Consider the following 234,931-nt stretch of genomic DNA (forward strand, 5'->3'; position numbering starts at 1 on the left):
GGCCTCTTCCAGTTGCTCCAGAGATTTATCTTTTGGGGGTTTAGATAGGACCATAATCTTGATTAAGGTTGCTTGTTTGGCATGGTGATCTGCTAGCACATTTTCTTTAGCTTCAACATTCTCTCTGTTTGCATGGTTCTCAACCTTTATAATAATCACCTCTCTAGGAAGTAGAGAAGTAGAGTGTATCTAAAAACTGCTTAACTTGCTGTGTACTTTAGTGGGGGCTCTGATATCTCAAAGTCATGTACTAATCCAAAAGCAGATTTGCTATCTGTTATTCATGTTTACTCTCAGTCTTTGTCTAATTGACAAGTTCTAGTAAATGCAGTAAATTCTGCCATCTGAGCTGATTTTACTCTGGTAAAGGACTAATATTCTATAGCATTTAGTCCCTGATTCTGAAAACAGTGGGAAGAATCTGTTTGTGTCTTTAAGGTAGTCACTTGGTAGTATCAGATGATTTCAAATGGGTTATTAACTAAATTAGTGACACTATATGCTGCTTGATAAGTTCCAGATTCAGGAATGATCTATCAACAAACAGGATTAGGTAGGATTCTCAATATGAGTCTCTTATAAATCTGAGCAAGGTCTAACAAATTCCCTAATTATCTGATAAGATAATCACAAGGCTCCCCCCTCCCGTAGGGGAAAGAGTGGCAGGCTTCAGGGTGTCACAACAGCAAATAGTAATGTGAGAGAAAGAGAAAGAATTTCATAAGAGGTTAATCAGCTGGCTGAAAAATGTGTTCCCAGTCAATAGTAATGTCTGTACTGCAGGAAGAACCATGAGATCAAGCAGGGAACCTAGAACTAGCTCAGCAGAGCATCACGTTCTGCAGCAGAGCAGCTGCTCTGTTAGGGATGTAAGCCTTGTAACCAGGTCACAGGAAGGCTATAGTGAGTGATGGGTTGTGGGTGGTTCCCATGAGACTCCAAGGTCTTGTCCAGATTTCTTGGGCACAAATAGGCAAAGGGGCTTTCTGTTATGGCTATCTAGGGAAGGAGGTCATTGAGGAGCCGCCTTGAGGTTCCAGAAGGCCTGTTCATGTCTGGGCTTCCAGGGGAGAATCTCTTACTGAGAACTTAGTTCATAAAGAAGTTTCACAGTTGCAGAACAATGTGGCACCCATTGCCTGCAGTATCTAGTTAGACCCCAGAACTATCCCAATGACATTTTATGAGGGGTCTAGAATAAATTTGGATAATTGTTAGCCTTTCAGAAGAGAGTGTTTTCCCTTCTTACATGGGATTTAGCCCTGAATAATGAACTGCATTTTGGCAACACTATAATTTATCTTTTGAAACTTTATGACCCTTTTCTTCCAAGGCTGGAATAAACAAATGGAATCCCTTTTCTCTGAGTAGATCATCTACCTATTATGTCAAAACTGAATTATAAGGGGAAATCACAAGGGGAAATGAGAGGACAGGCATATTACAAGGCAGAGCATGAGAAGACCTTTAGATATAAGGCTTTTAACTATAGGTTTGATCCCTTTGCTTCTGGCTTCAAGGTATATTGGGAAAGTCTGAGTAATGGATCTAGCTGCACTTCAATAGGTTGTGCTCTAATTATTTCCTGTATCAGTGAAATTTTTAGGCCCTGGTGTCAGGTACAGTGTCAAGATACTTACCTGGGTATGCATCAAATAATGAAGAATGCAAAGGTATATCCAGAGCAGAATGAATTGGCTTATGGATAGAAGAATCCTCTGGAGTCTCACAATTAGTCCCAACTACTCTGGTGTGCATTTAAGATTGCAGAGTAAGCCTCTCCCTGTTAAGTTTGCAGAGGTGCTGTCACAGAGCAAGAAGGAATGATTTGCAATTGAGGGCTCCTGGCATACACTTAAGGTCTAGGATAGAGAAAAGCTGTGGGTTATTTGAAATGCATACCACCTGTGTTGTGTTTCCCCCCAGGAAAAGGTTGAACCAAAGTGGCAGGGTTTCATGAAGAGCAGTGCCTGAATCTACCACAAATTGATGAGGTCTCCATCCATAGTGGGTTGAATTGTGTCCCCCAAAAGATATGTTCAAGTCCTTACTCCCAGACTCTGAATTTGACCTTATTTGAAAACAGGGTCTTCCTAGATGCAATCCAGGTAAGATGAGATCATACTGGATTACAGTTTACAAGAAGTAACAACTAACCTTAACCCCACTGCTTCTGTTTCATGTCAGGTCATACCACGGGAGAGCCCCTGCGCTCTCTTCTCTGGGTTTCTGTTCTCCCCACTCTAAACTGAGGACCATAACCTACTCCACAGGGATGTTGAGAGGATTAGGAGTTAAAACAGGGAGTGTTGGGAACAGCAGCTGCTGCTGAGCACACGCTTGCTCCATTTGTGCCAGAGGTGGCTACACAGCATGAACAGTTAAGGAAAGTGTAGGATTGTGGATAAAATCAAAGTTCCTGTGGCCAGGATTTTCACCTGGCCCTGGGTGGCTAGCTCACTACACATGCATGGGCAATACGTTGTTATTGACTATATAAAGAGCCATGCCCAGGACTCTGGGCAACACGGTGGCACGGCTGCCAGACTGCAGGAGAGCAGAGGCTGGAGTGGTGGCAGCGCTGAGGACAGAGGCCCAGAGGCAGAGACCGGCTTGCTGCATGCAGACTGGCTCTGAGTGAATGAGACTTTAGTGATTGACCTGCCACTGTGGAAATAAAGTTGGGTATAACCCTTTCACCCCAAGAACATTCTACTGTCATTTCTTTGGTCACATTGAATCCATAGTGAACTTGCCTGGGGCTGAAACCCATTGGCAAGACAAAGAGAAAAAGAGAAAAACTAATGCTACTGTTATTGTCTCTCTAACACAGCTGAGGAAAGTGAGACTTATGGAGACTAAGCCCGGGTAGCCTGCCAAGGTAACCTGGTAGGGAAAACAGAGTCGTGCTTAGCACAGCCATGTCCTGCCCCAGCCCAGGTGGCGGCTGGCTCTGCCTGGCATCTCCCTCCTGCTCCTTACTCCCCAGAGCAGGCCAAAGTGCTTTGGGGATGCACCTAAAGTAAGCAGTGGAGGGAGTGCCAAGGAGGGCTTTTTTTTCCACTCACTAAAACCATACAAAGTCAGATCTGAAGCCATTTTCCAGAACGCCAGCCTACCTCAGCTCCCTTGTTCGCATATAAGGAAATTCGGTCCGAAGAGATGGAGTGACATGCCTGAAGGTCACTGGCCGCCCAAGGATTCTTCGCTGGAGCCTTCCCAGCAGTGGCTCATCACGCCGAGGACGTCGGGGCACAGCTGGCGACCTGTCAGTTCTTAGCCCCAAGCCCACGCAGGCGCTCATCGCCCCCTTCAGCTCCCGGACGGGGCTCCGGGGCAGGATAGAGTTGGCCTCCGGGGCGAGGCCTCCTGTCTGCAAAGCCCACAGCCCGCCAGAGCTCGAAGACTTGTCCCTACAGACGCCTGCTCTGGCAGACGCGGTGTCCTGTCCGGAGCACTCTCCTGGCATCCACACAAATCCTTTTGGAAACCACACACACGTTTTTAGTAGATGACGTATCAGTCGGTGCTGTATGCCGGTTACCGAGCTTTCCATGCCCGGCTTGAGCGCGGTGGAGGTTCTCGGGGCAGGGCGCTGGCAGGACTTGAGGGAAAGTGGGAGGTTCTTTCAGGAGCGTGGGAGGAGTTAATGGGGGACGTGGGTGGGACTCCCGGGACCATGGGCGGAGATGGCGGGGGCGGGGGCGGGGCTCTTGGGACCTGGGCACTAGCAGGCGTGAGCGAAGATCTTGGGGGCGTGGGCGGGGTTCCTGGGTAGCGGGCGGGCAGAGGCGGAGCTCTTCGGGCGGTGGCTGGGTGGGGCGGGCGCGCGCCGCCGCGGCAGCCTCATTTCCTCACGCGCGCCGGAAGTGGCTGTTGGCGGCGCGGCGGCGCGCCCAGAGGGTGGGCTGTGAAGCGCGCCGGGCGCCGCCCGGGTATGCCCGAGGCCAGGGAGGAGGCTGCAGCCCTGCGCAGGCTAGTGAGTGCGGTGAGTACGCGGCCCACCCGGCCTCGCTCGCCCGCCTGCTGCTGTCCCGGGCGGAGCAGTGTGGATGCTGGGGCGCGGACCGACAGCTCTGGGTCCCTGGGCGGTGGGTCACTCCACGGACGAGCCCTTAGGGGGATCCCATTCCAGTGCGGTCGCCTGCGGACAAGCCCTCCAGAGTCCGCTTCGGTGTCAGGAAAAGCCGCGGTTTTTTCGGAGCGGTTTGAGTTATCTTTTGAGAACGAGGCTACCAGAGACCGTTGGTTTTGGTGTTTGATTTTTATCGCTCTTTTTTGTTAACACCTCACCAACAACTCTGCTTGTCGGTGGGTAAACTCTGCAGTCAGCTGCTACCTGGTCGTCGCGTTGATGTAACCTCTGACAGCAGCTCCTCGCTGTGTCTGCCAGATGCACATTTGTGTGAGAATTAGGCGGCCGAGGATACCAGGGCAGGCGGAGCCTCTTGCATTTTCACACTTACTGTTGAAAGTTACGCTATTCCTGAGGTCCTTGCCGAGGATTCTTAAATCTTTTCTTTGTGAAGTTGTTATTGGCAAAATGAAAATTTGACTGTAAATCTTAAGCTTTTATCCTTCAGTCTGCTCTTGAAATTTACATGCACATACCTGGAATTTAACCATCTTTGAAAGTTCACAGGGGCTGGGCCTTCATTTTTGGTGGAATTAATCTTTTTAATGTTGTATTAAAATAGTCCTTTCAAACTTGGAAGAGGGAAACCAAATATTTTAAGACTGAGAATGTTAACGTTCATTTTATATTATTCTGATAAAGTGTTTAAAATTGTAATGGGACTAAAAGATGGTTAAAAAGGGTGTTGGATTTCCAGTATTTATGCCCCAGAGAATTTTGACATAAATAAGCACAGTTTTGGTTCTAAACAGTCTCGAAATTACTTTTTTTTTCATTTGTTAACTTTTTTGCTGAGGTATTAAAAACATGAAGTCATTTGCATAAACCTTAATTGTACAGCTCAGTGAATTTTTATGTATTTATTAACTTGTGTAACCACCAGCAGATTAGATTATACCTATAGAACATTTTCATCATCCTAGGATTTTCCTTCTCTTTCTACTAACTGAATTTTACTCCTGCTCTTCAGTCAGTATTCTGATTTTTGTCACCATCTATTTGTTTTGTCTGTTTTGGGCTGTATATTAATGGAATCATACAGTGTGCACATGCTTGTGAGATTCACCCATGATGTTTCATGTATCAGTTAATTCTTTTTTATTGCTGTGTAATGTTCCATTATATGATTATATGACTACTCTTCTGTTGATAGATATTTCTGTTTCCAATTCTTGTTATATATTTTGAAAAATGCTATGAATATTCTTGTAAATGTCTTGGTGAACATTTGCATGCATTTCTGTCAGTTGTGGAATGGCTGAATCATAAAGTAGGCAGAAAATGAAATTTTAGCCAACACAGTCTTCCCCTTTTTTTTTTAAGAGAATTTAACTTCTGTAACATTAAAGATGGGTAAAAAGCATAACTATTACAAGTTCAAGATTTAAGTGATTCATTACTGTATTATTATTTACTTCCTGGACTTCTACCAGACTGTCATTACTTATTTATAACTGGTAGACAAGTCTCTTAAAGCTGGTGATGATCTGTCCCTGCAGCTTGTTGCGTAACACTTAGGTAAAAACTGTGTTACCCAAGTTAGTGGTTGTTAGGGGAAACGAAACTTTCCAAAAGGATATGACTAAAAATGGATTGAAGAATCATGAGATTGCAAGTCAAAGAACTTACACAAGTACTAGGTTTAACTGTAAAATTGAAGTATAGAGTTAGTTACAAATGTGGATTTGCTGTAAGACAACTGATTTCTGCGTGTACTCAGCTACTGATACATTTATGGTAGAGACAAAAATATTCTAAACATTTGTGAGAAATCAGTAGTATGTCAGAGATGCCCCAGACTGAGCAAATAAAAGAACTAGACCTGAAGTATTGGAGTTACTGTAAAAAAAAAAAAAAAAGAAGAAGAAGAAGGAGAGAACTTTAAAATAAATATTAGTATGCTCAGATTTGGGAGTGTATCATGCCTGCTGAACATATACAGGCTGCCCTTATAAAAGCAATCAGTTCTAGAATATTAAAACGTAGAAAGTAGGAAAAAATAGCCACGACATGGAAAATAGATACAGAAGAGCCAGTGTACTTCTAATAGGACTTCCAGGACGGAATAGAAATTGGAAGAGGAGAAATGACCACAGAGATGAGAGTAGGATAATCCAGGCAGTCTAGGGCAGTGAAGCCACATTTATCAGGGGATAAAGCACTGGCAAATACAAATCCACCTTCCCCTTTCCCCTCTCCACTTCTTTATCTGTAAGGTGGGGCTGATCAGGAAGTATAACTTTAGAGAGAGCTTGTGGAAAGATGTGGCATAGGTTGAGGGTTTCTGGCTATGCTAACAGCTCTTGCTCACCATTCTCCTCCCTTCACAACACACAGTAGATGACAGATTTTCCATTTCTACCTTACAGTAGAATGGGAACAAAATACTGTGTCAAGGGAACAAAAGAAAGAAACAAGGAAATTTCTCTGAGTAGAAGTGTATGAATTTGTGAATGGAATAGACATACTGAGAGTCTTAAAAGAATATTTATAGACACACCTACATACATTCTAATGCAATTTATGACCTTCATGGATCAATATACAATCTCAAAAGCTTCCACGGAGAAGCTTGGTTACCTATAAACGAGTGGAAATCAGACTTGCAGTTTAACTTCTAATCTGGGACAGGGAATATTAGATGAAGTGGATCAGTGTTTAAAAAGTGCTCATGGAACATATTTTGAACTCAGAATCTTATCCCTAACCAAACTGTCTTTCAGACTGAGGGAAAAATAAAATCATTTTCATCCATACCCACTAGGAATATCCCAAGATGTACTATATCTAATGAAAAATTAATCCAAGAAAAATAGAGGTGGAATTCAAAAAACAGTAATCAAACAAAACAGTGAACTTAATTCTCTACTCCAAGGCATTGATAACTATGCTAAGAAATTTAATGTAATGCTATAAAAAATATTCATTAACCACAATAGGTACAGTTTTAAAATCTGTAATCTAGAACAAATATTTTACATGATTTTCAAATTGGTGGGGAAGGTGGGAAATAGGTGAAGGCATGTTGGAAGGCTTATCCTGAACACAGGAGAAACTACAGGTACTGACCAGTTACATGCTGGAATGACTATTTTAATGAAATTTAACCCAGCAGTTTTGTTTCCAGGGATTTATCCTATAGATGATACATATGTGAAAAGTTATGTATGTATAAGGCTGTTTATGATGATAGGTTTAATATTGGCTATAGATTTGGAAGGATACACAAAAACAGGAAAGGGGAAGTGGACCTCTGGGATAGAAGGGAGAGGTTTCATTGTATGCTTCTTATATCATGTTTAACCATTTTCTCATACTTCATGGAATTTTAGAAATATAAAAAAATTTTAGTGTAAAAAAATGTAAGGGTTTGAGCATCATGACCAAACCTGGCTTCTCAGGTATTTTAGTATAACCTGTGACCTTAGAGTGACTTTTATATTCATATATATATTTTTGGTATCATTAATGTATGATTTTACATGAGCAGTATTATGGTTACTAGACTCCCCCCATTATCAAGTTCCCACCACATACCCCATTATAGTCACTGTCCATCAGTGTAGTAAGATGCTATAGAATCACTACTTGTCTTCTCTGTGTTATACTAGCCTTCCCTGTTTCCCTCCCCTTCACATTATGTGTGCTAATCATAATACCCCTTTTTCCCCCTTATCCCTCCCTTCCCACCCACCCTCCCCAGTCCCTTTCCCTTTGGTAACTGTTAGTCCATTCTTGGGTTCTGTGAATCTGCTGCTGTTTTGTTCCTTCAGTTTTTTCTTTGTTCTTGTACTCTACAGATGAGTGAAATCATGTGATACTTGTCTTTCTCTGCCCGCCTTATTTCACTGAGCATAATACCCTCCAGCTCCATCCATGTTGTTGCAAATGGTAGGATTTGTTTTCTTCTTATGGCTGAATAATATTCCACTGTGTATATATACCACATCTTCTTTATCCATTCATCTACTGATGGACACTTAGGTTGTTTCCATTTCTTAGCTATTGTTAGTGCTGTGATAAACATAGGGGTGCATATGTCTTTTTCAAACTGGGCTCCTGCAGAATTAGGGTAAATTCCTAGGAGTGGAATTCCTGGGTCAAATGGTATTTCTATTTTGAATTTTTTGAGGAACCTCCATACTGCTTTCCACAGTGGTTGAACTCATTTACATTCCCACCAGCAGTGTAGGAGGGTTCCCCTTTCTCCACAACCTTGCCAACATTTGTTGTTTGTCTTTTGGATGTTGGCCATCCTAACTGGTGTGAGGTGATATCTCATTGTGGTTTTAATTTGCATTTCTCTGATGATCAGCGATGTGGAGCATCTTTTCATGTGCCCATTGGCCATCTGAATTTCTTCTTTGGAGAAGTGTCTGTTCAGCTCCTCTGCCCATTTTTTAATTGGCTTATTTGCTTTTTGTTTGTTGAGGTGCATGAGCTCTTTATATAATTTGGATGTCAATCCTTATCGGATATGTCATTTATGAATATATTCTCCCATACTGTAGGATGTCTTTTTGTTCTACTGATGGTGTCCTTTGCTGTACGGAAGCTTTTTAGTTTGATATAGTCCCATTTGTTCATTTTTGCTTTTGTTTCCCTTGCCCAGGGAGATATGTTCATGAAGAAGTTCCTCATGTTTATGTCCAAGAGATTTTGGCCTATGTTGTCTTCTAAGAGTTTTATGGTTTCATGTCTTACATTCAGGTGTTTGATCCATTTTGAGTTTACTTTTGTGTGTAGGGTTAGACAATAATCCAGTTTCATTCTCTTACATGTAGCTGTCCAGTTTTGCCAACACCAACTGTGGAAGAGGCTGTCATTTCCCCATTGTATATCCATGGCTCCTTTATCGTATATCAATTGACCACATATGGTTGGGTTTATATCTGGGCTCTCTAGTTTGTTCTGTTGGTCTGTGGGTCTGTTCTTGTGCCAGTACCAAATTGTCTTGATTACTGTGGCTTTGTAGTAGAGCTTGAAGTTAGGGAGGATAATTCCCCCTGCTTTTTCTTCCTTCTCAGGATTGCTTTGACTATTCAGGGTCTTTTGTGGTTACATATGAATTTTAGAACTATTTGCTCAGTTCATTTAAGAATACTGTTGGTATTTTGATAGGATTACATTGAATCTATAGATTGCTTTAGGCAGGATGGCCATTTTGACAATATTAATTCTTCCTGTCTATGAGCATGGGCTGTGTTTCCATTTATTGTTATCTTCTTTAATTTATCTCATGAGTGTCTTTTAGTTTTCAGGGTATAGGTCTTTCACTTCCTTTATAGGTTTATTCCTAGGTATTTTATTCTTTTTGATGCAGTTGTGAATGGAATTGTTTTCCTGATTTCTCTTTCTGCTAGTTCATCATTAATGTATAGGAATGCAACAGATTTCTGTGTATTAATTTTGTATCCTGCAACTTTGCTGAATTCAGATACTGACTTTTATATTTTAAAAGCATGAAAAAAGAACAGAAAAAGAAGAATACTTTGTGACACAGAAATTACATGGATTTCAAATTTCAGTGTCCATAGGAACATAACTTATGTCCAATCATTTACACATTGTCTAGGGCTGCTCTTGTGCTGCAAGGCAGAGTTGACTGGTTGTATTATTTACGATCTGACACTGCACCTGAAATGTTTGCTAATCCTTGGTTTTGAGGCCAGAAATAGATATCCATATATAAAGGAATTTTGCTTGTGATAAAAGTGCCATTTCATTTAGTGACAACAAAGTGTGATAAGAATTCGCTATCTTTTGAGGAAATTAATTATATTTTAGGATTATTTTGGATAGGGGTGCTAAAGTCAAGAAGTCATGCAGGGAAAGATTGATAGATTTAACAACAAAACCAAACTTTGCCTAAGGGAAACAATACCTAACACTTGAGAGAGCACTTACTGCTTGTCATATTTTACTTGAATAATTGTTGCAGTAGCTCTCCAAGGTAGGCTCTGCAGTTATCCTCACCTAAGAAGTGAGAAAGCTGAAGTTCATTGAGATGACGGAACGTGTCTGTAATGAAGAATTAGAAAGTGGTAGAGCAGATATGTGAATTTAGGCCATCCGGCTCCCAAGCCTAATATACAAACAAGACAAACTGAGAAATATGTGTAATCTGTTAAGTCTATTTTATAGATATTATCTATGTCAGCACATCTGGATCTTTGTCTTCTTTTAAACATTTTGTTGTACAAATGTATGCAGTTTATTTAACATTTCTCATATAAATGTATGCAGTTTATTTAACATTTCTCTTATTGGTGGACTTCACATTGCTTTTATTTTTATTTTGCTGTTAATACAACACCAGTAAACATCTTATGCATGTGACTTTATATACTAGTATTTCTGGTATAGAATCTTAAAAGTGGGATTGTGAACTACTGGATTGAAGGGCAAGTGCATTTAAATCGAATTTGTTCTCCAAAAAATTAGAAGTTTGTGTGTGTGTATTTTTAGTTTACCTTTAAGCAAAGGAACTGTAACATTTTGGGAAGGAGCCTTGGCCATCCACACAAACTGTCTTATTTTATAGAGGAAGCCCAGATAGGTTAAGTAGTATGCCCAAGATTACACAGCTGGTAAGCAGCTATTATACTTGAGTCTCCAAGTTGTTTTTACTGCCCCACAGACTGCCTTTGGCACATTTTTCTTCATTATATATAGTGATATGAGTATTGTTGCCATTTGTGTAGCTGAAATATGGATACCATGCGTATACTTTTCCCCAGGAACACTTCTCAAAATAATATGTCAGGTGTTACTTGGCACCCAACACAGTGCCTGTCTTAGTCAGTTTGGGCAGCTATAACAAAATGACATGAACATGCTTATGAAAAACAAATTTATTACCGACAGTCTGAGATTGGCATGCCAGCCTGGTTGTCTGGTGAACCCTCTTCCAGGTTGTAGACTGTTAACTTCTTGTTATATTTTCACATGGCAGAAAGAGGGCTACATAGCTCTCTGGGATGTCTTCATAAGGGCACTAATCTCATTCATGAGTACTTCCTCATTACCTAATACCTGCCAAAGACCCCACCTCCTATCATCACACTGGGTGCTAGGATTTCAACATATGAATGGGGAGGGAACTCAGTCCAGTGCAATGTCTGGCCCACAGTAGATACTCAAATATTTGTTGAATGAGTACTGCCTTCTGGTGATCAGTACCTTTATTTCTAAATACTAACAAACCATTTATTCAATGACATTTAAAGAATCCATGTATCAGTGCAATACTTACCAATTGCTCGAGAATAAAAGGTTCTAATCTCTTCCCTCACAAATATTTATACTTATATTTATTTCTCTGACAGTGGTTATGTTTTCTAAATAATTTTGTAACTTTGTTTTTGTTGTATAAAAACTCAGAATTACAAATTGTTTTTGAAGACCTTAATAAGAAATTGTTTTGTACAAAAAATTTAGGAACCTTATACAGAATAGTACTTGAAAAATAAATAGATTCAAGTGGATTGTATTTTGCAGAAGGCAATAGATGTTACTCTTACTGCTGAAGTTAACTTGGAACACTGCAGTGTAAATATGCTGAAAATTATGAATGAAATATGTATTAGTACATAACATTGTAAAATCAAAAGATTGAGTAGAAACTGCTGAAAGGTCATATTTTTATGTAAGGGCCAATGCTGTAGAATGAACTACCTTTAATAATCAGTTGTTTCAAAATCGCAAGGCAAGTAGAAAAGATGTAAGGAACCTTCAGAGTAATACGAATTCTACTTTTTTTTGAGGGAGGTTTGCTTAGTTGTGTTGGTTTTTAATTTTGTTTTGGCTTTTTTATTTTTTTAACTGAAGTATAGTTGATATACAGTATTTTAATGGTTTCAAGTAAACAGCATAGTGATTCCACAGTTATCTACATTATTAAATCCTCATCCCAACTGGATAGTTACAATCTGTCAACATTGAATGATGTTACAGAATTATTGACTATATTCTCTATGCTGGATGTTCATCCCTGTGACTAATTTTTATTCCGATTGAGATTTTGTGCCGCTTTATCCTTTCACCTATCTCACTCATTTGTGCCACATTATCCCCTTCACCTATTTCATACCCAACTCCTTCCCCATGGTAACCTTAACTTCTCAGTGTCTGAGTCTATTGTGTTTTGTTTTGTTTTTAGATTCCACATATAAGCAAAATCATATGGTATTTGTCTTTCTTTGCCTGGCTTATTTCATATAGCATAATACCCTCTAGGTCCATCCGTGTTGTCACAAATGGTAGGATTTCTTTCTTTTTTATAGCTGAATAATATTTCATTGTGTATATGTACCACATCTTCTTTATCCATTCCTCTATTGATGGGCACTTTGGTTGCTTCCTTATCTTGGCTGTTGTAAATAATGCAGTGATAAACATAGGGGTACATATATTGTTTTGATTCAGACATTTTGTTTTCTTTGGGTAAATTCCTAGAAGTGGTGTTACTGGAATGTTTGGTATTTCCACTTTAAGTTTTTTGAGGAACCTCCATACTGCTTCACATAGTGGCTGCACCAATTTACAATTCACCAGCACTGTAGGAGGGTTCCCTTTTCCCCACATCCTCACCAACACTTATTATTTCTTGTCTTTTGGTTAGTGGCCATTCCAACTGGTGTGAGGTGATACCTCATTGTGGTTTTGATTTGCATTTCCCTGATGATTAGCAATATGGAGCATCTTTTCCTGTGCCTGCTGGCCATGTGTATGTCTTCTTTGGAAAAATATTACTCATGATTATGTTCATGAGATTTTTGCGTGTGTTTTCTTCTGAAAGTTTTATGGTTTCATGTCTTACATTTAAGTCTTTCATCCACTTCGAGTTTACTTTCATGTATGGAGTTAGGGAGTAATCCATTTTCATTCTCTTATATAACAGTCCAATTTTCCCATCTCCAGTTATTGAAGAGACTGTCTTTTCCCCATTGTATATTCATGGCTTCTTTATCATATATTAAGTGACCACATATGCATGGGATTGTATCTGGGCTCTCTGTTCTGTTCCATTGATCTGTGGGTCTCTGTTCTTATGCCAGTACCATACTGTCTTGGTTACTATTGCTTTGTAGTATAGCTTGAAGTCAGGGAGCATAATCCCCCCAGCTTTGTTCTTTCTTAGGATTGCTTTGGCTATTAGGGGTCTTTTTGTGGTTCCATATAAATTTTAGGATTATTTACTCTAGGTCATTGAAAAATGCCATTGGTATTTTGATAGGTATTATATTAAATCTGTAAATTGCTTTCAGCAGGATGGCCATTTGATAATATTAATTCTTCCTATCCATGAGTGTGGGATAGATTTCCCTTCATTGGTGTCTTCTTTAGTTTCTCTCATGAGGTCTTTCACCTCATTGGTTAAGTTTATTCCTAGGTGTTTTATTCTTTCTGATGCAATTGTAAATGTTTTCCTGATTCTCTTCCTCTTTCTACTACCTTTACTGTGAGCTTATTTTCACTGATGAAAAATATTTAGGCCTAAGAACATTACCATCTACAGAAATTCTTTAATATATCCTGTAAGTCTGATTTAGTGGTGGTAAATTCTTTTACACTTCATTTATCTGGGAAATTTTTAATCTCTCCTTCAATTCTGAATGATAACCTTGCTGGGCAGAGAATTCCTGGTTGGAGGCTCTTCCCTTTCAATGCTTTGAATATTTCATGCCACTCTTCTGGCCTCTAAAGTTGCTGCTGAGAAATCTGATAGCCTTATGGGGTTTCCCTTAGTAAGTAACTGCTTCTTTCTTACTGCTTTTAGGATTCTTTCTTTAATCTTTCCCATTTTAATTACATGTCTTGGCATTGTCTTCCTTGGGTTTATCTTGTTAGGGGCTCTCTGAGCTTCCAGAACCTGGGTGTCTATTTCCTTCCCTAGATTGGGGAGGTTTTCACTATTGTTTCTTCAAAGACACTTTCTACTCTTTATCTCTCTCTCCTCTTTCTGGAACCCATATTATGCAAAGTTTCATTTGGAGTTGTTACACAGCTCTCTCAGCATTTTCTCGTTTTTAGAAATTCTTTTTCCTTTCTGTTCCTCAGCTTGGTTACTCTGCTGCTGTCTATCTTCCATCACACTGATTGTTTCCTCTACTTCCAGCAGTCTGCTATTCATTCCCTCTGTGGTATTTTTCATTTCAGTTATTGTATTCTCTAGCTTTGATTGGCCTTTTTTCATATTTTCTGTCTCTTTGTTGAGGTTCTCGCTGAGATAATCAGTTCTTCTACAGTTCAGTGAGCATCTCTAGGACTGTTACTTGGAATTCTTTCCTAGGAAGATTGCTAATCTCCATTTCATTTGGCTCTTTTCTCTGGTGTTTTATCTTGTTCTTTTGTTTAGGACATATTCATCTGCCTCCTCATTTTGTCTGGGTTTCTGTGCTCCTTCCTTTTTATTAGATCAGCTATGCCTCCTGGTCTTGAAAGTAGTGGCTTTATGAAGTGGGAATCCTGTAGTGGCAAGAAGCTCAAGACTCTTTGCTCACCAGTGCCTGGTTCTCCTTTGCAGCTGACTTGCAGGTGCTGTGGTGAGCTGTGGGCGGGGCCAGCCTTTCTTCCTGTCTGCCGGCAGTTGTTGATCCCCACAGCTCACCTCCGTGAGCCCTTAGTGTGACATGAGGCACTTCTGCTGGGATTCATTATGGGTGGAGCTGTATTTTGCCTGCTAGTCAGCAATGGCAGACTGCTGCCAGGTCGAGTGTGCCCAATGGGGTGAGCATGCTGTGAGGTGCTGGGTTTAAGCCAGTGGGGCAGGTGGAGAGTCTAGAGCTGGCTTCTGGAAGTGTCTGGCCAGTTGAGTTGAGGGAGGGCTGGGAGAGCTGGGAAAGTGTAGTCCGCTCTCTGCCTGCCAGTCAGCAAAGTTGAACCATTGCTGGACTGAGCAGGCCAGGTGAGGCAGGTACACAGGGGTGTGCCACCTCAGGGCTGAGCCACCAGTGAGGAAGATGGAGTGTTTTTGGAGCTGGCCTCTGCAAGCCCCAACCAGTTGGGCTGAGGTTCCCTGCCCTTTCTCCTCCAGAGATAGCTCCCCCAACCCCTACCCCTCTGGCATGCTTCCTGCTGCTGGTAAATCATTCAAACTGCTACCTCTTTGTTGGGTCTCAGTGGGACCAACTGCCTGTCCAACATAAGTGACAGGATTCTCAGCCCTCCAGAGTTCTGTGCCTTTCCCTGGTGTCCAGCCCTGTTAATTACCAAAGCCCAGTGCAATGTGGCCTCGTGTTCCCAGAGCAAATCTCCAGGGCCAGATGTGCAGGATTACTGCATGCTTATTCCCTCCCCACTCCTTTCTTCTCCCTTTCACTTGTGAGCTGGGATGGGGGAAGGGCTTGGGTCCCACTCAGTTGCAGCTCTGTCACTATACCCTTCACAGTGTGGTCCTCTCTTCTTCACCAGATGTAGATGGTCTGTTCTGCAGTCTTTGGGTCATTTTCAGGATTAGTTCTATTTGCTGTAGTTGCTTACTTGGTGTGTATGTAGGAAGAAGTTTTCACCTTGCTGCCCTACTCCACCATTTTTTCCAAAAACTTTTTCAAACTGAACTCTTTGTTTTGTTATTTAAATCCAAACTGTGGACAACAAACATTCATGCTTGTCCTTTTCATGAACAAAATGGAGGTTTCTTACAAATGCAATTTTGCTGCTACTATGAAAACTAAATCTGCTTTCTGTCACTACAAATTACCTTAAATTTTCTAGAGTCTTATGTAAATGTAATCATACAGTATGTTGTACTCTTTCATTGTTGAGCTTCTATTACTCTGAATAATTACTGAGATTCACCCAGGATGAAGCGATGTGTTTATAGTTTATTACTTTTTATTGCCGAGCAGTTTTCTATTGTATGGCTATACCACAGTTTGTTTATTTCCACCTGTTGCTGGACATTGAGTTGTTTCTAGTTTTTGGCTGTTACATATAAAGTTGCTGTGAACATTTGTGCACAAGTCTTTGTATGGACATGGGCTTTCATTTCTCTTGGATAAATATTTGGGACGAAATGACTTAATCATTTGGTAGGCTTGTGTTTAACTTGTTAGGAAACTGTGAAGCCATCTTATCTCCTAAGCATCAGTATATGAAAGTTCTAGTTCCTCCCCTTTGTCACCAAGTCTTTTTTTTGTCATTAGTCTTTTTAATTTTAGCCATTCTGTGTAGTGGTATCTCATTGTGGTTTGAATTTGCATTTCTCTAATGACTAACAATGCTGAACATTTTTCCTGTGTGTGCTTATTTGAAGTGTTTGTTCAAATCTTCTGCCAATTTCTAATTGAGTTGTGTTTGTTTTATTATTGCATTGGGATTAACTTTTTTTTTTCTTCCCTGCCCTTATCCCTCCCTACCCTCCCATTCTCCCCAGTCTCTTTCTGTTTGGTAACTGTTAGTCCATTCTTGGGTTCTGTGATTCTGCTGCTGTTTTGTTCCTTCAGTTTTTCTTTGTTCTTATACTCCACATATGAATGTGCGATACAAAAATAAAATAGGGATGCAAAGCGAGTAAAACTAGGAGGATTTTACCATGCCTCAAAACCATAAGAAACTCCTGAATCTCATTATTTAAAAGATAATGAAGGATGGCGGCGTGAGTAGAGCAGCGGAACTCTCCTCCCAAAACCACATAGAATTATGAAAATAAAGCAAAGAAAACTCTTCCTAAAGTAGAGACCAGAGGACACAGGACAACATCCAGACCACATCCACACCTGCGAGAACCCAGCGCCTCATGAAGGGGGTAAGATACAAGCCCCGGCCCGGCGGGACCCGAGCGCCCCTCCCCCCGGCTCCTGGCGGATAGAAAGAAACCGGAGCAGTTTTTTTTTCTTTTTTAGCGAGTGCTTTTTGGAAGCCTAAAAAGGACAGGGACCCCAATACCAGAGAAACAGGGCAGTAAGACCGGTGAGCAGGTGCCTGAGACCCGCGCCTGAGGACAAAGAATATCGCGCGTTTTCCCCTTTTTTTGGCGAGTGCTTTTTGGAAGCCTTAAAGGGACAGGGACCCCAATACCCGGGAAACAGGGCAGCAAGACCGGTGAACGGGTGCCTGAGACTGGTGCCTGAGAACAAAGAATATCACGCGTTTTTCCCTTTTTTTTTGGCGACTGCGTTTTGGAAGCCTTAAAGGGACAGGGACCCCAATACTAGGGAAACAGGGCAGAAAGACTGGCGAGTGGGTGCCTGAGACCGGCGCCTGAGGACAAAAAAAATCGCCCGTTTTTTCCCCCTTTTTTTTTTCTTGGCGAGTGCTTTTTGGAAGCCTTAAAGGGACAGGGACGCCAATACTAGGGAAACAGGGCAGCAAGACCGGTGAGCGGGTGCCTGAGACCGGTGCCTGAGGACAAAGAAAATCGCGCGTTTTTCCCTTTTTTCTTGGCAAGTGCTTTTTGGAAGCCTTAAGGGGACAGGGACCCCAATACTAGGGAAACAGGGCAGCAAGACGGGTGAGTGGGTGCCTGAGACCGGCGCCTGAGGACAAACAATATTGTGTGTTTCTCCCTTTTTTTTTTTTTTTTTTTGGCGAGTGCTTTTTGGAAGCCTTAAAGGGACAGGGACCCCAATACTAGGGAAAGAAGGCAGCAAGACCGGTGAGCGGGTGCCTGAGAATGGTGCCTGAGGACAAAGAAAATCGCGCGCTTTTTCCTTTTCTTTTTTTTTCCCCTCTTTTGTTGTTGCTGTTGTTGTTTTGGTTTGGAGAGTGCTTTTTGGAAGTCTTAAAGGGGCAGGACAGGACACTTAGACCAGAGGCAGGGAATCTGGGGATCTCTGGGCACTCTAACCCCCTGGGCAACAGGGAGCACATAGGCCCATTACGAAGATAAATAGCCTCACAGCTGCTCCCCCTCCAACGGGGCTCCACCATTTTGGAGGAGCAGACCCAGCCAGGCCAGACCCACAGCAACAGTGGAGATAAACTCCATAGCAACCAGCAGGTAGCAGAAGCCCTGTCTGCGCACAGCTGCCAAGCATAAGCCACTAGAGGTCGCTATTCTCCCAGGAGAGGAAGGCCACAAACCAACAAGAAGGGAAGCTCTTCCAGCGGTCACTCGTACCAGCTCTGCAAACTATCTCTGTCACCATGAAAAGGCAAAACTAAAGGCAGACAAAGATCACAGAGACAACACCTGAGAAGGAGACAGACCTAACCAGTCCTCCTGAAAAAGAATTCAAAATAAAAATCATGAACATACTGACAGAGATGCAGAGAAAAATGCAAGAGAAATGGGATGAGATGCAGAGAAAAATGCAAGAGCAATGGGATGAAGTCCGGAGGGAGATCACAGATGTCAGGAAGGAGATCACAGAAGTGAAACAATCCCTGGAAGGATTTACAAGCAGAATGGATAAGATGCAAGAGGCCATTGAAGGAACAGAAACCAGAGAACAGGAACGTATAGAAGCTGACATAGAGAGAGATAAAAGGATCTCCAGGAACGAAACAACACTAAGAGAACTATGTGACCAATCCAAAAGAAATAATATTTGTATTATAGGGGTACCAGAAGAAGAAGAAAGAGGAAAAGGGATAGAAAGTGTCTTTGAAGAAATAATTGCTGAAAACTTCCCCAAACTGGGGGAGGAAATAATTGAACAGACCATGGAAATACACAGAACCCCCAACAGAAAGGATCCAAGGAGGACAACACCAAGACACATAATAATTAAAATGGCAAGGATCAAGGACAAGGAAAGAGTTTTAAAGGCAGATAGAGAGAAAAAGGTCACCTATAAAGGAAAACCCATCAGGCTAACATCAGACTTCTCGACAGAAACCCTACAGTCCAGAAGAGAATGGCATGATATATTTAATGCAATGAAACAGAAGGGCCTTGAACCAAGGATACTGTATCCAGCACGACTATCATTTAAATATGATGGCCGGATTAAACAATTCCCAGACATGCAAAAGCGGAGGGAATTTGCTTCCCACAAACGACCACTACAGGGCATCTTACAGGGACTGCTCTAGATGGGAGCACTGCTAAAAAGAGCACAGAACAAAACATACAACATATGAAGAATGGAGGAGGAGGAGTAAGAAGGGAGAGAAGAAAAGAATCTCCAGACAGTGTATATAACAGCTCAATAAGCGAGCTAAGCTAGGCAGTAAGATACTAAAGAAGCTAACCTTGAACCTTTGGTAACCACGAATCTAAAGCCTGCAATGGCAACAAGTATATATCTCTCAATAGTCACCCTAAATGTAAATGGACTTAATGCACCAATCAAAAGACACAGAGTAATAGAATGGATAAAAAAGCAAGACCCATCTATATGCTGCTTACAAGAAACTCACCTCAAATACAAAGACAAGCACAGACTAAAAGTCAAAGGATGGGAAAACATATTTCAGGCAAACAACAGTGAGAAGAAAGCAGGGGTTGCAGTACGAACATCAGACAAAATAGACTTCAAAACAAAGAAAGTAACAAGAGATAAAGAAGGACACTACATAATAATAAAGGGCTCAGTCCAACAAGAGGATATAACCATTCTAAATATATATGCACCCAACACAGAAGCACCAGCATTTGTGAAACAAATACTAACAGTACTAAAGAGGGAAATAGACTGCAATGCATTCATCTTAGGAGACTTCAACACACCACCCACCCCAAAGGATAGATCCACCAGGCAGAAAATAAGTAAGGACACACAGGCATTGAACAACACACTAGAACAGATGGACCTAACAGATATCTATAGAACTCTACATCCAAAAGCAACAGGATATACATTCTTCTCAAATGCACATGGAACATTCTCCAGAATAGACCACATACTAGCTCACAAAAAGAGCCTCAGTAAATTCCAAAATATTGAAATTATACCAACCAATTTTTCAGACCACAAAGGTATAAAACTAGAAATAAATTCTACAAAGAAAACAAAAAAGCTCACAAACACATGGAGGCTTAACAACATGCTTCTAAATAATCAATGGATCAATAAACAAATCAAAACAGAGATCAAGAAATATATAGAAACAAATGACAACAACAACACAAAGCCCCAACTTCTGTGGGATGCAGCGAAACCAGTGTTAAGAGGAAAGTATATAGCGATCCAGGCACACCTGAAGAAGGAAGAACAATCCCAAATGAATATTCTAACATCACAATTATCGAAACTGGAAAAAGAAGAACAAATGAGGCCTAAAGTCAGCAGAAGGAGGGATATAATAAAGATCAGAGAAGAAATAAACAAAATTGAGAAGAATAAAACAATAGCAAAAATCAACAAAACCAAGAGCTGGTTCTTTGAGAAAATAAACAAAATAGATAAGCCTCTAGCCAAACTTATTAAGAGAAAAAGAGAATCAACACAAATCAACAGAATCAGAAATGAGAATGGAAAAATCACGGCAGACCCCACAGAAATACAAAGAATTATTAAAGACTACTATGAAAACCTATATGCCAACAAGCTGGAAAACCTAGAAGAAATGGACAACTTCCTAGAAAAATACAACCTCCCAAGACTGACCAAGGAAGAAACACAAAAGTTAAACAAACCAATTACGAGCAAAGAAATTGAAACGGTAATCAAAAAACTACCCAAGAACAAAACCCCGGGGCCGGACGGATTTACCTCGGAATTTTATCAGACACACAGAGAAGACATAATACCCATTCTCCTTAAAGTGTTCCAAAACATAGAAGAGGAGGGAATACTCCCAAACTCATTCTATGAAGCCAACATCACCCTAATACCAAAACCAGGCAAAGACCCCACCAAAAAAGAAAATTACAGACCAATATCCCTAATGAATGTAGATGCAAAAATGCTCAATAAAATACTAGCAAACAGAATTCAACAGTATATCAAAAGGATCATACACCATGACAAAGTGGGATTCATCCCAGGGATGCAAGGATGGTACGACATTCGAAAATCCATCAACATCATCCACATCAACAAAAAGAAAGACAAAAACTACATGATCATCTCCATAGATGCTGAAAAAGCATTCTACAAAATTCAACATCCATTCATGATCAAAACTCTCAGCAAAATGGGAATAGAGGGCAAGTACCTCAACATAATAAAGGCCATATATGATAAACCCACAGCTAGTATTATACTGAACAGCAAGAAGCTGAAAGCATTTCCTCTGAGATTGGGAACCAGACAGGGATGCCCCACTGTTATTTAACATAGTACTGGAGGTCCTAGCCACGGCAATCAGACAAAACAAAGAAATACAAGGAATCCAGATTGGTAAGGAAGAAGTTAAACTGTCACTATTTGCAGATGATATGATACTGTACATAAAAAACCCTAAAGACTCCACTCCAAAACTACTAGAACTGATATCGGAATACAGCAAAGTTGCAGTATACAAAATTAACACACAGAAATCTGTGGCTTTCCTATACAATAACAATGAACCAATAGAAAGAGAAATCAGGAAAACAATTCCATTCACAATTGCATCAAAAAGAATAAAATACCTAGGAATAAACCTAACCAAAGAAGTGAAAGACTTATACTCTGAAAACTACAAGTCACTCTTAAGAGAAATTAAAGGGGACACTAACAAATGGAAACTCATCCCATGCTCATGGCTAGGAAGAATTAATATCGTCAAAATGGCCATCCTGCCTAAAGCAATGTACAGATTTGATGCAATCCTTATCAAATTACCAGCAACATTCTTCAATGAATTGGAACAAATAATTCAAAAATTCATATGGAAACACCAAAGACCCCAAATAGCCAAAGCAATCCTGAGAAAGAAGAATGAAGTAGGGGGGAATCTCACTCCCCAACTTCAAGCTCTAGTACAAAGCCATAGTAATCAAGACAATTTGCTACTGTCACAAGAACAGAGCCACAGACCAGTGGAACAGATTAGAGACTCCAGAAATTAACCCAAACATATATGGTCAATTAATATTTGATAAAGGAGCCATGGACATACAATGGTAAAATGACAGTCTCTTCAACAGATGGTGCTGGCAAAACTGGACAGTTACATGTAGGATAATGAAACTGGACCTTTTTCTAACCCCATATACAAAGGTAAACTCAAAATGGATCAAAGACCTGAATGTAACTCATGAAACCATTAAACTCTTGGAGAAAACATAGCAAAAACCTCTTAGACATAAACATGAGTGACCTCTTCTTGAACATATCTCCCCGGGCAAGGAAAACAACAGCAAAAATGAGCAATTGGGACTACATTAAGCTGAAAAGCTTCTGTACAGCAAAAGACACCATCAATAGAACAAAAAGGAACCCTACAGTATGGGAGAATATATTTGAAAATGACAGATCCGATAAAGGCTTGACATCCAGAATATATAAAGAGCTCACACGCCTCAACAAACAAAAAACAAATGACCCAATTAAAAAATGGGCAGAGGAGCTGAACAAACAGTTCTCTAAAAAAGAAATACAGATGGCCAACAGACAAATGAAAAGATGCTCCACATCGCTAATTATCAGAGAAATGCAAATTAAAACTACAATGAGGTATCACCTCACACCAGTAAGGATAGCTGCCATCCAAAAGACAAACAACAACAAATGTTGGCGAGGCTGTGGAGAAAGGGGAACCCTCCTACACTGCTGGTGGGAATGTAAATTAGTTCAACCATTGTGGAAAGCAGTATGGAGGTGCGTCAAAATGCTCAAAACAGACCTACCATTTGACCCAGGAATTCCACTCCTAGGAATTTATCCTAAGAACGCAGCAATCAAGTTTGAGAAAGACAGATGCACTCCTATGTTTATCGCAGCACTATTTACAATAGCCAAGAATTGGAAGCAACCTAAATGTCCATCAGTAGATGAATGGATAAAGAAGATGTGGTACATATACACAATGGAATACTACTCAGCCATAAGAAGTGGAAAAATCCAACCATTTGCAGCAACATGGATGGAGCTGGAGAGTATTATGCTCAGTGAAATAAGCCAAGCGGAGAAAGAGAAATACCAAATGATTTCACTCATCTGAGGAGTATAAGAACAAAGGAAACACTGAAGGAACAAAACAGCAGTGGAATTACAGAACCCAAAAATGGACTAACAGGTACCAAAGGGAAAGGAACTGGGGAGGATGGGTGGGCAAGGGGGGATAAGGGGGGGGAAGAAGAAGGGGGGTATTAAGATTAGCATGCATGGGGGAGGAGGGAGAAAGGGGAGGGAGGGCTCTACAACACAGAGAGGACAAGTAATGGTTCTACATTTTGCTATGCTGATGGACAGTGACCGTAAGGTGGTTTTTAGGGGGGACCTGATATAGGGGAGAGCATAGTAAACATAGTATTTTTCATGTAAGTGTAGATTAAAGATTAAAAAAAGGAAGAAAAGAGGGATTACTCTTTGACAGGATAAAACAATTGGTAAATCAAAGATTAACGCATGCTTTAAATACCCTTAATGTTGATCACTTAAAAGGTGTCAGATGATCAGCTATGGAGGTACTCTTCTGATAATATTCCTTTCTCTTAATAAAAAAAAAAAAAAAGCAGTTCCGGTGTGCTGACCTCCAATGAGTTCTACACAGTGGTATAGAGGGTATGTCAAAGTGTGGGCAAAGGGTCTGTTTGTTTCTATGCAGAAGATCAAGGCCTACCTTGGCTACCCAAAAAATGAACTAAGATATGATATGAGGAGAGGCTTCCGGCATCAGCACTCTCTGGAGGACTCGTGCCAGGGGATGATCATCAAAAAGCCTCCACAGGGATCCAGGTGATGCTGCAGTTGTGGCTGCGTCCACCCCACCGTTTCCTGGACTTGCCATTGGGATGAGGAGGGAGATGTCTAGGCTGGCATGTGCATACAGTGAGACAACGAATTTGACCGGATCTGTACTGTTGGAACTCAATCAGGAGTTGGGAGGGGTGCAAGTTGTAGCACTCCAAAATCCTACGACTATAGACTATCTACGGTTAAAAGAACATATGGGATGTGAACAGATCCCAGAAATGGGTTGCTTTAATTTGTCTGATTTCTCTCAGACTGTTCAAGTACAGTTAGACAATATCCATCATATCATAGACTAATTTTCACAAATGCCTAGGGGCCTAACTGGTTTACTTGGCTTCACTGGAGATGGCTGGTAATTATAGATTTGCTTTGTTTATGTCACCGTATTCCTGTTATGTTAATATGTGTGCGCAAGTTAGTAGTTTAAAACCTATACATACTTAAGGTACTCTACAAGAAGATAAGTCAGAAATGATCAATCCTCCCATGTTTTCTTCCATATGCTACCTCTATAGCTTTTCTTCTTCCTTCCTAATTACAACCCTTAAATAGAATTCATGCCTCATATCGAATTTACCGAGTATCATAATTCCTCCAGGTGGTAAAGATACCTCGAGACAAGTGCTGGGCATAGAAGCCACAGGGCATAAATCTGCAAAGAAGTAAAAAGCTAACCTTTGCAAACAATATGGCTTCTCTCTCACTTACTAACTTTACATTTCCCTGTATGGCCCCGGAAGATAACTGGTTAGCCAGAGACGGGTAAGATTCCTCCAGGGAGGAACAACCTAAGACAGGCACAGTCACAGGGGGGCCATCAGGTGAGAAATTGGGGAATAACAGTGGTGAAGCTTAGAACCTCACCCCCCGCTGTGTTGAGAGAAAGCTTCTGCATCCATGGATGTTTTATTGCCCTTGTCTAGCTCGGATTAGCACATAGTCTACAGGCACACACCTGATCATCTACAATTGCTCTCTTACAACACTATGTTTTCTACCTTTATCTTGCATCTACCTACCACTTCAGCAGTTTATTAAAAATAAAAATAATAGCAATAAAGGGAGAAATGTGGATCCACATATAAATCAAGTATAAAAATCAAACGAATATTCATATTTGACCTGATTGTTTATAGTTCATAATGCGTGATCAGAACCGAAAGTTTCTGTGATGACTGCCCTTGTACTGTTCACCATGTAAGAACTTATTCACTATGTAAGAATTCGTTCACTATGTCAGAACTTGTTAGTTATGCTTCAGAAGATTGGAGACTGATGAGAACTAGGCTTGAGATGGATTAATGATTGTTCATTGAGCATTGACCCCCCTATACATAATTTTATTGTTAACAACCATTTGATCAATAAATATGAGAGATGCCCTCTAAAAAAAAAAAAAAGATAATGAGAAACCAAGAAATCATTTGGTATTTGTCTTTCTCCGCTTGGCTTATTTCACTGAGCATATAACCCTCTAGCTCCATCCATTTTGTTGCAAATTGTAGGATTTGTTTTCTTCTTATGGCTGAATAACATTCCACCGTGTGTATATACCACCTCTTCTTTATCCATTCATCTACTGATAGACACTTAGATTGGTTCCATTTCTTGGCTATTGTAAATAGTGCTGCGATAAACATAGGGGTGCATCTGTCTTTTTCAAACTGGGCTGCTGTATTCTTAGGCTAAATTCTTAAAAGTGGAATTACTGGGTCAAATGGTATTTCTCTTTTGAGCATTTTGAGGATCCTCCATACTGCTTTCCACAATGGTTGAACTAATTTACATTCCCACCAGCAGTGTAGGAGGGTTCCCCTTTCTCCACAACCTCGCCAACATTTGTTGTTATTTGTCTTTTGGATGGTAGCCATCCTTACTGGTGTGAGGTGGTATCTCATTGTGGATTTAATTTGCATTTCTCTGATAACTAGCGATGTGGAGCATCTTTTCATGTGTCTGTTGGCCATATGAATTTCTTCTTTGGCGTACTGTTCAAATCCTCTGCCCATTTTTTAATTGGATTATTTGCTTTTTGTTTGTTGAGGTGCGTGAGCTCTTTATATATTTTGGATGTCAAGCCTTTATTGGATCTTTCATTTATGAATATATTCTCCCATACTGTAGGATACTTTTTTGTTCTATTGATGGTGTCCTTTGCTAGCTTTTCAGCTTGATGTAGTCCCACTTGTTCATTTTTTATTTTGTTTTACTTGCCTGGGGAGATACGTTGTTGAAGAAGTCACTAATGTTTATGTCCAAGATATTTTTGTCTATGTTTTTTTCTAAGAGTTTTATGGTTTCATGACTTACATTCAGGTCTTTGATCCATTTTGAACTTACTTTTGTGTTTGGGGTAGACAGTGATCCAGTTTCATTCTCTTACATGTAGCTGTCCAGTTTTGCCAGCACCATCTGTTGAAGAGACTATCATTTCCCCATTGTATGTCCATGGCTCCTTTATCGAATATTAATTGACCATATATGTTTGGGTTAATGTCTGGAGTCTCTATTCTGTTCCACTGGTCTGTGGCTCTGTTCTTGTGCCAGTACCAAATTGTCTTGATTACTATGGCTTTGTAGTAGAGCTTGAAGTTGGGGAGTGAGATCCCGCCCCCCACTTTATTCTTTCTCAGGATTGCTTTGGCTATTTGGGGTCTTTGGTGTTTCCATATGAATTTTTGAAGACTTGTTCCAGTTGATTGAAGAATGCTGTTGGTAATTTGATAGGGATTGCATTAAATCTGTATATTGCTTTGGGCAGGATGGCCATTTTGACTATATTAATTCTTCATAACCAAGAGCATGGTATGAGTTTCCATTTGTTAGTGTCCTCTTTAATTTCTCTTAAGAGTGTCTTGTAGTTTTCAGGGTATAGGTCTTTCACTTCCTTGGTTAGGTTTATTCCGAGTTATTTTATTCTTTTTGATGCAATTGTGAATGGAATTGTTTTCCTTATTTCTCTTTCTATTGGTTCATTGTTATTGTATAGGAAAGCCACAGATTTCTGTGTGTTAATTTTGTATCCTGCAACTTTGCTATATTCCGATATCAGTTGTAGTAGTTTTGGAGTGGAGTCTTTAGGGTATTTTATGTACAATATCATGTCATCTGCAAATAGTGACAGTTTAACTTCTTCTTTATCAATCTGGATTCCTTGTATTTCTTTGTTTTGTTTAATTGCCATGGCTAGGACCTCCAGTACTATGTTAAATAACAGTGGGGAGAGTGGGCATCCCTGTCTTGTTCCTGATCTTAGAGGAAATGCTTTCAGCTTCTTGCTGTTCAGTATGATGTTGGTTGTGGGTTTATCATATGGCCTTTATTATGTTGAGGTACTTGCCCACTATACCCATTTTGCTGAGAGTTTTTATCATGAATGGATGTTGAATTTTGTCAAATGCTTTTTCAGCATCTATGGAGATGATCATGTGATTTTTGTCTTTTTGTTTATATGGTGGATTTTCGAATGTTGTACCATCCTTGCATCCCTGGGATGAATCCCACTTGGTCGTGGTGTATGATCCTTTTGATATATTTTTGAATTTGGTTTGCAAATATTTTATTGAGTATTTTTGCATCTACGTTCATCAGGGAAATTGGTCTGTAATTTTCTTTTTGGTGGGGTCTTTGCCTGGTTTTGGTGTTAGGGTGATGTTGGCTTCATAGAATGAGTTTGGGAGGATTCCCTCCTCTTCTATTTTTTGGAAAACTTTAAGGAGAAAGGGTATTATATGTTCTCTGTATGTCTGATAAAATTCCAAGGTAAATCCATCTGGCCCGGGTGTTTTCTCCTTGGGTAGTTTTTTGATTACCACTTCAATTTCTTTGCTGGTAATTGGTTTGTTTATATTTTGTGTTCTTCCTTGGTCAGTCTTGGAAGGTTGTATTTTTCTAGGACGTTGTTCATTTCTTCTAGGTTTTCCAGCTTCTTAGCATATAGGTTTTCAAAGTAGTCTCTAATAATTCTTTGTATTTCTGTTGGGTCCGTTGTGATATTTCCTTTCTCGTTTCTGATTCTGTTGATGTGTGTTGATTCTCTTTGTCTCTTAATAAGTCTGGCTAGAGGCTTATCTATTTTGTTTATGTTCTCAAGGAACCAGCTCTTGGTTTCATTGATTTTTTCTTTTGTTTTATTCTTCTCAATTTTATTTATTTCTTCTCTGATCTTTATTATGTCCTTCCTTCTGCTGACTTTAGGCCTCATTTGTTCTTCTTTTTTAAATTTTGATAATTGTGACGTTTGACTATTCATTTGGGTTTGTTCTTTCTTTTTCCATCCCTTGACTTTAAGTCTGTGCATGTCTTTGTGTTTGAGGTGAGTCTCTTGTAAGCAGCATATGGATGGGTCTTGCTTTTTTATCCATTCTATTACTCTGTGTCTTTTGATTGATCCATTCAGTCCATTTACATTTAGGGTGATTATAGAAAGGTATGTACTTATTGCTATTGCAGGCTTTAAGTTTGTGGTTACCAAATGTTCAAGGTTAGCTTCTTTATTACCTTACTGTCTAACTTAACTCGCTTATTGAGCTATTATAAACACAGTTTGATGATTCTTTATTTCTCTCCCTTCTTATTCCTCCTCCTCCCTTCTTCATATGTTGGGTGTTTTGTTCTGTGCTCTTTTTAGGAGTGCTCCCATCTAGAGCAGTAGCTGTAAGATGCCCTGTAGAGGTGGTTTGTGGGAGGCAAACTCCGTCAACTTTTGCTTGTCTGGGTATTGTTTAATCCCTCCTTCATATTTAAATGATAATCATACTGGGTACAGTAATCTTGGTTCGAGGCCCTTCTGTTTCATTGCATTAAGTATATCATGCCATTCTGTTCTGGCCTGTAGGGTTTTTGTTGAGAAGTCTGATGATAGCCTGATGGGGTTCTTTTTGTAGGTGACCTTTTTTTTCTCTCTGGCTGCCTTTAATACTTTGTCCTTGTCTTTGATCTTTGCCATTTTAATTATTATGTGTCTTGGTGTTGCCCTCCTTGGATCCCTTGTCATGAGAGTTCTGTGTACCTCTGTGGTCTGAGAGGCCACTTCCTCTCCTAGTTTGGGGAACTTTTCAGCAATTATTTCTTCAAAGACACTTTCTATCCCTTTTTCTCTCTCTTCTTCTTCTGGTACCCCTATTATGTGGTTATTGTTCCTTTTGGATTGGTCACACAATTCTCTTAAAATTCTTTATTTCCTGGACATCCTTTTATCTCTCTTTGCATCAGCTTCTCTGTGTTCCTGTTCTCTGTTTTCTAGTCCATTAATGGTCTCTTGCATCTCGTCCATTCTGTTTTGAAGTCCTTCCAGAGCTTGTTTTATTTCTGTATTCTCCCTCCTTAGTTCTTGCATATTTCTCTGCAAGTTCATCAGCATGGTTATGACTTTTGTTTTGAATTCTTTTTCAGGAAGACTGGTTAAATCTATCTCCCCAGGTTCCTTCTCAGGGGAAGATATAGCAGATGTCAAAGCTGTCTGGGTTAGTCTTGTCTGGATCAAATTTTTTTTGCTTTTCATGTTGATAGGTGCAATGATGAGCTATTGACTTTCTGTCAGCTGGGAGAGCCAAGGCTTTCCACTTGCTCCTGGCCTTTCTTTACTGGGACAACTGCAACCCCTAGTGGCTTGTGTTGGGTAGTTGTGTGTAGACTTGGTCTCTGTATCTTGCCCGGCCTGTATGGAGGAAGCTCCCTTGCTGTGGGCATGGCCAGCCTCTGTCTGCTGCTCTGCTATGGCAGGGCCCCGGAGGGTTAATGGACAGGGGGCTGTTTGGCTGTTTACCTCTGTGAGGGGTCTCAGAGCTGTTGCCCAGGAGGTTAGTGCGCCCGGAGTTCCCTGGAATTTCCAGCTGCTGGACTGTGACCCGGGATGCTTCCTTCCAGCTGTGGCATCCCTGTCCCTTTATGACTTTCAAAAAGCACTCGCTTTTCTTTGTCCCAGGGACGCCAGCTTCGGGACCCTCTTACAGGTCCTACTCTCCTGCTTCCCTAGTTTCCAGCACCCCATGCATGCACTGTGTCTGCGCTCTGGTGTGGATGGCTAGGGCTGGGTGTTTAGCAGTCCTGGGCTCCCTCTCCCTCCCCACTCCGACTCCTCTCCTCCCACTGGGAGCTGGGGGGAGGGGCGCTCGGGTCCCGCCAGGCCGGGGCTTGTATCTTACCCCTTTCACCAGGCACTGGGTTCTCGCAGGTGTGGATGTAGTCTGGCTGTTGTTCTGTGTCTTCTGGTCTCTCTTTTAGGATTAGTTGTATTTGTTGTATTTTCAAAAATATATATGTTTTTGGGAGGAGATTCCTACTGTCCTCCTCATGCTGCCATCATGTCTCCGCCCCCCGGGTTTGTTCTTTCTTCTTTAAATATGCCTGGATTGCTATATAATTTCCTCTTAAGACTGCTTTCGCTGTGTCCCACAGAAGTTGGGGCTTTGTGTTGTTGTCGTCATTTATTTCCATGTATTGCTGGATCTCCATTTTAATTTGGCCATTGATCCATTGACTATTTAGAAGCATGTTGTTAAGCCTCCATGTGTTTGTGAGCCTTTTTGCTTTCTTTGTACAATTTATTTCTAGTTTTATACCTTTGTGGTCTGAAAAGTTGGTCAGTCTTTTTTTTTTTGAATTTACTGAGGCTCTTTTTGTGGCCTAGTATATGGTCTATTCTGGAGAATGTTCCATGTGCACTTGAGAAGAATGTGTATCCTGTTGCTTTTGGATGTAGAGTTCTATAGATGTCTGTTATGTCCATTTGTTCTAGTGTGTTGTTCGGTGCCTCCATGTCCTTATTTTCTGTCTGGTGGATCTGTCCTTTGGAGTGAATGGTGTGTTGAAGTCTCCTAAAATGAATGCATTGCATTCTATTTCCTCCTTTAGTTCTGTTAGTATTTGTTTCACATATGCTGGTGCTCCTGTGTTGGGTGCATATATATTTATAATGGTTATATCCTCTTGTTGGACTGAGCCCTTTATCATTATGTAATGTCCTTCTTTATCTCTTGTTACTTTCTTTGTTTTAAGTCTATTTTGTCTGATACTAGTACTGCAACATCTACTTTTTTCTCCCTAGGGATTAACTTTTTTAATAAATTCTGAATACAAGTCTTTTATCAGATACATGCTTTGCATGTATTTTCCTCAGGTCTGTGACTTGGCTTTTCATTCAGTTACCAGTGTCTTTCAAAGAGCAGAAATTACAAATTTTGGTGAAGTCTGGTTTACCAATTATGCTGTTAGAGACGTATCAGAGATATCTTTGCTTAACTCAAGGTCACAAAGATTTTCTCCTATGTGTTCTTCTAGTTTTATAGTTCCAGATTTTTCTTCTAGATCTATGATTCATTCTAATTATATCCTATCAGTTATGAAATGGTATCTTATCATGGTTTTAATATTCATTTCCCTCCTGGCTAATGATGTTGAGCATTTTTTAACATGCTTATAGGACTTTCTTAATCATTATAGAAATGCCTATTCTGATCTTTTACCCATTGGGATATTTATCTTCTTAATAGTTGAGTTGTAAGAGTTCTTTATATATTCTGGACACAGACTGCTTATCTGAAATGTCATTTACAGATATCTTCTCCCATCCTGTAGTTGTCTGTTCAATTTCTTGATGGTATCCTTTGCAGCACAAAAGTTTTTAATTTTAATAAACTCCAGTTTGTTTATTTTCTCTTTCATCTTTTCATGTCATATCTTAGAAACCATTGCCTAATTCAAGGTCACAAAGATTTACACTTACATTTTCTAAGAGTTTTGTAGCTTTAACCTTTATTTTTATATCTTTGACCCTTTTGGAATATAGGGTAAGATGGGGTCAAATTTCCTTTTTTTGCACATGAATATCCAGTTGTCCTAGCTCCATTTTGAAAAGACTGCTCTTTCCCCATTGAATTACCTTGTCACTCTTGTCAAAAATCAGTTGACTTAATGTGAAAGTTTATTTCTGGACCCTAAATTCTGTTCCATTGATCTAGATGTCTGTTCTTATGCTAGTACCACACTATCTTAATTACTGTAGTTTTGAATTAAGTTTTGAAAAGAGGATATATGAGTCCTCCAGTTTTGTTCTTTTTTAAGACTATTTTGACTTTTCTGGGTTCCTTGAATTTCTACATGATTTTTAGGATCAGCTTGTCAATTTCTGTAAAGAAGTCAGCTGGGATTCTGATTCTGTAAATCAGTTTGGAGAGTATTGCCATCTTCATACTGTCTACAGTCCATGAGCATGGGTGTCTCTTCATTTATTTAAACTTTCTTTTAACAATGTTTTGTAGTTTTCAGAGCACAAGTCTTATACTTCTTTTGTTAAAATTATTCCTAAGCATTTATTCTTTTTGGTGTAGATGAAATTGTTTCTTTAATTTCGTTTTCAGATTGTTCATTGCTGGTATATAGAAATACAGTTGAGTTTTGTATAGTGATCTTGTCTTCTGCAACCTGACTGAACTCATTTATTAGTTCTAATAGAGTTTTAGCGAATTCCTTAGGATTTTCTGTACAAGATCAATCATCTGCCAATAGAAATAGTTTTACTTCTTCCTTTCCAATTTAGATGTCTTTTGTTTTATTTTCTTGCCTAATTGCCCAAGCCAGAAACTCCTCCAGTACAATGTTACATAGAAATGATGAGAGTAGACATCTTTGTCTTATTCCTGATCTTAGGTGAAAAGCATGAAATCTTTCACCATTAAATATGAAGTTAGTTGTAAGGTTTTTGTATAAGCCCTTTATTAGGTTGGGGAAGTTCTCCTCTATTCTAGTTTGCTGAGTGATTTTATCAGAAAGCTGGTATCAGGTTCAGCTGTTTTTTGTCAGGTGTTTTTTCTGTGTCTATTGACATGATCATATGGGTTTTGACCTTTATTCTATTCATATGTTGTTTTGCATGCATTGATTTTTGGATGGTAAACTAACCTTGCATTTCTGGGATAAATCTCACTTGTTTGTGGTGTATAATCCTTTTTATATGTTGAACAATTCAGCATGCTAATATTTTGTTGAGGATTTTTGTCTCTATTTCTAAATAATGTTGGTCTGTAGTTTTCTTTTGATGGCTTTGTCTGTTTTTGGTATCAGAGTAATACTGGACTCATAGAATAACTTGGGAAATGTTCCCTCCTCTTCTGTTTTTCAGAAGACTTTGTGAATAATTGGTAGTAATTCTCACACATGCTTGCTAGAATTCACTAGAGAAACTATCTGGATTTTTTCCCGGGTGGCGGTGGGTAATTATTTTATTACTAATTCAATCTCATGATGGGTCTATTAATATTTACTATTTGTGTCTTTATAGAAATTTATCCATTTCATTCAGTTGTATTAAAGAGATTTTTTGTTATTATGTAATAAATTTTAACATGGAAATTATAATATTTTTGTTATTGTGTAATCTTGTAATTTCCATGTTAAAATCTGTTTTTTTCATTGCGTTGTGTAGATCAGTCTTTCCATTGGATATCATTTTCCTTCTTCCTAAAGGACTTGCAGTGTAGGTCTGATGATGAGTTCTTTTAGCTTCTTAATGTCTAAAAGGAGTATTTTGTCTTTTGTTGAGGGTTTTTGTGTCTTTATTCCTGAAGAATACTGGTCTGTAGTTTTCTTTTCATGCTTTTGTTCTTGATAGATACTTTTTCTGAGTATAGCATTCTAGGCTGACATATTTTCCTTTTTGTTTCTTTAAAGATAGTGATCCATTCCTTTATTTCTTGTCTGTGATACGTGTTTTTCCTCTGGCCACTTTTAGTATCTTCTGTTTATCATTGGATTTGAGCAATTTGATTATCATGTGCCTTGCTTTAGTTTTCTGTATGGCTCTTGTATTTGGTATTCATTAAGCTTCTTGGATATATGTGTTCATAGTTTTCATCAAATTTGGACAGTTTTCAGCCTTATTTCTTTAAATATTTCCCCTGGCCCTTGCACCCTTCTTTGGAGACTGTATATGTATTAGATTGTTTGAAGCTGTCACACAGCTTACTGGGTGTTCTCTTTATGTTTTTCATTTTTTTCCATCTACATTTTGCATAATTTTTATCACTATGTCTTCAATTCATTAATATTTTGTTCTGAAATATCTAATCTACTGTTAATCAAATTCAGCATATTTTTTTATCATATTGATGTTTTCATCTCTTGAAAAAGATCTACTTTGGAATCTTATGTCATCTGTGTCTCTAAGTTTTTTAAACATGAACATCTTTTTATATAAAGTTACAAATAACTGTTTTAATGTCCTTTTCTATGAATTTCACCATCTGTGTCAGTTCTAGGTCAGTTTCATTCATGGATTTTTCTCTTTATGGGTTGTATTTTTCTTTTCCTTTGTATGCCTGATCATTTTTGTTTGGACGTCAAACATTGTGAATTTTATTTTGCTAGGTGTTGAATATTTTTATATTCCCACAGATATTTTTGAGCCTTGTGCAGTTACTTGGAAACAGTTTGGCGCTTTCAGGTCTCACTTTTAAAATTTGTTAGGCAAGACCAGAGCCATGTTTAGTCTAGAGCTAATTATTTCCCACTACTGAGGCAAGGCCTTTTTTAGTACTTTACCCAACAGCCCATGAACTTTGAGGTTTTCCCATCTGTCTGGTAGGAACATGCACTATTCCTGGTCCCGTATGAATGCTTAGTTCTGTGTCCTCTAATATTTCTAATTTTTTTAGCCTCAGTTTGTTTCTTTATGCCTGCATTGACTAGTGCTCTGTTGAATGCCAAAAGGGTATCTTCTTCAGATCTCTAGAGCTCTCTTTCTGTGCAGCTCTCTCCTCTGGCCCTATAGCCTTTTAACCTACCTGCCTTAGTCTCTCCAGACTGTCAGCTACAGCTCAATGTACTGAGTCAGCTGGGCACTGCGTGAGAGGTGAACTCCATGCTATGGCCTGGAAACTAAGGTATCAAGCTGGCTAGTTATTTGTTTCTTAGTTCTCCGCAGATCACTGTCCTTTATTCCCTAATGTTCAGTATCTTGAGAACCATTGTTTCACATTTGGCGGGGGGTGTTTTGGATTTTGTTTGATTTTGGTTGTTTCAAATAAAGGAGTAAATCTGGTCCCTATTACTCCAACTTGGCTATCAGAGGAAATCTCTTCAGTCTCTTTTAAAGAGCAAGAATTGATGATGGTTCCTTAGGTTACTTTGAACTTAGGCCTTTAATTTTATATTACATACCTTTAACAAGTCATCTTCCCATCTCCATAGTATCCCATTCTCACCTCAAAACATGAGTATCTGCTGTGTGTACATAGAAGGTTGCTTGGGATTATCTCTAAGTTATATGAATGAACCTTGTTTATGATACAAATCATATACTACATAGAATGATAGCAGTTAAGGTGTAATAGCAGAAAAATGGATGTTTTCTCTTAATATTTTCAACATATTTAGGGCTGTTATAATCTAGTCTTCTAGGTTGTGACTAAAGAGTTCATTTCAGGAAGAGGGCAAGAAGGCTTTAATGGGAATCTTTTAACAACCACAGAGCTTTCAACTAACATTTTATTCTGAAGTATTTATAGCAACTTTTCTTTTGTGTTGGTGGGTATATTCAAATATGAGATGAGCATCTAAGATATCTCAAAACCTGTATTTTGCTGAAAGGTGTGAGAAAGACGACCTTGTTAATGCTACCACTTTAATGGTTATGTAAATTTATTTAAATATTTTCATTTCTGAGCCTATTTTTCTTATACAAAAGTAAGATAAAATCAACACTTTCTGAAAGAATGGCATGGGAAATGATTAAAAATAAACCAGTATTTTTCAGGATTTTTGTATCACAGCCCACTTATAAAAGTGAATTTTATTAAGAGAATGGCATGATATATTTAATGCAATGAAACAGAAGGGCCTTGAACCAAGAATACTATATCCAGCACAATTATCATTTAAATATGAAGGAGGTATTAAACAATTCTCAGACAAGCAAAAGTTGAGGGAATTTGCCTCCCACAACCACCTCTACAGGGTAGTTTAAAGGGACTTCTCTAGATGGGAGTATTCCTAAGACTAAATAGATGTCACCAGAGAAAGTAAAATCACAGCAAAGAAAGCAGACCAACCAAATACTAACTAAAAGCAAAAAATAAAATCAACTACCCACGAAAGCAGTTAAAGGAAACAAAAAGGAGCACAGAATAAAGCAACCAACATATAAAGAATGAAGGAGGAGGAATAAGAAGGGAGAGAAATAAAGAATCACCAGACAGTGTCTATAACAGCTCAATAAGCAAGTTGAGTTAGACAGTAAGATACTAAAGAAGCTGACCTTGAACCTTTGGTAACCACGAATCTAAAGCCTGCAATGGCAATAAGTAGGTATCTTTCAATAGTCACCCTAAATGTAAATGGACTGAATGCACCAATCAAAAGATACAGAGTAATACAATGGATAAAAAAACAAGACCCAATAAAGTCTAAAAAAAAAAAAAAAGCAAGACCCATCTATATGCTGCTTACAAGAAACTCACCTCAAATACAAAGACATGCACAGACTAAAAGTCAAGGGATGGAAAAAGATATTTCATGCAAACAACAGGGAGAAAAAAGCAGGTGTTACAGTACTAGTATCAGACAAAATAGACTTCAAAACAAAGAAAGTAACAAAAGATAAAGAAGGACATTACATAATGATAAAGGGCTAAGTCCAACAAGAGGATATAACCATTATAAATATTTATGCACCCAACACAGGAGCACCAGCATATATGAAACAAATACTAACAGAACTAAAGGAGGAAATAGAATGCAATGCATTCATTTTAGGAGACTTCAACACGCCACTCACTCCAAAGGATAGATCCACCAGACAGAAAACAAGTAAGGACACGGAGGCACTGAACAACACACTAGAACAGATGGACTAAATAGACATCTATAGAACTCTACATCCAAAAGCAACAGGATACACATTCTTCTCAAGTGCACATGGAACATTCTCCAGAATAGACCACATACTAGGCCACAAAAAGAGCCTCAGTAAATTCAAAAAGATTGAAATTATACCAACCAACTTTACAGACCACAAAAATATAAAACTAGAAATAAATTGTACAAAGAAAACAAAAAGGCTCACAAACACATGGAGGCTTAACAGCATGCTCCTAAATAATCAATGGATCACTGAACAAAGTAAAATAGAGATCAAGGAACATACGGAAACAAATGACAACAACACAAAGCCCCAACTACTGAGGGACACAGTGAAATCAGTCTTAAGAGGAAAGTATATAGCAATCCAGGCATACTTAAAGAACGAAGAACAATTCCAAATGAATAGTCTAACATCACAATTATCGAAACTAGAAAAAGAAGAACAAATGAGGCCTAAAGTCAGCAGAAGGAGGGACATAATAAAGATCAGAGAAGAAATAAACAAAATTGAGAAGAATAAAACAATAGAAAAAATCAGTGAAACCAAGAGCTGGTTCTTTGAGAACATAAACAAAATAGATAAGCCTCTAGCCAGACTTATTAAGAGACAAAGAGAATCAACACACATCAACAGAATCAGAAACAAGGAAGGAAATATCACAACGGACCCAACAGAAATACAAAGAATTATTAGAGACTACTTTGAAAACCTATATGCTAAGAAGCTGGAAAACCTAGAAGAAATGAACAACGTCCTAGAAAAATACAACCTTCCAAGACTGACCAAGGAAGAACACAAAATATAAACAAACCAATTACCAGCAAAGAAATTGAAGTGGTAATCAAAAAACTACCCAAGGAGAAAACACCCGGGCCAGATGGATTTACCTTGGAATTTTATCAGACATACAGAGAACATATAATACCCTTTCTCCTTAAAGTTTTCCAAAAAATAGAAGAGGAGGGAATCCTCCCAAACTCATTCTATGAAGCCAACATCACCCTAACACCAAAACCAGGCAAAGACCCCACCAAAAAGAAAATTACAGACCAATTTCCCTGATGAACGTAGATGCAAAAATACTCAATAAAATATTTGCAAACCAAATTCAAAAATATATCAAAAGGATCATACACCACGACCAAGTGGGATTCATCCCAGGGATTCATCCCAGGGATGCAAGGATGGTACAACATTCGAAAATCCATCAACATCGTCCACCACATCAACAAAAAGGACAAAAACCACATGATCATCTCCATAGATGCTGAAAAAGCATTCATCAAAATTCAACACCCATTATTATAAAAACTCTCAGAAAAATGGGTATAGAGGGCAAGTACCTCAACATAATAAAGGCCATATATGATAAACCCACAGCTAACATCATACTGAACAGCGAGAAGCTGAAAGCTTTTCCTCTGAGATTGGGAAGAAGACAGGGATACCCACTCTCACCACTGTTATTTAACATAGTACTGGAGGTCCTAGCCATGGCAATTAGACAAAACAAAGAAATACAAGGAATCCAGATTGATAAAGAAGAAGTTAAACTGTCATTTGCAGATGACATGATACTGTACATAAAATACCCTAAAGACTCCACTCCAAAACTACTAGAACTGATATCGGAATATAGCAAAGTTGCAGGATACAAAATTAACACACAGAAATCTGTGGCTTTCCTATACAATAACAATGAACCAATAGAAAGAAAAGTCAGGAAAACAACTCCATTCACAATTGTATCAAAAAGAATAAAATACCTCGAAATAAACCTAACCAAAGAAGTGAAAGACCTATTGCCCTGAAAACTATAAGACACTCCTAAGAGAAATTAAAGAGAACACTAACAAATGGAAACTCATCCCATGCTCTTGGTTAGGAAGAATTAATATGTCAAAATGGCCATCCTGCCCAAAGCAATATACAGATTTGATGCAATCCCTATCAAATTACCAGCAGCATTCTTCAACGAAGTGGAACAAATAGTTCAAAAATTCATATGGAAACGCCAAAGACCCCGAATAGCCAAGCAATCCTGTGAAAGAAGAATAAAGTGAGGGGGATCTTGGTCTCCAACTTCAAGCTCTACTACAAAGCTACAGTAATCAAGACAGTTTGGTACTGGCACAAGAACAGAGCCACAGACCAGTGGAACAGAATAGAGACTCCAGACATTAACCCAACATATGTGGTCAATTAATATATGATAAAGGAGCCATGGACATACAATGGGGAAATGACAGTCCCTTCAACAGATGGTGCTGGCAAAACTGGACAGCTACATGTAAGAGAATGAAACTGGATCACTGTCTAACCCCATACACACAAGTAAATTCAGAATGGATCAAAGACCTGAATGTAAGTCATGAAACCATAAAACTCTTAGAAAAAAGCATAGGCAAAAATATCTTGGACATAAACATTAGTGACTTCTTCATGAACATGTCTCCCCAGGCAAGGAAAACAAAAGCAAAAATGAACATGTGGGACTACATCAAGCTGAAAAGCTTCTGTATAGCAAAGGACACCATCAATAGAACAAAAAAGTACCCTACAGTATGGGAGAATATATTCATAAATGACAGATCCGATAAAGGCTTGACATCCAAAATATATAAAGAGCTCACACACCTCAACAAAGAAAAAGCAGATAATCAAATTAAAAAATGGGCAGAGGATCTGAACAGACAGTTCTCCAAAGAAGAAATTCATATGGCCAACAGACACATGAAAAGATGCTCCACATCTCTAGTTATCAGAGAAATGCAAATTAAAACCACAATGAGATATAACCTCACATCATAAAGGATGGCTACCATCCGAAAGACAAACAACAACAAATGTTGGCGTGGTTGTGGAGAAAGGGGAACCCTCCTACACTGCTGGTGGAAATGTAAATTAGTTCAACCATCGTGGAAAGCAGTATGGAGGTTCCTCAAAATGCTCAAAAGAGAAATACCATTTGACCCAGTAATTCCACTTTTAAGAATTTAGCCTAAGAATATAGCAGCCCAGTTTGAAAAAGACAGATGCACCCCTATGTTTATCGCAGCACTATTTATAATAGCCAAGAAATGGAAGAATCTAAGTGTCTATCAGTAGATGAATGGATAAAGAAGAGGTGGTACATATATACACAATGGAATATTATTCAGCCATAAGAAGAAAAGAAATCCTCCCATTTGCAACAACATGGATGGAGCTAGAGGGTATTATGCTCAGTGAAATAAGCCAAGCGGAGAAAGACAAATACCAAATGATTTCTTGGTTTCTCATTATCTTTTAAATAATGAGATTCAGGGGTTTCTTGTGGTTTTGAGGCATGGTAAAATCCTCCTAGTTTTACTCGCTTTGCATCCCTATTTTTTAACAAGAGGGTTTTCTTAATACCATATTTTTTTTCCTGTTGTTCTTTTACATCACTTAAAACAAGATTTACAGTCATAGTAAAACTTCCTGTGGTGACTTAAATTTTTCAGAATACTTAATTATCATTTGGTTAAATAGAGTAATAAATGGCTAAGGATAGTTAAGTACATTGTTTGTGGTCTGCTAGACATAAATTTGAATCTGTCTTACATTTTAGACAGTTATGTGTCACAAAAAATACATTGCTGCATTTTTCACAGACACATCCAGACTTTCCTAATCATTAAGAAACTGACTGGGACTGATGCTCCCAAGTGATCTTCCATAGGTTGGTGCTGCACTGCAGAAATCATCTCGGTTAAAGTATTACATATCCTTCCTGGCAAATATTTCTTTAGAATGGAAGTTCTCTCTGCAGCCGAGGCCTCCTCTGCCTCCTGTCTCCTAAGTTAACTTCTACTGCTAGAATTAAGGATCCTTAGTTTAGAAAGAAACACAGAGGAGCTCACGCAGCTGGTTCTGGTATAAATGATAGCATGTAATTTTGTAAATTTATAAACTTTTTAATTTTTTTCTGTGTAGACAAATATTAAAATGTTCATGTTTTTTTCTTTATACAGACTGTAAACCTTCTCAGACTTGTAGGAAATCTTTTGCTATGTAATAGAGTGGAAAGAATTATGTGATCTAATGCTCAAATGATCTACTGGATAACTTTGGATGTAAAATGTTTCTTAATGTGTTTTCCAGATGTCAGTGACCTTTTGAAATTGTTTTTCCTCCCACTTAATATTAAGGCTCTTATATTGATGGAGTTGAGCCATAGAAATTAATAAAGTAGAATGCTTGAATTGAATAAACTGGAAGAAAATATCTCTCACTAATAAGCCACTATCAATATAGCAAAAACAATTTATAACAACACAGTTCTCAATGGTGATATCCTGTAGGTGGGAAATAGCATGTTAATCAAAATATGTTAGTAAAGAATTATAAGTTATATAATTCTCAAATAATTAGAGAACAGTAGAATTTATGTAACTAACATAAGCTATCCTAAACATAATTTTAAAGTTTCTTTGATTCATTCAAGAGGTTGGATATGTAGACATTCTGGTTAAAAGTATTACTTAATATTTTAATGTTTTGTAAGACGTTTTTCTTAATACTTTGTCCCATGTACTGAATATTTTACATTGTATTAACACTTCTTCTGGACTTTTCATGTACTAGTCATATAGCTAAGTTTACTGACACTATCAACAATTTGATATACTCAAGGAAACAAAATTCTGATTGATTCTGATTTGTTTCTTTCAGAAAAGTCACCACCTGTATAATGGAATTTTATGTGATTGCATAGATCAGATTTCTTTATTCTGGATATCATGGTAACAATACAGGATGTATGCATTATTTCTCATTTCTGCAAGTAGTCATCACTGCTGAAGGAAGAAATTTTTTCACACTGCAACAGAATTCATTTTGGTATTTTTATGGAAATCCTGATCTTGTTTTCAGTTTTTGATAATCTCTTGCTAAAGGTATGAACAAGCAAAGAACTTACCTTATCAGGCAAGTCCACATTAGTAAGAATGCCTAGAAGAGGATTAATTCTCCAGACCCGGACCCACTGGCTTTTGTTGGTTCTTGCTTTACTCTGCAGTTTGATATTATTTTTGTACCTTCTGGAATGTGCCCCCCAGACTGATGGCAATGCATCTCTTCCTGGTGTCATTGGGGAAAATTATGGTAAAGAATATTATCAAGCCCTCCTACAGGAGCAAGAAGAACATTATCAAACCAGGGCAAACAGTCTGAAACGCCAAATTGCCCAACTAAAACAAGAATTACAAGAAATGAGTGAGAAGATGAGATCATTGCAAGAGAGGAAGAATGTAGGGGCTAATGGCATAGGCTATCAGGGCAACAAAGAACAAGCACCTAGTGATCTCTTGGAGTTTCTTCATTCTCAAATTGACAAAGCTGAAGTTAGCATAGGAGCCAAACTACCTAATGAGTATGGAGTCATTCCATTTGAAAGTTTTACCTTAATGAAAGTATTCCAGTTGGAAATGGGTCTCACACGCCATCCTGAGGAAAAGCCAGTTAGAAAAGACAAGCGAGATGAATTGGTAGAAGTCATTGAAGCTGGCTTAGAGGTGATCAATAGTCCTGATGAAGATGATGAACAGGAAGATGAAGATGGTCCCCTTGGAGAGAAGCTCATATTTAATGAAAATGACTTCGTAGAAGGTAATGTGAAATATGTGTTGGTCCATAGTTATGTTAGTATGACAAAGTGCTTTTATATATGCAGGTGATAATATAAGTCAGTCATTATCCACAGTATTGAAACATTTAAGATTCTACCCACTTCATTCTACCAAGAATTTGAAGTGGCTTTTGGAAAAAAGTGATGATGTGATCATAATAAAATAGTAAGGACCAGGGAAATAGAATAAATGTAAGCTTACATAGAAAAATCCTATCCAAGTTGAAGGGCTCTTAGGGCTGTGTATTTGCATGTGTATGTATTTTGTATGTATTTGCATTCCTCTTTTATCTGGGCTTGATGTTCCCTTTTTATATTTTCTAAAATTTATGAGCTAAGGCTCAAGATTTGAAAACCATTTGATAGAGGAAAAACAAAAACCCAATTGAGTAGATTAGTGATTGTTCTATATTTATGGGAGAGGAAAAGCACATGTCAGAACATCAAGGAGCATTTAAAAAAGTATATTTGGCAATTGAAAAAGTAAAGAAATGACCTATTTTCCTAATAGAGACTGCAGAAAGGGCATGGCATTTTTATATATCAAAATGGGGCATGACTCAAAAGCTGAAGAATACTTCTATAAATTTAAGGTATTTGTTAATTGATATAAACAGAAATAATAATAAATTCCCACCCATCTCCATCTTAATACCCTCTGCTAGATATTTAACTACAGACTTAAAACTATTTTTTAAAGAAATCTTTTTAAAAGTTCTCTTTCTTGATTCTATAAACAGTATACCACATGTGGTTTTTTTCTTAACTCCAAGTCATCACAGATTTCTCTTGCTGTACTCTAATATAATACTATTGGAGGCCATCAGGGAGGGCATTGCGCATTTCTGTGGCAATTCAGCTGTGTTCTCATTGTAACCACCTCTTTTTTTTCTGCTGTCACTTCCTGCAATTTTTGATGGGTTGTTTCTCTCAGAACTCTAATTTTTCTGCAAGCTCCGCTTTTTTCTTTTCACTCTGTGTAACTAACAGCAGAATTGAAAGCTGCAGAGGAAATAGATAACTAAGTGTAAAATGTCTTCATGTCTGCCTTAAAGAAAGAAATCTATCCTGCTTTATAAACTATGTTTCTGTGTGTCATATAACTTTTTGGATTCTGTCACTTACAGGATTTTTCTCTACATGGAACATACTTGTCTCTTACTTTTCCTCCACTCTGCCATTCCCCACACCAAAAAAATAATCGATGACGACTGAGTAACTCTTATTCCTCTTCCAGATTCTAGCTTAGATGTGATTTCTTCAAGGGGGTTTTCTCCAACCTGCAAGTCGAAGATGGTTGTGCTTTCTCCATCCCTTCTCATAGCTCTTATCCTAGCAAATGGTAATGCCCATTCCCTGATTTGTAGTTCATGTTTGACTGTAAGCCTCAGGAAGAGTGGGACTGGTCTATCTTTTTCACTGTTTCATTACCATATACTAACTGTCCTGAGTGTCACACTTAAAAATCAGATTGCCTAGTAGACTTCCATACTTTTCTCTCAACGGCATCTCAAATCACCATGTTTAAATCTATACCACTTTTTCTTTGCCTGACTTTATTCAGTGCATGTATGTGTATAGAGCAATATACATATACCACTGTATTGTCTTCTTTATTTACTTGTCTGCCTCATTAGACTGACCCTTCCTCAAAACCAGGACCATGTAGCCCTCTTTATACTACCAGTGACTGACACAAAGGCACTCAATTCATTGTTGAACTGAACTAAGCAATAGAAGTTTTGACTATTGGGTCTAGAATTTAATATTGCTAGTAGGAATTTCTTTATTTTCATCATATGCTTACTGTGTTGACAAGCTCTACTATTAAAAAGTCATATGAAAAATAAATAATTGTCATTTGGAGCTGACTTTTTGGCTTGAATGATAGAGCAGTGAATACTTTTTTAGCCTCTTCTTTAAAAGAACCAGTTGTCGCCTTACAGTGGGGATAAATACTTTTGCAAATAGATTAAAAGCCCTACAGGTCTGGTTTTATTTATACTTTTGATCTTTGAGTAAACTCAGTACTCATATTGAGTTTGTAAACTTTGACATGGAGACCCTTTTGTCCCCAACTCTTTCCTTTAGGTTATTATCGTACCGAGAAAGATAAGGGCACACAGTATGAACTCTTTTTTAAGAAAGCAGACTTTATGGAATATAGACATGTGACCCTCTTCCGCCCTTTTGGACCTCTCATGAAAGTGAAGAGCGAAATGATTGACATTAGTAGATCAATTATTAATATCATTGTGCCACTTGCTGAAAGAACTGAAGCATTTGTACAGTTTATGCAGAACTTCAGGTAACTCTCAAGGCTTAATAATTTGGTTAAGTACTTCTTTTGAAAAATCACATTTCATAGTGATTTACTTAATTTATCTTCATTGAGTATGATTATTTAGAATTACAGAATAATTTTATGGGTTTTGAGGAGCTTTATTTTTTGACATTCTTCCATTTCTTACAGTGTATGCATGTTGTGTTACTGACAATAGATACAGAACATCGCTATCTCCCCAGAAAATTCCCTTGAAAATAATTTGAATTTTAAAATTGAAGTAAACAGAAATTCAGCTAAAAAATGAAAAAATTATTATATCTTGGGAAGTAGAGACTAGCAATAAAAAATTTTTTTATTACATTACATTTGGATATTTTTAAATACTGAAATGTTAAAGAATTAACAACTATATATTAGGGTAATTATTTCAGGAAAGTTTTGCTGTTTTAATTTAAAAATTGCCATGTTTTTAATACTTTAATATGCTAGTTTTAATGCTCTATAATCCCAGTCTTTATTCTCATATTGAAAATTGTTGGATCTAAAAATTAACACTGTTCTGTAGCAGAACATCTAGAAGTCATGCAAACGAGTTTTGCCTGTTTAAAATAGCTTGCTTGAGATCTGATTTCTTAAAACATTTTTTTTATTGCCTTTCTTGGAATTGCCTTGAGATGCTATATTACCCTTTACAGTAAGTAGTTTCAGTCATGGCAAATACTTACTCCTTCATGATCAGTACAATTTCTGGAATTAGCCAGTTTGAAGACAAAATAACTTTTGACCCAAAACTTGAATATTTATTTGCTTGGCTTTGAACTGATTGCACTTACTTCCTTAAGTAGCTTCTAATTTGCTTCTGAAGGCAATAGAAAACAAAAGCTCCAAAAATGTTTTGAAAGATGGCACCTTCTTGGAGTGTTTCCATGGCCCTCCGAGGGCTGCATTCACTTTGGCATGCATGTGGTTATGCATTTGCTGTGACACCTTTAATAATTGAACAATGTCACTACTTTTGTATTTACTTAAAGCTTTGTGTGATTTCATTCTAAATGAGTAATGCCTCATTGGTTTTCTTGTTAAAGTTCATGTGATTGCTTTCTTTTATATTTTCTTTAACAAAATTTATTTTTCATTTCTTTTAGGAATGTATGTATTCATCAGGACAAGAGAATTCACCTCACAGTGGTGTATTTCGGGAAAGAAGGACTATCTAAAGTCAAGTCTATCCTAGAATCTGTCACAAGGTTGATAAGCTGTGTCCACATTGAAGCCCTTAATACTTAACATTCAAAGAATGAGAATTTCAGATATTTAATGAGTTAATAATTTTGAATAGCTGCTGTTTAAAACTTAGTGAAGCATGTGAGTGGTGGTGATAGTAAATTCCTCATTTCACCCTTAGGTTTACTCATGCAACTCAGAATGACTCATTGTACCTTAACCTCTTAGCAGACAGCCTGGCATGATAAGGATGCTCTCACTCTGTGGCCCACTTACCGTCTGTATATTTGCCTCCATTTATTATTCTTCATTTCCTCCTTGAATTCTTTCCCTTTTCCTAAATCTATTTCCTTCACTTGGTATCATCTCCTGAACTTGTCTCTCACCTTTCTTGACTTCTGTTTCTCCAGGTTCCTTCTCACCCTGCAAATGATGCTGAGGTCTCTCCTCTCCTTAAACCCGCACCTGACTCCACAGTACCCAGGAGCTGCTGTTAGGTTTCTGTCCTTTCACAGCTAAACCTCACAGAACATTTGTTCTCTAACCAAGCAATTCGTGTAGTACCTGGCACATAGTAGGTGCTCAGAGATTTGAATGAATGAATTAGTAGTTCCTTAACACCCAATTATTAATCTGTAGCTTCTCAGCCTTTCATCTCTAAGTTACAGGCCCAAAGTAACGACTTAATCGCCAAATTCAGCCTTTTCTCTGTCATCTTCTTTGATCACTTTCTTACATTTGATGCCTAACCAGTACTTCTTTCCTGAAATGTTCCTCTGATGTTTGTAAAAGGTAAATATTTCATAAATATAAGTATGTTATAATGTAAGATATTAGGTTGATTGTCTTCTCTGACCACACCAACTCTGTATCCTTTACTTGCTTCTTTACCTTTCTGCTAGTTGTGGCCATTCCCTAAGAGTCCAGATTTGGCCGGCCATTCTTCTCGAATCGTTCAACTAACATTCATTGAGTCCCACCGACTATGTTCCAGGTACACTGCTTGGGAGTCTGACCTGGGGGGTTGGCACAGAGGAGGGATTACTGTCCATATCCAAAGGGATGCTCACAGCATCGGTGTATAAAAAACAAACATTGCCTTCTCCTCCCCCTGCACTATGTCCTCCTCCTGAAGGCCCTTTTTTTGTTCAAAGCCCATTCTCATGATCCCCTGGGCTTCATGTCTGAGAGACAGTGTCACTCACTCACTCTTTGCCTCTAATTAGCCAGCGCCTGCTCACTGCACAGGACCTTTCTGTCCTTTCCTTGCTGCCACCACCCTAGCCCAGGCTTTTCCTTCCTCTGTCCTTCCCTCCGTACCATCTTTAGGCCACCTAAATGCCAAGTACGCACATTGGTATCACTGTACTTAATCCTGCATTAACCCAGACTCCTCTGTGACAAATGATGGATACCTATATTGAACTTGCTTAAGGAAAAAGGCAGCATTATTAAAGGATCTTAGATAACTCCCAAAATTAAAGGGATTATTACAACCAAATTTGGGGAAGACAACCAAAACAGCTTTAGTATCATGGGGGCTAGGCATAGACACTTGAATACCATCAAATTCTCTTGTTGTCATGTTGTCAGTTTTTCTCTGCATGTTCACTTCATTCTCCTGTTGCGATTGGCTTCCCCTACATGTGAGGTATATGGCTGTTGGCGGCTTTGGGCTCATCTTCTCAGCTTTGCCATCAGAGAGGAAAGAGCTTTCTCCCAGATCCAGTTGAGAAAATCTGAAGGAAGGACTTTTGCCCACTCTTGAGCCAGTCACTGTGGCCCGGTGGAGTGGGTGTATTGTGATTGGCCCAGCTTGAGTCTGGGTTTCCACCCCTAGGAAATTATGGTGGTTGGGTGCTCTGTGATTAGTTCCTCCACTTGGTTCTGGAAGTTGAGGTGGTGATTAGCAGTTTCTCTAAAAGAAGGGGGAGATTTATATCCCATAAGAAGGCGAGCATGGGCACTCAGAGAACTTGGAGTCTGCTCCATGTGCTATTTGCATCTTTGCTTCCATCTCTCTGTTTCCTATTCTACACTCTGTAAAAGTAATCTCCAGCTTTAACATCAGCATCACATGGAGTGACTTATCCCAAGAGAGACACACAGATGCTCAGCTTCACCCCAGTATCTGGTTCAGGGTGGGGGTGGGAATTCTCATTTCTAACACATTCCCAGGGGGAGCTGGTGTTGTGGGTATGGGGACTTCACTGTGAGAACCACCCTTGCCTTTAGGACACTGACCAAGTTCTTTAATTTCTCCTTTTCTGGACTTCTCTTGTTCGTATTTTAGGATCCCTCTGTTCCAGTCTGATTTTTCTTATCCCTGTTCTTTAAAATACTTTCTTCTTTCTTACCTCTTGGCCTTTGAGAATAATTGGAATGACCTTTACACTCATCATTGAACTGAGGATTTTAACCAAAGCATAATAAATTTTTCTTCTAACATCTTCTCTAACTACTCCAAACAAAAGCAGTCTTTTTTCTCAGAACTGCTGTTCATTCATTTATTCAGAAAATATGTATTGAATTCCTACTTCATGAAGAGGGGCACTGTGTCCATAGTAACAAGCAAAAAAAAATCCCTGCTCTCATGGAGCCCACCTTCCAGGGGGAGAGACACTTGAACAGACGTGTGTGGTCCTGAGGAAAACAAAGCTGGGCAGGGGATAGAGGTTAAAGGAAGGGAGGTCGGGGCTGTTGCACATGTGAAGTGAGGGGGTCCCTGATAAGGGACATTTGAACAAAAACCTGAAGAACTTGAGAGCAAGAGCACTCTTTGTATGTATCATGTGGAATGTTTTATTTCTTACCGAGGACCACGTGTGCACGTCTTACCTCTGCAGTAGGTTTTAAAGATCCTGAAGGGCCATGGACCCTCCACACTTTAAACCTCACATGAGCAGCATCTTGCCTCAAATATGGGTACTTAATGAGTATCAGCCCCTGGTGATGATCAGATGTATGAAGCTGGTGACATCCTTTCCTTGTATGAAGGTAGAACCAACGTAATAAAATGCCTGAAATGTAAAACATATTTTGTAAGTTGTGTTGAAGGAAAAGAGTTGTTTAAGGGGGACTTACCATGTGTTGTGCTTTCCTCCTAGTGAGTCTAGTTTTCACAATTACACGTTGGTCTCACTGAATGAAGAATTTAATCGCGGACGAGGACTAAATGTGGGTGCCCGAGCTTGGGACAAAGGAGAGGTCTTGATGTTTTTCTGTGATGTTGATATATATTTCTCAGCTGAATTCCTTAACAGCTGCCGGTTAAATGCTGAGCCAGGTGCGTGAAATGTTGGTAGATAAGTTGAGTGCAGAATTTGGAACAGTGACAGCATGTCCCGTATTTTGAATCAAGTTAATTATTTTTTTTAAGTTATGTTAGGCATGATTTAACTGGAATATTAAGTAGAAAAGTGAAACTTTGCCCCTCTGAAGTTCATATCCCTTGTTCTCTTGTGGGTAAATTTCAATGTCTACATTGAATCCAAATAAACAAATGCAGAGAAGTAAAAGATCTTGAAGTTGACAAGGAGGAAGCAACATTGTCAGAAGAAGCTGAGCAGACAGTATGGAGATGTGTGAGTCAGAATCATACTGTCTCAGGCAGATGGCACCCATACCCAGACGGCTAGGGACAGCTAGTGCTTGGTCTCTGGACTGTACATTTGCTGATGTTGTAGATATTTTTTGAAAATGTATGAACAAATGATACTTTTAGAAATAAAATCTTACTTTAAATGTGAAAAGGAAGTTTTCTGTATTAAAAAAATATCATAGTTAATGTTTTTGATGTAGAACTATCCATACCTTGCAAATGAGTACCTTACTAGTCAGTTGTGTTAAAGATAGTTGTCAGGAACTCTCTAGAACCTAGAGTGTAATGAGGGTTAGGTTTAATTCTGTTTCACCAGACAGCATGAAGTTCACAATGTGGAAGCTGAAGGGAATATATTTGTTCAATGTAAAAAAAAAAATTTTATGTCCAGAAATAATTTGCCTCTGGGAAATTGAGCTCCCTGTCCTCTAAGTGGGTTTTAAGGAAAGTAAGATGAGCATTATAGGATTTTTTAATAAAAACCCTGCCACATCACCTATAGAGCACTTCACAAGCACAGTGCTTTACGCTACCACGGCTGACTGAGCCAGTCTTAGCAAGAGGTGCTCTCCTGAGGTGGATGGGCTACTGGGTGAACCTTTAAGGTTCCATCAGTGCCATCGGTTTGAATGCTTGTGACAAGGCCTTCTGCCAAAGCTATTCCATCAGGTCCTTTAGCTTTTATCTTCCCAACTTTTCCAAATCTTATTCAAATTTACCTGTAATTCTATATTTTATTCATTCTCCAAATACTTACTGTACAGTATTCTTTGGATATACTGTTTCTATTATTCATTTTGAATGGTAAGTTTAACAGAAGTTTCTAAGTTTCTTAGCGATTGTCAGAGGTTCATCTATATCTACAACTGCTAATTAGATGAAATAATAAGTGATAAATAGCTCCCCTAGTGAATAGCTGAGAGAATACCTTTGTGCATCTCCCCAAAGTCAAAGGAATAAATATGTGGTGCACCTTTTAGGCTATTCCTTTCTCTGCTTTTTCAAGTTTATAGTTTCATATCCTGACCTACTGATGTTACAGTCATCATCACATGCATCAGATCAGAATGATATTCAGTAGCATATTGATAAAATACAATATTGATAAAATAAAATCATCATACGTGATCAAAGAAAGACTTGAACAAAATATTGACAGAAATTGAATACGTATCACTCCTTCATTTCATGACTTCTTTGTGTGATGTAAACATATATTTTGACTTATAGGTAAGAAGGTGTTTTACCCTGTGGTATTCAGTCTTTACAACCCTGCCATTGTGTATGCCAATCAGGAAGTACCGCCGCCTGTGGAGCAGCAGCTGGTAAGACTCTTGGCAGTTATGAAAGGCCCACAGACGCTTGCAAGTTCCCTTTATGCCTGTTCACAAGTAGAAAACTTTAGGTATTATAAACACATTTTCATAGTCTCTTTCACACCCCACCCCCCAATAAAATGCTTTTCACATTTACTGTTTTAGAATTAAGGGTCATTCTGGATGAGAAAAAAAAGTTGAGGCTACAAAGAATGTGAAAGTTGTAGTCATTTCTGCCAACATATTTTTAGTAATACTAAAAGTAAATTTTAATTTTAAAAAACTGGTTAACTGGAAGTTAGAAACTACTAAATAACTAAGAAAGAATAATATCCTATGCAGAAAGTCATGGCATGGGAATGCCACATGCCAGAACTTATAATTATTGACAAGGTTATACTTACATAAGTCTTTTAAAATTTTTTAATAAACTTACTATGTTAGAATAATTTAGGTTTACAGAAAAGTTATAAGGGTAGTATAGAGCATTTCTGTACATCACCCATTCTCCCCTAATATTAACATCTTTCTAACCATGGTACATTTGTCAAAATGAATAAGTTAATGTTGATTTTTAATCATAAAGTGGGCAGGTTCAGGGTAAAAAGGAAAACAAAACATTGGCAATTAGAATAATAAAACATTGAGAAAAATCTATTTTATATGATAAGTTTAAAACATTCTAAATAAAATGAAAAATTTTTAAATGTATAAACTATTAACATGAGCTAAGTTTGTATTAGTATTTTATAAAAACTCATGTTAGTAATATTTTATAAATTTAAAGAGGTGGAAGCTCAAGATACTAAGAGCTGCTTTAAAAATTAAAACAGTTATCAAAAAATCACCCTGCAGGTACATACATATAATGTTTTACTGGTGAGTTTCTCCACACTTTCCAAGAACAGGTAATATTAGTGCCATATAATCTCCTTAATACATAATTAGTTCATGAGGCCAGCATTATATTCATACCAATACCCAGCAAAGCAGGTACACATCTGTAGGCCACTGTTACTTAAGAATATAGAATATAATCGAATCAAAAATGGCAACCCAAGCACCCACATCTGCATTATCTGACACCCTAAATTCTCTGTAAAAATCAATTATTAAAAAGAAAAAGATGTATCAGTATTAGAAAATGAGAGTGGTGTCACTAAAATATCTAAATTTCGAGAAATTTCTCTAAGGTGGCAGTATTTGGCACAGGACTGATGGAGGAGAGGACAGACTGGAACGTGTTCGGGAGAGCACTGAAGATGGCATTGCTTTGCATCCTCTGAGTTCATTGAAGGCAGAGTGGTGGAGTGTGTGTGCTTCTCTGGGCTGTGCTAAGCAGCAGGCACCCCCTGCAGGATTGGCCTGCAGGCTGAGGCAATGTGTGTGGAGCTAAAAGGTAGAGCATTGTTAATTAAAACTTCTAGTTCTTGGAATTAAATTTAAAAAAAATTTTTTTTAACTTAAGGTTCATAAAAAGGATTCTGGTTTTTGGCGAGATTTTGGCTTTGGAATGACTTGTCAATATCGATCAGATTTTCTGACCATTGGTAAGTATACCTTACATTTAAGGATAGGACTTCACATATTTACTGTAGCACCTTGTAGCATTTTTCTAAAAGGTTTCAGATTTGAGTGTTTTCCTATTAAATTATGAGTGTCTGAAATTAGCTGAAAAGAGGAGTCTGGAGATATGAAAAGTAAAGTGAGTTTATAGTTAATATCTTTGGCTAGCAAAACTGAAGTCATAAAGATAAAAGTATAATATAATATTTATTTGTTTCTTTAAAATCAAAACACTAGTTTTTAAAAACATCTGTTTGATTTGTTACCCATATTTGTAGTTCTTACGAGTACTCCTACAAAAGATCTCTCTACATAACTTTTGGTGCTGGACTCTTGCATTGTTACAGCTAGAAATAATGTTAGATTATCTACTCCAAGGGCTTTCATTTTTTTTGGTATCATTAATCTACAGTTACATGAAGAACATTACGTTTACTAGACTCCCCCCTTCACCATGGCCCCCCCCACAAACCCCAATACAGTCACTGCCCATCAGCACAGTAAGATGCTGTAGAATCACTGCTAGTCTTCTCTGTGTTGCACAGCCCTCCCTGTGCCCCACCCCACATTATACATGCTAATATATTTTTTTATTTAGAGATCAAACCTGCTTTAATTATCTGTCGACCTCTTATGCAAAAATCCAAATATTAAAGACATAGAAAACACAACTGTTCTTTGTAGCTCTGGTTGAAGTTGGATGGGGACATGGCCTAGTCATCCTCTCCCCTACACCAAAGATAACTATGAACAATCTGGTCTGTGCTTCCTGCCCGAGCCCAGCATTAGCCTTACCCAGCAAAAAATAAAGTACCAGAGCATAGTTTAAGAAAGCAGGCTGAAACCCAGTTCCATGTCTCCTGATTCATTTGGTAGCTGTTTTCCCACAGGATGTAAGATTATATTTTATATATTTTATGTATTGTATATATACATATATGTATTCATATACATATTTTATAATAAGAGTATATATTATGTACTTTCTACGTCCATCTCATATTCATTTTTATAATCAGCCATTTGCTTTGGAAATTCTTCCACCTTCTCTCTTTATAACACTTGAATAATGGAAAATCAACCAATAGCAATAAAAGGACTACTAAAGGAAACGAATGCCCTTTTCCCTGATTTCTTACATAATAAAACAGTAAGGATACATTGCTGTCTTCTGACACCTGTTATTTCCCACTGTTCTTTTCTCATTTTTTTCTCCTTAGATTCCTATTAGACATAAGTTGCTACAATTAATGGTGTACCACATTTCTGTGAGAATCTGTTCATTTTTCTTCATCCTTTTTCTCTCTTTTCTTTGGATTGCATAATCTAAATTGATCTATCTTCAAGTTCGCTGATTCTTTTGTTCATCTCCACTATTGGGCTGCTTGAATGAATTTTTCATTTGAATTATTGCAATTTTTAACTCTAGAATTTCTATTTATTTCTTTATCAATTGACACTTGAACAACACAGTAGTTAGAGAGACCGAGCCCCCACACAGTTGAAAATGTACATAAACTTCTGACTCCCCAAAAACTTAATTACTACTAGCCTACTGTTGACTGGAAGCTTTACCAATAATACTATGGTTGATTAACACATATTTTGTATGTTATATATATTACATAATTTATTCTTACAGTAAAATAAGCTAGAGAAAAGACAATGTTAATGAAAACATAAGGAAAAGAAAATACATTTATAATACTGTAAGTTCACATCTTTTATTTACAAGAAGAGTCATCTGTCAATACCTACATAAGTATTATTTTACATGATACAAAACACACCGGATGTTACATGTCTTATTAGACAGTAAATAGAAAATGTGAAATTCACTTTTTTTTACAGGTATAGCAGTTCATGCACTGATAATGAAGGAACAGCAGTATGGCTGCTTACAGCAGCCTAGTGTGATCATGCTATCACTTCACTGCAGCCTCGCCTACAGCTAAGGAATCATTATGAAATGTTCATGGCATGTAGTATTAGTCATATTCATAATACAGTATTGGGCATACCTAATTTTGTCTTAAATTTTTTTTGATATGTGGTTCATCTGTGCGTTTTTCAAATTGTCACAAATCTCAAAAAACTTTTCCAATATATTTACTGAAGAAAAATCTGCATATAATGGACCCATGCAGTTGAAACCTGTTGTTCAAGGGTTTATAATTGATATCTCTTTATTAATACTCTCTATTTGATGAAACATTGTCATCTTGCCTTCTGTTACTTTAAACATGATTTTAAAAAATTTTTTGACATACTTGTAATGGTTGTTTTGAAATGTTTGTCAAAACCAACATCTGGGCCCTCTCACAGGCAGTTTCTGTTGCCTGCTTTTTTCTTTTTTGAGTATATGGGTTACACTTTTCTGCTTCTTTACATGTCTTATAATTTCTTTTTTGAAAACTGGATGATAGTAATACGGTAATTCTGGATATTAATTCCCCCCTGACTCCAGGGCCGTTCTTTGGTTTTCTTGTTGCTTGTTCGTTTATTTGTTGGCTTGGCTTTACTGCTTTATACTTCAGTGAATTCCATCTCCCCACCTCCACTATGTCACTTCTTGTGTCACCTTTCAGGGCATGTGCACCTGGGATGGCATTAGATTGAGCAAGGCTCCCCTTTACCGTTTCTTTCCATGCCTCTGTTGATATCACTCCCACCTGTTAGGCTCCAGTAATTGCTCCTTGTTTCTGTTGATGCTCTGGAGCATAAATTGCTTCATAGTCTGACCCCATTAAATCAAGCCCTTTAGCAGGGCAGTTTTTGAGGCAAGTCTTCCAGGCTTGTTCAGACCCCGGGAGGGCTCTTATTAGCTGTCTCTTTCCTTCTTTCTTTGTAGTAAACTAGTTGGCCTACATTTTAGCTTATTGCTCAAATAGAGCTACCAGCCTCCTCTTATTAATTACTTATAATGAAAATCTCCATTATTTACATGAGCCCCCCTTAGGCTTAATCTTCTGCACACTGTGTCAAATAAAGTCAGCTCCTTTGGGAAGAGCTTTAGAGTGGTGGTTGTTATGAACCACCTCTTCCCCTGGGAAAAAATTTCTGAGGCACTGCTCTCATTGTCTCTCAGAATGACAACCTTGCTTTATGAACAGGACACAGTAGGGACAGGAGAGCCTGGCTCTCTCCTGGGTGAAGGCTCTTCCCTGCAGTTGTGGGCTGGGGGAGGAAGGGAGCCCTTGCTCTCTCAGCAGAGCTTGTTTAGAATTTGGCCTTTTTGATTTGGAGCTTCTGTTCCTTTTATTTCCTCTCCTTCTGGTATTCCTATTACACCTATCCTATACATTTTGCAGTTGTGCCATAGTTCTTGGATATTCTTTTCTGGGTTTGAAGGGTTTTACCCAATCTTCTTTATCTTTGCTTTTTAGTTTTCGAAGTTTCTTGACCTGTCCTCAGAGATCCTTTCCTCAGCTAATACCACTCTACTGTTAAGCCCTTCAAAGGCATTCTTCGTTTCTGTTGTATTTTTATCTTTAGCTTTTCTTTTTGATTCTTTCTTAGAATCTCTCTCTGCTTAGATTACCCATCTGTTCTTACATGTCATGTACCTTTTCTGTTATAGTCCTTAGCATATTTATCATAGTTGTTTCAAGTCCAAGTCTGGTAATTCCAACATCCCTGACGTATCTGAGTCTGGTTCTAATGCTTGCTCTGTCTCTCCAAACTGTTTGCCTTTTAGTATGCCTAACTTTTTCTTTATAGCTGAACATGGTGTGTATTGGGCAAAAGGAACTGCAGTAAATAGGCCTTTAGAAATGTAGTGGTATGGTGCAGGAGAAGAGGAAGCATTCTGTGATCCTGTGATTAGGTCCCAGTACTTTAGTGAGCCTGTGCTCTGGACCATGAACTTCACAAGTGTTTCTCAGACACTCCCCTTCACGTTAGCTGGGAGAGGAGTTGGGTATATCCCTTTCCCCAGATAGGTTAGACTCTGACAAAATATTTACTCTTGAGGGCAAGGCTTGTTAAAAAGAGCAAAATATTCTGGCATATTTCAGAATGATTACTTTCCCTCACCCCCTGCTGGAAGCACTGGGAGATTTTTTTTCCAGTTTTCCTTGCGAGAGAACCTGGTAGGACTCCTAGAGGTAAAACTCAGAAAAGCATAGGGGCCCTCCTATGACTGGACCCCCTGGAGTTTGTAGCTCTCAGAGGTACCCACCAAATATCTACAGTTTAGATTTTCCTACCTCAGTACTGGTTTCCCTGGAAATTTTTACAGTGATTTCTGCTCTAATAATTGTGACTCTGTCTTAACCTATCTGTCTCTCCAACGTTGGGGTAGCAGTTTGCCCTGTGACCTTATTTCTTTACGAAATCTGAGGAGAACTGTTGATTTTTCAATTTGTTCTGTTTTTTACTTCTTGTTAAAACTCTTCTCTAAACTCTGTACATGCTGGACTAGAAACTAGAAAGAAGTCCCTCATTTAGTTATCTGTGCCATCTCTGATATTTGAAGAGCTTTTTCATATCTACAAGGAAAAAAAGCCAAGATGTATCCAATATAGAATTTAGGAAAGTTGTGACTATTTCATACTGTTTAGAGGTATCAGAATTATTGTCATCCTATGAGTGTAAAATTAAGTGGCATAGAATTATTTGGCAGAAGATGTAATTTGGAAACCTAGCTCTTAATTAAAGAATTAATAGTTTTCTCAGTTAATCTTTTCTAGCTCTTTCTAAAACTTCTTTAAAAAGTTTATTGTTGATCTTGTATCAATGTAAAAATAATCTCAACTTTACCTCCCACTTCCTGTGTCCACCCACGCCAGTGAGCCTTCTGCCCCATTGTTCCAATTGTTCTAGGTAAAGTTTAAATGACATTTATGTTACCAGGTCTACTTGCTTCTTTATAAGCTCTTAATTGAACAGCACACACTTGACCTATTCTTCCTCAAGACACTTTATTCACTTGACTACTGTGATAGCACATTCTCCAGAATTTTCTCCCTTCTGTGGGGACATTTTTCAGTCTCTTTGGCTGACTTATCTTTTTCTGCCTGTTTAACCTCTATGTGTTGGCATTTCTTAGCATTTAGAACTAGGCCCTGTTTTCTTTCGAAACTCCTTCATCCACTCCAGTGGCTTTAAATCATGCATGTGCCATTCTCAAATACATATCTCTAGCTTGGCCATTTCTTCTGTTTTCACCTCTGGGAAGTTTTCTGTGACCCAGAAAATCCTGTGTCTAGAAGGTTAGAAAACAATAAAATATTAATGGCAGTAAGATTATGGGTGATTTATATTTGACTTTGACTTTCTATAGATTTTCTTTATAACTTTGGAGTTTGCAAAGCATTCTGAAATACTTTTATCTCATTTTGATAATCTCAAAAACAGACTTGGGCTCCTAGATGTCAGCTGGTCCCTGGACTTCCAAGCCAGGACATCAGTCCTCCACATCAGGTGTCCTGGAGTTGTACTGAGTCATCTCATTTGAGGCAGAACATTGCAATCTTTGTCAGGTTTGGCCATGCTCTGGCTGCCAGGCACTTACTTATAGTGTCAATTTTGATCCTGCAGGTGGATTTGACATGGAAGTGAAAGGTTGGGGTGGAGAAGATGTTCATCTTTATCGAAAATACTTACATGGTGACCTGATTGTGATTCGGACTCCAGTACCTGGTCTTTTCCACCTCTGGCATGAGAAACGCTGTGCTGATGAGCTGACCCCGGAGCAGTACCGCATGTGCATTCAGTCTAAAGCTATGAATGAGGCCTCTCACTCACATCTGGGGATGCTGGTCTTCAGGGAGGAGATAGAGATGCATCTTCACAAGCAGGCATACAGGACGAATAGTGAAGTTGGTTAACGTAATCATTGACACATTTGTCTGAACCACAAACCAGCTCTATTTATTTAGCCTTAATTCCGATTCCAGACGCAGTGCCTCTTTCACAGAACACATGCTCATCTTTTGTGTTCTTTCTGACATTACTTTAGCAATTTAACTTCATACAAGAAGAAAAGCAAGCGTTTCAATGCAAAGCCTCTGTTTCATGAGAGAACTGCACTTTGGAATGACAAATCAAAATCCAGAGTTTGTCCCCAAATAGTTTTGAGTTAGTTTCTGCCGTGCACCCACATTCTGATGTGTCCTGATTGCATCGGAACAGAGGAATGGAATATGTTCTGCTCGTGGAGGGTTAGGAGCAGCCATTCCTTATAGAGGATGGAGAGCTGTGGAGGGGGTGCATGGACAAGTGCTCTTCACCTGCCAACCCCTGGGTCAACCAACCTGCATGATTTTTAAATGAAGACCTTTGGTCAATTACTTGAAGAATCCTTTTTCTCTGAAGCAGAGGATAAATAAATGACACATCTAAAATCCACCACCAATCGAGAAGGCAGAAACAAAAACCCCTTAATGTTGCTTAGCCTCTAGAATGTCTATTTTTAAACAAATAGGTAATAGAAGAAAATACATAGGTTAGAATCTGTGACCTGATTAAAAATATAATGTGTTATTACTTTACCGTCATGTTGAGGATTAGTAGTCAAAGTTGTTGTAGACTCTTTTGAACAAAAAGGAATAAACATGGAACTGTCTTTGATAGAACATTTAACTGTATTGGATTTCAGGACGCTAGGATGTGCCTGAGAACATCAGTTCATGTGACCAGGGCTCTATGAAGGCCTTCTTGTGGTGGCTCAGAGTGGATGAGCAGACATTGTCTTGTGGTTTTTTGCTTTGCATAGTCTCATTTAGCATGAATCCATATGTATTTATTATCCTTTTATTTCTAATATGTTAATATATGCTACATCTGTATTTGCAATATTATAAAACTTTGAGAGAGAGTTTCACTGAAGGGAGAAAAAACAACTTAATGAGGTATACCATAAGATCACACTGATTTGAGAAAAACAAGAGGTAGGTAGTCTGAATGGAAATATGAATTACAAAATATTTTAGAGAAATATATTACTTGCAGATAGAATGATGCTTTAATTGAGGTATAAATTATATTAATGAGACAAGATGAATAATAAATTATATTCAGATAGAACTATACTATGTTATTTATCACACCTGGATCTTTTACCATGTGGTCAATTGCTAGACCTAGAAATTGGAGATACGGTAAAAGGCATGCATAGATTTTTGAACTTCTGCTTTTAAAAGGGACCTATATTGTCTTCTTTCTATTTATATATAAACCCTTGAAAATTCACAGAAGAAAACTCATTATGCTTTTTGTTCAGTAAATCATATCATCTGAAATACTACAAATCCCAAATTTCTTGGTGCTACATGAATACAATTTTACAATAATCCTTACTAATTATTCTTAAAAGTTTTAAGTTGGGGTAAACTTAGACTTGTTTTTTAACATGTGTAGAATATTCTCTGCAAAATATTCAGGCCATTGTCTCCTTTTATATACAATTATTTATGAAGACCAGTGAATTAAAGTATTTCAAGTGAGAGAACCAGTTATTTGCAAATGTTTTATTTGCAAAGGTACGTTGCAGCCTCGTTTTTTGACAGGATCAAGTGATTTGACCTTTTCTCCTATTTTTTTAAACTAGCTTTTAATTTAAAGATGGAAGCTAAACAATGTAAACATTTAAAACTGTTTCTGACATTAAATGGTACCAATAAAGTATTTTATTACCAAAAGTTCGATGAAAATGTGCTAAATTAATTTCTTTCTGTTGTAAAATATACAGAAAAATGTGTAACATGTAACTGTGTAATTTAAAGAATAATAAAGCAAACACCAGTTCACCAGCTACCCAGATTAAGATATAGATAGAACATAACCAGTGAAAGGCCTCTGTGTGCCCCTCCTTGGTCACATACCCAGTCTCCATAGTAGTCACTGTCTTGATTTTTTAAAATTTTTCACTTGTTTCCAACCATGCATATATCTCTACTCAATAGATTATTTTGCCTGTTTTTGAATTTACATACATACTATTTCATTATATATTCTCTTCCATTCAGTATTATGTTTTTGAGGTTCACCCATGTTATGACTAGTATTAATTTATCAATGTATAAATTTATATAGTTTATAAATTAAAACTGATATTCCACTGTATGAATATCTTACACTACTCATTCTGTTCATAAATTTGGGGTGTTCATAGTTGTTTGCTGTTGTGCAGTGTTGTCATGAATACTGCTTTACATGTCTCTTGCAAGTGTGTAAGAATTTCTAGGAATAATAATGCTAGGTCATCAGTTGTGTGCACATGCAACTTAACTTTCCAACATGGACCACCTCTAGCCCTGTGAGAGGGTTCACTTTGCATCCTTGGCAATACCTCATTTTGTCAGCTTTGTTAATTCTTGCTAATCTAGTGGGCTTTAGGCATGAACTGCAGTTATGATTTTCATCTCCAGTCTTTTGCCCCTTTTTATCAGTTCACAGGAATTCTGCACATATTCTGGATACTAATTCTTGTTAGTTGAATGTTTGCAAATATCTTCTCCCAGGATGTGGCTTGCCTTTTCCCATTCTTGATGGTACTTTTTGATGAATAAAAATTAACTTTAATGTGACTGATCTTTTTCCTTTTTGTATCTACTCTTTATTATTGACTAATTACCTTATAAATGGGAAAAGATATCTTAAAGCCCTTGTGTATCTTAAAGCCCTTTTTCATATTATCTTCAGAATATCTCATACACAGCTTTGCATTTTCCTGTTACGTCTTTAACCTGAGTGAAGAGATATTTATTTATGACATGACTAAGGATTACATTTCACTTTTCTCTAGTGTCACCTTATAAGGTCCATGCTTTGCCCACTGACCTGCAAAACCAGTCTCACCCATCAGATGTCCACACATGCACAGGTCTGATTCTGGACTCCAGTCTGTTCAGTTGGCTTTTATTGGTGCCGACGTGACCATGCCATTACATTGTGTTCTGAATTACCATAACTTTAAACAAGTTGGTGTCTCTGAGAGCTATTCCACTCACCTCACTGTTAAAAATTGTCATGGCTATTTGTAGCCTTTGTACTTCCATAAATTTTGGAATAAGCTGCATGGAAACTTGTATGAATTTGATTGGAGTCTCACTGAATCTATAAGCTGACCTTGGGAAAATTGACATCTTTTATCATATGAGTCCTCCAATCTTTCAAACAACATATCTCTTTAGGGTATTAACTGTCTTTCAATTAAGTTTTGTACTTCTTTGCACAGTGGACTTTTACATGTATTATTTTTTAGGTTTTTCTTCCTTTGCATTTTTTGATGCCATTGTAGCTATCTTTTATTTATATTTATTGTTACTGTGGTTAGAAATCAAATTGACTTTTGTGTGTTAACTTTTGTGTTGAGCAACCTTGCCAAAAACATTTAATTCTAATAATGTATTTCTAGTTTCTCTGGCATTTTTTTCTGTTATACGATCATAACATATGTAAGTGAAAGTTATGTTTCTTTTCAAGTTTTAAATCTTTATTTTTCTTTGCTGGTTAGGATTTATTGTGCAGTGTTGACTGCAAGTGATAAAAGTGGGCTTTCTGCCCGCGTTTCTGATATCAAGGGGAGCACTCTCAGTGTTCCATCAGTAAGTATGGCATTTGCAGAGGAGTTTTTGTAAACACCTTCTATCAAGTTCACAAAGTTACCTTCTGTTACTACTTGGTGAGTTTTTATCATGCTTGAGAACATTTATCAAAAACTTAACTATCTGTTGAGATGAAGGTAAGATTTTTTTCCATCTTTAATATGTTAAATTGATGAATTGTATTAATTTTCTGAAGTACCCTTGCATTCCTGGGGTAAACTGCAATCTGTGTTGGGGTATGATGTTGTGTGCTTATTGTACATTGTTGGATCGATTTGCATATGGACACACACACAGTATTCTTTGCCTGCCTGTATATGTATTTGTGTGGGTGTGGGTGTATATATGTATTTCAGGTGTTTTCCATCTCTTCATGAGATTGCCTCTGCCGTCCTTTCTCATCCTTGTTGGACTTTTTTGTTAAGGTTATGATAGTTTAAAAATAAGTTACAGGTGTTCTTACTCTGTTTCTGGAAAAGTTTTGTAAGACGAATTATTTCTCCCTTGAATATTTGGCAGAACTGCCTGAAAACCACCTGGTTGTGAACTTTTCTATATGGGAAATTTATGTAAGAATCTATATGAGAATGTTTCTAATGGTTCAATTCATTTAATGACTGTAGAACTATTCAGATTTTCTGGGGTTTTTCATAGTCAGTTTTGAGTTATTCTAGATAAGGTACAATTTTCTAGGAATTCATAGTGGTAAACTTAAAAATTTAGAGGAAATGTACAAAGTTGTTTGCAATATCCTCTTACTCTGTGTAGAACATGCATGCGCAGGATCTGTTGTGATAGTGTCTTTCATTCTTGATACTGTTTGTTTGTGGTCTTTTTTTTTTGTGATTAGTCTGGCCAGAGTTTTGCAGATTTTTTTAAGTCCTCTCAAATAACTGATGCTACCAGTCACACAGGAGAGATCCAGTTGCTTCACATCTTCCCCAACACAGTATTTTCAATGTTTTTAATATAGATCCTTCAGTTTCTGTTGGGTGTGTACAGTTATCTCAGTTTGGTTTTATTGTAGGGAATATTTTAAATGTTCAGTTTAACATCATCAGGGAATGGCATTAAATATCTTTTCATAAGTTTATTGGCCTTTTGGATATCTTCTTTTGTGAAATGCCTACTAAGATTTTTTGCCTTTTTTAAATTGCCTTTTTTTAAAAATTGATTGTAGGAGTTATTTCTATATTCTGGATGTTAATCTTTTGTCATATCTATGTATTGAATTATCTTCTCCCAGACGGGACTATTTTTCCTTTTCTTAATGATATCTGTTAATAAACAAAAGTTCTTAATTTTAATAATGGCCAGTTTATCAATTATCTTTCTTTTATGGCTACTGATTTTGGTGTCCAATTTAAGAAACCTTTGCCTGCTCCAAAGTAAAAAGAAAGTTTCACATTTGGTTAGGTGCTTTATTGTACTGCTTTAAGTCAAGATTCATCCTGCAGAATTTCTGTTAGTGAAGGGCCACTGATAGCAAACTCTCTTTCAGTTTGAAAAATATCTTTTATCTCATTTAAAAAGTGTTTCTGGGAGAACATAAAATTCTAGGTTAGGAAATTTTCTGTTAGAACACTGGTGTTATTAGTCCACTGTTTTCTGGCTTCAGTTATTTCTATTGTGAAGTGAGCTGTCAGCTTAACAACTGATACTTGTTTGATGGTAATAACCTTATCTTTCCCTGGCAGGCAGTCTTTAAGATCTCATCTTTTTCTGTTACGTATCACTATGATATGTCTGTGTGTGGATTAATTTTTTTCTAGTCCTGCTTGAGATTCATTTAGCACCCCCAGATTGTTGTCTGTTATCAATTTGGGAAGAGTCTCAGCTATTATAATTTTAGTGTCTCTGCCTCATTCTCTCTTTCCATCTATAACTCTGAAAATATATGTTAAACCTGTTATATCCTCCATGTCTCAACCTATTTCATGTTTTCCAATCTTTGCTACATTCTGGTAATTTCCTTAGTTAAGATTTCTATTTCTTCTAGAAATGAAAACAAATTTTGAAATACAACACGTGGGTTTAACAGAAGATTAAACACAGTTAAAGAGAGACTTTTTAAACTAGCATATAGGTCAGAATGTCTGCCTCTACTGGGTAATTTAGGGAAGTTCAGGGCCATGTTAAACTAAATACTTGGCTTAAAGTTTTTTTGACCAATGTTACTTGTGCTATAAATGAAATACACTGACTTGTGGTTATAAATGCTGAGGGTTTTCTCCATCCGCATTCAGTGCCAAGGTTCAAAACAGGCAATTTTCCTTAACCCCCTTGGTGGGGTTGAGGGTGGAGCATTGTATTACAAGTTCACTGAGGGGTGGTTCTTTGGGATGCCAGCCTTTTGGGCTAGGGTCTCCTATAGGACCTCTCTTCTTGCACAGGCCCTGGGCTTTCTTTCCTATCCATCCCCCTTGTGGACATGAAAACGGAAGCTCACAGTCCCTGCCTTCAGGACAAAAGGTGGCTTCAGAGTTTCGTTAACCTCTCTGGGTTTCTGCCTTGAATTTTGAAGTTTTATATAACTGTTATCAGTTGATTTCAGCTTACAAGCACTTAGTCTTTCACGTCCAGAAATGGACAGGTGTATAACTTATATTCTTGACATTGTTTTCCCAACATTGTTTGTTACTCAAGATCCATGCCTGAGAGTCCTGGGATGTATACTGGTTTGGGGATGAGTGGGAGGTGGGGGTGGGATTTGGCAGCTCTTCATCTTACAGTGTCATGACTTCCTTTTTGGGACTAACGGTAGAAAATGCATTATGATCTAAGGTTAACAGCCTATAGGTTTTTCATTTAGGAAGTCGCTATGAATCCCAAATTTGTGGGAATTTTTCCCCATATGTGTCTATATACTGGTTAAATTGAGCACTGAAGCAACTCTTTGGAAATGCTAGAATATGTATTGACCAGGACTTCAGTTATTCCTTTGACAGGGTGCTTTTAATCCTTTGTTTCACTTTTCCCAGAAGATTGTGCAAGAGAGGTGGCATTGCGTTTCCCCCCGGGAGCCGCTACAGGTACCCAGCTACCACTGCTCCTAATGAACTGGGTGCTACGCTTCTGCCATAATATTACGACAACCCTGTGATACAGAGAGTACTGGGATTCCATAATAATCATGAAGAAGTGGAGGCTGAAAAAAGCAAGCAGCTTGTCCAAGGGCATCCAGCTGGGAACCGAAAACTTAACTTGATTTCTTGCTCTTAACGCGTGTGCTGTCTTGCCTCACTGAGCAATGTGGCTTACATTTACATAGAGGTATGTATTTCACAGGTGATCTTAGTTTGTCACAAGCCTCCATGGCCTTAGCAGGGATCCTTGGTTCATCTTCCTGTTGCATCTGATGCTATAACAGATTTGTTCCCAAAGTGCATGTGTGAAGTGAAAGGTAGCATTCGGTCATCCAGTGTTGTCAGGACCTGCATACCATGCTGGTCACTGGCTACACAGCTATACAAGTGGCTTCTACACAGAAAGAGCCAAGACTCTGGTACATAGGACAAATGCCAGCAGTGTGATGTGGAAGGAGGGACAGGGCCTGGAGGAGCACAGAGCATGACTCACTGGGGAAGATGTAAGGAGACTCTTGAAGAGTGTGTGTAAGAATGGAGTCACAAGGGTATTAGGTGCATAAGAGTGGCATGTGGGGTTAGCATGCCTAAGAAGTAGGGGCACCTGGGAGAGTGAGCTAGGAGGGCAGGAGGGAGCCAGTCCCTGCGGTTCTCACACCCTGGCCGGCTTCTAGGACTTGCCTGGGTTTCCCAGTAAGCAGGAATGCAGTGGGGCCCTGAGAATATTTTGAGCAAGTTTCCAGTGCTGCTGCTGTCAGGGACCCACAGCTTGAGAAGCGCTGGCCCGAGGAACCACCACGGGTAAAGGAGGGCACCAAGCTGGCTCACCTCCTGCCCCAGCACAAGCTCTGTATTCCAGGTGCAGCCTGTGTCCCAGGCACAGCAGCCCCTTCTTCAGCTGAGGGAGGTGAAACTTCCAAAAATAACTACCAGGACATAGAGGATACCACTGAATTTAAAGACCCAAAAAATGCTGTCATTTACCCAAAATTAATTCACATATCCTCATAGGTACCCTCATTTGTTCCACAAACACCTGAGCACCCATTGTGTGCTGTCCAATCCATGAGGCACTGGAGGGGCAGCAGGTAACAAGGCCCTGCAAGCCTGGCCTTCTGTCCAGTATGTGGCCACTAGCTATTTAATCTTAAATAAAATTATAAGTCCCATTCCTCAGTTGCACTAGCCATAGCTCAGTGCTCAGGGCCTATCTGTAACTAGCAGCTACTCTACTGGACAGTGCAGATACCAGACACTCTGTCATCAAAGAGTTCTCTGCTGGGCAGCACTGGTCTGATGGGCATGGCAGACCTGAGCACATTAAAAGCAGGCTGAGCTAGCTCTTCAGGAGCAGGTAAGGTTCAATGAGCTGTGACGAGCAGACCTCATCCAGCCTGGGCCTCACTGACAGGGCAGCAGTGGGACAAGTTAGGTCTTAAGTTAGGTCTCCCAAAGTCCCATGGCCATGTAATACAAGCATTGGGGACATATTTTTGGATGTTAGTTGGAGGAAAGCACACACTTCTTGTACAACTTTGTCTCATTCTGCATTATTTGTTTGAAAAGCCCTTTGGCTGCCCCATCCTCCCTAGCCAGGCTTCCCGCCAGCAGCAGAGCCCCTTTACCTCGCTGAATTTGCACAGGGAGCAGGCACACGAGGGGGCAGCATGCTTCTTTATTGATACAGGTACGTACATCCAATCACACCCACCCTGACATGCTGCACCATGGCACAGCTTTATACTCAGTGTTCATCTTAAGATACCAAAATATCACAGTTAAGGAATGTATCAAATGGGGAAAACAAAGTAGCAGACAGACACTATCAGGTAGGCACTAGAACCAAGGGAGCTGCTTAACGCATGTACAGAAAATGTTCTCATGTTGAACTCCAAATATATATTCTCAATTCTTAAGCCTTTATCTCAAATACATAAAGCAATATATACTATCAGTATACAATATGTACTATCTAGAACATCTGAAAAGTGCAAAAACACTGTGACAATACAGTGCGAATACTCTTGTTCCACCCAGAGCAGAGGATCATGGAGCCCCCTCCTTCTGAGGCCTCACCTTCACATGGCAGCCTCTCCTAGCAGCTTTGGGAATTAGCAACTAACTGACCCGTCCTCACCCAGGCCTCCCCACTGGAGGCTCCTGTGGAAGCTGGGCGTGCAGAGAGAAACAAGGGTGACTGGTTCCAAATCTGCTTGTGCAGACAGGAGCCCCACTAGGAGGGAGATGGAGTCAGCGTGGATTGCCCACCTCCGACTTTGGAGGGAGCAGCGCTGTCCCGGTCACACAGCCAGGATGTCAGACAGAAAATGGAGTGTACTTGCCAAGTTTGGGTGTGGAAAATACCTCCAAAGGTTGGGCAGATTATGTGAGGGGGCTCCAGCAGTGACTGGTCCAGCTGATTGTCTGTTTCAGAGTTCGTTAGGGGAGCGCCCACTCGGAGGGAAGGAGGAAGCGGCCCACCAGAATACTGATTTGAGACCTGCTTCTTTGTATTTTGTACTTGGTTTCAAGAAAGGTTTTAAATGTCCCCATTCTCAGGTCTACTTTGTATTCTCTTCATTACAACCAAGTGTCTTTCAGTGATAGCCTGGAAAACTGACAATTGCATGACTCCCCCACTGACACTGTGTTCGATTTTCTCCTTCCCTAAAACGTTGAAGAACAATTTGCCAGATACATTCCAGCAGCTAAGATACTGCCAGGTGTCCCCTGCCCCTCCCCGACCCTCTAAGTCCCTGATAAAGGAAAATGAAAATGTAAACTTTGGAAAGCCTGCACTAAGGTTCACTTCCAGAAGTATGCCTCCCAGACCCCCTTGCCACCCAAGCCCCTCGTGCTGGAACCTCTCTGGCCCGGGCTTTGAGAGCAGAGCTTTCCCAGCGGCACTGGCTGGCTGCGGGCTAGAAGAACAGAGCGGGAGCCCGGCCCTCCGTCCGCTCTAAGGCACTAACCCCGACATCAGAGACACTGGCTGGAAGGGCATCCGAGCAGGCAGGGCTTGTGTTGGTTTGGGTTGGGTTTTTTAAAATATTTTTCTGTAAGGTGTTAATAATCAAAAAGTAGAAAGAAAATCTCCATTCCATTAGATGTCATCATGGATGCCATCTCCCATGTTACTCCTCCCTCCCCAAAGCAGGGCCCTGCCCTGTTGTTTAAAATAAACAAAAAGAACTTCATAAGTGCTAAAGGTTGATGCATGAAATAATTACCCTTTTTTTCATAAAAGTTATATACAAAATGGACCCCAACCAGTGAGGCCTCCTAATCTCTACTCCTATCAATCAAGACTGAAACTCAGTGCCTGTGTGTGCTTCATCCAGTGGTGGCAGGCTGCTCCGGTGCCTTCAGGCTCTGTTGAGGAGGGTGGTCCTAAAGGAGGCGGGGCACAAGGCAATGTCAGGCACTGGCAGGCAGGCCCTTTCCCGGGCACACATGCTATTCAGGGAAGCTCCGGACCTTCGAGCCCCACGTCCTCAGCTCCCACCACCATCGCCTGCACCGGGGCAGGACGCCTTCCTCTACCGCAGTTCTCCCCCTTCCCAGTAGGCTCAGGTGTGGGCTGGGCTGGGGGCTCACAGGACGGGCCTTGGAGTTTCCTACCTGAGCGTCTTCCAGCTGTCCTTTTCCATGTGGTTCTCGGGACCTTCGCTTTCAAAGGAGGCGATGAAAAGAGCTAAGAGATGGGAAGCCCCTCAGAACCCACGTCCGCATGCAGCCAGTCTGCCTGCCGCACCAGTTTCCCCTTCTCAGACACTCCCTTCTGGGGGTCAACTTTCGGGCCAAAGGGACAGTGACCTCTGGCCAGGGCTCATCCACAGGTCTCTACAGCGTGGGGTTCCCTGCGCCCTAGAGCCCCCAGCTCCCTGATCCAGGAGTCAGCCAAGTGTGCTGGTTCTGCAGCTGGCCCAGCCCCCTTCTGGCTCTCACGTGGCCTCCAGAGCTGATCTCTGCTTGTCCTTATCTGTCGTTTGCCCACGACCCTCCCTCAGGCTCTCAACCCTGCAAGCTGAGCTTCCGCTCTGTAGCTCAGGCCCTAGACGTGGCAGGAGTCGGGTATGTAAGTGTGGGTCGTGGCCCTCACCTTCCTCGCTGTAGATGGGCGCTGTGAGCAGGTAACTCTGAATCTTCTTGTCCTTCTCGAAGGGACACTCTACCTGTGTCCATGTCATGAACTCATGGATCTGTCTGGAGATCTCCCAAAATTTCTGAAGGGGCAGAAGACCAACTAGATGTTCATTTGTCACTAAGATTGAAATCCTTGGTTAGGGCATGGGACACAGGTTCTGGTTTTAGTCTGCTGCTCCCTTCCCTAGTCCCCAAGGCCACTCTGCCCTCCCACTGGGCCACCAGGCTGCAGCAGGGTCTCTGCCTCCCCTATGCAGGGACCCCAAGCATGCCCCATCTTCATCTCCAGGCTGAAGCAGGCATCCCAGCCACCCCAGCACCGCCAATCAGAAAACATCACCACCTCAGTCTTCAGGTTCTGTGTAAGAATCTGTGACTCCCTGTCACCCCTTACCTGGACATTCCAGCTCCTCTGCACCTGCCCAGTCACCTCTGTTGCTACCTCCTGCCCTTGGCCAGGTATCCTTAGCTTTCATCTACAATTCTACTACCTTCTCTCTGCCCAAGGCCCTTGTTGCCTGAAGCCTCTCAGAATGGTCCCTTCTGTCTCCAAGCTCTGTAACCAGCTCATTCACCCATAAGGGCTGGGGCTACACCCTCACTCCCCACCGTGTGTGGGGAGCCTGGCCATGCCCCCAGACCCCAACAGGCTGAGCTCACCTTGAAGTTAATGTGCCCATTGGGCAGGTGGTTGGTGTGAATTTTGTGCAGGAAGTAGATGTCCTTCACGAAAAGGTTGAACACAGGGATGACGATCTTCTCCCGGCTGCTATTGGCCATCTGGGACCTCTGTGTGGCCCCCTGCAGGGCCGTGCGGTAGTTGCAGAAGTTGCTGGATGGGTCCATGTGGTGCTGTGGGCAGAGGATGTGGTGGACAGTGCCGCCTCTCTCCGACCTGCTCAGGTGCCCCTTGCCAAGCAGGGAGCAGCTGATGGGGAAGGCACTTCCTGCCTGGGAAGCCCTGGACTGTCCCCACAAGAGATCTATTTTCCAGCAGTGAGTGCAGGAGGGGGTTGCCTGGAGGCACCTTGCTGAGCACTGGGCCAGGGCCTTTCGGGGGTCTGAGCTCCACCAGGAAAGCAGAGGGAAGCCTCGCAGCTCTCGCTCGCCTCTTCCTGCTCTGTGGAGCCTGGGTCTCACCCCTTTCCTTTCAAAACCTTCCTTTGATCCTCTCCTTAGACTTAACTCCTCCCAAACCTAAACAGCTCCACAAAAACACATGATGGCAGAAATGGATTCTGTGGGCAGGTACATCTGGACAAGGCTGCACAGGAAACTGTCAGCCCCTGGCTGCTCAGGTGACCCAGGGCCAAGTAAACCAGGCCAGGAAGAGGCCAGTCTCTGCTTAGTCTGCATCACCCACAAGGGGCTCATGGGCCCTCTTTGGTCAAGCTAGCCACTCCCCAGAACTTGTGTAGACAATGCCAGGTCCGAATGAAGTCCCAGAGTTGAGGAGAGCTTCCTCTACACCCCTCCTGAGGGCAGCCAGGCCAGGCCCGCTAGACGCACCCAACCCCAGGGAGCACTGTGGGCACTGAGTTCTAAGTGAGGCGCGAAGTGTGCTGGGAGGCCCTCAGAACCCACTTCCACATCCAGCAACGCAGGCGGGGTGCCTACCTCCAAGACGTCAAACTTGGCTGTCTTGACTTTGGACCACGTCTTCTTCAGCCTTGCCACAGGACTGAGGTTCATGCCGGCTGCAAGGGAGGGCAGGTGGGGTCAGGGCAGGGGAGGCAGACCACACAGAGGCTGGTTGGGAAGCCCAGCCCAGACACTCACAGACGATGGCCATCATGGAGTTGAAGTTGCCGATGTTGAAGCACTCCCGGGCCACATCGATGAAGAGCTCCAACACGTGGGTCCGCTGCTTCTTCTTCACCGCCTGGGCAGCCGCACAGCCTCCGCATGAGCCCACCAGGCACCCCTCCAGCCCCAAAGCCGCCCTGGGCCCACAGAGCTGTCAGACCCATGGTTGGGGGCACCCGCAGGCTGCAGAGGCAGGAAATGCAGCCATGGCATTTCCAGCACTGGCAGAGGGGCAGGAGGGCAGGCTGAGAGTGCCAAGGGGGCTGCCAGTGGGCTCACAGGCCATGCTGGGCAGTGTGCCCTCCTCGGTGGCTCTCATGATCTAACGCATCACTGCGGGCCATGGGGTAGGGGGGTGGCACCTCCGGGGCCCTAACAAAGGGGGCATCCTCTGCTTTGAATGTTTCATCATCTGAGGGGAACAGGAGCTAGAGCCTCAGCAGCACCCCCCGTACCCAGGTTGTGCTGCAGAGCTTACCCGGCACACCTCGGTGGCCACCAGCATGCTGAGGCAGTTGAACCAGTTATCGTAGGCCTCCAGGCTGTAGGTCTTGGTCAGGTCCCCTCGGCACTGGGGGGACACAGCAGGTCACAGGGAACCCGAAGACCCTGCCGGTGGATGCTGCCCCAGCCCTAGCCCCAGAACCAAGAAGCAGGAGCTGGAGCTAGAGGAGGGGACTGTGAAAATGATGGTAGGTGGGGGAAGCTGGGTGGGTGCCTTCTGTGGGCCCTTACCCCAGGCCCCTCAGGACTAAGCTGACAGCCCAGCTGGCTCCCCAGGACCCTGGGACCACTGGGCCCCCTCCCAGCATGCACCACCCCACATGGCCATCCACCAGCTCCCAGGAGCAGGGGCCAGGAAGCCAGACCCACATCCATTGAATTGTGAGGCCTCACCCTCAGGAGGCCCCTACCCACCTGTGTGGGGTGTGGTGCCAGGCCCACCCTCAGGCCACCCCAGAGTACCCGCCAACCCCTCACCCTGTGCTTGTCCCGAGAGTCCATGTGGCTGACAATCTGCATCAGGTCCTCAGGGTGAATGCTGCTGACCCTCTCCTGGACAGGTGGGGAGGGAGAGGAATGCTGGGGTCATAAGCTGTCCATCGTCAGGCAGGCATAGCCCCACGTTCAAGAGCATAGGGCATGGTCACCTGAGACTTCCCTGCAGGCTGCACCTCAGCCCTTCTGTGCACAGGCCCTGCCCAGCACCCCCAGTGTACGCAGGGTTCTGGAAGGGAGGAGACAGGGCTGCATGGGAGGGAGGCGGAAGCCATGGGGCAGTAGCTGCTGGGTGTAGGGTACCCTCCCAGCCCAAGACACAGGCAGGAAGAGGTGACAGGCTGGGGAGCTGGCTTTCCCTCTGGAAGCCCTTCACTTCTGCCCAGGCCAATCCCCCATCCTGGGCCACTGTGGTCCCCATTGCCCCAGCCCCTCCCATTAACATGGGCTACTGTAACCCAGAGACCCAGGCATCAGGCACAGAGAACCCACTGCTCAAGTGGATACACCCGCCAAAGCAGTGGTTGGAACAGGCAAGCAGGCTTCACCTGACCCTAGTCTAGCTGCTGGGGGGCCCTGCAGACTGACCAGCTCCATGTGAGTCAGCTGCTGGGCCAGAACTAGGGGGTCAGCGCACACTCCCAGGATGTCCTTCTGAGCAGCTGGTGGCTTGGCCTTGAGGATGGACCCCTTGTCCATGGCCGGTGAGCGGAGCTTCTCCCGAAGCTCCTGAAGCTGGCTCCGAGCAGCCAGGGATAGCAGCAGGCTCTGTGTCATTTGGGCAATGGCCTTCTTCACCGTTCCATTCTCCTGTGGGTCAGAGGCAAGGAAGGTGCTGGTGTGGGCTGGTGGCAAGACCACCACCTCTTTGGACGGGCCCTTCTCATCTGCAGGGACATGCCTGACTTTGAACCCACATCCTTCACCCACACCTGCCCTTAAAGCTTGGGCCTTTGGTGACAGAGTCGGTACCATGCGGGCTTCTCTGAGTACTGCTGGGGAGGGCACCCAGCTGTCTGCCCTGTGGGAGTGAGAGCCGAGGGCCAGGTCAGGGCCAAGGGTAGGCTTCTGGTCTGAAAAGCATGGCTTCCTGGGTAGTGGCCAGCTGATAAGGCATCTAGAGGGCTTCTTCCTGGGCCAGGAGCCTTCGTTCCCTGGGTGGGGGCAGCCCTGGCCCTTCCCAAAGCTCTCTGGGCTCTCTGAGCACACAGCTTGTCCGCTGGAGGACCTGGGAGCCCGAAAAGTAGGCAGCCTCAAACGGCCTCCTGTGAGGCCCCCACTCTACCCACCCAAAGCCATGCAGACGGTAGGGCCTGGGCTCCTCCTGCCCAATGCTCGAGTCCCCTCAGGCAGAGGTGCCGAGGGCAAGTCTGGCCCGTTGAGGTGTCGAGGGTGGGGGCAGATGGGGTCACCCAGGAGTCCTCTTGGGGGAGTGACGGCAAAAGGGACCATGTAGAGAGCTGTCCCTGAAGACCCACCCTCCTGTGAGAGTAGACCCCTGCCCCAGGCCTACCTAAAGAGCCCTGGCAGGGGCCAAGGAGGGCCTTACCTCATCACACTGCGTGACCCGGTGGGTAATGGCCTTCAGCTCGGCCATGGCCTTCTCATCCTGGAAGTCGTAGGGGAACGCTTCCGTCCATTCCTGTAGCAGCTGCACCATCTTGGCTGAGAAGGACTTCAGCTTGGCCTGGGACAGCAGGGCGAGCATGAGTCCTCTGACCCTCCAGAGTGAGCAACAAGATGACCAGTGGTACCGGGCTCCCCATGTTCCCTGGGGCCCCCAGACACCCTCCAGAGCCAAGTCCACCTCGCAGCACCTGGGGGCCTCTGGACAGACAATCCCCACCCTGCATGAGGTTCTGTCACACCTGCTGTTTCATATTCCCTGTAAGTCGGCTCTTTCTCACTCAAGTTCATTTGCAAAAAACCTGTCCTGTCACTACCATGACACAGAAAACAGCTTTCTTTTGCTGTAATTAGAAGTTACCCAGAAGAAAACATAAAGAAAACCAAGCAAAATTATTAACATTAAGTGAGAGACTCTTTCCTGCCTCCTCCATTAAAATGAGGTTAGCAGAGCTGGGAGGGGGCACAGAGCAAACACGGGTAGTGTCCTCTTCCCAGCTTCATATCATTAAAGGCATCTGGAGGCCCCTGCTGTTGCCCCAGGCCCAGGCACTTACAGCCCAAGAAGGGGGTGCCACATGCTGGGCCCCAGCATCCCGGACGGCCCTCATGCCCAGCCCCACACTGTCCTACTGAAATGCCCAAACAAGCCCACAACCCTCCTGTGCCCACCTTCACCCCCAGCCCAGACCCCAGCCATGGCCCCTTTCCCTAGGTGGTCATGAGGGATGGCTTCTCTGGCCATGCAGTGCCTCTCCCAGCTGGCCCGCTAGCTCCCTGCAGCCTCTCCTGGCCAGGGAACACAGCATCTCAGGAGGCCTCACAGACATTTCCCCCAGATGTCCACAGCACCCCATTCTTAGAAAGAGAGCCCTGTGTTCCTTCCTCAGAGGCCCAATAGCACATATGACCATGGACACAAGCTGGCAGGCTCCCCCCAGGCTTCTAGGGTCCCCACACTGACTCTTAGCCTAGAATCTCATCTCCCCTCTCACCTGCACTTACTTCCACCTGTGCTTTTGGGAGCCTTTCCTGCCCACCACGCTAGGGTCAGTGCTACAACCCTGCCCCCCACCCCTGGGGTCAGCCCGCCTGGAGAGGAGGCTCTGAGGGTTACATGGCATTCACAGGCCTTTGCTATAAACCTGTGGAAGCAGGAGGCCCAGTCTGTGGAGGGGAGGGTCAGCAGCAAATGGGGACAGACCATGTTCTGCTGCAGCCCAGTATAGGCCCAGGAAGCTCTGACACATGCCCACCACTGCTTCTTCTGCACCAGACCCTAGGCTTCTAAAAGCTTCACCTCAAGCTGCTGCCCCTGCCTGCAGGGCTTCAAGGACAAACTGTGGTTTCTTGACCATCCTAGCCACCCAAAGCTTGGCTCCATCAGAAAAGTCAACAGTTGACAAACAGCCCTATTTGAGTCACTGAAAATGCCTACTGTGTGCAGAGAGGGGAGGTGACACAGGCCCCACTGGGTTCCTTTCTACCAGCTGTAGCCAGGCCTCCATTTCAGGAGCCCTGGCCTGACTAGGAGATCTGGCAGAGCTGCCTGCTGTGTCCCTTCCCCAGGATGGGCTGCAAGTGCCCACCAAGAGCAGTTGCTTCCAGACTGCCAGGAAGAGTGCTCGGCCCTGTGTGCGCTGCTGGGCTCCAGGGAGCTGCGCCCCAGCTGGTCCAGGAGGCCCGAGACCCAGTGAGGGAGTGCCCAGGCCGTGCTCAGCCAGACTCTGCCCGGCCTGCTTACTGTGAGCACACTTGTCTCGCATGAGTGACAGGGTGGAGGGGTGTAGAGACAGCACCCTGGCAGCACACCTTTACCTTCTCAGACGCGGCCTCCAGCTGCTGCCTCTGCTCCAGGCAGATCTGCCCCACTCGGGCCAGCAGGTCATGAGGTGGGATGAAGACCCGGGAGCTCAAGAGAAATGTGAAGATGTATGTCCTCTGAAGAAAGGAGCCAAAAAGGGGCAGAGTGGGTTGGGCCTGGCCTGGCCTCCAGGATGGTGGGCCAGGTCTGCTGCACCCAGGGGTACCAGCCAGTGGCCATGCCTTCTCCTTTCCCCTGGAATGCCCTTCCTTCTCTTCCTGCTGCCAAATCCCCCCCACCCCTGACCCGCGCACAGCACAGCTCAAACCCCAATTCCCAGCAGCTCATGGAAGCCCCCCAACAAGCTCCATCCTAGCAGTCTTGCCCTGCTGGGATTCTCCCCACCCTCAGCCTTCCCCAAGCACGGAGCTAAACCCAGCCTGGATGTTGGTGGGACGCTCTGAGCCTGTTCCAGCCTGCTGCCCAGCCCGTGGTGCTCCCTGGGCCGGGCTCCAAGCCTGCTTCTCCAGACCCTCACTGGCTTTGCCCAAGGTCTCTCGGTGGTGGGATGAGGCCTTGTCTGTGGGGCGGGACAGGACCTCCTCGGCCGCAGCACCCCTATCAAGCAAGTCCCCATGCAGCCCCTAACCCGCTGGGGCCTTGTCCCCACCTGCCTCATCAGAGCCCTTCTGTCCCACGTCCACGTGCCCTTGTTGCTGGGCTGTGTGATAAGGCTCTGAGGGGTCCTCATGATCCGGACTGAGAGGTGGCAGGGAACAGGGCCTGGGCAGAGGGTTCTCCGAAGCCTTTTGTCTGACATGGATCAGAGCCAGTGAGACAGCCACACTGGCCCCTGTCTGCAGACAGGTCAGACCTGGGGGTGGGCGACACTGCTCGGGGCTCTGCTGGGGACTCTACTCCCACATGGCTGCTGCAGATTGGGGGGCTCAGGCCCCCAACCCCACTCTGGGCTCAGAGGAAAAGGTCTTCCTTCCTTTAGCCCACAGCAAGCTGTGCTGCATTTGTGGGAGTACGGGCTTCCTGGAACAGGACCGAGGCTGCAGGCCCACTGCCCCATGCAGCCCTCAGGGGCACCCACAGGACCTATGTCCTGTCCCCAGGCCAGGCAGCGTGGTGCTCAGGGGTCCCAGTGGTCAGTGGCTCTGCGTCTAAGCTTGTGGCTCAGATGTCAGACAGAAGCACCAGGTGTCACCTCAGAGTTCTCAGCCAAAGGCCGGCGGGGCCCCCGGGGAGGAGCTGTGCCTCTCTGAGCAGCATGGGGGCTCCTAGTGCCTGTGACCCAGCTGCCCACATGGGCAGTGAGGGAAGGGTGGGGTGCCCAGAAGTTCAGCACCAGCTGCTGCCCTCCCAGACTCTCCCAGGGGCACCTTCCTACTCCCACCTCCATTTCATTCTCCTGGAAAGCAGGCTGGCATCCCAGGGCACAGTACTTCGGGAATGACACTGGGAGACATTTTGCTGAGGAGGCTCCTCTGGAACAGATCTAAAAGGGGAGGGTCCTCCCACAAAACCACAGCTCCCCCTCACCCAAACAACCCTGGACTCGGAAGTCCCAGAGCCAGGGTGGAGGGGGGCCGGGCACAGCCTTGCCTGGACTGCTTCAAAGGGCCTCAAGTGCCCTCTTCTTGGTTCTGCCACCTGGACCCTCAGCTACATCTGTATCACCACACCAGCCCCAGCCAGGCCCCACGAGGGTTTCTGAGATGGATGGAAGGGCAGATGGAGAACAGACTGAGCCCCAGGACTGGGTGATAAGGCCTGACACGTTGGGTGGGCCTGGAACCCCCGGAAGCTGAGCCGACACCAGTGTCAGCACATAGAAGCTAGAGTGCAGAGGGGGCAGTGCCTCCCCTGCCCGACATCGCAAGCTGTGTCTGACCGCCAAGGCCAGCACACAGGACTCTGCCCCGGGGAGGGGGCTGGTGCGGCTAAGCACTCCAAAGGGAGCAGGCAGGCCCAGCACCACCACTGCTAAGAGATGTCCCTCTTCAGAGGCACAAGGGAAGCCACATGATGAAGGAACTTCCTGTCCCAACAGTGTCCTGATGTCATCTTGAGGTGAAGAGGGAAGATGGAGATTGTGGTTGAAGGCCAGTCCTGCCCACGCGGGCGGGCCCTGGGGTCTGCATGCTGGCACGGCAGGGCTGTCCCCGCTATATTCTGGACTATGATAGTTCGTGCACAGACCAAATCTCCCCGCTTAGAAACAGGGCTCATGCTGGGTGGACCCTTGCAGGGACCCCAAGGCCTTTAGATGCCCCTTCCTTGCCTCAGGCCCTGCTCAAAACTTAAGCCTTGCCTCTCTCCTTGCTTGCCTGCTTCTTTGGGCTACCAGGCCATCTCCCAACTGCCCAGGGGCAGGGACACAGAAGGAGGCAAGGCAGGCACAGGAGGTGGGGCTGGGGCTCCCCGATGGCTACCCTGCATCCCCCCACTGCTCCATCCAGCTCTTTCTGGGCCTTTCCCCCACCCCAGAGGCAGCCTCTGGAACCAGGCTGCCCACACCAGGGACAGCCCTCTCCAGGCTGCAGACACTCACATCAGGGTAATAGTCCACCGTGGGGACCAGGTGCTCCATCAGTGCCTCCAGGGATCCAGAGATGAGGTGTCCGTCTTGGAAGATGAGGTCCCCGGAGCCACCAGCCCCACCTCCTCGCTCCCCCATGCCGGGTGGCACCTGTCCACTAAAGCCAGGCCCGAGTATGCTGGAGAAGACGGCGGACGTCTGGGGCATAGTTTCCTGGGAGAGAAGACGAGGCCAAACATGAAAGGCACCCCCCCAGATCCCCCTAGGCCTGCATGTTGGAGACCCCCCAGTGGGTCCCAGAGAGGCACCCCCACCAAGGGCAAGGGGTGGGCATTAGATATCAACTTGGGCTGGCAGGTTCCTGGGTGGCCCCACAGCTCCTGTTCTGTGCATCCCAGGCCTCACTCCAGGGGCCGGAACACGCAGAGCCCTGCCTCTGGGGTTACATCTCAGTGGGAGATGAGAAACCACGGAGAGAAATAACACCCGGGAAGAGAACACCAGGTATGCACGGGGTGGTCAGGGCAGCCTCAGGTAAGGGCACTGGAATAGACTGATGGCATTAGCTATGCAGCTCTCTGAGATAAGAAAGGAACATTCTAGGCATAGTCACAGCAGAGGAGGGTCGACTCTGGACGCTGTGAAAGATGGTCTTGGGCCTGAGCAAGCACAGGGAAGAACATGAGGGTAGGTTTGGGAAGAGATCTGGAAGTTGGCTTTGGACATGTTGAACTTGAAATGCCTGTTAGATGCAGATACTGGGCTGTAGAAGGGCAGCAGAGCAGCAGGGTGGGGGAGGCAGGAGGGCTCAGTGCTCCTGGGGCTGCCCACAGTGGCCTGGCCTGGTGTGACCTGGTCTCCACCTCATGCTGCAGTGGGGCCTGTACTAGAAGCTCTGGTGAGGCCTGGGACAGTCTACGGCCCTCTGGGCCTCAGTTTCCCATTTCCCAAGGCAGGGGCCACCCTGAGAGAGGCTGTAAGGGCCTCAGGGAGATTCACATTGACCAGCCTGAGGCTAGATTCACATTGACCAGCCTGAGGAGCACATTGTGCTCCCTTCTGGCACTGGGCTCAGGTCCCCATGGGAACTGGGCCTTCCTGCCTTGACAGGGCATGGTCACGCTGTGCCTTCTCCGGTCTGGTGGGTGCTGGCCATCGGGCACCAGCCCTGCACCTGCCACCCAGGCTGCTTCTCCACCTCCTGGAGCCTGCGGAAGGGGAAAACACACGCCCCTCCCTCCTCGGCTCCCGAGGTGGCAGGACCACCCCAACCAGTGATGCAGCCGGCCCAGCCCAGCCAGCTCTCTGACCTGGACCAGGCAAGTCTCTGAGCCAGTCTGGCCTCAGCTTCCCGACTCTGCAGAGCAAGTTATAGCCACGATTATTTTACTGCCATAAGGGACCCCGGCCTCTGCCTCCAAGATGGTACAAGCAGAGATGACTCCCATGGCACAGACATCAACTGTGCCTCACACCAGGGGTAAAGGGCACCGGGCTCAAATACCTGCCTGACGAATAACTGAAGGTTGCCTGAGAATTCCCAGGAACACTTTGCACAGAGGTTGAGAGCACAAGAAAAGCTCCAAACAAGGCTGGGCTAGAATGTCCTAGGCCCCAGGTTCTGTGCTGCCTCTCTCCAGGATCAGGGTTTGGACTCACACAACACTCTCCTCAACATGTTAGAATGCACATTCTTGGGCCCTGCCCCTGTGTCAGAAACTCAGGGTGGGCCTTTGATCTGAGTTTTAACAAGGCCTCCGCCAGGGTTCTGGTGCCACTCAAGTCTGAGAAACCATGACTTGAACAAATCCTTCATTTTTCAGATGATGAAACAGGCTCAGTGGGAAGGAACTCAGCTGAGGAAATCCTAGGAGTTCCAAGGCCAGCCCAGGCATCACCACCTCCAGGAAGCCGCCCTGGGTTAAACCCTAGACTGCTGACCATGTTGTTCCAAGTGACTAATTATTCCATTTCACGTCCTACTGCCTAGCCAGAGCCTGGCCCATTAACCACTTATGGGATAAAATAACAAAGGTGGGCTCCCCAAGCACCTTGGTACCCACAGCTGTTCTCCTGTGCACTTGCTGGCTCCCAAGGGACCCAAGCCCCGGCACCTTACCTGAAGCCCAAGCACCATGGGACAGCATCTGCAAGGTCACACAGTTCTAGGCTCAAAAGGTGACCCAACAGCAGTCAACTTGGTGAGCTGGGCCTCCTGACCCCTTCAGAGATGGGTTTTCTGAGCTGCTGGCCTCCCGTTGCAGAGGCAACAGACTGAAGGGGCCATGGGCAGGTACACTCAGACACCCCATGAACTCTCACAGCCCCTGCCAGATCCCCCACAGAGCAGGCCACTCTGTGTCCAGACTCCAGGGATACCCAGTGGTAGGGAGGCTACCTGGAGGCTGGGAGCCAGCAGGGACTCAGCCTGGGGACTTGGCTTCCTGGCTCTGCTCCCCAGGGGGTGGGCAAGCCTACCAGGACGTGGGTGCCAAGTTCGGTATTAGGCAATAGTCCTTAGCTACACCCTAGGGAGCCTCAGCCCTCACAGGGTATGGAAAGGTAAGGGAAAGATGCTCAGGGTGGAGTCACCTCCCCCGGGAGGGTGGGCCCAGGCCATGCATCCTGGGCAGCCTCTGGGCTGCCCTTCCCACCTGACCCTGGCTTACCATGCTGCTCCTCTCCCAAGGCTCCCTGCCTGCGTGGGGGCCTCAGTCCTCAGTGACCATGCCCCTCCTGGGACCAGCCAATGCAGACCCCAGCAGGCCACAGGAAGGAGCGGCCAGGAAGGCCCATCCCTTCAGCTGGGGCAGTGACCCTTCCTACAGCAGCTAGTCTCAGGCCCCCACAACTGGATTCCCCGACTGCACAAGATCCCACATTGGTCATTTTTAAGTAACATTAATATAAGTGTACATAAGTGCACAGAAAACATGCAGCCCCCACAACCACACTAACATAGAGTTTACTGTGAGGGAGCTGGGCAGCAACTCCATGCTACATCTTGGTAAACTATTTGGTAACTTTTCTAAATGTCATGTACATCTATTTTGTCACTTTTAAAGTAACTTTGCTTTAAATTTCTTGAATATAAACATGAGCAATTTTTCCTGAACACATCTCCTCAGGCAAGGGAAACAAAAGCAAAAATGAACAAATGGGATTACATCAAACTAAAAAGCTTCTGTACAGCAAAGGACACCATAAGCTTCTCCAAAGAAGAAATTCAGATGGCCAACAGGCACATGAAAAGATGCTCCACATTGTTAATTATCAGGGAAATGCAAATTAAAACCACAATGGGATATCACCTCACACCAGTCAGGATGGCCAACATCCAAAAGACAAGGAAAAACAAATGTTGGCTAGGATGTGGAGAAAGGGGAACCCGCCTACACTGCTGGTGGGAATGTAAATTAATTCAGCAGTTGTGGAAAGCAATATGGAGGTTCCTCAAAAACTCAAAATAGAAATACCATTTGACCCAGGAATTCCATTCCTAGAAACTTACCCTAAGAATGCAGCATCCCAGTTTCTAAAAGACATATGCACCCCTATGTTTATGACAGCACTATTTACAATAGCCAAGACATGGAAGCAACCTAAGTGTCCATCAGTAGATGAATGGATAAAGAAGAAGTGGTACAGATACACAATTAAATATTATTCAGCCATATAAAGAAAATAAATCCTACCATTTGCAATAACATGGATGGAGCTAGAGGATACTATGCTCAGTGAAATAAACCAGGCAGAGAAGGACAAGTACCAAATGATTTCCCTCATTTGTGGAATATAGCGATGAAGCAAAACTGAAGGAACAAAACAGCAGTAGACTCACAGACTCTAAGAAGTGACTAGTGGTTATCAAAGAGAAGGGGGTGGGGAGGAAGGGAGAAGGGGATTAAGAGGCATTATGATTAGCACACACAATATAGGTAGGTCACGGGGAAGGCAGTACAGCACAGAGAAGACAAGTAATGACTCTATAGCATCTTACTACACTGATGGACAGTGACTGCAGTGGGGTGCGGGGTGGGGACTTGATAATACGGGTGAATGCTGAAACCATGATGTTGCTTATGTGAAACCTTCATAAGATTGTATATCAATGATACCTTAATTAAAAAAAATAAAATGACTTTGCTTTTTAGTGCAAGCAGGCTGTTTTGAAATCAGCACTTTTTATAAAGAGCACATTAAAGAGGCTGGAGCGGGATGGAAGCACAGCCACCATCTGGCAAGCTACCTGAAAGGGCAGGTTTCCAGGAAGGGGCCCAGAATGCCCTCAGGGAGTGGGCAGAGCCCACAGGGGCCAAGTGGGACCAGCTGGCATCTACCCTGTGCTGGACCCACCCAGGGACGCTGCCTGGGACTGGGTCTCCCTGACCTGGAGTCTTGCCCATTGCCACTCCTCTGTGTACTGAACCCCTTCCTTGTCCCTACTCCACCCCTAGCAGAGCCCATCCCTGCCCAGGTACAGCACTGAGGGAGGGTCTCCAGGCTCAGTGCCAAATAGGAAGACATAGGCCCCTGAGTGGGTCTCCCTGGGCAGGAATTCAGAGCACCTTTGGTTTGAATCCCAGCCCTGCAACAGGCCAGCTCTTTGTTTTTGGATGAGTCCTACCAGCCTTGATTTCCTCAGCTATTAAACGGGGATGACGACAGGACCACCCTGCTGAGCCCTCCACCTGGTGCTTCCATGCCATCCCACCCAGCCCTGTGCTCCCTTCCGTTCCTGCTTGTGGGTCCTTTTCTTGCATCTCAGCAAGGCCTGTGTGCACTGCCCTCAGATGGTCCCACCTTGGGGAAGGGACACTGGGAGTGGAGCACCAGGCAATCTGGTGGGAGCACACATCAGGGGGGAAGAAGGGAGCAGCTGCAGGAAGACTGCGTACTTGGTGCCATCCCACAGGGACACTAAGGCTAGAGCTGAATCATCTCCCCCACCCTCACCACACCGCTACGAGAGCAGCCGTCACTCTGCACATGCTGCGGACAGGACAAGGTGCAGAGGGGCTGTGACTGCCCAGGGCAAAGCTGGGGTGCAGCCCGCCACATGGCAGCAAAGGCAGGGGGCTCGCACTCTGGGCTTTCTCTGGGCAGTCAGCCCCTCAGAGCCTCAATTTCCTCATCTGTGAAATGGGCACAGGAAAGCAACCAGAGCGGCTGGTGGGAGGACTAACAGGGCCCACTGCACAAGGTCCTGAGGGGCGACTCCCTCAGGTGCCCCTGCTCTGGCTCCAGCAGGACACAGCCACCTGGACTGCTATGGACACATGGCCCCGGAGAGCCAGACCTGAGCATCCAAGCCTCAGGTCAGGCCCGCTGGGGGGCTCGTGGGCAGTGTGCCTCATCCTGAGCACTCACTCTCCTCCAGGCTGGGATCCTCAACTAAAGCTTCGCTGCCCACAGCGTGGCCCCTGTGAGCGGCACCACCTGCGGATCATCTGGGGGTACAGCCCCTCCCTGCTTGGCCTTGGAGCGCATGAGCCTGCAGGTGAGGGGGGAGACCTCTCTCTGTGGCTGTCAGGCACCCCCGCCCCCGCCGTGTGTAGAGCCCCTTTGCCCAGCCCCCACCCAACACTGACTTGGCTGCCTGGGGACAGCACAGGGACTGTGGGTTCAGGCTGCCCAGGTGAAAACCGGAGCTGGATGTATAGGGACCCTCTCCTGCCTTGGCAGCTCCCAGCTGCCCCCAGGTCTGTTCAAGGCTGCAGACCTTCTGCGGAGCCCTGGAAGTTCCCTGGGGCCAGGCTGAGGGTCAGGAGGATAGAGCTGAGGTGGGTCAGCTTTCCACACCAACACCTGAGGCTGGTGCCCTACTGCCCCAAGTCAGCTGCAGCCAGCCTGGACAAAGCAGCAGCCCTTTGTAGGGAACAGGGTACAAAACTGCACCCAGCCTGCCTCCTGACTGCAGATCCTGCCCTGCAGGCAGGAAGGCAAGCACCTTCTAATTATGGATGCACTCAGCTCTTGCAGAAGCAGAGGGAAGTGAGTCACTGCCTCCTGGAAGCCAGGCCTGTGGGTATCCCACCTCCCACACAGGCTGGATGGGTGCCAGGCCAGGGCAGGCCCAGGCCAGGCCCCCAGGTGCAGGAGGGAAGGGTCCCCAGCCAGCTCCAGACACAGTTGGCTCCGAGCTCCAAGGAAGCAGCCATGTGCCAGGGCTTGCCCGTTTCCTACATGAATGGTGTGAGGCCCTATGCCCAAGACGGCCTCCCACAGAATGTAGGCTTTCCACTCCCACTACCCTGGGACCCCCACAGCTCTGATGGAGGCTCAGGTCCTCCTAGGAAGGGACACAGGGCAGCAAGGGAGGACAGGGGCCTTGAATTGGGAGGGGCCGTGGCCTGCCCCATCCGTGGGCTCTCTGGAGCCCATGGGCTTCTTGGGCTCTGATGCCCAGCTCCTTGCTCCCAACTCAAACTCTGCCCTCCTGGACACATTTGGGAAAAGGGAGACAGGACTCAATGAACATTCATTCCTCCACCCTGGGGTGTCTGCACAAAGCACACTTCTCAGCTTCAGAGGGAGTAAGGGAGGAGTGGTGGGGGTGGCACAAGGGATAACTGGGTGGCCTCCAACACAGCCAGCTCTGCCTCAGCTGACAGTGGTGATAACAGCCCAGGGAGGGGACAGTGTCCTGCACAGCAGGACAGGAACAGTGTCAGGCCTCAGCAACTCTGAAGGGGAGCAACTGTCTTGGGCAGATTCCCAGGGCAGTCAGAGTTGGTCAGAAGGATTCTTTCTAGATCCTGGAGTCTGCAATTCTGTAAATTTCTGAGAAACCAACTCCTGAATTAAACAGTTAAAGTACAACAAGATTAGTCAAAAGAAAGCTTATCTCAGCTTCTCCATTTCTCAGACATGACCCTCTGAGCATTGGATGAAGGCTGAGGCCTTCACCCTGAACACATGGATAAAGTACACATTGCCAGACGTTCTGCATATGATTCTGGGAACTGATGAGCCCCCAAAAGGCCATCCATGCATGGCAAGTTAAGATTCCCAGCTTCCTGGAAATCAGGGCCTATCCTGCATGAGTCCCCAGGGATCAGCCAGAAGGTAGAGGAGGGGCACCAGTCAGCCCCCTGCCTCTGCCAGGCTTTGCAAGGGTGCTTCTTTTGGAGGCAGCACGTGGGCTTCTATTTTTTAACCTACTCAACAAAAATGAATACTATTTTTAGCTCAGCAAGCTGCAGGGCATCACAATTAGTAACTGAAAATTACACCTCTTGCCAGTCTCCCCTCTGTTGGCTGGAGGAGAGAGAGAGTGCTTTTGGAGGGAGCTGGGTGACAGCCCTGTACCCCGGCCCTGGTGGGGCACTTAAACAACAAGGCAGCCTTTGGCAGAGATTTCAGGAGTGCATTCATGGAGTTGTCTTCGGTTTCATCGTTGTTCCAGAAAAATCCAGACATGGTGGGAGCAGGGCAGCAGGGCAGGACCTCCATCTGCACTCAGAGACCACAACTGGAGAGAGAACCATGTTGGGTGCTTGGACCAGGGCCACCAACACACAAGGTGAGCTCTGCCAGGGATCACTGGGCAGCCCAGGCTGGGCCTCCTGACTCCATCAGTAGAATGGACCCAATCACCCTTCAAGGGCTACCTGGTTCTCTGAAATCATTTGCACTGAGGTCAGGTAGGAGCTGGGGTGTTCCACAGAACCCTCCTGCTGTCCACCCATGCACCCAATCATCAGTCACAAATGTTAACAAGTACCTGCCCAGACCCCAATGGAGCCCCACCAATGAAGGAACAGGGCTCTCTGTGCCCCACAGAGCAGGCTGTGGCTGGCATGCACCATGACTACACAGAAACGGATGCAATTCGGTAAGTTAGGGGTGGATCCGGGCTCTGGAAGCAGGACAAGAAGGTCCTGAGTGTGGGGGCAGGGCAGACGGTAACGCCAAAGGAGTGGACGGAATGGCCCCTAAGGAGGTGAGATATGAGCAGCCTTGAAGGTGATTACTGGAAAAGGAAGAGCCCTGTGAGCAGCGGGAAGGGCTGCGGCCAAGGCCTTAGTGCCCCCAGACCTGTGGGCCTTCCATCCCACTTATTCTCGGGATCCGTTTTCCCTGGAGCACTCCCTGCCTGCTCACTCACTCCTGAACAAGTACTTCCAGACAGTCCTGGGAAACCTGGGTCTGCTCGGGTGCCTCCTCCTTCCTCCAGCCCCGTCCCCATTCAGGTCTCGAGGAGCTTCACAGCCCCGCCCCCAGCCCAGCTGCGGTGGACCTAGCAGATGTGGGCAGGGCCTCGGTGGGCGGAGCCTTGTGGGCGGGATGCGCTCCCTGCACCCCGTCCTGCATCTGCGCGGGCCTCAGGGAGATGGGGACCTCCTCCTGCGGGCTGCCGGCCGGCAGTGCCCCTTACTTGCGGCCCTCCTGGGAAATGGCAGGGACCCCTTCCGGGGCAGTCTGGGGATAGGAATAGACTTAGGGAGCCCCGACTCCACACAGCAGGGAACTCTAAGCAGGAGGTGGCCGGTCAGACCAAATTGGTTAATGAAACGCTTGTGTAAATGCATCCCTCTGCACACATACTTAGCAGGATTCCTTGTGCAAATGCACACCTTTCGGTAAGCTTTAGTGAGTGCTTTGCGTAGTGGGGATGCTGACCTATCTCTGGACCCTCTCTAGTCACACGACCTGAGAGAGAGGGGTACTCCTGCCAGGAGGCCATCAAGACACTGAAAGTGGCCTCGACTGAAACACTGTTCATGAAATTATAACTGAATCTACCAGTTGGGGGTAAGGGTAAGTAGAAAGCTGGAGGTCCAGTGGGTGGGCTGAGGGATCCCCCTCACCTGCTGGCTCAGCCACCATAGGGAGGGTGAAGTGAGGGCCTCACACCGGGTGCAGCCACCCTGTACGCACTAGTGGCCAGAGGCTGGGGGCCTCCCTTCTGCAGCAGGGCACGTGGCAGGAATAAGGCCTCACACCCCAGGCAGGACAGGTCAGGGAGCAAGGCACCTGTGCCTGCTTGGTGCCCCCAACATCCCACTTAATCCCTGTCCTATGATCCTGCTGTTTCCCAAGTAGGCTCACAGACCAGAAAATGCAGCAAAAGCCAGGAGGGCCAGTGGACAGGCTACTTCACGTGGGCCTCCTGAGTCCCGTACCAGTGCAGGGCACCAGAGAAGGGGAAAAGGCCTAGAGAGGGCACTGCCTCCTGGATCCCACTGACAGCCAGGGAGCCTAGGGTCAGGGCCAGCTGTAGGGGTGGGGTTTGGAGGCCGGCTGGGATGAGGGTGGGGTGGGTCTGAGGGACACGGTGACATGGGGCACAGGAAGGCCTCCCCTCTGGGGTCCTCCCTGTCCCCATGTCTCTAATACCCCTGCCATGGTAAGCTCAGTGTTTCTGCCCACCACACACTCACACTCACACACACACACACACACACACACACAAACATCCCTCCGCCTCCCACCTGGGACCTGAGTTTTGTGCAGCCAGGGCTGCAGTCCCCCAGGGTGAGTAAGAACTGTTTAAGAGAGTCTGTGGCTTAGCTCACTATTATTTTCAGAGATAGCAGTGGGTGTAAGAGGTTCCAGGAGTCAAGACCTCATAAGCCAGACGTTGCCCCTGCTCTCAGGGTAGCTCTAGGCCTGTCCTATTGCTCAGCTGCCCAGATTCTGGGCCACTGGGAAGTGTAGCCCTGCTGCCCATCCACCTCCGGCTCCTCCACCCCAGGGATGGAAGGTCCCTCTCCCAATGACCCACAACAACAGAAGGGTACAAGCAGCCACTAGCCTGAACTCAAGACATTCCTAAGGCAGGAAGCTTCTTCCTGGGGGCTGTCTCCAAACCCAGTGCTCAGATCTTACTGACTTTGAGCTGAAATGTGTCTCCCTTAAGCTCCAAAGAACTCTGGTCCTGTCTGCTAGGGCCACATCCCACAGATAGCTGGGCTCTTGCTTCAAGCATAACCTGGGGGCCAGCAGGCTGGCAGTGAGACCTGGCCACCCCTTGAGCTGGGAGCCAGAGCTCTCCTCTGCAAAGGACACTTCCAGCACCTGTTGCACAGGTGGTAATGAGCATGCAGTGAAGCCACCCTGCTCAGGACATGCTCAGTACCTGTGGGCCTGGGTGGAATCAGAACTGCAGGACGCTAATGGGCCCTTGTCCTGAAGGTTACCTGTTGCCTTCCTACACACAGATTACGGGGGCTGGTGCTTCCCCTCTCCCTGATCCCACCTCTGGGGCCCCTCTCACCTCCCCATACCAGGACAGTGGGCCCTTCCAGAAGACAGGCAGGAAGTGGAGCGGAGCTGCCTCCTGCTTCCAGGCAGGCAGATCCATTGACCTGGGTGCACTGCCCCATCATGGCATGTGGAGCTTAGGGCTGGCTCTAGCCCAGGGTGCTGCTTGGCCCCTGCCCAGGGTGAAGAGTGGCAGGTGTGACACACCTCTTTAGTCCTCACCCCTCCACCCTCTGCACCTCCATGGACTTTCCAGCAGGGGAGTCCTTGGGACATGGCTGGCCCCATCTCTGCAGGTAAGGCCATAGGGGCACCCTGCAGCTCCCGCCTCTCCATCCTTCCAGCCCCGTGGGCATCGGGGGCTAGAAGGCAAGGAGTGATGTTTCGCATAAACCAAGCTTCAAGCAATCATGTTCACAAAAGCCATAGGGAAAGCCTTGCTTACCTTTGTGTGTACCTCTGGGCCACCAGGGCAGCCCTGGGGCCTGGCAGAGGGCTACAGGCCAACACCAGCCAGGGGGCTGTTGCCATGGGAACCAGAGCACAGTAGCACCTCGCTAGGCACCTTTTCCACAGAGGCCTGGCCCAGGAGTGACGTTGATAATTAAAGCTTTGTTATAGATGCATGATTCATTTTTTTCCTTCTGAATTCCTTCAACCAAATACTATTTGAATTGACTAAAGGAATCTTGCCATCTCCTCTCTACAAACCTAAATACAAATTCTGCCAAGACCAGGATTTTCCCTCTTCTATTTTTCCTCGTCCTTTTCTCCTTTTCTGTCCAGTCAGCTTCTTCTGGTGGCTGTTCAGGGGACAACATGTCATTGTCCACCAATAACCATTCCATTATTGAGTGCTGAGAGGCCCAAGGACAGAGCAGGCAGGATTTCAGAGAATCCTGCCCTTTCCCAGCAAGGCAGCAGCTGGCATGCTGGCCTCCCACCCAGGGCCCTATGGCTGGTGGGTTGGGGGGGATGCCCCACCCCTTCACCTGTGGCCTCCTTCCCTCTTGGGCTGATTCCATCAGATTCCACTGGGGTCACCAGGGCACCCTTGCATGTCGGCAGACAACTCCTGGCAGCTGATCTGGGTGCAGGCTTGGATGGGAGAGTGCAAACAGATAAACTTTGAAGGCTTTCCTGTCATTTCTGGGAGTCCCTTCAAGGTTCCCCGGAGGAGGGGGGCTTGTGGCAGGGTGCAGATCCCCACCTCAACTGAAATGGCTCTTCTGGGACCCCCTTACTATGTGGGACATTCATGTGAGACTGCAACTAATCAGTCTGATGCAGTCCCTAGTAACCCACCACCCTCAGCAGGTAGGAGGACCCCAGGTCCCACGGGGAGTGTCCTACCCAGGCTTTCCCCATGCCATGAGCCTCAGGGCATGGCCATGATGGAGCCAGACAATAAGGGGGCTGTGCCAGAGCTGAGGGTCCTTGAGAGGCAGAGGGCTGGCTTCCTGGGGCAGATGCGTAGGGCGGGGACAGGCTTTGGCTCAGGCCTTTCCAGGAGTGGGTGTCAGCCTCCAGCCCCCAAGGCTGCCTGGGGTTGCTGGGAGATGGAAAAAAGAATGTACATCTCTTTTATTTTCAAATGACATCTAATTAGGCTGAGCAACGATTTTCCTTTGTGTTTAAAAACAAATAAAAATCAATTTCCTTTGCTTGAATTGTCATCCTCCTGGCAGTCGCCCAGCATGGCGCCCCTGGGACCTGCTGCACTGTGGGAGGATTACTGCAGCAGCTGTGTGTAGAGGATGGGGATGCCCCCACTCTCTGCTCCTGCTGGGCCTGGAGAGCCATGGCCTTGTCTAGTGGCCACAGCCTCTCAGAAACAGGACCAGGACACATGTCTTAACTTCCAACAAAATTGTCTGTCACTCCTTGTGCCACTCCCTGTCCACAAGCAACTTACCTGCCACATGCCCTGTGTCCCCTGGCCCCGAGGGCTTGCAAGCAAGTTTCTAGAACCTAGCCAGCTCCCGGGGCACCAGCAGCATAGCTGCCTGTCGCCCCCAGGATGTCCCACTTCCCCACACGCTGCCCCAACAAGCTGCCCACATGCAAGCTGCCATCCTGTTTTCCAGATAAAGGAACAAGGGCCCAAAGGGACAAAGTCATCAGCCCTAGGTCTTACAGCTTCAAAGTGGAGGAGATGGGATTCAAATCCTAGTGAGTATGACTACCACGATCTGACGTGAAACCCAGGACCATAGCGCAGCCTTAGAAGAAGGGAGAGCAGGTGCAAAGCAAAGACAGGTAAAAGCCAGCCAGGACTCCTGTGAGATGCACAAGGCCTGGCCCAGAAGGAGCCACCTGTTTAAAGTGTGCAGAGCAGGACCAGTGAGCAGAGCACTGCAGTGGGAAGAGGGGGCTGGGCTAGGGTCTGAGGGCCAGACATGCATGCATGTGCCCCCAAGGGCCCCATTTAGGACAGCCAGATTCAGGCCTCCCTGCAACCTCACTACCAAAGAATGACATCCACAGAGGGCTTTCCACCTACTGGGCATCCTGCACAGCCCCACAGTGCCTTCCAAGGCATATTGTTCCCTTTCCAGAGGAGGTGCAGCTCAGAAGACTGTGGACAGCCGGAGGCCACATGGCTCAGCAGAGCAGAGCTGGAAGCCAGCCCAGGTTTCTCTCCTGCAGTCTGGTTCTTCCTGCTGAGGGTTGAACATGAAAGGCAAACTTCTGAGAACTCGCCTGCCCTACTGTGCCCAGAAAATGGGCCGGGTGCTCAAGCACAATGCAGCGAGAACCTCTTCACGGACCAGTCAGATAAGTAGAGTGACCCACAACTAGAACTTCCTACAGTCCCTGACAAGTGGTAGATCCCCATAGATGAGTGGTAGAAAGGAATGAAATTACTGCAGTGCATTCTCTAGAAATGGGGGAGTGGAAACACAAAGAGACAAATACATGAAATACCATGCCCTGAAAACAGAAAGGCATATTCTTCTATCCAGAATATTCATTCACATTGTTCATACATCATATCACCAGTGAAACCTGGATAGAGTCCCCAAACAGAAGTGTACAGGTGACAGAATAATGTAGATTAGCTGGATATTCATAAACAAAAGGTGGACAAAAAAAATTGACCCACCTGAAAAAAAAACTTCCCTAAATCATATTCATGATAACAAGCAATCAAAACTCCAATTACAAACACTTTGGAAAAATAATCCTTATAAGAAAACTCCTTATGAAATTTGACATGGTCAAAGCTGTACTCAGAGAAAAATTCAGACTTCAATATACTTTAAATAAACAAGAAAAAACAAAAACGAGTGAACTAAGCACTTGATTCAAAAAGCCAAAAAGAGCTTCTAAGCAATACAGACCTACAACAAAGCAAACTGGAAGAAAGAGAAACGAAAAGATAAGTTAGTGGATTTAATGATGGAAAGAATAGAACTTGCTGATTAAATTCAACATAAATTTGAAAATACAAATTAAAAAGATAAAACTCTGAAAATTCTAAAAAGTCAAACCTCTGGCAATTCTAATAAAAACAAAGAAGGAGGTTGGCAGAGAGGGAAAGAAGAAAAGAGGAAGAGACTAAATGCAAAAACACAGCTATTAGGAATGTAAAAAGTAATCTGATCACAGACATGGAGAAGAAACTTTAAAAGAATAGACTATAAATCTGTGCTAAAAGGTCTGAAAGCATTTTGAACTGGGATTTTATGTAGAAAACATAAATAACCAAAATAGACAAAAACGTTTAGGACCCCAAAAGACCTATAACCATAGTACAAATTGAGTAAGCTATCAACCAACTGAACCTCAGGGAAAAATAAAACCAAGTGCTGGCTGAGCCAGTTTCCAAAATGAATTATTTCAAGCCTTGGAGAATAAAATATTATATGATATTTAAACTATTTCAACTACACAATTCATATTGAAAACCTTTCCTATTCACTTTATGAAGCTAACATAACCATGATGTATAAATGTGACAAATATGTTCCCTAATAGAAAAGTATGGATATATTCTGGCCTATGAATATAGATGAAAAATATCCTAACATACCAGCAGCATTTAAAAGCACAATGGAGCCTGACCCAGTGGGATTTATTCCAGAAACATGAGGATGATTTAGATCAGAGAAGCTAAGAAGTCAACACATTAATAGGTCCAAGGAGGAAAGAAATTTGATGATTTTGCTAGATATACAACAGCCTTCGATGAAACTGAGTATCTATTCTTGGTGTACACTCTTGGCAATTAATGCAGGAATGGAGTGTACTGTTCATGAGGAAGAACGTCTATTTGAAATTTAGGGCCAATTTCAGACTTCACAGGAAAACATTACAGGCCTTCTCATTAAATGAAGATCAAGCCAAGGACAACTATTATATAATGCTTCTTTGTGCCTTTAAAAATACACAGTAAGAAAATAAATAAACGATACATTAGAAATAAAGAAATAGAACGTTCCTTATGTGCAGGTAATATGAATTATTTCTTGGGTTTTCCAGGAAGCCAAACTAAAAATCTGTTCAAACTAATAAGAGACTATAATTACCAATTACCTAACATATATTTTAAAAAATCAATAGTTTACCTATCTATCTCCCCTAGGTACAGCAGTCCCCAGCCCCAAAGACATCCCCCCTCAGCCCATGTAGAGCAGGCGCCCTGAGGTCGGCTCCAGCGGCAGTAGGGGGAGGGATGTGTGTGACAGGAGCCTGGATGTGTGGGTCCCTGGGACCACCAGGCTGTGCAGATCTCCCAGCCACTGGCCAGAGCCACACTGTCCGCAGCAGTCCTGCTCTGCTGCCAAGGTCAGCCACACGGCCTGCAGCCCCTTTCCTGGCCACATGACCAGGACACGGACCCATTCCAGCGTCTGGGCCGGGCACTGCCAGTTTCCGGCCTCCTCCAGGAACCTGCCATCCCTCTTCTGAGGAGCTGCCTTGGCTCTGGTGCCTGCAGGGAAGCCAGTCCCTGGGGTCGGCCAGCCCCAGAATGAATGTCAGCTCCCCAGGCTCCTGGAGCTGCAGCAGCCTTAGACCTCAGGCCTAGGCTTCTGCTTGTGTCACTGGAACAGCGACCTCGTGAGGGTAAAAGGAGACCCTGGAGCTGACTTAAATGTCCTGTAACTCACACTCTCCGGTGCCACCACGGACAGGGGGCGGCTCTCATGGCAGCCACAGTGACATTTGGGAAATGCTATGGGCTTGGCCCCAGCCAGGCTGGCAGGTGTGAGGGGGACAGTGAGGGTGGGGTTATTCCTCTGGAGGCTGAGACACAGAGCAGTGGGTTTGCCAGAGAAACCCCACTGGCAAACTGGTGACACCTGACCACAGGGCCAGAGCCCTTGGGATCCACAGGGGCTCCAGAGGGGAGAGAAGCTGGTGCCTTCCTCCTCCAGAGACCCTGGCACATCGTCCATATGCTCCCACTGGACTGCTCACCCAAAGGCCCCTCAGCCTGTCTGCCTCAGGATTCCCTCTTGTCCTGGAACCCCCAGGGACCAGCTAGCCCAGAACCTAGCAGAGTAAAGGCATCCTGGCCTGGGAACCAGTTCTGATTCCTGACCTCCTAGCTGAACACAGGCAAGCCATGGCCCTTGCTGGGTACAGTCTCCACATGTGTAAAACAAAGAAGCAGGACTAGGCAGTCTCTATGGGCTATTTCCAGTCCTCGTATTTGTTCTTTCCCTTACTGTTTCAGTCAACAAACATCCACAAGGCCCTGTTGACCTGTGCCGCACACTTGAAAATAGAAGAGCCCAGGGACCTCAGTGTCTGCCAGGAGACACAGATGTAACCCCAAGGTGCAGTGTGAGCAATGCAGCATCAGGGGTCAGTGCTGGGTGCTAAGGAGGCATGAGAGTAGGGGAACTAACTCTGTAGGGAGAAGTCAGGGAGGGCTGCCTAATGGAGGTGATTTTAAGGTGAGCATCCGAGAACGACCAAGGGTTTTCTGGTGGATTAGAAGGAAGAGCGAGGTGGCTAACACCACAGTCCCACCAGAGCCAGCCCGCCTCTGCTCACTCACCAGCAGCTCCCCTGGAGGGTGAGGCCCAAGGAGCTCCGAGGAGTGGCACAGGCAGCTTCACAAGTACCTCAGCTCTGTCTCAGGCCACTTCACTCCTGAGTCAAATCCTACCCATCCCAAAGCCAGTGTGTGACTCCTCCAAGTGACCCTTCCAGACTGCACAGCCCCCAGAGACTACATCACTGTGATCCCTGTGCTTGGTGGGGAGCAACCCACCCTTGGGGCTACCCTAGCACTCCTGTGCCGGGTCAGCCTCCAACACACACAGTAGCCAAGGCGACACAAGATGCTGCAGCCACCTCAGCTTACTCTGCTTGCCCTGGTGGACTCACATGAAGGTCCCCCACCAGCAGGCAGTCCCAGCAAGACAGGGTGTGGTTCCTGGAGCAAGCTGGGCCCAAGGCCTGGCTGTCCAGAGCCAGCAGGTACCAAAGTAAGCAGTATGGCCAGGGGGCAGCAAGGGGCCCACAGGATGGAGCAAGCTGGGGCCCCATATTAGCACTCCAGCCAGACCTCTCCCTGACCTCTAGACTGCCCACCCCACCTAGGCAGCATCTACCTGAGGGTGTCAAATGTCCAGGGCCCTGCACACTCACCTGCATCCTTTCCCTTCCTGGAACTGGCCTACCTCCGTGCCATCTCTGCCACCAGCAAAGCCTCTCATTTTACCTCCAGAGTATATCTGAAACAGGCCTGCTCTGCTCCTCCAGCTGCTCCCTTCCTTGTCTGAGCCCCTGGGCCACTGCACTGGCTCCACTCTCTTCCTCCCCTCCCTCTGCTCCAGTCTGGCCCCTGGACAGAAGTGACTTCCTCTTCAAAGCCCTTTCTTGGTATGGCCTCCCCTCCTAATGTCACTGATCTCCTTTCTCCCCTCTGTCAGGGCATCAAACACATGCCTCCCCCACCCACCCCACCCAAGTACAAACAGCACCCCCTCGCAGGAAGCCAGTGTAACGTGTAGGTCCCCTGCTGGCCAGGCTGAGCAGAATTGTCATTACTGTTCTTAGTGAAACTGAGTGGAGCCATGTGACCCATCTGGCTTAAGAACGTCAACTAGAAGTGTTATGTGGCACTCTGAACTGGGGTATTAAAATGCTAGTGCAGGTGTCTCTCTCCCCTCTGTCAGGGGACTTGTCAGCCCAGGGCCCTGGGTGAGGAATGCTTGGAGCATGGCCCAGCCAACCTGGGGTGGGCACATGAGTGGCAGTTACACGGTATTGCTGTAAGTCACTGGGTTTGGGGAGTTGTTTTCTTACTGTGGATAACCTAAACTATCCTGACCCATGCACTCTTAATATGTTCTGGTCCTCTTTCCAGCTTTACTTCTTCTCTTTAGCACTTACCACCATGTAACATTCCATGTTTTATTGACTGTGCTTTTTTTCCTGCCTCCCTGGCTAGAAGGTGAGCTCCATGAAACTGAATCCACAGAGCCTGCACACAGCAAGTGCTCAAGACATGTATGCTGCATAAGTGAATGAATGAAGGAACAAATGAGTCCTGCTTCTTTGGCACAGCCAGGCCCTCGTCTGCACCCACAATTTGCCCTGGGCCTGAGGTCCCAGGTCTGTGCCAGTCAGCAACATGCTGAGGGGGCTTGGAGCAGCCGCAGCACCCTGCCTCTGAACCACACTGCCTGTCCATCTCAAGGGGAGCATTTTAACAGGCATGGAAATGCAATACTGCCTCATGCTCAGGATTAATTCCAGGACGAGTTCTCAGCATGCCTTCAGGTAGCTAGGAAGTTGCACCTTACCTGGGAGCCCACAGTCCTTGCAGCCCCAACCTGGAGGGCCACTCTCAAGTGTACAAGCATTTGTGGGCCCACAGGGCACAATCTTGTGCCCATACACACTTCCCCCTCCCTCGCTCACACACATCCCATATATACACATGCCCTCATTTTCACATACTCTCAACTCCTACCCACACATCACATAGGCACATACACACCTCCCACGTGCCCACTTCATCACATACCTCCCCCTCTCCCCACACCTCCTCCAGGGCAAACAGGTGGTTCTGTGCCCCTCAAGGCTGGGAAAGGATCCAGGGTGGTCTGGCTCTTCCCAGCCTGACTGCCGATCCAAGGGCAGCCACCCTCCTGCCAGCCCTGCCGCTGGGGCTGCTGACTCCTGCCTCCCAGGGTCTGATCACCCCACAGGGGCCCTACCGGGTTTGCAGGTGCCACTCAGCCATAGATGATCACTGGTGTAAGCAGGCCATTCCAGGAAGAGCAGTGGAGGCCTGAGCGCCCACCGGCTCTGAGCCCTGGGCGCCGCCCACCTGGCCCCAGGCGGCCGCAGTGGGCAGTGGGGGACACGAAGAGGTTGTGCTTCCCAAGGACAGGCTCCCTCCCTCCCGTTCGGGATGATCGCACTCCCTACGGGAGGATCAACACCTATTCCGGAGCTCGGCAGCGCAGGAAGCCCCAACCCCGGGCTCTGGCTGCAACCAAGGGGCTGCCCTGTGAGTGCGCCCACTCCGCTGCCTCCGCGCCCCGCTGCCGCGCACCTGCCACGCGCCGCAGCTCTACCTCGGACTCCAGAAACATGCTGGCTGCCCAGTCCCTGCAACTGTCCCGGGCGCCACAGGCGCCCCGCGTGAGGCCGCGCTCCTCCCTGAGCGCCGACGAAGATCGCGCCCGGCGGCGTCCACGGATCTCCCGGCACCTCCCCACCCGGCCGCAGCCTCCCGCGGGGCGGGGCGGAGCCTGGGCGGGGCGGGGCGAGAACCGGACGGGAGGGAGCAGGAGGGGGCCGGGAGGGAGCCGGGAGGGGGTCGCGGCGGGGCCGGACGCACCGGCTGGGAGCTGAGTTCGGGTCGCCAGGAGCTCAAAGGCTGTGGCAGGGCGTCGGTTTGGGGGCGCCCTGTGGGTCGGGGCTCGGCGCCGAGGGCAAGGCCGGGTTGGAGAGACTCGCTGGCCGAGAGCCCCCGGCCCCTACTCCCGGGAGCTTCTCCCAGACCCGCCTGCACCCACGAGCTGCGGCAGGAGCTCTGCCCGCGCTGGGGTTGCCAACTACCCTGTCGGGGCACTCCCTCCACACCGCGGCTCCAGCATTTCTTTGGGTGAACGTGGGGCACGGCAGCTGCTCTGTGGCGGGACTAGGCTGAGACAGAGAGGGCATCGTCCCAACCTGGGACGCGCCCCGAAGAAATCCCATCGGCACAGGTCTTGCTGCAGCTCTCCGCTGCGGCTGCGGCCCCGGCCCGGGCTCCGAAAATTTGAATGGAAGAGGTGAAAGGCACCGACAGCGTCCTCTCGGGGAGGTGGGGGACCATAGAGCCCGGGCTGCGGTGGAGGAGGGAGCTGCGCTGGCTCCTGCAGCAGATACCGCTGAGAAGAACGGACATCCTCTGGACAGGGAGGAGCAGGGGTGCCCAGCGAGGGGCTGAAACAGCCCAGGAAAGCTCATGAGCCAGCCCAGGCCGGGATGCACAGAGGTGCCCTGTCTGTGCCTAGCCTTGTCCCAGGAGGTCCACCCGTCTGCCCAGCAGTCTTGTCTGTTCCCACCCCTTCTCGTCTGTCTGCTCTCTTGCCAGTAGCAAGATTAGCCACCAGGCTGAGTCTTGGTGGGCAGTTATTTCTATCTTGAGGAATGAGAGGCGTGCTGGGTCCATTCACCAGCCTTCCCCAGAGGATGCAGGAGCTTGGAGACAGGCCTCCCTTCCTTAGAGCTTGGCCCACCCCTCCCCACACTTTCTCTACTAGGACTGGAACCCTGCTCTCACTACTCTGGAGTCTGCCCTGGGAGCTACAGTCCCTGGGGGTATGAGGGGGACACACCAGGCAGAAATGGCCAGGGAGGCAGACACTGGTGACTCATCACATCCCCCATCCTGCTTTCATACTGTCCTCTCCTGCTGCTTCTGCATCTTATTTCAGGCCAGCTGGAGGGTGCAGAGTTCACAGTGGCCTCTGGAACTGACTTGTGGCACCAGGACCAGCCAAGGCCCTTGGGTCTTGAGCCTGCCTAGCCACCCCACTCCCTCAGACAGCTCCAGAGCATCCAGAGAGATGAGGGCTGGGGTCTTGCCCTGGGAAAGCCTGCCAGGCACCTACCCATAGTCCTCAGGCCTATCCCAGCCCTGTGGGACATCTGGCCCTAATGTGGCCACAGCAGTGTTTCAAGCAGTTTGTGGACAGTTATCCTTGCTGTCACTGCACCCAGAGCAAGCCTTCTCTGCCTCTCTAGATGTGACAGCCCAGAGGAGGCAGTTGAGCTGACTGCAGCCTCACAGCGCCTTCCTGTGTGGTCACAGAGCTGTTCCCCACACACGCTCACCCATAGATTTCACAAAGCATCCCAGGACCTCCATAAGGTAGATGCGTCTCCCAGAAGGAAGGAGGGCCCCTCTGCCTGTTGTCTCTGTAGCAGGAATGTCTTTGCACACACGGATGACACGCTCTCCTCTGCTCACAGGTGTGACCTCAGCATTCATGTGTGTATCTCAACTGTATCTACATCCTTCCTGGTGCTTGAGGTGGGGGGATGGGCACACCAGGGCTGACCCCTGCTGAGCTGTTCCCCTGCTAGAAGCTATGGGTGGGGCTAGGCACAGGGAGCAAGGTCCTGCAGGGAGCACTTGTGGTGACTGACACAGGAATCCCTTACCTCGCCAGAGTCAGCTGTAGAAAGTGGAGAATGAACCTTCTGCGGTATGGCCAGGAGCTTCTGGAAAGATGAGGCACATAGGAAGGGATACCCCAGACTGTGTGGGCTGGACATAGGGCCAGGAACAGTTTGACCATCCCTTGGCCAAGAGAGGACACTTGGAGGATGGGAGATCAAACAGCAGGGAAGCCCAGTTCTGGGATGACAACGGCCCTGGACATCCTCATTAGTGCAGACACCTGGGACACACGGGAAACTGGGACTGGCGGCTGGACCTACTGCAAGGGGCTCCTGGCTACTGTCTCTCCTTCCACCCACACCCCCTCAACACAGCAGCCAGGGACTGTCCTGCCCCTTCTCTGCCCAAAACCTGGGAGGAATGAAAGCCAGAGCTCTGTGGCCCTCCAGCTGACTGCCCCTCATCTGAGACCTCTGGCCTCCCGCTCTCCCCTGGCTCTGCACCAGCCCCTGAAGGCCCCACCCACCCGCTGCTTTCCCTCTGGGTCCCCACCAACATGTCACCTCCTCAGTGACATATTCATAGTGTTAACCTCACTCCAGCACTTCCTCTCCCACAGAACTTTCCTCCTCACGGTTACTGCAGTGGAACATATTCTTTCTACTTAGATGAGCCCCCCAGGGAGATCTGAGCTCTGTGAGTGCAGCATGGGGTCTCTGCTGTGTTCCCAGCTCTGCTCCAGTGACTTTGACACATTTTCCCATGGAGGCACTCGACACCTGCCTGTTGAATAAATGTGTGTGTGTGTGTGTGTGTGTGTGTGTGTGTGTGTGTGTGTGTGTGTGTGTGCATGCAGGCAGATGTACCTTTAGATGTCTATTTCCAGCATGGACCTATGGTCCAGGATACATAAAGAACTCAGACAAATCAAAAAAGAAAACTCAGTTTTTTTTGAAATGGGCAAAAGACTTGAAGAGGCACTTTGCAAAAGAGGATATCCAAAGGGTGATGAACAAGAAACAGCACCCAGCTTCATTAGTCACCAGAGGAAGGGAAATGAAAACCACAGCACGATACTGCCGCACACCCACAGAATGGCTAATATGAATATGCAGAAAATGCCAAGTGCTGATGAGGACACGGCACAGAGGAAACTCCTGGCCAAGGGGGTAGAGCCACATGGGAAGACAGTCCCATAGTGCCCAGGATAGCTGAGAAACTCCTCCCCAGGGGTAGTGTGCTCACACCAGAGGACACATGTGCATGTCTGTGGCAGCAGGCCTCGCGATGGCTCAGACCACAGCATGCTGTGCTGTGGCCACCCAGCAGAGCAATGAGAGCAGGTATCATCCGCTTGAAAAACCACTGAGCTGCACATGCTTATGACTCATGCACATTTGCGTATGTACATACACCTCAGAACAATTTATGTTTAAAAAATAAAGAGAGAAAAAAAAAACAAGAAATAACACCCCAGGCAGCTCACCTGAGCACCAAGAGCCTTCCAAGTCTGCTGTGGGCCACACCGGGAGAAATGACTTGAAGGAAAGAGCATTTTAGGGACACTGGGAGCCTTGGCCTCCCTCTCCTCATCCCCCCAAGACCAAAGGCCCTCTCTGGTGAAAATACCTGCTCCCTCCTTTAAAAAGGCACAGTCTGCAAGGTCTTAGTTTTAGAAGATGGAAAGTGGCCTAAGGAGGGGTTACTGACCTTGCAGAAGAGAGGAAGCTGGAACCCAAGTGCCCCCACTAGGGTGCTGACGAGGATTGCAACAAAGACTTTAGCAGAAGCTAAGACCCCAGAGGCTCAGGTTTCAGGGTGGGGAGAAGGCCAGGCTGCCAGCAGGCCTGGGTGAGTCTGCATGGCACCCAGGATTGGACCTCGAGGGTGAGTAAGCAGATGACCGCAGGGCTCTGTTTCCTGCACGGACTCCCCTCCCCACATCAGCCTGCTGAGGCCTCCACCCCTCCGCAGCCTCATCACCCTGCAGCTGGACAGGCGGAGCTTCAGCCAAGCCCTGAGTGGGACAGGTGAGGTATGCATCCCTGAATTATTGTTTCCTGGGTGTGAAGCAGGTTTGTGATGCCCGACTCACTGGGCAGTTGGAAAAACATGAAGCAAAATGAACCAAGCACCTGGCAAGTTTAGTTCTACTTCTGAGTATCTAGTTCTGAGGGCTCATGGACACAGAAGCTGTGTGCCTGCCCTGGGGGGGCGGCGTGGGCTGCCTGCACTCAGCAACAGTCTACTGAAGCCTTTCCTAGGAGTGCTTCACAGGAATCCATGGGACATGTGTGGCCAGAGGGTTGGTCGACTCTCCTGGAGTGGCACTCACACCCAAGCACACTCCATGGCAGGTGTGCCAGACACCCAGGGCAGAGGGTGCCAGTTCTCTGTTTCAACAGTTGAGAATTTAATGGCTGGTGACCCTGTCCCCAAGGGACCTGGGCCAGTTGGGAGTTTTGATGCCCACTGGAGAACCCACATAGGCCTCTGCATTTTCCTAACACAGTCCCATCAATACTCCCTTTCGGAGAATAACACTCTAAGAAAATGAATCATTAATGATTTTAGGCACCACAGGAGCAAAAAGTATTGGGGTGTAGAACTGGGAGGAGACACAGACCCTTCTGATGCCCTCCTATCACAGAGGTAACCACTCTGTCTAAATCAGCGACCGCAGTTGGGCAGGAACCTCCACAGCCTGTCTGCCCTTTGACTCAGCTCTCCTTTTCGCCCTGACATATCAGCAGATTAAGGGAGAGCTGCCCCCACCTGTCGGCATGTAGCTGGGTGGGTAACCGGCACTAACTAGCCACGCAGACTGCTCATGCACTGGGGCTCTGCCATCACTCTGCCATCAACAGGCTAGGAGCCAAGCAGGTGCACTTCCTACTTCACCACCACCCAGAGACAAACCACTCTCCTGGACAGATGGACTCTGTTCCCCAAGGCCAGAGGAGTGCCAGCTGGAGGTCACATGCCTTCAGAGGAGCCGGCCTCAGGGTGAGGGGCTGGAGGCCCAGAACAGTGTTCAGACTTGCTCCAGGCCCACAAAGGAAGGAGACGCAAATATGGGACTGGCCTGTCTCCTGGGAATCTGTGGCCTCAGGCCAGCATGCCCCAAGGGTACCATGGTCCCAGGGCTGCAGGAGAGCAGGGTTTGGGGAGCAACACTGAGTGAGCACTGGGTTCTCCACAGAGCTTCTCAGCATCTTGCAGATCCAAGCAGGGCTGGAAATCCCTCCAGTCCTTACCATGCTTTTGTGAGAATTAGATAAAAAGCCCCCAGGCCCCGCTGGCAAGCAGCAGCCTGCTGGCTCCCTGCCCACTCATCCCTCTGCTGGGCTTCCTTGTGTGGGGCTGCCATGTTCTCAAGGGAACACCAGGCAAGTGTGTCTCAAAGGTATTTGGCCACAGAACTACTTTCTTCCAAGTGTTCCATGAGACCCTGCAGTAGCTGAGGGGGGCCTCCTAATGTCCTTCATGCTGGCCAGCCCCTCTGCCCCACTCCCCGCTTCACAGGGGGTGGTGGTAGGGGGTGGTCAGGGCTGCCCTGCTCAGCGGTCCCCTGGAGAGGGCAGCCTGCTTCTCGCACTCCAGGAGCACAACTCACCAGCCAAACCTTCAAATGCACAGCTCTTCTCATCAGCTGAGGACCAGCATCTCCATCTGTACACATGTGCTCCTTCGGGAAATGTGTTAAGGTGCCACAGAGGATTTGTAATGTCTTTTCACACGAGGCTCCCAAAATCCATCCATCTGCTTCCACCTCCTGGAAGCCAAGAGGTGTCTTGAAGCTCTTCCTGGGGTCACGTTCTGGAGCTGCTCTGGGCTGGCTCCGCTGGCCAGGGGTCCACAACCTGCCTCCCCATTCAGGACTCAGCAGCACCGTGGAGCTGTCACAGATGCAGGGGCAGGAGGAAATGGGGGAACCCTGGATTAGGGGCCTTCCTCCAAACAGGAGCTCTCAGACCTGACCAAATGCCCCTGACCTTGCTAGAAAGGTGCAGCAGGGTCCCATCCTCAACATCCTGCCTTGGCAGCTGCAGGTGCTGCTCTGGGAGATGGCATCAGAATGCAGATTGGAGACTGGGCCATGGCACTGATGGGCAGCCCATCAAACATGCAGAGGGGACAGTGAGGAGCCATTCAGGGAGACGAGGGTGGGGACACAGGGCATGGGGGCAGTCACCAGGGCATCCTCAGGGCAGAGGGCCCAGTGAGGCCCACGGCAGCTGCAGGGCTGGAGGATGAGCCGGAGGTCAGTAGAAGGCTGCTGGCAGGTAACTTCCCCAGAGATAAAGTAAGTCAGGAAGTAAACCAGGCACCCAGAAAGAGCCTAGTGAAGTATCTGTGGGGGAGTGAAGGCAGGAAGCATGAAGGGAAAGATGAGGGAGACCCTTTCCCACACAAAGCCCTCAGCACCCACCTGTCACCTGTGCTACCTGGAGAATAGACCAGTGCACAGCGGGACAAGGACAGGGTGGATGTCCTTGCACAGCCTGGAGAGCCTCCACCTCACAGCCTGGAGGGGGGAAGCTTCCTGCAAGTAGAGAAGCTGGAAAGGCCCATCAACAAGGGGCCATTGCTTCACGGCAACAAAAAGTCCTGAGTCATCCTTTTTATCTGTGACTCTGCCAAATGTGTGCTAAAGGTAATACCAAGAGTTAGCAGTGCAAGGGAGGAGGCCAGTGTCCCTGATAGGAACAGGAGAGAAATGGACAACAGAGTGGTTTCCCTGAGGCACCTCACAGGAGAACAGCCACTCCTTGGCAGCAGCCATGGTTTAAAGTACAACACATCTGCATGTGTGTGTATGTGCACATGGGACCTTATGTGGTGCACATGTATGTGTGTGAGAGTATTTGCATGTGATTGCTTTGTACACAAGTGTGTGTGTGTCATGCATGCACACACACACGTGTGCAGGTGCCTGCGTGCATCCATGTGCACGTGTATGCCTACTGGGCAGACTGGCCCATGCACAGAAAGGCTAACCAGGGCCTCTGCCTGTGCTGACCTCTGCCCTCCTCAGGCCCCCTTTTGCTCTTCTTTTCCTCACTATCTCGATCATGCATGAATAGCTCTGTCATCAGCATCACACAATGCATACTTTTTTTCTAACACCGGGTCTTAAGGTTTTAGTGCTCCTGAGGATGCGTGGTGGGAGGCAGTGCTGGACAGCCCACAGGGGGCCGGTCCTTGAGCCCAGTCACAGGCTCCTGAAGAAGGGAGACCTGCTTCTGCCAGCAGGGGTGCAACAAGAGAAGGAGGGCCCCCAGGGCATATGGGGCAGCAGGGAGTGTCAGAGAAGCCTGAGGACCCTCCTGGTTGGGTGTCAGGAAAGACTGCATCAGACAGCATGGCTGCAATGGGAGCATTACCCTCCAGACACCTGGGTCCTCAGAGGCAGCCTCTCCGCTCTGTGTCACATGGATCCAGAAGGCACACCAGGAACGTGTTCTGGTATGCCTTCCCAGCACTCATCGCTTCTCTCCCTACACCTCGCTAGCTTCCTCCAGCTGACAGACCAGAAGGCCCTATGTGGGACACACTGCTGGAGCTGATTGGCAGCAGGCAAGTGGATCCCTGAGCCAGCCTGACAGATGGCCTCTTCCCTGCACAGGCTGGCTTTTATTGTCTTGGGAATATGTCCTCCACATCCAAGACTTACGTTATTTCCCACCCTCCAAACTATCCTTCTCCTTCCTCCTCTGCACCCAGTACCTTTCAGGTCCTCCCTGTTACCTCCTCCAAGAAGCCCTCCTGACCCTTGGAGCATCCTCAAGGGCTTCACCTTGGACTGCCAACCCACTCATGATGTGCATCCTCATCTTCCTCCCCCCACCTCTCAAGGAGGGCTAGTGGCTCCCTGGAGTGCCTCACTGTGAGGATTAGAGCTGTCTGGGCTCCATGAATTGACTATTCTGTGTTAGATTAGTGATGTGAGGGTGCAGAGGAATGAAGCAGAAGGCCCTGGGTCTGCAGCCCTCTTTCAGCTCCTCATTGGAGGGTTTGTCAACAACTGGCTGGTAATTTGCATTCCTAACTAGACTATTCAGTCATTCATTTTTTAAAATGAACATTTAACATGTGCCAAGTTCTCAAAGACATGGTTCCTGTTCTCAGGGTTTATGAACCCTCCCTCTCAGGAAGGTCAAATGGTAAACAAGCAAACAAAGGAATAAAATACAACTGGTGGTAAGAAAGGAAATAGTATAGAACCTGTGGGTCAGAGGAGCCTCTGTGGGCAGGTGGGCCTGGAGCTGAGATTGCGATGCTGGGTTGGAGCCAGCCTGTAAAGGTGCCAGGAAGAGTGTACCAGGTGGGGGCTTGGCAAGCACAAAGGCCCCGAGGCTGGAAGGAGCTTGGCACAATCAAGACCCAGAAACACTAGGGTAGGGGCCTATAGTGAGGGTGCCTGGACACATAGGGCTGTCCTGGGAATTCCCCAGCAGCAGAGTGGCTGAGTTGGTGTCTAGAGGGTTAGAGAGAGGAGTGCTCCCTGGGAGGCTTTCACCTTCGAGTCCTGAGCAGTTCTAGAGCAGCTGGGGTATCAGCTTTAACCCTTTGGGGCTGACTGGACAGTAGCTATTCCCAACTGGATGGAAGCACTTCACTGTTTTAGACCATCCTAGCCACAGTGGGCAGGGCTGGCCACTCGCCAGAATAACAATAGTCCAGAATCCATAAACAGTCCCTCCTAAGATGAAAGGATTCAGTGCCTGCCCAGCGACTGTGGAGCAGGCCCCAGCACAGGTCACTGTGTAGCACAGGGATCTGTGTGCAGGTAGTGGACCAGCACGTCTGTGGGCCTCAGTTTCCCCATCTGAACTGGAGATCTGATCCTTTCAAATGAAGTTCTGAGGCTTCCAGGCAGTGAGGTGGAGCTGGCAGTGCAGGCTGGTAGGGTGAGCAGGGCTGGTTGAGATGCCTGGGGCCAGCGCCCTCCCACCACACCCTCCTTGCATTCTCGTGGTCTCCTGGTCTCTGTGTAGAAAGGACTCAGCTGCGCTGTTGCCACCCCATCCACCACTGGCTCTTGGTCACTGGGGCCATGTGCCGTTGGTGTGGACAGAACACACCCAGGCCCATGCAGGGTCCCCACACATCTGTGCACCCCTCACCTCTGGTCCCAATGGGCAGCACTCATGGATCCAAGCCAAATCCCCCTTTGCTGCCTGCTGGTGTCTGCAGTGTCCTGGCCCAGCATCCACTGCTGCCCTCACTGTTAGTGCAACTGGCCCAGCCCTCCAAGGGGAGCGCATGGTGCTACCTACACCTCCTATGCCCTCTCTGCCCTGTTTCCCTGCCTGTAGTGGGACTGGGCCAGGTGAAGGCTGTCACCTGCTCTGTGAGTACCCACAGGTCAGCCAGGTAGGGGCTATCCTGGGCATCAGTCCTGGTGAGGCCAGTGTCACTGAGAGACCCTGGGCCCCATGCCCTCCCTGCTCTGTGGGGGAGGGCCCAGGAAGCCAGAAAGCAGTGGGATCACTGTAAAGTGCTGTGCCCCATCACAAACACGTCTACTCAGGTTGTCCCAGGAATCAGGAAGACCCAGGGGGACCTGTGACCTCCTAGGAATTCTCCAAAGAAGGTGTTGTGGGGCTGGGTCAGGGACCACCTGCCCTCTCCTCTCCACAAGGTTACCTGGCTACTGTTTACAGTTCTTGGGAGAGGCTCTGCCAGAGAACTCACATTTGTATTTGGGGTCCCCTGATGAGTGTGTACATGCATGTCGGGGATCAGGGAGGCAGATCCTGTGGGGGAAAGCGTCAGGACCAGCCTGGCCTGGGCTCTCCTCCTCCTTAACTGCAACTCCCAGGGGCCCTACCCCCACCCAGCCCTGCAAGAGTCCTTGGGAACCCCTCACATGCACAGCCTCCAGCCACCAAGACATTTCTGCAAGCACACGTGTCCCAGATGGCCTCTTTGAGGGGAGGAATAGACATTCATCCTGCCATCACTTGGGCAAAGGCACCCCAGGCCCCAGCCCCGTATGCCATGGGCAGCGATCTAGGCCACACAGCCCCAACCCTGAGGGCCTGATGCAGGTACATTTACATTCTGCCTTCAGGAAAAGGTTTTCCTGGTAGCAGAGCATATGGTCTCCTACACTTGAGCTTTTTGATCTGCTTCACTGACTTCAAATACTTTGGGCAGTTACAGTCCACTCTTTGACAGTTCACTCATATTTTATTCTAGGCTTGAGGGAGAGTTTGTATCCTTCCTCTGGTTTCGTCATTCACTGATCCCATCCCCATATCTCACACAGTCTTTTGGAAAAGGTGCAAGGGCCACTCTGAGGGCCCCGTGGGCTCTCCCCTAGTCCTCTCCCTTTTGGCAGGGAAGGGCTGTCTGTAAGGGACAGGGAATCCCTGACAGCAGTGGGACGTCTGAGCAGGGGAGGGGCCCTGGGGACTCTGAAGGCGCACCCAGAGGGGAGGCTGGGGAGGCTGGGGAGTTTGTGGGCAGGTGCTGGGCCTCTCACAAGGAGTTAAGCCCTCCTCCCCAGGGAGGGCTGCAGCTGCCTGCCCATGAGCATTTGCACACACCCAGTCTGTCTTGAGCCAAAGAGAATGATGCCACGGGCTGGTGGGAAGGGACCTGATGCTGGCTGCATGTGAGGTGGCCTGTGTGTGCAGAAGCATATGCCTAGAGCAGACACAGACCTTCCTGGCAGGGTTCATTCACAGTCATCTCCAGAATTATGGCCTCTCAAAGGACGCTATACCCTCTCCTCTTGCCCCACATAGCTGCAGTGCCCACTTCCTGGCTCTCTGAGTTGCAGCCCACAGCCAGGGCTGGATAGAGCAATCCTGAGGATGCCTGGTGAAGTCACAGAGCTGAGACTTAGAGCACCCAACCCTGGCCTAGGGACCCTGTGGGAGGGAAAGTAGGGGCATGGCCTGGAGAGAAGTGCTCCTCATTCTTCCAGCCAGAACCAGGGATCCAGAGACAGGGAGGAGGCCGGAGCCTACCCATGTGCGGCCTTCCCATGCATTCACACACTTATTTGCCTAGTTTGCTTGTTTATTTTACCTGTTTTTAAATTGAAAATGCAATATAAGCTCATGTAAAAATACCCAACAGTACAAAAGGTTATGTAAGGAAAAGTAAGTCCCCTACCACCCCAGGCTCCAGCCCCTTCTCGGAGACATCCACTATTAATAGTTTCTTGTGTGCAAGCTTCCAGAATTTTCCTGTGTTCATGAAATTATTTACATGTGCATACAGGGTTCCTTTTCTGAACTAAAGGGCTCACATTTCACACCCTGTTTTAACTTGCTCTTTTCTCTGGGCAACTCTTAGCTTTCTGTAATAGCTGCAGAGAATTCTACTGGGGGTCTGGGCTGTCACATGTATGAGTCCCCTAGCAAAAGGCACTCAGGTAGGGTGTGGTGTGACCACAAACATTCCTCAATGAGCATCCTTGACCGAGGGTCTTTAGTCAAATACATGACCATATTTGAAAAAGAAACTGAAACTGGATATGTTGGGTCAAAGATTATGTGCAATATAAGTTAAAGAGACATCACAGAAGTGCTCTCAAAAGAGGTCTCAGATGTCAGCAAAATGGTAACAAAAAAAACCTTTCCTCATAAAAGCAACCAGAAAACTAGCAAAAATTATTAGAATCAACTTTTTTTAGAATGTTGGAAATTAATCAGAGGCTTGGAGCAAGCCACAGAGCATTTATTCACAAAAAAAATGGCTGAATCTCACTAAGAATTGTAAGCTTCATGGTGTTTTAATGGGCTCTTGTCCCATCCTCCACTCACTAGCTCCCAGGGTCTTGAAAAACAAGACCCTGCACTTGTCATTAAAACCAGTAGTCTGGAAGCCACTACGGGGAGGGGAACAGGGCTGATACTCTTTAAAGGCCTCATTCCCAGAAAATTGTCATTATTTGACCTGTCCAGTGGTTCCCTGAAAGATTCCACTTGCAAAGATGTCTGTACTTCACCAGTACAAATTGACCCAGTACAAAAGCCTGTTTTCCAGGATTGACTGACAGAAACAATTACAGGCACTTAACTTCACAGCTGCCTGAAACAGTGAATAAAAGTTGGAGCAAACAATCTTACTATGCTGATGGACAGTAACTGCACTGGGGTGTGTGGGAGGGACTTGATAATATGGGTGAATGTAGTAACCACAATGTTGCTCATGTGAAACCTTCATAAGATTGTGTATCAATGATGAAAGAGAAAAAAGGAAGGAAGGAAGGAAGGAGAGGGAGAAAGAAAGAAAGAAAGATGCTATGGAATACAATAAAAGCAATGATCAGAAGGGAAAAAAAAAGTTGGAGCAAACAATAGACTCACTAGAAGACAAAGCTGAGTAATGTGATGTCCTAGGGGCTTTAAAAAGTTGCAAAAGTATTCCTGGGAATCTGGAAGACCACATGCATGGCTAGGTATGTGCACATGCTTAGGTGAGCCCGGAATGACCTCAGCTCTCACTCTGCCTGACACTGAGGGTCTGCGCAAACAGGATGTAAAGACTATGGCAGAGTTGTCAAATGCCCAGCTGAGAGCTGAAGATGCATTCCAATAAGCATGCAAAGCCCCTGGGCAGAAACTAGGGACTTACTGATTCCAGGCATTAAAGGAAATTTCTGTCCAATTATGAAATGATGCCTGTGATAACCAAACATAAACCATAGTGGTCACACACAACAAAGAATATAGACTTTGCAGAATTAATTCAGAAAAGTCACTAAACAAACAAACAACAACTTCAACAAACAGGAACAGAAAACCCTAAAGAAGAGTGAAAATCTGACTTTCAGAGTCACCACATTAGTTATTTTAGATGTCCTATGTTCAACCAAAAATTACAAGACATTCAAGAAAACATGCCTCACAAGAAAGCAATCACTAACATCTGCCCCTGAGGAAATCCAGACATCTGAATTATTAAATAAAAACTTTAAATGTGCTAGTTTAAATATATTCAAAGAAATTAAATAAGGCAACTTAAGGAATGGGTGAAAACACTTGAAAAGGACGTATCTGAAAAGAGTTTAATATCCAAAATGTATAAAGAACTCATAAAGTTCAATAGAAAAAGAACATATAAATCTGATTTAAAAATAGGGAAAAGACCAGAATAGAGATTTTTCCAAAGAAGATATTCAAATGGCCAACAGGTACATGAAAGTGACCGTTAATCATTAGGGAGATGCAAATCAAAACAACAATGAGATATCACCTCACACCTGTTAGTATGGCCATCCTCAAAAAGACAAAAGATAACACACACTGGCAAGGATGTGGAGAAAAAGGAGACCCTTGTGCACTGTTGGAAGGAATGTGGTCCTATTGGTAGCAGCTATGGAAAGCAGTATGGAGGTTCTTCAAGAAATTAAAAATAGAACTACCATATGATCCAGCAATTCCACTTCTGGGAATATATCCAAAGGAAATAAAATCACTATCCCATGGAGAAATCACATCCCTGTGTTCACTGCAGCATTATTTATAATAGCCAAGACATGGAAGCAATTTAAAGGTCCATCAATTGGTGAAGGGATAAAGAAAATGTGATACACACACACACACACACACACACACACACACACACACACACACACCACACCACACCATACCACACCCTGGAATACTATTCAACCATAAAAAGAAGTCACTCCTGCCTTTTGGGACAACATGGATGGATCTTGAAGGCATTATGCAAAGTGAAATAAGTCAGACAGAGAAAGACAAATACTGTATGATCTCACTTTTTGTGGAATCTTAAAAAAAAAAACCTCCCAGAAACAGATCATTTTTGGATTGCCAGAGGTGGGAGGTAGGAGGTAGGGAAATTAGGTGAAAGTGATCAAAAGGTACAAACTCCCAGTAAGATAAATAAGTTTGAGGACATAATATACAACATGGTGACAATAGTAAACAATATTGTATACTTACTGTATATGTGAAAGTTGCTAAGAGAGTAAATATTAGAAGTTCTTATCACAAGAAAAGAAACTGTAACTATGTGAGGTGATGGATGTTACTGTGGTTATCATTTCATAACATATACATGTATCAGATCATTATGTCTAACACCTTGAATGTATACAATGTTATATTTCAATTATACCTCAACAAAACTATGAAAAAAAGAGTTAAAAAAGGAAAGTAAGAAATCATGTTTAAATAACTTTTTTAAAATATGGCAACAATGCTTCCCAAGTAGAGAATATCAATAAGGAGGTACAAATCAGATTTAAAGAAATAGAAATGCTGGTGTTGAAAACTCCAATAACTGAAATGAAAATTTAACTAGAGAGGCTCAACAGCAAATCTGAACAAGGAGAAAAAAGAATCAGTGAGCCTAAACATAGATCGATTGATGTCATCTAGTCTGAGGGACAGAAACTAAAAAGAATGAAGGAAAATGAACACAGCCTCAGACAACATCATGCATACCAACATATGCATAATGGAATACTAGAAAGAGAAGAGAGAAAGGAGCCATAAGAATATTTGAAGGATTAATGGTGGAAACATCGCAAAATTGCTGAAAAACATTAATCTACACCTCTAAACAGTTCAACAAACTCCAAGTAGATTTCCCATTAGAAACCATGGAGGGCAGAGAACAGTGGGATAACATATACAATGTACTGAAAGGAAAAAGGTGTCAAGTAACAATCCTTTATATAGCAAAACTATCCTTCAAAAATGAAAGAAAAATTGCCCAGATAAATAAAATAAATAGAGAACTTGCCACTCAGAGATATTTACCCTATAGTAACTACTAAAGAGAGCCCTTCAGGCTGAAATGAAAGGACAGTAGCCAGGGACTCAAATCTCCATGAAAAAATAAAGAGCCCCAGTAAAAGTAACTGTATAGATAAACATAAAAGACAATATAAAATGTCTTTATGCTTGTAACTTTTTTCTCCTATTTGAATTAAAAGACAAGTGCATAAAGCAATAATTATAAATATGTGCTGATGATATATATACATTATTTACATAGACATACATTTTATAACAATAAAAGCACAAAGGAGAAGGGAGTACAGAGCTACAGAGAAGCAAAGTTTCTGTATGCTACTGAAATTAAGTTAGTATTAATCTGAACTACACTGTTATAAATTAAGATATTAATGGTAATTTGCCAAACAACAACTAAAGAATCAAACAAAAATTATATAGTAAAGTAAATGACAAGGGAATTAAAGTGGTCCTACAAAATATCTATTCAACACAAAAGAAGGCAATAGAGGAGGAATAGGAGAACAAAAATGACATAACATATGAAAAACAAATAGCAAATCATATCAGTAATCACATAAAATGTAAATGGATTAAACACTCCAATTTAAAGTCAGAGATAGCAAAATGGATTAAAAAGCAATAGCTGACCCTTGAACAATGTGGGTTTGAACTCTGTGGGTCTCTTATATGTGGATTTATTTAAATAAAGATTGTACAGTACTGTAAATGTATTTTCTCTTCCCTATGATTTCCTTAACATTTTCTTTTCTCTAGCTTACTTTATTATAGGAATACAGTACGCAATACACATAACATACAAAATATGTGTTAATTAACTTTATGTTATTGATAAAGCCTCTGGTCAACAGTAGGCTGTTTGTAGTTAAGTTTCTAGGGAGTCAAAAGTTATACACAGATTTTTGGCTGCACAGAGAGGAGTATCTGCACCCTTAGCCTTGTTGAAGGGCAACTGTATGTTATTTCTACAAGAGACACACTTTAAATTCAGTGGCATATGGGTTGAAAGTGAAAGGATGCAAAAGATATTCCATGTAAACAGTAACCAAAAAAGAACTGTAAAGGCCATATCAGACAAATTAGACTTTAATAAAGAAAATTATTACTAGAGACAAAGAAGGACATTTTATAATGCTAAAAGAGTCAATCCATCAATAAGATAAGACAATTATAAATATATGCACCTAACAACAGAGACCCCAAATTTAAGAAGCCAAAGTTTATAGAATTGATGGGGAAAATAGACAGTTCAGCAGAAGTAGTTGAACACTTCAATAAACAATTTTAAAAAATGGATAAACTAATAAGACAGTAGAAAAGTAAAGAAATAGAAGACTTGAACAATACTATAAAACAAGTGGACCTAATAGACATGTACAGAACACTTAACAACAGCAAAACACATATTCCCCTCAAGTGCACATGGAACATTCTCCAAGATATTCCATATGTTGGGCCATAAAACAAGTCTTAATAAATTTAAAAGAACTAAAATCATACAAAATATGTTCTGTGACCACAACAGAATAGCGAAAGTCGGTAACAGAAAGAAATCTGAGAAATTCATAAATATATGGAAATTATATAACACATTCCTAAATTACCACAGGGAAAAGAAAAAATCATAAAGGAATTTAAAAATGCTTTGTGATAAATGGAAATTAAACACAACATACCAAAACTTATGAAATACAGCTAAAACAGTGCTTAGATGGAAATTTATAGCTTTAAGCATCTGTATTTAAAGAAGAAAAATCTCAACTTCTATTCAATATTGTACTGAAGATTCTAACTAGAGCAATTAGGCAAGATATAAGATATAAAAGGCATCTATATTGGAAGGATGAAGTAAAACTATCTCTATTTGCAGATGTCACAATCTTGCACATATGCAAATCTAAGGAATATATACAAACGTGTGCATGCACACACACAAACTATTAGAACTAATAAGTTCATCAAGGTTGCAGGATACAAGATCAATATACAAAAAATCAGTTGTAATTTTTATACCAGCAAAGAACAACCCTAAAATAAAATTAAAAAAACAATTCCATTCACAATGGCATCAATAAGAATAAAACACTTAGGAATAAATTTAACAGAAGAAGTGCAAATCTTGTACTGAAAATTATAAAACATAATTGCTGGGACAACTGACTAGCCACTTGAAAAGAATGAAGTTGAACCCCTACCTCATACCGTGTACAAAAATTAACTCTAAATGGGTCCAGGACCTAAATATAAGAGCTAATAACATACAACTCTAAGAAGAAAACAGGTATAAATATTTGTGACCTTAGATGAACAATGTTTTCTTGGCTATAACACCAAAAGCACAAGCCACCAAAAAAAATAGAAAGAGATGAGTTGTACTTCATCAAAATTAACAACTTTTGTGCTTCAAAGGATTCTATAAAGATATTAAATAGATAACCTCCAGAACTGGGGAAAATACTTGTATACTATATATATATATATATTAAGGGTCTAGTATCCAGAATATATAAAGAACTCTTATAATTCAATAAAAGACAGATAACCTGATTAAAAATGGGCAAAGAATCCAAATAGACATTTATCTGAAGAAGACATACAAATGACAAATAAGCATATTAAAGAGTTGCTCAACATCATTGCTTATTAGGGAGATACAAATCAAAACCACAATGAGATGTCATGTCACACCCATTAGGATGGCTATAATAAAAAAGATGGATAATAACGTGTTAATCAAGCTGTTAAACTGGAAATTTAATACCATGCTGGTGACCATATAAAATTGTGCAGTGGCTTGAGAAAGCAGTCTGGTAGTTCCATAACATTGTAGGCATAGAGTTACCATAGATTTACCAGCAATTACAGTTGTAGGTATTTAGCCAAGGTATTTGAAAGTTTATATCCACATAAAAAATTTGTACATGAATGTTCACAGCAGCATTATTCATATTAACCACGAAGTGGAAACAACCCAATATCCATCAACTGATGAATGTATAAACAAAATGCAGTATAGTCATACAATGGAATATTACATGGCAATAAGAAGGAATGAAGTACATGCTACAACGTGGATGATCCTTGAGAACATTATGCTAAGTGAAAGACACCAGACCCAAAAAGCCACATATTGCATTTCTCCATTTACACAAAATGTCCAAAATAGGAAATCTATACAGTCAAAAAGTAGATAGTGGTGGCAAAGGGCTGGCAGGTGCAGGAAGAGGAAGTGGCTGCTAGTGGATATGAGGGTTCCTTTTGGGGATAATGAAAACCTCCTGGAATTAGATAGTGGTAATGGTTCTACAACTCTGAGTATACCAAACACCACTGAATTACTCACTTTACAATGGTGAATTTCATGTTATATGAATTATTTGTCTCAATTTTTTTGTGAATTAAAAGTGAAGAGATAGCCCAGGTTACCTCCCAGAGCTGCACCCACTTCCCCTCACATTCACTACAATCTAGTAGGTAAGAATGACCTCATTGTAGATTTCATTTGTATTTCTTTAATCAAAAGTGAGACTAAGGTAAAAAGACTTCTTTTTTACTTGAATTGCCTGTTTTGAGATTTTCCCCATTATTCATCTGGCTTGTGGATTTTTTCCTCATTCCTTCATCCAGGGATTACATACTGAGTGTGTATGTGCCTTGCACTGTTTTAAGCACTGGCAATAACAGTCATTAATACAATCGTCAAAATCTTGCCTTCACTAGGCTTACCTGCTAGAGGGAGACCCAAAGACTGACAGTGAACATGTACAAGCTGGCAGTGAAGAGAACAAGAGCAGAACCAGAGGGCCAGGCGTGGGTGGCAGAGGCAGGGTGTTGTGTAAAGCAGGTGGTCAGGGAAGGCCTTCCTGATAAGCTGACTTCTCAGCAAGACCTAAATGAAGCCGTCCAGGTGGCTGTGAAGACAAAGTAAGCATAAAGGCCTTGGGGTCGGAACACACGTGACCTCCTCAAGGTGGAATGGGGATGGTAAGTGTGAGACAAGCACTGCTGGTCCTTGTAGGCCAGGAAAGGGGTTTTCAATAGTTTCCTAGGGCTGCCATACAAATTACCACAAATGGGTGGCTTAAAACAGCAGAAATGTAGTCTCTTATAATTTGGAAAGCTAGAAGTCTGAAATGAAGGTGTCCTCAGGGTATGCCCCCTCTGAGATTCCAGGGAAGAAACCTTCCTTGCCTTTTCCTAGCTTCTGGTGGCTGCTGGCAATTCTCGGCAGTCTTGGCATGTAGATGCTTCACTTCAGTCTGTTTCTTCATTGTCACATAAGGACACGGGTCATTGGACTTAAGGCCCACCCTAATCCAGTTATGGCCTCAATTTCACTCTATTACATCTGCAAAGATTCTATTTCCAAATAAGGTCAGATCACAAGTTCCAGGTGGACATAAATTTGGGGGAACACTATTCACCCTGACATGGGCTCCTCTTCAGACCCTCAGAGCCTAGGTCTGTCTGCAGTGTTTCCTGCCTCTTTCATCCACCCACATTCTCTTTACTCCCCACTGGAAGGCTTGGGTGGAGAATGACACAATCTAATTCCAATCACTCTCATTTATGGAGACAAGACAAAGGGGCATGTTTGAAGCAGGAAACCAGTTACGAGTTCCTGAAAAAATCTACACGCTTAGGAGGGTGGCCTGGAGTGGGGAGGTAGCAGTGCAGGGGATGAGAAGTGGCAGACTGTAGACTGGCTGAGGACAGCATTTACTCACTGATCAGATGTTAGTGTGAAATAGACACTTTAGGCAATGAAAGAAATCTTGAAGAAGCACTTGGAAAAGAGAATGAGGGAGACTTGAGAAGCTGTGCCCACCACACACAGAGCAGGACACACCAACTGAGGGCCCACCCCCACCCCACACCCAGCCCACTACCAACCCCAGTGGTTTCACCTGCTTCACATTTCCCTGTCCAGCCACATCTGTCTGTCTGTCCTGCTGACTGCTGACACAGCCTAGCCCAAGAGGCATCCCCTCTCTCCCAGGGAAGGACACTGACCTTCCTCCCAGCAGACCCATCACTCCCCAACTGCTAGCTGCTCTACAGATGGGACCGTGTGTGCAGCTTCTACCTGCCCTGACTTCCTAAAACCCGACAACAGCTTCCCACTGCTTCCAGGGGGACAGCAGCTGGTGACTGGGCCCAGGGCCACGGTGACCAGATACCCCTGCCATCGGGTGCTTTCACCCCCTGACCACAGGCCCCTGAACAGGCTGTTCCCTCTGCTCAGAATGTTCTTCCCACCAGCCTCCCCTGCTCCACCTCCTTGACAGGACTCACAGATCAGGAGCCCTCTCTGCCCCCAGGTGGCAGCTCCGCCATCCCTGGGATCATCCTATGACAGCCTGTCTGCCCTCGAGACCCTCAGTCATCCTCCCCACCACCTGGTTCCTTTTTAACTACTTTGCATTCTCTTTGGTGTCTTTCACTTGAAGAAGCGCTTCACTGCTAAAGAAAGCTTGAAAATGCCTGCCACGCACGCTGTGGCATCCAATATGGGAGAGGCACGGGGCACCGGGGGAGCCTGCAGGGAGTCCCCTGCAGCCTGGCCTGAGCCCGCCTCTAGGGCAGCTGTGAGGGGCAGGAAAGAAGGACAGGGACCTGAGGGCAGAGTAGATGGAGGTAGGCCTCGTCCACTCTCAGGCTCCCAGCTTGGGCTTGGTCCTCCTTCACACTGTTACAGACCTCTGCTGTGCCCCGTCTTTAGAATGCAATGGAAGGCACATGAGTGACTCACTCGCAAGCCCAGGAATCTGAGCTCCCCACTCCCAGTGAGAACTGAGTCCAAGGGTCTTGGGCAGAGGTCCCTGGTCTGGTGGTGGAGGGGGTTTGGGGCAGGGCCAGAGACCGTGTTTGAGCCTGAGGGGCTCTGGCTGGGTCAGGAGCTGCTACTGAGGCCTTTGGCTCAAGGGTCTACACTTGGCTCCATGGTCTGATGGTACCTTAGCCAGTGAAAGTGCTCCTGCAGATGGTTAACAAATGTTAATGTCAATTGATGTGTTTAAGGAGTATCTTTAAAACAAGGATTATTCAGTGCCCTCTTCTGATAAAGCCCCCAGGGTAGTGACACAGCTCATACAGCAGGGCCTGGCAGCCTGGCGATGTCCCACTCTGCGTCTTGCATTGAGGGAGGTGACCCAAACCTGTCCCCAATCAGAAACTCGGTTTCCTCTTCTAGAAGACACAGTGTGGGTGTGCATGGAGGGCAGGGGCAGCTCCCAGCCCAGGACTGCCCAGCGTTGCACACCACAGATGAGGCGGAAGTCTCAGGCCTATGGAGGCAGCCAGGGTCCCCAACTGGGGCGACAGCTTTGATGATCCCTGGCTGGGTGATGCAGAGACCAGCTCCCGGTTCAGCATGCACCTGACCAACAACAAGGGGATGGTCAGCCCCACAGACTGAGGTCAGTCCGGCTTTGCCCGTTATCTGGCATAATTCTCTTGCAGAAAGTGCCCCCATCCTCACCCACCAAGACTGCTAAAAAGTAATTCCTGGGCTCCAGCCCCAGGCTGACTAGAGCACACTGTCTGAGGATGTGGCCCGGGAATTTATACTTTCCACCAGCTTGAGTGGGGCTCTGACATGCAGCCCAGTTTAAGAGCCCCAGGTGTGGGGCACGAGTGCAGCAGGGGACACCACCTCTGGCCCCGGCTGGCCCCTTCACTATCGGCTCTGTGTTGATATTTGCCCCTCACCCAGCCCTGAGGTAAGGCCAGAAATGTCAAAGGCACCCGAGGGGCTCATGGCTTAGCCTCATTCCCACCTGCCCCCTGGCCAAGGGCAGCCACCTGTAGGGCAGAGGAAAGAGCTGACCAGAGGCTGGGATGGGGGAGTCCTCAAGGGACTGAGAGCTCTGGGTCCTGAGCAGAGACGTGCTGGCGGGACCTGTCCTGGGTCAGGCAGAGGCTCCCACGGCCTGCTGAGTATCTGGAGGGGCCAGTGGGAGGGACAAAAGGCAGAGCAAGTGTCTGCAGAGCCTGGACGTCACTCTGGGTATTGCAGATGGCACTGCAGCCTGGGCGTGCTGGGGGCACCTCCTGGCTGCAAGGCACGAAGGACAGTGGTGCCCTTCTGAGGGATGCCAACCAACAAGGGAAGGGCTGGGGAAGCACCAGAACCCAAAAAATCCAACACGAAGGGCTGTGGGAAGAAACCGCTCTGGGGTTGGGACCTGGCTCCCTGTACTGTGACTCTGTTTCCCTTCCTGCCCCAGCCCCTGCAGACAGCCCAGATCAGCAGTAGCAGACTCCTGGAGCATTTCGGAGAGGTATCCCAGGGGCTTGGCAGCCGGCCCCTTGGCTACTGGGGTCAGGTGTGGCCACATGCTGCCTGCCTGCACCTCCTAGGCCACCCCCTCACCATTCTGTGATTTGGGGCTTTGCTAGGCGCTCCCCAGGAATGCAAAAACACTGGGGCAGGAACACACCCACACATGTATTGGAAAGGAAAGAAAAAGCCACATGGATGATTTTGTTACTCATTTGCAACAAAGTAGGGAGCGTTGGTGTATGTGATGGACACAGACAGCCATGAAAATTGAAAGCCCACAGCCATGCCATCTCACCTCTGAATGTGGACAAGCTAACAGCACAGTCCTGTTCACCATGTGACCCCTGAGCAGACTGCAAAATGGGCTCAGTGTGGTGGCCGGAGAGCCTCAGACCAATGGGGACTGGCCAGGCAAGAACCCAGGTCATTGCCCCACACACCTAGCTCAGCAACCTCACTCAGCCCCACAGACCTGCACTCTGCCTCTGACCATGGCCTGCCCCTCCAGGGCTGCTGTGAGCAGGGACAGGGTACCTTGCTAGGGGCCCAGACAGTCCCCAGCCCTCACAGGTATCAGTTTCCTCTTCTTATCGTCAGGTTCAGAGGAGGGCAGGTTAAGGTGCTGTGCCCTGGGGGTCCCAATGACACACCCCATCGCTGATCTGGGGGGACAGGCAGGCAGGAAGTCCCTGGCTGGTGGAGTGCCCCCAAGGACACATGGAGTGGCTGAGCTCCCATCAGGCCCTGGCCATGGGTGTGGTGTTGGAGTTTTGGATGAGGCTGCAGGGAGCACTGTGCCCACTGAGGCTAGAGGGCCATCAGGTGGGGAAACAGGGCTAGACAGGAATCCACATGGAGGTGGGCTGAGGTGGGGTGGAGCAGCCAGTGCATGCAAACAGCAGGTGCATGGCCAGCAGGAAATAGGGAGGCCTGGGTGAGACCCCCTTGGCAGAAGTGTCTTCATCCTGTGTCCAGTACGTGGCTAAATCTGAGTGGGTCACCAAACTCAGATCCCACACACTCAGTGTCCATGGCGCTCTTCATTTTGGAAGGTCTGTTCTCCCCTCTCCTGCCCCAGGCTTGGGGGCTTTTAGCAGCACTGGAGAACTGGCTCTGGGCTGAGGGTGCAAAGCCCACCTGAATGGAGAAGGGTGAGCCCCTCTGCAGCTTGCTGCAGGCTCATCTCCATATACGTCAGAAAATTGCCTGCTGGAAGGACTGGGATGATGGGCTGACGCCAGGACTCTGCCCTTGCTGCCCTGTGGTACAGCAGGGTCGCTGGGTTGGGGCTCTCTGGCTGCCATACCCAGAGAGCAGCCCCAGGAACCCCCACCCCCACCACAGGCTCCCTGCTCTCAGCCCGTCATCTGAATCCCTCCAGAACTTCCACACTGTGCAGGCAAATGCTGCCGCCCCAAGTCCTCTCCAAAGAGCATGTGCACCCCCTTGCCTCAGGACCGCACAAGAGCACAAGAAGCCGGGTCATGCGAGAGACCATTAGGTCCCCTCTGCCACCCCTTCCCTAGACGGGGGACACACCCAGCCCCAAGAAAGGCCCACTGCAGAGAACTGTTGTTCCCACACACTCTCATGGCATGGCATGGGGGGGGGGTGCTGGACTTGTTACCCCATGCAGGGAGGCGGGGCTGCAGGGAGCCCCAACAGGTCTCCCTGGGCTGTGACTGCCTAAGGTCCCTTCTTTGGTATCCCATGGATGAGAACAGCCTCTCAGTAGTGTGCATGGTTCCCAAAGATGTCCATACCCTGATTCCTGAGACTGAATATGACAAAATGGACTTTTTGGCAAAAGGGCTGCATGGCAAAAGGGACTTCACAGATTTGATTAAATTAAGGCTCTTGAGATTATCCTGGATCGCCTGGGAGGGCCGAATACAATCACATGAGTCCATAGTCAAGGAGCCATGTGAGGCCTGCAGGCTGAGGGGCCCCAGCCCACAGCCAGCAGGGACTGGGGACTTCAGTCCTACAGCACACAGAACGAACTCCTGGCTGAGCAGTAAACGATCCTCCCTAGAGCCTCCAGAGAGAAAGGCTTTGGAGAGAACCTTAGCCCACTGAGACTGCTCTGGCCTCTGCCTCATAGAACCTAAGATGACAAGTCTGTGTTACTGAACACCTAAGTTTATGGCAATTTGCTAGGGCAGCCACTTGCGTAGTCCCCAGGCAACAGCTCTGCTGCACAGACCCAAGGGGAGGCTGCAGTGGCACCGAGAAGTGCCTCATGTGCCTGGCTCTGTGGCACCAGCCCATGTGGATATGGGCTCTGGAGGCTGCTCTGAGCCACACACACAGCTGACAGCTGCACCCCTCTGAGCCTTCTGTGCCCAGGAGTGGGCCTGGGCCTGGCACTCTCTTCCCCACCTTGCAAGGTTGCTCTGAGGACTGAGCCAGACACGTGTGCATGGCCTGTATCAGCACATGCTGGGACCCCACGAGCCAGCATCCCTAAAGAAATGCCTGTCATGACCCTGGCTGTCTGGGGAAGTGAGCCGCACAAAACACCCAATGTGGAAAGCCCAGAAGTTGGAGGACAGAGAGAGAGCAGGGGGCATAGAGGGAGGTTGCCCTTGGGGCCTCTCAGTCACCTGCACTGGGACAAAGGCCCTGAGACAGCTGCAGGACCACTGATCCCCTGCATGACAGACATGGGGGATGGGGGCCCAGCTGCTGCCTCTTTGGACCACGGTTCCCTGGGCTGCTCCCCGTGCTGCTCCTGCCCAGGACAGGCACCTTCCCTGAACCTCCATTGGCTCCATCTGTCTGGCCCACACCTCAGGCTGAGGCCCGCAGCTGTTCCTGCCTGGTCCTCCCTCCCCTCTTCTCTCAGCTCCTCTCTGCTCTGATCCTCTCCGCTCTGCTCTTCTCCTCCAGCCCCCTCCCCTGCCCTCCACTCCCCACCTCAGACTCACAGGAGCAGTGCCTGCCACCCCTCCAGCTCCCTCCCCTCTTACATATCTGGTCTAGTCCCATGGGCACCTGCCTGCAGCTGACACCTTCACACCCAGCCCACACAGCCATGACATGGATCTCCTCAGCCCCAAGCTGCAGGAAAGGGGGGAGATGGTGGGGCTGGGAGGCCCAGCAAGCACCCCACTCGGCCATCAGTCTGTGGCACCCCTCCCTCAGGCCGCGGTTACTGAGCGGAGTGTCTATGGCTAAAGCAAGTGTGGAACCACTGCTGTAGCTCAAGGTCACTGTGGAGTGAGCCTCAAGCAGAGAGCTCCCTGGAGCCCCTAACATCATGCCTAAAGGGAGAGACCAAAGGAGGCATCCCCTCTGTGGCATGCAAGCAATGATATGAGTAACAACTGGCATGTCCCCACTGGGAAATGACCACATGGGACCCCCTGGTGTGGCCAGCAGCCATGCCCACTGGAGCTCCCGCACCCTGGCAGCCCCAGCCATGGCGTACAGAGGGAAAGTTGGGGATTTTCCTCCTGGGCAGAGGCCACCAAATTCCCAGGCATTTGAAGAGGAAACCAAGAGGCACTGGGGTTTCCAGCACTGTCCTGGGAAGTTCCCCAGCCACTGCCTAGTCACTGCCCGGAAGAGGCAGCCCCACCCCACCCCACCCCACCCTCTGGCTCACTGAAGTGGGAATGCCAGGAAGGGAAGTGTGTGGGGATGCAGGAAAACCCTCCCAATGTCACCGTCCTCCCAGGAGCCAACACCCACCAGAACCCCACCCTCGGCTGGCTACCTGCTCGGTGTCACTCCTTCCTGTCCCATCCACTCCCACCGGCCTTGCCTCACTTGCCACTCTGAGTCCGGACCCCTCCAGGGACGTCCTAGACAGTCATGCATGCTGTCGTGTGGAGCTGAGCCCAGTCCTGACCCAGTCTCGGGGGTGCACTTCTGTCCAGTTTGTCTAAAGGCCCGGAAAGTCTAGGGACCTGTCACCCTCATCTTCTCTTAAACTGTAAACTCCCAGGGGCAGGGGCTGCTCCTCACAGAGCTTCCTGTGTCCTGCAGCCCCACTCACAGGTGCTCTGCATGCCACTGAGGACTACATGGCCCTCAGATTGAGTATCACATCTTTGTCATTTACTGCTGGCCTACCTTATAGTACTGCCAACTGAGGTTAGAGGTGTGAAGCAGTCTGTCCAAGGACATAGGATGCTGGTCATCATCAAGATCAAATCCAAAACCCAGACTCTCACTTCAGGGGCACCGGCGGGGTGGGGAGCAGCCCAGCCTCTGGATCAGGACCACCAGGTGGTGGGCACACAGCCGATCCTGGGAGCTCCACCACCCAGGGCTCTGGAAAGAAGGCCCTGGGAGGACAGCCTGAGGTTCCCCAGGGCCTGTTCCCAGCTCTGTCTGCCTGCTGACAGAGGAAGGTGAGCCCAGAGTGGGGCTGGGGCATTGGTGTCCTCTGGGCTCCTCTCTGCCCTCCGTCTTTCTCCTCTGGTTGCCAAGCAACACCAAGCACAGCTCATGCATGTGAGTTAGGGGGGCTCTTCAGACTGCCCTCCCTCTCGACCCTTCCTCACCCCCACCACCTCTGTCAGATTGCTTACAGTGGAGGCTGTGTGCCACCTCCCCTGCCCGAGGGAGCTCTGTGCAGGAGGAGGCTGCTGAGGTGGCCCCAGAGTGGGCCTGCCTGCAGGAACTGTTCTTGCCCACCGGGCAGCTCTCCCCCGACTCGGCCCGGCGGGCCAGCACCCACCCGCTCCTGGACCTGGACCCTGAGAGGCCAAGCTGACTGGAGCCCATGTGGGCCTGGGAAGGGGCAGGCCAGAGAGCTCTGGGGCCCCAGCTAGGTGTGGCACCACCTTGCTCTGGAACAGTTTACAGGTCACCTCCTTTTACAGAGGAGCTGCCTAATTCCCAGAGCAGGGCAGCCACCTGCACAACGCAGGTCCTGGTGGCAAAGCTGGGCACCAACGCAGGGCTGCACCCTTGCCACCCATGTGCTCCCCAAGCTATCCTCTGGAGGGCATCGTGTGGGAAGGTGGGTTCCCCAGCTCCTGGCTCCCTGGCCATGGACAAGAGAGAGAGGCAGGAGGGCCCAGGCCTGAGTGGGTGCTCAGTGCTGGGGAGTCAGGGTCAAGGGGTGCAGACATGAAGCAGGGGCCAGGCTACGGCCTGGTGGCCCCAGGCAGAACACTGTGGGGCATCTCTGACCAGGCCTCCACCTGCAGCCCTGACACCTCCCACCACCCCTGCCCTGACGTGGCCCCCAAAACCACTGCAGGCCTACAGGGCACCTTGTCATGACACAAGAGGCAACAGAGCCATGCAGGCCAAGGGACTGAGGCCTCAGCCTCACATGAGGAGGATGGCAAGGGACATCAGCTGACTGACCCGCATGGGGAACTCAGGGAGGCGGTCTTCGGGGAACTTGTGAAAGGTGCAGCTGGGCAGTGTGCACTGAGCCTCTGTGCGCCCTGGGGGGAGCCAGGGCAGCCTCCACCTGGCTGGCTGCCTCACAGATGGGGAAGCTGAGCTGGGGGTGCCACACTGCCTGCTCCGGGCCCAACCTGACAGCGGGCCTTGGCTCTAGGCTGACCCTGGTTGCCCAGAGTGTGGCTCCCATTGCATTGTGGGAACAGGGAGAGGGACAGTGTGTCTGGCCACCTTCTGCACAGCAAACGTAGCCAAAGAAATCGCCTGAGTGCTGCTTCACAGGCCAGCTCTAGCAGGGTACTGTGAGCAAACTCAGAAGCCAGACCCGCCAGCAGGGCGGTCATGAGGCCCCTGAGCCACAGCAGGGTGCTCACAGAGCCCAGGTCCTTAACAGTGACCTGCTGGTGAAGTCCCCACCTGCTCAGCTGGGTCACAAAGAAAAAGTACAATGGAACCCAATAGCCCTGGCAGCAGGCCTGGATGTTTGAGTGAATGACCCCTCTACAGAGAAACTACTGACATCCCTCAACATCTCTTCTGGACCCTCTCATTGCCTCTGACAAGCCAAGCTCCTTCCCTCCTCTAGCACCTGGGCCTCTCAGGCCCTGGAGGAGGAATAAGGACGGGCCTCTGCCACCCACAGGAATCTCCCTATGGGCACCTCCAAATGGGGGTTCCAGGGGCCCACAGCCACCAAGAGCCCCCACTCCTCCTCGAGTGAGTTCTGACACAGGCCCACCCGACCCACCCTCCCCTGCAGCACTCCCTTCTTCTCTGAGTCAACAGTGCAGCCTGAACCAGCCCCCACCTCCTGGCCAGCCCCTTAATCTCTCAGTTTCCTCACCTGTAAGATGAGCCAGGAACGGCCCTGCCTCCCAGCGTTATGATGGAACTAGATGTGTTAGCATGTGAGATGCTCGCAGTGCCCAGAGCAAAGCAAGCCCATGTAAGCATAGGTGTCATCACGATACCCCCGCCCTGCACCCCAGTGCTGGCCCCATGGAGTGGATCTGGACTGCCTCACTGAGCCCTCTGGGCCCACAGCCCACGTCTGTGCCTCCTGAGTGGGAGGCAGGCCTGCCTTGTCTCTGGGATCCCCTGGCTGCAAGCAGGCTGAGGGAGGAGGGGCTGCAGGGGCCCACAGACACTTCCTTTCCTTCCTCCTGTGGCTCCAAGGAAAGGCCCCAGAGGTCACCACCAGTCTGGGCTTGTGCTTCCTCTGGCCTTGACCTCATGCTCTGGGCCTTCTCCTGGGGTGGGGGGCGGGGCAGTTAGGCAGGGTGGAGGGGAAAGGCATGTGGGAGTGAGGAGGGGGCAGTCCTCCCACAGGTGTGGTGATGGTAACAGGCAGGGGCAGGCGGCTGGGCTGGGCACAGAGGCAGGGTGTGGGGCAGGCAGTGCAGGGACAGAGGCTGTGTCCCCGCTGGCTTCAGGGTGGCCTCAAGGCAGGGCCCAGCCAGGGCCAGGGCTCACTGAGGCCAGGCAGGCCTTGGCCCATAGAAACGGGGCCTTTCCAAGGCTTCAGCTCCAAGTCCAGGACCTAAACAGCCCAGGGTACAGGCTCCCAGGGATCAGGCGAGGGAAGCAGAGCGGAGAGCATGGTGAGACTGAGGGCCCAGGCACAGCATGGGTGATGGCCTTGGCAGGGGCGGGGAGGGGTGGCATTCACCTGCCCTCAGTCCGTGGGCAGACACAGGCCCAGGGTTGGGGGTGCGGAGGGTCCAGGGGCAGGGAGGGGGCCAGCATCCTTGGTGGAGTAGAAACCACTGGAGGAGCACCATGGCTGGCAGGACAGAGGGGTGAAGGGAATGGGCTTGGTGGGCCTGGGGCTCCCTGGTCAGAAAGCCCTGCTTATGTGGGTGAATGAACGAAGTGTGGTTCTGCAGCTTAGATATAACCTCCCCCACCTGGAGCTTCCCCTAGGGCTTGAAGGGTCAGGGCTCCTGTGCCCTGCCCTCCCTGGGCTCAGTCCCTGCCCATGGCTTCCCAGGTGGATGTGAGCTTGGAGGGCAGGGCCTGAGCAAGTGAGGCCCACCCTCTGAGCTCCAGGTGGCAGCCTGTTGCAGGAGCATGTCTTCGGCTCCCTTGCCCCTTGCACCTGGTGAAGTCCCCAGGCCTGGTGAGGGAAGGGCAGCAGCTGCATCCTGGGCTGCATGGGTAAATAGAGTCTCCAGACAACCAGTCTACCTAGTGATGCTCCTGGACCTTGTCGGCAGCTGTCCACTCCTCACAAAAACCCTGCTCCACCCCCTAGGTCTGATGCACCCTAGGTCCTTTGCCTGGTGGAAGGACAGCCAGGCTGCAGCCCCATGGCCACACCATGACACCTTCCTTCCCACTGGGGCACGTCCAGGGCCAGTGCCTCGCCATCGGGCAGACAGGAGGACCGTGCCAGGGTGGGGTGCCAGTCTCTCCAGCACAACTCCTGCATCTTTGGCCCACAGCTGCCTCTGTGGCTGCCCTGCCCAAGGACCCCTCATACAGGATCCAGGAACACCAGTCTCTCCTCCCCAGGAGGCTGTGAAGGTTCTGTTCACTCTGTTCTCCTCCAGAAGCTTCAGAAACCTTACTATTTAATGATCAAATATTCTCCCTGTGTTTCTGGGGGAAGGAAGGTGGTTATGCACCTACTTCTGTAGGCCATGCATTGTGTTTGTTTTGCCAGATGAGAGGGCCTGGGACTCTGAAATGGCCAGATGGGGTCTGAGTCCCAGTTCTGAACCTTTCTGCTGTGTGACTTTATTGGGTTTCTCAGTCTCTCTGGGCCTATGTTATGCCTAGGTAGGACTGGAGAAATCCAGTGTCTCAGGGGCTCTGTGAGAATGAAAAGATCTCTTGTGAAAGCATCCTCAAAGTATGATGCCCTGCCCTCTCATTCCACCCACTCCCTTAACAAAATCTGGAATTCTTTGTCAAATGATCCATTTAAAGAAGGTTTCTACTGGTACAATCTCTCTCTAATGCAGCGGCTATTTGACCTGGATGTTATTCTGCCCCAGGCAGGGGAAGAGATACCATCAAGAGACATCAGCACCCCCAGTTGTCCTGGAAACCCTCACAAGCTCCCAAGTACCTGAATGCCAATTACAGGAAGTCCGATTCATCTGTACTCTGAGTAACTGGGTCCACTGAGTCCCAAGGGATTGTCTGAGCAGAATGTGGGTGGGGTGACAGGCAGTGGCCCAGGAACTGAGCTCCCTCACATCCTGACTCTGGGCCAGCCACTCACTGCCCCTAGAGGATTTTAGGTACAGACACAGACCACACCCTGAGCGCCACCCCATGGGTGCAGCTGACCTGGTCCCGGGGTAGCTTTCTGCCCCACCGCTCTGTGACTGATGCTGTGAGCTGGCTGAGTGCTGCTGTGCAGCTCTCCAGAGACCAAAGCAAATAGGATGGAAAGAAAAGTTCTGGGTTTGTATTGAACTCAAAGGCCCCTGCACTGTGGCACCAGATACATAGTCAAAAGGTCAGGTACACAGACCTCAGCTGGCAAGTGTCCAGGCCCCAACTCAACTCGGTGTTCGGGGTTGACCTCATGGGTCAGCATCTGGGGGTGGTCTTGGGGCTCAGCAGGGTTCAGTGGGCCCAAAGCTGTAGGCTGTGGTCTGGGAGGTTTCTAGGACCAAGAGGAAGAGTCTTATTCCTATCTAGGCCTGAACCCTGGGGCTGGACCATCTGCTCCTGAGACATGGTCCTCAGGCTAGTGGTTACCACAATCCCCTGGAAGGGCTTATTAGAATACACATTGCGGCTTGTCTGATTCAAGAGGTCTGGAGCACAGCCTGAGAATATGCATTTCTAACAAGGTCCTGGGGTGCCGGTCCTGGAATCCCACTTGGAGAGCCACTGTTCTAAAACCATAGCTGGGAGAGGGCCTGGGAAGCAGATGCAAGGAGGCACTGTGCTCAGAGCCTGGCATGCCACTTGGCCTGGTCAAAGGCAGCCTTGGGGGCAACCAGTGCCTGGGCTGGGCTGGGCAGGAGCAGGAAGCAGGTGGTTCAAGATGACAGCCGCATTGCACGGGAGGAACACCTGAGGGGAAGGGAGCCTTGGGCCTGTTGTGCCCTTGCCCAGCACTGCCCTACTCAGACTGGCAGTCCTGGGAACTTCAAGAAACCCACGTTCTGCAGCCGTGCTTGCTCTTGTGCTTGGGCCTTGTCCATTGCCCGCTGACCCATCTCAATGCTTCACCTCTGGAGACTTTCCCACCCCTAACCAAGCAGAGACTATTACAGGTTGCACACCTCCAGACGTGCCACCACAGTGCAGAATGGGATAGGCAAGCCCAACGCCCGCCAGTTTGGCCACCTTTGTGGTCCCAGCACTGCACCGTCCAGGGAGGCAACTTCTGCCGTTCACTCACTCAACAGACATTGGCTGGGTGCTGGGAGCGGCAAGGCCCATGACCACCTGCTCTGCCCGGAGGAAGGGGAGAGGCCACCACACACTCAGAGCCCTTTGTCCATGCACCACGAAACCCTAGCTGTCGATGCCCCTGCTCTGAGCCAAGCTCCCAGCTCTGGGCCTCCCAGCAGGACAGGGACCCAAAGGTTGCTAGGTGTGGACTCGGCTTAGTGGGTTCTCCTAGCCAGTGAAGTCAGGGAACCTCTGCTCACTGCGCATGACCCACCTCCAGCGGGGAACTCATCGGACCCAGAAAGCAGGCCCAAAAGGACAGGGCAGTGATCGGATCCCCAAAAATCAGCTGAAACCAGGCGGGGCCCTGACCTGGGGACAGAAGTCCAGGGACCTGAGGGGCAGGCACCTCCCTGGGCCCCGCCCTCCCAGACAGTGCCATCCAACGAGGCCCCGCCTTCCCACACGCCCCACCCTCCCGCGGGGCCCTCCGGTCCACAGGCCCAGGACTGTGTCTGGAGCGGCTGCAGTGGACTAGCTACCAAGGTCCTTTGTCTTCATGTGATCGCACCTCCTGAGCCCCCTCGTGGCCCTACCCAGCTTCTATCTGTACCCCATATGTGTACCCCATATGTGCCCCACCTCCCCCAGCGCTGGGGGTCCGGCATCTCCTCCTGCTGGGAGGTCTGCCGTGTCATGAGCGTGCCACTTGTCAGACGTTTCCTAATGTTCTCAACCATGCAAAGGAGCCTCTTTGGTGTCTGTAGATGGTGGGCCTCTTGGGGCCTTCAGTTTCCCCTCCGGCCCTCATTCCTAAAGCACAGCTGGCTCACATGCATGGACAGAGAGAGGGCAGGAGGGCTGGGATGCACTTCCAATGTTCCAGGCAGGCTTCACTCCATGCATACTCTTCACCAGCCTCCCAAATGTGCAGGCATTTCCACTATAAGATCTAGCATTCTGGGGAAGAAACCTCACCTGCTGTGAGGTCACCCCTCAGCATATCAGGACTGATGAGAAAACCAGGTTTGCCCACCACCACCATGGGTTGCCAAGTCACAACAGGAACTGGTCAGCTGTGGCAACAACCACAGTAAATCACAGTTAAGGCATGCTAAATCCTACCAGGTGAAGTATGCTTGGGGGTGTGCCTGAGCAAAACGGTAAAGGCAGCTTGATGAAAAGGAGTATGGTCAAGCGAGGCTGCTGAGTTACAAAGACAAGCGCAGCGGCAAAGATCAGAAGGACCTTGGTGAAGGAAAGAACTTAGCACATATCCTGCTTTTTTTAATGAACTGATTTCAGGTAAACAGCCCTGTTTGATGAAGCAACATTCTTTATAGAAGAACTACACAAATGCATTCAGAGGGACAATTAGCAGGTACCATGCTGCAGCCCTTGGTGCAATACTTGGCTCATACAGTATGGTATATGATACTTGGCTCATACTTGGTATATGATACAGTGGTTGTCAATGATCAAAACCATCAGAAGGATGCACAAATGGATGCAGAGGAATGAGGGCCCATTGCCCTGTGTTCACCCCACTGCAACCAGACCTGGCACCACGCATTCCTGCCAAATGCAGGGCAGCACCATGAAGCATTCTTGACAAAATAACATGAATCCCTGTAAACTGAAGATATTTGAGCTAAATTCCAATGCAGAGAAAATACTAGGAATGGACATAATACTTAAATGATGAAGAAGCAGACAGACAAGTCTCAAAACAGGATATTCTGGGACAACTAGGTTTCTGCAAGAAGCCAATGGCTTTAAAAAAAGGGTGATGGGGCTGCTTTAGATTAAAGAGGCTTATGAAAAATAACAATCAAATGCCACATGTAGATTTAATTTGGTAACCAGTTTTACAAACCAACTGTAAAAAAGGCATTTTCAAGACAATTAAGGAAAACTGACTATGAGCTAGGTGTCAGATGATAGCACAGGGTTAGGCAGTGGAGACTGCTGTTAATTTTGTTCAGGGTGATAATGACTGTGTGGTTTGTTTGAAAATGGATTTGTTTGTTCATTTTAGAGAGCCACCCTGGAGTATACAGGGGTAAATTACTGGGGTCAGGGATTTGATTTAAATATTTCAGTCAAAAAGAAAAAGAATAAGAGAAAAGGGAAAATTAAAGAAAGAGGAAGGATAAAGAAAAATGAGTCAGTAAAGCAAGCTGGTAAAATCTTAACTGCTGAATCAGTATAATGAGAATATAGCGTTCTTTATTCTATTCTCTACGTTTTAGTGCATTTGAAAATTTTCATAACAACAATTAAACTTAAAACATATCAGCACATTATATACAATAAGATCAGTGAAGCAAACAAGAAAGTGTAGAAATAACCCCAAACATATGGCAGCTTGGTATATGATATGGTGATGTTTCAAATCAGTGAAGAAAAGGTAATTATTTAATAAGTGGCATTGGACAAATGGGTGGCCATCTGGAAAAAAATTAAGTTGGAGTCTACCAGATGGATTAAATATTCACATTTGAAAAAGGAAACTATAAACCTATGAGAATACACAAGAGAATTTCTTTTTAGTTTCTATGTAGAGAAGTCTTTCTGTTATTTTGAACTCCATGAAATTACTGGTAAGCAATCATTTTGACCTATAGAAGGAGTGATGTCAGGCTTCAACCTAATATGTATGTCCAAAATCATTAAAAAAAAATAATGGTAATGGCTACATAAACTTTTAATGGTCTGCATGGAAAAAATCATAACAAACAAAATGAAAACACAATCAATTGGGGAAAAGATGTGAAACTTATACTCCAAAGTGTCCATTTCCTTAATATACAGAGAGCTTCTATGAATCAATAAGAAACATACCATCAATCCAACAGAAGTACTGTATTAATAATTCAAACACCAGTTCACCAAAAAAGAGAATAAAGGTGGATCTTATACATATGAAAATATGCTCAATCTCATTTATAGTAAAAAAAATGCTAATTAAAATTGCAAAGAGATACCATTTCTCACCTATCAGGTTGGCAAAGAGAAAGGGGTAGAGAAGCAGGTTTTCATGTATCACTGAAAGAAGTACAAATCATAGCTGACACATGGTTGAGCAACACATGGGTTAGGGGCACCGACCCCCTGCACAACTTAAAATCCATGTATAACTTTTGACTTCCCAAAACATCACCACTGATCACATACCATTGACCAGAAGCTTTACTGATAGATAACAGTCCATACATATATACTCTATGTTATATGTATCATATACTGTGTTCTTACAATACAGTAAGCTAGAGAAAAGACAATGTGTTTTCAAATTATAACTTGAGAATGTGTTTGCAAATTTGTTTATAACAAATTATAAATCTCCAAAAAAATTTCCAATATATTAAAAAATATCCATGTTAAGTGGACTGTCACAGTTCAAACCCATGTTGTTCTAGGGTGAGCTGTAGTATGGCTGTGGAGGACAGTTAGACAAAAATCTATCCAAATTACAAATGCACCTCCATTTCACGCTGCTACTCTATTCCTAGGGAATTATCCTACAAATATGCTCACACATGTGCAAAATGACACACGTGCACTGCAGCACTGCTTATAAAGGAGAGTGGACACAGGATGCACAGTCACCTCTCAGCACCTAGATGAATGAGATATCATACATCCAGCAGTGGAAGAACACACAGGTGTTGAAAATGAGGCACTCTGCACAGAGACTGGGGCCCTAGGATGCTGTGCAAAGTAAGAGAAGTCAAGCGAGGCATGCGGCCCTTGATCCCTCACTGCCAGGTGCACAAGCACCAAAGTGCTGCATGTGTAAGAGGACCAGAAAGGTCAGGAGGATGCTCAGGAAACATAACAAGGCCCCCAAAGAAGAGCTGGGAACTGGCGGGTGGGAGGAGACATGCTCCCGTAGCCCAGTTTACTTTTTGAATGCTATGAAAATAAACACAACATGAAGATTCGTAAATTGAGAAGGGGGAGGGCAAGCCCTCCAGGAGGCTGAGCAGGACTCCCACTGAAAGGAAGAGCTGAGGATGGCAAGAAAGGTGAGGCACAGTGGTCAAGGGGCCTTTCTTTCCAAAGTCCTCATCCACATGGCAGCACACAGGCCTCTCATCATCAGCTTCCCGGAACACCCAGTCTCATTGTGACTCCAGGGATTGCAGCCCCTCCCAAAAGCAGCTCCCAGGCTCTCTCACAGGGACTGAGAACACAGCTGTGCATCACTGTCCCTCTGTGAGATATCCACACGTGGACATGGATGAGCCCTGGAGCTGGCACAAGACCCCAATCAAGCCAGTCCACTGGTTCATGCCTGGGTAACATGTCAGCAGTGGCTTGCAGTCACGGCCTGCCTGGCACTGTGTCCCCACTTTCTCATTGCTCCCAAACACAGCAGGCGTCCATCTCTGGCAGGGGACCAGCTGCTTCCTCTGTGGGAGTCCTGCTCAGGGAAGCTGGCCTGAGTGGAAGCCCTGCCTCCCCCTTCCCCAGTCACCCTCTAATTAGCGGATGTGTCCATCTCTGTTTTTGGATTTGCTCTGTCTCCCAGAGCCTGGAGTAGGCTTGCCCGCAGGTGGTCCCTGCACACCTCCCCGGATGGGCTGATGCTGGACATCTTCTGGGCCCTGTGGCCCTTCAGTGGCTGCCCCAAGTCCATCTCAGATGGGGGGGTGAGGGGTAGGTCCCTCAGGGCAGAGATCTCACGTGGCTCCAGAGTCAGTGATGTATGAGAAGGCACCCAGGCCCACGCTCGGGACCAGCCCCTTCTTGGCTCTCCAGCCTCAGCAGCTTCTCACCCCCCAGGGTCTCACTGCCACATGGGTGACCAGTTTCATGCCCACCTCAGGTCACTTGCGTCGATGGCCCCTCCATGTCCATCTCACCCCACCGCTCCTCTGAGCCTCAGTCCCCACCTCTGTCCCATCCGACCTGTGGGCCCATCCAGCACCAGTGTCCTCTGACGCCACATCCTTCTGCCCAGGCCTCCCTGCTCCCTCGCCCTGCCTGTGAGTGCACAGAGCACTGGGCAGTAACAGCTCTGGAGCCCACGGCCCCCCCACTCTGAAGCAGGCCTGGCACACACCCTGCCTTTCTCCAGGGCCAGCCCCTGGCGGCTCACATCAGGCTGTTGTCATTTTCATTCCTGCAATAAAATGTCAGCAGCCAGGGTTTCAACCCTTTCCACCATGTCCCCAGGCCTCGTGGTCCCCTTCTGGCCATCCTGCTGAGCTGGGGAGGGGTGTGCAGCCTTCAGGCAGACAGACTCACAGGGGCACGGCCCACCCTCCTGCTGCCACTTGGGGCCTGGCAGACCAGGCAGTCTGCATTCCTACCACGTGGCTGTGGCCTGGGCCAGGACTGAGGGCTCCAGGTCAGAGTTGGAGAGGCTCTGAGGTTTCCAGGGCTTGTCTGTGGGAGAATGTGTCCTGAGGTGAAGCTGTGTCCACCACAGGTGAGCTCAGAGGGGATGTGTGCAGGGGACGGGATGGGCAGGCATGGGAGCCCTGCCCCCGAGCCACTGGAAGATGGGGAAACTGAGGTGCACTCAGTTTAATCCAACTCAGCATCATCTAGGAGGGGCTGTGGGGGTCTAACCCTGAGGTGGGGGTGCCACAAGCATGCCCTGTCAGGAGGCCTGGAGTGAAGGGCAGGGCAGTGGCAGGGGTGAGGTTAGGGCCCACTCAGGGCTCTCCCACTCCCGCCCTCCTCCTTGTGGCCAACCTGGTCCTCACGGCCCTCAGCCCCACAGGGGGACAGCCCACAGAGCCACCTACCACACTGCATCTGATGCAGAAAGTCCACGGCCCATTTTCTGGGGGCAAGGCTGGGAGTACAGTGGGTGCTGGGGCAGGTCGCAGAGGAGTTGCAAGCTGACCCAGGTTGCAGAAGGTGGCCAGAGGAGGCCAGGCAGGCCAGGCAGGTCTGGGGAAACAGGCCACCCCTCTCTGCAGCCCAGTGCTGCCTCCGCCTCATGGGGTCACCAGTGCTTCAATGAGAGGGGCCTTGGACTCCTGCCTTGTTCTCATTATGTGCCACATTTGGGAGGCAGAGGGCTGGACCTGCATGTCAGGTACTCATGGGCAGCAAGTCTCACTCTGCAACCTCTTAGCTGTGTGACCTTGAGTAACAGGAGTGGCCCCTTCTGTAACCCCCAGTGGAGCAATCTCTGTCCCCCCGGCCACAGCTCCTGCCCTCTGGTGGCTCCGGGGTCCTCCAGCATCTAGAAGCGTGGAGTCTGGAATGGCAATCACCTGCACCAGAGCCTTCTGTGGAGAACGCTGATGAAGCTTACCATCTGTGAAAACTAGAGTGATGCTTCCCAGCATCCCAGGTAAGTATTCTGGAGCCTGGCAGCCACTGGTGTCCACTCATCATCAGGCTGAGCTCATGCCAGGCCCCTTGTCACGGTGCCCTGCTCTCCCAGGCCAGGTGGCCGAGTGGTACTACCAGGAGCGCCTTCCACTGCAGGCTGCTCCAGGGCAGGTGGTGGCCAAGACACTGTTAGGTACATGTTTTACTGCAGCCCGGTACTTGCATGTGCTCGGTCGGGACTATGTAAATGGGCTAGTCTTAAATTTCTTTCTAAAGAACCGTTGGAGAGCAGAACTGGTCCCCATTGAAGCTTATAAACTCATCATGCTACAGTCAGTAGTGTCCAGCCCTTGGGGATCCCCTGTAACTCAGGGACTCCAGGATGCCAGCAGCTCCCTGCTTCTGCTCTCACTGGCTTGGGAAGCTCTTGAGGGGGCTTAGGACCCTCTGTGGGCCACCCTGGGAGGAAGGGGCACCATTTGGAACAAAAGTCCAAAATGTGCAATGAGGAAGGCAGAGAAAACAGATTGAGGGGGGCAGGGGTCGGGAAGAAGGAGCACAGCTTGGCTTGGGCAGGCCAGGTGGTGCAGATGGCAGGGAGCCACTGAGGGCCCGGCTAGTCAGGCTGGGCTGTGGAGCCAGCAGGGCGGCGGCACCAGGCACTCTTCTGGGCCAGGCTCACAGCCTGTCTTTGTGCCAGCCATACCCACACTCCCTCATGGGCTGCTGCCTGGCCCGCCTCTCCACACGCCTCGCCAGGTTAGTCCTGAGTCTGCACCCCGAGACAGGCCGCAGAAGCCAGGAAGAGCTCATGGGGCCTCGTGCTGCAGGCCGGGCCCACATGAGGACACCAGGGAGCCACCAGCCAGGGCAGGACAGCTGGGAATGGGCAGTGAGACAGGGACTGGCCTCTGACCCCTTGGCCTGGGCGCCTCACTCCACCCTGCCCTTTCTGGCCTGGGGCCAGGACCCTCTCTCCAGTGTGGCAGGGGTTCTGCCCAGCCTCCTGCTGTCAAACCTGGACCTGACAACCATGATTGTTGTTCATCTGTCCCTGGACAAAGTGACAAAGCCCATTCTGTGCCATAGCATGGCACACAGTCCTGGCCCAGCAACACAGCACAGAGAAAAAGACTCAGAGACACAGGGATGCCCCCAGGGAAGAGGAGACATCATGGCAAGGTAGCCAGTGCTGTGTGAGCCAGGCCACAGGACATCACAGACAGAAGCAGACTGGACCTGAGGTTGTACCCCAAGCCCCGACAGACTAGCTAGGAGGCCGTGGGGGAGCATGTAGCCTCTGGCCTGGGAGTGGTACCACCCAGATTGCCCTCCCACCAGCCTTGGGAACTTGTCCCCCAGGGCTGCTGGCATGCTGCACTGTTCACACCTCAAACCTTCTCCAGAGGACTGGAGGGATAGCAACCAATGGCTGACCAACAGGGGACCACAGCCTAACTTCCTGCTCACAGCAACTTAACCTTGTCATGTAGTCTGCACTCTGGAGCTCCCCACAGGGCTCAGCTGAGGTGAGACTCTGCCTGCAGCTGTACCCCTGTCTGGCCCCTCCCCTTTCCTAGCCTGCTTATCACCCCTCACACGTGTCTCCAGAGAGCACATCCTCTGCAGCACTTGCATCACAATCCCTGCCTCAGGCTCTGCATCTTGGGAATCCTGACCTAAACTATGGCCTTCAAAGGTGTGGATGAGCTGAGTGGACACAAGCAAAACACTTAGAAGAGTGCCTGGTACACAGGACACTCTCAGAGGCTAGTCACTGCTATCACAAGTCCACAGGAGGGACATCTCAACAGCCCCGGAGGGCAGAGAGGCTTCCTGCTAGAAGCCCTGTCCAAGCTGAGACCTGAGATGTGGTGTGAGGTCAAGGATGCACGGGGGCAAAGGGAGGTCACAGTCAAGGGCAGGAAAGGGGATGAGAGCCAGCTCAGGACCTGGACACAAGGAGGGGTAGCTGGAAGGGCACAGGAAGGTAAGGGGAAGCAACAAGGAAGTATGTCACCCCCTCTCCAAAGTGCTCCTTAGCGTAGAGGAAGGAACCTGGGTTCACGTTATGACTCTGCCCCTCTCTCCAGACCCAGGAGGCTCATCAGCAAAATTGTTATAATGATGCCAGCATAAACAAACCGTTTGGGGCATTAAATTAAGTCATGTATTAGTGAAATGCACAGAAGAGCCCTTGGGACAGAGGACTGTTCAGGGAGCCCCCCTGTGCTTGTGTTTAAATGTACACATGCACCTGCATACATGCACATGCACACACACACTGCCCAGCACAGACAGGGTGGTCCAAGGGCTCTGGCCTCTGTCACACCACCTGCTGTTCCTCCCTCTCTCCATTCTGCACCCCCAGACTGTTCCTTCCCTAATGGGGCCTCCAGTCATCTCACACAGCAACAGCTCTTCAGGGCCTTAGCCCAGGGCTGTGACACCTCAGCCAGAGTGTGCTTTAAAACTGGTCTCTGCAAGATCAAGTGCAAGGCAGCTCCCCTGGGCCATGAGGCCTGACTGCAAAGAGAAGCCAGAGGACTCGAAGTTGTACGCTTCCTGGCCCCTCTCCCAACTGGGGGCTGAGGAAGAGGCACCTGGAGGTAGACTTCTCAAAGAACAAGGGCTCTTCAGACAGGGGCACTGGTGACACCTTGGCAGTGCACTATGGCTGCGTCCCACAAGTATCCCTCACTATATTTTTAATATTTAATTCCATTATCACCTAATTTCTGCTATAATTTACTCCTTGGTCTACTAAATACACGTTTTAAGTTTCCAAAAGCACCCTTTTTAGAATTATGTTTTGTTACTAATTTCTATTACAACTGCATTGTAAGCAAAAAACATGGCCTAAATCACAGTGTGTCTTTGATATTCCTTAAGGAGTTTTTACAGCATTTGCAGACAGTTGATGGCTTGGGAGCATGAGCACCTATGAGCTCATTAGCTACCACTGCTGGGGGCGAGGCCAGGGGTTCACAGGGGTGTGAGTGCCCCTCCAGGCCCTGCCCCGACACAGGACCCCCACTTTTGTGGTTCTGGCTGTCCTGGCCTTTCCCGTAGGAGCAGCTCGGACCCCAGCCAACCCTGCTCATGGTCAACCCTCCCTCCAAGTCCCTGAGAACCCAGCTGTAAGGGACCTGGGCCCAGGTGCTTGGAGGTCCCACAGCAGCAAGGACTCAAGAGATGCTGGTGTCAGACATGCTCACCCTGGTGGGGATGATCTGGGCCCCTAGGCCAGGAGAGCAAGTGGCGCGGGTATGGGAGTCCCCTTCCCGTGGTGGGGCCAAGCTGGACAGTGCATCCTCCGGTGGGCCGTGTGGACAGCATGTGAGCTCTCCCAAGGGCCACCCATTCCTAATAACAATAATAAAATGATTGACTGACACAACCTCCCGCCCTCCTTCCTTGTCCCCCCAGCTCTGAAGGCAGAGTCTGGCCTGGGTCCCAGCAGCCAGGGTCAACCCTCCCTCCGGGGAGACCATGCCTGCCAGGCCCCAGGCTGCAGCCCTAGGCAGACATCTGGGTCTCTGACCTGGCTCTCCACAGCCACAGAATGGAGCTCTTCACCCCAGGAACGGCCTGTGCCAGGCTGGGCACATCCCCCAACACCCCAATTGGAGGCCTCCCTGGGCTGCATGGTGACCCAGCTGGGGCTGGGTCCAGGCCACACCCAGATGGAATGGAGGCTTCCTGACACTCTATCAGGAGGCTCTGGGTACCAGAGGCCCAAAGGTCCTGGGCAATGAGGGCCAGGGAGGGGGCCCCCAATTCAGCAGCCTTAGTGGGGGTGGGGAATAGGCTCCACTGATAGACCCGTGAGATGCTGAGATGCACCCCCTCTCCTACCCCCTCAGCTTCTGGGTGAGCCAGCCTCCACGGAAGCTACTCTTTGTTAACATGTTGCCATGGCAACTGGATCCAGGGAGACCGCTCTCTTCAAGGTAGAGTCTGAGGGTGACACTTGGAGAAACAGAAGCGGTGGTGACAACAGGCAGGGGCTTGGCCTCCCAGCCCCACACCCACTACTTCCTGATCAAATCTGATCCCCAGCCACCCCTTGCCCATCCCAGGCTGGTGAGTCTGCTGCCCTGTCCACTCCCTGAAGGGGGACAGCAATATGGTCCAGACAAGCACCCCCCACATGATCCTGCACACAGACCACCATGCACAGTGGCTCGCAGACGTCCACACGCAGCCCACGAAGTTCCGAGTCCCTCAGCACAGCCACCATCTCAGAGCTGGGGGCCTAACTGCGCCTAAAGGGCCCGGTGTAGGCTCTACTCCAGGGGATCCCAGACCATTACACAGAGGGCAGCGCCATGCAGAGGCCCAGGGTGCCTTTTACAGCACACCCAGGCAGGCACCCCCAAGGAAGGTGGGGGCAGACTGGAGGGAGAGGGAGACCTGCATGGGAAGAGAAGCTCCCAGTACTTTTTCAAAGGTTAGAAAGGTCACCCGGCTGTGGTGGGGAAAGGGACAGAAGGAAGGAGGCTGCTGCAGTTGTCCAGTCCAAGCCAGGGGAAGGCAGCCCAACCCGAGGAAGGGGCAGTGGGCAGGGGGAGGTGGAGGGGGTGGAAGAGAGGTCTGGGGCAGGTGGGCCAGACTGGCTGATGACTCAATCCAGGTGGGGGTTGGCCTGGCAGAGGCCAGAGGAAGAGTTTGGCTGTCCCACCTGCTAGATGGAGAGGTTCAGGGGCAGGATGGCAGTGCACAGGCTGCCCATGGCCCCCTTGGGGGCTCCTGGCAGGTGAGGGCTGGAATGCCGACAGAGCCCAGAGGCCAGGCCAGGCTGATGCGAGTTTTGACGGATCAGCACCAAGGAGGAAACAGAAGCTGTGGTTGGGAAGGGGAGGGTGAAGGTCCAGGTCCTGAGGATGAGGAACACTGGGTGTCCTGGGAGAGGAGGGAGAGGCTACAGGAAAGTTGGCAGGGAGGCGAGAGGTCATGGAGACCTGGGGTGGGCCTGCAGAGCCCAGGCAGGGGTCAGGCCGGGGTTGTGGTGGGTGGGGGCCCAGAGCAGGGACAGCAGGAACTGCAGGGCTGGACATGTCCATGGGCCTCTGAAGACGTTCTCCCTGGAGGGAAGGGAGTGTACCAGATTGGAGGGGGCTGGAAGTGGGTGGGAAGTGAGGATGGGAGTGAGCAAACAGGGACACCACTTCAAAGTCAGCCTGAGCAGAGAAGGGGAGAAGGGGGAGTCCCTGGAGGGAGAGGCAGATGAGAAAGGTTTGTTGTGTTTAAGCTGGGAGATGCTCTCACAAGTAACTTCTCTGTCACCTGTCCGCCAGGCTGGCAGCCCCTCACCTGTGGAGGGAACAAGGCCCCTGAGTGTCCAACAGTGCACTCCCAGGCAGGGGGGCTCACCACATATGTCCCACAGGCAAAATGAGGTGCTCTCCTAGGGAAAATCAGGGAAACTCCCTGAGGCCCAGCCTCAGACCTCTTCCTGAGTTGGCACCCACCAGCTGCCCCCTGAACTTGCCCTGCCCTAGGGAACCCCACAGCCTGCTCAAAAGGGACAGACAGAACAGCCCACAACCTAACCCCCGAGTCAGTGCTCATGGTGGGGAGGGGCCGAGAAGCTCTTTACTCCCATGCCAGGCCCCATCCCAGCACCAGTACCCTGGCCTGAGGTCCCCTGCGAAATGAGGGAGGTGGGCAGAAATTTCCCAGAGCAGGACCACCTGGTATTGCCCTGCATCAAATCCCAGGCACCTATGCAGTCCTTAGGACATGTGTTTGCAGATGGCAGCCTTCAGACACCCAAGGCCATCCACCCGCCACCCTCCACAGCAGCAGTGACAGGCAACATGCACACTCTGCCCTCCCTGGCCCTGGAAGACATCCATGGTGACCCTAACACTTTCACACCAGTGGCCAGACTCCTCTCATAAGTCCATCTTCACGGGGCCTGGGCCTGTCCCCGGGGGCAAATCCCAAGGCCCTCTCTGTCCCAGGGTGAACCCTGCACCTGGCCGCCCCTCCTGTCCTCTGAGCAGCCCCATAGGGCTTTTGGCCTTCCCCTCCCACAGCCCGATGCCTGCTGGCCTTCCCAAACCATACCCCAAGGTCAGACTGGGGATTCCCAGTGTCCCTAGTGTGGGACATTCTGAATACACCACAGGGGCTAGCCCACTGTGTGTCAGGCCAGGGCATCCCAGGTGCCCACTCTCTGACATGCATTCACAGGCCCACAGCTCCCTGCTCCGTGCAGTGAGCAGGGCACTCACTCTGAGAGAAGGCAGAGTGTCCTTCCCAGACCCCCTCAGGCCCAGGGCCCTGATGTGTGGCCAGCATTGTCAGAGGCCCTCCCCCCATGGCCACAGCTGGCAGCGTCCCCAAGATGCCCTTCAGCACCCCGTGATGACAGCCTCCCTCCCTGCCTCCCTCCTCAGATTCTCTAGGAAGACATGTTGCTAAGTAAACACTCATCCGCAGGAGGGAGGTGGGCAAGCGAGGGCAAGGAAAGGAGAGGCAGCCTGGAGTGGGTGGGAGTTAAAGGAGGCAGATTTCTGCTCAGCATGACAGAAAAACAGCGGGAGGCTAAGGCAAATGGCCTCAGGAGGGAGAGCAGGGGAGGAGAAGCACCAGCATAGGGCAACAGGAAGCATGGGCAGCTGGGAGCCACACTGAGTCTTGACCACCCAGACAGGCCCTCTGCATCTTAGTCCCTTGCCCCCACCGTGGCCCTGGGACCCACTCCCAGCAGTGCCTGTGGGGACACCCAGGGGCCTCTGCAGGTGTTGGGTCATGCAGACATGAATCCTATGCTGGCCCTCCCCAGCGCCTGCCCAAGTCAGTGGCTGGACCTCAAAGACCCACTTCCACCCCTCCAACCTTCACTTGAACAAATGTGGCTTCTGTGAAATGTGGCTTGAGGACAGTGTTTTGTGGTTAAAAAAATCCAGTTCTGCCCTTCGGCCCACTATTCTACAGATGGGGAGACAGTGGTGCTCAGGGGCTCTCCAGCCACACCTAACCATCCCAGCCTCCAGTTACTCTCTTCTGGTGGGCCCAGGGAATGGACTGTGGGTCTGTCCCTCACCTGGCCAGCCCATGGAGAGCCACTTGCACTGGGGATGCCCACCCCTCTCAGCCTAAGCACACCTGCCAAGGGCCTCACTCAGGCCTGCCCAGCACAAATACTGGTGGGGCCGGTACTTCTCTCTCCTCCTCTGCCTGTGGTTGCTAAGTTACACCAAAAAACCCCTCTGCTCCGCGTGTGAACTGTTCCATTTCTGCGATTTGCCAGGTGGAAGGGAGCCATCAGGCTGGCAGTTCAGGGATGTCTCCCAGAGAAAAATAAACTTGCTGGCTGGTGTCTAGGCCCCCATGGCATACCTGGGGACACCTGCTTGTGTTCTCCAAACCAAGGGCCATGACACAGGAGGAGTACACAGCTACCCTGGGAGGGTGTCACCATGTGGGTTTGCGCTGCTCCTCCCCCCTCAGGGGCACCCACAACCTCCTTGAGAGCTGCAGGTCACTATGTCCCTAAGAGCAAAGGCTGGAGAGGCAGAGAACCCTGCCTCATACTACCAAGTGGAGGTCCCCCATTTCTTCCCTCTCTGGATCCTATGCTCCTGGGCTGGCATCCTCAGTTTCCAATGCAAAGTGTCCCTGGATGTCAGGAGGGAAATGCCCTCAGAGGTCACTGAAACCATGGTCCCATTCTACAGAAGTGGACACTGAGTCTTGGAGGGGCCTGCAGCCTGCCCACAGTTCAGAACCAAGACGTGTGGCCACCTGACACGCTAATTTTCTGCTCACAACAAGCACTGTTTGGCTCTCTAGGCTTCCTATCTGGGCAGGCAAGGGCCCAGACCCAGACCAGATTGTGCTGGGCAAGACTATCCAGAGGGAGGTGGGAGACTGCTGAGTGCAGTGCAGACCACTACCTCTGTGAGACTCCCTGCATACCAACGTGACTCATGGTCCCAGGCTCCCGGGGCAGGTGGCCATCTGGGCCCTTCCCTTGCTCCAGAGGGTGGGCGATGGGTGACAGCAGAGGGTCAGTGAGCCAGATGGAGCTCACAGGCCTAACCAAGCTGGAAAGGGGTACCCTGGCCACCACCATATTTCAGTGCCCCAGCAGCTCCCAGGAGGAAGGCAACCACCTATAAATATCCACTGGCCCCAACGGGCTTGGAAGCAACTAGAGAAGCAGGGGGCAGGAGCCTACTGCGTGGTCCCCTCCAGATGGCAAAAGCTCCCTCCCCACAGCACACACAGACCACCACCAGCTGCACCCGCTTCCAGCAAGTCCTGGGCAAAGAGGGCACGGTCCTCCAGATGGCCCTTGCTCACGGGACACGGCACACCTCGCCCTGGCCCTGGACGGCTTCCCTCAGATGCTGAGCTCACGTCCCAATTCATCCAGCAACAGCAAGGGCGTGAAACACCACCGCTGGGCCCAGAATGCGGACAAGCAAATGGAAACTTCCAACTGCGCAGCCCCAAGCGCCCCGATTTCCCAGCCCCCTCCTCACTCAGGCAGCAGCGGTGGACCTGCGGGCCGCGCCCACGCCCGGAGCTTCCGCTACGCTAGGCTGAGACGCCCGCTGCCCCGGGGGCTCCGGGGGTCCCGCGTAGTCCCGACCAGGCGGAGTTCCCGGCAACTCCAAGCGGCGCTCCCGCGCGCCCCACTCCACGCGCGGCCCCTGCCCAACGACGGCCGCGCCCGGCGGGACCCTGGGCCCGCGCCTTCCCGCTGCGCCCGCGACCGGAGGGCCCGGCCCGCAGCAGGCAGGTGGGCACCGGGGAACGGCGCACCGGCCGCTGCCTACCTCGGTCCGGGCCAGCGAAGCTCCCGCGCAGTCCTCCAAACCCTGCGGGGCCACGAGCAGCGCACCGCCGCTGGCGGCTCATGCTCGGCGCGCCCCGCGGCCGCCCCCGCGCTGCGCCAGCTGCGGGCAGAGCAGCTCCCTCCGCGGCCGGCACCGGGGAACTGGCGGGGAGCAGGCGCGGGACTGGCGGGCGCGAGAGCGCGGGCAACGGGGCGCGGGCAACGGGGCGCGGGCACAGAGCTGGCGCGTGCGAGAACTCGGAGCTGGCAGGCGCGGGCCCGGGGTGCGGGGCGGGCGCGGGTAGCGGGGCGCGGGTAGCGGAGCGCGGGCACGGAACGGGCGCGGGAGCGCGGAGCTGCGGGTGCGGGCCCGGGGTGTGGAGCGGGCGCGGGGAGAGGTCCTGCGGGACGCGGGTGCCTGGAGTAGAGCGCGTGGCTAGGACGCAGGGCGGGGTTGGGGGCACAGAGGAATGGCTCAGGGAGAGACCAGGCTAGGTTTCATAAAAACGGTAAGACGACAAACAACCCAAAAGGTGATGTGGCCACCTCAGGTAAAGACCCTTAGGGACTCTCTAGAGCTGGCAAAATTTTTATCAATGGCATCTGCAGTGAAAGTCTTCCGAGTGAGCAAATCCTAGCCCCGTGGTTATTCCCTTTAACCATCATAACCACCCTACAAGGTTGGTGTTTTTGCTCCCATTGGACAGATGAGTAAAAGCGATGATCAGGGAATGAAGTTGCTCTGCAGGATCTCAGAGCTGGGAAGAGGCAGAGAAAGTGCCTTGAGAGATTCTGTGGTCCCATTCTTCCAAAGCCACGAAGAGAAGGATCCAGGTCTTCTGGCTCCCAGTGGAGCCTCCTATCTCTCTGAAGGGACATCCTTGTTCTCTGGCGACAATCCCAGAGGTCAGGAGTGACCCTTGTAGGCAGCCCAAACTCAAGTGAATGTGGAACAGATCTGGGGTCAGGAAGCCCACTGGGTGGAGGAATCTGGTGGGTGAAGGGAATGGGGAGATGCCCCATAGCACCCCTTGGAAAAGCACCTTCCTTATTCATTCATGCCGTATATGTTTACTGAGTGCCTACAATGTGCAGTTGCCATTTTGGACACTGAGATTCAGGTGTGAGTGTCCCTGTCTGGTTGACGTGTGCATTCTTATGGGAAGCAGGCAGCAAATAAGCACAGAAAAATATTCATATGTCAGATGATGCAGGTGCTCTAGAGAAAGCATGGCAGGGAGACGGGTAGGGAGTGCAACTTGTGGAGTTAGTTACTTTGGGTGGTTAGGGTAGTCTTCACTGAAAGGGTGACATATGAGCAAAGACCTGACTGAGGAAGCCATGCTGAATCTGAAGAATGAATACTTGAGGCAAAGGGAACAGAAAGTGCAAAGGACCTGAGATGGGAGTATGATTCAGCATGTGCAAGCAGTAACAAGGAGGCCAGAGTGGTGTGAAAATGAGGGAGAGTGTGGTAGTGGAAGGGATTCTAGGAGGTGCCAGGGTGACCAAATCAGAAAAAGCCTGTTTGGCCTTTGGCCCATTGACTCAGAGGGAGCTGTAGCGCTTGTGCAGGGTTTTGCAATGTAATATTATGGTTTGGGGTTTTTTTTACAAAAACATTTTATTATGGAAAATTTTTAACATTTATAAAAGTAGGGGCTAAGGAGGTATAAGAATCATAAGCCCAATGTCCCCACTTCAACAATGACCAATACATGGTCAATTTTGTTGTATCTCTTCCCCACCCACCACTCCCTGTGTCATTTAAATGAACATTTAAAACTTTTGTAAGTATAATGTACCTAGGTGATAGTACACAAACCATACATTTGTGCTCCATTGATTTTCAATAAGAATGTTATTAAAAATCTGCACCTTGATTTTCACCAAGGGAAGGTTTTAAATTACAGATTGATTTCCCTTGATGTAGGATCATGCACATCATTCACTTATTCCCCGTGTCTTTTTTGGTAAATTGAGTTTTTGAACTAGTTTTCCATTTTGCCTAAATTTTTAGATTTACAAGTTTTTCATTACATCCAGATGTCTGTGGAATCTGTAGTGATGTCCCATTTTGATTCAAATATAGGAGAATTTTGGTGTTTTCTTCCTTGATCAGTCTTGCTAGGGTTTTGTCCATTTTATCATTTTTCTCAAAGAAACGACTTTTGCCTTTAATGAGTTTTTCCTATTGTGCCTTCTATTTCACTGATCTCTGCCCTTAGTTTTACTATGTCTGTATTTCTAGTTTGAGAGGTAATTTATTGTCCTTTTTTCTTTCAGTTTGTTGTTAGAACCAGGCTTACTGGTTTTCGACTTCTTTTCTACTGTGTTCATTTAAGACTATAAATTTCCCCTAAGCACAGCTTTACCATCTCTCACAGGTTTTAAATGTTTCTTTAAATTATCATTTAGTTCAAAATATTTTTTAATTTAAATTTTGATTTCTCTTCTGGCCCATGAGTAGTTTGGAAGGGTGTTGTTGGTTTCCAAATATTAAGAGATTTTCTGGTTACTTCCTATTTCTCAGATCCACTTTAATTATACAAAACACAGAGGATATGCTATGAATGATTCCAATTCTCTGAATAGGCTTATACATTTTTTAAAATCAGGGAATAGTTGATACACAATATTATATTTGTTTCAGGAATATAATATAGTGATTTGACAATTATATACATTACTACTTGCTTACCAAAATAACTGTAGTTAACTATTTGTCACCATGCAAAGTTATTACAATATTGTTGGCCATATTCCCTATGCTGTACTCTCAACCCCCTGACATCTTTATCCATTCCTCTATTGATGGATACTTAGGTTTCTTCCCTATGTTGGCTATTGTAAATAATGCTGCAATAAATATAGGGGTGCATATATCTTTTCAAATTAGTTTTTTGTTTTGAGTAAATACTGGGTCATATGGTGTTTCTATTTTTAGTTTTTTGAGGAAGCTCCATACTGCTTTCCATAGCGGCTGCACCAATTTACATTCCCACCAACAGTGTAGGAGGGTTCCTTTTTTCCACATCCTTGCCAACACATATTATTTCTTGTCTTTTAGCTACTTGCCATTCTGACTAGGGTTGAGATGATATTTCATTGTGGTTTGATTTGCATTTCCCTGATGATTAGTGATATGGAGCATCTTTTCATGTGTCTCTTGGCCATCTATATGTCTTCTTTGGAAAACTGTCTAGTCATGTCCTCTGCCCATTTTTAAATCAGATTATTTGTTTTTTGGGAGACTGAGTTGTAGGAGTTCTTCATATAATTCAGATATTAGAACCTTATTGGATATATCATTGTATTTTCATTCTGTTGATGGTTTTCTTCACTGTGCAGAAGATTTTTAGTTTGATGTAGTCCCACTTTTTTATTTTTGTGCTCATACATTCTTTGTGGTCCCAAATATGTTCTATTTTGGTAAATGTCCATGAGCCCTTGAAAATAATGAATATTCTGTATACATCAGTTAGGTCAGGCTTGTTAATCAAGTCCAAATCTATATTGCTACTGAATGTCTCTTATTCTGTAAGTTCCTCAAACTGGAAATGATCCAAAAGTCCTTCAGTGAGTAAATGCTTAAACTGTGGTATATCCATGCAGTGGAATACTACTCAGCAACAACATGAATGATTCTCAAAGGCATTATATTAAGTGAAAGAAGCCAGATTCAAAAAGATCTAAACTGTATGATCCCATTTACATGACATTCTAGAAAAGGTAAAATTGTAGAGATAGAGAACAGATCAGTGGTCCCCAGGGGTTGGGGAGGTTGACTACAGCACGGAGAAAAGTTTAGGGGCTGTAAAAGTGTATCCGTATTTTGATTTGTAGGAGTGGTCTCATGACTCTATGTGTTTGTCAAGACTTAAAATAACTGTATACCAAAAAGAGTATCTTTTACTGTATGTAAATTTATAAGTAATTCTTAATCTCCAGTATAAATAAGGGCTTCTCTGTCTGCCTGCTCACCTCTTTTTGTTCTGTTGTCATCCACAAGTTTTTGGTTTTCCCCTCTCCTATTATTATGGGGAAATCAAGATGATTCATTACTGTCAATGAATATAACATTGCCACAAAGATGAAGAAGTCTGTAGGGTGCACAAGGAAATCGGAGGGGGCAGTTGAAAGGCTGTTGTAATAATCCAATGATGGATGATGGTGGCTTAGAACTGGACAGTCATCCTATCCACATGTGATGAGAAGTGTTTGCAACTAGACATGTACTACAAATATAGCCAAAAGTGCTTGGGTCAGAAAGAAGGAAGAGCCAATAATCCTTTTGCCCAAGCACTTCTGCTGTTTACCCTACCCATGCTGAGGCCACATTCAGAGGTGTACCTGCATAGCAGGACCCTGGTAGTACTTTGAGTGTTGCTTTTTTGGGCTGGCTTTGGAGTAGAGGGATTTCTGCAGGTTATAGGAACTAAAACAGACACAACCATAACAATTCAGACCTGTCACACCCAGACATTGTCTTGCCTCAAATGTGCCCCCTTCAAGACCTCCCATCATAACAGATGCACCAGCTTACAGCTTTTACTCCCATGGAGTCCAGTTTGTTAACTGCACTAGGTTCCTCTAGATCTTATATTCCCTGCCTGAAACAGGTCTTCCCAGAATTTCCGCCTCCTCTCCAATGACTTCACTTGTGTCCCCTTTTCGCCTTGTTTCCACAGAACAGGTTTTCATTTGTTCCCTTTCTACTATTCTAGATTTCCTTGGTCCTTCTACCTTCATGTCTCCCACCTGACAAAACTCCAGTGACAGATGAATTCAACTCTTCCGTCTCCAGATGTCCCCTCAGGTACCTGAGTGCTGCTAGAGGCAGTCATACAGCCCTGCTATCACTCTAAATTCACAATAAATTCATCAATGGACTGAGAATGCAACACTACCCACCCTCCTATGGTTCTGTCCCTCCATTTCTTCAACTATGAAATATGTCATACACACAAAAGAGATGTATGTGCACAATTAGTTTCAAGAATAATCACAGTGAGAGTCCCCATGGAACTTAGATTAAGAAATAGGCTACTGCCAGTATATGGGAGCTGCTTTGGGTCCGTTCCCAACTGCTTGCCCCTTGTACACTCTTCCTACCTCCACCCTCCCAGAGGTAACCATGATCCTGATACTTATTCCTCTGCCTCTGTTTAAACTTTTATCTCTAAATATGTATGGCTGCTTCTGCAATTTTGTGAATGAAATCATATTCTATATTTTCTACTGTCCCTTACTTGTATCATCACCCATGACAAGGAGTGTAGTTTATTCATGTTGACTGTTGTTTGGCATTCCATTTTATTTATTTGGTTGCCTCACCTGATGGTTTCAGCCCCAGGCAAGTTCACTCTGGATTTGGTGAGACTGAATAATGACAACAGAAGGTTGGGGGGAAAAAGGGGCTCATACCAAGCTTTATTCTCATGGTGATAGGTCAAATGTTAGAATCACATCTGCACCCAGCAGTCTACAAGTAGCAAGCCCATCTCTGCCTCTGGCTCTGGCTCTGTCTCCACTCCAGCCTCTGCCCTCGCCTGCAGCCTCTCCTCTTCTCTCTCCTGATCTCTTGCTTTCTTTTCTAGGCTCTGCTCTTAGCACTGGATGAACTCTTTTTATAGCAACACAGACAATAGTAGCTTATTACCAATGGGTATGCAAGCATGCCTCTGGGCAGAAGGCTAAGTATTACATCATTGCACATATACAGTGGGTAGATTAGATTAGAATCAGGTGAGGATACTGGCCATGAAATTTCCATTTTTCCTACACTATTAGTAAACACTTGGGGAGTTGACACATTTTTTATATTATTCATTTATTCACTGAATAAAATAACTGTGAGCACCTATTATGTGCCAGGCACTACTTTAAGCATTGGAATAGAACAGTGATCAAATCAGGTAAAATTTCCTTCCCACATGGGTATTCTAGAGGTGGATTATTGCAATAAACATGAAAAGAACAGATAAATTATATTGTATGTTGAAAGATGAGCAGTGCTAATTAGGAACAAAAGCAGGGAAAGAGATGAAAAGTACCAGGGTGGAGGCTGCAATTCTATGGTATTTCCCACTGAATTGATATCTAAGCCAACACTCAAAGCAGGTGAAAATGGTGCCACGCAGCCATCTGGGGCAAGGTGTTCCAGCAGAGGAAGGAGCCGGTGCCTTGGTCTCAAGGCAGCACTAACACAGAACGGTCTATGCAATGCAGTTCTGGCACTAACCACCCAGAGTTAGGCCAAATGTCACAGGCTGAGGACACAGTCCCCACAGACAGCCTTTACTTCAGACACCACATGCAAACTTAGGAGTGTCCAGGTTTCCTGAGCTTCTGATCAACTGGCTACAAATTTGGAGGTTCCCATTCGAATTTTATAATCCACTAGGAGAACTCACAGAACTCAGGTAAGCACTGTACTCATGATTAGAGTCTTACCATAACAAAAGGGATTCCAATAAGGACAAGCCCCAAAAAGAGTCTCACGGCGAGATCTGGGAGGTCCCCAAAATGCAAAGTTTCCTTGTCCTCTCCTCTGGAAGGATGCATCACCCTCTGGGCATGGGGCATTGTTAACCAGGGAAGTTCACCTGAGCTTCTGTGCCCAGAGTTTTTATTGCTGTGTTCAGGTTTTCATTACATAGGCATAATGGAACCATCCATCACCTGTGTGGTTCAGTCTTCAGCCCACTTCCCACTTCCTCAGAGCTGGACTGATGTCTTGTGACTCAAAACCCAACTCTTTATTACACTGTTGTCATTCTGGCAAGACTAGCCCCCATCCTGACTCAGGTGAGGCCTGAGGGCCCATCATGAATTATAAAGACACTCTTATCACTCAAGAAATTCCAAGGATTTAGAGGCTCCCTCGCCAGGAGATGCAATCAGAGAGATACTGGGACTAGACCCTTTGATTATTCCAGTACCTTTTTCCTGGTGCCTAGGTACAGGAGTTCTCTCAGGGGTAAGTTGTAAGTGCAACTACTGGGTAATAGGAAATGCACATTTAACTCTACCAAGAAATATCCAGTTGTTTCCTGAACTGGTTATGCCAATACACACACTCCTACCACCAGTATGTGGAGTTCCCATTGTTCCGATCTTTGGTGGGGAGGTTCCCAAAAAAAGTCCATATCTTAATCCCCAAAATCTGTAAATATGTTTCCTTACATAATAAAAGGGACTTTGCAGATGTGATTACTTAAATATCTTGACATGGGTAGATTGGGGATGTGGGGTTAGCAAATGCAGTCACAGGGCCTTTATAAGAAGAAGGAAGGTCAGAGTCATAGAAAATATGATGACAGAAGCAGAGATCAGAGAATAAGAGAGATTCAAGGATGCTACATTGCTGGCTTGGAAGATGGAGAAGGGGATCACAAGTCAAGGACTGCAGGTGGCCTACAGAAGCTGGAAAATTCAGACAAACAAATTCTCTCCTACAGCTTCCAGAAGGAGCCAGCCTGGCTGACAACTTGAACTTATCCCAATGAGATTGATCTTGAACTGGAAGATATTAAAATTGTGTTGTTTTAAGCCACATTATGTGGTAATTTGTTAGAGTAGCAATAGGAAACTAACACATTTACCAATACTTCATTAAGTGTTGACTTCTCAATCTTAGTTTTTGCTAATCTGTTCATTTGTAGTATTGTCTCATTGTGAATTTAACTTTCATTTTCTTGATGATGCGTGATATCAAACATTTTTTCAGATATCTAATAGTTATTTGGATTTACTTTTTAGGAAAATGCCTATTCAAGGTTTTTGCTCAGTTTTTTTTTTTGCTCTTTTTCATATTGATTTAGAAGCTTTCTGTATATTCTAGGTGCCAGTGCAACAAAAGCTAAATGTGTTATAAATTGGTAAACATCCAGTTATTTGGACAATCTTCTCTCCATTCATGGCTTATACTGTTACTTCCTTTGTGTTATCCTTGATGGAGAGAATGTCTTAATTTGAATAACCTAGTTCCATTTATGGCTCTCTTCCTTTATGGTTTGAGATTTTTCTATCTACTCTTCTCTAAATTCTCCAAACACTCCCAGTAATTTCAAATCCTCCAGGCCTTTCCTTAACCCCACAATTTTATTTCCCTTGCTGTCAGACGATGAATCTCCTTTCACCTCATAGAGAAATTTGAAACCATCACCAGGAACTGTCTCAACTCTTACCCCCAGATTTGTACATTTACCTGCATCCTTCCTACCTTCCTGTCCGTCATAACAAGGGATACAACCCTTTTCTCTCACAGATCACTCTCTTGTCCTCTGCCTAGATACCATCCCCTGCTACCTCCTCTTTAATACTGTGCATTCAAATATATCCTCTCTCATTTTTATCTTTAATGTCCTCCATTTAAACATCTAACATTTCTTATTTTCAAAAACTACCTGGGACCCCTCTATGCCTCTTAGGTCCCGTCTTGCCTGCTCTTCCCATTCACAGCCAGGCAGCTTAGCAGAATTATCTCCCTCCTATCTGCCTGAACCTCTGTGACATAACAAGAAATATGTATTTGGCCTTTGGCCATAATCCCTGACATAGAACTCCTAAATGGCTTGGAATTTCCTGACCACCATTCCTTCTAATAACATGACTCTGGGCAAGCCCCTAGAGAGCTTCAGGATGGAGGCTGGTTGCCAGAAAGCCCAAACCTTGATTAGAACTCTGGAACTTTCAGCCCACCCCTCAACCTCTGAGGGAAATGAAAGGGAAATTTATACCATGAATGCATATATTAGAAAAGAATAAAGACCTAAAATCAATCATCTAAGCTTCCCCCTTGGGAAACTAGAAAAAGAATGCAAACTAAATCCAAAGTAAGCAGAAAAAGAGAAGAAATAAAATTAGGACATAAATCAATGAAATTAAAAATAGAAAATCAATACAGAAAAATCAATGAAACCAAAATTAGTTCTTTGAAAATATCAATAAAATCAATAAGCCTCTAGCCAGAGTAAGAAAAAGAGAGATGACACAACTTAATAACAAAAACTAAAGAGGGACATCACTACAGATCCCTGGACATTAGAAGAATGATAAAGGAATATTATGAACAACTCTATGTCCACAAATTTGATAACCTAGATGAAACAGACCAATTTCTTGAAAGACACAAACTGTCAAAACTCACACAAGAAGAAATAGACAACCCAAAAAAGTCCATATTTATTAAAGAAATTGAATCAATAGTTTATAACCTTACAAAATAGAAAGTACCAGACCCAGGTAGGTTCACTGATGGATTCTACTAAATATTTAAGAAATTACACCCATTCTTTACAATCTCACCCAGAGGATAGAACTAGAAGGAATACTTCCTAACTCATTCTGTGAGGCCTAAGACTCAAACTCAACAAAGACAGTACAAATATTCAACTATTTAAGAAAAGATGATATATACAATATATATCCTTAAATGGGTCCATGGAAACTACAATAGGGGCAAAATTCTGAAGGCAGGAAACATGTGAAGGGACCACTGTCCACCTGCAGGACACTCCTGCTTTGCCCCCAACATGTGGCCTTTACAAGACACTACCAACATCACCTATCATCTGGTCAAGGAGGAGAGGGCAAGTTGCATATTGGACATAAGTAAAGCTGGATTTCTCCATTTAAATAAATAAATATAAATGGGTCATCTAGAACACGTACCATTGGAAACCACTGCTATCTTCTGGCAGCAATATTTACCTACTAACTACCAGCCCTGTGCTGCATCCATAATGTGAATTATTGTATTTAATTCTGACAGCAAAATGAAGTGGACCCTAAGAAACTTTCAGTGATGGACAAAATTGAAATTCAGAGATAATCAAGTAAATTTCCCAAGGCCACTCAGCTATTGAGGGTTAAATGAAGACCCAGACATTTCTAACCTCAATCAAAGCCATTGTTTTTAACCACATTTGTTATGGCAACCATAGTTGGAGCATATCCCTATTCTTTGCTTAGTGCAGTAACCCTTTTTATTGGACACAAACCAAGTACAGTCTATGCTCCATCTTTGCCATGAACCAAGGTTCTAGTCCCTTTGTAGAGGGCAGGTGGAATCTAGATGTGCCCTCCAGCTACTCTTGCCTCCAGATCCTGGATCTCCAATGGTCATAGAGCCTGCCAGTGGTCAGGTCAGCCCTTTTATTTGGTCTTGACCCTCCTTTCCTGGAAGAATATCTTGACTATCTGAATTTATGATTTGAGAATTCTACATTTCTCCAATTCTGTCACTGATGAATGCTTTTCCTATTTCTATATTCTGTTGTTGGTAATTTCAATGGAAATTTGCAGTGAAGTTAGAGTTGCATACAAATGTAGCTATTTTATCTGGAAGTCTGTTATCAAGTACAAAAGCTAAATATTTTTCTTGTCTCTAGAGTATGATTACAGGCAAGTTCTCTCAACTGAGATATTCTTTCTTCCTCTCATCTGGGCTAAGTTCCGGTACCATAAGCTATTCCACAGTATGTACCTTTGCCAAATCAGCAGAGCCAGGAGAAACTTGAAGGTAGTGGAGTGGTGGGTCCCTCAAAATGCCCCCAGGCTGCACTTTTCTGTTCACTCAGCCTGACCCATTCAAGACCCACTGTTTACAAGGCTTTTTCTAGGGTCATGGTTTTCATTGTATACTCTGTGGATGCCTGGAAAGTGGGAAAGAGGCTGAGTGTGAGACCCCATAGTCCCTTATTTCCCCTTCATCCAAACAGCTCTGTGTGTATCTGTGTTAGAAAAATGGCCTGAGTCCTGATCAGATGTTTATGGATGACATAAGTAGATCGATCCAGGCATATCCTTGTAGGAAGGGTGTGGGGGATTCTGAGGTTCAGTCCTTGTCCTGAACCAGGAAGTCCTATGGCAAAGCCAGAAAAACCCTACCCCAGGATGTGATGGGGAGTCCAGTCCTTTCTCTATGCAAGGCTGGGTTTAATTTGTCTCTATAATCTAATTTCTGTCATTTCATAGGAGAATGTGGATTTTTTTTTAACAACATAGAATGTGAAAGGGTACAACATCAAAGCAGTGTTTACTTGGGCAATAACCAAGAATGATGTTCCTTCACCCTGGGGAGCTTCTGCCTTTGATGGAGGAGTACCTCCACTGCAGCTGCTTTTGCTCCAGCCACCAAGGCCTGCTACCCACTGCCCTACAAGCAGCAAGCTGTGTGTGCTATGCTGCTCCCCAAGACAAGCAGGGCCTCAGCATCTGCTTCTGAGACTGAAGACAGCCGGGCAGCATAGGGCTTAAGATGCCATATAAGCTAGAAAACTTGCAAGTCTGCAGCCAAGATTAGAAAGCCCTCTCTGCTTAGAGGTCCTTGGCAGCTGGTCACAAGGAGGTGCAATGTTAGTCAGCACCAGGGACAGCACCCACAACAGCGCTTAATGGCATGGGGGGAGGTGTGGCTGCTGGAAGAGAAAAACCCTCTTTACCCACCAGAAATGGTGAGGCTGAGGGCAGGGCTAAACTTAAGTGACCTGCAAATGCCACAGACAGCTGACATCCCCTTATCATCATCACAACCAGAGTTATTTAGCTGCACCTTCCAAATTATAAACCACCCACCCACTTAGGGGCTGGGAGGCCAAACATTTGGTGTGAACAGATGCCAGGAAGGATTGGAGGCTGGGCAGCCTCCTTGGAGAGAGATATACAATGAGTCTCTAAATGGCAAATTCTGCCTAACCTACACACACTGGTCTCAAGGCTTTCCTGGCCAAAACATTCTTTTCTCAAAATCATTTTCTCACAGTGTTTTGCTTTCAAGGGACCTTGAAGTAGGAAAAGAAGTGCCTTTATGGGTTCAACTTTGTATGGAGAACAGCTAAGATCAGAAGGAGCCACTGCAAGAGAGAAAAAGGCAGCACTGAGAGGAGGCTGCCCCATGCTCCTACCACAGGGTCCAACTCTGCTGCTGGGTTGGGCAAAGCTGAATTGAAACTCTCTGTTCCCAGCACCCCTAGTGTGACACTGTACTGTGTCTGCCCCTGAGGGGTACCCTCTACTGACCACTCCTGTACCCCATGTACACTATCTACCTCTATCCTCTCCTGATCACCATGGTGGCCATGTGGAGCGGGTGCTACTGCTCCCATTTTGTGGACAAGAAACTGAGACTCAGAGAGGCTGAGCCACAGCCAGTGAGTGGTGGAGCCAGGAATGTAACCAGGTGTGCCTCCCACCAATGTCTTGGTTCTGTACTGTGTGGTTCCGAGAGCACAGGATTTCTGGGGCAATGCTTCCGGGGTAAAGGACACACCACAGCTGAACCCCGTAGCCTTCCTTCTCTGGAGAGTCAGAGGCCTTTTAGATTTGGGGGTCAGACAACAAATGGCATTGCTCAGGGCTCTTTCTGCTCCTGAAGCCTTGAGTCCAGCAGGAAGACCAACATTAATGCACAAATAATCATACTTTATATAATCATAGCCTTCCAGCCTCCACTATTCACCTGCCCAATAAGGGCGTGACAGTCATGTCTTTCTCACAGCACTGCCAAGGGAGGAATTCCACTAAAAGGTGTCTGGCCCAGGCTGCTCAAGCAGCCCCTGCATGGTGGGGTTATGGCAATCTGCTACCCTGAGGGTGGGGACAGGGTCTCTCCTGTAGCCACCCCCTGTCACTTCCCTTTCCTGCACTCCTGTGTTGATGCTGGAGGTCAGGACGTGTGCCTCTATGACCACATAATTTTCTTCTTTGGAAGCCCAAGGTGCTTCTCCATAAGGGGCCTTCTTGGAGACCACCAAGCATAGAGTTTGGAGGGAGGGGCTAGTGTCCTGAACTGAGAGGCAAGGGAAACATAAGGGACACCCACTCTGGAATAAAGAAAGCTGTGGCCCTGCTTTGCCACTTACTGGCTATTTGGACCAGGGCAAGTTCTGGGGCAAGGACCCCGCAGGCAGCAGTTTCCACATCAGTAAAGGGGAGTAAATGGAGGCCCCTCCTCAGATGAAGTAGGAGGTAACACATGGAAGACCTTCGTTTGAGAGGGATGAATGTCTGGAGGCCCACAGCATTTCTCAGGAAGTGCAGTTGGTGCCCTGTTGGGCCCCTGGGGGAGGGGCATGGTTTGTCCTTGAAGAGGAAGGACGTGAAGCCTGTTGGGCCACACTGCTTGCTTCCTTCATTTCCAAGCTCCTGACCCAGCACCTGTCAGGACACTGATGGTTTGTGGAGGCTCCCTCCTATCTTCCCTTTCCTCCCTCCTTCCTTCACCAGAAAGAGGAGACCACAGACAGAGGGGGGCACGTTCCACCAACTGGGGGAGAGAGCCAAGTGGTTTTGTCTTTCGGGATGTCGATGTATGGGTCAAAATCTAACTTCTGCCTGTCCTTGCAGATTAAATGACTCATTTCTCATTCGGACAAAAGCTCTGATGCAAACCAAAAGCTCCTATGCGGGGGCTGCTGTTAACAATATCTAATCTAAACAATATCTGTCTAATCTAAACAGATCATAACTGATTAGAAGGTTTTCTCCATCCCTCTGATTTTCTTGTTTTTGAATGTCAGCTTCAAGGAAGCAGACTTGGGCTCTGGGTTGGGAGGTGGGATCCATGGCCACTCGCTGTCACTTCCCCTTCCTTAACTCCTGTGCTGCTGAGATGTGGCCCACTCGCTAAGCTAAAGGCTCCTAGAGAAGAGGTGGGGGGTGCGTGAAAGAGGACCAGAGGGTTTTCAACGGGCCAGATGGTGCTGCTGGCCCTCCATGCTCGCTGCCAGGCCACATGTTGTGCTACATGCTCATTAAGTGAACTAATGGAGAAAATAGGCAGAGGTGAGAAACGCTGGGAAGACTTGTGCTCACTCAGCCAGGCAGGATGGCTCCTCTGGTCCCACTCATGTCCCACAGGAAAATAGCCAGTCACGCTACAGAGTAGGAGATGAGCTGAGGGCTTGGGTGACTTGATGCAAGGCAGTGGCAGGGGCTGGGCAGAGCCCAGACCACCCAGCTACAGGCCCATCCCCATCCGCCATGAGGCCTCTTCCCTGGCCTTGACTGTTCACAGCCAGGCCCCCAGACATGCTTCCAGACTGGACCAGAGGTGCCTCCTCTGATGACCCCAGGGCTGGAACCACAGCTGTCCCTGGAGGGGGCAGCCCATGAACCCCTGCCTGGGGGGATGAAGGGTGGGTGAGTAGACACTCTGGGAGTGCCCTGAGCCTCATCCCGGTAGTGTCTGTGCTCTGTGAGCTCACTGCAGTGGGCCCCTGGTCCTGATTTTCACATCACTCTGTGCCCCACCATGACCAGCCCTTCTCAGTCAGGGACAGTGGACAGCATCAGCCTTACGTTCCATGGTCTGGGGCTGGCCCACACAGGGGGCTGGTGTGGCAGGGACACAGGCATTCAGTCGACCTCTGCCTGTCTTCCCACAGCACAGCTGATGGCTGGTAAAATGACAGAAACCCAAACCTGAGAGAACAGAGAGGGAGACAGTCAGATGGAGGAAGAGAAGTTTCCCTGAGAAAGATGGGGAAAGGACAAGAAAAGATAAAGAAGAAGTAGAGGTAAATATGGGGAAAGAAAGAATAAAACACACCTAGGTGTGCATATCTGTGCTTGAACATGTGTGGTGCATGCACATGTCTGTGTGGGTACACACACAGACACTGGGCAGGGGTCAATACACACCCAAGCCCCTCCCCACTGAGTGAGAGCATCAGTCATTTGGCCACCACTGCAGGCTTGGGCTTCGTAACATCTGGAAATCTCGAGGGGTTGTAGGCAAGACGGGGAGGTGTTTGGCCTTTTCTGCTATCATGAGTTCCCTTAAACTCTGGCCACCCACTGGTCACGGCCTGAGAGCCACAGATAGGCCAGTGTGATGCAGGCCCTTTTCAAACTTGATTGCGGTGAGGTGTCAAAGGTGGTCTTGGACATCTGAATGCACCTCAGTGTACGGGTGCTGTCCAAACAGTGTCCTGAGCTCATTCCCATGTTGACTTTTTGAGAAAGGAACAGAAAACCTACTTTACAGATGAGAGGACAAAGTCAGTGGGGTCTGCTTTCCTGTCCCTTGTGCCATAAATTCATGGAATAACAAAATAGCTCTTTTAGAAAACCTTATCAGGAGAAGACTGTTGTGAAAGTAGGTTGTGCTACAGGCTCTGAGAGGAAGGAAACACAAGAGCAGAAGGAGCTGGGCTACTGAGGGGTAAGCGCTCAGGATTCTGGGGCAGTAAGTTGGCGGTTAGGCCCTCTGTCCTCCTTTTCTTGCTCCAAGATAGGGGCAGTAGGTGTTGGCACTTGGGCTTCACAGGCCAGACAGAGCCTGGGGCAGCTCTTGGGAAGACAAGCAGCACACTGCAGGTGCCTCCACCACTGGGGCTCACAACTGACTGCCAGGCTTGTCCTTGCACCTCAGATCCTGAGCAGGGGGCTGCAGGGAGGAGTGGAACATCCATACCTGGGTAAACAGGAAGTGGCAAAAGCAAGAACCAGCGTGCAGTCACGTGTGTCTGTGATTTAACACACACCCGAGGGAGACAGACAACACAGGAGGGGCCAGTACATCCATGGAAACCAACATTTAAGGACCTAGAGTTAGGTGAGCAAAAAGAATAAGACATTAGAATAAGTATAATTAGTATCCACAGAGAGATGTGAGTGAATAGATAGAAAAATATTCTGTTACTAATTCTGAGTCTAGATTTAAAGGAAGAAGTAAAACTATCTCTGCTTGCAACTAACATAATCTAGTTAGTAGAAAACCCTAAAGACATACACACACACACCCTTAGCAGAGCTAATAAATGAGTTTAGAAAGATTGCAGGGTACAAGATCAATAAACAAAAATCACCAGCAATGAACCATCTAAAAATAAAAGCAAGAAAACTATTCTATATTTGTTTGGTAGAGCTGCTGTAACAACATGCCACAAATGGATGACTTAAAACAAAAATGTATTGTCTTACAGTTCTGGAAGCTAGAAGTCCAAAATCAAGGTTTTGAAAGGGTTGGTTTCTTCTGAGGGCTGTGAGGGAAGGTACTGTGCCAGGCATCTCTCCCAGCTTTGGCTATCTCTTTTGCTTTTGACAGTGTAATTCCAGTCTTTACATGGTAATCTCACTGTGTGCATATCTGTGTCCAAGCTTCCCCTTCTTATAAGGACACTAGTCATATTAAATTAGGGCCCACCCTAGTATCATTTTAACTTCGTTGTCTCTGTAATGACCCTAGCTCCAAATCAGGTCACATTCTGGGGTATTGGATGTTAGAACTTCAACACGCAGATTTTGAGGAGATACAATTTAACCCATAACAAATTATCAAAATAATAATAATCAAAAGTAATAAAATATTTATGAATAAGTTTAACAAAAGACATGCAAGACTTGTACACTGAAAACTGTAAACATAATTTGAAGAAATTAAAGAAATCTCAAGTAAATGGAAAGAGATCCATGTTCACGATTGAAAGACTTAATATTGTTAAGATGATAATACTCCCCAAGTTAAGATTAGCTTTCCAAGTAATCTCTATCAAAACCCCAGATGAATTCTTTGAAGACACTGACAAGCTGATCCTAAAATTCATATGAAAATTCAAGGAAACCAGAATACCTAAAACAACCTGGAAAAAAAAACAAAGATGGAAGACTCATACTTTCTGATTTTAAAACTTACTACAAAGCTATAGTAATCAAGTCTGTGTGGTGCTAGCACAAGGATAAACATACAGGTTAATGGAATAGAATCAAAAGTCCACAAATAAACCCTTGCATTTATGAGCAATTTATTTTGGAAAAGTTGCCAAGACAATTCAGTGAAGGAAAGAATAGTCTTTCCAACAAATGGTGCGGAAACCACTGAACAGTCACATGTGAGAGAATGGAGTTAGGCCTCTACCTGCCGCCATATGTAAAATTAACTGAAAATAGATCTAAAGCTTAAGTGTGAGAGCTAAAACTATACTGCTCTTAGGTGAAAACACGTGTAAATCATGACAACTTTGAATCAAACAGTTTCTTAGATATGAGACCTAAAGCACAAGCAACCAAAGATAAAATAGACATGTTAGACTTCATCAAAATATAAACATTTATACTTCAGAGACATAATTAAGAAAATTAAAAAGCAAGCCACAAACTGGAAGAAAATATTTATAAATCATATATCTGATAAAGACTTGTATCCAGAATATATAAAGATCTCTCACAAGTCAGTAAGCAATAATAATAATAATAAAATCTTATTTTTAAAAGGGGAAAAGATTTGAAAAGACACTTAACTAAAGAATATACAGAAATGGCTAATTTACAAATGAAAGATGTTCAACATCATTATTCTTTTAGGAATATGCAAATTAAAACCACAATGAGACGTCATTTGCTAACCAGTAGGGAGGCTGTTATCAAAAAGACTAACCATACCAACTGTTGTGAGAGTGTGGGGAAACTGGAATGCTCAGACATTGCTGATGGAAGGTAAATGATGCAACTTCTTCAGCAGAACACTTTGGCAGTTTCTTTAAAAGGTGAACATAAATTTACCACATGATTCAAGCAATTCCACTCTGAGAGAAATGAGAACCTATCTCCACATAAAGATGTGTACACAGCTGTTTATAGCAGCATGTTCACAATAGCCAAAAAATGGAAATAATTCATCTACCAATGACTTGATAAACAGAATGAGGTGTTTCCCTACAAAGGAATATTATTTGGCAACAAAAAGTAGTGAAGTACTGACACATGCTACAACACAGAAGAACCTTAAAAATATTATACTAATTGAAAGAAACCAGAAGCAAAAGATCACATATCATATGACTCAATTTTTGTGAAATGTCCAGAAAAGATGAATCTATAGAGAGAAAGTAGATTATTGCTTTTCTAGGACTGGGAGTAGGAATAGGGATTTACTGCAGATGGACATAAAGGCTCTTTTTGGGGTGATAGAAATGTTCAGAATTGGGTTGTGGCAATGGTTACATAACTCTGTACATTTACTAAAAATCTTTGAATGTTACACACAAAATGAGTAAATTTTGTGTACATAAATGATAATTCAAAGCTCTTAATCAAACACAATACACATACAGTAATATCTCAGTGGAACTTCACACTTCCAAGAATAAAGAGAGATACCTAAAACTTCCAGAGATTTAAATTAAAAGATTTCATCTGAAGGAATAGGGAATAAATGTACATAAAACTTCTCACTTTCCACAAATACGCAACCTATATGGAATACTACCTTCAAAATAACTGAATGAGAATAATGTTAATGAAAGGAAAGGAGCGACACATAGCAGCAATTCACCGGAGAGTTCCGCTTTATTAGGGAAAGGTGCTGGGTTATATAGGAGGGGGCATGATTGATTGAGGTGTCACTTCTATGGGGCTGGTGGCTGTTGGCTAGGTGCTGGGATTGGGAGGGGGGCAAGAGGTGATTGGGCTTCAGGTGGCGCCGGCGGGAACTGACGACCCCGAAGAGAAGCCGGAAGTTTGCCATCTTACTGGTGGGGACCCTTCATTCCCCCCTTTCTCCTCTATGGGTTTGTGGACGTTGCTTTCTCTCTGGCTACTTCCTGCTGAACAGGGGCGGAGAAGGGAGTGAGGGCTTGAGGATTGGGAGGAAAGGGTTGATAGGACTCCCCGCAGTAAGGACGAGTAGATGTGGACTTCTTCAGGTTTGGAAATCAATGAAGGTTCCCTGTAACCATAGGTTGGCCAAGAGGATATGGGTGTCAGGAGCCAGGCGTCTGCGGCTATTGTTTCCAGGAACAGTTTCCAGTGGAGAGAGGGGTCCATCTCAGCGTGTGGTGAGGAGGTCACGTGAGGGTGAGGGATCTTCTGTGGCCAGAAGCTGGTAGTTCCTGAGTAAAAGCTGGTTGAAAGCTTGATTAGAGATTTTTCCGACTTGGGATTTGATGAACTTTATTATACAGGGTAAGAAGAGACAGGCGAGAAGAATGATTATTATGGGGCCTGCAATGGGCCAGAGCCAGGTGAGGAGGGGGTTTGTTAGTATTGAAGAGAATGGGTTGGAATTGGAAGCAGAGTGGAGACTGGAGGCAAGGTCGGTGAGTTTGGTAATGTCAGTTTCTACAATGCCAGATTCGTTGATGTAATAGCAGCACTCTTCCCAGAGGAAGACGCAGGTGCCGCCCTTCTCGTCTGTAAGCAGATCTAGGGCCCGCCGGTTTTGAAGGGTGACTTTAGCTAGCGAAGTGACCTGTCTTTGGAGAGAGGCTAGAGAATCGGCAGTGGATGTCAGGGCTCCCTCAAGTTTGGCGTTGAGATCTCTAACTGCCTATAGAGAGTGACCCAAGGCTTCTCCCGAAAACCCTGCCCCAATGGCTGAGGTGATCAAAGAGCTACTGACCATGATGGGAAGGAAAGCAGCTCTTTTTGTGCACGAGGGCAAGGGAGGTTGGAGCTCAAGAAATTCTGCCATGCTGTAAAGTGTTAACTGTGGGATTAGGGTGACGAGAATGCAGGGTGTATCGGAGTTGAGAGGCAGTGAGTTGAAAAGACTATTACACTAAAAGAAGTGTCCCGGTTGCGTAAAAGTCTTAGAGCTGGAGGTAGGGGTGTAGATAGAGAGGCAGTGAAGTGCGCTGGAGGGGGGTGGAGTTGGGCCTACACAGTGGTGGATGGTGAGATTATCTGCGTATTCTGGTTCCCATAGGGGTATGTCTACCAGGGGGCAGAGGGGTTGTCTTTCTGCATGGAAGGAGTAGTTGGAAATATTAAGGGGCACGGCGGCCAGCAGTGGGCGCTGTAGTGATGTGCACAAGAAACAATTGGCTGTGTTAAGGGTGTGGTTGAGAAAGATGGTGGTGTCCTGAATGAGCTGTAATAAAGAGTAGGAGAAATGGGAAGAGGGGTGGGGATAAGAAGATGAAGAGGCGCTATCAAGAGTTTGGATAATGACTTTTTCGGAATGTCTGCTATCTGATGCAACTTGAGAGATCTGGGAATGAGAGGGAACATACTTTCGAGAGATATGAAGGGTACTGTGGGGGGTCGAGGACTCCCCGTAGTAAACTGAGGCTGTGACTCTGGCAGCCCATCAAGAGTCCCAGGGATCTGGGATTGATAAGGAGAATGAGCTGTTGGGATATTTCATGAAACGGTTGGAGGAGTAATACTGTGGGTACTGGAAGTTACCTATGTAGTGAATGGTGCAAGACTAGTAGGGACATCTCCCGTAGGTGTCTGACCATCGCCTGCAATAGGCTTGTTTTTGGTCATAGAGGAAGCAGAGGTAGGGAGAATAAGGGTAGCTGCTAGTGAACACTTCGGTGGAGGGAGGAAAGTGGAGGTGTAAAGGCTCAGAGCAGCTTTTCAGAGGGCAGTCTGGTGTGGCAATGAGGGCAGCAACTTTTGTTTGATGCTGTGTGTAAGTCTCTCTGACTTTGAATCGCCATACAAAGGAGGCTGGGGTGGTGGGGAAGACAATAGGAATGAGGAAAAAAAGGCGAGAGAGCAGTAAAGGAGGAAAAAGTCATGATTTGGGTATGGATGGCAAAGGGGGTGAACGGGATTTTGGAGGAAAGAGGACAGTAAGGTCAGGAGTCTGGAGGGAGGGAGAGTCTGTAAACTTTTGTAGGTTAAGAGATCTTTTAGGTGATGTGGGGACAGAATGGTAAGGGGCGCCCTGAATGTCAGTTTACGAGCTTCTTCCTGAAAGAGCTGTCTAGCGGCTAATGCTCGTAGGCAGGGGGCTCATCCCCGAACTGTGGGGTCTAATTGCTTGGAGAGATAAGCTACTGGGGGGCAAAGGATGGGCCATAATATTGGCCTAGGACTCTTAGAGCTTGACTGGACCTCTCATGAATGTATAATGAGAAGGGCTTCGACAAATCAGGAAGATGGAGAGCTGGGGCTTCCACAAGGGCTTGACAGAGCTTAATGAAGGAGTGTCGGGGTGAGGAGGATAATGGTTTTTTAGGGGGGCTCTTGCTGAGGTTATATAGGGGTCTTGCCAACAGGGTGCAGGGAGAAGTTAGGGATCTACGTTCTAAAATATCTAGCTAGGCTTAGAAAGGGCCTAAAAAGGAAAGGATTTTTGTCTTGGTTTTGGGAATGGGCAGGTCAGAGAGGAGCCATTTTCTGTCTAAGGTAATGGACTTTCTTTGTTGAGATAGAAGGAATCTGAGGTAAGTGAAAGGAGGGGAAGAGATTTGAGCTTTGACGGGGGATACTCGGTAACTTCTGGAAGCTAGAAAGTTAAGTAGGGAGGCAGTGTCAAGTTGAGACTGTTCCCACGAGAGACTGCAGAGTAGAAGATTGTCTATGTATTATAAGGTGGACTTGGAGTGATCATGATGAAACTGTTTGAGGTCCTGAGCTAGGACCTGTCTAAAAATATGGGGACTATCTCGGAAGCTTTGTGGCAAAACTGACCAAGTGAGTTGTTTAGAATGTCTTGTGTATGGGTCCGTCCAGGTGAAGATGAAAAAATCTTGGGAGCAGGGGTCTAGAGGGATAGAAAAATGGGTCTTTGAGATCTAGGACTGAGAAGTGGGATGCTGAGGCTGTATGGATTTGGAACTAAGGGATGGATAGGGACAATGGCTATGTTGATGAGGCGAAGGTCTTGGACAAGGCGGCAAGATCCATTGGTTTTTTTAACAGCTAATATGGGGGTATGTCTTTGAGATCTAGGACTGAGAAGTGGGATGCTGAGGCTGTATGGATTTGGAACTAAGGGATGGATAGGGACAATGGCTATGTTGATGAGGCGAAGGTCTTGGACAAGGCGGAAAGATCCGTTGGTTTTTTTAACAGCTAATATGGGGGTATTAAATGGGGAGTGAGTGGGTCTGCTTGAATGATGGGTTGGAGGCCTATGAGGGCTGAAGTGGTTAGGGGTTATTGGGCCTGACAGATATACTGAGAGGGGTCACATAATTTGATAGAGGCAGGGGGACATAGGGCCACGGAGGGGCTTGTAATGTCCCAAACTTTGGGATTTACAGGGTGTATGAGGGCAGAACCGGAGTTTTCATTGGGTAGAGGGGGGTCGTCGGCTATGAGGGCCATCAGAAAGGGAGTACTGGGGGCTGTGGGAGTGGATATAGTTATGGAAACATGGAGGAGGGAAAGGATGTCTCATCCTAGTAAAGGGATGGGACACTGGAGCATAACCAGGAAGGAGTGGGAGAAAGGTATGGGATTGTCTTGGATTGTGCATAAAAGGGTGGGTGGGGGGTTTAATGGGAAAATCTGTTTACCTCCTACTCTGACTATAGGAGTAATGGCTGGCGTGGTAGGGCCCTGGTATTCTCACAAGACTGAGAAGGTGGCTCCTGTATCTAGGAGGAAGGAGATGGGGTGACCGTCTACTGTTAGAGTAACCCTGGGCTCCTGTTTGGTGATGGAAATGGTCGGGCGAGAAGCCCCCGGGCCCCATCAATCTTCTTCTGCCAGCCCCACTACAGCGGGCTTAGGATGGGGGTTGTTCGTCCAGCCTCCCCTTCGGGTGGTTGGGCAATCAGACCCGCAGTCGCCCTTTTTGTGGCATCTGGGGCATGGGGTGGTAGGAGATCTGGGGGAGGGGCACGCCCTTGACCAATGTCCCTCTTTTCTGCACTTGAAACAAGCTCTTGGGGGGGCTTGTTTGTAGAGGGGCGCCCAGGTTGTGGTTTTATCAGCTGGGCCAACATCTGGAAATTGGCCTGATCAGCCTTTTGTTTACCGCGTTCTTTCTCCTCCTCCCGCTTATGGAAGACTTTAAAGGCCACTGTTAGGATCTCAGTCTGTGGGGTAGCGGGGCCCTGTTCTAACTTTTTGAGTTTAGCTTTAATGTCGGGGTAGCCTTGAGCTAGGAAGTATGTCATAAGGACATGTCTTCCTTCAGGTGTTTCTGGGTCCAGGCTGGTATACTGTAATAGGGCTTGAGTGAGTCTGTCTAAGAACTCGGAGGGGATTTCATCTCTCTTTTGAATTATGTCTTGGAGCTTTTGAAAATTGACTACTTTACAAGCTGCCCTTTTTCAGACCTGCTATTAAGCAGGAGGCAAAAATATCTCAAGAGCGGAGACTCATGGCGGTGTTATAATTTCAGTGTGGGTCTTGTTCGGGGACAGCAGTGGGGCCAGGGGGATAAGTGGGGTCAGTCCTGTGGGTTTCAGTAGCCTGCATTTGGGCGAAGTCCTAAACTCGTCTACGCTCTTCAGGGAGGAGAGTATTGGCAAGGAGCATGAAAATGTCATGATGTGTGAGGCTGTAAGACTGGAGGGTCTATTGAAACTCCCTGATGTATGTCATGGGATCAGTGGAAAAGGAACTTAGGCGTTTCTCTAGTTGGGCTAAATCTCTTAAGGAGAAAGGGATGTGAACACGCACGCTGCCTTCGGATCCTGCTACCTCCCGGAGGGGGGCGATAATTTTGGGAGGCTCTCGGGACTGAGTCTGAGGGGGACTGAAGGGTTCTGGCTCAGTCTGTGGGGGAGTGACGCGGTCTAGCCGTGCCTAGTCGAGCAGGTCCTGAAGTGCAGAAGGGGGGCAAAGAAAATAAAGAAAGATAGAATCGGACCCACATGTGGCCAGCTAGCAGCCCAGCTGCTTACTTCTGCCGCTCTAGTTGGATGTGGCCAGCTAGCAGCCCAGCTGCTTACTTCTGCCGCTCTAGTTGGGCTTGAACTCATGACTCTGAATTAAGAGTCCCATGCTCTACTAACTGAGCTGCAGCAGGGCTCTAGTTAATTGCTTATGGAATACGTAAACAGAATGTTCTTTGTTCTCCATTGCTGCCACATCTGCAAGTGGGGGAAGGGCATATTTAGAAGCAGGGGCAGTTTTTCTACACATCTTCAAGGTCTCCCTATTTTCAGAGTGAGGAGTCTTGGCAAGATATGTTTTTGTAGACAGATAACTTCTAAGGACTGTACCGGTTGTTCTCTAGCTTGTGCCTTCCCATGCTGCGTTCAGACATGGGGGAAGGTGCTTTCCCATTCTCCCTACAAACATGTGAGAAGACAAAGGCGGTCCCTAACAGGGGAGAAACAGGTGGTGAGGGCAAAGACGGAGGAGGCTCTTGGGACCTAGTTAAAGGGGGGCTGAAAGGCTCAGGCTTAATCTGCAGGGAATGAATGTGGAGGAGGTGAGATGGGGGAGGAGATGGTTGGGGAGGAAGGGAGAAGGGCTGTTGTAGGAGAAGAAGGGGAAGGGAGTGAACAGGAGGCTTCTGCGGGGGCGGCGGCTTGCAGGCTAGGAGAACTTGGAAGGGTGCGGGGAGAGGAGGAGGCGGAAAGCTTCGATATAGGGAATCTCCTTCCATTTTTGCAGGCGCTGGCAGTAGTTAAAAAGATCGCGAGTGATGTTAGGATCAAGAGTTCCCCCTGCAGGCCATTGGTTTTTATTGTCTAGGGGGTATGTCGGCCAATCTTGGGAGCAATATTTACGGAGAAGTTTTGGTTTTATATCAGGCATCAGGGAGAGGGTAGCCAGATGCTTAAGCAGGCATTCAAGAGGTGAACTTTCAGGGAGGGATGAGGAGGCTCCCATGGCTAAAGGACAGAGAAGGAGACAAACAGGGGAAGACGAACGGAGATCCTCGGACTGGAAGCAGACCACAAGGAGACAAAGGGCGTCCCCGATGATCCTTGGTGGTCTGCGGAAACTCGTATACGAGTCGGAATTTCTTGGGAAGTGTGGGTCGTCACCCAGACTTCCCTAAGAAGGCAGAGTGCCGGAGTCACGAGGTACCTAGCGCTAGGCGTTTTCGGCGGACGGAGCAGAAGGAGGAGGGGGGGAAAGGGAGCGTTCTCATCCACAAAGGAGTCACCTCGTTTATGGCCGTTGGAGGGGGTGCCTGAGAGTCAGCCGCAGCCGTGAAGGCCTGAGGCGGGGATTTATGACTGTCGGAGGAGGGGCCTGAGCATCCGCCGCAGCCGTAAAGGCTTGAGGCGGGGATTTATGGCTTTTGGAGGAGGGGCCTGAGGGTCCGCCGCAGCCGTGAAGGCCTGAGGCGGGGAGCGTTCCCTCCTCATCCCCGAGCGTCACGGCCTTGCGGGACGATCACGGTCAATGGCACTGCAATAGCTCAGGGAAGAGCGACCCACTCCGGGGGGGAAAACTTACCTAAAGGCCAGAGAGGAGTGGTGAGTGTGATGAGCCAGCGCCGGAAAAAGAGGACGAGGGCAAGCTGCTGCTGGTGTCGGGGGAAGACGGGGCCCAGTTGGGGTGTCCCGTCTCCCGGGTTTCGGCACCAATGAAAGGAAAGGAGCGACACATAGCAGCAATTCACCGGAGAGTTCCGCTTTATTAGGGAAAGGTGCTGGGTTATATAGGAGGGGGCATGATTGATTGAGGTGTCACTTCTATGGGGCTGGTGGCTGTTGGCTAGGTGCTGGGATTGGGAGGGGGGCAAGAGGTGATTGGGCTTCAGGTGGCGCCGGCGGGAACTGACGACCCCGAAGAGAAGCCGGAAGTTTGCCATCTTACTGGTGGGGACCCTTCAGTTAAATACAGATTTCTGTTTACAGAGAAATACTTATTTCAATAATGATTTTTTTTAAGTTTTCAGACACACAAGCACATATAACTTTGTAGTACCCATAAACTTGATAAAGAATGAAAAGATATTCTAATAGAATGCAAAATAGATATAGAGAAAGAAAAAGAATACAAAAAGCGATGGTGAAAAAAAAACCAGTAACGTTAACTAGAAATGAGTGCAGGTGATGCTAAATGTACAATAAAACAATCTGGAAAAGACTAATAGCTATTAATTTCATGGGAAGTGATAGAAGAGGCAGAGGTAAAGAATGTCATGTTGAAAATTTTGTTTTGTTTGGGAAGAGAATAGAAGTAGAGATCAATGTTAGACAGCACTAGAAAAAAGTTTAGCAATTTGTTAAACAGTTAAGGATTATAACAATGAGATTAAAATTTAAGGGTTACACTATTCTCTCATGGCTTAAAATATTCATCAGAGAATTCAATAAACAGAGTAAAATTAATCACTCTAACAATAGGTAAGGTAAAGGAAATTAAAAGCCAACAAAATAGTATTGGAACTGAAAGCACAAAATGAACTGGCAGGAATCAAACCAAGCACATTCTCAATCACAATATATGTGCCTGGGGTACATTCTCCCATTAAAACAGTAAAACATCTCAAATTGAGTAAAGTCAAAAAGATTCAGTGGTATTCTACGGACATGAAATGCAATTAAAAGGAAACAACATGAGCACATTTGATAAAATTCAATCCTCTTTCATCATAAAAGCACCCAGCTTATTAGGAATCGAAGGAAACTACTTCAACATAATAAAGGTCATATATATGAAATGCCCACTGCTAACATCATATTAAATGGTGAAAGACTGAAAGCTTTTCCTGTAAAGTCCAGAACAAGGCAAACATGTCTACTCTTACCACCTCTATTCAATATTGTACTGGAAGTTTTAGCCAGAGCAATTAAGCATGAAAAAGTAATAGTATACACCCAAATTGGAAAGGAAAAAGAAAAATATCTCCATTTGAAGATCTTACATGCAGAAAACCCGAATGAAATCACACACAAAAACTGTTATGGCAAATAAATGACACAGCAAAGTTATAGGATATAAAATCAGTATGCAAAAATCAGTTTTATTTCTATATACTTATAATGAACACTCCAAAAGAAAAAAAAAAATTTAGTTCCATTATAATAGCACCAAAAAAAGGAAAATGTTTAGAGATAAATTTAACCAAGAAGCTTAAATATTTACACGCTGAAGACTACAGATGTTGCTGAAAGAAAATAAAGAAGACATAAATAAATGAGAAGATATCCCATGCTCATTGATTGGAAGATTTAATATCATTAAGATGATGACACTATCCAAAATCATCCACAGAATTGGGGCAAACTCTATCAAAATCTCAATGGTGTTTTTAAAACCATTTAAAAATTTTAAAAACATCCTAACCTTTATGTTGAATCTCAAGGGACCCAAATAGCCAAAATAGTCTTGAAAAATAACAAAGCTGAAGATCTCACAGTTTCTGATTTCAAAACTTACTACAAATATATACTAACCAAAACTGTGTGGCACTGGCATAAAGACAGATACATGGACCAATGGAATAGACTAGAGAGCCCAGAAATAAATGCTTGCATATATAAACAAATGATTTGTTGGTTGGTACAAGAGTGCCAAGACCATTCAATGTAGAAAAAGGATAGTCTTTTCAACAAATGCTGCTGAGAAAATCAGATATATAGACATCCACATGCAAAAGAATAAAGTTGAACCCTTACCTAACACCATCTACAAAAATTAACTCAAAATGGATCAAAGACCTACAAATAAAAACTAAAACTACAAAACTCTTAGAAGAAAACATAGGTGAAATCTTCATGACATTGGATTTGGCAACGACTCCTAGGATTAGATACCAGTGGCACAGGTACTGCATAGACTGCTCATGGGCATGTTAAATGGTGCAACTGCTATAGAAATGGTTTAGCAGTTCCTCCAAAAGCTAAACATGGAACTGCTGTAAGACTTAGCACTTTTGTCTCTAGGTGTGTACCCACAGGAACAGAAAGCAGGAACTGGAACAGACACTGTATCTCAGTGTTCACAGCAACATTATTCACAGTAGCCAAAAGGGGAAAAGAAACAACCCAAAAGTCCACCAGTAAATGAATGGGTGAACAAACCAGTACAGCCCTGCAGTGGCATATCACTCAGCCATACAAAGGAATAAAGTTCTGATACATACCACAGCTTGGATGAACCCTGAAAACATTATGTTAAGTGAAATGAGCCAGACACAAAAGTGCAAATATTGTGTGATTCCACTACATAAGTATCCAGAATAGGCAAGATTCATAGAGACTAAAAGTAGATTAAAGAAGACGGGGGATTTTTGTTTAATGTTTGGGATGATGAGAAGTTTGGGGAATAGATAGTGGTGATGGTTGCACAACATTGTGAATGTAATTAATGCCACTAAGTGGTTCACTTTAAAACAGCAAATTTTATGTTGTATATTTTTGCCATGATTTTTAAAAATTAATAATGTAATATGCCCAAACCATTGAATTGTACACTTTATAGGTGCGAATTCTATGGTATGCAAACTATATCTCAATAAAGCTGTTTTCTGCATGCAAAAAAACACACAACCATCTTACACCGTTCACACAAATTAACTTGAAATAGATTAAAGACTTAATTTTAAGACCATAAATCCCAAAATTCCTAGAAGAAAACATAGGAGAAAAGCTTACTGACATGGGTCTTAGAAATAATTTTTTGGAAATGACACCTTAAAGCACGAGCAACAAAATAAAAAATAAACAACGGGGGCTATATCAAAATAAAAGCTTCTGCGCAGCAAAAGAAACCATCCAGAAAATGAAAAGGCAACCTGATGAATGCGACAAAATATTTGCAAATCATATATTTGAGAAGGGGTTAACTTAAAATGGGCAAAGGATCTGCACAGACATTTTCCCAAAGAAGATATTCAAATGGCAAACATGTACATGAAAAGGTGCTCAACATCACTGATTGGTACTAATCATTAGGTAAATGCAGATCAAAACCACAATGAGATGTTAGGATGTCACCAAATGCCTGTTAGGATGGCTGCCATCAAAAAGACAAGAGATAAATGCTGTTGAGGATGTGAAGGGAACCCTGCACTGTTGATGCAAATGTGCAGCCCCTGTGGAAAACAGCATGGAGGTTCCTCAAAACACAAAAAATAGAACTACCTTATGATCCAGCAATTCCTCTCCTGGGAATACAGCCAAAGGAAACAAAGTCACTGTGTTGAAGAGATATCCAAATCCCCCATGTTCATCACAGCATTATTTACAATAGCCAAAACATAGAAACAACCTAAGTGTCTACTGATGGATGAATGGATAAGAAAATGTGATAAAGAAAAATAATGGAATAGTGTTCAGTCATAAAAAAGAAGGAGATCCGGACATTTGTGACAACATGTATGAACCTTGAGGGCATTTTGCTAAGTGAAATAAGTCAGACAGAAAAAGATCAATACTGTATGATCTCACTTACATGTGGAATCTAAAAAACCAAACTCATAAGAACGGGAATCAGATTTATGGCTGCCAGAAGTAGGTGATGGGGGGGCAGGGGAAGAATTGGATGAAGGTAGTCAAAAGGTACGAACTTCCAGTTACAAGATAAATAAGCATTAGAAAAGTAATGTACAACATGACGACTACAGTTAACAATGCTATATGCTATATTTGAAAGCTGCTAAGAGAGTAGATCCTAAAAGTTATCTCAAGGAAAAAAAATTTTTTTAACTATATGAGGTGATGGGTGTTAACTAAACTTATTGTGGTAATCATTTCACAATGACATGTCAAGTCATTATGCTGTACACCTTAAAACTTATATGGTGTTGTATATTAATTATATTTTAATAAAACTGGAAATAATAAAGCTATTTTTTAAAACTGATAGAAACATCAGGAGATGTTAAAATAGGTCCCCCTTTAGTGGGAATCTTTTATGTACTTCACTGAGAAATCAACAGATAAAATGGAGAAAAGATAGATGGATCTGAATTGTTCCATTAACATCTTTCTACCAATGATAGAATTAATCTCTAAAAAGACACAAATATGTGAACTCCTAAATATCTCTTAAATTCAAAAGAACAATTTGTGTAGCACATGTTTATTGGCTTCAAAGTAATAAAGTCAGCAATGAGTACCCCCAAATTTAAAAAACACATTACAAAATGAATTACCAACCACTGAGAAATGGATAACAAATTATTCCACTTTTTAAACTTACAAAAAGTTTTCAAGGCAGCATCAGAGAAAATTTAGAACCTTAAATGCATTTATTAGAGAAAAGGAAGTTAGGCATAAATGAACTGCTATGTTAGTTCAAAAACAGAAATGCCAACGTCAGAATAAACCTAAGAAAATTGAATAAAGCAATTGATAAAGAAGAAAATAATGAAACAGAAATCAAATATACAATAGGAAAAAAACTTACACTGTTAATTCATATAAATAATTCATATATTCATATAAATAATAAAAGCCAAAACAGGCCATCAGAGTGTAATGGTGCTGAGTTTGGACAGAAGCCACATGCACATTTGCAACCTGGTCAGACCACCCAGGAGAAAATGAGAAAAAACACAGACTGATGATATAAGGAAAGAGGAAAGCAGATACAGGAAATTAAATAAATCAAAGTAGGCCAATATGTGCAATAAAAGGTTTGAAATCATGGACACCATGGGAAATTTACAGGAAAATATTAATTATCAAAATGAATGAGAAAACCTCAATAGACTATTAACTACATGGGAGGAAATGGGCAGGAGAGTACAAGATTTATCCTAAAATGCATGCTATTTTTATCAGACGATATGATTTTCTACCTAGAAAATTGAACTAACAAACTATAAGAATAATTAGGACAAATGCCATTAGGTGGAGAGCCCTGCTTTTCTAGGCCAAGCCTTCTATCTATTAGCCATGATGAATTATAACATATAAAGAAAAGTGTCATTCATAATAGCAACACTGCTACAACACAGCTGGAGTAAACCAACCAAAATGTGCAGGACCTACATGGAGCAAATGGCAAAGTGGGATGTCCAGTTAAATGTATCTTTAATTAAAATTTGCATGAATAAATAGGCACCCTGTGCTCCTTGATGGAAAGATTCCATATGATACAAATGTCAGTTTTCCACAAAATTAGTGTAGAATTTAAATTCAGCACTAATTACAGTCATGCAGGATTTTTCTTATGAAACTGACAAGCAGATCCTCATATTTGAATGAGAAAATGTCAAGACAGTTATGAAAAAGGAAAGACATTAGAGATTCAAGATGGTGGCGTGAGAGGTGAGATAGAAAATTCCTCCCCAAACCACATATAGTGTGAAAATATAGTTAATACAACTAGCCCTACAATAGCAACAGGAAAGAAGGCTGCACCAGACAGCATACAGACCTCACGAACAGAGCAGACCTTATGAAACAGGGTAACGTACGAAAGCCTTGATCTGGCAGGACCCAAGTCCTTACCCCTCCCCAGCTCACTGGTGGGAGGAAGAGAAATGGAGTGGGGAGGGGATGGAAGCCTAGAACTGCTGAAAACCCAGCCCTGGAGGTCTGCTTTGAACCACAGACCTATATTCTGTGGTCCTCTGGAGGTTGCTAGGATTGGGGAACTGGGACAGGCAGAGTGCTTCAAAGACTGAAATTCCAGCCATTTGCAGAGGTCAGGGATCCACATCCAGCTGCTCTGGGGTAAAGGAAAGGCAGGTGGTCTGAGAGGCTTCCTAGCAGGGAGAGGGCTGCAGAAGGGGCAGGATTTGCATGGAGCTATGGAGCTTGCTACGTGGGAGAAGGGATAGGTGGACAAGGGTGTCTGGGTGCTCTCTGCCCAGCAGGTTGAGAACAGGTTGGGAGCTTGAGGTGCCCCATCCCCCTGGCTGCCTACTCAGCTCTGGGGACCCCCATTGTGACATGTAGCCTGCCGCACCTTCCTCCTGGCCTGCCGGCACCTGCTCTCAAACTGGCAGTCACTGCACTGGCATCAGGCTAGCTGGAGGGAGGCCACACATACAACAACTAGAGATGCCAAGCACAGAGGCTTACACCTGTGTACTCAACCCGCTGGCTTTGACACTGGAGACAGGTACTGCAGCTGGGAATCAGAAAACAGCACTTTCTTGCCCCCAGGCACCAGCGCTGCTCCCCTACAACCCCCAACCTCACTCGAGGAGCTGAGGAGTTCCAGAGACTAGAGCTTCTGAGCACTAGAGGGCACCACATACAATTATGAAACATCAAAGGAACCTGGTTCAGACCAAAATATCACAAAGCCAAGAAAAAGGGACAAATTAAACTGAACTCACCAATCTTCCTGAAAGAGAGTTTAAAAAAAAAATCATAAACATGCTCATGGAGGTACAGAAAAATATTCAAGAACTCAGGGATGAATTTAAGATGGAGATTCAATCATTAAGAAATTCCATATCTGAAATGAAACATAGAATGGAGGGATTTAAAAGCAGATTTGATGTACTAGAAGAGACAGTAAATGGGATAGAAATTAAAGAAGAGGAATACAAAGAAGCTGAGGTACAAAAAAAAAAGGACCTCTAATAATGAAAGAGTATTGAGAGAACTGTGTGATCAATATAAACAGAACAATATCCACATGATAGGGGTACCAGAAGAAGAAGAGAGAGAAAAAGGGATAGAAAGTGTTATTGAGGAGGTAATTGCTGAAAACTTCCCCAATCTGGAGAAGGAAATAGTTTCTCAAGCCATGGAGATGCACAGATCTCCCAACACAAGGGACCCAAGGAAGACAACATCAAAACATATAATAATTAAAATGGCAAAGATCAAGGATAAAGACAGACTTTTAAAAGCAGCTAGAGAGAGAAAAAAGATCACATACAAAGAAAAACCCATTAGGCTATCATCAGATTTCTTGACAGAAACCTTACAGGCCAGAAGGGAGTGGCATGATATATTTAATGCAATGAAGCAGAAGGGCCTGGAACCAAGAGTACTCTACCCAGCAAGGTTATCATTTAAATTTGAAGGAGGGATTAAACAATTTTCAGATGAGCAAAAGCTGAGAGAATTTACTTCCCACAAACCACCACTACAGTGCATTTTGGAGGGACTACCATAGATGGAAGTGTTCTTAAGGCTAAATAGATGTCACCAGGGGAGATAAAACCACAGCAAAGTAGAACAATTAATTACTAAGCAGATGCAAAATCAAATCAACTACTCCCAAAGTCAATCAAGGGATAGACAAAGAGTACAGAATATGATACTTAACATATAAAGAATGGAGGAGGAAGAAAAAGGAGGGGAAAAAAGAACCCTTAGGTTGTGTTTGTAATGGCATATGAAATGAGTTAAATTAGACTGTTAGACAGTAAGGGAATTACCCTTGAACCTTTGGTAACCACAAATCTAAAGCCTACAATGACAATAAATATATACCTATCAATAATCACCCTAAATGTAAATGGTCTGAATGCACCAATCAAAAGACATAGAATCACTGAATGGATAAAAAAATAAGACCCATCTATACGCTGTCTAGAAGAGACTCACTTCAAACCCAAAGACATACACAGACTGAAAGTGAAGGGATGGAAAAAGATATTTCATACAACTAATAGGGAGAAAAAAGCAGGAGTTGCAGTAGTTGTATCAGAAAAAAAGAATTCAAAACAAAGAAAGTAACAAGAGACAAAGAAGGACATTACATAATGATAAAGGAGTGAATCCAACAAGAGGATATAACTATTATAAATATCTATGTACCCAACAAAGGATCACCTACATATGTGAAACAAATACTAACAGAATTAAAAGGGGAAATAGAATGCAATGCATTCATTTCAGGAGACTTCAACACACAACACACTCCAAAGGACAGATCAACCAGACAGAAAATAACTAAAGAGACAGAGGCACTGAACAATGTATTAGAACAGATGGACCTAACATCTACAGAACACTTCATCCAAAAGTAACAGGATGCACATTCTTCTCAAGTGCACATGGAAGATTTTCAAGAATAGATCATATACTAGGCCACAAAAAGAGCCTCAGTAAATTTAAAAAGATTAAAATTGTACCAACCAGCTTCTCAGATCACAAGGGTATGAAACTAGAAATAAATTACACAAAGACAATGAAAAAGCACACAAACACATGGAGGCTTAATAACATGCTCCTAAATAATCAATGGATCAATGACCAAATAAAAACAGAGATCAAGCAATATATGGAGACAAGTGACAAAAATAATTCAACACCGCAAAATCTGAGGGATGCAGCAAAGGCCATGCTAAGAGGGAAGTATATTGCAATACAGTCCTAACCCAGGAAAGAAGAACAATCCCAAATGAGCAGTCTAAACTCACAACTAATGAAACTAGAAAAGGAAAAACAAATGAGGCTGAAAGTCAGTAGAAGGAGGGACATAATAAAGATCAGAGCAGAAATAAAAAAATTGAGAAGAATAAAACAATAGAAAGAATCAATGAAAGCAAGAGCTGGTTCTTCAAGAAAATAAACAAAATAGATAAACCCCTAGCCAGACTTATGAAGAAAAAAAGATAGTCTACACACATAAACAGAATCAGAAAGAGAAAGGAAAAATCACTAGAGACACCACAGAAATACAAAGAATTATGAGAGAATACTATGAAAAATTATATGCTAACAAACTAGATAACCTAGAAGAAATGGACAACTTTTTAGAAAAATACAACCTTCCAAGGCTAACCCAGGAAGAAACAGAAAATCTGATTAGACCAATTACCAGCAAGGAAATTGAATGGGTAATCAAAAAACTACCTAAGAACAAAACCGTGGACCAGATGATTTCACTGCTGAGTTTTATCAAATAATTAGTGAAGACCTAATTCCGATCCTCCTTAAAGTCTTCCAAAAAGTAGAAGAGGACGGAATACTTCCAAACTCATTCTACGGGGCCAACATCACTCTAATACCAAAACCAAGCAAAGACACCACAAAAAAAGAAAATTACAGATTAATATCCCTGATGAACATAGATGCAAAAATACTCAACAAAATATTAGCAAACTGAATTCAAAAATACATCAAAAACATCATCCATTATGATCAAGTGGGATACATCCCAGGGATGCAAGGATGGTACAATCATCCACCACATCAACAAAAAGAAGGACAAAAAAAGACATAATCATCTCCATAGATGCTGAAAAAGCAGTTGACAAAATTCAACATCCATTCATGATAAAAACTCTCAACAAAATGGCTATAGAGGACAAGTAAGTCATACATAGTAAAGGTCATATATGACAAACCCACAGCCAACATTATACTTAACAGCAAGAAGCTGAAAGCTTTTCCTTTAAGATCGGGAACAAGACAAGGATGCCCACTATCCCCACTTTTATTCAACATAGTTCTGGAGGTCCTAGCCATGGCAATCAGACAACACAAAGAAATAAAAGGCATCCAAATTGGTAAGGAAGAAGTCAAACTGTCCCTGCTTGCAGATGACATGGTATTGTATATAAAAAACCCTAAATAATCCACTCCAAATCTAATATCTGAATTCAGCAAATTTGTGGGACACAAAATTAATACACAGAAATCTGTTGCATTCTTATACACTAAATGATGAAGTAGCAGAAAGGGAAATCAGGAAAACAATTCCATTCACAATTGCTTCAAAATAATAAAGTACCTAGGAATAAACCTAACCAAGGAAGTGGAAGACCTATACCCTGAAAGCTACAAAACACTCATGAAATAAATTAAAGAAGATAACAATAAATGGAAACACATCCCATGCTCATGGATAGGAAGAATTAATATTGTCAAAATGGCCATCCTGCCTAAAGCAATCTACAGATTCAATGCAATCCCTATCAAAATACCTACAGCATTCTTCAATGAACTAGAGCAAATAGTTCTAAAATTCATATGGAACCACAAAAGACCCTGAATAGCCAAAGCAATCCTGAGAAGGAAGAATAAAGCTGGGTGAATTATGCTCCCTGACTTCAAGCTCTACTGCAAAGCTATGGTAATCAAAACAATTTGGTACTGCCACAAGAACAGACCCATAGACCAATGGAACAGACTAGAGAGCCCAGATATAAACCCAAGCATATATGGCCAATTAAAATATGATGAAGGAGCCACGGATATACAATGGGGAAATGACAGCCTCTTCAACAGCTGGTGTTGGCAAAACTGGACAGCTACATGTAAGAGAATGAGACTGGATTATTGTCTAACCCCATACACGAAAGTAAACTCAAAATGGATCAAAGACCTGGATGCTAGTCATGAAACCATACAACTCTTAGAAAAAAACATAGGCAAAAATCTCTTGGACATAAACATGAGGAACTTCTTCATGAACATATCTCCCCAGGCAAGGGAAACAAAAGCATAAATGAACAAGTGTGACTATATCAAACTAAAAAGCTTCCATATAGCAAAGGACCCTATCAGTAGAACAAAAAGACATCCTACAGTATGGGAGAATATATTCATAAATGACATATCCAATAGGGGGTTGACATCCAAATTATATAAAGAGCTCAGGTACCTCAACAAACAAAAAACAAATAAGCCAATTAAAAAATGGCAGAGTAGCTGAACAGACACTTCTCCAAAGAAGAAATTCAGATGGCCAACAGGCACATGAAAAAATGCTCCACATTGCTAATCATCAGAGAAATGCAAGTTAAAACCACAATGAAATATCATCTCACACCAGTTAGGATGGCCAACATCCAAAAGACAAACAACAACAAATATAGGTGAGCATGTGAAGAAAGGGGAACCCTCCTACACTGCTGGTGGGAATGTAAATTAGTTCAACCATTGTGGAAAGCAGTACAGAGGTTCCTCAAAAAACTCAAAATAGAAATACCATTTGACCCAGGAATTCCACTTATAGGAATTTACCCTAAGAATGCAGTACTCCAGTTTGAATAGGCAGATGTACCCCTATGTTTATCACTGCACTATTTACAATAGCCAAGAAATGGAAGCAATGTAAGTGTCCATCAGTAGATGAATGGATAAAGAAGATGTGGTACATATACACAATGGAATACTATTCATCCATAAGAAGAAAACAAATCCTACCATTTGCAACAACATGAATGGAGCTAGAGTGTATTATGCTCAGTGAAATAAGCCAGGCAGAGAAAGACAAGTATCAGATGGTTTCACTCATCTGTGGAGTATAAGAACAAAGAAAAAACTGAAGGAACAAAACAGTAGCAGAGTCACAGAACCCGAGAATGGACTAACAGTTACCAAAGGGAAAGGGATTGGGGAGGATGGGTGGGAAGGGAGGAATAAGGGAGAAAACGGGGCATCACGATTAGCAGATTAGCACGTATAATGTAGAGGGTGGGGACACGGGGAAGGCAGTATAATGCAGAGAAGACAAGTAGTGACTTTATAGCATCTTACTACACTGATGGACAGTGACTGTGATGGGGTATGTGGTGGGGACTTGACAATAGGGTGAGTCTAGTAACCATAATGTTGTTCATGTAATTGTACATTAATGACAGTGAAAGGAAAGGAAGGAAGGAGAGAAGGAAGGAAGGAAGGAAGGAAGGAAGGAAGGAAGGAAGGAAGGAAGGAAGGAAGGAAGGAAGGAAGGAAGGAAGGAAGGAAGGAAGGAAGGAAGGGAGGGAGGGAGGGAGGGAGGGAGGGAGGGAGGGAGGGAGGGAAGGAGGGAGGGAGGGAGGGAAGAAAAGAAAAAAGAAAGAAAATACAAACACACACACACACACAAAAAGGAAATACATTAGGTAGAAATTCTCTAATGCCAACATATAGAAAATAGATGCTCACTTTAAAAGAGAATAGCGTCCTGAAACTGGTCCATGCATTTAGGAATTTACTATTTAAACTAAAAAAGAGTAAAAATATAGATGATTCAAAAAATGGTACTGGACTGACTATACATTTGTAACATGTAAAGATAGCTACCTCCCAATATTAAAACAAAACCAGAATGGCTTATCCCAACAAAATTATAAAAATGATTTAAAAAAATATTTTGAAATATGTAAGTGAAGAGAATATAAGAGAATACATATGTTGAAGTAGAATAGTCATTCTTAAGATACAAATTACAAACTCTTAAAATAAAATGATTGGTAAATTTGACTAGAAGTCTAAAAAACTTTCTCTACAATAAAAGAGACTAAATGCAAACATAAGAGACATGTTACAGCATAGAGATCACACATGTCACATCTGCAATAGATGAAAGAGTATAACCAGCTCCTGATACATCAGGAAGGACAGTCAGTGATTCAGTGACAAGAGGACTGAACACAGAGGTCAAAGGAGAGGAAATACACACAGCCAAGAGGCATGAAAACATCTTGTTCATCCCCAAGACACAAGATACATTTTTCACTCATTAGTTTGGCAAAAACTGTAAATACTAATTAGGACTATTTAGGACTGATGGGAGCGTATAGAGGCATAGCATTATGAGAGAACAATTTGGCCATATCTTCTAAAATGAAAATGTGCAATCCCTTAGACCAAAAACTTCCACTTCCTATACAGATGCATAAGCCAGTTATACAAGGATGTTTATTTAGCATTGTTTATAGTAGAGACACAAATACATAAAACAAACAACCCAAGTGCCTATCAACATGGAAAAGGGTAAATAAATTATCACTATTCAGCAGTTTATTAATTAGGTTGTCCTATATGCATTAATATAGGAAGTTCTCCTAAGATTGTATTAAGTGGAAAAAGCATATTGCAAAAGCATGACTACAAAGGGTATTGTTCATGCTAACCATTTGTGTTCAGTCACAGGTGAAGCCCAAATTATGCAAAAACAAATTAACCAAAAAACTGTCAGGAGGGATACAGACACCAAACAGTTACAGTGTCATCTTTGGGGAGAGTCTTGGGCTTGATGGCAGGGAGTGGACAGCCATGCAGGGCTTCTGCATCTGTAAGTTTCATTATCACAGAACATGTTCATGTGTTATTTGTGCAATTAGCATAATCAAATATAAATATAAAGGATTTGATCTAGTTCAAGGCAAAGAGCAGGAATACATGTGAAAGAATTTTCTGGGTCTTGGTGATGCTTAAAGTGGATTCCTGGGCTGCCTTCCCAGTCCTGAAGGCCTCCAGGGGCAGAAAGAAGAGGAAGGACCTCAAGTTTCTGCCTAGTCTGGAGATACCGTATCCCCAGGGCAGACTATGAGTGTGGATGTGCGTGTACATGAAACAGAGAGAGAGGTGTTAATACTCTCCTTCTGACTCTGAGACATCAGTGTCCAGTCTTTCCACCTTTTGTGCCAGCAGAAGCATGGATGATATGCTATTTCTGAACACGACACCCCGCTCTTCCGTGCCACTGATCCTCATTCTACAAGGTTTAATGCTGGCACTTTCTCGACCTTACCAGAAGGTGTCAGCAGAACATTTCAGACACCATCTAGAACTCTAGTTTCTTCCTCCAATGGTCCTTCACTGGTTGATGGAAACATTGAGGAGCTGAGGTATCTAGACAGGTTACTAGGAGTGACATGTGCAGGAAGTGATATTAACTTTAAGTCTGCCACCTAGTCAAAAGAAAGTGAAAACTGCCGATGAGAAGTATCCTGATCTCCGAGATGTTGAGGTATGAAGGGATACATTTCAGAACTGATTAAATGTACCACTTCTCTCCCATCAACTCCAAATATCCAATAAAGCCATTAGTCTGTAGGGAATACAAGGACGGAGGGCACAGGAAAGGGCAGTGCCCTTCCTGTTACCATCCCTGATGCAGTGGAAGCAGCTCCTAAAGACAACCCTGCCCTGCCCAACCAGTCTGACTTGACTGCAGGAGAACTCCACCTGCCACTGTGTGCTGTCTCCCTGGGTATTGCATGCTCCTCTGTCTACCTTGGCTAGAGCGTGGATGCTCTATAGAATACCCTGGTCACTCTGGCTCACACCAGTGCTGGAATGTAGCACTCCAGGGCTCACCACAGAGAATCCCAGACATCCCAGAATCTCCATTCATATCTTTAAACAAACTCACTCCTGTCTCCTTCACAGGGTTCCATGCAGCACCTGAAGACATTAGCATAAAACAAGCATCAGCCCAGTGAGTGGCCTGTTGTGGACTGTGTGATTTGTTCAAAATGTCTGGAATCCCTTTTACAGCCCCTCCCTATTAGGATCATGCATTCCAATAACTGACATCAGGCTTGGCAATTTGACTTGTTATAGTCAAAGAAATCTGACGGAAGTGACATGTGCCTCTTCCAAGGGGACCATAAGGAGCCACTGTGTTATTCTCCCATTGCTCTTTTCCCCCATCCAAGAGATTGGCACGTCCCATGTACAGCCTGCTTCTAAATCCTGAGGCCCTGGCTGAGCGGAGTTGAGGTCATCTTGCAGTGGACTTTACATGTTAGTGAGAAAAAAATCATTTGCTGTCATACACCACTGAGATTTGGGATCATTTGTTACAGCAAAGCTCTTAACCCATGCTGACTCATGTAAGCCCAGAGAGTGCCAGGGGTATGTATTGTTTGGTTCCTTATCATCTCCCCTTTAAGAATGAGGAGTCTTTATGCTTAGTATAATGAATTAGGAAAAACAATGCTCCAAGTTTCAGAGGCAGGGTAGGGCAAGGACTTTGGAAGTAGCAAGGGGCTGAGGGCTGTGCCTGGGAGTGGCACTGCTGGGAGTGATGTAGTAGGGGCAGGAGGTGGGCAGGTGGCGGGCCCTGGGATGTCAGGCTCGGAGCTGTGATTTCAGCCAGGAGGCTCAGGGCGAGGCAGGAGGAGGAGCTCATCAATACATGTGGAGGTGCTGGGGTTATGGGTTGAAGACCTAGAAGGACCCAGTGGTGTTGCATTGTTGGCTGTGTTTCAGTGTAAAAATAGTATCATTAGTTATCTTCCAAGACTTTCAGTCATAATGAAATTTTGCAAGTGCCCTTTTGGGAGGCAGTGCCACATACCCTGTTTTAGATGTGCAGGTAAAGGCCATGCCCATTATCCCAGGGTGTTAGCACAGGCGGAAGGTGGAAGACAGGTTGCTGGAGCACATGGTGGAGGTGGGATGGCATGGACTGGGGAGATCAGGGCTGGAGGCAGAGCACAGGTGCACAGGTTGCAGTGGGGGAGGGGGCGCTGGATGTAGAGTGGAGCCACATGGAGAAGACGGTTCTCCTTTCCCCCAGCCCAGGCTTCCCCATAGGAGGGAGACTGTCACATGGCCAGAGACGGTGGGGACTGGAACTGCTGCCAAAGCCCATATTCTATTTGTCTAGCATTAATGAGAATATTATCTCCAAGAAGGGGTGCTCTCCTTGGCAGCACAGGGCAATCATGGGAGATGTTATCTCAGCAGACATGAAGCCCAGCTACAAATCTGAATGGAAGAAACACAGATTTCTGCTCCTTGTTAATTTCATGGTTGACTTAACTGTTCTTAAGTGATTATGATACTGGTGAGGAGGTGCATGAAATGCTTTTTTTTCTTTTCCCTTTGTCCCAAAAGGAAAAGAATTCTTCTCTTCTCTTTGTCCCAAAAGACTTAGACTTATTTTGAAGTGTAGGTTCCCTGTTTTAGGGCTTCCTGGGCATCACTGTTTATGGGAAAATGCTTATTTTGCCTGTGGTAGGAGGGAGAACATTGAAGAAAGACTGGTGATGATGATAATGAAGACCAGCCATCCTTAGGGGCAGCTGGGCTGAGTGCCTGCCTTCACGACCTTGTTTTGTTGAATTCTCCCATCAGCTCTTAAGGCAGAAACAACCACTTGTAAAGTGAGCTGCAGGAGGCCAGGGCTTATTTGCCTCCATCAGTCCTCCAGAACAAGGCCTGGCACATAGAGTTCAACAGATACTTGTTTTTATAAAAGGACTATTTTTTACACAGATATATTATACACGGCTTGTAGGTGACAGAACCAGAGTGGGAACTCAGATCTCTGGGACCCAAAAGGTTGCAATCAATGTTTGAGAGTGAGTATGATTCAGCCTTCCTCAGCAGTCAGGATAGACAGGGGAGTGGTATTAGAGAGAGGCATTTAGGAAAGACAGGAAGAACTTACCAGCAGATGTGCTACATATTTTTAATGGACTATGACTTAGGTTGCACATGAACTAGAAACTCTTGCAGCAGTGTCCACACACACTCTTTTCACAACATTTCATGGACTTGCCTCCATTGAGAGGTGGGGACTGAGTCCTTCCCCTTGAACCTGGGCAGTAATCAACAGTGTGTAACTTCCAAGATGTTCCTACAAAGCAACACAGCTTTGTCTTGGAGCTCTTTGGGGACATGAACCTAGGAAGTGTGAGCTGACAAGTAAGAAGTCCTTACCTGGACTTCCCCCATGGCCTAAGGTTGAGGAGGCCACTCAGAGAGAGATGTGGGAGCAAGGGATGGAAGGAGGACCAGAGCCATCAGGTGATTCCAGGCCTGGCCTTCAAACTACCCAGCTGTTGCAGAGTGCAGACAGATGAGAAGTCTCGACGGAGCTTTGTGAACCATGTAAATATTGTGGATGTTTTCCCATGCTCTTGGTGGAAATGGCGGCTTGCAAGCCAGTAGAGGGGATGTGGGTGGTGCAGCTGCTCCACGTCCTGCTGTGCTCCGCCCTCTAGCAAAGCTGTCTGAAAGCCTCAGCTCAGTGGGAGCCCTGGGCCACTGGAGGCATCGCTGCACCCCCCATCCATCTGCAGTGACGCTGCAGCGCCCTGCCCCCCCTCACAGTGGGTAAGCCCACTGTCTGGGGAACAAGGATCCCTTCTCACCCCCACTTTCTCTCTTGACTGGGTCATTAGTATCAATCTCAAACACCTTTTCATTAATCTTACCCTTTAAAAATGGTCTCTTTATTTCACTTGTGCCTCTTTTTTGCTCCCATTTTAACCAAAATGTTCTTAAAATTTTGCCTATACCCACTACCATCTTATCACTCTTGAACCCATTCCAATTGGTTTCATTAACCAAATCTGATCTTCCATGGTCTCAGTGACCCCCACATGACCAAATCCAAGGACTAACCCTTGGTTCCCATGTGACTTAACCTGAGGTTGGCATTTGCATGGGCTCATGCCCTCCTTCTTGAACTACTTCACTCATCTGCCCCAGGATATCCCCTCCTGGTTTCTGTGCTCCTCATCCTCCTTTTCTGGCCCCCTCACAACTCCCCAATCTCTAAGTATCAGTGTGCCCATGGCTTAGTGCCTGGGTTCCCACACCCCGGGTCTACCTACTCTTTATCTCATCTCTCTCCTGACATTAGAGACACCATGTGGGCGCTGACAGGTCTCAAACTCACATGTCCATCCTGGCCCTTGTTGTTTGGGTTCAGAGCTCCAGCCTTGTATGTCTGACAGCCTTGTTGATCACTTTACTTGGAGTCTAAGAAACCTCTCAAACTTTATTCTCACATCCAAATTTCTGGTCTTCTCTCCCAAACTTGTTCTTCCTACAGTTGCTCACTGAAAGGCCACTCTATCCTTCTGGGTCCTCTGATGAAAAATCATGAAGTTAACCTTGACTACTCTATTTTTCTCAACCTAATTCCCAATCAGCAAATCCTTTTGGCTGTACTGTACAAATATAGCTTAAAATCCCTCCAATGGCCACCACCCTGGTCCAAGCACAAGGAGTTAAAGTAACTTGATGAATGTCTATAACTAGTAAGGAACAACAATAAGGAACACACACAAAAATGTGGCAGCCCCGCTTTTAACCACTACAGTTAACTTTGCCTGATGCACAATAAATACTAAATAAATATCTATTGTCAATGCCTAATAATAATGAAAATAAATAATAAATGTCTAAAAATAAATTCTTATGTTAACTGTTATTTACTAGCTGCTTATAGACATTGATGTTTAGTACATTCCAGATGCTATATAAAAATATGCCTATTCCTCTAAATAAACTTCCATGGGGCTCCACATATAATCTGTTGCTAACTGTCATCAAACTTTGTCACCTATAACGTTAGGCCAACACCACGAGGTAACCCACCCCCTGCTTGGCCTATATTAACACAATATATTAACTAAACTGTTTTGATTGTTTCACACTGTGTATATATTTATAAAATGTATATGTGTATCTTCATATTAAGTTAAATATTAAATACTAACAATAATTATATAAACATGTGATTTGGCCAATTAACCTATAAAATGTGAAAAGTAAGATAAGGAGAGTAGTTTCAATAAATAAATTAACATATTAAGAATATAATTCTAGCAGCATAATTAACTTTAGTGAATCCACGTTACAGTGACACATTGGTTTTCTATTACAGTGATGAACAAACAAATGTTAAAAGGGGTGGGATGGATGGATGTGGTGACCATTTAATGTTTGTGGGTCCAGTGGGGTTATTTTCACCATTATGGCTTCACCAGTCCCCCAAAGTGTCACAACTAACACTGAGTTAGGAAGAAATCCTCCAAAGCTCCCTCCAAAGGGTTATTAGACCAGCCTCCTAAAAGGTGTCCCTGCTCTGCCTTTTAAGCATCCCTACCATCTATGCTTCAAGCAGCCCTAGAGTGAGCCTATTAAAAGGTCAGCTGGGTCCTGCCTCACTATGAGTACGTGCCACACCCACATGATAGCCCTTGGGCCCCATCCTCTCTGACTTCACCACTGCTGCCATGCCCACAGCTCACTCTGCATCCTCCACATGACCTCCCTGCTGTCCCTCAGACCTTGCAGCTGGGCTCCCACCTTGGTCATATCTGAGCACCTTGTCCCCAGGTGTCACCATGGCTTGTCCCCACACTTGCCTTAGGACCTTTGCACGTGTCACCTCTCAGTGAGGCCTTCTCTGACCTATTCACATAGACCCACCACCCCCCTCTACTTCTTTTATTTTTCTTCATAGTCCTTTAAATGTATGTGTACATTTACCCTTTTATTCTATTTATCATATCCAAACACACGCACCAGAAAGAGTCACCAGCACAGCAATTTCTTTGTTTTGTTCACTGCTATCTTCCCAGCACCTAGAATGGTGTCTGGATGTAGTAGGTGTCCAGTAACTATTGTTTAAAGAATTTTCTCTGGTTCTCCAGTGTGGGGCTCTTTTTTGAACAACTACAGCATTATTCATTTTGTCATCACACAGGGATGTCTTTATTTGTTCAGTATTGGGATGTGAGATATGTTATCACAGATATTCAGTATATTCATGTCAAACATGTTTGGCTCAATATGTGGTGGATTCTTTATTTACCTACAAAGCAAAATCCCCCTCTTTTTACTTGCAAGAGAATAACTCCTCCAACTCAACAATAAAAAGACAACACAAATAAAAATGGGCAAAGAACCTGAAAATAGGATATTTTTCCAAAGAAAATCACAAATGGCCAATAAGCAGGTGAAAAGATACTCAACATCATTAATCACTAGAGAAATGCAAATAAAAACCACAGAGAGACATTATTCATACCTGCTATGATGTCCATAATTTTAAAAAATGGAAAATAAGTGTTGGTGAGACTGTGGAGAAATTAGATCCTTGCATACACTCCCATTTCAGCACTATTCATAATAGTCAAAAGGTGGAAACAATCCAAGTGTCCATCAATAGATGAGGGGATAAATAAAATGTTGCATACACACAATAGAATATTATGCAGCCATACCGAGGAATGAGGTTCTGATACATACTAGAACATGGATGAACCTTGAAAAGATTATGTTAAGTAAAATAAGTCACATACAAAAGGACAACTATTGTATGATTCTGCTTATATGAAATACCTAGAATAAGCAAATTCATAGAGATAGAAAATATAAGAGAGCTTACCAGAGATGGGGCAGGGGATGTGGGACTGGGAGAGGAATGCAGTTAGTTACTGCTTAATGCACACAGAGTTTCTGTTTGGGTTTGAAAAGGTTTTGGAAACAGTGTTTGAGAGGGTCCCAGACAGAGCCAATCTGCAAAGACTGGTCAAGGGATTATTATCTCTTTTACTTGTTTGTTCTTTTTGGCTCTTGTCTTTCAAGGGGTGTGTCCTCAATTCAAGGAGTATGTTGTATGTGCGAATATTTGTGTGTATGAGTGTGAGGGGAGGACTGGAGTGGACAGTGCAATCCCTCCCCCATAAAATTCACCCATTTTAGGTATGGATTCAATGATTGAATTTATATATTTATCAGCCCCAGGCAACCACCAATTTACTTTGTCCCAACACCACTAGTTGAAAGTTCCATAGAACTGTCTCGACATTTTTGTTGAAAATCAATCAACCATAAATATAAGGATTTATTTCTGGACCCTCAAATCTGTTCCATTGATATATACATCTATCCATATGCCAGCACCACACTGTCTTGCTTGCTTTTTACTGAAGCATTATAAGTTTTGAAGTCAGAAAGTGTAAGTTCTACAGCTCTGTTGCTTTTCAGAATTCTTGTTGATGTTTTTGCCCTCAGGGGTAATCTTGCCAATTTCCACACACAAAAAAAAAGCCTGCCAAGATTTTGGAAAAGATTGCACTGAACCTATAGACACCTTGGAGAGACTTGCCATGTTAGTAACATCGCATCATGCCACCACGAACACAGGCGCTCTCCCCATCTGGCTAGGTCCTCACTGGCTCCCTCGCAGCCCAGTGGTTATCAGTGCCCAGCTCTTACATGCATGGCATCAGGAGTTGGAGGCTCAGGGTCCAGGCGAGAAGGAGCAGGTGCCCTCTCCACAAACACACGCTGCCAAGTCACATCAGGATGAAATAGCCCCTTATTATGTACCTGAAGAGCAGAGGGCAATTTTTTTAAAAACCTAACTCAGGTAAATGGGCATTTACCTGTACCATAACAGTGTAAGAACTCAGTTGAACAGATTGGTGTTGTGAAACAGAAGCAAGGCTCTGTTCTGCTGTCAAGAGAGCAATTTCCCAACAACGCTGAGCTCTGCTCGCCCTCTTGTGGCTACACGTGGCAACCATTGTGGCCCCGGCCCCAGGGCCCTGCTGCCTTACCGTCTCCGTGCTGCTCCATTCAGCCTGGCTCCGTGTTCAGAGCTCAGGGAGGAGACAGGGCTGAAGACACAACTCTGGGACTCATCAGCATATAGATAGTGTCTAACGCTAGGTAAGTGGTTGAGATCACCTGGAGAGGGGTGTAGACAGAGGGTAGAGGGCCCAGGATGGATTTTTGGAACATTCAGACACTTAGAAGTCAGAGAAGAAGACCAAACAAGGAAATGAAGTGGGAGAATGGTGTGGCAGGGTGAGAATGGAGAAGTCACGGAAGCCAGACAGAAAGGACTGGCCATTGGGTCAGACTCAGCTGAAAAGTCAGGTAGGGAAGACAGGGGTCCTCGGATCGGACCGCACATAAGCGTCAGTGGCCTTGAGAAAAGAAGTCCTGGTGGAGAGGTGGAGAGAGAAGACAAATGGAGGGGGCTAAGAACAGATGGGACACGGAATGGAGAGTTACTATAGACCTGTACTCTCCAATATGGTAGCCACTAGCCACATGTGGCTATTTATAATTTAATTTAATTTAAAATCCACTCCTTAGCTGTACTAGCCACATTTCAAATGCTCAACAGCCACATGAAACTAGTGACTACCAAATTAGACAAGGCAGAGATGGAGCATTTCCATCATCCCAGAAAGTTCTATTGGACAGCACTGCCGTGGACAATAATTATTAATTTTTGCTGGGAAGAAAACAGAGAAATCAGTTTGTAGATGGAAGACAAGCAGATGTCAAATAAGAGCGTCTTTGGTTTGTTTTTGTTTTTAAGAAAGGAGGTACTGGAGTGTGACTAATGAGAATGAGCCATTAGAAGTGGAACAATGGATGAGTGAAGCAAGCAAGGTGTGAAGGACCTTGAAAGCTAGAGGAGATGGGATCTGTTGAGATCATTGAGGGTCTGAGATTTTATGTTACCTGCACACTAACAAGTTAGCTTGCTAAATTCCATGGATGCTGGCAAGAGATATGCGCCTGCCCTTTTCTTCAAGGGTAGATATCATCTCTGTCTTACAAGGCTGCTTGCTATACAAATATCCGTGAAAAGATCATCCAGAACAAAGGTCAGTGCCTTGCAAGATATGCAGAAATGTAAGACACTACGGAGAAGTGTCCACCAACAAGAGCCAGAGCACGGGTGGACTTGATTGAAGATGGGAGCAGGGACATGACATCCAGGTGACAGGAGGCTCAGCTAAGTGGGTCCAAGTGTGAGAAGGGGGTGTGGGGGTGGCAGGATGTGATTTCCATGGTGGAATGACAAGGCAGTTCTGGTTTGATGGTCTATTTTGTCAGTGAAGTGTGATGGGGTATGGAGACAGTTCTGGGAATGTGAGGGGAGCAGAGAGGGCATGATATATTGTCCCAGAAGATGGTGTCGTAAGCAGAGTAATGGCTCATCCACATCCTAACTATGCGAAGCAGGATGGCACCTAACATGGCAAAAGGGACTTGGCGGCTGTGATTACATTAAGGGCCTTGAGATGGAGAGATTATCCTGGGTCACCCAGGCCCCATGTAGTCACAGGGTCCTCATAAGGGAAAGAGGGAGACAAGAAGTCCAGAGAAGGAGGTCTCAGAACAGAAGCAGAGGCTGGAATGAAGGGCTACAAGCCCATGATGTGCACAGACTCAAGAAGCCAGACAAGGCAGGGTTCTTCCCCAGAGCCTCTGGAAGGAACGCAATCCAGCCGACACCTCCTCACCTCAATGTCCTAGGCTGAACTGCGTCCCCCAGATTCCTATGTTGAAGCCCTAGCCCCATTACCTCAGAATGTGACTGCATTTGAAGATACGGCCTTTAAAGAGGTGATTAAGGTAAAATGCAGTTTGGGATGGGCTTAATCCAATCTGACAGGAAATTTAGACAAGGACACACCAGGGATATGTGCACAGGAAGGAAAATCTGTGAGCACAGGGAGAAGACAGCCACCTGCAAGCCAGGACAGAAGGCCTTAGAAGAAGCCAGCCCTGCCAGTTCCTTGATCTCAGACTTTCAGCCTCCAGAACTGTGAGGAAATTAATTTCTATTGTTTAAACCTCCCTGTCTATGTGTTTTGTTATAGTGGCCCTAGCAAACTAATACACCCAGTGAAACCCATTTTGGACTTCTGACCTCCAGAACAGTAAATAACAAAGTTGGTTGTTTTAAGCCACCAAATTTGCAAGCATTGTTACAGCAGCTGTAGGAAGTGACACAGAGGGGAAAGCAGGTGCTGTGAGAGTGGAGTAGGATGTTCTGGCCCATGAGATGGTGGTTAGACTGCTGATGTGGACCCAGTTGGCTGGGCCTGCAGCCCCAGAAAGCACAGGCCACTGGGGCAAGGTGGGGCAGAACCCAGTGAGAAGGGGGAGCAAGGGTGGGGAGAATTGATTGGAAGTACTGTTCATGATAACAACCCCCTGGAACCTGAACTGTGTAGGCAAGAAAGTAAGGAGAGTGGTGGATAATTGCAGGAAAGCAGATAGATTAAAGGTAATAGGGCAAAGAATTGTTAGATCTGGTGGAAAAGAATTTCTAAAATGCCAGTCTGATCACATATCTCCCTTGCTTAAAATGGTTAATGTTTTTCCAAATCCTGTAAGACAGCATCATATTCCCTAACTTGGCTTCAAGGCATCTCTGTTTGGGCCTGGCCCACTGCTCTGGCCTCTCCTTTAGGATTCCACACCCCCTGCCACCTTTAGGCCTTTGCATATGCTGTTCCCCTGCCTGGAACATTCTTCCTGCCCTCTGCCCTTCTTCTTCCCCTGATGACTCTTTCTCATCCTTCAGGAGTGCTTATTCCTCTGGCAAGTTTCCCAGACCCCTGGACTGGTGAGACCCTCTGCATGGTGGGGTCCTGGATGCCCCTCCACTTACCACTTAGTCCTCCACCTCCAGACACCAATCCTGCACGGCACCTGGCATGCAGGAAGATCTCAAAGACAGGCGCCGGAGGAGTTAAAAATAAAAGACACCACTTGAAATGGCTTATGTGGTTCAACTAGAGGACATGCAGAGGACTGGGAGATGCCTAAGAACACCTCCCAGGTCAGTTATAGTCCCAGGGAATATTCTTGTTGCTCCACCTGCAGGCAGCACACAGGGCCAGGTACAGTCCCACACTCAATTTTGTTCAGGTATTGGAAATCGTCCCATCAACCATCAAGCCTCTGGCTCTTGGATCTCTGAATTTGTCTCATTTTTAGAGTTGATCACTTCATTAAATGTCAGCACAAAGCACTGGCCTTCATTTTGTTAACCTTGTACTGTATTTCTGAGCCTTCTTAGTCAATGTGTTTCCTCTTCCTGCCCTTTTCTTTGTAGTATCCTTGTACAGATTGTTTTCTGGTTCCTTTGTGGTAACTCATGTCCTCTGAGGTGTTTTCTGAACCAGCTTTTTGTAGAAGGTTCACGTGAAGGGAGGCCCAAGGCTAGTCAAAGTTTTAATGGGTAGTTAGTTTTTTCTGTTATAAAAATGAAATACCTGGCACATAATGAAGAAAACAGAACGAAGACCAGTGTACCTGGCCCTGAGGTTAAAAAGTTGGGCATGATCACCATCTTTGGGGCCCACCCAGTGACCCCTCTCCAGGGGCATGATCCATGATCTGGAATGTATGCTTCCTAGTCACCTGCTATTCCTCATAGATTTCCAACATCTTTTCCTATCCCTACACATTAAATATATTTACATGTATATCTGGGCTTTCAAAGAAGCAATTTCATGCTCTGTATCTTCTGTGGTTTGCTTTTCTTAACCAACATTACATTTGACAGCTTGCTTCAAGTTGGAGGAAGTAGCAACATTTGTCAGTCATTCTGCAGCTGCACAGAATTCCACTTTAATGACTGTACACAATTTCTGTCTCCATTTTTCTGTTAAAGGACCTTTGTGCTGCCCCAGGCTCTATGATATTATCTTTCTGAACTATTTATAACAACCAATCTGTCCAGTCTGCTGAGCCCCTACCCAAGAGTCCCGCAGGCGTATGCTTCTTGGGAGGACCTGCTGGGACTCAGGACGTGCCTGAAGTCCGTCCTGCCAGGGGGAGCAAGCTGCAATGCTCCAATCCTCAGAGATGGCCCACTGCTCTACAGCTTTCTCACCTTTCATATTTTCGTCAGTTCTCTCCCACAGTGGGCAGAATCTGGTGGACTTGGGAAAAGCCCTTGCTTTTCTATACCAAACCGATGCTTTCTGTCCATATGACTTGAGTGTGTGACTCCTTACTTGTACCCACTCCTTTCTCTCCATGCAGAGAAGGTGGTTCCACTCCGCTCCTGATCTTGAAGGAAGGTGTTTTCATCTTGCAGTGCAGGTTGTCAGCTCCTGCAGCCCCTGCTGAGCCCTCCCTCCTCTGCCCCTGGTCACGGCTCCTCTTACACTTGGGGGCTTAGCATTTTAGCTTCCCCTATTTTATTTGAAGATCATACTGGCTGTTCTTATTTGATTTTGGAGAGAAAATGAAATGCCAACTTAACATTATCATTAAATGGAAAGATGCCAAGACTCTTAAAAGTACAATCTCCCAGCCCAGTTCCAGGCCCTCAGCACTCATATTTCCAGATGAGGCTCTGAGCATCTGTTTATAAATTCCTCCAGATGATTTGAATAGAGAGCTATATTGGACTAATCTGACATGGAAACTCTACTTTCTCCCTATGTTTTATTCTTCCTATTATTTTTCAATTGAGTACTGATCTTTTATGACTTAGAAAATAGATTGACATCCCCAAATTCTGCTCCAAACTTTTTTCCTTTTTATACAAAACTTGTCACTTATTTAATAATTCTGTAACAACTTTGCATCTCAATTTGTATTTGACCTGACAGATTAATATTTTATTTACTAAAATGATTGGGCTTATGCTATAAATTAGCTAGTTAATGACTTGGCTTCTTTCTTACATACATTTCCTGACAACAGGAGAGCCTTCCATATGTCCACTTGCTCGCCATGTAGGTGGGATGAACTACTAAAACCCCCCGCACTGCACGGACGCAGCCCATGTGGCTGTCCGGCCTCTATCCTGGTTTCCCAGCCCTGAGTCCTGGAGGGGCTGGCCATGCGGACAGAGGGCTGTCTGTGCCATCTGAGTCTGTGAGAATTGAAAGCTCAGCCTCTGGCAGGCACAGGGCTCACTGCTTCACTTGTGGTGTTCCGTCAATTTGCCTCTAATTCATCCTGCAAAGGCAAGAAGTGCCCATCAAAGGAAACATATTCCTGAAGATATAAATAAACATTTAACCAAGGTTTTTTTTAACTATAAATGCCTCACTTCTGGGCTCAGTTCCTGGAAACAATCACTGGCATCATGTGCTGTTCCTTGAATTTTCAGTCACAACATACCAAAAGCAAATCCTGGAACTGACCACAGAGAGGGTAACTCGGAGTTTTCTTTGGCTGTCATTATCTTTTGGCTTTGTTTCTTGTGAAATATATACATTGGACTGTTCCTCCTCTAAGGTGCGTATGCAACTATACAACTACCGATCTTTCTAATGTAAAACCTAAGAGACAGCTAATGGTTCACAACTAGGACTGTCACTTACTGAATAGTTTTCTGACCCTGGTTTGTACTTGCTGTGTGACCTGGTGTGTATACGTGTGCAGAGAGTGAGTGACACACACATATACCTTTATACTGATACAAAAGGTATTACACACAGAGTGAAAAACAGCAAAAGTTGACTTTTAGAGCTGGGGTAATCCCAAGTCGTTCTGCCTCTGATGCTGCCCCTAGGATGCTGGAGATGGAAACCAATGCTTTCCTACTGTGGGAAATTCCACTGTCCGGGCATTTCCTACCTCCTTCCCTAAAGCCAACCAGGGCATACCCACAGGGAGAAGACACCAGATTAAGGAGGAGCCTCGTGATGCTCTGGGACAAAACCCAGAAATAGTGGTTTTAAGTGGTGGGTGTTAACAGATGATCATGTCACCTGCAAATAATGTCGATATTAGTCCCCCACTTTATATTCACTTGATATTCTTTCCTCTCCTATCTGTCTGTCTGTCTATCATCTATGCTCTCTTCTCTCTTATTCTCTTATCCTAGCATTTGCCAGTCTATAGGACTATGTCTAGCTATGGAGATAAGATATAGGCATGAGATCTTCTGCTTGGTTTTAAAGAGGATGCGGCTAACATTTAAAATTAAGTAGACGTTATAAGTTTTGGTTTATAACCTTTAACAAGAAAAGGAAGTTTGCTAAGAGGTTTTGTCTGTTTTCCTTTCATGTGCCTATTGTGGAGATCAAATTTGGGGAGTTTTGGGGAGGTAGAAGAGGTTCTCTGGTGCTTTAAAAGCAATATGTTGTTTTTTTATGGTGGTTTGTCTTTAAGAACCATCCTTTATATTTGCTTACATGTGTCTCTTAAACTTAACATTCCTTTCCCACCACAAAAAGAACTTTAGCAAATTCTCTCACCCCTGTTTCATCTTCCAGCCCCACCTGTCCTGTGCCTCGCTGGGAAGGTTTTATATATATTTGTGACAGATGGACTCTGGTGCCTTTTATTACCCTGGGTATTATTATGCAAAAATAATCTGTTTCTATGAGAACTGAAAAAGGGAATTTCAGGACTTTGGTTTTTATTTAATAACTCAAGAAATTGAGCATTTTTTCATGGCAGCTAAACGTACATTCCTGGTTCTGTAAATGATCTGTCAATGCCCTTTACCATTTTCTTTTCCTTTTCAACCTTTACTGTATTACCTTTGTTGACTGTAGAAATTAGTAAAAGTTAAGCAGTAAAGTAGCAATCATCTAAAGCCATGCTAAACTTAGTCATGTTAAATATTTGACTTTGTGGCCTTTCAGGAGGTTTTCCCTCAGATGTATACTATATGGGCCAACATGGAGATTTTCCCATAGTTTTTCACACAGCAGCTCCACCAGGGAGACATCATCAGTAAGGATCAACTGCATCCCCCAGCAAACCCCAGAGAACTACAGTGTAAACATGGATAGGACTTTGTTTACCTTCAGGGATGCAAGCTCATAGCTCTCTGCACTGCCATTCTAGGGTGGGATGGCCCAGAATTGCTGCTAGTGCCCCAGCCATCACATACACATTGTGGGTAGCAAAGAGAAAGAAAGGGAGAAGGGTGCACACCCTCCTTATTCATGAGACTGCTCAGAAACCACACACAGTTTTTTTTCTGTAGATATCATTGCCTAATATGTAGTCATAGAGGGAATCCAGCTATTAGGGAGACTAGGAAAGATAGCCAATAGCCTTCTGTGTGGAAACATGGCTGCCCCACTCCCAGCTCACAGTGAAGACAGACACGGACCCTCTGAGGGAACCCACCTCACCCATAGCAGTGCCCTTCATGGATCCTTGAAATTATGATGGGGGTCATTAAGTCATTTGTGCACAACCCTGCATGGGACCCAGAAGGCCATAGAATCCTAATCTGCCTTCCACACCCTCTTATCTCCAGCCCAGGCCTCAAGGTTGCCTTCAAGTCCCCTCCCTGTCCCTTTGGCTTCTGGAAATAGGAGGAAAAGGGATCCGGAGAGAGTCAACCCTGGGCCTTCCAGAGCAGGATGGGGCTTCTTAGAGAGAGGTTCTTCACCTCTGAGAGGTGAACAAGCACCCTTTGAGAACTGAACAAACACCATTGGTCATCTCCTCAGAAAATGCACATTGTCAGAGGGGCACACAAGATAGCGGTGTGAGAAGGGTGGCAGAACTCTCCTCCCAAAACCATATATATTTTGAAAATACAGCAAAAACAACTATTCCTAAAAGAGAGACCAGAAGATACAGTGCAACAACCAGGCTACATCTACATCTGCAGGAACTCAGCATCTCGCGAAGGGGGTAAGATACAAAGCTGTGACCCCGTGGGACCCGAGCACTCCCCCTACCCTAGCTCACCAGCGGGAGGAAAAGAATCAGAGTGTGGAGGGAGTGGAAGCACAGGACTGCTAAATAAACAGCCCTAATCATCTGCCCCAGGAGCACAGACACACAATGCATGGTGTACTGGATATTAGAGAAATGGAAAAGTAAAATGCGAGACAGAGACTGAGAGTGCATCCCCATAGCTGGCTCCCCTGGGACAAAAGAAAAGAGGGTGCTTTAAAAGTCTTAAAGGGACAAGGGTTTAACAGGTGGACAAAATCGTCCCAGCACCCTCAGCCCGGCAGACTGGGAATCTTAAGGAACTTCAGGAGCCCTAACCCCCTGGGTGGTAATGCAGCTCCGAAGCCCCTCATGGCAATAAGCAGCCAGCCATTCATTCCCTCCCCCCGCCAGCACTGCAAGCAAACAGGCTGAACCACCATTGCTGCAGACCAACCAGGGAGCAGCCCTGCCCACAGCAACCACACAGAGTCTTCTCCCAGTGCACAGCTAAGTGGGCCAGACCCAGAAGCTGTCCCCTGTGTGTGGCTGCCTAGCATGGCTGGCACAAAATCCAGAAGGCATGAAGGGGCACCGTTCTCACAGAAGAACACACGCTGCATGCCTGCAACCCCAGGCAGTGTCCTAGGCCGTCCCAAGGGTCGCCCCACCCATGGCATCTCAGGGAATTAACCCAGAGACTGCTCCCTGTGTGCAGGTAACCAGAACAAGCAGCAGAGAAGGGCGAGGCGACCAGCAAGCAGGAAGGGACTTTGTTCTCCCAGCTGACACACATGCCACTTGCCAGAGATCACTTCTATTGCATGAAAAGGCAGAAGAACCTGGTCCAGTCCAAAATTACTCAAACACAAGAGAGTGGGCCTGGCGAGATAGATATAACCAATCTCTCTGAAAAATAATTCAAAATAAAAGTTAAAACCATGCTGATGGAGCTACAGAGAAATATGCAAGAGCTAAGGGATGAAGTCTGGAGGGAGATTACAGAAATGAAACAATCAATGGAAGGACTTAAGAGAAGACTGGATGAGGTGCAAGAGACTGTTAATGGAATAGAAATCAGAGAACAGGAATACAGAGAAGCTGAGACACAGAGATAAAAGGATCTTAGGAATGAAAAAATATTAAGAGAACTGTGTGACCAATCCAAATGAAACAATATTTGCATAATAGGGGTACCAGAAGAAGAGGAGGGAGAAAAAGGGATAGAAAGTGTCTTTGAAGAAATAATTGCTGAAAACATCCCCAAGTTGGGGAAGAAAATAGTCTCTCAGACCATGGAAGCCCACAGATCTCTCAACACAAAGGACCCAAGGAGGACAACACCAAGACATACAATAATTAAAATGGCAAAGATCAAAGACAAGGACAGGGTATTAAAGGCAGCCAGGGAGAGAAAAAAAATCACCTACAAAGGAAAACTCATCAGGCTATCATCAGACTTCTCAAAAGAAACCTTACAGACCAGAAGAGAATGGCATGATATATTTAATGCAATGAAACAGAGGGCCTTGAACCAAGAATACTGTATCCAGCATGATTATCATTTAAATTTAAAGGAGGGATTAAACAATTTCCAGATAAGCAAAAGTTGAAGGAATTTGCCTCCCACAAACCACCTCCACAGGGTATTTTAAAGGGACTGCGCTAGATGGGAGCACTCATAAGGGAAAATAGATGTCAACAGAGAAAATAAAATCACAGCAAAGAAAGCAGATCAACCAAATACTAACTAAAAGCAAAAAAAAAAAAAAAAAAATCAACTATCCACAAAAGCCACCAAAGGAAACACAAAAGAGTACAGAATAAAACACCTAACATATAAAGAGTGGAGAAGAAGAATAAGAAGGGAGACAAATAAAGAATCATCAGAATGCCTTTATAGTAGCGTAATAAGTGAGTTAAAGTTAAATGGTTAGATAGGAAGGAAGCTATCCTTGAACCTTTGGTACCACAAATCCAAAGCCTGCAGTGGCAATAAGTACATATCTATCGATAATCACCCTAAATGGATGGAATGCACCAATCAAAAGACAGAGTAACAGAATGGATAAAAAAGCAAGACCTATCCATATGCTGCTTACAAGAGACTCACCTCAAACCCAAAGACATACACAGACTAAAAGTGAAGGGATGGAAAAAGATATTTCATGCAAACAACAGGGAGAAAAAAACAGGTGTTGCAGTACTTGTATCAGATAAAATAGAAGTCAAAACAAAGAAAGTAACAAGAGATAAAGAAGGACATTATATAATGATAAAGGGGTCAGTTCAACAAAAGGATATAACCATTTAAAATATATATGCACCCAACACAGGAGCACCGACATATGTGAAACAAATACTAACAGAATTAAAGGAGGAAATAGAATGCAATGCATTCATTTTAGGAGATTTTAATACACCACTCACTCCAAAGGATACATAAACCAGACAGAAAATAAGTAAGGACATAGAGGCACGGAACAACACACTAGAAGAGATGGACCTAACAGACATCTACAGAACTCTACACCCAAAAGCAGCAGGATACACATTCTTCTCAAGTGCACATGGAATATTTTCCAGAATAGACCACATACTAGGCCACAAAAAGAGCCTCAGTAGATTCAGAAAGATTGAAATTCTACCAACCAACTTCTCAGATCACAAAGGTATAAAACTAGAATGAATTGTAAAAAGGAAACAAAAAGGCTCACAAACACATGGAGGCTTAACAACATGCTCCTAAATAATCAATGGATCAATGACCAAATTAAAATGGAGATCAGGCAATGTATGTAGACAAATGACAACAACAGCACAATGACCCAACTTCTGTGGGACACAGAGAAAGTAGTTCTAAGAGGGAAGTATATAGCAATCCAGGCCTATTTAAAGAAGGAAGAACAATCCTAAATGAATAGTCTAAAGTCACAATTATTGAAACTGGAAAAAGAAGAACAAATAAAGCCCAAAGTCAGCAGAAGGAGGAATATAATAAAAATCAGAGAAAAAATAAATAAAATTGAGAAGAATAAAACAATAGAAAAAAATCAATGAAACCAAGAGCTGGTTCTTTGAGAAAATAAACAAAAGAGATAAGCCCCTAGCCATACTTAGTAAGAGAAAAAGAGGATCTATGCACATAAACAGAATCAGAAAGGAGAAAAGGAAAATCATAATGGACCCCCAGAAATACAAAGAATTATTAGAGAATACTATGAAAATCTATATGCTAACAAGCTGGACAACTTAGAAGAAATGGACAACTTTCTAGAAAAATACAACCGTCGAAGACAGGCCAAGGAAGAAACAGAAAATCTGAAGAGACCAATTACCAGCAATGTAATTGAATCGGTAATCAAAAAACTACCCAAGACAAAACCCCTGGTCCAGATGGATTCACCACTGAATTTTGTCAGACATTTAGTGAGGACATAATACCCATTCTCCTTAAAGTTTTCCAAAAAATAGAAGAAGAGGGAATACTTCCAAACTCATTCTATGAAGCCAGCATCACTCTAATACCAAAACAAGGCAAAGACCCCACAAAAAAAAGAAAACTACAGATGAATATCCCTGAATAACATAGATGCAAAAGTACTCAACAAAATATTAGCAAACCGAATTCAAAAATATATCAGGAAGATTGCTGGAGTCCAGCTCCAGCGAGTCCAGGAGTCCCTGAAGGAGGAACGGCATCGGCAAATGAGTGAGGACACAGACACTAGCAAAGATGCCAAGCTGGCCTGGCCTGTTTATTGACAGAAACCTCAGGCAATATATAGGGGATTGGTTACATGAAATCATCATAAAATCATCATAGGCATATGTCATTCAGTGATTTATGGCATAATCTACTTCTCGGAAAGTTCCCCATTTTCCCAACTATGGAAGTTCATCACGTTTTCTTCTTCAAGATTACTCTCATACCTTTAGATTCTAATCTCAGGGTAAATTTCCACAAGGCATCACAATGTTTTCTGAGTGTGTCTTGAAAGTTGTTTAACTGGACTCTTGCTTAGGCTCACTGTTGGGGGATGTTTTTTCCATAGTTACCTAAAACCATTTACAGTAGAATGAGCATCATTCATTCCATTGATCTTGACTATAAGAATGTATACTGTAATTTCTATAGTAATGATTTATAAGGGAAATTTACCAAGATTTTTCTACCTGTTTTCCTGACCCACACCTCATGTTTGTCACCTCTTGTTTTTCCTGGGGGCCAAATTGGCCAGGGAGATGTACCCTGAAGTCACCTGAACTTTCTTCTATTTCCTAACCCAGGGATAATAACCCACCAGCTTGAGGGGAATGTGCAGGGTCACAAGCTGAGTTTTATGGTTGCTTTATGACTCCTAACAGTCTTTTCTCTGGGGTCTTGTTCTGATTCATGAGGGCTGTTCGGATTGGCATAATGATCAAATTAAGCAATAGAAGAGATATCAGTAGCTTCCCCTCTGGAGGCCCACTGTGCAGCATCCATCCACGGGCCTACTGGGCGGTGCTATCAGGCAGGTGGAGTAGGTTGGCTCCTGGCCCATGATCAAATGGGATTTATCTCAGGGATGCAAGGATAGTACAACATTCAAATATCCATCAGTATCATCCACCACATCAACAAAAAAAAGGAGAAAAACCACATGATCATCTCAATAGATGGTAAAAAAGCATTTGACAAAATTCAACATCCATTCATGATAAAAACTCTCAACAAAATGGGTATAGAGGGCAAGTATGTCAACATAATAAAGGCCATATATGAAAAACCAACAGCCAATATCATACTTAACAGTGAGAAGCTGAAAGCCTTTCCCTAAGATCAGGAAGAAGACAGGGACGCCCACTCTCCCCACTTTTATTCAACATAGTTCTGGAGGTCCTAGCCAAGGCAATTAGACAACACAAAGAAATAAAAGGCATCCAGATTGGTAAGGAAGAAGTTAAACTGTCCCTATTTGCAGATGACATGATATTATATATAAAAAACCCTAAAGACTCCACTCAAAAACTACTAGAAATAACATCTGAATTCAGCAAAGTTGCAGGATTCAAAATTAATACACAGAAATTCATTGCATTCCTATACAGGAACAATGAACTAGCAGAAAGAAAAATCAGGAGAACAATTCCATTCACAAATGAATCAAAAAGAATAAAATACCTAGGAATAAACCTAACCAAGAAGTGAAAGACCTATACCCTGAAAACTACAAGACACTCTTAAGAGAAATTAAAGAGGACACTAACAAATGGAAATTCATCCCATTCTCTTGGGTAGGGAAGAATTAATATTGTCAAAATGACCATCCTGCCTAAAGCAATCTATGGATTCAGTGCAATTCCTATCAAAATACCAATAGCATTCTTCTGGAACAAATAGTTCTAAAATTCATATGGAACCACAAAAGATCCCAAACAGCCAAAGCAATCCTGAGAAGGAAGAATAAAGCAGGAGGGATCTCGCTTCCCAACTTCAAGCTCTACCACAAAGCCACAGTAATCAAGACAATTTGGTACTGCCACAGAACAGACCCATAGACCAGTAGAACAGAATAGAGAGTCCAGATATTAAGCCAAACATACATGGTCAATTAATATATGATAAAGGAGCCATGGATATAAAATGGGTAAATGATAGCCTCTTCAACAGCTGGTGTTGGCAAAACCAGACAGCTACATGTAAGAGAATGAATCTGGATTACTGTCTAACTCCATACATAAAAGTAAACTCAAAATGGATCAAAGACCTGACATAAAACTCTTAGAAGACAACATAGGCAAAAATCTCCTGAATATAAACATGAGCAACTCCTTCCTGAATACATCTCCTTGAGCAAGGGAAACAAAAGTAAAAATGAACACATGGGACTACATCAAACTAAAAAGCTTCTGTATAGCAAAGGACACCATCCACAGAACAAAAAGGGATCCTACAGTATGGAAGAATATATTTGTAAATGACATTTCTAACAAGGAGTTAACATCCAAAATATATAAAGAACTCACACACCTCAACATCCAAAAAGCAAATAACCCTATTAAAAAGTAGGCAGAAGATATGAACAGACAATTCTCCAAAGAAGAAATTCAGATGGCCAACAGCACATGAAAAGATGCTCCACAACAGTAATCATCAGGGAAATGCAAATAAAAACCACAATGAGATATCACCTCACACCAGTTAGGATGGCCAGCATCGAAAAGACTAAGAATACAAATGCTGGTGAGGATGCAGAGAAGGGGGAACCCTCCTACACTGCTGGTGGGAATGTAAGCTAGTTCAACCATTATGGAAAGCAATATGGAGGTTCCTCCAAAAACTCAAAATAAAAATACCATTTGACCCAGGAAGTCCACTCCTAGGAATTTACCCAAAGAATACAAATTCTCGGATTCAAAAAGACATATGCACTCCTTTGTTTATCACAGCACTATTTACAATAGCCAAGATATGGAAGCAACCTAAGTGTCCATTAGTAGATGAATGGATAAAGAAGATGTGGTACATATACACAATGGAATACTATTCAGCCATAACAAAGAAACACTCCTATCATTTGCAACAACATGCATGGAGCTAGAGGATATTATGCTCAGTGAAATAAGCTGGGTGGAGAAAGACAAGTGCCAAATGATTTCCCTCATTTGTGGAGTATAACAATGAGGCAAAACTGAAGGAACAAGACAACAGTAGACTCACAGACTCCTAGAAGGGACTAGTGGTTACCAAAGGGGAGAGGTAAGGGGATTGAGAGGCATTATGTTTAGTACACATGGTGTGGGTGGGTCATGGGGAAGACAGTGTAGCACAGAGAAGGCAAACAGTGAATCTGTGGCATCTTACTACACTGATGGACAGTGACTGCAATGGGGTATTGGGGGGACTCGATAATAAAGGTGAATGTAATAACCACATTGTTTTTTCAAGCACAACCTTAATAAGAGTGTATATCAATAATACCTTAATACAAAAAAAAAAGGAATGAAGTGGTAATATATGCTACAACACAGACGTACCTTGAAAACACTGCCACATGAAAGAATCCAGTCACAAAAGACCACACAGTATATGATTCCATTCATATGAAATCCAGACTAGGGATATATAAAGAGACAGTCAATTAATCGTTGTTTAAAGCTGGGCAGACAAGGGTTAGAAGGTGATAGCTAGGTCAAGAAACAGGCTTTCTTGTTGAGATAATGAAAATCTAAAATTTAATGTGGTAATGGTTGTACATATCTGTGGATATAGGTAGGTGAACTATGGTATACAGATTGTATCTTAATAAAGCTGTTTTATAAGCAGGAAATACATATATATACATACAATTAAGATGAATGACAGCAATAATGCAGGTGGGAGGAGTTAATGGAGTTAAAATATTCTAAGGTTCTAGCAATATCAGAGCATTGGTGAAAGTAATAATTTGTATTAGACTATATCTTGGTTTCCAGTCCCCCAGAAGCCAACCCTGAAACAAGGATTTAGTACAAGCCATTGGGGAGTTCATCCCTGGAAACTGAAAAGAGAGAGGGGATGTGGGGCAGGGGCAGGATGGACCACAGAAGCATGCATTATAAAGTACATTATTCTTACTTGAAACCAATATAATATTGTATATCAACTATGCTTCAATCAGCCAGTCAAATAAAGTATACCATCCTGCATGCAGCCAGAGCTACAGACAGCCAGGGAACTCTGGGACACTGTGGGAAACACCCACCTCAAGTTATCCCCCAGAAGGGATGTTTTCCCACCAGTTCACTCCAGTCACTAGATAAGAGCTGTTCCTCAGGACCAGTAAATCCTGGGCCCTTCTGTCCGACCTGCTTTGTGCATGGGCAAAGCAGACTCCAGAACTGGACACAGAAGTCATGTCATGGTAGCTGGGAGTTGGGTGGGCCTGTGGAGAGAAATAAGGCTGGGGAGATATTGTAAGGAGAATTGTAAGGAATGTACAACTAACAAATTAATAGGGAAAAATAGAGTAACAAAAAATATTTGATAAATCCAAAGGAAGGCAAAAAGCAGGAGAGAAAATAGAAAGGTAGGCTAAATAGAAAGCCAATATTAGCATGATTAATATAAGCCCGACTATATCACGAACTACATGAAATGCAATGAACTAAATGCTCAAGTAGAAGTCTAAGATTGTCAGACTAGATTAAAAAGCAAAACAAAACTATGTGGTGCTTACAAAAGACACACTTTAAATACAAGGATATAGAGAGTCTGAAAGGAAAAGAATGATAAAAAGTATACCAGGCAAATACTAATCAAAAGGAAGGTGGTGTAACTATACTAATGATCGGAGTAAAAGAACTGCTAGAGATTAAGGGAACATTTCAAAATTACAAAGTGTCAATCCACTGGGAAGATATCACAGTCCTAAATCGCCATGCAGTCCATAACAACTTGAATATGTATAAAAGCAACCAACAGAACTCAAAGAAGAAATGGCCAGTCATCAGCATGGCAGGAGACTCCCCTCTCCATGGCTGATGAATGAGCAGGGGAAGAACCAGTAAGGATACAGCAGTGAACAACACAATCAACAAACCTGGCCTTCCTGGCATATATACAGCACTATAATCCAACAACAGAATTCACATTCTTTCCGTATTACACTTGAAATATTTACTAAAATTGACCATGCAATATAATGAGTTCTAAGAAATATAAATTTGGTCATTCATATGACCAAATACATATTTCTCAAGTATATTTGGTCTTCATCCACAGTTCCTGAAAACACTGCAGTCTTAAAGCTGAGATGGGTGCTTTGGCATGTTAATGAGGGACTTTTGGACCCCCCACCCAAGGGCAGGGGCTGGAGGTTGAATCAGCCACTGGCCAATAATTTAGTCAATTATGACTATACAATGAAGCCCTCACAAATACCCCTGAGAATAGCTTATTGCTCTCTTGAGATCCTGCTTCTCTTTTGGAGAGAGCTCCTATGCTTGGGGAATGGAACACATTCTTGCGCCACTGGGCACAGCCCCAAGCTCCATAAGGATAGAAGCTCCTTTATTTGGGACCTTGCCCTATGTCTCTCTTCATCTGGCAATTAACTTATATCCTTTACTAAACTGGTAAACGTTATGTGTTTTCCTGAGTTCTGCGAGACACTCTAGCAAATTAATGGAACCTAAGGGGAAGGTTGTGGGGACCTCCCGTCTGTAGCTGGCAGGTCAGAAGCACGGGTAATTGCCTGGGACTTGTGACCAGTGTCTGGAGTTAGTGGTAGAGAGCAGTCTTGTAGGACAGAGCCCTTAACCTGGGGAATCTGGTGCTGTCTCCAAGCAGATAGCATCAGAATTGAGTTGAGTTTTTGGACATTCTGCTGGTGTTAGAGAATTGCTTGGTGTTAATATATGTGGAAGACCCCCTCCCCACAAACATACACACACACATTGGAATTGGGTCTGGGAACCCAAAAGAGTTATACTATTATATTACTGCTGTGTATAATACTATTACTGTTGCTGTATATGAGAAAACACACCACAGACTGCATGCTGTGCTTCAAAGAAATAAATAAGAAATTTCAAAGGATTAAGAGTAAAGATTTGGTCAGGCAAGAATGATTGATGGTGCTAAGGCTAAAGGGAAATTTGTATGATGAATAGAATATTTCCATAGTCTTAAAGTGTCTCTCTGCAGACTGCTTATTAGTTGAAAGGGAGGAAAAAATTAATAATTACACAATGGAGAAATCAGGCAAGACCTTATCCAGGTGATCTAAGTTAACATCAGCCATGGGGAAAGGGACCCAGGTGACTTCACATCTGATACCCTGAGAAGGACATCCCCTACTACGCAGTGTTCTGGCCAAGAATAAATCACCTCAATTTAATCATGAGAAAGCATCAGACAAACCCAAAACAAGAAATTATTTATTAAAAATAAAAAAGATGTAGGTGGGGGTGTAGAAAAGGTCAAGGTCAATGTCATAAAAGGCAAAGAAAAGCTGTGGAACATTCCAGAGTAAAAGTAACTAAAGTGACATGACAACTACATGCAATATCTGACTCTAGACTAGATCCTTCTCTGTAGGGAATTTTTAAAAATACTCTACAGGACAAAATTAGGTCAGCAGACAAAACTGGAATATGAACAGTAAATTAGCTAAAAGAATGGTGTAAATGTAAGTATTATCAGGTGTACTGTGGTTATATAGGAGAATATCTCTCTTAGGAAATGCACACTGAAGCATTTAGGGGTAAGAGGCCATCATGTAACATAAAATGGTTCTCTCTACCTCTCCCTCCCTCTAGAGATTCTGATGAGTATTTTAAAAGAACAGAGAGAGAGAGAAGGAGGAAGAAAGTGGCAAAGGAAACAGGAGTACAATATTAACAAGAGGTGAATCTGGATAAAAGGTGCTGGTGCACCTTTTCATTTTTGCAACATTTTTCCCCAAATAAAAAGTTGTTTAAAAATTAAGTCAGAATATATTTTCTCACCACTTTTAAATGTTTGAGAAATAATTCCAGTCTTTCACAAACTGTTCTCAATAACAGAAAAAGAGAAAAAATTATGTTCTTATGCTATTCCCACAATTTTGATTCCATAGTTAAGGATATCATAAGAGAAGAAATTATAGCCAGTCTCTCTCATAAACAGGTGTCAAAAAATCCTTAACAAAATATTATCATATAAAATATACCACTATATAGAAAGTATACTACATCCAAAAAAAAGTGGGGTTTCATATAGGTGTCCAAAAGTGGTTTCATTTGAAAATAAGTGCAATTTACCACAATAAAAGACAGATGTAGAAAAAAGCATTTTGCAAAATCACAATCTCCATTTATGATACATAAAATACAGCATACTAGAAATAGAAGAGAGCATCTTGAATCTGTTAAAAGGAAAATAAGTATAGCTATATCTTTCAATGAATAGTATTGGGCCAATATACCTTGATTCCTACCTGACACCATACAAAGTCAGTTCCAGTGGAGTGCAGATCTAAATATGAAGGTCAAAAAATAAATAAAAAATAAAAGAACATCTTCACGACCTTAAAATAGGCCAAGATTTCTTAAACAGCAAGTAAAAAAGCACTACCATGGAAGAAAAAATTGATAAGTAATATTTTCAACTTAAGAATTTCTCCTCATCAAAAAATGCTATTAAGAGTGAAAAGGCAATTGGCAGGAACTGCATCCAAAATATATTTAAAGAATGGCTACAAATCAAATGGAAAAGTAGACCATCTAACAGAAGAAGGGACAGAAGACTCAGAGGCCCTGAGAGCTACAAAGGACCAAAGAGCTTATGGGATGCAGATCCACTTCTTTAGTCACCCGGGAACATGCCAATTAAAAGCAGGAAGACTCCTCTCACGCCTAAAATGGTTAACAAGGAAACGCTGGAAAAAACCAAGCCTGGGGGTTTGTGGGGGTCAGTGAGCAGCGGGACTCTGCAAGGTGGAGTGAACTGGAAAAAGGCGCATGGAACAGGTTTGGCAAAATCTATGCAGATCCTGTGGTTCCAATGACACATTTGTTGTGAATGGACCCAGGAGAAAGATGATAGATAACAGACAGGGAAAAAAGGTGATCAGAGGTTAACCTAACAGCACTGTTCTTAATAGCCCAGAAATTGCCTAAATGTTCATCAGCAGCAAAGCTGATAAGTAAATAAATTGAAAAACACCAATACATTACTATACAGTAATAAGAATAGAAAGGCTTCAATTGCATGGGAAAAGCTCACAAATACCTAAAACAGTAAGTACATCCTGTTTGATTCTATTTATATGAAGACCAGCAAAATGAATCTGTATGTTAGAAGGTCAGAGAGTGGTGATTACTTGGAGGAAGGGAGGGGCACGAGGGGCCTCTGCAGCCTGGTAATATTGGTTGCTGAACTGAGTGCTGGATACCAATGGGTGCTCTGTCTCTTTGTAGAGATTCATGAAGCTGGACACTTATATGTACTTCTCTATGTGTTTCATACTTCAATAAAAAGTGTTTTTTTAAGTAATCATTTTTAGAGTCACAAACTCATGAACAGAAGGATTCTTAGCCTAGGGTCTACCAAAATGGACACTGCCTTTGTTCATTCAAGCTGTTAAAATAAAAATACCAATAAAAATTCACCTTGTAAACAACAGAAATTTCTTTCTCACCGTTCTATATGTTGGGAAGTCCAAGATCAAGGCACTGGCAGACTTGGTGTCTGGTGAGGGCCCAATTCACAGAGAGTGCTTTTCACTGTCCCTCCAAGATGGAAGAAGCAAGGGAGCTCTCCAGGGTCACTTTTACAAAGTTACCAGTCCCAATCATGAGGGCCCCACCCTCATGAACTGACAGGACCCCAAAGACCCACCTCCAAATGCCATCACACTGGGAACTGGGTTTCAACAGATGAATTTTGGGGGACGTAAATCATCTATCTTCAGATACTAACCCGTGGGTGTTGAATAATAACACTAATCCTCTTAGGCCCATTCTACAAACGAGAAAACCAAAGCTCACCATTACAGGGTGGGACCCTCTGATCACAAACTCTGGATTATAGTGGCCAAAAGAAGGAGCCTGTTCCAAAAGGTCTTCATGAAGAGCCTGGCAAGGGGCACACGTCAGCGGTGTGGAGCAGACAGTATATAAAGCACTTTACAAAACATGGAGGGAATCTGATGTGCCATCTATGCAAGAAATGTATTACACATCTATCTTCTAATGGATAGAAATGTAGACCAGCTTGATAAAAATTATATATAAACAGGTAGAATGGTTAGACAAATACAGTGGTTACATAAATATTGAAAAAGTGTAGAATAGGGCTAACATTAATTCTAAGTGGACAAATGTACAGATATTCAAATATACAACACATTTCTCTGTTGATTGGTAAAGACAGACATTTGCTTGTATACAGTGGTTAAATATTAAATGGATACTACATTGAAATTATTTTTTTATTTCTTGACAGATAAGACATACACAGTGATTCAATAGATATATATTCAGATACTTAATGGTTACTTAAATTAATTTGTCAAGGCAATTGGATGCTATGAAGGCAAGATTTTCCCTTAAAGTTCCAACTAGGTCAAGCCATTGATGGCCCTGGCCCTTTCCATGCTGATGGCACCAGTGGGAACACTGATGCGACAGGGTAACATGATCCAGTGGTGAAAATGGATAAGAAATACAAGAATAATGGTAATGGTATTCAGTAGGCATTGAGCACTAAGTATGGAGCAGGTGATCTCATTTCAGATTACCTCCCTAAGGTAGATTATCCTATTATTCCCAAATGAGAGGGAACTAGGGCCCAACAAGGATCATTGGGCATATAAGTAACTCAATAAACCTTCTAAATGTCATGAGAATTAATGGGCTAGTCCTGATTTTTAAAGAAAACTTCAGGTTTGAACAAATTTGCTGACACCCAAAACCTACTGCCCCTAATCTGGGAGTGTGTCTTGCCAGTGGGTTTCAGCCCCTGGCAAGTTCACTATGGATTCAATGTGACCAAACAAATGACAGTAGAACGTTCTTGGGGTGTGTGGATAAAATGAGAGTTCCTGTAGCCAGGATTAACACCTGGCCCTGGTTGACTAGCTCACTGCACACCTGTGGGCAACACATTGCTGTTGACTCTAATAAAAGAGCTCCGCCCAGTGCTCTGCACGCAACATGGTGGCACGGCTGCAAGGCTGCAGAGCAGAGGCTAGAGTGGTGGCAGCACCTAGAGGACAGAGGCCCAGAGGACAGCTGTGTGGGACAACTGTGCAGAGAGGCCCAGAGGATGGCTGTGCGGGCCCAGAGGCCCAGAGGCAGAGACCGGCTTGCTGCATACAGACTTGCTCTGCGTGAATGGGATTTTAGAGACTGATCTGCCACCTGGAAATAAAGTTGGGAATAACCCTTTCACACCAAGAATATTTTTTTTTTTTGAGAGGGCATCTCTCATATTTATTGATCAAATGGTTGTTAACAACAATAAAATTCAGTATAGGGGGGTCAATGCTCAATGTACAATCATTAATCCATCTCAAGCCTAATTCTCGTCAGTCTCCAATCTTCTGAAGCATAACAAACAAGTTCTTACATGGTGAACGAATTCTTGCACAGTGAATAAATTCTTACATGGTGAACAGTACAAGGGCATTAATCACAGAAACTTTCGGTTCTGATCATGCATTATGACCTATAAACAATCAGGTCAAATATGAATATTCGTTTGATTTTTGTACTTGATTTATATGTTGATCCCACATTTCTCCTATTATTATTATTATTTTTATTTTTAATAAAATGCTGAAGTGGTAGGTAGATGCAAGATAAAGGTAGAAAACATAGTTTAGTGCTGTAAGAGGGCAAATGTAGATGATCAGATGATCAGGTGTGTGCCTATGGACCAAGTATTAATCCAGGCTAGACAAGGGCAGCAAGACATCCACGGATGCAGAAGATTTCTCTCAACGCAGGGGGGTGAGGTTCTGAGCCTCACCTCTGTTGATCCCCAAATTCTCACCTGATGGCCCCCCTGCGACTGTGCCTGTCTTAGGTTGTTCCTCCCTTGAGGAATCTTACCCGTCTCTGGCTAACCAGTCCTCTTCCGGGGCCATACAGGGAAATGTAAAGTTGGTAAGTGAGAGAGAAGCCATATTGTTTGCAAAGGTTAGCTTTTTACTTCTTTGCACATTTATGCCCTGTGGCTTCTATGCCCAGCACTTGTCTCGAGGTATCTTTACCACCTGGAGGAATTATGATACTCGGTAAATTCGATATGAGGCACGAATTCTATTTAAGGGTTGTAATTAGGAAGGAAGAAGAAAAGCTATAGATGTAGCATATGAAGGAAACATGGGAGGATTGATTATTTCTTTGACATATCTTCTTGTAGAGTACCTTAAGTATGTATAGGTTTTAAACTACTAACTAATTTGCACACACATATTAACATAATAGGAATACAGTGACATAAACAAAGCAAATCTATAATTACCATCCATCTCCAGTGAAGCCAAGAAAACCATTTAGGCACCCTAGGCATTTGTGAAAATTTATCTATGATATGATGGATATTGTCCAACTGTACTTGAACCATCAGACAAATTAAAGCAGCTCATTTCTGGGATCTGTTCACATCCCATATGTTCTTTTAACCATAGATAGTCTATAGTCATGAGATTTTGGAGTGCTACAACTTGCACCCCTCCCAACTCCTGGTTGAGTTCCAACAGTACAGATCCGGTCAAATTCATTGTCTCACTGTATGCACATGCCAGCCTAGACATCTCCCTCCTCATTCCTATGGCAAGTCCAGGAGACGGTGGGCTGGATGCAGCCACAACCGCAGCATCGTCCGGATCCCTGTGGAGGCTTTTTGATGATCATCCCCCGGCACAAGTCCCCCAGAGAGTGCTGATGCCGGAAGCTCCTCCTCATATCATATCTTAGTTCATTTTCTGGGTATCCAAGCTAGGCCTTGATCTTCTGCATAGAAACAAACAGACCCTTTGCCCACACTTTGACATGCCCTCTATACCACTGTGCAGAACTCATTGGAGGTCAGCACACAATAATTGCTTTTTTTTTTTTTTTTTAATTAAGAGAAAGGAATATTATCAGAAAAAAGTACCTCCATAGCTGATCATCTGACACCCTTTAAGTGATCAACATTAAGGATATTTAAAGCATGCGTTGATCTTTGATTTACCAATAGTTTTATCCTGTTAAGGAGTAATCCCCCTTTTCTTTCTTTCTTTCTTTCTTTTTTTTTTTTTTAATTTTTAATCTACACTTACATGAAGAATACTACGTTTACTATGCTCTCCCCTATATCAGGTCCCCCCTAACAACCACATTACGGTTACTGTCCATCAGCTTAGCAAAATGTTGTAGAGTCACTACTTGTCCTCTCTGTGTTGTGCAGCCCACCCTCCCCTTTCTCCCTCCCCCCCATGCATGCTAATCTTAATACCCCTCTTATCCCTCCCTGCCCACCCATCCTCCCCAGTTCCTTTCCCTTTGGTACCTGTTAGTCCATTTTTGGGTTCTGTAATTCCACTGCTGTTTTGTTCCTTCAGTTTTTCCTTTGTTCCTATACTCCTCAGATGAGTGAAATCATTTGGTATTTCTCTTTCTCCGCTTGGCTTATTTCACTGAGCATAATACTCTCCAGCTCCATCCATGTTGCTGGAAATGGTTGTATTTTTCCACTTCTTATGGCTGAGTAGTATTCCATTGTGTATATGTACCACATCTTCTTTATCCATTCATCTACCGATGGACATTTAGGTTGCTTCCAATTCTTGGCTATTGTAAATAGTGCTGCGATAAACATAGGAGTGCATCTGTCTTTCTCAAACTTGATTGCTGCGTTCTTAGGGTAAATTCCTAGGAGTGGAATTCCTGGGTCAAATGGTAGGTCTGTTTTGAGCATTTTGACGCACCTCCATACTACTTTCCACAATGGTTGAACTAATTTACATTCCCACCAGCAGTGTAGGAGGGTTCCCCTTTCTCCACAGCCTCGCCAACATTTGTTGTTGTTTGTCTTTTGGATGGCAGCTATCCTTACTGGTGTGAGGTGATACCTCATTGTAGTTTTAATTTGCATTTCTCTGATAATTAGTGATGTGGAGCATCTTTTCATGTGTCTCTTGGCCATCTGTATTTCTTTTTTGGAGAGAACTGTCTGTTCAGTTCCTCTGCCCATTTTTTAATTGGGTTATTTGTTTTTTGTTTGTTGAGGTGTGTGAGCTCTTTATATATTCTGGACGTCAAGCCTTTATCAAATCTGTCATTTTCAAATATATTCTCCCATACTGTAGGGTTCCTTTTTGTTCTATTGATGGTGTCTTTCGCTGTACAGAAGCTTTTCAGCTTAATGTAGTCCCACTTGCTCATTTTTGCTGTTCTTTTCCTTGCCCGGGGAGATATGTTCAAGAAGAGATCACTCATGTTTATGTCTAAGAGGTTTTTGCCTATGTTTTTTTCCAAGAGTTTAATGGTTTCATGACTTACATTCAGGTCTTTGATCCATTTTGAGTTTACCTTTGTATATGGGGTTAGACAATGGTCCAGTTTCATTCTCCTACATGTAGCTGTCCAGTTTTGCCAGCACCATCTGTTGAAGAGACTGTCATTTTGCCATTGTATGTCCATGGCTCCTTTATCAAATATTAATTGACCATATATGTTTGGGTTAATTTCTGGGGTCTCTAATCTGTTCCACTGGTCTGTGGCTCTGTTCTTGTGCCAGTACCAAATTGTCTTGATTACTATGGCTTTGTAGTAGAGCTTGAAGTTGGGGAGTGAGATCCCCCCTACTTTATTCTTCTTTCTCAGGGTTGCTTTGGCTATTCGGGGTCTTTGGTGTTTCCATATGAAATTTTGAATTATTTGTTCCAATTCATTGAAGAATGTTGCTGGTAATTTGAGAGGGATTGCATCAAGTCTGTATATTGCTTTGGGCAGGATGGCCATTTTGACGATATTAATTCTTCCTAGCCATGAGCATGGGATGAGTTTCCATTTATTAGTGTCCCCTTTAATTTCTCTTAAGAGTGACTTGTAGTTTTCAGAGTATAAGTCTTTCACTTCTTTGGTTAGGTTTATTCCTAGGTATTTTATTCTTTTTGATGCAATGGTGAATGGAATTGTTTTCCTGATTTCTCTTTCTATTGATTCATTGTTAGTGTATAGGAAAGCTACAGATTTCTGTGTGTTAATTTTGTATCCTGCAACTTTGCTGTATTCCGATATCAGTTCTAGTAGTTTTGGAGTGGAGTCTTTAGGGTTTTTTATGTACAGTATCATATCATCTGCAAATAGTGACAGTTTAACTTCTTCTTTACCAATCTGGATTCCTTGTATTTCTTTGTTTTGTCTGATTGCCATGTCTAGGACCTCCAGTACTATGTTAAATAACAGTGGGGAGAGTGGGCATCCCTGTCTGGTTCCCGATCTCAGAGGAAATGCTTTCAGCTTCTCGCTGTTCAGTATAATGCTGGCTGTGGGTTTATCATATATGGCCTTTATTATGTTGAGGTACTTGCCCTCTATTCCCATTTTGCTGAGAGTTTTTATCATGAATGGATGTTGAATTTTGTCAAATGCTTTTTCAGCATCTATGGAGATGATCATGTGGTTTTTGTCTTTCTTTTTGTTGATGTGATGGATGATGTTGATGGATTTTCGAATGTTGTACCATCCTTGCATCCCTGGGATGAACCCCACTTGGTCATGGTGTATGATCCTTTTGATATACTGTTGAATTCTGTTTGCTAATATTTTATTGAGTATTTTTGCATCTACATTCATCAGGGATATTGGTCTGTAATTTTCTTTTTTGGTGGAGTCTTTGCCTGGTTTTGGTATTAGGGTGATGTTGGCCTCATAGAATGAGTTTGGGAGTATTCCCTCTTCTTCTATTTTGTGGAACACTTTAAGGAGAATGGGTATTATGTCTTCTCTGTGTGTCTGATAAAATTCCGAGGTAAATCCGTCCGGCCCCGGGGTTTTGTTCTTGGGTAGTTTTTTGATTACTGTTTCAATTTCTTTGCTTGTAATTGGTTTGTTTAACTTTTGTGTTTCTTCCTTGGTCAGTCTTGGGAGGTTGTATTTTTCTAGGAAGTTGTCCATTTCTTCTAGGTTTTCCAGCTTGTTGGCATATAGGTTTTCATAGTAGTCTTTAATAATTCTTTGTATTTCTGTGGAGTCTGTCGTGATTTTTCCATTCTCATTTCTGATTATGTTGATTTGTGTTGACTCTCTTTTTCTCTTAATAAGTTGGGCTAGAGGCTTATCTATTTTGTTTATTTTCTCAAAGAACCAGCTCTTGGTTTCGTTGATTTTTGCTATTGTTTTATTCTTCTCAATTTTGTTTATTTCTTCTCTGATCTTTATTATGTCCCTCCTTCTGCTGATTTTAGGCCTCATTTGTTCTTTTTTTTCCAGTTTTAATAATTGTGATGTTAGACTATTCATTTGGGATTGTTCTTCCTTCTTCAAGTGTGCCTGGATTGCTATATACTTTCCTCTTAAGACTGCTTTTGCTGCATCCCACAGAAGTTGGGGCTTAGTGTTGTTGTTGTCATTTGTTTCTATATATTCCTTGATCTCTATTTTGATTTGTTCATTGATCCATTGATTATTTAGTAGCATGTTGTTAAGCCTCCATGTGTTTGTGAGCCTTTTTGTTTTCTTTGTAGAATTTATTTCTACTTTCATACCTTTGTGGTCTGAAAAATTGGTTGGCAGAATTTCAATATTTTGGAATTTACTGAGGCTCTTTTTGTGAGCTAGTATGTGGTCTATTCTGGAGAATGTTCCATGTACACTTGAGAAGAATGTATATCCTGTTGCTTTTGGATGTAGAGTTCTATAGATGTCTATTAGGTCCGTCTGTTCTAGTGTGTTGTTCAGTGCCTGTGTGTCTTTACTTATTTTCTGCCCGGTAGATCTATCCTTTGGGGTGAGTGGTGTGTTGAAGTCTCCTACAATGAATGCATTGCAGTCTATTTCCCTCTTTAGTTCTGTTAGTATTTGCTTCACATATGCTGGTGCTCCTGTATTGGGTGCATATATATTTAGAATGGTTATATCCTCTTGTTGGACTGAGCCCTTTATCATTATGTAGTATCCTTCTTTATCTCTTGTAACTTTCTTTGTTTTGAAGTCTATTTTGTCTGATATTAGTACTGCAACCCCTGCTTTCTTCTCACTGTTGTTTGCCTGAAATATGTTTTTCCATCCCTTGACTTTTAGTCTATGCTTATCTTTGGGTTTAAGGTGAGTTTCTTGTAAGCAGCATATAGATGGGTCTTGCTTTTTTATCCATTCTATTACTCTATGTCTTTTGATTGGTGCATTAAGTCCATTTACATTTAGGGTGACTATTGAGAGATATGTACTTATTGCCATTGCAGGCTTTAGATTCGTGGTTACCAAAGGTTCAAGGTTAGCTTCTTTATTATCTTACTGCCTAACTTAGCTCGCTTATTGAGCTGTTATATACACTGTCTGGAGATTCTTTTCTTCTCTCCCTTCTTATTCCTCCTCCTCCATTCTTCATATGTTGTGTGTTTTGTTCTGTGCTCTTTTTAGGGGTGCTCCCATCTAGAGCAGTCCCTGTAGGATGCCCTGTAGAGGTGGTTTGTGGGAAGCAAATTCCCTCAGCTTTTGCTTGTCTGGGAATTGTTTAATCCCGCCATCATATTTAAATGATAGTTGTGCTGGATACAGTATCCTTGGTTCAAGGCCCTTCTGTTTCATTGCATTAAGTATATCATGCCATTCTCTTCTGGCCTGTAGGGTTTCTGTCGAGAAGTCTGATGTTAGCCTGATGGGTTTTCCTTTATAGGTGACCTTTTTCTCTCTAGCTGCCTTTAAAACTCTTTCCTTGTCCTTGATCCTTGCCATTTTAATTACTATGTGTCTTGGTGTTGTCCTCCTTGGATCCTTTCTGTTGGGAGTTCTGTGTAATTCCATGGTCTGTTCGATTATTTCCTCCCCCAGTTTGGGGAAGTTTTCAGCAATTATTTCTTCAAAGAGACTTTCTATCCCTTTTCCTCTTTCTTCCTCTTCTGGTATCCCTATAATACGAATATTATTCCTTTTGTATTGGTCACATATTTCTCTTAGTGTTGTTTCATTCCTGGAGATCCTTTTATCTCTCTCTATGTCAGCTTCTATACGTTCCTGTTCTCTGGCTTCTATTCCTTCAATGGCCTCTTGCATCTTATCCATTCTGCTTATAAATTCTTCCAGGGATTGTTTCACTTCTGTGATCTCCTTCCTGACATCTGTGATCTCCTTCCGGACTTCATCCCACTGCTCTTGCATTTTTCTCTGCATCTCATCCCATTGCTCTTGCATTTTTCTCTGCATCTCCGTCAGCATGTTCATGACTTTTATTTTGAATTCTTTTTCAGGAGGACTGGTTAGGTCTGTCTCCCTCTAGGTGTTGTCTCTGTGATCTTTGTCTGCCTGTAGTTTTGCCTTTTCATGGTGATAGAGATAGTTTGCAGATCTGGTACAAGTGACCGCTGGAAGAGCTTCCCTTCTTGTTGGTTTGTGGCCTTCTCCTGGGAGAATAGCAACCTCTAGTGGCTTGTGCTGGGCAGCTGTGCACAGACAGGGCTTCTGCTTCCTGCCCAGTTGCTTTGGGGTTTATCTCCGCTGTTGCTGTGGGCTTGGCCTGGCTGGGGCTGTTCCTCCAAAATGGTGGAGCCCTGTTGGAGGGGGAGCGGCCGGGAGGCTATTTATCTCCGTAAGGGGCCTCTGTGCTCCCTGCTGCCCAGGGGGTTAGAGTGCCCAGAGATCCCCAGATTCCCTGCCTCTGGTCTAAGTGACCTGTCCTGCCCCTTTAAGACTTCCAAGAAGCACTCTCCAAACCAAAACAACAACAGCAGCAATGAGAGAGGGAACAGAAAGGAAAAAAAAAAGGAAAAAACACGCAATTTTTTTTTTTTTTTTTTTTGTCCTCAGGTGCCGGTCCCAGGCACCCGGTCACTGGTCCTGCTGCCCTGTCTCCCTAGCACCAGGGTCCCTGTCCTTTCAAGGCTTCCAAAAAGCACCCACCCACCGGTCCTGCAGGGAAGGAACGCTCGATATTCTTTGTCCTCAGGCGCTGGTCCCAGGCACCCGCTCACCAGTCCCGCCGCCCTGCCTCCCTAGCACCAGGGTCCCTGTCCCTTTAAGGCTTCCAAAAAGCACTCGCCAAAAAGAGAGAAAAAAAGGGGAAAAACGCGCGATTTCCTCCGTCCTCAGGTGCCGGTCTCAGGCACCTGCCCACCAGTCCCACAGGGAAAAACGCGCGATATTCTTTGTCCTCAGGCACCGGTCCCAGGCACCCGCTCACCAGTCCCGCCACCCTGCCTCCCTAGCACCGGGGTCCCTGTCCCTTTAAGGCTTCCAAAAAGCGCTCGCCAAAAAGAGAAAAAAAAAGGGGAAAAACGCGCGATTTCCTCCGTCCTCAAGCGCTGGTCTCAGGCACCCGCCCGCCGGTCCCGCAGGGAGAAACGCGGGATATTCTTTATCCTCAGGCGCCGGTCCCAGGCACCTGCTCACCGGTCCCGCCACCCTGCCTCCCTAGCAACGGGGGCCCGTCCCTTTAAGGCTTCCAAAAAGCACTTGCCAAAAAAAAACCGCTCTGGTTTCTTTCCACCCGCCGGGAGCCGGGGAGAGGGGCGCTCGGGTCCCGCCGGGCCGGGGCTTGTATCTTACCCCCTTCGCAAGGCGCTGGGTTCTTGCAGGTGTGGATGTGGTCTGGATGTTGTCCTGTGTCCTGTGGTCTCTATTTTAGGAAGATTTTTCTTTGGTATATTTTCATAGCTCTATGTGTTTTTGGGAGGAGATTTCCACTGCTCTACTCACGCCGCCATCCTGGCTCCGCTCCCAAGAATATTTTGATGTCAATTTTTTTGGTCACATTGAATCCATAGCAAACTTGCCTGGGGCTGAAACCCATTGCCAAGACAGGGTGAAAGAGTTATACCCAACTTTATTTCCACAGTGGCAGGTATCACTAAAATCTCATTTACTCAGAGCAAGTCTGCATGCAGCAAGACAGTCTCTGCCTCTGGGCCTATGTGCACAGCCGTCCTCTGGGGCCTCTCTGCCAGCACAGCTGTCCTCTGGGGCCTCTCTGCCAGCACAGCTGTCCTCTGGGCCTCTGTCCTCAGCACTGCCACCACTCCAGCTTCTGCTCTGCTCTCCTGCAGCCTTGCAGCCGTGTCACCCAGAGCACTGGACAGAGCTCTTTATATAGAGTCAGTAGCAATGTATTGCTGACGTGTGTAGTGAGCTAGCCAACTAGGGCCAGGTGAGAATCCTGGCCACAGGAGCTTTCATTTTATCCGTAAGTGTCTCAGAGGAGAGTGGTAATGCTGACATGGTCCTTGAGTGCCACCTGGTGGCTACTGCAGGTGGACTCCATGCTGTCTCCCGCAATTGAAAATCGCCCTGGGATCCAACATCTTTACTTGCCTGACTCAGAAGCCGCTAAGCCCCAGAGACAGCCCTGGGGTTGGGGGTGAAAAAATTAACTAACCACTGGAATCATGCTGGGTGGGACTGTGGCCTTGAGGAAGACACAAAGGAAAACATCTGGAGCCCCAGAAATTTCTGAGACAAGAAAACAGGGAAGCACTGAGACGCACCTGGACATAGCAAAGACACAGAAGTAATGAAGATGCAAACTCAGAGACCCAGAGGGGTGAGAGAGGGACCCACAGAGACCCAGAGAGCAACACCAAGGGATTCAAAGACAGACACACAGGGGCCGGGCAGGAGAGGCCTCTGGCAGGAAGAGCCCTTATTCCTGCTGTTTCTGGGCACTTCCAGGCAGTCCTCCAAGCCCCATTTGAACAGCCACTTCCAGAAGGTCCTGTGCACTCTACATGCTAGTCCATCCTGGCATTCACTGGTACAAATTAGCTGATTTCCAGGCTTTCCCCAGGACTGGCTAGGGTGTTGCCTCTCTGGTAGGTCCAGGTTTACAGCTTCCCAAATCTGGCTGCCATTGTCTCTTCAACCCCTTCTCTTTCTCCTGGTGGAGTATGTCTGCTTGATATGCCACATAATGTATAGTTTCATGTACATAAGAATGTCTGTAGCACTTGTCTAGGAGAAAACAAGACTATGGGTTTCCTCCCTACTGGCTCTGTCCTGCTGAGGCTGATAAAGAGCTGTGATTTGGGAGGCCCAGTGATCTTCCCTGGACTTTGCTGAAGACCCCTGCCTGGAAACTGAACAACAGGACTAGTTCTAACCCAGGCTGGAGAGTCCGCAGCCTTAGTGGCTGTGTGCCGCTGCTCAGTTTACTGCTTCACCATCAGACCCAGGACTGCCTCCTCTATGCTGGCACTTGGACAGCTCTGGGAGAATGCAGGGTGAGTTAACAGTGGATGGGCTGGGAAGGTAGGGGTGTGAGCACCCTCACATTCTCCTGTATTCTTCTCATACCCTTCCCCTAGGCCACATTCAGGTTTCTTCAAACACTGCCATTGTCTATGGCCTGGAGGCCCAGATAAAAGAACCTGACCTTCTGGATTCTACTTTTAATCTCACCACTTACCCTTTCTATGTGTCCACTCCTGAGTATAAACTAGAATATTGACAGGGTCAACTTCATGGTGCTGCTGTAAGGATTCAGTGTGCAGTGGGCTAGCCAACCAGGGCCAGATGAGAATCCTGGCCACAGGACCTTTCATTTTATCCATAGATACTGAACAGAGTTAAAGCCAGCAACTTTGGAGCCAGACTGACCTTGGGGAGTTCACTTGAAATCTCCAGAGCGTGATACTGTCTTGCCAATGGGTTTCAGCCCCAGGCAAGTTCACTATGGATACTATGGATTCAATGTGACCAAACAAAATGACAGTAAAATGTTTCTTTGGGGTGAAAGGATTATACACAACTTTATTTCCACAGTGGCAGGTCAATCACTAAAATCCCATCGTTCACTCAGAGTGAGTCTGCATGCAGCAAGCCAGTCTCTGCCTCTGGGCCTCTCTGCCCACACAATTGTCCCGCACAGCCATCCTCTAGGCCTCTGTCCTAGGCACTGCCACCACTCCAGCCTCTGCTCTGCTCTCCTGCAGCCTTGCAGCTGTGCCACCGCATCACACCCACACTCCTGGGTGGAGCTCTTTATATAAAGTCAACAGCAACATATTGCCCACACATGTGCAGTGAGCTAGCCAACCAGGGCCAGATGAGAATCCTGGCCACAAGACCTTTCATTTTATCCATAGGTACTGAACAGAGTTAAGGCCAGCAACTCTGGAGCCAGACTGGCCTTGGAGAGTTCACTTGAAATCTCCAAACTGCAGTTTCTCATCTGTAAATCCACACAATACTACTAAACTCACAGGTCGTACCTAATTTTTTGAGAGACTTTGACAGACTTGAGATGTGAGACTTGGCCACTGTGGCTTTCAAACGTCCTATCCCATCAATAGTCTGTCCTCCTCACCCCTCCACACCACTTGCTCCACTTCTTCCTCTTTACTCCTCTCCACGAATTTCACCTGCCCAGCCCATGGCTGCCAGTCCTCAGAACATTCCCTCCATTCCTCATAAAGTGCAGGCTGCCCAAATGCTGGATGTTGATCCTCAGAATAATCCCTCTATTCCCATTTCAGAACCGGGTGACCCGTCCCCTGAAACACCTGCAGGCCTTCCTCAAATTAGCAGTCCCTTTGCTCCTGCCCAACATTCCAGAAGAGTCTTAATTATGCTCTGGTTGATTTTCTTGCTCAAGATAAAGTACAATAAAGGGAACAGGCAGCACCTGTTTAATAGACTCATGGTTAGTGAGACAGGTGAAGCCTCCCTGTCCACACAGACTGGTTCCCTTTCTTGTCTTTCAGAGATAATAACCCCTGTGAATTAAAGAAAAGACAACCACCATGCTAGGGACCACCACAGAGATTTCTAAGGCCTAAGTATTGAAGGTTTCATTCAATGAGTCTCAACATGAGATCCATCAAAATTTAAATAACATGCACACAGAATACCTGTTATGGATAAAATGAGAGTTTCTGTGGCCAGGATTCTCATCTGGCCCTGGTCAACTAGCTCACTGCAAACCTGTGGGCCATACATGGCTGTTGACTCTATAAAAAGAGCTCTGCCTTGTGTTCTGGGCATGACACGGTGGCAGGGCTGCAAGGCTGCAGAAGAGCAGAGCAGAGGCTGGGGTGATGGCAGCGCCGAGGACAGAGGCCCAGAGGACGGCTGTGTGGGACGACTGTGCAGGATGGCTGTGCGGGACAGCTGTGCGGACAGAGGGGCCCAGAGGCAGAGACCGGCTTGCTGCATGCAGACTTGCTCTGAGTGAATGGGATTTTAGTGACTGACCTGCCACCTGGAAATAAAGTTGGGTATAACCCTTTCACCCCAAGAACATTTTGCTGTCATTTTCTTTGGTCACACTGAATCCATAGCGAACTTACCCAGGTCTGAAACCCATTGGCAAGACACCTGTTTAGAGTTAAACAATTGGCATCTGCATTCCTGCTAAAAGCAAGAATGTTTGCCCTTCCCCTTATTTCAAAGATGTATTTCACCACAGCCATACACACACTCTTTTCTTTGCATCACAGCTTATGTAAATGAAAGGTTCTCCTTTAAGTTCTTTGTCTCCTGGAGGATATAAAACGTTTGTGTGACTTGGGCCCTTTGGAACATCTATCACCCTTAGGAGTTATATTTTCCTTGAGCTTATAAGTTGTGGGTTTGGCTCAAATAAAACTATTTATTTCAAGATTATTTAAATAAATTTTTCATCAACACCCCTGTATGCAACTGTTCACTCTTTAAATGATTATTCCAGTATTTTCATTTATAGTCTTAATATATATTCAATCTCGAACTATACATAAATTATACTCTTGTACACCTTTGCTTTATTTGATACACTGGTATTTACCTTATCCGTGCACATATACATGATTAGTTCATTCCTTTGCTTCAGAATAAAGTTCTAACCCACAAAAATGCAGTCATTAACCTCCTGTCAGTGAGGATCAACATGGTTTCTAGTTTTCTGCTAAAAGCAGTCCTGGTGGGAACATCCCTGTGCTACTGAAGCTTAAGCCTGGGGGCCCACACCCCAGCCTTAACCAAGCCCCTACTTCCCTATGGCCAGACTCCCCTCTACCGCCAGCCTCCCCAAGCTCAGATCGCCACCTGAGCCAGACCCCCACATGCGGGCGCTGCCCCAGCCAGCCCGCCCCAAGGCTCCAGCCCCCCATTCTCGCCCTCCCGGCTCCGCTGACTCCCCGCCGCCGCCCCCACTTCCGGGCCCTAGCCCTCCCACCACCACCACCACGGTTGTGCATTGGTTTCCTGTGATCTCGACTCCACTTTTGACAACAATGAGGTTTTAAAAGATACGGTTGTTTTGTGAGAGTGAGGGAAGCTGTCAGGATGTCACCCGCTCACCCTCCGTAGACAACCGCGGAGACGCGGAGCCCGGAAGGCGGGGCGTGGACCCCGGCGAGTCTGTACGGACCGCCGCGTATCGGCTCTGCGTGGGCTTTGCGGCGGCCAGCACCCACCCCTGCTCCCCGGCTTCTACCGGTCGCCGGGCCCCTGCTAGGGGAGCCTCCGGTCGCGTCAGCGCTGGCTCCGGCCTCGAGGTTCGCTAGCAACGCACCTAGCTACAGAGGACTTTCACCGTCGCGCGAGCCGCTGGACTTCCGCTCCGCGCTGGCTACCCCGGCTCTGCGAGCACGAAATCTAAGTCCGGACTTCACCTCCCCGGCGGGAGCTGTCACTGTGATTAGCTGCCACCGACTCAGCTCTTCGCGCCTTGGTAAGACATCACCCGGTATGTTACCGGCGTGGGAGGTCCTCCAGCGAGCCTGCTACGTCAATGCTGGCAAAGACAGTGTGAGCACAACTTACCTCCCAAAACAAACACCGCCTGCCCCGCAGCCTGAACACCCCTCCCACGGCCGGCCCCACCCACACCCGGGCCCCCTCGCCCACGGCCGGCCCCACGTCCCGGCCCCATTCACGTCGGATCCTCCCAAGTCCTGGTCGCGCTCCACTCCTCCGTGGGGCCTCCTCTACGTCTGTTCCCCACACCCGGGTCCCTCCACTACGGGCGGGACACACACTCTCTCCCCATCGAGACCCCTCCCATACTCCGTCCCGCTCCGAGACCCCTCCGTGCTCACAGTCCTCCACACACAACCAGGGCCATTTGCAAGGCCTCTGAAGTTGGTGGCAGCAATGTGGTTAACGAGCATCATCAATTCAAGGAATATTTAGGAGTGAGCACAGCACAGCAAAACATGAAATACCCTTAAGTCTTGCTGCTCATACATGAAAAGACCTGACAGAGATTTTCTGAAATTTGACACACCCAAAACTTCTACAAGACATTAGTAATAATACACTGTGAAGCTGAAAAGTTTTCTAAGCTATCATAAATTTTTTGTTTTACAGGAGTTGGTCGGTGCTAGAAGACTCACTTCCATTCTTTCTCACAGAAATTATTCAATTTTACATATTCTTTATGAAAGTATTCTAAGTCACTATCATACAAAGCAGTTGCTATGATTATGCAGTTGCTGTTGTTACTCGCAGACACTAGAACAGGGTCCTTTTAACACCTTGATTTAGGATTATGCAAGCAAGCCCTGCACTTCATTAGAGAAGTGAGGAAAAAGAACACTTTGATAGACCAAGGTGGGAGGCTTAAGAGAGCCCTGGCGAAGAATCAGGGTAGCTCCTATTATGGGGAACAAAAATGTTTACTCGTTAATTAGGTCACCTAGCATGAGCAGGGTTTCAATTAGCACATGTGCAACTGGATTACATACACACATGTATGTTGCAGGGTCATCTCATGTAGCATTAGCATATAAAATCTCCACCCAGGGGTGGGAAATATAGTATTGCAATAAGGAAAAGGCAACTATCAGACACCAAATTTTCCTTATGCGCAGGTCACAAGTTGTGTCTTGGTCTGTTGATTATCTGACCAAGCAGTCTCTAAATGTAGAACATTGTGGTTATAAAACTTGTTAAAACAATAGGTTGACATGAAAAACAAGATGTACTGGAGCCTTGTAGAGCCAGTGGTCCAAGTCACAAGGCATTTTGTCAGGACATAGGTATGTGGGGTTGGACTGGTTGCTCCATTTTCTTTTTTTTTTTTTACCTTTCTCAATACCAGTAAAGTTAATATTTTGACAGGCAATTTTTAAATGTATTTTTAAATGTGTTAACTTCTAAAATTTGCAATTTATTTGCTTTGTCATACCAGAAAAACAAGGGCTTTTACACGAACATGTTATGTTCATAATTTATTTATTCTCAGAACTTCCGGCCTGCAGTGTGGGGAGGGCTTCAGCTCCCACTTCTGGGATCTGCCCTTGCTTCTGTGCTCTGAGGAACATACCTTTGCATTGCTGCTTGGCACCATGTTTGCACAACTTCAGGTTCCCAAAGCAATGCCAACTGTTTTCTAGGGCAGGTGTACCAATTTAGAAAAGGAACTGAGACCCCTGCACCCCACTCTGCCCAAGCTTAGAAGCCTAGCAGATCTTAGTCACCCGGGATAAAAGGAGGAAACTCCACCCATCTCTGGCAGCAAAACTGGTTCTTCAAGTGCTCTGTGATGGAGGGAATGTCTTCAGTCCCTTACTGTGGAAAATCCCAATGCTGACTATTAGAAGTTAATATATGAATATTTTACTACTTATTAAGAGCTTGAAGGCAAATACTTCAAATTATACATCAAATTACAAGACGTTTTAATTTTACTTTACAAGAAAAAAGTTAAAATGGCTATTCAATTTTTAAAATATGATTCAGTTTCCATTTAAACTTCAACTTCTTCAGTAGTTCTTGTTTGGTATATGTTGCTTAGTGGTATTTGTTATTCTCTCTTGTAGTCTGATTGGAGCAGAATATAACACGAGCTTCCAAGTTTACTGGTAAAACTGTGTAACAAATGATTGCAAAATGTTGCAGTGTTTTTAAATTAGCTACTGCAGTAGAAACAACAAAGACTTTGTCAAACTAATTGCATCTGAGTCCAGATTTCAGGCAGCCACAAGCTCAATGTGTCCTGTAACAAACAAACCTCTGAAACTACTAGAACTAATATCTGAATTCAGCAAAGTTGCAGGATACAAAATTAATACACATAAATCTGTTGCTTTCCTATATACTAATGATGAACTAGCAGAAAGAGAAATCAAGAAAACAATTCCATTCACAATTGCATCAAAAAGAATAAAATACCTAGGAATAAACCTAACCAAGGAAGTGAAAGACCTATACCCTGAAAACTACATGACACCCTGTCAGTCCAGGGAAAGGAAATCCCGGGGCAAAATACCTCTAAAAACCAAAATCAGTCAAAGGGTGAAATAAAGTTTAAAACCCGTTTATTGCTCACAAACTGCAGTCCTAGTCCGTCTTTCTTCTCTGCTCCAGCAGCAACCACACTGGCCCTACCCCTCACCTCTCAGGTACCGATAAGCCCTCTGTTGCCCAGGTAATCACCCATTGATATGGAGATGACTTCTCCACCCCTGAGGAAAGATGCAAATGAACTAAAGCCATACTTCTTTCCACCTCTGAATGCTTTTTGATATGCAGATATACTAAAGCCAGGAGAGATATTCTGGAAATGTTACAATTTTACCCACACACTCTTAAGAGAAAGTAAAGGGGACACTAAGAAATGGAAACTCATCCCATGCTCTTGGGTAGGGAAGAATTAATATTGTCAAAATGGCCATCCTGCCTAAAGCAATCTACAGATTCAATGCAATCCCTATCAAAATACCAACAGCATTCTTCAATGAGCTGGAACAAATAGTTCTAAAATTTATATGGAACCACAAAAGACCCTGAATAGCCAAAGAAATCCTGAGAAGGAAGAATAAAGCAGGGGGATCTCGCTTCCCAACTTCAAGCTCTAATACAAAGCCACAGTAATCAAGACAATTTGGTACTGGCACAAGAACAGACCCATAGACCAGTGGAACAGAATAGAGAGTCCAGATATTAACCCAAACATATATGGTCAATTAATATATGATAAAGGAGCCATGGACATACAAGGGGGAAATGACAGTCTCTTCAACAAATGGTGCTGGCAAAACTGGACAGCTACATGTAAGAGAATGAAACTGGATCACTGTCTAACCCCATACACAAAAGTAAATTCAAAATGGATCAAAGACCTGAATGTAAGCCATGAAACCATAAAACTCTTAGAAAAAAACACAGGCAAAAATCTCTTGGACATAAACATGAGCAACTTCTTCAATGAACATATCTCCCTGGGCAAGGGAAACAAAAGCAAAAATGAACAAGTGGGACTATATCAAGCTGAAAAGCTTCTGTACAGCAAAGGATACCATCAGTAGAACAAAAAGGCATCCTGCAGTATGGGAGAATATATTCATAAATGACATATCCGATAAGGGGTTGACATCCAAAATATATAAAGAGCACATGCACCTCAACAAACAAAAGCAAATAATCCAATTAAAAAATGGGCAGAGGAGCTGAACAGACACTTCTCCAAAGAAGAAATTCAGATGGCCAACAGACACATGAAAAGATGCCCCACATCACTAATCATCAGAGAAATGCAAAATAAAACCACAATGAGATTTCACCTCACACAAGTTAGGATGGATGGCCAACATCCAAAAGACAAACAACAAATGTTGGTGAGGATGTGGAAAAAGGGGAACCCTCCTACACTGCTGGTGGGAATGTAAAATAGTTCAACCATTGTGGAAAGCAGTACAGAGGTTCCTCAAAAAACTCAAAATAGAAATACCATTTGACCCAGGAATTCCACTCCTAGGAATTTACCCTAAGAATGCAGCAGCCCAGTTTGAAAAAGACAGATGCACCCCTATGTTTATCACAGCACTATTTACAATAGCCAAGAAATGGAAGCAACCTAAGTGTCCATCAGTAGATGAATGGATAAAGAAGAGGTGGTACATATACACAATGGAATATTATTCAGCCATAAAAAGAAAGTAAATCCTACCATTTGCAACAACATGGATGGAGCTAGAGTGTATTATGCTCAGTGAAATAAGCCAGGCAGAGAAAGACAAGCATAAATGATTTCACTCATCTGTGGAGTATAAGAACAAAGAAAAACTGAAGGAACAAAACAGCAGCAGACTCACAGAACCCAAGAATGGACTAACAGTTACCAAAGGGAAAGGGACTGGGAAAGATGGGTGGGAAAGGAGGGATAAAAGGAATAAGGGGCATTACAATTAGCACACATAATGTAGGGGGGGGGGGACAGGGAAGGCAGTATAACAGAGAAGACAAGTAGTGATTCTATAACATCTTACTACGTTGATGGACAGTGACCGTAATGGGGTACATGGTGGGGACTTGACAATGGGGGGAGTCTAGTAACCATAATGTTGCTCATGTAATTGTACACTAATGATACCAAAATAAAGAAATAAAAACAAGCTTCTAGAAACTACTGACATTCATAGTCAGTCTATGCTAACAAAAAGAACTAAGACTGGCTTAAATGCAAACCCTTTCCAATCATAGTGCCTTTGGTCTCTTGAGCCATTGCTTTTAGTCTTTCAACTCTTAAGATTCAGTGCCAGTGAAAATATTCTTCTATTACTGCCAAATAAGTAAGTCTTTCCAGACACTTAATATTATTGTAAATAACTTATATATAGATCATTTAAAAATAAAATTCAAATGAGCAAATGTTAAAGATCATACTGACTTTATTCAATGACTATTGAATCAGGCAGCATCCCATCTAGCACATAGAAAAGAGCTCCAAAGGGCTGTACAAAATGACTTTTATAGGCAGAAGCAGTGTGAACAATTAAGTTGGACTAGCAAAAAGTAGATTGGTTGCAGCAAGGTCACCTTCCCTTAGAGGATGACGGGTTCTATCAGGCAGATCACCTCACTAGTGCTGGTCAGGTAGCTGCTGATTGAATGCTTTAAGATTTCATTTCTAGGATAGCGGAAACTAAATAACTCTCAGTTTGGTGATGTGGGGCTTAACATAAGTGACTCCATTTTGGGCTTGTCTTGTTTTTAGCAAGGTAAGGTCAATGGAGAGACATGTCTTGGAATGAGAGCCAGTTTCTAGATGAGAAACCCTTTTCATAAATTATGTTGTAATCTAAAATCTGAGTATGTATTTGTCTTTATTTGCCGGAGTCCAGCTCCAGCCGGGGGTTGTGAAGCCCAAAAGGATGAGACGGAGTTGGCGCATGGACAGACAGGACACAGAGTCAGATGGAGGTGGTCTCTCGACAAAGTGCCGATGACAGCTTTATTTATACCATTTTGCACAAGGATGTTATTATTTTTTATTGTTCTAATGATTAATTAGTATAGGCAGTTGATTAATAAGTATAGGCAAGCTTTTTTCTTTCTTCTTCTTTCTAATCTATTCATGGTTGGTCAAGTGTTAGACAGGTGATTGTTTTTCTGTTCCTTGACCAAAACTTTTCCTATCAACATGGACTCTATTGTGTTTTACGTTTCTATGCAACGCAGTTTCTAAGTAGTGCATGTGACCGTAGGAGCGTGCAGTATGTAGGAGCGACTATGGAGTCTATCAGCTCAGGGTGAAATACAGGTCACCTAGTGCCACAGTTAGCTAGGATTCTTTCCCACAAAAATATTCTTAGAGGCTTTAATAAATTTATAATCAATCTAAAATCATAAACTCATAACTTCATTATACACCCCTTTACAGGGCACAGTAGGCAGCAAACTACATTTCCCCTTCTTATCTACATTTCTCTTTCTTCTGTGTGGATACCAAAATCTCCCTGACATATGCTCCACAGGTCTCCATGACTCTACTACTGCAGGGACTAGTACTCTACTAGTACTCTACTAGTACTCTACTACTACTTACATGATGAACAATGCAAGGGCATTCATATAGAAACTGTTTCTGTTTTAACTACAAACCTTAAATATAAACAATCAAGTCAAATATGTATGATTATTTATTTGACTTTTATACTTTATATATGAATCTCACATTTTCTCCTTTACATTTCTAATAAAATGCTGAAGTAGTAGGTAGATGCAAGATATAGATAGAAAGCATGATTTCGTGCTGTAAGAAGGCAAGTGTAGATGATCAGGTCTGTGCCTATAGACTAAGTATTAATCCAGGCCGAACAAGGGCAACAAAACATCCACAGGTGTAGACAATTTCTCTCAAAACTGGGGGAGAGGGGGTGAGGTTCTAAGTCTCACCTCTGTTGGCCCCCATTTTCTCACCTGATGGCCCCCCTGCGACTGTGCCTGTCTTAGGTTGTTCCTCCCTTGAGGAATCTTACCTGTCTCTGGCTAACCAGCCATCTTACAGGGCCATACAGGGAGATGTAAAGCTGGTGAGAGAGAAGTAATATTCTTTGAAAAGGTTAGTTTTTCACTTCTTTGCAGATTTATGCTCCGTGGCTTCTATGCCCAGCACTTGTTTTGGGGTATGTTTACTTCCTGGAAAATTATGGTATTTGGTAATCTCACATATAAGGCACAAAGTTTAGTAAATGGCTGTAATTAGGAAAGAAGAAAAAAAACTATAGAAGTAGAAGAGGGAAGAAAACATGAGATGATTAAGTGTCAGACAGGGTTATTCCAATCTACATTCTCTCATAACTCTATTTCTAGAAAACTTTCCATCACTAATTTCACTAGCATTGTAATAATAAAAGGGGGGTATTCTCAATGAAAACGGGGTGGTCAATGTTTGACTAACTAACAGTAGGTTTCAGTATTCTATGCCAAGATCGCCATTTGGCCCCTGCATGTTCCAATCTTCAGGTGCACTGTCCTGAAAAGCTCCTGGGAAACTTACGTTCTCATCCTTTCCACACTGCTCAGTAAAGGTTAGTTAACCCTTAGCAAAAAATGCAGGTAAAAGCAAAGCCAATAGTATAATAGAAAAAGCAAAATCAAGGTGGGTAATAGGGGGAGCCAGCTGTGAAGGCCCCTGCTTTGTGGGGGGGGGGGGGGTCTTCCAGCCTGAGCTTTGCTACACAGCTTGAGTAGCATGGCTCCTGGCATCTATTGGCTACGTTTAACCAGAAAAGATTGGCAAAGGGAAAATGTAGGTACAAATGTTTTACCTATGACCAACTCTGATCTCCCAACCTAAGAAAGTTTTCTCTCTACCCAGTCACTCTCTGCATCTCAGCTGCTTTATGAGTCTTCACTACACCAATCAGTCTTGAAATATTACACCATCTATTTCTTTCTCCTACACTTTGTCCTCACCATTAGAGGTAGGAGCTTCCCATTACCTGTTTTACAACCCCTAGTTCCTGGAAAAGTGCCTGAACTGAAGTGAGATTCAAAATAAGTGTTCAATCAGTCAATAAGTATCAGGTAGTTTACATTAGAATGAAAATACTATGAAAACTTGTAAAATCAAATTGTAACTTATTAAATTAAAAAAGCATTGTACACAGAGTACATGTATAATGATACCAACTTTTCAGTTGCACCCTAGTTTTCACTACAATGTACTTATTGATGCAAAATATCTAAATATTATCTCCATAAAAATCACACACACATCCATGTACACGAAAGAAATATTTTTAAAATAATGTGTACAAACTCTGTGAGCATACTAAAAACCATTGAATTGTACACTTTAAATGTGAAAACTGTATGGTAGGTAAGTCATATATCAACAAAACTATTTTAAAATCACATTAAAAAATAAATCTTGTGCACAGTTTAATGTGGCGAGTAGTGGTTAAGAGCTGACTCAGGGCCTGCCAGTCACTTCCAGCTGTGTGGTCCAGCGTTTCATGTGACTTAGACTCACCTCATTTCTTTGTTCTTAAACTGGGGGATGGCAGTCCTCTCTGCAAAAGCTGCAGTGAGGATGGCATGAGTTCACACTGGGAAAGCAGCTCGCAGGTACCAAGCATTCGCTAACGCTGGTGGACAAAGCTGCTGGCACCCGGAATGAAGAGTGCTAATGCCCTTGAGGGGATCATAGCCTGAGGGGCAGACACACATCAATACACAGTCTCCACGTGCTGTGCTTGGTGGTGGCTTGTGTGATCGGGAAGATAAGGGGGCAACCTGAGATGGGAACTCTGAAATATTCATAGGCAGGGTGGGGTGGGGCAGGGAGACTTGGGGAAGCTGGGTTTCAGCGGCTCACCATTTAGGGCCCGCAGCGTGAAGCTAAGCCGCCTGTAGGGCGGAAGAAGCATTACAGAGCCCTAACAGAAGCGGGACGAAGAGGCGGACGAGAAAGGACGTCGCCGGACGTTTCAGTTGCGACCTGTCTCCGCTGCTCCCTTCTAAGCTCAGGCCACCCCCACTCTTTCAAGACGTCCTCACATGCAGAGCTAACAATGCCTCTTCCCGTGAAGCCCTCCAGAGCCGCCGTGCTGCTGGCTCTAGGGCCTCGCCGGGCGCCGCCGCCTCCTGCTGCTTCCCTCCGCAGCCCTCGGCTGGCTGGCTCGCCCGCTCCTCCCTGGCCGGCTCTGCTCACCAGCAGTGCTGTCCCTTCACCTCAGCTATCCCTCACAGATCTGAGGCCCCAGTTCCTCAAGACCAAGACCTCCAGAACACCGTGACACGCGGCAGTGGAAACGGATAAACGGAGGGACATAACCCCCACCAACCGGCCAAGTCCGGACCACAGCGCGATCCTACGGTAGGTGGGGAGCAGCGGCTGGATAGACGCTCTTTACGGCTGGAGCAACCCATCAGCGCGAAGAGGGGAGGGACCTATTTTGCGTGAAGAACTTCCAGCCCAAGGAGTGCCTGGGCGCTCTTTTCATAGGTGGCCTCACCCCAGGCCCCGCCTCAACGCCCGTTCCTTGGTGCTAATTGGCTGGAAGCCACCAAGGTCCTGCCCCAATTGGCTGTTTCTCGGCTCCTTGCCAAAGTAGAAAGCAGGAATAAGGAATGCTATCCAGGAAGGGACCTCCTAAGGTAGATGGGGTCTTGTTTGGGACCAGAATCGGCCAAAGGGAGCCGGGCGTTCTCCACAGACTCTCGAGGGGAGTGGCTGCCGCACAGATCCCTATATCCCTCTTCCTGAGACCCCCGTATCCCTCGTGCAGAAGGCTCTTAGACCCTGCTGCGCAAAGGGCCCCTCCTGCAGTCGCCCCACGCACGAGTCCGCAAGGACGAGTTGGGAGAAAGTGAGCCTTCGGTCTCTCACGGCCGCTACCCTCCAGAAGGCCATCCTTGCACTCTGTCTTACACCGCTGTCCTCCTGCCCTCAGTCTGGCACGCAAGTGAGCAGTCAAAGGGATGCCAGCTTTGAACATCCATCCCCCCGTTCTTCAAAGGAGTGCGCCCCAGTGTGTGGGCCGAGACGGGTAGGGGTCAGCATCCTGAGCGCATAGGGGCACCTGCGGAATATGCATGTGAGGGGCAGAAGGGCAGGGGGCCTCCTGGGGAAGACAGAGCACAGGCAGTAGGACCGGGTAGGTGTTCAGTATT

At 45.3% G+C, this 234,931-nt stretch overlaps 2 protein-coding genes and 1 long non-coding RNA gene across 13 annotated transcripts; 1 reads left to right on the forward strand and 2 right to left on the reverse strand.

Moving 5' to 3' along the window:
- Positions 1-3,837: 3,837 nt before the first annotated feature.
- On the forward strand, positions 3,838-60,017 carry CSGALNACT2 (chondroitin sulfate N-acetylgalactosaminyltransferase 2). 8 transcript variants are annotated; one of them, XM_037002821.2, is made up of 8 exons: positions 3,838-3,988; positions 41,426-42,361; positions 44,472-44,688; positions 45,813-45,914; positions 48,999-49,177; positions 50,723-50,817; positions 52,277-52,358; positions 57,916-60,017. In XM_037002821.2, the coding sequence occupies exons 2-8, from the start codon at positions 41,701-41,703 to the stop codon at positions 58,203-58,205; spliced, it is 1,626 nt and encodes a 541-aa protein (XP_036858716.2). In that variant the 5' UTR covers positions 3,838-3,988; positions 41,426-41,700; the 3' UTR covers positions 58,206-60,017. The 8 variants fall into 8 exon arrangements, 5 of the variants coding, with proteins under 5 accessions (XP_036858716.2, XP_073097235.1, XP_036858718.2 ...); XM_073241134.1 differs by lacking the exon at positions 57,916-60,017 and adding an exon at positions 54,226-57,909; XR_005057119.2 differs by lacking the exon at positions 50,723-50,817 and having other exon boundaries at positions 57,916-57,982.
- A 6,650-nt stretch (positions 60,018-66,667) lies between these two features.
- On the reverse strand, positions 66,668-143,822 carry RASGEF1A (RasGEF domain family member 1A). 4 transcript variants are annotated; one of them, XM_037003079.2, is made up of 14 exons: positions 143,602-143,822; positions 102,351-102,633; positions 77,953-78,153; positions 75,407-75,529; positions 73,512-73,649; positions 72,551-72,772; positions 71,945-72,019; positions 71,442-71,534; positions 70,937-71,039; positions 70,775-70,854; positions 69,818-70,009; positions 69,114-69,237; positions 68,633-68,705; positions 66,668-68,401 (listed from the first exon to the last, which is right to left on the reverse strand). In XM_037003079.2, the coding sequence occupies exons 2-14, from the start codon at positions 102,414-102,416 to the stop codon at positions 68,377-68,379; spliced, it is 1,515 nt and encodes a 504-aa protein (XP_036858974.2). In that variant the 5' UTR covers positions 102,417-102,633; positions 143,602-143,822; the 3' UTR covers positions 66,668-68,376. The 4 variants fall into 4 exon arrangements, with proteins under 4 accessions (XP_036858974.2, XP_036858975.1, XP_017533195.1 ...); XM_037003080.2 differs by lacking the exon at positions 102,351-102,633; XM_017677706.3 differs by lacking the exons at positions 102,351-102,633; positions 143,602-143,822 and adding an exon at positions 96,696-96,847.
- Positions 143,823-201,694: 57,872 nt separating this feature from the next.
- LOC118969155 (uncharacterized) lies at positions 201,695-225,338 on the reverse strand. The gene is made up of 4 exons (XR_005057063.2): positions 225,099-225,338; positions 205,681-205,860; positions 204,974-205,051; positions 201,695-202,009 (listed from the first exon to the last, which is right to left on the reverse strand). It is a non-coding gene; the product is annotated as an uncharacterized lncRNA (long non-coding RNA).
- Positions 225,339-234,931: the final 9,593 nt, after the last annotated feature.

Source organism: Manis javanica, chromosome 7 (assembly GCF_040802235.1).
Source record: "Manis javanica isolate MJ-LG chromosome 7, MJ_LKY, whole genome shotgun sequence".
Lineage (NCBI taxonomy): Eukaryota > Metazoa > Chordata > Mammalia > Pholidota > Manidae > Manis > Manis javanica.

Bases quoted from the DNA above. Each gene is read 5' to 3' on its own strand.
- CSGALNACT2 (XM_037002821.2), top strand. From the start codon at position 41,701: ATGCCTAGAAGAGGATTAATTCTCCAGACCCGGACCCACTGGCTTTTG. The intron at 42,362-44,471 runs GTAATGTGAAAT...TCTTTCCTTTAG, and splicing joins TGAAAATGACTTCGTAGAAG to GTTATTATCGTACCGAGAAA. The intron at 49,178-50,722 runs GTGCGTGAAATG...TTTGACTTATAG, and splicing joins CCGGTTAAATGCTGAGCCAG to GTAAGAAGGTGTTTTACCCT.
- RASGEF1A (XM_037003079.2), bottom strand. From the start codon at position 102,416: ATGTGTACAGATGGAGATGCTGGTCCTCAGCTGATGAGAAGAGCTGTG. The intron at 75,530-77,952 runs GTGAGTGTCTGC...TCCTTTCTTCAG, and splicing joins CGGTGGACTATTACCCTGAT to AGGACATACATCTTCACATT. The intron at 72,020-72,550 runs GTCAGTCTGCAG...CCACCTGTCCAG, and splicing joins AGCTGACTCACATGGAGCTG to GAGAGGGTCAGCAGCATTCA.